This window comes from Hippopotamus amphibius, chromosome 10 (assembly GCF_030028045.1).
Source record: "Hippopotamus amphibius kiboko isolate mHipAmp2 chromosome 10, mHipAmp2.hap2, whole genome shotgun sequence".
In the NCBI taxonomy this organism is placed as follows: Eukaryota; Metazoa; Chordata; class Mammalia; order Artiodactyla; family Hippopotamidae; genus Hippopotamus; species Hippopotamus amphibius.
This window is the reverse complement of record NC_080195.1, coordinates 46,963,217-47,248,331: the sequence shown is the minus strand read 5'-3', so window position 1 is coordinate 47,248,331 and position 285,115 is coordinate 46,963,217. Positions and strand designations below refer to the sequence as shown.

Below are 285,115 nucleotides of genomic sequence, written 5' to 3'. Positions count from 1 at the left end.
AAAAGGACCTACAAAAACAAAAACAAAACAATTAAGAAAATGGTACTAGGAACATACATATCGATAATCACCTTGAATGTAAATGGACTAAATGCACTAACCAAAAGACACAGACTGGCTGAATGGATACAAAAACAAGACCCATATATATGCTGTCTACAAGAGACCCACTTCAGACCTAGCGACACATTCAGACTGAAAGAGAGGGGATGGAAAAATATATTTCATGCAAATGGAAATCTAAAGAAAGCTGGAGTAGTGATACTCATATCAGATAAAAAACACTTTAAAATAACAAATGTTACAAGAGACAAGAAAGGACACTACATAAAGATCAAGGGATCAATCCAAGAAGAAGAGATAACAATTGTAAATATATATGCACCCAATAGAGGAGCACATCAATACACCAGGCAAATGCTAACAACCATGCAAGAGGAAATCGACAGTAATACAATCATAGTGGGGGACTTTAACACCCCACTTACTCCAATGGACAGATCATCCACACGGAAAATTAATAAGGAAACACAAGCTTTAAATGACACAATAATTCAGCTGGATTTAATAGATAGCTATAGGACATTACATCCAAAAACAGATTACAGTTTCTTCTCAAGTGCACATGGAACATTCTCCAGGATAGATCACATTTTGGGTCATAAATCAAGCCTTAGTAAATTCAAGAAAATTGAAATTGTATCAAGCATCTTTTCTGACCACAACGCTATGAGATTAGAAATCAATTACAGGAAAAAAAACTGTAAAAACACAAACACATGGATGCTAAACAATATGCTACTAAATAACCAACCGATCACTGAAGAAATCAAAGAGGAAATCAAAAAATACCTAGAGACAAATGACAATGAAAACACAACGATCCAAAACCTAGGGCATGCAGCAAAAGCGGTTCTAAGAGGGAAGTTTAGAGCAATACAATCCTACCTCAAGAAACAAGAAAGATCCCAAATAAAGAATCTAACCTTACACCTAAAGAAACTAGAGAAAGAAGAGCAAACAAAACCCAAAGTGAGTAGACGGAGAGAAATCATAAAGATCAGAGCAGAAATAAATGAAATAGAGACAAAGAAAGCAACAGCAAAAATCAATAAAATGAAAAGCTGCTTCTTTGAGAAGATAAATAAAATTGATAAACCTCTAGCAAGACTCATCAAGAAAAAGAGGGAGGAGAGAAAAGATGGCGGCGAAGTAGAGAGACGTGGAGTGCATCCCTCTCCACAGATGCATTGGGAATGCACGGAAGGACGCAGTGATTCCCACAGAGAACCAGCTGAACACCAGCAGACGGCCTCGGACACCAGAGAGGGCTGCGGGGAGCCCGACATAGCCGACTTAATATTCGTTTAATCCAATACTTGGACATTAGTCTGAGGCTTGGACAGTCTTCTATAAACACCTCTATCGCCAGGACAAGCAACCCCAAAAGTTTGGACAACCATGAGGAAACAAAGAAACACCATGCAGGCAAAGGAGCAGGAAAAAAACCCACAAGACCAAATAAATGAAGAGGAAATAGGAAAAATGCCTGAAAAAGAATTTAGAGTCATGATAGTAAAAATGATACAAAGTCTCGATAACAAAATAGAGAAAGTACAAGAAACAGTTCATAAGAACTCAGAAAAACAGACAGCAATGGATAACAAAATAACTGAAATTAAAAACACTCTAGGTGGCATAACCAGCAGAATAACTGAGGCAGAAGAACGAATAAGTGAGTTGGAAGATAGAGGGGGAAATAACTGCCACAGAGCAGGAAAATGAAAAAAGAATTAAAAGAATAGAAGACAGTCACAGAGACCTCAGTGATAACATTAAGTGTACCAACATTCGAATCATAGGCATCCCAGAAGAAGAAGAAAACAAGAAAGGGTCTGAGAAAACATTTGAAGAGGTTCGAGTGGAAAACTTCCCCAACATGGGAAAGGAAGTAATTAGCCAAGTCCAAGAAGCACAGAGAGTCCCATACAGAATAAACCCAAGGAGAAATACACCAAGGCACACATTAAACAAACCAACAACAATTCAACACAAAGAAAAAATATTAAAAGCAGCAAGAGGAAAGCAACAAATAACATATAAGGGAAAACTCAGAAGGGTAACAGCTGACCTTTCTACAGAAACTCTGCAGGCCAGAAGGGAATGGCAGGATATACTCAAAGTCCTGAAAGAGAAAAAACCTACAGCCAAGAATACTCTACCCAGCATGAATCTCATTCACATTCGATGGAGAAATCAAAAGCTTTCCAGACAAGCAAAAGTTAAGAGAATTCAGCACCACCAAACCAGCCTTACAACAAGTGCTAAAGGAACTTCTCTAAGTAGGAAACACAAGAAAAGGAAAACACCTACAAATACAAACCTAAAACAATTAACAAAATGGTAACAGGAACACACATGTCAATAATCACCTTAAATGTAAATGGATTCAATGCTCCAACCAAAAGACACAGACTGGCTGGATGGATACAAAAACAAGACCCTTCTATATGCTGCCTACAAGAAACCCATTTCAGACCAAGGGATACATACAGACTCAAAGTAAAGGGATGGAAAAAGATATTCCATGCAAATGGAAGTCAAAAGAAAGCTGGAGTAGCAATACTCATATCAGACAAATTAGACTTTAAAATAAAAACTACTAAAAGAGACAAGGAAGGACACTACATAATGATCAAGGGATCCATCCAAGAAGAACATATCACAATGGTAAATATCTATGCCCCCAACATAGGAGCACCTCAATACATAAGGCAAATGCTAACGGCCATAAAAGGGGACATCGACAGTAACACAATAATAGTGGGAGACTTGAACACCCCACTTACACCAATGGACAGATCACCCAAACAGAAAATCAATAAACACACACAAGCTTTAAATGACACATTAGACCATCTCGACTTAATTGATATTTAAAGGACCTTCCATCCAAAAACGACAGAATACACTTTCTTCTCAAGTGCACATGGAACATTTTCCAGGATAGATCACATCTTGGGTCACAAATCAAGCCTCAGTAAATTCAATAAAATTGAAATCACATCAAGCATCTTCTCAGACCACAATGCCATGAGACTAGATATCAATTACAGGAAAAACAGTGCAAAAAATACAAACACATGGAGGCTAAACAATACACTATTAAACAACCAAGAAGTCATTAAAGAAATCAAAGAGGAAATCAAAAAGTATCTAGAAACAAACGACAATGAAAAGACAACAACCCAAAACCTATGGGATGCAGCAAAAGCTGTGCTAAGAGGGAAGTTTATAGCGATACAGTCCTCCCTCAAGAAACAAGAAAAATATCAAATAAACAACCTAACCTTATACCTAAAACAATTAGAAAAAGAAGAACAAAGAAACCCCAAGGTGAGCAGAAGGAAAGAAATCATAAAGATCAGGGCAGAAACAAATGAAAACAAAAGGAAGGAAGCAATAGCAAAAATTACTGAAACTAAAAGCTGGTTCTGTGAGAAGATAAACAAAATTGATAAACCTTTGGCCAGACTCATCAAGAAAAAAAGGCAGAAGATGCAAATCAACAGAATTAGAAATAAAAAAGGAGAAGTAACAACGGACACCACAGAAATACAAAAGATCATGAGAGACTACTTCAAACAACTATATGCCAATAAAGTGGATAACCTGGAAGAAATGGATACATTCTTAGAAAAATACGATCTTCCAAGACTGAACCAGGAAGAAATAGAAACCATGAACAGACCAATCACAAGTACGGAAATTGAGGCAGTGATTAAAAATCTCCCAACACACAAAAGCCCAGGGCCAGATGGCTTCACAGGCAAATTCTATCAAACATTTAGAGAAGAGCTAACGCCTATCCTTCTCAAACTCTTCCAAAATAGAGCAGAAGGAGGAACACCCCCAAACTCATTCTACGAGGCCACCATCACCCTGATACCAAAACCAGGCAAAGATGTCACAAAAAAAGAAAATTACAGGCCAGTATCACTGATGAATATAGATGCAAAAATCCTCAACAAAATACTAGCTAACAGAATCCAACAGCACATTAAAAAGATCATACACCATGACCAAGTGGGGTTTATCCCTGGGATGCGAGGATTCTTCAATATATGCAAGTCAATCACCGTGATACATCATATCAACAAATTGAAGGATCAAAACCATATGATCATCTCAATAGATGCAGAAAAAGCTTCTGACAAAATTCAACATCCATTTATGATAAAAGCTCCCCAGACAATGGGCATAGAAGGAAATTACCTCAACATAATAAAAGCCATATATGAGAAACCAAAAGCCATCATTCTACATGGTGAAAAACTGAAAGAATTCCCTCTAAGAACAGGAACAAGACAAGGGTGTCCACTCTCACCATTATTATTCAACATAGGTTTGGACATTTTAGCCACAGCAATCAGAGAAGAAAAAGAAAGAAAAGGAATCCAAATTGGAAAAGAAGTAAAACTGTCACTCTTTGCCAATGACATGATATTATACATAGAAAACCCTAAAGGTTCCAGCAGAAAACTGCTAGCACTAATTGATGAATTTAGTAAAGTAGCAGGATACAAAATTAATGCACAGAAATCTCTTGCATTCCTATACACTAACAACGGAAGAGCAGAAAGAGAAATTAAGGAAACTCTCCCATTTACCATTGCAACAAAAGGAATGAAATACCTAGGAATAAACCTGCCCAAGGAGGCAAAAGATCTGTATGCAGAAAACTTTGAGACACTGATGAAAGAAATCAAAGACGACACAAACAGATGGAGGGATAGACCATGTTCTTGGATTGGAAGAATCAACATAGTGAAAATGACTGTACTACCCAAAGCAATTTACAGATTCAATGCAATCCCGATCAAATTACCAACGGCATTTTTCACAGAACTAGAGCAAGAAATCTTACGATTTGTATGGAAACACAAAAGACCCCGAATAGCCAAAGCAATCTTGAGAAAGAATAATGGAGTTGGTGGAATTTCAGGCTTCCTGACTTCAAACTATACTACAAGGCCAAAGTGATCAAGGCAGTATGGTACTGGCACAAAAACAGAAAGGAAGATCAATGAACATAAATGGACTAAATGCACCAACCAAAAGACACAGACTGGCTGAATGGATACAATAACAAGACTCATATATATCCTGTCTACAAGAGACCCACTTCAGACCTAGCGACACATTCAGACTGAAAGTGAGGGGATGGGAAAACATATTCCATGCAAATGGAAATCAAAAGAAAGCTGGAGTAGTGATACTCATATCAGATAATATAGACTTTCAAATAACAAATGTTACAAGAGACAAGAGAGGACATTACATAACGATCAAGGAATCAATCCAATAAGAAGAGATAACAATTATAAATATATATGCACCCAATAGAGGAGCACATCAATACATAAGGCAAATGTTAACAACTATGAAAGAGGAAATCGACAGTAAACACAATAATAGTGGGGGACTTTAACACCGCATTTACACCAATGGAGAGATCATCCACACAGAAAATTAATAAGGAAACACAAGCATTAAATGACACAATAAACCAGCCAGACTTAACAGATATCTATAGGACATGACATCCAAAAACAGCAGGTTACAGTTTCTTCTCAAGTGCACATGAAACAGTCTCCAGGATAGATCACATTTTGGGTCACAAATCAACCCTTGGTAAATTGAAAGAAATTGAAAGAGTATCAAGCGTCTTTTCTGACCACAATACTAGGAGATTAGAAATCAATTACAGGAAAAAAAACTGTAAAAAACACAAACACATGGAGGCTAAACACTATGCCACTAAATTACCAAGAGATTACTGAAGAAATCAAAGAGGAAATCAAAAAATACCTAGAGACAAATGACAATGAAAACACAATGATCCAAAACCTAGGGGATGCAGCAAAAACAGTTCTAAGATGGAACTTTAGAGCAATACAATCCTACCTCAAGAAGCAAGAAAACTCCCAAATAAACAATCTAACCTTACGCCTAAAGAAACTAGAGAAAGAAGAGCAAACAAAACCCAAAGTGAGTAGACGGAGAGAAATCATAAAGATCAGAGCAGAAATAAATGAAATAGGAACAAAGAAAGCAATAGCAAAAATCAATAAAATGAAAAGCTGCTTCTTTGAGAAGATAAATAAAATTGATAAACCTCTAGCAAGACTCATCAAGAAAAAGAGAGGACTCAAATCAATAAAATCAGCAATGAAACAGAAGTTACAGAGACACTGCAGAAATAAAAAGCACCATAAGAGACTACTACAAGCAACTATATACCAACAGAATGGACAACCTGGGTGAAATGGACAGATTCTTAGAAAGGTATAACCCTCCAAGACTGAATCAGGAAGACATAGCAAATATGAACAGACCACTCACAAGGAATGAAATTGAAACTGTGATTAAAAACCTTCCAAGAAACAAAAGTCCAGGACCAAATGGATTCATAGTTGAATTTTCTCAAACATTTAGAGAAGAGTTAACACCCATCCTTCTCAAACTCTTCCAAAAAATTGCAGAGGAAGGAACACTCCCAAACTCATTCGATGAGGCCACCATCACCCTGATACCAAAACCAGACAAAGATACTACAAAAAGAGAAAACTACAGACCAATATCACTGATGAATTTAGATGCAAAAATCCTCAACAAAATACTAGTCAACAGAACCCAAAACCATACTAAAAAGGATCATCCACCATGATCAAGTGGGGTTTATCCCTGCAATGCAAGGATTCTTCAATATACACAAATCAATGTGATACACCATATTCACAAATTAAAGGATAAAAACCACATGATCATCTCAATAGATGCAGAAAACGCTTTTGACAAAATTCAACACCCATTGATGTTAAAAACTCTCCAGAAGGTGGGCATAGAGGGAACCTACCTCAACATAATAAGGGCCATATATGACAAACCCACAGCAAACGTCATTCTCAAAGGTGAAAAACAGAAAACATTCTCCCTAAGATCAGCAACAAGACAAGGATGTCCACTCTCGCCACTACTACTCAACATAGTTTTGGGAGTCTTTGCCACAGCAGTCAGAGAAGAAAAAGAAATAAAAGGAATCCAAATTGGAAAAGAAGAAGTAACACTGTCACTGTTCACAGATGACATGACACTATACATAGAAAATCCTAAAGATGCCGCCAGAAAACTACCTGAGGTAATCAATGAATTTGGTAACGTTGCATGATACAAAATTAACACATAGAAATCTCTTGCATTTCTATACACTAACAATGAAAGATCAGAAAGAAAAATTAAGGAAACAATGCCATTCACCACTGCAACAAAAAGAATAAAATGCCTAGGAGTAAACCTAACTAAGGAGGTTAGAGACCTGGACTCAGAAAACCGTAAGACACTCATGAAAGAAATCAAAGACGACACAACCAAATGGAGAGAGATACCATGTTCCTGGATTGGAAAAATCAACATTGTGAAAATGACTATACTACCCAAAGCAATCTACAGATTCAATGCAATCCCTATCAAGTTACCAATGCATTTTTCACAGAACTAGCACAAAAAATCCTAAAATTTATATGGAGACACAAAAGCCCCCGAATAGCCAAAGCAATCTTGAGGGGAAAAAATGCAGCTGGTGGAATCAAGCTTCCTGACTTCAGACGATACTACAAAGCTACAGGAATCAAGACAATATGGTACTGGCAAAACAACAGAAATATAGATCAATGGAACAGGATAGAATGCCCAGAGATCAACTATGGTCAACTAATTTATGACAAAGGAGCAAGGATATACAGTGGAGAAAAGGCAGCCTCTTCAGTAAGTTGTGCTGGGAAAACTGGACAGCTACATGTAAGAGAATGAAATTAGACCACTCCCTAACACCATACACAAAAATAAACTCAAAATGGATTAAAGACTTAAATGTAAGGCCAGACACTATAAAACTCCTAGAGGAAAACATAGGAAGAACACTCTTTGACATGATTCACAGCAAGATCTTTTTTGACTCACCTCCTAGTGTAATGGAAATACAAACAAAAAGAAATATGTGGGACCTAATGAAACTTCAAAGCTTTTGCACAGCAAAGGAAACTATAAGCAAGGCCAAACAACAGTCCTCAGAATGGGAGAAAATACTTGCAAATGAATCAACAGACAAAGGACTAATCTCCAAAATATAGAAACAGTTCATCCAGCTCAATATCCAAAAAGCAAACAACCCAATCCAAAAATGGGCAGAAGACCTAAAGAGGCATTTCTCCAAAGAAGATATACAGATGGCCAAGAGGCACATGAAAAGCTGCTCAACATCACTAATTCTTAGAGAAATGCAAATCAAAACGACAATGAGGTATCACCTCACACTGGTGAGAATGGGCATCATCAGAAAATCTACAAACAATAAATGTTGCCAAGGGTGTGGAGAAAAGGGAATGCTGTTGCATTGTGGTTGGGAATGTAAATTGATACAGCCACTATGGAGAACAGGATGGAGGTTCCTTGAAAAACTAAAAACAGAGTTACCATATGACCCAGCAATCCCTCTCCTGGGCATATACCCAGAGAACACCAACATGCAAAAAGACACATGCATCCCAATGTGCACTGCAGCACTGTTTACAAAGCCAGGACATGGAAGCAACCTAAATGTTCATCAACAGATGAATGGATAAAGAAGATGTGGTACATACATACAATGAAATACTACTCAGCTGTAAAAAGCAATGAACCTGGGTCATTGTAGAGTCACGGATGGACCTAGAGACTGTCATACAGAGTGAAGTGAGTCAGAAAGAGAAAAAATAAATATCGTAAATTAACACATATATGCGGAATATAGAAAAATGGTACAAATCAACTGGTTTGCAAGGCGGAAACAGAGACCCAGATGGAGAGAATAAACATATGAACACCAAGTGGGGAAAGTGGGAGGTTTGGGGTGGGATGAATTGGGAGATTGGGATTGCCATAGATACATTACTAATAAGAAAAAAAAAATCACACTGTATGCTTTAAATATATGTAGTGTATTGTATGTCAATTGTATCTCAACAAAAGTTCTTGAAGAAAAAGAAAAAGAAAGAAAAAAAACCAGACTCCATGCTCCCAATGCAGGGGGCCTGGGTTCGATCCCTGGTTGGGAACTAGATGCTAGCTAGCCACAACTAAAGAGCCCATCTGCCTCATCTAAAACCGAGCACAACCAAAAGAAAAAAATATACACATAGTCAGCTCTCTTATGCGTGGTTCCTCTGTATCCGAGCTTCTGCACCCGGGGATTCACCCAACTGAGGATCATGTAGTGCCATAGTATTTACTCTTTTTTTTTTTTTTTTTTTTTTTTTTTTTGAAATTTTTTTTTTAATATTTTATTTTTATTTATTTTTTATTTTTTATTTTTTGGGGGTACACCAGGTTCAATCATCTGTTTTTATACACATATCCCCGTATTCCCTCCCTTCCTTGACTTCCCCCCTCGAGTCCCCCCCACCCTCCCCACCCCAGTCCTCTAAGGCATCTTCCATCCTCGAGTTGGACTCCCTTTGTTATACAACAACTTCCCACTGACTATCTATTTTACAGTTGGTAGTATATATATGTCTGTGCTACTCTCTTGCTTTGTCTCAGTTTCCCCTTCACCCACCACCCCCTCCCATACCTCAAGTTCTCCAGTCCATTCTCTGTATCTACATCCTTGTTCTTGTCACTGAGTTCATCAGTACCATTTTTAGATTCCATATATGTGAGTTAGCATACAATATTTGTCCTTCTCTTTCTGACTTACTTCACTATGTATGACAGATTGTAGTTCTATCCACCTCATTACATATAGCTCCATCTCATCCCTTTTTATAGCTGAGTAATATTCCATTGTGTATATATGCCACATCTTCTGTATCCATTCATTTGTTGATGGGCATTTAGGTTGCTTCCATGTCCTGGCTATTGTAAATAGTGCTGCAATAAACATTATGGTACAAGTTTCTTTTGGGATTATGGTTTTCTTTGGGTATATGCCCAGTAGAGGGATTACTGGATCATATGGAAGTTCTATTTGTAGTTTTTTAAGGAACCTCCAAATTGTTTTCCATAGTGGCTGTACCAACTTACAGTCCCACCAACAGTGCAGGAGAGTTCCCTTTTCTCCACACCCTCTCCAACATTTGTGGTTTCCAGACTTTGTGATGATGGCCATTCTGACTGGTGTGAGGTGATACCTCATTGTGGCTTTGACTTGCATTTCTCTGATGATGAGTGATGTTGAGCATCTTTTCATGTGTGTGTTGGCCATCTGTATGTCTTCTTTGGAGAAATGGCTATTTAGGTCTTCTGCCCATTTGTGGATTGGGTTATTTGCTTTTTCGGTATTAAGCTTCATGAGCTGCTTGTATATTTTGGAGGTTAATCCTTTATCCATTGTTTCATAGGCAATTATTTTCTCCCATTCTGAGGGTTGCCTTTTAGTCTTGTTTATGGTTTCTTTCGCTGTGCAAAAGCTTTTAAGTTTCATGAGGTCCCATTTGTTTATTCTTGATTTTATTTCCATGATTCTAGGAGGTGGGTCAAAAAGGATCTTGCTTCGATGGATGTCATAGAGTGTTCTGCCTATGTTTTCCTCTACGAGTTTTATAGTGTCTGGCCTTACATGTAGGTCTTTAATCCATTTGGAGTTTATTTTTGTGGATGGTGTTAGGAAGTGTTCTAATTTCATTCTTTGACATGTTGCTGTCCAATTTTCCCAGCACCACTTATTGAAGAGGCTCTCTTTTTTCCATTGTATACTCGTGCCTCCTTTGTCAAAGATAAGGTGCCCATGTGTGTTTGGGCTTACTTCTGAGTTCTCTACTATTCCATTGATCTTCCTTTCTATTTTTATGCCAGTACCATACTGTCTTGATCACTATGGCCTTGTAGTATAGTTTGAAGTCAGGAAGACTGATTCCACCAACTCCATTTTTCCTTCTCAAGATTGCTTTGGCTATTCGGGGTCTTTTGCGTTTCCATACAAATCGTAAGATTTCTTGCTCTAGTTCTGTGAAAAATGCCATTGGTAATTTGATCGGGATTGCATTGAATCTGTAAATTCCTTTGGGTAGTACAATCATTTTCACAATGTTGATTCTTCCAATCCAGGAACATGGTATGTCCCTCCATCTGTTTGTGTCCTCTTTGATTTCTTTCATCAATGTCTTAAAGTTTTCTGCATACAGATCTTTTGCCTCCTTAGGCAGGTTTATTCCTAGGTATTTGATTCTTTTGGTTGCCATGGTGAATGGGAGAGTTTCCTTAATTTCTCTTTCTGCTCTTCTGTTGTTAGTGTATAGGAATGCAAGAGATTTCTGTGCATTAATTTTGTATCCTGCTACTTTACTGAACTCTTCAATTAGTGCTAGCAGTTTTCTGGTAGAGTCTTTAGGGTTTTCTATATATACTATCATGTCATCTGCAAAGAGTGACAATTTTACTTCTTCTTTTCCAATTTGGATTCCTTTGATTTCTTTTTCTTCTCTGATTGCTGTGGCTAAAACTTCCAAAACTATGTTGAATAATAGTGGTGAGAGTGGACACCCTTGTCTTGCTCCTGTTCTTAGAGGGAATTCTTCCAGTTTTTCGCCATTGAGAACGATGTTGGCTTTTGGTTTGTCATATATGGCTTTTATTATGTTGAGGTAATTTCCTTCTATGCCCATTTTCTGGAGAGCTTTTATCATAAATGGATGTTGAACTTTGTCAAAAGCTTTTTCTGCATCTATTGAGATGATCATATGGTTTTTATCCTTCAAGTTTTTGATATGATGTATCACGTTGATTGATTTGCGTATATTGAAGAATCCTTGCATCCCAGGGATAAACCCCACTTGATCATGATGTATGATTTTTTTAATGTGCTGTTGGAATCTGGTAGCTAGTATTTTGTTGAGGATTTTTGCATCTATATTCATCAGTGATATTGGTCTGTAGTTTTCTTTTTTTGTGACATCTTTGCCTGGTTTTGGTATCAGGGTGATGGTAGCCTCGTAGAATGAGTTTGGGAGTGTTCCGCCTTCTGCAATATTTTGGAAGAGTTTGAGAAGGATAGGTGTTAACTCTTCTCGAAATGTTTGATAGAATTCACCCGTGAACCCATCTGGTCCTGGGCTTTTGTGAGTTGGGAGATTTTTAATCACTGCCTCAATTTCCGTACTTGTGATTGGTCTGTTCATGGTTTCTATTTCTTCCTGGTTCAGTCTTGGAAGATTGTATTTTTCTAAGAATGTATCCATTTTTTCCAGGTTATCCAATTGATTGGCATATAGTTGCTTGTAGTAGTCTCTCATGATGTTTTGTATTTCTGAGGTGTCCGTTGTGACTTCTCCTTTTTCATTTCTAATTCTGTTGATTTGCATCTTCTCCCTTTTTGTCTTGATGAGTCTGGCTAATGGTTTATCACTTTTGTTAATCTTCTCAAAGAACGAGCTTTTAGTTTTATTTATTTTTGCTATGGTTTCCTTCCTTTCTTTTTCATTTATTTCTGCTCCGATCTTTATGATTTCTTTCCTTCTGCTCACTTTGGGGTTTCTTTGTTCTTCTTTCTCTAGTTGTTTGAGGTGTAAGGTTAGGTTGTTTATTCGATCATTTTCTTGTTTCTTAAGGTAGGACTGTATTGCTATAAACTTCCCTCTTAGAACTGCTTTTGCTGCGTCCCATAGGTTTTGGGTTGTTGTGTTTTCATTGTCATTTGTTTCTAGATATTTTTTGATTTCCTCTTTGATTTCTTTAGTGATTCCTTGGTTGTTTAAGAGTGAATTGTTTAGCCTCCATGTGTTTGTATTTTTTGCAGTTTTTTTTTCCTGTAATTGATATCTAGTCTCATGGCGTTGTGGTCTGAGAAGATGCTTGATATGATTTCAATTTTCTTGAATTTGCCGAGGTTTGATTTGTGACCCAAGATGTGATCTATCCTGGAAAATGTTCCGTGTGCACTTGAGAAGAAAGTGTAGTCTGTCGTTTTTGGATGGAATGTCCTCTAAATATCCATTAAGTTGAGATGCTCTAATGTGTCATTTAAAGCTTGTGTGTCTTTATTTATTTTCTGTTTGGATGATCTGTCCATTGATGTAAGTGGGGTGTTCAAGTCTCCCACTATTATTGTGTTACTGTCGATGTACCCTTTTAAGGCTGTTAGCATTTGCCTTATGTATTGAGGTGCTCCTATATTGGGGGCATAGATATTTATCATTGTGATATGTTCTTCTTGAATGGATCCCTTGATCACTATGTAGTGTCCTTCCTTGTCTCTTTTAATAGTCTTTACTTTCAAGTCTAATTTGTCTGATATGAGTATTGCTACTCCAGCTTTCTTTTGACTTCCATTTGCATGGAATATCTTTTTCCATCCCTTTCCTTTCAGTCTATATGTATCCCTTGGTCTGAAATGGGTTTCTTGTAGGCAGCGTATAGAAGGGTCTTGTTTTTGTATCCATTCAGCCAGTCTGTGTCTTTTGGTTGGAGCATTTAATCCATTTACATTTAAGGTGATTATTGACATGTGTGTTCCAATTACCATTTTCTTAATTGTTTTGGGTTTGTATTTGTAGGTGTTTTCCTTTTCTTGTGTGTCCTACTTAGAGAAGTTCCTTTAGCACTTGTTGTAAGGCTGGTTTGGTGGTGCTGAATTCTCTTAACTTTTGCTTGTCTGGAAAGCTTTTGGTTTCTCCCTCAAATCTGAATGAGATTCTTGCTGGGTAGAGTATTCTTGGCTGTAGGTGTCTCTCTTTCAGGACTTTCAGTATATCCTGCCATTCCCTTCTGGCCTGCAGAGTTTCTGTAGAAAGCTCAGCTGTTATCCTGATGGGTTTTCCCTTATATGTTGTTTGTTGCTTTTCTCTGTCTGCTTTTAATAGTTTTTCTTTGTGTTTAATTGTCATTAGTTTGATTAATATGTGTCTTGGTGTATTTCTCCTTGGGTTTATTCTGTATGGGACTGTCTGTGCTTCTTGGACTTGGTTCATTATTTCCTTTCCCATGTTGGGGAAGTTTTCCACTAGAACCTCTTCAAATATTTTCTCAGACCCTTTCTTGTTTTCTTCTTCTGGGATGCCTATAATTCGAATGTTGGTACACTTGATGTTATCACTGAGGTCTCTGAGACTGTCTTCTATTCTTTTTATTCTTTTTTCTTTTTCCTGCTCTGTGGCCTTTATTTCCCCCATTCTATCTTCCAACTCACTTATTCGTTCTTCTGCCTCAGTCATTCTGCTGGTTATAGCATCTAGAGTATTTTTAATTTCAGTTATTTTGTTATCCATTGCTGTTTGTTTTTCTGAGTTCTTATGAACTGTTTCTTGTACTGTCTCTATTTTGTTATCGAGATTTTGTATCATTTTTACTATCATTACTCTGAATTCTTTTTCAGGCATTTTTCCTATTTCCTCCTCATTTATTTGGTGTTGTGGGTTTTTTTCCTGCTCCTTTGCCTGCATGGTGTTTCTTTGTTTCCTCATGGTTGTCCAAACTTTTGGCATTGCTTGTCCTTTCTGTAGTTTGGATGTTTTCTTGGGCTAAATCCAAGGTACTGGCGGAGCTGTGTTCCTTTCTGGAGATTCTAGTGGAGAGACCTTTTAGGGCTGGTGGAATTCTCACCTCACGTTACTCTGGCGGTCTTCCTTCCTCCTGAGTATGGGCTGGAGTTAGTGACTGGCTTCTCACAAAGAGAAAACAGAAGAAGTGATGGCTGCCACCTCTCTCTTGAGGTGTTCTCTCTGTTTTCTCTTTATCTTCAATAAACTCTTTTGCAACCGGTAAGACCTCAGATTCTTCTTTGCCTCCTTACCAAGAACTGAGGCCCATGGGAGGAGGGGGTCTCTGGATTCCCCTCTGCTAACAAAACTTCAGGATCTGTTCTAATCTCTCTTCTTGCCGGGATCAACTCGGCGACTCGAGGTGAGTGACGGGTGCCGCAAGCTTGAGGAACACACAGACACAGACTGAAGAGAAAGATGGGACCGGGGGACTCAAGACCTCTAGGATCAAGAGCCCGTATTTACTCTTGAAAACAATCCATGTGGAAGTGGACCTGTGCAGTTCAAACCCATGTTATTTAAGAGTCAACTGTAAATGAGATAATTACTTCTTGCAATAAAGGCTAAGAAGAAAAGAGAAAAGAGAAGGGCTGACCTCAGGTAGATTGGTCAATGAGAACCTCTCTGAGGAGCTGACACTTGACCTCAAGGTTGAGAAAGAGGCGACCCAGCTCAGAGCTGGGAGAAGCGAGCTCCAGGCTCAGGGATTGGTTGGTGCAGAAGCCATGGAGGAAGAGGGCACTCAGCAGTCTAAACTCTTCCAGAAACAGTATGACTGGAGACTAGTGAATGAGGGGCAAAAATGGCACACATGACATAACATAAGAGCCAGATACACAAGACTTTGAAAGTCATGGGAAGGGATATGGATTTTATTAGAAGTGTAAAAATAAAGGCAATTCACAAAGAGGTATTACGCTGGGGAGTTCCTGCTCAATCTGGTTACTCTGTGAAAAACAGCCTCCATAACATTCCTTCTCAACAGAACCTGCATGTCACTCTCCTCGTTTTTCTTCATGCAGACGACAAAGAAGACACACAAAAACACGTGAAAGAGGAAGGCACGGGCGAAAGCCCAGGGCTCTAGATTTTCCGTCTTGGGATCTTCTTCCATGCCATGCTCCCTCTTGTGAATTAAATGGGGGAAATATCCCATTAAAATGAACAGGGTCTGGGACTTCCCTGGTGCTCCAGTGGTTACCACTCTGTGCTTCCACTGCAGGGGATGCAGCTTCAGTCCCTGGTCAGGGAACTAAGATTCCGCGAGCCATGCAGCACAGCCAAGAAATTTAAAATAAAGAAATAAATCAAATAAAATAAGAAAAAAAAAGAAATAAATCAAATGAATAGGGTCTTTGGTTTCAATATTCTTTTGCCACACACAGTTCTGGCATAAGAGTTTATCAATCAGAATCTTGCCCTAGAAAGACAAACAGGCAGGCAGAAAGAAATGAGGTAAGAAGGCAGGAGGAAGGGAGCCCTATCTATTTAGCATGTCAGTAAGCCCGCTGTAGCCAATACAGTCTTCTCTGTCATGGAATAAGTGAAATGTACAGATTATTTTTGGAAAGGAGCAGTGAGGCGCGTACAAAGAGAAAGTGTTGTGAGAACCCGCCTGGGAGGCAGCCCCACAGTCGCCTCGCCCAGGATGCTGTCTTTGTCAGGAGGACCCAGGGATGCTTTGTGAGAAGGTGTGGTTATCTTCACAACGCCCAAAGTTAAGTGTGATATGCTGGGGTTCCTGCTCAGCCTCAGGCATCACTGTTATCAACAGGCTTATTTCCACCAGTGAAAAATGTACAGTTGACCCTTGAACAAGGGGGTTAGGAACAACAACCACCTCCAGGCAAAAATCCGAATACAGGGACTTCCCTGGTGGTCCAGTGGTTAAGACTCTGTGCTCTCAATGCAGGGGGCACAGGTCCGATCCCTGGTTGGGGAACTAAGATCCCACATGCCACATGGCTCGGCGCCCCCCTGCCCCCAAAAAATTCGAGTATAACTTACAGTTGGCCCCCTTTATACACAGTTCTTCCATATCTGAGGTTCTGAGTGGGTGGGTCCGACCCACCACAGATGGTTTAGTCATGTAGTAATTACTAATGAAGAAAATCTAAAACCATGCAGTTCAAACCCATGTTGTTCAAAAGTCAACTCTACAAACAGCTCAGACCAGACAAGCTGAGCTTATTTATTTATTTGTCTCACAGGTACGAGCCCTTGTGTGGACAAGACCAAAATAACGGGCACGTCTGGAAATACAAGTGAGTCCCTAAGTACCAAAATCGAGATGCTCCAAATCAGGGTCTTTGCTTCTCTGTTGCTGTTTTTAGAGTCTTCTCTCTTTAGAAACTGAGTGGCCTCCAGTTCCCTGTTCCAACAGCCAAAGCTACTGATGCCAGTTGTGAGTTCAGTCTCTCTCCTTCTTCCTCTGAACAGGAAATGTGCGTGCTGTATGTGGATTCATTTCTGATATTTCTCATTGCGAAGCTTTTGGTTCCAGGCTCTGACACCTTGAATCTGCCTCCCTGCAGGATGGAAACGAGGGCCCGGAACAACCTTGTGCACTTTCTCCAGAGCAGGGCTGTGCCAATAGTATCTCCTGGCCATGGCCTCCTTCAGCCTGAGTCCTGGGGAAGATGGGAATGATTGCTCCAAGAGGTGAGGACGGAGGAGCCTGGTGGACTCCGCAGGCCCAGTGAGGCACACGTCAGGATTGAAGAGGCTTCGTTTCCCACATTCTGTTCCCACAAAGCACGATTATAGGGAAGGGCTTCCATATAGCCCGTGGAAAACCCCAGCCAAAAACAGCTTCAGCTGTCCAGATTCAGAGCAGAAACAGACATGAAGGGGCCGTAAGGAAAAGCAAGGATGAGCAGCACTGAGTTTTCACGCAGGCAGGCATCAGTGCTAACTTTAGCCTCACCCCCAGCACAGGCATGTAGGGCCTGAGGACTTGCCAGCGGCTGGCGGGATGCTCCCAGGTCTCACCGCCTAGCTCTCCTCACTGCATTCAAGGATCTGTCTGTGAGCTCCAGTTGCCCTTCCTTTGCAGAATTTCATCAAAAATATTCGAGATGAGGGGCCCTTCACCTGGATTGTCCTGAACTGGCATCAGGGGTCTGAGACCCCTTCAAAACAATCAGAATGGCAAATTTGGGCACATGCGTTTTCCTGGAGAGAAAATGCATCATTAGCAATAGATTCTTGAAAGGATGTATAATCCCGAAGCTGAAAATTAACGCGCGCGCAAGAGAGAGGATATGGAGTACCTTACCAAGAGGGAGGACCGATGAAGTGCAAGCAGGTACCCCCATCTCACCCCCTCCCATCCCAGGGCCTCCTCTGCACACTTCTCCAAAAAAGGCTGGTTTCTTGACCCACTTTCACTCCGTTTCTACTCTGGTTCAATTAGGATTTTCTCAATTTCTAATCTCTCTCAGACCCTGACAAGATGACATCTTTTCTGATGAGATTTCCACACTTTTTTAGAGCCAACGCTAACTGTAGGCACCTCCCCAAGGCCTGAGCTGCTGACGATTCCTCCCATCAGTCCTCTCATACCAAAGCCGTCCCAGTGAACCCTTCACAGCACTGCTTGGCTCTTCACTGTCTTCCTCTAGATCTGATTCCTCGATCTTTGGTTTCTCCTACAATTCACTGTGTTTTGACACCTTCGAACAAGGTTTTCCTGCACACCCATCAGTAGCTCTTTTAAAAACAATGTCTGGGTGGACCAAGTGTTGATTTCAAAATCTGTTTACATTTAACGTTATGTTAGAGGTGTGATATGCTCTGGTACGCATATGAGCAATATTTCTAATAAAACTTTTGCTAGCATTTGCTGCGCTCTCTCTAGGTGCCAGGCACTATTTGCAATGCTTGGCGTGACTGACATTTAATCCTGACAACTCTACAAAGGTGGTACAAGTGCTGTTCCCAGCTCAAAATGAGAAAGTCAAGATGCACAGCAAAGTTCAAAAACTTGCTCTGTTTACACAGCTAGTAAACAACAGACTCAGAATTTCAACCCAAGCAGTTATGGCCCCAGAGCCCAATTTCTTTTTCTTTTTCTTTTTAATTTACCACGCCTTTTATTTTCTTTAATTTTTCCTAACTAGACATCAGTAGGTGTATCAAAGTTTTAATAGAAATGATAATCCTTAGGAAAAAACTTTACATGACCACAATCAGATAGACAATTTAAGTTCATATAATGAATTATATAAAGCAATTAAAATCATAATTTGACCCAAAAAGTGAGAAAAAAGAAGACATTCGCTGATTTGCAGTTCATCTCAAAATGATTCCCCGAAAAGGAAAGTATATGCACATTTAACCAGCATACTTTGTATATTCAAAGCTCTGGGAAGGATGACCTCCCCAAGGACAATAGCTCTGTGTTAAGCCACCACTAGTATACCCTAGGCTTCCTGCACAATTTCATGAGACCTTTAGTTAGAGCTCATCTCTGCTAGGGAACCACTTTTTAAAAACTTTCTCTGGGGTGGTGTCTGAATAAAGACTTTGCTATAATTAAAAAGGACTTACAGGGGAAAGAGGATGTAGGAATGCTAATGAGGTTTTTGAAGAAATGCTCTCAGACCCCCATTTCTTAGCCATATTCCTTAACGTCTCTGTTCCGTAGTTTCCTCATCTGTAAAATGGGTTGCACAGTATCAGAACTACAGTGTAAGGGGCTGGTGGAATTAAATGATATGCCTCAAGAGAACGCTGGGAATGAGCAATATGAAGCATTAGATCAATATTAGCCATAACAGAATGGATGGAATGTAATATACTTGGTTTCCCAGCTCCTTAGAAGCCAGTGTGTCACATGCCACAGTTCCGGTGAACGAGGCAAAATTCTCCAGGGCAGACATCCCTTCCCGACTAAAGGGCACAGTATTAAAAGAATGCCTTTTGCGCTACCGTCTTCCTCACCGTCTGATGTGCGGCTGTGTGGTGTGAATGTTTCATAGTGACTTAGCAACCCCAGATGAAAGCCATACTCTAAGCTGATGAAGGAGAGACAGGAGCCTGGTTCCTCAAAAACTTAGTAAAACAGTTTCCCCAAGCTTGACTGCCTACTCCAGACTTCTTGTTAGAAGAGACATGGAAACTCCTGTATCTATAAGCTGGTTTTCTGTGGTTTGCCATAGAATGTATCCCTCCCCGGTACCCCACCACTCAAAGCCAGGTCCTTCAGGAAGCCCATGGAAGCTCCATGAACTCATGGTTTCCAGTCTCACCTAGGCCTCCTTGCAGCTACTCCTCTACCTCTTTAGGATTTTGGGGGGTTTATTTTTGGCCATGCTGTGTGCCTTGTGGGATCCAAGCTCCCCGACCAGGGATCGAACCCAGGCCCCAGCAGTGAAAGCGCAGAGTCCTAACCCCTGGACAGCCAGGGAAGTCCGCTCCTTACTTTCTTTGATGAGCTTCTTATCCTCCTTTCCTCGATGGGAACACTCTCGAGTCCCTGATAGGCCTCACTCTTTTTTTTTTTCATTGAAGTGTAGTCAATTTACAGTATTGTGTTCATTTCAGATGTAGAGCAGCATGATTCAGCATTTTTGCAGATTATATCCCATTACAGGTTATTGCAACATATGGGGTATAACTCCCTGTGCTATACGGTATATCCTTGTGGCTTATCTAGTTCACATGTAGTAGTTTCTGTTAACCCCACTCCCCTAATTTGTCCCTCCCCCACTCCCTCTCCCTTTTGGTAACCGCAAGTGTGTTTTCTATATCTGTCAATTTGTTTGAGAGCCCTCACTCTCTTAAGCAGCTGACTCTACCTCCTGATGAACAGAGTTAAAAAAAAAATTGTATTGGAACAGTTAATTTCTCACCATGTGCTCCACCGGTGCCCGCAGTTATCCAGTTCTTGACATGGTGTAGGTGTGTTCCCCTCCTTTAGTGCTCGGAAAATCCTTCCCTTGATACATTCTCTCAGCTTCTGTTCACTCCTAAACCCATTGCAATCAGCCTTTGGTTTCAGCCAGAAATTCACTGAAACCGCACTTGCTAAGGTCACAAATTTGGCCTCACATTGCCAAAGAGAAATTTTGGGACCTTAATTCAAGTTGACCTCAAAACAGCATTTAACATGGCCAACTATCACCTCCCTTTTTGGTATTACTTCTTCCTACAGCGTCCATACTGCTTTCACTAAATTCTGAGTTTACCTACTCTACCCATTATCTTTTCACTTGAATCCCTTACACTTTGTCCCTGGCTAAATCCCCCTGGCTTCCTGATATATTCTATATACTCTCTTTGGATGAACTCAGCTAATTTGTAACCGAAGACCCACCAACATACGGGGATTTTGCCACTAGCAACAATGGACTGTCACCTTGCAGATCAGCCCTTCAACCCCAAACAAAATATCATTCAACATCCGTTTGAAGGTATCAGAAAGGGACCAAGGCACTGAATACGCATGGGGCCACATTTCCGGAAAGAAGAAAAACCCAAGGAGGGGAACCCTTATCTTTGACATGCCTCTCCTCTCCATGCACTCCTTACTCAGATGAACAACAAAGAAATCCACCCAGCTGCTCAAGCTGGATAATCTGCATCATTCTAGCTTCCTTTTCTCTCTTACACTCTTCATTCTAAGAATTATCAAACTCTGCTGACTCTCTCTCCTATCTCTTCCTTCCTCTACCTCTCTCACCACACTACCCCAGACGAAGGCCTCATTATTTCAAACACCCTGGAGTATTTAAAAATAGCATCCTATTTGGACTCCTTGCTTCCAGGCTCACCTCCACATGCCGCCAGAATTATTTCATTAACATACAAATCTAACCATGTCACTCCACTGCCTAAACTGCTTTAGTGACTCCACTTCACCTGAAATGGGAAGCACAACATGAAGGCCTTTACTTTGGCCTTCTGAATGCCACTCTGTCTTACCTCCCATCCTATCCAATGTGCAATCCTAGTAGTTCCTCAAGGAAGTCCAGGCTTCCCTCTAGAGTCATGCCATAAACTTTGTGTTTCCTCTGCCTGGAAAATCCTCCCCACCCTCCACCGCTCCTGTAAAGTTCTCCCCATTTGGGGAGAATAAGTAAAATCCCTATTTCATAAACTCCACCCAAGTAAATTCAAAGGAATGAAAGATTTCAGAGCAGGAACACATAAAAAAAAGCACTGGCAGAAGGCGCACATGTGTACTTTTTTCCCTTTAAGGCAAGGGTCAGCAAACTACAACCTGAGAGTCAAATTCAGCCTGCAGGCTAGTTTTTGTAAATCAAGTTGTATTGGAACACAGCTCTGCCCACTGGTTCACAGGTTGTCTGTGGCTGCTTTTGCCCTGCAACAGCACAGTGTTGAGCAGTTGAGGCAGAAACCATGTGGGCTGAAAAGCCCTAAAATATTTACCATCTGGCCCTTTACAGAAAAAGGTGACTGACCCCTGCAACTTTAAAAAAAAATTTGAGCAGATATTATTGAACTTAAAAGATGGAAAATTCTGAATATGTAAAACTTAGAAACTACTGATTCCACAAGTGCAAACAATATTGAAAGTCAAATGACCAAATGGGAAGAACACTGCAAATACGTACAGCAGACAAACAAATAGAATATATTCATCATACAAGTGAGCAAAAGATCATTCAAACAGGAAAATGAGTAAATGACTTCAACAGCTAATTGAAAGATGAAGAAGTATCAACGGACAATAAATGCATGACGATATTTTCTACCTTGTTAGCAATCAAAAAGGGGGAAAAGAAAGAAAGAAAGAAAGAAAGAAAGAAAGAAAGAAAGAAAGAAAGGAAGGAAGGAAGGAAGGAAGGATGACAGACTCATAGTTTACCTTAAAAAATAAGCAAATAAAAAAAAAACAGTCGCACTCTGTACTGGCAAATGTTCAAAAGGCAGGTAGTCTTAGAAGAGATAATGGGAGTAAAACTTTGACATACTACACTTTGGGGAAGACATTTGTCTGTTAGAACACAGGTCAAACGTTCTTTCCAACTAAAAAGCTTAGCAATAGGAAAATGTTATTCTAGTATCGGCCAGTCTACAGCACGTTGTTTTAGGGTGACGAATCGGGTTTAAAACCTACTGTTTTCAGGAGAAGCCTGTGACTGTGAGTGTCCCCGCCCCAGCCTGCAGGTGGCGCCATCACCAGCACAGACACCACAGCTGTCTTCCTTGGCATTGCTCCCCAGGTGCCGGTCGCAGCCCACTGCCTGCAAACAGAGGCATGGCAGTCAGGGGTGGGGAGAGATACAGGGATGTCCTTCTGTATGTCAGAAACCATATTCATGGTGTGATCCTTCCTAAAAGCATGAAGAGGCTCTCTTTAGGAGAATCTAGTCTTTAAAATATACAACAATATATAAAGCTTGACAGTACCATGTTATTTACATGATTTTCATCCAAAGCCTAAATAATTCAAAAAGGAAGACTTGAGGCTGCCCCTTGAGGCTCCCACTCTTAGTTTTGTATTTATATTTTTATTCAGGTATTTGATGTACATAAAATAAATGACCATTACAGATATATTTCCTCTCTCCTCTTTCCCAACCCCTTCCCTCTCTTTCTATCCCTACCCTAGTCCTAGGCTCTCATTTCTTCCCCTAAATGACCACTATTTTGAAACTGATGTATACCCTTCTGGTCCATAGTTTTATTTTAATTTCTTCTTTTCTGTTTTTAATCTCAGGCTATACCTGTATCTTAACATCAGTGATGTATCCACATTTCTCTGTATTCTGTTATCTGCATTTGTATCTTTGTATCTCTGTCTGTTTATTATTATCTATACCCAGACTTACATATCTCTACCTTTGTGTCATTATATATGCATACATATGTAATATGTATATATATAATCTTCAAAAAAACTTTTATAAACAATTTTTAAAACATAAGAAACAAATTAATGAGAGTGAATTCATAGGATATGCTTATACTGATATCCTTCAGTCTCTTTTGAATTATTACTTTTGTGAGTTGTGTTTGGCTATTTGCTGGACTGTGACCTTCCTTATATGAGAGAAAGTGCTATGTCTTGTATTTCTTTTCATTTTACAAGTATGTCTTTTACGTGATATGCGCCCAATAATATTAACTGATGAGCTGGTGTATCCCTACCTCCCCATACACATTCAACTTTATTTGTATGTATACGCCTGGTGTGGAAGTGCAGAGACCTTGGAGGCAAACAGCTCACTTACACAACCTGCCCTGTCCTACCATCCCTTCCAAGCTGCAAGACGTGGAACAACGCCAACTCTAGGAGACTCATCTTCCGCAAGAGTACGATAGAGGCAATCGTGCATACATCACACAGGGTCTATTAAGAGTGAAATGAGAAAACACATGCGAAACTCTTAGTACAATGATTAGAACACTCAAAGGGCTCAACTAAAGAGCCCCTTTAATCATCTCTCTCTCTTTCTCATTTTGTTTTGACTCCCAGCCTGACCCCCTGTGCTGCTTTCGTTTGGGAAATTACCGGATCAGATTTCGTATCCAAGGTGTTGAAGGGAATATAAAACTGGAGGAAGCTGAAACCACATCTAGAGACCAATCTTTCCAAAATGGTGGTGCTGAAGGGAAGGAAAAAGATCAAATGAAAGTTTCAGGGAGAGGTAGGAAAAGTTCCAAGGAAGCTGAAGGAAAAGCCTATGATCAGAGATATTTTCAAATTCACAAAGTGCTGTCATGAAGAAAGGGCTCTGTGTATTTTCAAATGGCGAAAGCTACAGGTTTAGGCATCGTTTAGCTCAATGTGAGAAAGTTTTTAAAGTCAGAGTTATCCAACAAGAAAAGTTCAACCATGGGCTAGGTAGGAGAACTTGTGGCAGGAACTGGAGAGGGGAATAAATTATCTGATGAGCAGCTGAATCCTCTGCGATCCTTTCATGCTGATTATATGCTTTTTATAAAGTTAATAGTGAACTATTCATAATAGTTGATATTTATTGAATGCTTACCACGTACCTGACATTATGCCAAGCATGTCATACACATTATTTCATTTAATCTTCACAGCAAACCTTTTGATAGCTTTTATCTCTAGTTTACAAATGAGGTATCTGAGTGTTACTGAGGGTATACGACTTTCCAACATTACACAACTAGTATATTGCTTTAAAACCCAGGGCAAAAAAACTAAACTGAACTTGTTACCTTCCCCCCAAATTTTATGCCTTTTTCTGTTTTCTGTCTCCATGAAATGAGGTCAGAATTGCCTGCTTCCCCAAACTTAAAGCTTCAACCTCATCCTCAAACATGATCTCTCCCATTTCTCCCTAAGACAATCCATGGATTTTATCAAATCTGAGGTGGCTTTGGTACATCCGGGTCCTTTAAAATATGGCTCTCAGCATGAAGGAGAAAGAGGGGATAGAAATACAGATTTTGCAGTTATCAAGAATGTACTTTGGAAAATAGTATAACTCGGGATGAGACTGACACTTTTATATGTTATCGTAGGACTGTAAAGGGACTCAACAGTGTTCTCAAAGAAACTAAATGTTCCTCTTAGAATCAGTAGCGGGGAAATATCCTAAGCTGAATAAGTAATATGTATTCAACAATTGTCTTTTAGTTCATTGATTCAGAGGCTGCATCTTGTCTTTCTCCTCCTTGCTGACTCCTTTTGAGCTAAATCATGTATACTGGGACAATGTGGATAATGAAAATGTGCTTGTATGACTCAACTGTGCAAACCCTTTACGCCTACTTTTCCAGTTGCTCTTTATATTAAACAAAATGTAGATTTATAAAGATCTAACGAAGGTGTAACGACAGGCTTTTTCATTACGAGTATCAAAGTAAGCACTGAACGAAAAAATTAGCTTTTGATTCCTTCTTTTTGTAACTAGACATTTGATGATCAATTCAAGGATTAGTATTAAGAGACCTGGAAACCATCTGCAGAAAAATTGTAAGGAGTGCTTTCTCAAGAATGTCAGTATAATAGCCTGGAGTGTTTATACCAGAGGGCAGAAGACCTTCCCTCATATTCCACCTAATAACTACCTGAAAGCCACATTTTTACTATAACACCAGGACCAAAGCTCAGGATGGAGACCACAAGGCTTGGATTCATTAATAACATGTATATTAAGAGAATTTAAAATAAATAGAATGAGTAATAAAGATGAAATTATAAATGCTTTCAAAAATACATTTTATATAAGATGGAAATATTTCAGGGCTTCCTAGGTGGTGCAGTGGTTAAGAATCCGCCTGCCAATGCAGAGGTCACGGGTTCGATCCCAGCTCCAGGAAGATCCCGCATGCCATGGAGCAACTAAGCCCGTGTGCCAAAAAAAAAAAAAAAAAAAAAGATAGAAATATTTCAATAGAGCTAAAGAAATGTAACATGTACACTTTTAATGTTTTTATTAATCCAGCACATTTTTATCATTATATGAATATACCAGCATTTTTTGCTGGAAACTCTGAAATTACAGAAAAGCATAAAAAGTGAAATTAGTCACTCATCATCCCAATATTAAAAGGAAAGCTCTACAAATATTTAGGTATCTAAACTACAGCTATATATATTACTCTATGTAGTATAATAATTGTGTGTGTGTATATACATTATTTTTTTACATTTTATGACAAAAACCAATGAACTATGACCATTTTCCTCTATTACTAAATAATCCATTTATCTTCATAGAAGTCCATTTTATGGCTTCATCACAATTTATTTCTTAATCTTGAGAAAGTATACTTTAAAATTATTCGATGACAGGCAGTGATACAGTAGTGTATGGAGCAGTTATCAAAGAAATCATCTGCAGAACCAAACAAAGATACTGAAAGCAAAATAAGCATAAAATGGCCACAGAATGTTTGCATGTAACAGTGATTAGCTAAAGATGGTGGGAGGAGGGGGCCTATCAGGAGGGAGGGGAGAGTTAGATAAAGAAGGATTTTGAAAGCCATGCTTAAAGAGTTCACAGTTTACCCTGAGGGCATGTTTGTGTACGGAGGCATACTTTAATAAAATCAATGTTTTTGAAAGTTTAATCAAGTGGCCATATGTTATGGGAGTGGAGTGAGGAGAGACTAAAGACAAGCAGACCTGTAAAGTGGTTACTGTATTAATTCCAGCAAGAGATGAAAGGGATGGCACAGGGAATGGAAAGAAAGAGGCATCTAGATGAAGAGAAACCTTTTGAGTAACAATGTCATATAACTGAGTCTCTCTGATTGGAGAGGAGAAACAAACATTACATTGGTTTTGAACAGGAAAGCTGAAGCTATGGCAAACCCCCAACTCAAAATTGTGGTCGCTATTTGGAGCATAATAAAAGAGTCTGTTGCAGTTCTGAATAAGTAACTGTACAAAAGTTACCTGCAATGTTGGAGACTTGAGCAAAAATAAGCTAAGGATAAAAGGAGTAAATAGCAAAAGTTTGAGAAGTACATGGAGGGAATGTCCAGAGTAAAGAAGGCAAGAGGAGGAAAATAACCAGGAAGAGAGGAAAAAGAAAGCAAAAGCAGCTAGAACTGGGCAAATTACAGAAAGGAATAAAATAGTAAGAACTGGAAAGACTACTGGATTTGACAAAGAGTTCCTGGGGTGATTTCAAGAAGGCAGTTTCACGCAACATATGGGAAAAATAAAACAAAAATAAAATAAAACCCAGGGCATCTGACAGCAGAGTCTGAACACTGTGCTATACCTTCCTCACCTTTAGTCTCAGCAGATGGACAACCGTGAACCCAGTTACACAGGCCATTATGTTAATATTTACAAGTACATGTGGAATAACTTGAGAGTGACTGATTTTGGAAACACATTTGCATGGTTGAGATTCAATCAATGAGTAACTTGTGTTCATGCAACTTTCTACAAGGGGAGTAATTCTACCATTAAATTATAGAAGCACTGTTCCTGGGCCAAGCTCTGTCCTCACACATTTGTGTCCCTAAGCACTTTGCATGTCATGAGAATGAGAAGCACCCTTTATCTGGTCATCCAGGAAGGGTGTGGGTTTACAAGCTAGGATGGGCTTGTTTTGAAGCGGGTTTAGAGCCTTGCAAGATCTTGGGCAATCCAATACCTCCCTGAGCACTGACATTTATTTCATAATTTTTTTAAAATTTACTTATGTATTTATGTATTTACTTATTGGCTGCGTTGGGTCTTTGTTGCTGCACATGGGCTTTGTCTAGTTGCGGTGAGCAGGGGCTACTATTTGTTGCGGTGTGTCAGCTCTACGCACGTGGGCTTCACTAGCTGCGGCACGTGGGCTCCACTAGCTGCAGCACATGGGCTCAACAGTTGCGGCTCATGGGCTCTAAAGCACAGGCTCAACAGTTGTGGCACATGGGCTTAGTTGCTCCGCGGCATGTGGGATCATCCTGCAGCAGGGATGGAACCCGTGTCCCCTGCAATGGCGGCTGGATTCTTAGCCACTGCGCCACCTAGAAAGTTCCTACTTCAGAATTTTTTTTTTAATTTATTATTTTTTGGGAGGTACACCAAGTTCAATCATCTGTTTTTATACACATATTCCCATATTCCCTCCATCCCTTGACTCCCCCCCCTCACCCTCCCCGTCCCAGTCCTCTAAGGCATCTTCCATCCTCGAGTTGGACTCCCTTTGTTATACAACAACTTCCCATTGACTATCTATTTTACAGTTGGTAGTATGTCTGTGCTACTCTCTTGCTTCGTCTCAGCTTCCCCTTCACCCGCCGCCCCCCCAAACCTCGAGTTCTCCAGTCCATTCTCTGCATCTGCGTCCTTGTTCTTGTCTTGTCACTGAGTTCATCAGTACCATTTTTAGATTCCGTATATGTGAGTTAGCATACAATATTTGTCTTTCTCTTTCTGACTTACTTCACTCTGTATGACAGACTCTAGGTCTATCCACCTCATTACATATAGCTCCATCTCATCCCTTTTTTATTGCTGAGTAATATTCCATTGTATATATATGCCACATCTTCTGTATCCATTCATTTGTTGATGGGCATTTAGGTTGCTTCCATATCCTGGCTATTGTAAACAGTGCTGCAATAAACATTATGGTACATGTCTCTTTGGGGATTATGGTTTTCTTTGGGTATATGCCCAGTAGTGGGGTTACTGGATCATATGGTAGTTCTATTTGTAGTTTTTTAAGGAACCTCCAAATTGTTTTCCATAGTGGCTGTACCAACTTACAGTCCCACCAACAGTGCAGGAGAGTTCCCTTTTCTCCACACCCTCTCCAACATTTGTTGTTTCCAGATTTTGTGATGATGGCCATTCTGATTGGTGTGAGGTGATACCTCATTGTGGCTTTGACTTGCATTTCTCTGATGATTAGTGATGTTGAGCATCTTTTCATGTGTTTGTTGGCCATCTGTACATCTTCTTTGGAGAAATGTCTATTTAGGTCTCCCGCCCATTTCTGGATTGGGTATTTGCTTTTTTGGTATCAAGCTGCATGAGCTGCTTGTATATTTTGGAGTGTAATCCTTTGTCCGTTGTTTCGTAGGCAACTATTTTTTCCCATTCTGAGGGTTGCCTTCTAGTCTTGTTCATGGTTTCTTTCGCTGTGCAAAAGCTTCTAAGTTTCATGAGGGCCCATTTGTTTATTCTTGATTTTATTTCCATGATTCTAGGAGGTGGGTCAAAAAGGATCTTGCTTTGATGGATGTCATAGAGTGTTCTGCCTATGTTTTCCTCTAGGAGTTTTATGCTGTCTGGCCTTACATGTAGGTCTTTAATCCATTTGGAGTTTATTTTTGTGTATGGTGTTAGGAAGTGTACTAATTTCATTCTTTTACACGTAGCTGTCCAATTTTCCCAGCACCACTTATTGAAGAGGCTGTCTTTTTTCCATTGTACATTCGTGCCTCCTTTGTCAAAGAGAAGGTGCCCATATGTCTTTGGGCTTACTTCTGAGTTCTCTATTCTATTCCATTGGTCTTCCTTTCTATTTTTGTGCCAGTACCACACTGTCTTGATCACTATGGCCTTGTAGTATAGTTTGAAGTCAGGAAGCCTGATTCCTCCAACTCCATTTTTCCTTCTCAAGATTGCTTTGGCTATTCGGGGTCTTTTGCGTTTCCATACAAATCGTAAGGTTTCTTGCTCTAGTTCAGTGAAAAATGACATTGGTAATTTGATTGGGATTGCAATGAATCTGTAAATTGCTTTGGGTAGTACAGTCATTTTCACTATGTTGATTCTTCCAATCCAGGAACATGGTATATCCCTCCATCTGTTTGTGTCGTCTTTGATTTCTTTCATCAGTGTCTTAAAGTTTTCTGCATACAGATCTTTTGCCTCCTTGGGCAGGTTTATTCCTAGGTATTTCATTCTTTTTGTTGCAATGGTAAATGGAAGAGTTTCCTTAATTTCTCTTTCTGCTCTTCTGTTGTTAGTGTATAGGAATGCAAGAGATTTCTGTGCATTAATTTTGTATCCTGCTACTTTACTAAACTCATCAATTAGTGCTAGCAGTTTTCTGGTAGAGTCTTTAGGGTTTTCTATATATAATATCATGTCATTGGCAAAGAGTGACAATTTTACTTCTTCTTTTCCAATTTGGATTCCTTTTCTTTCTTTTTCTTCTCTGACTGCTGTGGCTAAAACGTCCAAAACTATGTTGAATAATAATGGTGAGAGTGGACACCCTTGTCTTGTTCCTGTCCTTAGAGGGAATTCTTTCAGTTTTTCCCCATTGAGAACGATGCTGGCTTTTGGTTTCTCATATATGGCTTTTATTATGTTGAGGTAATTTCCTTCTACGCCCATTTTCTGCAGAGCTTTTATCATAAATGGATGTTGAACTTTGTCTGAAGCTTTTTCTGCATCTATTGAGATGATCATATGGTTTTGATCCTTCAATTTGTTGATATGATGTATCACATTGACTGATTTGCATATATTGAAGAATCCTTGCATCCCAGGGATAAACCCCACTTGATCATGGTATATGATTTTTTTAATGTGCTGTTGGATTCTGTTAGCTAGTATTTTGTTGAGGATTTTTGCATCTATGTTCATCAGTGATATTGGTCTGTAGTTTTCTTTTTTTGTGACATCTTTGCCTGGTTTTGGTATCAGGGTGATGGTGGCCTCGTAGAATGAGTTTGGGGGTGTTCCTCCTTCTGCTCTATTTTGGAAGAGTTTGAGAAGGATAGGCGTTAGCTCTTCTCTAAATGTTTGATAGAATTTGCCTGTGAAGCCATCTGGCCCTGGGCTTTTGTGTGTTGGGAGATTTTTAATCACTGCCTCAATTTCCGTACTTGTGATTGGGCTGTTCATAGTTTCTATTTCTTCCTGGTTCAGTCTTGGAAGATTGTATTTTTCTAAGAATGTATCCATTTCTTCCAGGTTATCCAATTTATTGGCATATAGTTGCTTGTAGTAGTCTCTCATGATCTTTTGTATTTCTGTGGTGTCCGTTGTTACTTCTCCTTTTTCATTTCTAATTCTGTTGATTTGCATCTGCTCCCTTTTTTTCTTGATGAGTCTGGCTAATGGTTTATCAATTTCGTTAATCTTCTTAAAGAACCAGCTGGAAAACTGGTTTCAGGGAATGTTTGTTAGGATACCAATCCCATAGGGTGTGAAGTCATATACGTAGATGGGTATAAGCTTGAGAACCCTCCAGGGATGACCACCACACACACTTCCTTCCCTCCAACCACTTGCTCTGGGACCCTGCCTCCACTCATCTTCCAGGCAAACTTTCCTTTCCGATGTTTGCAATTCCATCTGGCAGGTCCTCTCCTCTGTGCTGTGCTTGCTGCTCTACATTTTACATTAACTCCTTAAAGTTAACTCCTCTGTAAATGGCATCTTTCCCAATTTTCCTATGGAGCTATGTGTTTACCCTTTATGCATCCCCCGCCACTTCAATGGCAGATTTGGAGCAACAAAGCTAAACACAGGTGTAACTCGTCATCTTGAATTAAAAGTCAATCATGACTATGCCATTTGTTTTAGAATAGTTAGTCCTGGAAGAACAGACCTTTTAGAAAGTGGACCCAGAGAGATCATCTTTTGCTGGTGTGATTTAAATATGAGACTATATGAAATGATTGAACAAGTCTTTTGAATAATATACAACTCACTGCACATACTGTCTGACGATTCTATTTTTATTAACTGCAAAAAGAGTACGTGAAAACTAATAATGTGCCAAGAAGTATAAAAGAGGAAAAGCAATCATTAAAAATCCCATCATCAATAATTAGTCATGGTGAGCATCTTTTCATGTGCCTCTTGGCAACCTATATGTCCATCGACAGACGAATGGATAAAGAAGATGTGGTACACATATACAATGGCATATTACTCAGCCATAAAAAGGAACACAATTGGGTCCTACGTAGAGACATGGATGGACCTAGAGCTTGTCATACAGAGTGAAGTAAGTCAGAAAGAGAAAAAGAAATATCACATACTAACGCATATACATGGAATCTAGAAAAATGGTACAGATTAAGTGGTTTTCAAGGCAGAAACAGAGACACAAATGTAGGGAACAAACGTATGGACACCAAGGGGGGAAGTGGGGTGGTGGGATGATTCAGGAGATTGAGGCTGACATATATTCACTAATACGTATAAACTAGAAAAGTAATGAGAACCTGCTGTACAGCACAAGGAACTCCACTTCGCTGTACAGCAGAAACTAACACAACACTGTAAAACAACTATACCCCAGTAAAAAAACAGTCCCATCATCAGACCTTTACCCTTAACATTCTGGCATTTCATCTTCAGTGTTTCTGCCCTGCTTCATTTACAGATGTGAAATCATACAGTCAATTCAACTGTGTATTCATTTGAATCCAATAAGCATTTTCCCATTTTATTAATAATTCCCTGGAAAAAATTGTTTAATGACTACATAACAGCCCATGATACAGACATTATGTTTCTTGTAGTTTTGACTTTGAATGTTTTAAATTATGGTAAAATACACATCACATAAAATTTACCACCCTAACCATTTTTAAGTACACTATTCAGGATCATGAGTGTATTCACATTGTTGTGCAGACATTACCTTTTGTGGGTACTTACGCTGCCTCTTCTTTTTCCCTCCTTTTAAAACTTACACACAGTAAAATTCACTTTGGGGGGGGTGTACGATTTCATGGGCTTTGACAAACCCATACAGTTGTGTAAGCATGACCTCACTCAACATGTGACACAGCTCCATCGCCCAGTAAATGCCCTCAGATTGCTCCCCTGAAGCCCACTTCTTTCCACCAGCAGTCCCTGGCAACCACGGAGCTGTTTTCTGCCCCTTTAATTTCACCTTTTGCAAAACGTCATGTAAATGGGATCATACACTGTGTAGTTTTTTGAGACTGACTCCTTTCATTTTTGTTCACGTTTAGGATAAATACCGAGAAATGGATAAAAAATGCCATTCCTTTTATCTCATGACTTCTTCATGGATGCATTTTTAACTCTTGGTTGGCTAAGTATTATTCGATTGGTTGTTTTTTCAACACGGGTAAATGTCTCCCATATTACTGAACATCATACCTCAAATAGGAAAGGCAATGAAGAAGATATATAATTTTTTTCAGGACCCTTTTTCCTCAAAACTGTAGACAAGCTTCACACTTAGACTCGCAGAAGTCTGATTTTTATTCTTTTGTACATGTCTTTATTTTTTCTGCCTGGAAGCTTATCTTGTTTTGCTTTCAGTATTGGAAATAAAAATTGTAGCCAGGGTGGACCTAGTTGTGTGTTTAGTTTCACTGATTTTGACTGAAAAAATAGTTGGCCTTTTGACTGCAAGATTCACGGTCTTTACTTGCAGTGCTGCATATTATTCTCATGTTATAATTTTAATCACTGCTCTTGTTGCGAGAATATCTATAATTCTTAAACTAGAGTTCCCTTTCTCTGCTCCTATTATTTCCTTATTGATCTATGACTTTCTCTAACATACATCTCATTTATTTGACCTTCTCTTATACTTCCAAGAAATCTCCTACAGATATCCCTCCAACACGACTGATCTTCTTTTTCCTGCAGTGACTATTTTGTATTTTATTATCTGATAGACTTTTTTTTTTTTTTTTTTTTTGGCGGTGCCATGAGGCTTGTGGGATCTCGGTTGCCTGACCAGGGATTGAACCCAGGCTCTGGCAGTGAAAGTGAAAGCCTGGAATCCTAACCACTAGGCAACCAGGGAACTCCCTGATACACTTTTCCATACTGCTCTTTCTTTCTTGGCAATCCTTCTTAAACTCCCCATTCTTCAGCCACATCTCACACCACCCTCACCTTACTTTCTGTTCCAACTGCAGCACGTACCTCATTCTCGTCATATCTATTTTCTGTGAGGTGCAGTCCCCGATGGTATTTAGAAAGCACACTGGAGAAAGACATTTTGGAGTGAAAAGAACAGCACTATGGCTGCCTCCAAAAGCATTAGCTAAATGATAATAACACTTTTGAACCGGAATACAGACCAAGTGTCCAAATACTTGCCTCTTTTTAATATATTTCTCTTGACCTGGCATGCAGAACATCTTCGTAGATTATCGCAAGAGGTTGACCCAGTCAGTATTTTCTAACACTGTATGTTTCCATCTTTGTGACTCATCAGAGGGACAGCACTTTGAAATTTATTAAACTCTCAGCCAGGCTACATTAAATTTTAAGCATTCCAGAAGCATCAAACTGGGAATCTGGCAAGAAAAATTTATGAGGGTAAAGAACTCTCTCTTGGTCCAAAGGATAGGACTCCATTCTCCTGGGAAACAACAGCTATGCCAGTAGACAAGGTCAGTTACATACACAACTTATTTCATTGTGCTTATTACATGTGCATAAAAGAAGAAAATAAAGTACAGAAAAAGTGAAAGGGTGATTTGAAGTACTCTGCTTTTTTTTTGGAAAAGCGCCAACTAAGGAAAGCAGCTAATAGGGTAGGGAAGTGATAACCAAAATCTTCTTGTATCATGCTGACTTATAACCCTAAAAAGCTTTTCATTCTAATTTCAAGGGGGCAGGCAACTTAAAAACACATGGCTGAAGAGAGTATTGGAATTGACCTAAATACCGGAATAGGAAAACTGTGGACACTTAGAAAGAATGACATTTGCTTTAAGAGAGTATTAGAGGGAGGGCCCCAGCCCTCAAACTCCCGGGGAGAACTTTTCTTTCCACGGGGAATGTGCAGAAATGGGTTGGCAGCCGGCGCGCACACTGGAAGGCGGTGGTGCCCTGGAAACCGGGACCCGCGCCGCCCCCACCGCCCTTAGAAAAAGCCGCAGAAGGTGCAGCCCCCTCCCCGCCCTCCGGCGGACGCCGCCCGCCGCCGACACGCAGCCGCGGCAGATGCGGAGCCCGTCCCGCGGGGAAGGCGGGCGAGGAGCCGGGCGGGATTCGGTGTCTGGGACCGGCAGGCCCCGCGAGCCCCCGAGGCGGCAGCGCGGCGGAGGAGCTCGCCCCCCTCCCCCCCACCCCCCGCCCCCGGCTGGACCCGCACCCCGGACTCTGCGGGCCTCGGGAGGGAGAGGGGGAGGGGACCGCGGCGGGGGCGCCGGGGGTGGGAGGTGGCGGGGAGAACCTAGGGCCGATCCCCCGAAGGAGGGGGAGCGGCGGCGGGGCGAGTCGACCTGGGGGAGGGGGCCCCGGAGGGGGATCGGGAGCACCAAGGGTGGGAGCAGGGCTCGGGCCACCTTAGGGGTGGGGACCCCGAAGGAGGAGCCTCCCCACCCCAGCCGGAGGCCGCGGGAGCCGAGCGGGAATCAGGGCGCGGCCGGCGGGGATTAGGGGGGAAGCCGGGGGCGTGCAGAGCAGAGTCCCCGTCCGAGGGGGCACGAGCCCCTACGGGAGGGGATGGGGGGTTCCTCCGAGAAGCGGGGGTGCGGGGCGGAGGCGGCGCGGACCAGGTCCCGGGAAGGGGTAGCCAGGCCGGCGGGGAGGGGCCGGGGCCGCAGACAGAACCCCGGGCTACGCGACGTAGGGGAGGGTGGGTGCGGCGACCTGGGGGCAGGGGCGCCGGGAGGACGCGGACACCCACGGGAGGGACCTGGAGTGGAGAGCGGGCGGGGAGGACCCGGCGCGGGCCGAGCGGCGGCGTGGCTGGACGCCAGGGGGCGACGAGGCACAGCGGGGGGACAGGGCGGTGCTCGGCTGGCGGGGCTCCGGCTCCGGAGGCGCAGGGTCGGTGTGGGGCCGTCGGGGGCTATGGGGCGCAGCTCTCACTCACCTCCGGGTGGAAAGCGGCGGAGGAGGCGGAGTCCGTGTTCAGGGTGGGGGGCGGCCACCGCGGGAGTGCAGGAGCCGGGGTGCGGGCGCCGACCGTTGGGGGCCCAGGGCGGCTCAGGACGAGGGCTGACCCGGGAGGGGTCGCCCGGACCGGGGGTGACGGGGGCTCGGTGTGTCGCGCACCGCAGTCGAGCCAGTGATCCATGCAGCTCCTGCCTCCAGCGCGAGTGCAGAGGTGCGAAAGTCGCTGCTGGCGGGGCGGCGCCAGGCGGACACCCGAAGCCCTCCGCGAGCTGACGCCCAGTTCGGCAGTGGTCTCGGGAGGGAGGGCGGGAGAGCAAGAGAGCCGCCAGGGCCGCCTGGAAATGTAGTCTGGGGCGGTTGGGAACCCACCAGTGAGGGGGCGGGGCTTGGGGCGGGGCAGGCGCGGGGCATTGTGGGAGTCGTAGTCCCGGCTCCACCGCTGCAGCACATAATGGCCCCCTAAAGGACTCCAAGCCCCAGAGAGCTGCGGCTGCCTGGTATACGGAGGCGGTGGCTCGGGGACCTCAGACCTCCAGAGCTGGGGAGATGCGGGGGCTTCCCCCTGCTCCGCGATAGGGGAAAGGCAGCTCCAGCGGTAGCGCCTCGGTCTCCGCGGGGGCGGGGGAGGTCAGGGGTCGCCCCTGCGGGTGGGGGCGGGGCTGACGGCCTTGGTCGCGCTGGGCGGTGGCAGCTGGCGCCTCCTCTGTCACCTTTGGGGCTTGGGGGTCTGTAGCCCTTTGCGGGGCTGGGATCCTCACCTCCCAGGAAGGGCAGTGGGCGCTGATGGCGCATCCGCCCCACGGCTGACTCCTCCCTCCCTAGACCCGGCGGAGCGAAGTTGTTTTCCCGGCTGTGGCTTTTCTGGCCGGTTCCAAGGAGTTGACTGATTCAACATAGGAAAGAGACATTCAGCCAACATGATGGGAGAAGATCCAGAAATTTTTACCCAAGAGGATATTGATGAAAGTACAGTCACTCCTTGGAAAAGTAATTGCTATAGAGTTTTAAATACTGAAAGCACTCTTCTTCAGCCTGAGCTCCGTAAGTTCTCATTAGACTGTGTCAGAATAAGGAAGACTGCCACTGTACTACTTTGCAAGGTGGAACTGTGGTTTCAGAGGGAGATACTACTCTATATTTGAAGCATCATAAAGTACAGTGTTTTAGATTTTAACCAGCAATGGAGACTTTTCCTTGATTCCAGGTCACAGGAGCCACTATGAATCTTTATACACGATTTAGAAACACTGATCCTGGTGTGTAGTCTGTAACTCAGCTTTTTTACAAAGTGATAAAGCAAATGGTAACTTTATATGAAAAATCCCACGAGTAAACCCAAGCCCAGAGTTTTTATTTGCCCTAACTATATATTTGAGTTTTCAGACTGAGGACATGTTCTGAGTGGTTTGAGAGTAGGATTAGAACTCTGGTCCTGCTCTACCTAGTACTCTTACTTTGTTCTTCATTTTCCAGGTCATTTTGTCTATTCTCTGCCCCTTGAATTTCCATATGAATTTTAGAAGGAGCTTGTTAGTTTCTTCAGAGAGCCAACTAGGATTTTGATAGGGATTGTGTTGAGTCTGTAGATCATTTTGGGAGTATTGCCATCTTAATATTAAGTCTTCTGATCTGTGATTATGGGATGTCTTTCTGTTAATTTAATTTCTTACAGTGATGTTTTCCAGCTTTCGGAGTTTATTTGGCATTTCTCTTAAGTTTCTTTCTGAGCATTAATTGCTTTTTAAAGTTATTCTAAAATATTGTAAATAGGATTGTTTTGTAGTTTTTTGGTGGATCTCTTAGGATTTTCTATATACAAAATGTTGTCACTGTCAAATAGAAGTAGTTTCACTTCTTTCTTTCCAATCTGAATGCCTTTTATTTCTTTTTCTTGCCTAATCGCCCTGGCTGGGACCTCTAGCAATGCTGAGTAGAAACGGTGAGAGTGGACATTCTCATCTTGTTCCTGGTCTCAGGGAAAAGCATTCAGATTGCGTGAAGGGAAGCACGTGTGAGTGTGTGTGTACGTGTGTGCGTGGGCTCGCAAGCCCCCATGAGTCAGTGTTGTGACCACAGAGCGCCCATCACAGCGCCCACTCGCCAGGCGGACCTTCCTGGTGGTCACTTCCCGCCAGCATCCCGCTGGGAAGTTCAGTTCCCTGGAGTCCCCAGACTTTCCAAGTCCCCGGGACGTCTTTCCTACGCAGGCGAAACAAGGTCGTCCATGCAGCACTGCGTCCAGCTCTGCACCAGACGGCCACCCTCCCGGCGCCCCAGCACCTGACTGTCACCCGCTGCTCGCACTAGGGCACCCAGCACCCTGCAACCGCAGGGCGACACCCGCAGACAGGGCCCAGGTCCAGGCAGAGGGGCTCGGGACCTACGCGAACCTCAGGGGCGGGGCTGACAGGCATCTCCACCCCCGCTCACCCCCTACCACGAGCCCCGAGGACACTCGCGAGCGCGGAAGAGGTCAACAGTTGGTGCAGAAGGCGGAGCCGTGGGGGCAGGCCCGGGCGCGGGGCAGGGCGAGCACCAGGCGGGCCGCGTCCCGCGTGGGCCCCTCGGCTCTGGGCGGTGCATCCTCGTCGGCGAGGCGGGGTCTCCGGGGCGCGGTCACAGCGAGCTCAGGTGCGGCTGCACGTCCAGGGGCCCCGCGGTGCACCGGCGCACCGGGCCCTGGTCGGCCGCCGCGGCCTCCTCCTCATACTGCACGTCGTCGTACTTGCGCCGCTCGTTGAGAAACGACAGCTTCAGCAGCGGGCGCGGGTCGGCGGGCCGCGGTCAGGGCGCTGCAGGCCACCGGGCAGGGGCGGGCGGCGGCCGGGGGCCGCCCGACCGGGCCGCGCCTGCAGCTGTTTCTCCAGGTGGCGCAGCTGGATGACCAGGACGGCCACGGGCATGAGGCTCAGGGAGAAGCGCAGGGCGGCGTCGACCCGGCCCCGAGCCCTACGCGGTCCCCGCGGTGCCGTCTGCGGAGTCGGCCGGCCGGGGTGCGGGCGGGGCACCCGGGGAGGCCGGGCCAGCGGCCACTTCAGGGGGGCGGAGGGCCAGGAGCTGGACAGCAGCCCGAGGGGTGGCTCTGGGGGGGCCGCCTCTTCTTCTCCGCAGCCGCGGCGGTGAGGTGGGGGCCGCCGCCTTGCGGGGGGCGCCGGGCTTGCGGGGCGCCGGGCGCGGGCGGGAAGGGCATGATGCGGCCGGGCCAGCGGCTCGTCAGCGCCCTCGGTCCGGCCGCGGCATCTCAGGCTTCCTCACGTCCTGGCGCCCGCACCCCGGGCTTCACGCCAAGGCACCCCTCCTTCCTCTTTGCTTCCTCCCTCCCTCCCTTCCGGGGCCCTGGGCTCTGCCCGGACTCGCGGCTCCGCGCCCACCTCGGCGGGGCAGCACCGGCCGCCGGGTCCACGCCGAACCAGACGCGCCGGCGGGAGGAGGAGCCGCGCGCGGAGGCCCAGGATGCGGCGGGGCGAGGAGCCTAGGCGCCCGGCGCGTGTCACGACCCACTGGGCCTCCCCACCGTTTCATATTCTTTATCAGCTATCAAAGAACATTCACATACACAGCCTCAATTTATTCTTTAACAACCTCCCAGTTGTTATATTTTTAATACAAATGCAAAGTTAATATTTTACTTTGAAAATATGATCTCACGAATTCCCATAACAATGAAAAGCATAAATGTGTTAATATTTGTACACTCCTGTGCCTTCCTGAATGGTCCTGAGGGTGGAAGAGGGAAGGATAGAAACTGGGTTGACTTAGGATTTTTTAAAAGTTTCTATTTGGCTCATGTTCCCTAAAAACATCCAAAAGCAATTGCCACACACCCACCTCCAACACATGCTGAATGATAAGGATGCATATGTCAACTTTCAGGAGGTTTAAAAAAGAAACTCCTCCCATTATAACAGTTTCACGACTATCATTGTAACAACCCATAATCCATAAGAGTATCACCAAGAACCGCAGGAAGCACGCGGCCACCCACATAGCATTTGTCCTGTAGGCCTGTGTCATGTGTGGGATACAACAACAGCCCATACACAGTAAAAACTATTTAGAGAAATTCAAGTCTCTCAACAACACGTTGGCACACAGTTACCATTTGGATCCATCCATGTCAGCTTTTTTGTTGTTGCTGTTAAGCTTTTTATTGGAATATAAGTGCTTTACACTCTTGTACCAGTTTTTGCGGTACACCAAAGTGAATCAGCTGTATTTATACATATATCCCCATATCCCCTCCCTCCCATGACTCCCTCCTGCCTTCCCTGTCCTGGCCCTCTAAAGCATCACCCATCATGGAGTTGATCTCCCTTTGTTATACAGCAACTTCCCACTAGCTGTCTATTTTTACAGTTGGTAGTGTATCTATGTCTATGCTACTCTCTGACTTCGTCCTAGCTTCGCCTTCGCTGCCCCACCCAACCCCGTGTCCTCAAGTCCATTCTTAGTTTTTATGGTTAGCTTTTACAAGCACAGGCTTTGACGTCAAAAAGAGACGGGTTCAACTCTACCTGCCCCTTACTAGTCATGACTTTGAACACACTGTTTAACTTTCCTAAGCTTCAGTTTCCAAAAGAGACATAATTATATGATTATTATGAGGGATAATAAGACAACAGGTATAAATCAGATAAATATCACACGTTATGGCATATTTTCAGGACTCAATAACTATTAAGTACTATTATCACTGTCATATAAATCCTATATGTGAGCAAACCAAAAGTTCTCAACCTTCACTTCCTCCCAGCATCCTTGAGGGCTACGACACATTCCCATATCAACAGATGACCTTTGGGGGCATTGCTGTTGTGAGGGGAAGCGTGTGTACTCATGTGCAGGCATGTTCTCATGTACGTATACTGCACCATCCTGAGAAGACACGCCAAAGATTTAAGATAGAAGTAGAGGGAAATACAGGTTGACAGAAAGCTTGGTACGTGATTCTGATAAATAACTCCTCTCCCCAGAAAGAATCACTGAACCAGGCTGAAACTGAAGATTAAATAGTCTAAGTAGGAAAGGAATATGGTTTTTAAGGTGTGACTGGAAGTAATAGAGAAAGAAGATCAAATGAGAAGACAGTCAAAATTATGTTTACTTTAGGGGAAAAAAAGAGAACAGAAACTCCGTAAATAAGTTAAAAACACATAAGAAAATTAGTATATGAGATAATATCTCAAGTCAGGGGAGAAAGGACCTATTAATGTGATGGTGGAATAACTGGATAGCCATATGGGAAAGATATATTGCATCTATTCCTCCTGCCATGTTCCAGGACAATTTCTACATAAATTAAAGAATAAATAATTTTTAAACTATACAACTATTATAAGAAAACATAAGTTAATATCTTCACAATCTATGAATATGATACATACTGTTAATATTAACTACATAAAATTAATATTTAAATGCATGATAAAACTGTGAGAAAAGTAAAAAAGATACGTGAGATTCTAGAGGAAAGTATTTACAACTCACATCACAAAAAACAGAGCTATAGTTTTAAAAGAACTTCCTTTGAGGACACGGGAAGAGGGATAGGAGAAGCTGGGACAAAGTGAGAGAGTAGCAGTGACATTTATACACTACCAAATGTAAAACAGCTAGTGGGAAGCAACTGCATAACACAGGGAGATCAAGGCTCTGATTGGTGAAGACCTAGAGGGGTGCGATAGGTAGGGTGGGAGGGTGGCTCAAGAAGGAGGGGATATGGGGATATATGTATAAATACAGCTGACTCGCTTTGTTGTACAGCAGAAGCTGGCACAACGGTGTAAAGGTATTATACTCCAATAAAGATCGAAAGAAAAAAAAATTTTTTTTTAATAAATGAAAGAACTTCTTAAGAAAACACATAGAAAAATTGGCAAAATATATGAATTTACAGTTCATATATAAGGAGATAAAAATAAACCTCAAATACATGAAAAAAGTTGTCTTCCATGTTAAGATATATGCAGAGTAATAACACAGGGAGATCAACTCCGTGGTGGGTGATGGTTTGGAGGGCTGGAATAGGGAGGGAGGGAGCTGTGGGAGGGAAGGGATTTGGGGATATATGTATGGATACAGCTGGTTCACGTTGGTGTAACTCAAAAACTGGCAAAACAGTGTAAAGCAATTATATTCCAATAAAGAGCTTAAAAAATACATATATGCAGAGTAAAACCAAGCTGAAATATCACTTTTGGCCTATATGACATCAAATATCTGACATCAATATTTAATATTACAGCCTATTGGTTAAACTATACAGAAAAGGGACACTCGTATGCATCACTGATGAGGATACAAAATAGTGTAACATCTTGGCAAGATAACATCTCCAAATATTGCCATGCTACTAACTTTTGACCCAGCAACCCTAATTCTACCCTAACAATACATGGAAGAAAATACAGAATAACCAATGCACCAGGTTACTTGTTGAAGTATTGCTTTTAACAGAAAAAGAATAGAAAATACCCAAATGACAATCAGTAAGGATTGCATCAATTATATGCGATGAAATATTAAGCAACTATAAAAATGTGGGAAATATCTCTGAATACTGTTCTGGTGGAATCTATATGGCATGTTAAGTGAAAACAGTAAGGTGAAGAAGAATGTCTCTGGTATGCTAATTTTTGTGTTAAAATAGAGATGCACATATTGGCTTTATATGTATATATAATTATAAATATATATGTTATAAACACTTATGTATTTTAAATGATAAAATATTAAAATGTTTTCTTGAGGAAGAAGGAAACTGGGTAAGAGAAAGGAATAAAAGCTAGACATTTCTGAATATTTTGTAGTTTTGACTTTGAAATCATGTAAATGATTTTACATAATTTAAAATTAAATTAACTTAAAATAGCAATCTCTAAAAATGCAATTCAAACTGAAACAATTGTTTTCATGGAGAAGGGCAAGGGTGCCAGCTGGAAGGGGCACCCGCTCCCCCACACTTGGGTCGTTTGGCAAGACAAGGAGTGCTCTCGCTAGGTGATGGGGGTACCCCAAAGAATTCAATGGAAAGAGGGCCTCTAGGTGTCCATCACGACCTAGGTGCAGCGGTGAAGGGTGTTCTAGACTCCCCCTGCCCTCCCCCGAACACTGGAATGGCAACTAATCCCATGAGAAGGAAAGACACAATTCGAGCCACTGTGCTCCTGAGGATCTATCCTGCCAAGAGACATCCCCGGACGGGATGCTCGAAACGAGGTCTGCATTTCCCGACTGACGTCCTGTCCGGCTTTCTCCCCACCGAGGACGTTGGCACGGACCAACAGCCAAAGAGGCACGTGACAGAGGAGAGACCGAGCGGGCAGGCACCGCAGAGGTCAATGTCACGGGAGTTCATGGGGGCCATAGGAAACAAACTTCAAGTCCCCATAAGAAGGAAAACCACGGTACGTATACTTGACCATGAGGAGCTTGTGGAATGCAGGAAGGGAATCATGACGACAGCAACCACCCCACCCCCAAAAAACAAACAAACAAAACACCAAAACAACAACAAAAAGACAAGAAAAGTAAAAAAGAAAGGAAAACAATAAACCAACCCCCAAACCAAACACACCCACATTCACACAGACACCCGCCCCCCAAACCACAGAACAAAATCCCCTCAAAACCAAAAGCAAAGCTAGGCCTGTGTAAAAAGCAATCCGGTTTTGCTCTTCCCCAAAAGAAACAGCCTGGTCAGAAGAGGCAGCGATTTCCCTGCAGCTAAGCAGAAAGGTCACGTAAACACGGCTATGCAAATGGCGGTGCCATCCTTTGATGTCAGGTGTGAAAACAGGTGAGAGAGAAGCTGCCTTAGGTGAGAAATTCTCAAGGGCATCACGTGACCTTAAAGGTCGGCGAGGCCCAGGAAGCTTCCCCATGGGTCCTTCTCCAGTCCCTTGGATGCTGCAGCGTTTTCCCGTGAGCAGTCTGTCCAGCACCCACTTTGCTGAGCACCAACTTGGAGAAGCAGAGCTATATCGAAGGTGGGTTTGCTCTCACGAGGCTGTTCCCCTCCATTCCTCAGAGAAGTACAAGATGCCAAACAAGGAGTCAGGTGTCTTCGGGCGATGGACCAGGGCCCTGTGACTCTGTATTCTCACATACCAATCACTGCAACGGTAGTCTGGAGGCAACGCTCCATTTCAGTTTCTCTTTTTCCTACCCATGCTCACAAAACAGAAACAAACAATGACAGCAATCCAGAAAAACGCAGCTTTTCTTTCCTTTCCTTTCTTTCCTTTCTCTTCCCCCCCACCCGCTCTCATCCAGTGATCCTCCCTTTCTCCTGGGGCACTGTCTGTTGCGAATCCTGCCAGCAGAAAGGCAGAGTGTAGCGCTGCGAATCCCTGCAGTTGGTTTTTTGTTGTTTGTGGTTTGTTGGTACTTTCATGTTGCGGGAAACTCTTCCTTTACGTCTTCCTTTCAAACACATACCAAACTATCGGTAGAGCCGTTTGCAATTACCGGTTAGCCCATCGGGCTGGGATGTGCTGAGGTGGGGTGAGGAGGGGTGCTTGTGGTACTGAGCATCTTTTCTCTCTCCCGGGCGCCACAGAAGCCGAGGCTTTCCCATTAGGAACAGCACAGCCCCATCCACCCCCACCCCCACCGCATGAACGGACACGGACTCCTCCGAAGCCATTCTCCATCCAAACCTTCCAAGCCCTTTGCCTTCCAGGAGTGGACTCTTGGAGCCTAGTCTCTAGTCGAGAGAGTCCTTTTTCTCCGAGTACAGGGAGGCTGCCCCACCTGGCCCTGGGTGGGTGGAAGGAGCGGTGAAGCTCCGCCCCTGCCGCTCTGAATCCCCGCCCACACCGGCGCCCAGGCTCCATAAAGCCTCGCGCAGCCAGGCTCTGCGCGCAGTCTCTCAGACGACTCAGCCATTGGCCTGAGCTTCTGCGTGTGCCCGGTGCTGACAGGGTCCTGCCCGCTGGAAGCCCATTCCCAAGACAGAAGGAGAGAACACTTGGCTACCTGAATCTCTGTCTGTCTGCTTTCTTCAGATCTGCCTTCCTTTGGAGGACGCACTCCCTCACCATACAGACACACAAACAGAAACCCACACAGACTCAAACACACCACACACACACACACACACACACACACACACACACGCACGACCACATTCCTGTGGCCAGAGGAGGGGGCAGGGTGTCCTAAAAGCAGCAGGTTTCTCCACCAGGTCTGCATCCGAGGAGACGGGGGCCATGGCCTTTTCTAGGCCTGAACGCTCCCCCAGCCTTGACGGCCCAAACAACGGGCCCGACTCCCCCAGCCTGTCTGCCTCCGGATGGGGGTCTTCACCCGGGACTTTGCAGGTGGACCACCCTTCCTCTCCCCAGGCGACCCCCCTGCGTTCCCCTCCACTGCCCGACTTTGACTTCCCGTTTCCCACTGCAGAGCACACGGGACAGTCACGGGACTCGACCCCAACTTCTTCCCGTGTGGTTTCCACACTGTCACCTGGCTGCACAACAGTGTACCATATGTTTCTACTGGCATCGCCTAGTGCCTCACCCCAAGCCCTCGGAGACGCCCGCCTGGCGCCCAGCTACTCACCGCCCACCACCACTCCGAGACCCTGGCGGGAGACAGGATCCAGCCCCGACGGCACCCCGCACCTCTGGCACACCTCCCCCGTCTCGTCCACCGCGTCAGCCATGGGTTCACCTGCGGCCCTGTGGGACTCTCCCGTGGCCCCCAGCTACTCTCCAACCGGCCCCAGGTTTCTACGGGCCTCGGCCCCAGGCCCGCCAGCGAGCGTCTGCTGACGCACGGACCTCCAGAGGTTCTGGCCCAGGGTGTGGCCTGGGCTCACCCGTGGCCCTCAGCCACTCTCACTAAAGTAATACTTATGCCACCATTTCTTTGACTTCTCTGACCCTTGACAAAATTCATCGTTTCCTCCTAATCTTGTGTGTCTAGCATTTTCACAGTGTATTACTGGTAGCTTTCTCTCCTCTGGTAGACTGTGAATTCCTTTAGAATCAATACGATTTCATATTTACCTTTGAATTTCTCAATTCTCGGCACCAAACTGTTACATATGCACACGAAATAATTCATTGAGGAACTTTTACCTCCATGAACTTCAGTTTGTTTTAACTGTAAAGTGATGGTGTTAATTCCTCCACTTTGAAGTCTAATCATACTGTATAATAAATAAAACCCAAATCAATATAATTTATAAAACATTTTTAGTGGATTTTGAAAAAATAGAAAATTATTCAGAGCCAGCTAATGGAAACCCTCTCCTGGGATTGGTGACTCACAGGTGGAGAGGAACGACAGCACTGGCTTCATTGTTGCCAGCAGACTCTGCACGATGTCCTCAACCTGTGTCCACAGTGAGGATTCAGATAGTTCTTGTCTAGCTGGTGAAACTGCAGACGGGAAATAAATTACATGAGAAGTAGTACAGCAGAGATTGCCCGTGAGAAACTGAGTGTCACCCCATGAGACAGTCTTGGAAACAAGGCCGGTGATCAGAGGAGTAGTGATTCCAGACACACTTGACACAATCCAGCTTCTAAGTATTTAAGATCAAAGTGCGGCTAAAGCTACAAGAGCACTAATGCCAGGGGACAAGCCAGTCAGCTCTGGGCCCTTCAGTAAAGCCAGGCAAGGATAGGAGAAAAGTGTCTTTATTTCAACAAAAAAGGAAAGTCCTGGGAGCTTTAATTTTTTTGAGGTACAGCGTAAGCAAAACATCATGGCCCTGGTGACAGTATGGAAGTGAGCATGAAGGTTCAAACAGGAATCTGGGAGAAGCTTGGAAGTGGTTTAGAGGCAGCAGTGGCCAATGTTGTTATCGGACAGCAAAGTTCCGACATAGATGGTGATGCTGTAGGAGGTAGAGAAGTAGAAGCAGCAGAAACAGTCATCCTGTGTGGACAGAGTACCACCAGCGCCAGAGGGTAACGAGGCAACAGAAGGACTGGGGGTGGGGCAGGCTGGAACAGCATGATAAGAGCGACATGAACAAGGAGAAGGTTTGCGGGGCCGGGTGGGGGGGGGGAGGCGGGGCAGTGGCTCAAGGCCAGGGCAGAACTAAGCCTTTGGGCAGCAGCTCCCTCAAAGATTGCTAGAGACTGCATCAGTATGGTAGTTGGACAAGCAGAAATGAAAGTGGACCAAGGCCTGGAAGGACAGCAAAATCAGAGAAAGTCATGCATAGACAGTGAAAGCAGCTAAAACACCCCACCAGAGAATCCCAGAGGATGCTGGAGAGGCTAAGAAACCATGGACCATGAGACAGCTGAGGTCCAATGCTAGGCATGGCCAGGGGATTTGAAAGTAAAAATACCAATAAAAGTATACTTTTTTATTTGTTGTTGCAAGAAATAAGACCTAGACAAATTGTCAGTTTATATTCATAAACTCAAAAGATCTTAAGTATAATTTGTCTAACTTTTATGTATTTCCTCTTTAATTCATCAAAATTTAAAATACTTATTATTTTATTTTATTATTGCTTCAATTGGCACTAAAACTCCCCAAATGAGCATATATCCCAGTTATATGTCATTACTTTTCATGAACATCTAATGAGACAAGTTTAGAGTGAAAAAGTAAAATGATTGGTGGTCCTGAAAGTAAAAATGTATTTTCTTAACCATTCATCTGCAAAGTTTCTCCGCATTACTCTTGACAGTGTATCTTGAGATTCCTGGATGTGCTATTCCAGGGTTGCTCACTCAGGGCCCTTGTTATCTCAGTCTTTGTGCATTCCAATTTACACCAGAAAACAAATTTACAAAAATATATTTTTAAACTAAAACCATTTTGACATTTTCATAAATGAAATAGCACACACTATTTTTTCAAATCTGTAGAAAATGGTGACATTGCTAGAATCTCAAAGTGCAGACCAGGTACAATATATTATAAATGATGATGCCAGAGTGATCAACCATCCGATGTACCTGTGTGGGACTTTACCAGTTTTATTAAAAGAAAAACTTCTAAATAATTTTACATTATTTGATATGTGTTCATCTGGGAGGATCCTAAGTTTTAAATGGTTTTCAACAGTACAGAAGGAAAATATACCATAATTACTAAGCTAACTTTTTAACCTGTAGAAGCCCCTGTTGCACTCCTACCACCCCAAGTAATCCAGTGTGTGCACAGCTGGTGGGAAAGGCTCCTGTGGTTGTGCACACGTCTCTCACCTGGATGAAGAAGGCAATTTCATCTATAATAGCCTCCAGGGACTTGCCTATGCAAAGTTAACCTTCAAGTTCTAAGTGTAACTCCTTGATACCATCTTGTCTACTGCTCTTTCCCCTTTGCCCGTAGAACCCCCCGTGACTCATGTTTCCATAGCACTTTTTCACAGTTTACACCCTCTATAGCCCTTCTGATGCCTCATTGCATGTCTCTCACTTCTGTTGGAATAATTCTTCTTGAGAGACAATCTTATTCATGTTTGCTTCCCATTAATTCTGGCATAAGGCAGGAGAGTACAAATAGACTCAGAGATTTAAGGACATTTAAGCATTATAGTACAACAGTTATCCCAAACAGTGATATGTTTCCAGAAGTCCAGTTTACCTCCCATAAAAACTAAGCTTGTGCCTGGTTTAGTATGACGGGAGCTAAAGCTTGGTTAGGTTATGTGGACTTCCTCACAATAGGCTGGAGACTGGATAGTGGGCAGGGGTCTCTTGTAGGCAGCTACAGACTGTTATCCCAGACAGTAGGAACAGTGTGCAGTGTGAATGACACCTGACCGGACTAAAGAGAAGAGGGCAAAGAAGCTAGGCAGGGGTCTGAGACAAGCTAGGTTTGTTTCCATAGGGTCTGACTGCCCATTTAAAGCCTGTCTTTCTCCCCAGCACTCCTCAAGGAAATCACCTTCCTCCTAGAGTGCAGCATGGCCCATCTATGACGGGGAGTCGCCATGTCTTGCCTGATTATGGTAGCAATGTTGAATCAGATGGTGGGTTCAGTTAGCCAGAGCATAGAAGGGGACAACCCCAAGTTTTAGGAAACTTTGACATCATTTATTTACTCATCTATTCATTCATTCAGTTCATTCAACTAATATGGCCTAAATCCAGATCTGAATATTTCCCAACTGGAGAGCAGATTAACTAATGCTACAAGTACCTAGCCCTTACCTCACTCAATGTCCACTCTCTTTTTCAAACGTCTGAGTTCCTTCCACATGGAAGGACATTTATTACTGTAAAGCTGTGCATAGTCTTCTATGCTGAAAGTACACAAAATTCTTGCCTCAGTGGGGGACAACCAGTGACTGTGAGTAAGCTTTCAAATGACAGTGTTCAGTATTAGAAAAGATAATTTGTTACAAGTATAAGTCACAAGCTCCTTTATCACCTTACATTTTATAAAGCTGATAATTTGGTCTCCTCTTTTCTGTTTGTTTGTTTGTTTTTCAACTGATTTCTGAAACTGAATGGGGAACATGGATGCTATATGTTAACCCTATTAACCACCTAACAATCGTCATTTATTATCCTTTCACCTGTGTTCTTCTGAACTTTTAGACTTCTCTTTCCCTCTCTTCATCAACACCTACCAGATCAGAAATTATATTTGGTTTTAACATTTTCTTTAGCAATCTGAAAGTTACAAGTAAATATTTATCTGTGGAACAGTTAGAAACTAGTCTCTTCTCACAACATTACATTATCTACAAACCAAAGACGTTTTGTCATGTTCCCAAAGTTATTAAATCTGAAAGACATGTATCAACATGTACCTAGAGACACTTTAAACCTCAGAAAAGCATGTAAGTTTTATTCATTTACACTGTTATTTGAAAGCATTTGCATAGACTATGCTGAACTCTGTCTTTGTTTTGGATAGCAAAGCTTTCTTAATAGACAGTTTAAGTAATATAAGAATAGTTAGAAAGAAACAATTTATGTCTATGAGGAACATGAAGTGTGTTTAAGTATCCTTAATTAATTGAGACATACCCATCTACATTACATTAGGCCATGCTTATCTTTTATTAAAGTAGATTATATTTCCTAATGATAATTTCATCATCTATATTATCAGATGAACTTGATATTATACTATTAATTTTGACTGACCTCCTTTTCGATTAGTCTGAATTAGGGAAGTTTAGTCTTCAGATTTAGAAAAATCTGATGTTCCACAGAGATCATAGTATAAACATCAGTTGAATTCTACTTAAGTGCCTGATATGAGCCAAGAAATATGTTTGGCATTTTCTCATATTTAAGCTGAAGGCCCAAATCTAGATTTGGGGGGGGGGGCAGGGGAGGTTTGAAGACATAACTCTAGTTTTTAAGTCCTACTGGTGTTTTTGAAAAAATTCACTCGGCCAGTGTAAAAAGAGCCACATATTCTGAGTTTCTGAAAATAATGTCTCTCTCTTAGAAGCAGTAGAAATAGCCTCAGAAAATAAAAAGGATCTGGAATTTATTTAATAAAACTTTAGAAAAAATTGCTAATAAAAATGCTGAGAAGCAAATGAAATAAAAAGAAATCTCTCCTTGTAATCATACAGCACAAGTTGGCAAACTGCAGCCCGTGGGCCAGATATGACCTGCCACCTGGTTTTTTGTGACCTGTGTGAGCTAACAATGGTTTTTTACATTTTTTGATTAAAAAAAAGATATAATATTTCATGACACAATAAAATTTTATGAAATTCAAATGTCATTTATAAAGTTTTGTTGGAACAACCCATGCTACTTGTTGTATTGTCTATGACTCACTTTGCTCTACAATGGTAGCAATTGTTGCAACAGGGCCTGTATGGGCTGTGAAACTAAAGCATAGTTGACCCTTCAACGACACTGGTTTTAACCGCATTGCCAATTTTTTTCAATAAATATATACTACAGGACCCCATGTTCCATGGTTGAGTCAATCTGTAAATGTGGAACCCTGGATACAGAGGACCAACTATAAAGTCGTGTGTGGATTTTCCACTGTGCAGGGCATCACCTCCCCTAAATCCCTGTTGTTCAAGGGTCCACTGTATTTTCTATGTAGCTTTTTACAAAGGTTTGCTGACCCCTAGAACATAATGGGAAAGAAATTTTCACCATTATATAATCCTACCACTAGTACAATGACAGCTAAGTAATTTAAAACTATTATTCTAATGTGACATATTCCTTTATTTAATAGTTTCTGATCTGCCAAAGTTAGTAAGCACACTCTATGACACTGAAGCAGGAAAATAGAGATACACACAATATGCTTTTTAAAGTTAGAGAAAATGCCATGATGATTCTTTATTCTAAGCATTAAAAATAAGAATGTAGTATGTGTACTGCAACACCTCAAGGAAAAGGAAAAAATATAATTCTAGCTTTAAGAAGACCACTGGAAAAATTCTTTGTGTATTCTGGAATCAAATATAGAAAACTTGGATGCACTAAAATTCTTCTCATCCTCTCCTGTTAAAATGATAAATAACACAAAGAAACAACAAATGTATCTTCCTGTATTTTGTGTTCCTTTTTATTCTATGCTCATGCCCTTCTCCGTGTGATAGTCATAATTTTGTTCCTCTTCACACTCACAGCTTCCTCTAGAAAGGGATATGGGATGCTGTTTCTCTTACCATACAGAAGTGACATTCTTATTTTCCTTGTTCTTTTTTAGCTTGTTTAATTACCATGCACCACTTCCATATTCGCTGCTGAATTTTTCTCATATGTAGACTTCCTCCTTCTCAGACTTTTTATCAGTTCTCTTCTACGCCACCCCACTCCTATTCCACAGCCATGCATTTTCATTTTCTTGTGGATTTCCTTCTCTGTGACTCAGTCAAATTTTCCTTCATTTCTTTAGCTTGGAACTTCACTAGCACCTGCTCATCTAATCTCCAGTTTCCACCCTCAGATCCAGGATTCTATCCAAATGCAAATTCTTCTCCCACATCCAAACACACCTGCCAACTGCTCAGCACCACTTTACAAAATCACATGCCTCTTTACCATCCCTGCTCCAATTAAGCTACCGTCACTTCTGTGAGCATATGGTCTTACACTCTGCTCTATTCCTTATATCTGGGAAGACGTGTTCTGCCAAGGATACATGATTAGACCTGGAAGGGCTCACATACAAGAACTTCTACTCCATTTTTTAGTGTGAAATTACAATGCATTAGAGGGCATATTTAAAGAGATTCTTTTGCTTCTTATTAGATTTCAACCTGATCTAAAGCAGACAAACCTTGGCAAAGAACTTGAGGCTGGATTTGTATGGAGGGGTGTGGCTGTTCGTTGAAAATTTCTCCCTGTCCGATCCTTTGTTCTTGAGGACAGGTCATAGTCAGGTCTCAATGTTCCTATCAATCTCCAGCAAACAAATGTCACTCTCTGGGTGACAAGAAAGGGCAAGGTCCCAAGGCACAAGGCTCACCCTCTGAGGTCCAGACCCACCTAAGAGATCACTATGGCCTTGTAGTATAGTTTGAAGTCAGGAAGCCTGATTCCACCAACTCCATTTTTCCTTCTCAAGATTGCTTTGGCTATTCAGGGTCTTTTGCTCCACAACACTATGAGACTAGATATCAATCACAGGAAAAAAACTGTAAAAAATGCAAACACATGGAGGCTAAACAACAGGCTATTAAACAACCAAGAAGTCAATGCAGAAATCAAAGAGGAAATCAAAAAATACCTAGAAACAAATGACAATGAAATCATGGTGACCCAAAACCTATGGGACGCAGCAAAAGCAGTTCTAAGAGAGACGTTTATAGCAATACAATCCTACCTGAAGAGACAAGAAAAATCTCGAATACACAACCTAACCTTACACCTAAAACAATTACAGAAAGAAGAACAAAATCACCCAAAAGTGAGCAGAAGGAAGGAAATCATAAAGATGAGATCAGAAATAAATTTAAAAGAAATGAAAGAAGCAATAGCAAAGGTCAATAAAATTAAAAGCTGGTTCTTTGAGAAGATATACAAAATTGATAAACCATTAGCCAGACTCACCAGGAAGAAAAGGGAGAAGACACAAATCAACAGAATTAGAAATCAAAAAGAAGTAACAACTGACACCTCAGAAGTACAAAATACAAAAGATCATGAGAGACTACTACAAGCAACTAGACACCAATAAATTGGATACCCTGGAAGAAATGAATAAATTCTTAGAAAAGTACGATCTTCCAAGACTGAACCAGAAAGAAATAGAAAATATGAACAGACCAATCACAAGTAATGAAATTGAGACTGTGATTAAAAATGTCATAGCAAACAAAAGCCCCAGGCCAGATGGATTCACAGGCGAATTCTATCAAACATTTAGAGAAGAGCTAACACTTATCTTTCTCAAACTTTTCCAAAATATAGCAGAAGGAGGAACGCTTCCAAACTCATTCTACAATGCCACCATCACCCTGATACCAAAACCAGGCAAAGATGTCACAAAAAAAGAAAATTACAGGCCAATATCACTGATGAATATAGCATAAAATCCATGATAATCTCAATAAATGCAGAAAAAGATTTTGACAAAGTTCAACATCCATTTATGATAAAAAAAAAAAAAAGCTCTCGAGAAAGTGGGCATAGAAAGAAGTTACCTCAACATAATAAAATCCATATATGACAAACCAATAGCCAACATCATTCTAAATGGTGAAAAACTGAAAGCATTCCTTCTAAGGAGAGGAACAACACAAGGGTACCCACTCTCACCACTATTATTCAACATAGTTTTGGAAGTTTTAGCCACAGCAATCAGAGAAGAAAAAGAAATAAAAGGAATTCAATGGGAAAAGAAGAAGTAAAATTGTCACTCTTTGCAGGTGACATGATATTATACACAGAAAACCCTAAAGATGCTGCCAGGAAACTGCTAGCACTAATCAATGAACTTAGCAAAGTAGCAGGATACAAAATTAATGCACAGAAATCTCTTGCATTCCTATACACTAACAAAGAAAGAGCAGAAAGAGAAATTAAGGAAACACACCCATTTACCATTGTAACCAAAAGAATAAAATACCTAGGAAGAAACCTGCCTAAGGAGGCAAAAGACACTCTAAGACAGAAAACTATAAGATACTGATGAAAGAAACTGAAGATGATACAAACAGATGAGGGATATACCACATTCTTGGATTGGAAGAATCAACATCGTGAAAATGACTATCTTACCCAAAGCAATTTACAGTTTCAACACAATCCCTATCAAGTTACCAAAGGCATTTTTCACAGAACTAGAACAAGAAATTTTATGATTTGTATGGAAATGCAAAAGACCCCAATAGCCAAAGCAACCTTGAGAAGGCAAGATGGAGTTGGTGGAATCAGGCTCCCTGACTTCACACTATGCGAAGAGGTTACAGTGATCAAGACAGTACGGTACTGGCACAAAAACATAATGGTAGATCAATGGAACAGAATAGAGAGCCCGGAGATAAATCCATTCACATATGGGCACCTTATCTTTGACAAAGGAGGCAAGAATATACAATGGAAAAAAGACAGCCTCCTTAATAAGTGGTGTCCGGAAAATTGAACAGCTACATGTAAAAGAATAAAATTAGAACACATCCTAACACCATACACAGAAATAAACTCAAAATAGATTAAAGACCTAAATGTAAGGGCAGACACTATAAAATTCTTAGAGGAAAACATAGGCAGAACACTCTAGGACATAAACAAAAACAAGATCCTGTTTGACCCAACTCCTAGAATAATAGAAATAAAATCAAAAATAAACAAATGGGACCTAACGAAACTTAAAAGCTTGTGCACAGCAAAAGAAACTATAAACTAGACAAGAAGAGAGCCCTCAGAATGGGAGAAAATATTTGCCAATGAAGCAACGAACAAAGAATTAATCTCCAAAATATACAAGCTGCTCATGCAGCTTAATACCAAAAAAGCAAATAAGCCAATCTACAAATGGGCAGAAGACCTAAATAGACATTTCTCCAAAGAAGACATGCAGATGGCTAACAAACACATGAAAAGATGCTCAACATCACTAATCATTCGAGAAATGCAAGTCAAAGCCACAATGAGGTATCACCTCACACTGGTCAGAATGTCCATCATGCAAAAGTCTGCAAATGATAAATGCTGGAGAGGGTGTAGAGAAAAGGGAATCCTCCTGCACTGCTGGTGGGAATGTAAATTGGTACAGCCACTATGAAGAACAGTATGGAGGTTCCTTAAGAAACTAAGAATGGAAGTACCATATGACCCAGCAATCCCACTACTGGGCATATATCCAGAGAAAACTATAAATCAAAAAGATATATGTACTGCAATATTCATTGCAGCTCTATTTACAATACCCAGGACATGGAAGCCATCTAAATGCCCATCAACAGATGAATTGATAAAGAAGATTTGGCACATGTATACAATGGAATATTACTCAGCCATAAGAGGGATGAAATCAAGCTATTCGTAGTGAGGTGGATGGACCTAGAGTCTGTCATACAGAGTGAAGTAAGTCAGAAAGAGAAAAACAACTATCATATGATAATGCATATAAAGGGAATCTAGAAAAACGTTACTGATGAACCTATTGGCAAGGCAGGAGTATGGGACACAGACATAGAGAATGGACTTGAGGACACAGAGGGGTAGGGGGAAGCCGGGACAAAGAGAGAGAATAACATTGACATATATACTACCAAATGTAAAATAGATGGCTAGTGGGAAGCTGCTGCATAGCACAGTGAGATCAGCTCAATGCTTTGTCAAGACCTAAAGGGGTGGGATAGGGAGTGAGGCTCAATGTGGGGGGATAAGGGGATACATGTATACATGTAGCTGATTCACATTGTTCTACAGCAAATACTAACAAACACAATATTGTAAAGCATTTATATTTCAATAAAGACAAATAATTTAAAAAAATACATCCTTAGAATCTGTTATGGCTGTTTTTTCCTATGACATATTGATGTGGACTAGAATATACTTACAAATGTTAAATCATCATTACACTCCAGGAACAAATATAGCATTAGTCATATTGAATTATTCTTTTAATTGCCCCTAGATTGAATTATTGTTTTTTCATTCAGCATTTTTGACTCTATACTCATAAGTAAGAGTATTTGTATCTGTGTGTATATACATGTATGTCTATGTGTGTGTGTGTATATGTAAGTATGTGTATGTCTACACACAAATGGTATCACATATATAACATTATACATGTATTTGTATTTTATCTTTGCCAGGTTTATAATAAATTATGTTAGCCCTATAAAAGGAATTGGGAAGTTTTCCAATTTTTTTCTCTGCTCTAGAGCAATCTGAAAGAATTCATCCATAAAACTGAGCTTTTATAAAGATAATTCTTTAAAAATAATTCTCTTTTATAGAGATAATTCTTCCACAATTTTTTCAACTTATTGCATGGCTGATGGTCTATTCACAGAATATTCTTCTTGAGTCAATCTTTGAACTTTTAGCTTCCTAAAATTTTTTTCTATTTCATCAAGAGATTCATGGCAAGAAAAACATAGCTGTTCTTACTGAGCTCCCTAGTCCTGGCTTTGCCCTGAAAATCATTTAACCCTATTTTCCCTGAAGCAGCCAAGGCAGACTAAATATTTCAGAAGACAGTAAGAAAAGAACAAGGAAAAATGTCACAGAGGATTCTGGAAGCCATGGGTCTCATACCACATCCTCCAAGATCATAGCTGCTGATCTCTGTCATCTGCCTTCTAGTCCTGAAGGGCTGGCAGTCTCTCAGACACCTTGCCTGAGTTTTTCAGCTTCTAGCTCTAGGTGGACTCCAACTAGAAGATTCAATCTTAATAAGGGCATTCACTCCTGGACATCTTAATATTCTTGTGGCCAAGGCCACATTGCCCAGAGGCACTCTGAGTCTCTCCTTGGCCCTCCTTTCCTTCCTCTCTGGTTTTCAGGGTGAAGACACCCACACGCCAGTAAGTGAGAACAGCCCCTCACACCCAGGGGAGGGAGTACCATGTGGGAAGCCTTAAACACCTTGCTTAATGAAGAGGCAGATTGACCTGTGAAGGGCATATGCTATTCTCTCTGTGAGAAGAGAAGGTGGGATGATGGAAAGGAAGCTCAGGGCAGAATGAGTCTGCCCCTGAGTCTGGGCTGAAGATGCATGCAGGTTGGGGCATAAAGATGAAAAAGCAAACTGAGGTCAGGTTGTTAAGGCCTTAAATTGTAGGTGAAAGAGTGTTGCTTTCTTCACTAGGAGACAAAGAGATGGATGAATAAAAGTTGCCCTGGTGTTTCCTTTCCTGGTGGAGGTGCCTCTAAGGGCAGGGTCTGGGTGAGTGTCCTGTCCCGGGACTTGAATCTCTTCCAGCAGAATTTCTAGAACTCCGGTGGAGGACCAGGGCAGTGCTGGAGGCCAGGAGCTTCCATGGTGTTCCTGCAGTCCCTCTGCTTTAACAGTCTTCTCTCTATGCCTGTCTGTAAGATTTGGCCCCTGAAGCAAGTTTACACAGGAAAGTGTCTCTATGGGAGCTGAGACTTTGGAGATGGTCCAGGTGAGACAGCTCCTGTCACAGAGGGGAAAGTGATGTTCAGAGAACTAAACCTTTCCTTCTACAGTTAGATCCTGCAGATGGGAAGGAAGGAAGGTGAGAACCAGGTCTTCTGACCCTGGTACCTGGCTTCTGCACTGCTGTGCCAAGAGCATAAGCACCAGGAGCAGAGGGAGGCCTGGTCATGGAAGGACCCTGTGGGATGCAGATGCTGCTGCAGCAGGCTGAGTTCACGGTGCTCTGCTCAGTCTGGACTGTGCAGTGCTCTCGCACTCCTGAAGGTGGGGCACCAGACAGCAGACCCATGCATGCTGCAGACCCCCTGCATGCTGCTGGCCCCACGCCTCCTCAGTGAATGCAGGCAGAGCTGCTTGGCCCCAGCCTCCCAGGGCAGCTGGGGAGGAGCATACCCATCAGCACCGACAGGGCTGCCTCAGGTGTAGTGACTTCTCCAGGAAAGCTGACTGTGCCCAGGGCTCACTCGTTCCACCTAAGGATTCAATGAGGCTCACCTCAATGCCATTGTGGTAACAGAGCGGCCAACTGCAAGGGCCGGGGGTGGGGGAGGGGGAGGCACCTGGGGTGGTGGGGTTTGCTCGGCCCAGAATTCTGCTTTTCCCTGGAGACCACAGCTAACTCAAGCTGGATGTGGAAATGAGCCATGGCTCCCTGAGAACAGATGTGTCCTGCCTGCATCAGGCTGGAATGCTTAGCTGGCCTACGACAGGCAGTGGGACCTGGATGCTGCCATCAGTGGAAATTCGTTCCACTATCATGGGCATCTGCTAATTTATGACCAAGTCTTCAGGCTTGTCTGACCCCTTTTAGGCCACTGACAGAGGAGGAATTATCAAACCCAGGCAGGGGATCAGCTCCAAATATCGTGGCCAACACACCCTGTTGGCCATCGCTGAAGTAGGTGTGAGTCTCTGTTTGGCAGGGGGGGTCGGGGGATGACTTGGTTGTATCACACAGTGATGGAAGAGATTGGGGAAGTTTCCCTGGGTATCAGCCTGCTAGGGTATCTCACGATTGACTTTCTGCTCAGTGGATTGACAGGGACTGGACAAAGGCTAAAGCAGGTCAGAGCTTAGGATTTCTCTTCCTGCATCTTAGCATGTGTCTTTGGTAACAATGAAGAATTCAGGGTGAACATAGACCCAAGTGCTAATTTTACATATTTTGCTTCAGTGACACACTCTCTCCATCATAGGGTGGGCTGCAATTACAGGCGGGCTCAGACATGTGGGGACAACCTGTCTCAGGCTTCCGGAGGCTGCAGCCCATTTGTTGGAGGCAGAATGGGGTCAGGGTTTAGCTGGCCAGTGAGAGGGCACTTTGCTGGCAGGCTGGCCCAGCTGGAGCCTTCATTTTCAATAAAGGGGTTTTAATGTGGCCAAAGTGTTTGTGTCATTGGGCTGAGAACTGAATCAAAGGGCTTAAAGATCCAAAATATCACTTGACAGTGATTAGTTCTATTATTTTTTCGTGTCCGTTCTCCTGCTTCCTAATCTAGCAACTGTTTCACATTTAATTGATTACAAATAGTTTTATTTATCTAAGAAGTACAGCTGGAGGGCTAATTGAATCACTGCATCTTAAAATGTCAGAGCTGGGAGACCTCTCAGAAGTTGTCTGGTCCCATTTCCCCCATTCAATGTATCAGGAATAGGGGCTTAGAAAGGTGAGTTGACTTGCCCAGGATCATGAAGTGAGGCTACAGATGGAACTGGGGTCTCCCACCTCTGCCTACCCTGGGGTGTGCGAGAACTCTGTGGGCAGCTGGTGTAGACCTGAGCTTGTCCCTTTGGCAAGCCATGGTGGCTGATTTGGGAGTTTGGCCTCACTGGCAGCAACAGAGGCAGTGGATTCTCTGGGTAAAGATACCTCAAACAGTGGCTTCCAGCCCTGATTCCATCCCATATGCATGGAGCACTAGCTTGTCACATGCTGGTATGCGTGCTTCATCCCCGCTCATCTTCCCCATGACCCTGCGTCACAAGGGTGAGCCCCATTTTATAGATGTGGGAACAAACATCCTGGAGGTCAATTCTTAGGCACTCCCGAACTTCCCAGTTTCCTTGCAATGATCATCTTTTCATCAATTTCTTCCCCTCCCCTCCATCCTTCTCCTACCAGGATCTTTCTAGGAGCCTCCTCTCTTGTTCTGTGCTTCCCCCACTGCTCCAGTTTCAGCTTACTGCTCCAGTTTCAGCTTAGCCTGCTGTCTGATTGACCATGCAGAGCCCGGCCAGATGGCTGTTGGGTACTGGCTGCTTGGGAGGTGAGAAGTCCACTTCCCAGGCCTCACTGGCTCCTGCCTGGTGGGCACCAGCTTTGGAGTGGAGATCCCAGGAGCTTGGACCTGTAATCTGAGTCGTCTAAACCTGGGTTGAAGAGAAGGATGTCAACATGTCAAGTTTGTAATTTCACTCCTCACAGCAGCCAGCTCTCCGGCCAACCACAGGGCCAGGGCCAGGGCCAGGAGGGAGCTGGGATGGTTTCTGTGGAGGGCCAGAGAAAGGAACCTGTTCTGTTGTGTGGTGGCCAGGTCCTGGGTCTGCTGCCTGAGGGTTGGGGATGAAGGCAGGAGGAGGGCTACCAGGAGCAGAAGGCCTGTGCATCTGGAATTGGCAGGGGAAGCACCTGGGGCTCTAAGCCAGCAGCCTGTGTCCCACCTGATGTTTGCAAGATCCTGCCTCTTGGAACATAGGTGAGACTCCTTCTCTCTGGTTGGATCAATTTGTTCCCCTTCAGTCTCTTCTCCACTGACCTCCCCCTGGCTCATCCTGTCCCAGTCACAGAGCCCCCCCCTGCTCCTCACAGGTGCCATGCATCTTCTGCCTCAGGGCCTTCGCTCTGGCTGTTCCCTTTGCCTGGAACACTGTTCCCTCTCTGTCCACTTGGCTAACCCTCTTCACTTTATTCAAGTACTTGCACAAGCAAACAAAGCAAAACGGGACCACGCTGTTCAATTCTGCAAACCAAACCCTCTTACCTGCCCCTTTTGTCTTTTTTCCATAGTACTTATTACCTTATAATGTCTGTTTTAATGTACATATTGATTAGGCTTATTTTTTAATGTCTATCTTTCTCCACTAGAATGTAAGCTCCCTGAGCATGAGGACCTTTGTTCTGGTCACTAGAGGAGAGTGTCTGGTACATCGTAGGTGCTGAAAAAGAAAAACAGAACGTGTCTTAAGAGGTTTGGGATGTTAACCCCACCTCGTGGGGCATTGGAGAATCCTCTGGATATTCTCTGGAAACTGGCTTTGCAATAGATGAGGATCCACTGGTTTTCAGGTTCTTGCTTAAAGACTGAGGACCTACCAAGGAAATGAGGTTGAAGAGCCTCTGCAGGCAGCACCAGAGGCAAGATCTTGACAGAATAAGTAGGTGACATAAGCCTCTGCAACTCGCCGGCTGAGTCAGCCTCTCAAATGCTGATGTCTGCCATATTGGGCACCTGAAACTATTGGGAACTGAGCCACAGGTGGCTTGTTAATGACAGTAGCTAATCAGCTGAAGTGGACAATGCCTTTCTTGGGTAGAAGGTAAGGGACGGAGCTACAGCTACAGGCTGGCAGGTGGTATGGCCTTAGTGAATCCCAGCCTTGCTGTAGCCTGTGGCCCACCGGAGTGCCCCTGCAAATGAATGACACATAGTTAGGGTCTGAAAGAAGACATCGTGCCCCTTCCCTGGGTCCGGCCTCATGCACAGCCTGCTCTGGGGTGAAAGTGCAGAATGGGAGAGCCATGGAGTCTGGGGACATCAGAGGGCATGGCCGCACATGGCTCACGACCCAGCTTTTCCTGCTGCATCCAGCACGTTTCCCCTCCTCCTCCAGCACCCCAGCACTCTTTCTCAGATCCCTGTTATAAAGGCCTGGGTGCTACACAGGCCTAGAATGTTTGTAATCTGACCAACTTGCAATTGCGGGCTGTGGCTCAGGATTGCTAATGGCTCACATACATTATCCCAGTTATTTTGGAAGGGGATGTGCATGTGATGAAGAGGGGGTGCCCAGGTGATCAAGAGGGAATGTGGTGTGCACGTGATCAAGAGGGGGTGCAAAGAAAAAGAAATAAAAGGAATACAAATTGGAAAAGAAAAAGTAAAATTGTCACTCTTTGCAGGTGACATGATATTATATATAGAAAACCCTAAAGACTCTACCAGAAAACTGCTAGCACTAATTGATGAGTTTAGTAAAGCAGCAGGATACAAAATTAATGCACAGAAATCTCTTGCATTCCTATACACTAACAACAGAAGAGCAGAAAGAGAAAGTAAGGAAACTCTCCCATTCACCATTGCAACAAAAAGAATAAAATACCTAGGAATAAAGCTGCCTAAGGAGGCAAAAGATCTGTATGCAGAAAACTTTAAGACATTGATGAAAGAAATCAAAGACGACACAAACAGATAGAGGGACATACCATGTTCCTGGATTGGAAGAATCAACATCGTGAAAATGACTGTACTCCCCAAAGCAATTTACAGATTCAATGCAATCCCGATCAAATTACCAATGGCATTTTTCACAGAACTAGAGCAAGAAATCTTACGATTTGTATGGAAACGCAAAAGACCCCGAATAGCCAAAGCAATCTTGAGAAGGAAAAATGGAGTTGGTGGAATCAGGCTTCCTGACTTCAAACTATACTACAAGGCCACAGTGATCAAGACAGTATGGTACTGGCACAAAAATAGAAAGGAAGATCAATGTAATAGAATAGAGAACTCAAAAGTAAGCACAAACACATATGGGCACCTTCTCTTTGACAAAGGAGGCACGAATGTACAATGGAAAAAAGACAGCCTCTTCAATAAGTGGTGCTGGGAAAATTGGACAGCAACATGTCAAAGAATGAAATTAGAACACTTCCTAACACCATACACAAAAATAAACTCCAAATGGATTAAAGACCTACATGTAAGGCCAGACAGCATAAAACTCCTAGAGGAAAACATAGGCAGAACACTCTATGACATCCATCAAAGCAAGATCCTTTTTGACCCACCTCCTAGAATCATGGAAATAAAATCAAGAATAAACAAATGGGCCCTCATGAAACTTAGAAGCTTTTGCACAGCGAAAGAAACCATGAACAAGACTAGAAGGCAACCCTCAGAATGGGAAAAGATAATTGCCTATGAAACAACGGACAAAGGATTAACCTCCAAAATATACAAGCAGCTCATGAAGCTTAATACCAAAAAAGCAAATAACCCAATCCAGAAATGGGCAGAAGACCTAAACAGACATTTCTCCAAAGAAGACATACAGATGGCCAACAAACACATGAAAAGATGCTCAACATCACTAATTATCAGAGAAATGCAAGTCAAAGCCACAATGAGGTATCACCTCACACCAATCAGAATGGCCATCATCACAAAATCTGGAAACAACAAATGTTGGAGAGGGTATGGAGAAAAGGGAACTCTCTTGCACTGTTGGTGGGAATGTAAGTTGGTACAGCCACTATGGAAAACAATTTGGAGGTTCCTTAAAAAACTACAAATAGAACTACCATATGATCCAGTAATCCCACTCCTGGGCATATACCCAAAGAAAACCATAATCCCAAAAGAAACTTGTACCATAATGTTTATTGCAGCACTGTTTACAATAGCCAGGACATGGAAGCAACCTAAATGCCCATCAACAAATGAATGGATACAGAAGATGTGGCATATATATACAATGGAATATTACTCAGCTATAAAAAGGGATGAGATGGAGCTATATGTAATGAGGTGGATAGAACTACAGTCTGTCATACAGAGTGAAGTAAGTCAGAAAGAGAAAGACAAATATTGTATGCTAACTCACATATACAGAATCTAAAAATGGTACTGATGAACTCAGTGACAAGAACAAGGACGTAGATACAGAGAATGGACTGGAGAACTCGAGGTTTGGGAGGGGGCAGGGGGTGAAGGGGAAGCTGAGACGAAGCTAGAGAGTAGCACAGACATATATATACTACCAACTGTAAAATAGATAGTCAGTGGGAAGTTGTTGTATAACAAAGGAAGTCCAAATCGAGGATAGAAGATGCCTTAGAGGACTGGGGCGGGGAGGGTGGGGGGGACTCAAGGTGGGGGGGTGAGTCAAGGAAGGGAGGGAATACGGGGATATGTGTATAAAAACAGATGATTGAACTTGGTGTACCCCCAAAAAATATAAAAAAAATAAAAAATAAATAAAAAAAGAGGGGGTACACATGTGATCAAGGGGGGGTGTGTGCATGTGATTGGCATGCCTGTGTGTGACAATGCAGGGTCTTGAACAGAGTCTGAGTGTGAGATGTGAAATCCTTTTCAGTAGGATTTATCCAGACAGGTTTCTTTGTTTTTCTTGTTGGTTCATATCTTCACACTTCCTTGGCACAAGTCTATTTTGATGTGATATCACCAGGGTCTGCAGATCAAGGATGTCATCCCATTTTTCTTCCTGTGCAGATTAAATCTAGTTGGAAAGTTGTATTTGTAACAGAAGGATCCATTTTTTGGCCTTTTTTCTTTGGAGTCTAAAGTATAGTGTGTCCATGCAGGGACACCAGGCACAGAGAAACTCAGCAGCTGAGATCTTTCCTATTATCTCCAAAACCCTGCCTGAGGGGCTCAGGATTGTGGAAATGTCTAGAACCAGGTGTGTTTCTGTAACCAAGTGACTCACCCAAAGGCGTCTTCCTCCTGAAACCCCACAAACAGTTCTTGACTACAAAACCAAATCAAGCCCAGTTGGTTGAGCTTAGAGGAAATCTGGGGCTGGCGCTGGAACCAAGGGACCCGGTGACACCAGTGTTCACACAGGGCTCTCAGTGCCCTAGGGGGCCACAACTCTCAGGCAAAGATCCCTTTAGATTCCCTGTTACTGGCTTCTGAATTTGTCACCAAAAATTTGTTTGGCCCGAGGCACAGCAACTCAGTAGCCAAGGCCAGATGTTGATGTAATCTTTACAATCAGGAGGATTTTCAGTGATTAAAGAGCCATTTCCTGCTTACATGTTGACACTAGCAGCTTCCAAGTCATATTAGAAGAGGAGCTAACAGGCAGAGTCCTGGGAGAGTGGCTGGTCCTGGCCAGGGCAGCATCCTGGGTGGTCTGCACTGAGCATTCAGCTGTCTTGTGAGACCATCCTAGCACTTTCCTCTGTAGTGTGTGTACACTTGGGGGAATTGTTCACTGTCATGGTCAACATTGGTGGCAGGACATCCTTGAGTTTGAGTAGAGACAGTTGTCATATGTAAGCTGTGGTGAACTTCCAGTTACTTCCAGAGTTTGGAAAAACTGAAGGATCCAGGAAGGAGGGAGCAGGTTTTCCTCCCCTTGTGGGAATGCCCCACGATTAGAGGATGGACTTTACACTTCAGGGGGCCTCCTTCTTAGAGAAGGATGAAACGGGCCCACAGGAGGTCAGGCCTTAGCTCCAAAACAAAGAACTTGGGGAGAAAATGGGTGTGTATTGGGATACTTTCAGATGTAAGTGATAAAAACCTACCCCAACATATCTTAAGCAAAGTGGGGAGTTTCTTATTGGTTGAAGGTGCTGTGGTCGAGGCCTGGCTCTAATGGCATTTCCAGGGCTCTTCTCACTCACGTCCTGGGCTCTGCTTCCCGCTGCTACTGGCTTTGTGCTGCAGACGGCTCCCCCGTTGGTGTGCACGGGATGGGTGTTTACAGCCTGACACTCATGTGCTCTGCATTTGGCATGAAACCTGGATCAAATCCACTTTTATGTCCCAGCTTATTTAGAGAAGACATAAGACTGCTGCTGTGTGGTCATCTGTCAGTGGGCTGATAGAGCTCCATGACTGCGTGGAGCCTAATGCCCCCCCATGGGAGCTAAGACAACATTGAACTTCTTCCTTCACCCTCTCCAGGTGCTCATCTCTGTTCCATTTAGAAGTCCCCAGGGCCAAGGGCTAATAATTTGGGGTTAGAATGAGAAGGAGAAAACTTATAGAAATAAATGCAAATTTTTGCACTTCAGATCATTTGTACACATAGCTGAGAAATTGCTCTGATCCATTACTTCTGGATGCGTCCGGTTTTCCCTTTTTGTGAACAGTAGTGTGTATAGCAGTTATCTGGGGCTTCCCCCACCATTGTATGTTGGGTGTGTAAGGGGCGGATAATGTGTCACTCTGGTTCCAGGTCTTTAGTGGAGACACCATAGAAGAGGCCTCACTGGCATTTGGATGTGGTTTAGATGAAAAGGTCCCAGAAGTCGAGCTGATGCCATAATGGAGTCAGATCTCAGGACCTTGGGGGAGAGCACAGGGCATTTCACATGTTAAGGGATGTGAATTGTTACAGCTGTGGAAGCGTGTATTTTCAAAAGATGCCCATGATGATCTCTCCCATCCACATGTTCTTTTTGCAATGTGACCTCACAGCCCACCATTAAGAGCCAGAATCTTTGTCCTCCTCCCCTGATCCTGGGTGGGGTTTGCAACTGCTTCACTTAGCAGAATGCAGGGAAATGAAACTCTGGGCTTCCAGGCCTAGGTAATAAAAGTTGATAAATATTCAGCCTGGTTCTTCCCCTTTGAGGCCTCTTGCTGCAGGGAAGACCAGGCCATGTGAAGAGACTACACATAGGTGTTTTTAGCCCCGGCATCAATCACCAGACACCTGAGTGAGGAGGACTTTAATCTCCACCTCCAGCCCTCCTCTCACTATCGCTGTGCTAAAGAACTGCCTAACTGAGCCTGCCAACCTCCCAAACTGTAGGAGATTATAATAATGAGGATAATAATCATAGTAGCAGTAGTAGTAGTAATAAATGTTGTTTGATGTCACAAGGTTTGGAGTGTCTTTTGACACAGCAATAAATAATGTGAATGCTTGATATGATGTTAAGAGGAGTCTTAATCATCCACAGCCTTGAGATGAGCGTGGGCCATGGAACTTAAACATAAGAACAACAATTTGTGTTGGAAGGAGGCTGCCCCATGTTTGGAGTTAATTAGGGAAATCAGTGTGGGCATTGAACAGGTGGTTGAACTTCTGGGGTGGAAGAACAGAGGCAGTGGGACAGCTTGGCTTACAGTATTATTAACAATGTTGCCAGAAGGAGCCAGTATTCCTCAGAAGGAGGGTGGCGATGAAGGAAGAGAATTGCCAGTTCTCAGTTTCCAACATCTTCTGGTGCTTGGGTCATCGTCTGGCTGGTGGGGAGGATGGCTGTCTGAACCCTAATGGGGACTCTGTCCGTTTTCATGACTGGAGTCATTTTTGCTGAAAATCTGTCAAGTTTCCACAACCCCTCAAAGCCTTCCCAAATCACAGTGTTCTCACTGGTCTCACTGCAGTTAGCACCCACCCTGCACAGCTTAGCCCTTCATTTCCCTCCCTGCCCTCAGCACAGAGGCCTTACTGGGCTGCTCACTAGCTCCCTTCCCTTTTCCCTACTGCCTTCCTTACTCTCAGCCTTCCAGAAGAGTGGATGGCTCCATGAATATGCTGCACCTTTTCCTGGGCCCTTATCAAAGCTCTTAATTCTTTCAGAAATGTTGTTTCTTCTGCTCTCTTTCCTCTTCCTCCCTCCCCACCTGCCACCACCTCTCACTGGGAAACACAAACATACTCCTCTCCCACATCTACTCCCTTCACACAGCCAATGCCCAGCCACATCCCAGGTGTCCACTAAGAAGCTGCTTCCTCCAGGAAGCCTTCCATGACGCTTCCAGGTCTGGGCTAGGGCACTCCCTTGCTTGTGCCTCCCCTTCTCACACATTGTTTCCCTCTTAGAATAGTCTGGTTGCTTTTTCCATCTAGAAGGTGAGCCCTCTGAAGGCAGGGACTGTGTTCAGTTCGTCACAGCACCTATTTTTGTCCATCTGTGAGCATCCCCAGCCTAGGATCTCCTTTAGGCAGGGGCCAGGCTTTGTCTTCACACCGGTGAGGATGAGTACAGGTTAGGGCTCCATAAATCTTGTTGATTGACATCACCATAAGTTTTACAGAGAGCATTCAGTCTAATCAGAGCTTCTCAGTCTAGCATAATAGATAAGAGTGGGTTCTGGCATCAGCAAAAGACCTGGTTCAAGCCATGGCATCTCAGTGTGGCAGTCACAGAGGATGGCTGCTCGGACTTCTGGCCAAGAAAGAGCTTGTCACAGAGCTGTGGGGAGGGTGCTTAGCTGATGGCCTTCAGTTGCAGCACTTTTGGATACCTTCTCAGTGCTAGAACCCAGGCTGCTCTTAGTTCTGGTGTTGGGCCTGGAAAAAAGGCTGACCTCAGACCACCAAGCTGGTGGACTGCAATTTGCAAACACATAACAAATCATGGATTTGTCTCAAAATGTACAAAGAACTTTCATTAAAATCAGGGAAAGTTCTGAAGGGACACCGAGCCACAGAAAGTATGCAGATAGCATACCAAACTACGCCCAGGATGGAGGGGCAGAAAAACAATGGTCCACCTCAACTCCAAGTCATATGGGACCCTGCACTAGTCCTGTCCTTTCTGGAGGCCTCAGAGAGATGGCGAGGGAAGAAGGGGAAGAGGGCCAGTTGTGCCTGCACCTAACTCTAATCCTGACCACCCTCAATATTTTCACTCAATACAGTGGAGAAAGTCCTAGCCATAATAACTACATGAAAAGAAAAAGAAAAAAAATGAGAGGCATTTGATGGCCAAAGAAAAGGTAAAATGGTCACTATTTGTAGATGACCTGATACTATATATAGAAAATGCTGATGGCAATACCCAAAAGCAAATGATAGAACTCAGTAGAAAAAGCAGGTAAATTGAAGATACAAAATTAATCTACAGAAATTGATTGCACTTAGAGAGACAGGTTTAAACAGGCTTAGACAGGTTTAGACTGGCTGAGATGGTTTAGAAGGTTTTAGAATAGCTGAGACTGGTATTACACTGGCCAAGATCAGTTTAGACCACACAAAACAGGTTTAGAATGTAAACGACTAGTTTACAACTGTTGAGACCAGTTTAGATTGGCAGAGAGAGGTTTGGCCAGGTTTGCACTGGCTAACATCAGCTGAAACAGGTTTAGAATGGGTGGAACTAGTATAGACTGGCTGATACCAGCTGAGACTGCTTTAGACCAGTTCAAACCAGATTAGACCAGCGGAAACCGGTTTAGACTTGATTAGACCAGTTCAAACCGGTTTAAACTAGTTCAAACCAGATACGACAAGCTGAAACCAGTTTAGATTGGTTGAACCCACCTCCAACTGTATTAGACTGGTTCAGACTGGCTCGAAGCAGCTCAAACCAGATCAGACCAGCTGAAACTGGCTTAGACTGGATGAAACCGGTTTAGACCAGTTCAAACCAGATCAAACCAGATTAGACAGGCCGAAACCAGATTAGACCAGTTCAAATTGGTTTAGACCAATTCAAACCAGTTCAAACCGGTTTGGACTGGATTAGACCAGTTCAAACCGGTTTAGACCAATTCAAACCGGTTCAGACCTCTTCAAACCAGTCCAAACCGGTTCAGACCAGCTGAAACCTGTTTAGATCAGTTTAAACCAGATAAGACGAGCTGAAAGCAGTATAGATTGGTTCAAACCACCTCCAGCTGTGTCAGACCATTTCAATATAATATATATATCACAATTCATATTTAATATTCCATATTACGTACTTCACATTCCATATTTCATATTTAGTACTCATATTTCATATTTCTTACCTCATATTTCATATTTCATATTTCATGTGCATATTTCAAATTTAATATTCCATATTTAATATGTCATATTCCATATTTTGTATTTCATAATTCATATTCCATATTTAAAATTCATAGCTCGTTTTTAATGTTTCATACTTCATATTTAATATTTCATGCTTTATATTTAATATTTCATTTTAAATATACATCTCATACTTCATAATCCATATTTTATATTTATACTTCATTTTCCATATTTAAAATTTTATACTTCATATTTAATATATCATAATTCATATTTAGTGTTTCATATTTCATGTTCATATTTTATGCTTCATGCCATATTTAATATTTCAAACTTAATATTTCATGTTTAATACTTCATGTTAAATATTTCATATTTCATATGTGTATTTAATATTCCAAATGTAATATTTCATTCTTCATACTTAATATGTCATACTTCATAATTAATATTTCATATTTAATATTCCATATTTCATACTTCATAAACAGTATTTAATATTTTATTCTTCATATTTAATTTTTCATACTTCATATTTTGTGGAGGTAACCTCCACATGAACGAACCTGAATGTGAGTGGCACCGCAGAAATAAGAAAATTCACACAAGTGTATAGGAAAGCATGGGGTCAGGGAACTCAAGACCAAGTCAGTCAAGAGCCCCGAGCTCTGATTCCCATGGCATATTTATTGAGAAAGATCAAAAGCGTTCTAGCAGAGGCCAAATTATAAAACAAAATCATGAAAAACACAAGGCATGAGACTTCAGAAGAGCCAAAACAGAACACCTTGTGTATATTATCACTACTAGGGAGTATAGCTAAGCTTCAACCTGGAGCTGGCACCATCGGGCTTCATGACTACCTTATCTCAGTCAGTTTTCCTTTGAGATTGGTTCTGTTTTCAGAACATGTTTACAGTTACTCAGCCATCATGTGCCCTCCACAGGTGTTTCCAAGTTACTGTCCTCTGCATCCTCCCTGGTTTCCCACAATATTTAATATTTCATATATCATATGTGTGTTTCATACTTCATATTCCATATTTAATATTTCTTACTTCATATTTAATGCTTCATAATTCATTTTTATATTTCATATTTCACATTTCAGACTTCATATTTCATATTTCTTACTTCATACTTCATATTTCATTTATTTCATATTTCATGATTTATACTTCATATTGCAAATTTAATATTTCATTTCATATTACATATTTCATATTTTTTAAATAATCCTTATTTTGTCCTTCATATTTCATGTTTCATATGTGTATATTATCACATGCCATCTTATTCCTGACATCCTTGACCTGGCTATAAAATACTGGTTCTTCCTTTGAATTTTTCTTGTTATTTTACCCCTCACACAGTAAACAAATCATTTTCTCTACTGTCTGTATGGCACATGTTGTATATTGCCTTATACTGTACTTATTATGTACAGTTTATGTCTTTCCAATGCATTTATTGACTTTGTAACTTACAAAAGTTACAGAAGAAACACCCCAGACAATTTATGGCCTGGAAATGTTAATAAAAAATTTATGAAATAATTGACAACTCATTGACGTTTGAGGAGATTAAAATATAGGCAGAAATGATGCTGTGATAACAAATATTCTTTCAAAAATGTGACTCTTGTTGGGCCCTTCCCAATGAGCCACAAAGGAGGAAAAGCAAGCACACAAACTATGGCAGCAATGAATAATCTCGTTTCTGTATATAGTTCACTTCTAGCATTTAATTGCTTACTTTTTTGGTATTTATTTTATTGTTGTCATGTAAAATAATTTAGTGCGTATAACAGGTTCTTTGTGTAAATGCTGGTATTTGGTGTCAACTGTGTATTAAGTCAGGAAATTACATTTTTAATTTTGATTTTTTACTCATCTTTCTTAGGTTATCTCCTACAGGATCTATAATTTCTGGATCAGCAATCCAGAGAACTGGGTTCTAGTCCCCAGTTCTGCACACTGAGCACACCACACACCACCTGGATGAGGCAAAGCCAACCCCCCAATGCATGCTGCATGGCTGGCTGTGGGCGCCCCTCCCAGGGCCCATGCCTCCTACATGGGAAAGGGCCAGGGTGCAGGCTCAGCAGCACACTGGGGGTGTGGGTGGCGGTGGAGGAGGAGGAAGGGCACGGGCTGTGGCCAGGCCCCTGGGACCCTGGGCAGCAGAAGTGACCACCAGCTCCCCCCACGCAGTGGCCGCTTTCATTGCTTTTTATGATTGAGTAATATTCCAATGTATATTATACCACATCATTTTTATCCATTCACCTGTTGATGGACACTTAGGCTGCTTCCATATCTTGGCTATTGTAAATAATGCTGCACTAAACATGCCGGTGCAGATATCTTTTTGAATTAGTATCTTCATTTTTTTGATAGCTATTCAGAAGTGGAACTTCTGTATCATATGGTAGATCTACTTATAATTCTTGAGGAACTTCCACACTATTTTCCATAATGGCTGTACCAATTTACATTCCCACCAACAGTGAATGATGGTTCCTTTTTCTCCACATCCTTGTGAACACTTGTTATGTGTCATCTTTCTGGTAATCATCATTCTGACAGGTGTGAGGTGGTGTCTTGTGGTTTATTTTGTATTTCTCTGATGATCAGTAATGCTGAGCATCTTTCCTTGTGTCTGTTGGCCATCTGTATATTCAGATGTAAAATATATCTGTATATTTTCTTTAGAAAAATATCTATTCAGGTCCTCTGTCCATTTTTAATTGGATTTTTTGATGTTGAATTGTATGTGTTCCTTGTATATTTTTGATATAGACTCTTTATTAGATACATCACTTGCAACTATCTTCTCAAATTCAGTAGGAAGCCTTTTTGTTTTGTTGATAGTTTCCTTCACTGTGCAAAAACTTTTCAGTTTGATGTTGTTCCAATTGTTTATTTTGCTTTTGTTTTCCTTGCTTAAGGAGACAGATCCCTCACTGCACCCCCAAAATATTGCTAAGACCAATGTCAAAGAGTATACTGCCTGTTTTCTTCTGGGAGTTTTTATGGTTTCAGATCTTGAATTTAAGTCTTTAATCCATTTGAGGTTATTTGTGTATATACTGTTAGAAAGTGGTCCAGTTTTTGTCTTTTGCATGTAGCTGTCTAGTTTTCCCAGCACCATGTATTGAAGAGATTGTCTTTTCCCCACTACACATTCTTGGCTCCTTTGTCATAAATTAGTTGACCATACAAATGTGTTCTCTTTTTTTTTCTGGACTCTCTATTCTGTTTCAACGATCCATGTGTATGTTTTTGTGCCACTACAGTACGTTTTTAATTTCTGTAGCTTTGTAGTATTGTTTGAAATCAGCATGTGTGATACTTTCAGCTTCATTCTTCTTTCTCAAGATTCTTTTGGCTATTTGGGTTCTTCTGTGTTTCCATATAAATTTTAGAATTATTTGTTCTAGTTCTGTGAAAAATGCCATTGATGTTTTGACAGGGATTGTATTGAATCTGTACATTGCTTTGGATAATATGCCCATTTTAACAATATTAATATGTCCAATCTATGAGCATAGAATATATTTTCATTTATTTGTGTCTTCTTCAATTTCTTTTATCAGTGTCATGTAGGTTTCAATAAAAAGGTTTTTCACTTCCTTGGTTAAGTTTATTCCTAGGTATTTTATTCTTTTTGGTGCAATTATAAATGGGATTGTTTTCTTAACTTCTCTTTTGAATAGTTTGCTATTCCTGTATAGAAATGCAACAGATTTCTGCATATTGATTTTGTATCCTACAAATTTACTGAATTCATTTATTAGTTCTAATATTTTTTTGTGGAACTGATAGGATTTTCTGTATGTAGTATCATGTCACCTGCAAATAGTGGCAGTTTCACTCCTTCCCTTCCAATTTGGATGCCTTTTTTTTTTTTATCATTTTTTAAATCTTGCCTGATTGCAATGGCTAGGATTTCCAATACTATGCTGAATGAGTGTGGCATTAGTGGGCATCCTCATTTTCTTCCTGATCTCAGAGGAAGAATTTTCCATTTTTCACCACCGAGTATTATGTTAGTGGTGTGTTTGCAGTATATGGCCTTTATTATGTTGAGGTATATTCCCTCTATACCAACTTTGTTGAGAGTTTTAATCATAAGTGAACGTGAGATGCTATGATCCCTTGAGTTTTGCTTATGTCTTTATCATCACCATCACCATCACCGTCATCATCATCATTATTATTTAGCAAGTGTGAAGAATTGTACTACCAGCTATTTTCCATATGTAATGCAAAGACTGCAACATAAATACAGGCATACCTCATTTTATTATGCTTCAGTTTATTGTGTGTCACAGATACTGTGTGTGTTGCAAATTGAAGGCTTGTGGAAACACTGCATCGGGGAAGCCTACTGGTGCCATTTTCCCAACAGCATTTGCTCGGTTAGTGTCTCTGTGTCACATGTTGGTAATTCTCACAATATTTCAAACTTTTTTGTAATTATATTTATTATAGTGACCTATAGTCAGTAATTTTTTTCTATTTTTATTTATTTTAATGTATTTTTATTGGAATATAGTTGCTTTATAATATTATGTTGGTGTATACTGTAGAGCAAAGTGAATCAGCTACAGTTACACATATATCCCCTCTTTTTTGCATTTTGTTCTCATTTAGGTCACCACAGAGCAATGAGAAGAGTTCTCTGAGCTATACAGTAGGTTCTCATTAGTTATCTACTTTATACATAGTATCAATAGTGTATATATATCAATCCCAATTTCCCAATTCATCCCTCCCCACATCTGCCTTGGTGTCCATACATTTGTTCTCTACGTCTATGTCTCTATTCCTCCTTTGTGAATAAGATCATCGATACCAATACTTTCAAATTCCACATATATGCATCAATACAGATATTTGTTTTCATCTTTATGACTCTCTTCACTCTGTATGACAGTCTTTAGGTCCATCCATGTCTCTACAAATGACCCAATTGTGTTCCTTTTTGTGGCTGAGTAATATTCCATTGTGTATATGTACCACATCTTCTTTATCCATTCCTCTGTTGAAGGACATTTAGGTTGCTTCCACGTCCTGGCTATTGTAAATAGTGCTGCAGTGAACATTGGGGTACACGTGTCTTTTTTAATTATGTTTTTCTCAGGGTATCTGCCCAGTAGTGTGATCTCTGGGTCATATGGTAATTCTATTTTTAGTTTTTTAAGGAATCTCCATACTGTTTTTCATAGTGGCTGTACCAATTTACATTCCCACCTACAGTGCATGAGAGTTCCCTTTTCTCCACACCCTCTCCAGAATTTATTGTTTGTAGCTTTTTTGATGATGGCCGTTCTGACTGGTGTGAGGTGATACCTCATTGTAGTTTTGATTTGCATTTCTCTAATACTTAGTGATGTTGAGCATCTTTGAAGGCTTAGATACTGGCTAGCATTTTTTAGCAAAATGTATTTTAAAATTAAGATTTGTAATTTTTTTTAGACAAACTGCTATTACACACTTAATAGACTACAATACATCGTACACAAAGCTTTCATATACACTGGGAAACAAAAATTCATGTGACTTGCTTTTCTGCAATATTCCCTTTATTGCAGTGGTCTGCAACTGAACCCACAGTATCTCTGAGGGATGCCTGTAATTACTACCACTATTATCCCTAATAATAAAAATGTCTTTCTCATTTTCTTAGTTCTCATCATTTCAGCACCAGCCCTGTTGGCTGGATCATGGATGCAGGGAATCACTCACTTGTGTCTGAGTTTGTGTTTCTGGGACTCACTCATTCACAGGAGATCCAGCTTCTCCTCCCACTGTTCTCCTCTGTGCTTTATGTGGCAAGCATGGCAGGAAACATCCTTGTTGTGTTTTCTGTGACCACCAACCCTCACTTACACTCCCCCGTGTACTTCCTACTGGACAGTCTCACCTTTATTGACCTGGGAACCTGCTCTGTCACTTCTCCCAAGATGACGTATGACCTTTGCAGAAAGCGTAAAGCCATCTCCTTTGGAGGCTGCATCACTCATTTCTTCTTCATCCACATCCTTGGGGGTGTGGAGGTGGTGCTGCTCATGGCCAAGGCCTTTGGCAGATGTGCTGCCATATGTGAGCCTCTCCACCATCAGACCATCAGGAGCCCCCACATGTGCATTCTGTTTCTGGCTGCTGCCTGGGCCCTGGGTGTCAGTCACTCACTCTTCCAGCTAGCATTTGTTGCTAATTTACCATTCTGTGGTCCTAGCATATTGGACAGCTTTCACGGTGACCTTCCTCAGCTCCTCAGACTGGCCTGTACAGATGCTTACAGGTTGCAGTTCATGGTCACTGTCAATCTGTGGGTTTATCTGTGTTAGTTCCTTCTTCATACTCCTCATCTCCTACATCTTCAACCTGTGTACTGTTTGGAAACACTCCTCAGGTGGTTTACACCCAAGGCCCTCTCCCCCGTCAGCTCACATCACTGTGGTGCTTTTGTTCTTTGGTCCAACCATGTTTGTCTATATATGGCCGCATCCCAATTCCCAAATGAACACATTTCTTGCTCTCTCTGATGCTGTTCTCACTCCTTTTTTAAATCCAGTCACCTACACATTCAGGAATAAAGAGATGAAGGCAGCAATGAAGAGAGCATTCAGACCATTAGCAACTTTTAGAAAGATTTCATAAATAATGTTAAAAAGACTCTATTCTAATCATCATGTCATCTGTATCTGGAATTTTAGAATTAGATTTTTTTAGTTCATTAGTGATTAATTTTAGTGTCACCACACTCTTTAAGAATGCTCCTCTTCCCTAAAAAGAATGAAGATTTAGACAAAAAAACTTAATTCAAAACTTTTGTTGTTTTATTTGGGGTTGTATATATATGTAGTAATTATAGTCATTTCTTTCTAGCTAATTTCTTTGCTTCTTTTTTCTCTCAAGATTATAAATTTGTTATTGTTTCAATTTATCTATATATGTACTCACAATCTGTGTCTTGAGATAACCAAGATGCTGATTACTCACTTGCCATGGATAATCTCCACACTTACCAATAACTGGTCTTCTTCACAATTTTTGGGGGAATTGGAAAATACTCACATCTCATCCAAGTTCAATTTGATCAATTCTTTCTTTTTTCTCATGGTTTTTCCCTGAAACAGACCCCTCATGCAAAGCTATGGTTGCATGATACAGGGTGAAAGAACGCTAAAAGAAAACCAAGCCTTCTGGCCATAGAACTGGAAAAGTGGTCCCTGCAAGCTGGAGAGTTAGGAGAAATATGTTTCCCTTCTCTCTTTGCCCTATTCCAGGGCAGCCATACATGTAGAGTCCTGGCAGCGAACCAGGAAGGGAAAACTCTTACGGCAACACCATTCTTTTTTTTTTTTTTTTTTTACTAGTTCTTTAATTGGTGAAACAAATTAAAACAGAAAACGGGCACAACCATGTCTCATTCTAACAGATGTAAGAAGTAAATATGATTTTATATGATAAAATGTCATCCAGTATAACAAATTTCCAATAATCCTGACAATTATCTTTCAAAAACTTTTATGAAATTCTAAGAAAAATTACAAATTGGAGGTAACTCTAAACATGCATAACTATCTTACTACCTAGTTCTGTGTGCAAAAGACACTGAAGACTTTATATTTGCGCAAGATGTTAATGTTGAACATGAGAGTTCTTTCCTCCCCCCATCTAATCTGCCAGAGCCCCCATGACAGCTACCTGCCAAGACAGCTCAAACATGGAAACGTAGTGCACAAAGAAGAATTATACAGAAGATGATATTTGTGGTAACATCCATATAACTTCTGATTTATGTGCAAGAAGCATAAAAGCATAATAGCATTAAAAAGCAAGAAAACGGAATTTGGAATTAGTCCAATCCAAACTGAGGTATCCCCAAACCTCCATGATGCTGCTTAGTGGTCTCGATCCCACTTGACTATCTTCGGCTCGCTGAGAGTAATGTGTTTCACGCGGCAGCTATATTCATCCACTCCGTTGGGGGTGAACTCAGTATGGACCAGAAGGTAGAAGGACCAGTCCTTGCTGAAAGACAGGTCTGACTGCTCCACTTTCATCTTCTCCCCATTCTTGAGCAAATCAATCTCAATCTGGGGTGGATGGAACCCAGACACATAGCAGTTGAGGTAATTTGGCTTCCCATTTTCCGCTGGGTGTTGCGAGTAAACCTGAACCTTCGGAGGGCGCTGGATGGCGTCCAGGCCACACAGCGAGAGCAGCCCGAGCAGGACCACTGCCACGAAGCGAGCCATCGCTACAGGAGCAGCGCGGGCGGCGGACTGAACACCATTCTTTTGAACAAAGAAACAGAGAGATGGCCCCTCTGGCTTGAAGAGTGTGAAATAAACTCACGTTATCTTGTCTCCCTTTATCCTTGCCACATCACTCCAGGGCGGCCGTGGAGCTTCCGTTCAGCAGAGTGCAGGCAGCTAAATTTCCAGACGAGCCTCCTATTTCCAGCCAGATGATGGCAGGAAGTGGCCCCCAGGTACAAGAAGTTGTGAGGACTCGTAAAGATGAGAGACCTGGAAAAAGGCATTCCCTAATTCAGTGTGACCAGGGAAGGTTCCTGAGCTTTGCCTGCATGGAAAAGACCCAAAGCAGCATACCAAGACCTTTGGAAAGAGTGACAAAAAATCCTCCAGAGGATGTTAGCTATCCAGAATTCTTCAAAATCGTATTCAGAATATCTGAGATATAGATCTAAAATTGATTGACACACAAGAATCAGAAAAAATATGATTAATTCCCAATGGAAAATATAATCAACAGATGCCAACCCTAAGATTACTGAGATGCTGGAACTGGCAGAAAAATCCTTTAAAGAAACTATTAATACTGTGATTTATGAGGTAGGGTAAAAATGCCTTAAATGACTAGAGATGTAGAAGTTCTCAGCAGAGAGATAAAAACTATAAAAGAGAATGACATGAAAAAAAGATATGAAATCTTAGAACTTCAAAATACAATATTTAATGTGCAAATTTATAAACTGGGATCAATAACAGATGAAGATGACAAAAGAAACAGTGTTGCAGAGAAACCGATGGAAATGATCCACTGTCGAAGAACATAGGTTAAACATATCCACTCTGATGAGCAGATATTAAACAGGTTTAAAAGGAAATAAACAGAATCTCAGAGACCTGGGGGCAATATGAAAAGGTCTAACATTCCTTTCATAGATTCCTAGAGGAAGAAAAGACAGAAATTATTATAGAAACAAATGTTTGAAATAATAATGGTTAAAAACTTCCTCAGTACATTGAAACACAAATTTAAAGACTTAAAAAGCTTAGCAAAACAAAGCAGGATGTATTAAAAAGTGAAACAAAACAAAGAAACAACAAAAAAACCTATGCTCACAATTATTGTAATAAAACTTCACAAAAATTCAAAAATATTCTTGAAAGCAGCCTGAGAAAAAAGACACAATACATAGAAGGGTAATGACACAAATGCTAACAGATTATTCAGAGAAAAAGCATAAAGCTCAGAAGAGAGTAGAATTTTAGGAGGCACAGGAATAGTAAATCTCTAGGTAAATATGAAAAGATTATTTTTCTCCTCTTAAGTACTCTAAAATATCTTTAAATGTTAACAGTAAGATTATAACATTAAATCATAGGATTTTCAGATGCAGAATATTCAGATTCTGGAATTTGTATATGTACTACCTATGACAACCATAACATAAAATGGAGAGGGTGTAGAGAACTATATGGTCTTTTATATTTTTCTTGAACTGGTAAAATATTAAATCTCAGTGGACTATGAAAAATTATGTGTGTGTATTATAATCTCTAGAGACACACTAAACAGCAACAGCAACAGCAACAACAACAAAGAGATAGAACCAAAATATCAATACAGAAATTTAAAGCAAATCATAAAAAGTATTCAAATAATCCAAAAAGGAGACAGGAAAGGATAAAGAAAAGAACGAAAGCTGCGGAAACAAACAGAAAATAAATGATAAAATGGTAAATCTAAATGACCATTTTATTAATTTCATTAATTATAGAGATCTACATACTGATTAAAGACAAGTATTATCAGATTATGGAAAAAACCCTAAATATATGCTGTCTGCAAGAAACGCTCTTTAAATATGACATATATGTTAAGTGTAAAAGGATGAAAAATATACCATATAAATGCTAATCAAAAGAAAATGGGAATAGTTATATTAATAAATAACAAAGACTTTAGGATAAAACAAGTTACTAGGGATAAAGATGGACATTACATAATTATAACATGGCCAACTCACCAAGAAGACATAAAAATCATGAGTATGCATGTTGCTAATTACAGAGCTACAAAATACATGAGATAAAATCTGATAGAATTGAAAAGAGAAATAGGCAAACCCACACTTATACTTTGAGACGCAGACAACTGTTTGTAATTGATAGAAAAGGTATACAGAAATATCAGTTAGAACACAGAACACATATAATGCCATCAACCAGTTAGAACAAGCTACCCAACAACAGCAGAATGGATACTCTTTTCCCAAGTGCATATGGAATATTCTTGAAGATGGATCATATTCTGGACAATAAGGCAAACTTATCAAAGTTCAAAGAATTGCAATCATACCAAAGAATACTCTGACAATAACATAAACTAAAAATAAATAGAATGGTATGTGGAAAATCGCCAAGTATTTGGAAATGAAACAGCACACTTCAAATAATATATACATCAAAAAGGAAGTCGTAAGGGAGATTAGAAAATATTTGAGTTAAATGAAGATGAAAATACAATATCAAAGTTGGTGGAATTCAGCTAGAGCAGTGTTTTGAAAAGTTTATACTACTAAATGCCAATATTAAAAAATAAGAAGTTATTAAACCAATACTCTAATATTTCACTTTATTTTATGATAAGGAGAGAAATTGAAATACAGTTAAGGAGAATAAAAGAAACAATAATGGTAATGGAAAAAACTTCTTGAAAATAGAAAAATCTGTAAAGCAATAACTTGAAACTGAAAGGAAATGTTTAAAAAAAATATCAGTAAAGTTGACAGAGACTAGCTGAGAAGACTAAAACATCATTATGATAACAGGAAGATGTGACCCCACTATTACACTCTAGACGCATCAGAAGAATAATGAGATAGTGCAAGAAACTCATAATTTTAACTTTAATGCAATATTTTAATTCCTGAAAGACATGAAACACAAAAGTTGACTCCAGAGAAAAATAGACAACTTGAATAGTCTTATATTATTTAAGAAAACTGAGTTCCTAGTTTAAAAACCATCCAACAAAGAAATCTCTAGGTCCAGATGATTTCACGGATAAATTCTGTTGAACATTTAGGAGAGAGAGAATATCAATCTTAACATGATCTTTTCCAGAAAATCTTAATAGGAGGGAACACTTTCCAATTCAATTTCTGAGATCAACTTTAGCTGGAGGAATCAGGCTCCATGACTTCAGACTATACTACAAAGCTATGGTCAACAGAAACAATTTGGTTCTGGCACAAAAACAGAAATATAGATCAATGGAACAGGACAGAAAGCCCAGAAATAAATGCACGCACCTATGGTCTATTAATTTATGGAAAAGGAGGCAAGGCTATATAAAAGAGAAAAGATGATCTCTTCAATAAATGGTGCTGGGAAAACTGGACAGCTACATATAGAAATGAAATTAGAACATTCTTTAACACCATACACAAAAATAAACTCAAAATGGATTAAGGTCCTAAATGTAAGACTGGATGCTATAACACTGTTAGAGAAAAATATAGGCAGAACACTCTCTGAGATAAATCACAGTACTATCTTTTTTGATCTGTCTCCTATAGTAAGAGAAATAAAAACAAAAATGAACAAATGGGACCTAATCAAGCTCAGTGGCTTTTGCACAGCAAAGGAAATCATAAACAAAAAGAAAACACAACCAACAGAATGGAAGAAAATATTTACAAATGATGCAACTGACAAGGGATTAATCTCCAAAATTTACAAACAGCTCAGGCAGCTCTATATCAAAAAATAAAAATAAAAAAAGGTGCAAGACCTAAATAGACATTTCTCCAAAGAAGATCTACAGATGCTCAAGAGGCACATGAAAAGATGCTCAACATTGAAAATTATTACAGAAATGCAAATCAAAAGCACAATGAGGTATCACCTCACACCACTCAGAATGACCAACACCAAAAAGTCTACAAACAATAAATGCTGGAGAGCGTGGAGAAAAGGGAACCCTCCTTCACTGTTGGTGGGAATGTAAATTGGTGTAAACACTATGGAGAATAGCATGGAGGTTCCTTAAGAAACTGAAGCTAGAGCTACCATATGATCCAGGAATCCCACACCTGGGCGTTGTCCAGAGAAAAAATTGGTTTGAAAGGATGCATGCACCCCAGTGTTAATTGCAGTGCTCTTTACAGTAGACAAGACCTGGAAACAACCTAAATGTCCATTGATAGATGAATGAATAAAGAAAATGTGGAAAGAAAAAAAAGAAAAAGATGTGGTGTGTGTGTGTATATATATATATATATATATATATATATATATACACATATACATATATATATATACAATGGACTATTACTCAGCCACTAAAAAGAATGAAATAATGCCATTTGCAGTAATATGGATGGGCCTGGGGATTATCATATTAAGTGAAGTAAATCGGACAAAGACAAATATCATATGATATTACTTATATGCTGAATATTAAAAAATGATACAAATGAACTTATTTACAAAGCAGGAAAAAACTCACAGACAGAGAATGAACTTATGGTTACCAGGGTGGGGGAAGAGATAGATTGGGAATTTGGGATTGACATGTACACACCGCTGTATTTAAAACAGGCAACCAATAGGGACCTACTGTATAGCACAGGGAACTCAACAATATAAATGGAAAAATAATTTCTACAAGAATAGGTACATGTGTATGTATATCACTTTGCTGTAAGCACAACATTGTTAATCAACTCTACTCCAGTATGACATAAAAATTAAAAATAATACAAAAAAAAAAGAAGTGACTAGTGCACAAATACCAAAACATTGCTCCGATATCAGAGACACTACAAGGGGAAAAAATAACTACAGACCAATATTCACCATAAACATACACACCAAAATGCTCAATAAAATATTTGAAAATCAAGATGTGACATATAAAAACATGACAAATACATCATAACTAAGTGGGGTTTATTCAAGGAATGAAAGGCAAGATCAACACTTAAATATCACTTGATAGAGTAAAGATGTAAAACCACATCATTGTCATAATAGATGCGGAAAAATCATGAAAAAATTAAACATGGATTCATGATAAAAACTCTAGTAAAGAAAGAATAGAAGGAAATTTCCCTAATCTGATTAAGGGCATCAGGAAAATTCTACGGCTAACAACATCCTCATTGGTGAGAGACTGAATGCTCCCATTCTAAGACTAGGAACAAGGCAAAGATGTGCATCCTTCCCAGTCCTGTTTATCATCACACTAGAAGTCCCTGCCAGTGTAATAAGGCAAGAGAAGAAGAGACATACACTATGGAAACAAAGAAAGAAAACTGTCTCCAGGCACCAAAGATATGATTTTATTTATTTATTTATTTACTTATTTATTTATTGGCGGCTTTCGGTCTTCATTGCTGTGTGCGGGCTTTTCTCTAGTTGTGAAGAGTGGGGGCTACTCTTCATTGTGGTGCATAGTCTTCTCATTGCGGTGGCTTATCTTGTTGCGTAGCACAGGCTCTAGGCACATGGGTTTCAATAGTTGTGGAACATGGGCTCAGTAGTTGTGGTTTACAGGCTTAGTTGCTCCACAGTGTGTGGGATCTTCCTGGGCCAGGGATTGAACCCATGTCTCATGCATTGGCAGGTGGGTTCTTAACCACTATGCAACCAGGGAAGTCCCATGATTTTCTAGATAGTAAATTCTAATGAATCTGTAAGAAAAGCTACAAAACCAATAAGTGTGTTCAGTAAGGCCACAAGCTTCATGCCAATATACAAAAGTCAGTTGTATTTCTATATACTGGAGACAAACAGTTGGAAACCAAAACATTTATTTTAAAGATGTCATTTATGATAGCACTTATAAACATGAACCACCTAAGTATATATGTAACAGAACGTGTATGCTGATAATTACAAAACACTGATGTAATAAATCAAAAAGGATTTAGATAAATCAAAATTGGAACACCCAATATGTGAATTCTTGTCAAAATGATCCATAGACTCAACAAAGTCCCAGTCAAAATACTGTGAGATATTTAAAGACATCAACAAACCAATTTTAAAATTTGTATGGAAATGCAAAAGAACTGCAATAGCCAAAATAAATTTTTAAAAAGAAAAAGTTGAATTTCAAGATGTACACAGATATCAATGTAACAGAAAAAAAATCAATAAATAGAGCCACATATAAACAATGGGCTATTACTCAGCCATAAAAAGGAATGAAATTGAACTATATGTAATGAGGTGGGTAGACCTAGAGACTGTCATACAGAGAGAAGTAAGCCAGAAAGAGAAAAACAAATACTGTATGCTAACTCATATATATGGAATCTAAAAAAATGGTACTGATGAACCCAGAGACAGGGCAAGAATAAAGTTGCAGATGTAGAGAATGGACTTGAAGACATGGGGCTGGGGTGCGGGGGGCGAAGTGGAAGTTGGGACAAGTGAGACAGTAGCATAGACATAGATACACTACCAAATGTAAAATAGGTAGCTAGCGGGAAGTTGCTATATAGCAAAGGGAGATCAACTCGATGATGGGTGATGCTTTAGAGGGCCAGGACAGGGAGGGTGGGAGGGAGTTGTGGGAGCGAGGCAATACGGGAATATATGTATAAATACAGCTGATTCACTTTGGTGTACCTCAAAAACTGGTACAAGAGTGTAAAGCAATTATATTCCAATAAAGAGCTTAAAAAAAAAAGAAATAGATCCACACAAAGATGTTTGAACACAATTCGATGGACAACAGATAGTCTTTTCAATAAATTGTGCTGAAATAAATATTTATAAGCAAAATTAAAGCTCAATCCCTATCTGATATCTTACACAAAAATGAACTCAAAATGGTTATAGACCTCAATGTAAAATCTAAGCAATAAAACTTCTAGAAGAAAATATTAGAGAAACTTTGGTGACCTGAAGTTAATAATGATTTCTAAGATATGACACCAAAAACATAAAACATAACAAATTGATAAATTGTACTTTATCAAAATTAAAAATATCTACTATTTTAATGAAATAATAAGCCACAAAGTGGGAGAAAAATATTTGCACATCCTGTATCTGAGAATTGATTTGTATTTTGAATATAGAGAAAAGACTCAATAATAAAAAGGCAGACTCAATTTAAATTAGCAAAAGATTTGAAAAGATTCTTACCAAAGTAAATATGTGGATAACAAACACATAAAAAAAATCAACACTATTAATTATAGAAATATGTATAATACATATAAAAGAACATCTGCCAATTTCAAAGTTTCTTGAGGTTGTGAAGCATCTGAAGCTGCCATACATTGCTGGTGGTAACTCATAATGGCACAGCCAGTGTGGAAAACAATTTGGCTGTTTCTTTTAAGGTAAACACATCTCATGTTATGACTCAGAAATCCCATGCCTAGCATCAGAAGCCTTAGGATTAACTTCTGATTCACTCCATTAATCAGCCAAGTCACGGAGGTCAGTTTAGATTCACAAGGAGGGACGGAGGGAGATCCATCAATATGCTGGAGTAGCAGGACATGGAACTTACCATCCCCACAAATGCATCAAAAAATACATCTGCATGTGGAACAATTCTCACTGAAAGCTAACTGAAAACTGGTGGAAAGATGCCTGTACAACAAAGCTGTGAGAAAGATCCACACAGAATTAGCTAGGAAGGGAAGGAAGTGATGAGGTTGGGACCTGTGACACTAGGAGGAGAATCAGAGGAAAAGGTAGATTACGTGGGCAGAGATCCTCCCTGGAGAGTGAACGCTTGAGCTCACATATTAGGCACTCCAGTCCTAGGGTCCAACACAGGGAGGAGGAACCCTCTTGGCTGGCTGGAGAACCAGTGAGTATAATGCGAGGGCTGCAGGAAGCCTGGGCTCCGCTAGTGAGCAGGGCCCATGCACTGCTGGCTCCTGAAGCAGGGCAGAGAGGGCACATTGAACAGTGCTTGAGTGGCTGCCCAGTGTCCCATGAGCACCCCAGTGCATCCCCCAGCGTGAACTGAGCCAGTGGGACCAGCCCTGGCCCCGCTTCCTTCTCAGAGCAGCTCCATACTGGAGGCAGCATGACCACAATGGAAAAAAGAGCTCAGCTGTGAGGCACCCAGGCGACTCCAATCTGAAGTGGCCTCTGAACAGGGAAGGGACAGCCATCACAGGTGCTTACACAGGCCGTGCCTCAGAAGCAGTCCTGCACTTTGGTGGTGGCTGCACCGCCACAGCCTGCACCTCGACACACACCGAGAGCCCACACAGGCCTGCCTGCCCCGTCTGCAGTATGACTCTACAGCAGAGCAGGGTCAGCAGGGGGCGAGGAGAAAATAAGCTGTGAGAGACAAGGAGACGCAGACTGCAGCTGTGGTCTGAGCCGGGTGAGGGTGGCCGTCCCCGGAGTTTGCACGGGCAGTGCATCAGACGCAGCCCAGACTTCTGTCTGTAGCCCGTCCACTGCAGCCCAGGCACAGTCACCAGCTGAGAGCTGCGTGGGCCTCTCTTGCTCTGCCACTATTCCCCCCGGGGCAAGGGTGCTGGTGCTGGGAGAGGAGAGCAAACACTTAGAGCAAACAGAGCTGGCATCTCAGCACCGGGGGCGGCGGGAGGAGCGGCAGTGGCCAGGCAGACCAGCTTCGCTGAGGCTCCAGACGTCGTGGCCCCAGGCTCCCAGCACATGCCCGCCCCGCTGCCGCGATGCCCGAGAGGAGGTTCAGCTCAGCCGAGGGGGCGGCGCAGGAGGAGCCCAAGAGGGGATCGGATCCGCGAGGTTGTCAACTAAACAGGCTTTTGCAAAAGTAGAAAGGAAGCCAGAAAAGATGGCAGGAAAGCATAAATCTTCAGACAAAAAAGTGCGAACAAAAGGGAAAAGGGGATCAAAGGGAAAACAGGACGATGTGGCTAACCAAGAGACTAAAGAAGACTCACGTGCAGAAAACCGAGAAACTAAAAACGAGGAGAGCCCAGGCTCTGACGAAGCAGGAGAGAAAGAAGCCACGTCTGATGAATATCACACACCTGGTCCTATCAGTGGTCCCTGTCTCCCTTCTTGTACTCCAGAGGAATATTTTTATCAAATATTTTGTAAATGCAAGCTTTTTTAGTAGCTCTAGAAACATTTTTAAAAAGGAGGGAAACTCACCTCATCCCATTTTTTAAGTGTAAATGCTCTTTTTAAGAGATGAAATCATTTCCTGGTTGTTTATTTTTTTGGTGCAACCATAAAATAGTGGGATATTGAATATGGGCGGTTTTGATTGTCTTGGGTGTCAGTTTAACATTCCATACATGGGATGTACCTTTTATATCCTATAACACAAAGCATACTAAAGGGCACTTTGGAGTCTGTTTTGCATTTAATGTCTCTTTAAATTGCTCCTCTCCCACGTTGTTTTTTGGTAGAATTGTTTCCCAAAGCAAATCACGCATTCCTTGATCTTGGCTCTCCTGATCAGACTTTCGTGCACTCTGTAACATCTTTGGTCTGGGTAGTCCAGTTCCTGTAGTAACTTTGTTAATGTACTGTGAACGATTGACAATTTGAGTATGTAGTGTATATGATATTAAATTGTGTATTAGTGGGACTTCACACGTAACAGCATATCAAAATTTGAAGTTATTGGTACTTGATATCCTGTTAAGGAAAATTTGCCTCCAAATTTTAAGCTGGAAAGTCACTGGAATAACTGTTCAGAAAAGAATCACAACTACATGATTTTTTAGAATTTTGGTACGTGTGTTAAGAATTGTGTACAAATTGAAATGTCTGTGTACTGATCCTCAAAAAAACCAATAAAATCTCAATTATGAGAGAAAAAAAAGAAAGAAAACAGAGCCATAGTGGACCCCACCCTCAGGTCTTCTGCTGCAACAGCTTGGGATATGACCCAACACCAGCTAGGGCACTGATGGGCACTGAACAGGTTGGAAATCCCACCTCGATCTGCCTCCTACCCTAGCTCCTACATCTCCAGCCCCACCTCCTACCTAAGTGATAGCTGCCAGCATACCCTGAGAAAAGACATGACTTATGTTCACATTAAATCCAGCTCTCCCCCCATAGCTACTGGGCATATGCATACTGTATAGAGACACTGCCACACAAGGACACCCCTTCAAGACTGCATGTATGTAACAGTTGCACCTAAATTCATAGAGACAGAAAAAGTTAAGCAAAATGATAAGACAGAGGCACTGAGCTCAATTGAAAGAACAAGAGAAAACCCAAGAGAAAACCCATGAAAAGTAATGAAACAAACAATTTGCCAGATAAAGATTTTGAAGCATTAGTAATAGGAATCCTAACTAAATCAGGGAAAGAAATAGATGAACACAGTGAGAACTTTAACAGGAAGTAGAAAATAAAAAAAGAGCCAGTCAGAACTGAAGAATGAAATATCTGAAGTGAAAAATGCACTAGAAAGAATTAATAACAGATGAAGTTATACAGAAGAATGCATAAATGATCTGGAGGATATAATAATGGAAATCACCAATCAGAACAGCAAGAAGAAAGACAAATATAAAAAATGGGATAACATCAAGCATAGCAACCTTCCCATCATAAGGGTCCCAGAAAGAGAAGAGACAGAGAAGGTGGTTGAAAGTGCATTTGAGGGAATGATAGCTGAAAACTTCCCAAACCTGATGAAGGAAATAGATATCCAGTTACAGGAAACACAAAGGATCCCAAATAAGATCAACTCAAACAGACCTACATCAAGACATATCAAAATTAAAATGGCAAAAGTTAAAAATAGAATTGTAAAGGCAGCAAAAGAAAAACAGTCTTATACAGGGGATTTCTCAAAAGGATATCAGCTGATTTTTCTGCCAAAACCTTGCAGGCCAGAGGAAGTGACATAATATTTTCAAAGTCCTGAAAGAGAAAAGTGTGCAACCTAACATACTCTACCTCTCAAGATTATCATTTTCATAGAAGGAGAGATAAAGAGCTTCTCAGACAAGCAAAACCGGAAAGTGTTCATCAGTAATAAACTGAACCTAAAGAAATATTAAAGGGTCTTCTCTAAGTGGAAAAGAAGTAAGAATCTATAGGAAAGGGCAAAGTACCACTTGGAAAGGCAAGTTGATAGTAAGGGCTGAGGATTAATTAAATAAGCTAGTGTAAAGTGTAAAAGACAAAAAAACTGTAAAACTAACTATAGTTACTAAAAACAGTTATGGGATAAACATAATGATGTAAAATATGACACCAAAAGCACAAACCATAGGGAAGGAGGGTCAAAAAGTAGATCTTTAACAGTGGTTTAACTTAAATGACTACCAGTTTAAAACAATTAGGTATAGTTATAGGTCAACATATATGCACCACAGAGTAACCACAAATCAAAAACTTAAAATAGGTACACACAAAATAAAATGAAAGCAGCACAAACACACTACTAAAGAAAATCTTCAAAGCACAAGGGAAGAAATAAAAAGATGAAATGAATAGAAAAGAACTATAAAAACTGGAAAATGTAATAAAATAGTAGTAAGTACATACTTCTCAACAATTGATTTCAATGTCAATGGACTAAATGCTCCAATCAAAAGACATAGGGTGGCTAAATGGATTAATAAAAATCCATCTATATGCTGCCTAAAAGAGACTCACTTCAAAGCAAAAGACACACCAACTGAAAGTGAAGGGATGGAAAGTATATTTCATGTAAATGGAAATGACCAAAAAGCTGGCATAGCAATGATCATATCAGAAACAAACAGACTTTAAAGCTAAGGCTATAACAAAAGACAAAAAAGTACATTATAGAATGATAAAGGGATCAATACAAGAATAGGATATTGCACTTATTAACATATATGCACCCAGTACAGAAGTGCAAATGCCCAATATTGCGCTCTCTCTCTCTATATATATATATATATACACATACACAGGGAATATTCTCCAGGATAGACCACATATTAAGAGAAAAAAAATTCTTAATAAATTTAAGAGGATAGACATTATATCAAGCTTTTTTTTCTGACCACAATAGTATGAAACTAGAAATCAACTACAGAAAGAAAAGTAGGAAAAGTGCAAACGTGGTGACTCAAGAACATGTTTCTGAAAAACCAATGGGTCAATGGTAAAATCAAAGAGAAAATCAGAAAATACTTTGAGACAAATGAAAATGGAAATACAACACACCAAAATCTATAGGCTATGGCAAAAGCAGTTCTATGAGGGAAGTTTACAGGGATACAAGCCTTCCTCCCCAAAGAAGAGAATCTTCAAATAAAAAAGCTAAGCTTTCAGATAAAAAACTTAGAAAATGAAGAAAAAACAAAGCCCAAAATTAGTAGAAGGAAAGAAACAACAAAGATCAGAAGGAAAAGAAATAAAATAGAGAGCAACAACAACAACAACAGCAACAACCAAAAACAATAGAAAAGATCAATGAAACGAGAAGCTAGTTTTTTGAGAAGATAAACAAAATTCATAAATCTTTAGCCAGGCTCACCAAAAAGGAGAGAGAGGACCCAAATAAACAAATTAAGAAATGAAAGAGGACAAATAGTCCATATAACGGTGATGCAAAACATCATAAAAGAATACTACAAACAGACTGGACAAACTAGAAGAAATGGACAAATCCTAGAAACATACAACCTGCCAAGACTAATTCAGCATGAAACAGATTGATTAAAGTGAAATAGAATTTGTCATAAAAATACTCCCAGGAAACTAAAGTTCAGGCCCAGATGGTTTCACAGGGGAATTCTATCAAACATATGAAAAGAACTAATACCTATGCTTCTCAAACTAGTCCCCAAAACTGAAGAGGCTGGAACACTCCCAAACATATTCTGTTAGGCCACCATTCCTCACGTACCAATACCAGACAAAGAGACTTTAAAAAGAAAATTATAGACCAATATCTTGGATAAATATTGATGAATAAACCCACAACAAATATTATCAAATCAAATCCAACAATACTTAAGAAGATTCATACAGGATGATCAACTTGGATTTATTCCAGGGCCACAAGGATGGTTCAACATTAGCAAATCAATCAATGTCATACACCACATTAAGCAAAGAAGAATAAAAATCACATGATCATCTCAACAGATGCAGAGAAAGCATTTGACAGAATTCAACATTCATTCATGATAAAAATTCTCATCAGTGTTGGTATAGAGGGAACATATAGAAATCTTTTGAATTCCTATACATTAACCAACTCTCAGAAAGAGAAAGCAAGAAAACAATCCCATTTAAAATTGCACCAAAAAGAATAAAATACATTGGAATAATTTTAACGAAGAAGGTGAAAAACCCATATTCTGAAAACTATAAAACACTGATGAAGGAAGCTGAAGATGTTGCAAAGAAATGGAAAGATGTCTCATCTTTGGACAGGAAGAATTACTATTGTTAAAATTTTCAAGCTACTCAAAGCAATCTACAGATTTAATGTAATCTCTATTAAAATATCCATAACATTTTCCACAGAACTAGAACTAATAATCCTAAAATTTATATATAACCACAAAAGACCCCAATGCCAATGCGATGTTGAGAAAAATGAACAAAGCTGAAGGTATTGTGCTGCCTATACTATACTGCAAAGCTACAGTAATCAAAACAGCATGATACTGGCACAAAAACAGACTCATAGTTCAATGGAACAGAATAGAGAGCTCAGAAATAAACACACACGTATGATCAATTAATCTATGACCATGAAGCAAGAATGTACAATGGAGAAAGGACAGTCTTTTCAATATGTGGTGCTCAGAACACTGGACAGCTACGTGTAAAGAAATGAGACTAGACAATTTTCCCATACCGTGTACAAAAATCAATCGTAAACTCAAAATGGATTGAAGACCTAAATATAAGAACTGAAACCATGAAACTCCTGGAAAAGAATATAGGCATAATTCTCTTTGACATAAATTATAATGTTGTGGGGGGGGGTTTTTGGATCTGTTTTCTAAATCAAAAGAAATTAAAACAAAAATAAACAAATGGGACCTAATTAAACTTAATTTCTTAGCACAACAAAAGAAACCATTAGCATAACAAAAAGACAGGCTACTCAATGGGAGTAAATATTTGCAGATGATATTACCAGTAAAGGCTTAAATTAATATCCAAAATACATAAACAGCTTATACAACTCAATATCACAAAAACAAACAACCAATTAAAAAATGGGCAGAGGATGTGATCAGACATTTTCCTAAATAAGACATACAGATGAAAAAAAAAAAAAAAAAAAAAAAAAAAAAAGACATACAGATGGCCAGCAGGCCCATGAAAAGACGCTGACATCACTAATCATCAAAGAAATGCAAATCAAAACCACAATGAGATAACACCTCACACCTCTTGGAATGGCTATCATCAAAAAGATCACAAATAATGAGTGTTGGCTAGGGTGTGTAGAAAAGGAAACCCTTGTACACTGTTAGTGGGAAGGCAAAGTGATGCAGCTACTGTTAAAAACAATATGAAGTTTCCTCAGAAAAGTAAAAATAAAACTACTCTATAATCCCGCAATTCCACTGCTGGGTATATATTGAAAAAAAAATGATAACATTAATTCAAAAAGATACATGCACCCAGTGTTCATAGCAGCATTATTTACAACAGCCAAGATGTGGAAGTAATCCACGTATCCATCAGCAGATGAATGGGTAAAGAAGCAATACACACACACACACACACACACACACACACACACAGAATGGAATATTACTCAGCTATAAAAAAAGAATGCAATTCTGCCATTTGCAACAATGTGGATGGATCTAGAGAGTATTCTGCTTAGTGAAGTAAGTCAGACAAATTCTATATGTTATCACATATAAATGGAATCTAAAAAATAAAACAAATAAATGTATGTAATAGAACAGAAACAGACTCCCAGATACAGAAAATAAACGAATAGTTAACAGTGGGGAGATGTAAAGGGAGATGTACAAGACAGGGGTATGGTATTAAGAGATACAAACTACTATGCATACAATAGATAAGCAACAAGGATATATTGTACAGTACAGGGAAATGTTGCCATTATTTTGTAGTAACTTTAAATGGAGTATAATCTATAAAAATATTGAATCATTATGCTGTACACCTGAAACTAATATAATATTGTACATCAAGTGCAATTTGATGAAAATTATCATTACCTAAGAAAATAAAGTTTTAAACCTTAAGAATTTGAAAGTTTTTTATGTGTATACTTCCAATTTAGAAATGCCCACATGCTCTGTTATGAAAAATGCAAAAGGGGGAAAGGAATAGGTCTTGCTTCTTAATGGTAGAGTGGAATGTATATACAGTATTAGTGAGAAGGAATTGAAGGTGCTTTTCTTGTACAAAAGTTACGAGAATCTCCTTCCTGGCTCTAATAACTTAAGCCCCTGCAATGTACAATAAATATTCACCTCTTCCCAAGAACCCCCAAATCACTTCTCATGGCATCAGCTCAAAGTTGAAAACCTTGCCTTTTAACTCAAGTTTAGATGATGTTCCCCAGGTATGGTTCCTTAGGTATAGCTGTTTGAGTAGGGTCCTTCTTGATTTGCAGATAAATTATTAACCACCTGTCACCACACACTACATAAAATGGAAAGAGATGCATAACTACCATAGACACTTTTATTTGGAAACACTGGAACTATATTCAGAAATAGTAGAGGCATAGCAGTTACTGCTATGTTTTACCAGCTTTATTGTTTGGCTAAGTGAGAACAAAATAAAAGTGGGCATGGGAATTGACCATAGAATTTAATCTGAGGAAGGAAGACAGGAAGGACATTGGGGGGTGAAGGACATTAAAGGTGTGGTAGGATCATTGCACTGGTAGGAAGCGAATAATTCTTCGACTTAAAGTATTAGATGGAGTGAGTGTATCTCCATCTAAATGCATCATCAGGTACTGCTGATTGTCTCCCCTAAACAAATAGCAAATATAACTGCTTCCCAAACTCCTATGCCTCATCTAAGCAACCACATTTCTTGCCTTGACAAGTGTGTTACTTTCCAACTGTCTTACCTGCATCCAGTCTCCTTCAAATCCATTCTCTACTCTGTAACCTGAGTGATATTCCTAACTGTCAAATTACCCTCCTCCGAGGAGGATGTTTAACCTTCCTTGACTTCTCTCTCTCTCCTAGGAACAGTATTCTGCTACTTATTCTGTATAACGCTCCCCTCATTTTCTCCCAAAGTAATTCCATAAACTTTTCCCCCTTCAAGGAATCCTCTGTCTTCCATTTTTAGTTAACTTCTCTTTATCATTTAATAGATAATTAAGTGACAGCTCCAGTGTCACTTCCTCAGGAAACCTTCCTTGACTTTCTTGCTCACATCAAATCCTCTATTACAGTAATTTTCACTCCATTAAAGAGCAATTTGCATGCTGGCAATTTTACATGTGTATGCTGTTTCATATCTGCCTCCATCTGTAGTATACAAAACCCGAACATGGTGGAACCATGAATCTCTTGCACTCGGCACACTCCTGGCATACAGGTGCTCAATAAATATCAGTAGGATAAGTGAGTGAATTAATTCTATGCATCCTTTTGAATACTTTTATTGTATTAAGATTTCTTCTATATGATGCTTTATTTCCTTCGTGTGTGTGTTTTCTTTTAATAATTTTGAAGGTTTATAGTTTGTTTTAGTTACTCATTGCATATAGTGTAATTAATGCTATAGTTGTATCACCGCAAAGATAGTACCCATTGACTCCTCACTATGAAACAGAAATAAATGTCTACTTCCCTTTAGTCCTTTCCCCTTTCTATTTCCTCTGTTATCACTCAATTTTATTTGATTTTATTATTCCCAGTTCTTCTAATCATTACCTGTATAATTTAAAATAATACTGAGTTAATCACCTTTACAATAATTTTGATTCTCTCCTACTGTGAAAGATAAGGAAACCAGAAAATTTCAGCAGAAATAGTTTTTACTTTTTCTTTTAGTTACTAATATGGTCCTATTTAAAAAAAATATTTTCCAAGTTTTATTAAGATATAATTGACATACAACTAATTATTCTTTCTAGTGTCATTATTTGTAATATTTGTATTCTCTTCTTTAACCACAGTCCCTACAATTGTTTAATATTAGACTTCATAATTCACTATTACTGTGTTATCTCTGTTCACTTTTTGATTAGTGGAGTTTATTCTCTAATTGTTTTTTTTTAGTAAGGCCTCATGAGAGCTCTAAGTTTTTGTTTTCTGTTTTGTTTATTGAGGTTGTTTATTTTCTGCATGCAGAGACTGGTAACTTCGCTTGGATCTGCCAGGGTGTGGCCCAGGCTATAACATTTCTCCCCCTGGGTCATGATAAGGCTTTAGTCTGTAAATTCAATGCTTCTTTCATTCCACAGAAGTTTTCCTTTGTTTTGTCTTGTATTTTACTTTACTCAGTGTTAAGAACTCTTCTTAAGGAACACTAATTTGTTGTTGTTGTTGGATGTTATTTTACTGTATATTTTCTCTAATTCTTTTCAACTGTTTTTCTATTTGGAATATTTAAATTCCCACTTTTTTCTACTGTTAGTCATCTTCATTGCTGTCGGACTTTTGTTAATTACTTCTTGAAATTTCCGGTTCACTTCTCATTACTTCATATTTTCTGTCATTTATGTAACTCATATGTTCTAAATGTCATTTTAGAAAGAAGGTATCTTTAAAAATTCATTGGAAATTTGTTCATAATGCTCACTGCTTCATGGAATAATCTTCTATTATGTGTGTGCTATATAGCTTATGTCATTTTCCCTTTTCTTTCTTATTGAAATATATTCACATAGGTCATCATCTGTTTATTTTATAATAAAGTTATTATAATATACAATCCTATCATTATTAATATTTTAATATACTCATATCTCAAAGGATATTGTGAAGGTGGAGGGAGGGATGTCTGTGATATGTGAGACAAGGCAGCTGAGTTTTGGAACGTTGTCTTGAAAATACCTCTCAGCTGTTAGTATGCCACTCTCCTGGGCTGCTGGGATAACTGCTGACTCAGAGCAGAGGCATAGTTGTTAATTTTTATCATATGTCTTGTGACTTATCCTTTTCTTCTCATTATGTACTGGGAATTGTTAGTGGTCTGGCTGCTTTTCCCCTCCTCTTGCCTTGATTTTTCTCCCATTACCCTGCACTCATGGCCCCTTTACTTCAGAAGGTGCTGTATCTGCATCTTTCTCTTTAAGTTCTGTTCCCCCATCGCTTTCTAAAGTAAGGGTTCACACACTCTGATATTGCTGTTCAAAGTAAGGACCACTGGTTTTATTCTTAGTGTGTCCATCTCTTTCTAAGACTGCTGAGTTTCCTGACTATCTCAGTTTCCTTAGTGGCACACATTTTCTTTGGTGATCACTCTCGTCCTGTTTCAAGTTTTGTGGCGTGTAAATGTTCCTTCACATGTCATGGCTTGGAATTGTAGATGTATTTCCTACTCTTTCTAAGAATGGAGCTCACATTTATGTTTCTCCTCCTGATTTAAAGAAAGAGAGAGGAAGTAGCATCTCAAGTTTGGAATCTTAGACTAGAAGTCTGAATTTATTTACATAATTGAGGTGCATCTACAATTTTCCTTTTTCTGTTGTAAATGCCTGAAATTTGGATTGAAAATCAAAGGTGCTTCATGAATGTGTTGAGCTATATTGACTTTTCTGTAACTTAAGGAAGAAAGAGAATAAAAATTTGAGAAAGTCCTAAATTCATATATAGCCCAGCCCAACCTTATAATATCTGTGTAATTTAGATAATTTTTGAGATTATATGGTGATGACTACATCTACTACACAATATGGTTGTGGGGATTCAATAGAATATGTATGAAAGTGTTATTTTTGAAGTCAATTTAAATCTCATCTATGTTCTCTCCACCTTTTTGTCATGGAATATTGTATGGTTTTATCTCCACATATTGTTTTTTCAGAACTTTTATTGAGATATAATTGACATACAATAAACTGCATATATTTAAAGTGTATAATTTGACTTTCTTTCTTATTAGTAATGTGTATATGGCAAACTCAATCTCCCAATTCATCCCAGTCCAACCCCTTCCATGTATTATTCTTTATACTTTTTAATATATTCTGTGTTTAAGTTAACTATTATTGTGGTGGTCAACAGAGAAATGATTAAATGATTAACCACTTTAAAGGATAATTTTAAAAAGTTTGTCTGGGATTCATCTTTATACATCATAGAATAAAGATTTAAAGTAGCTCTAAACTATGGTTAATACCTCTTTGTCATAAGAAAACTGAATGTCTCTCATTTCTCCTCATTAACAGCTTCTCTGCTTGGCTACAGTGGAAAAACCAAAAGGACCACAGTGGGTAATTCCCCAGGCCAAGGGATTTCAGTGTAGGAATCCCAGATCTCTGCAGCACCTCTTGGTCACTACCCCTGGGCTTGTAATTAGCTGCTGTTGTGACTGTCATGGAACTATTTGCATGTGCTGTATGATCCTGCATAGGACCTGGCCGATTTTGAGAGAACTCTCTCCGTCTGAATCTTTAATGATGCTGTACTCTTAGATCCCTTGACAAAACAGGTAGGTGGGAAGGACAAAAATGAAATCTGTAGTGAGTAAATTACTGAAGCAAGTTTTCTATGTTCCAGGAATCAAAACTTGAGTTTTCCTAGCTTGCTGTGGTGTTAGCCCTCTCTGAGACAGTTTTCTGCCGACACTAGAGAAGGAGGATGGAGCAGGAATCAGGCCCGTGAAGAAGAGTCATTTGTGTTAGCAGTTGAGGATGTGAGTAAGAGGACGTGTACACCAAGCCTTCAAAGAATGAGGATACATCTGTGGAAGAATAGTAGGGAAGATTCAGAGTTTATTGTATAACTACTCAACTTCTTTTCTAGGTTTCCTAAGTGGCCTCATTTAAAGTATTTATTTATTTATTTATTTATTTATTTTATTTATTTATTTATCTCATGTGCTTTTCTTTCTGGCCTGTGATTTATGGTCAGTCTGGCCCCCTGGTTGGTCTATCCAATGCCCAGAAACCTTTTAACCCTTAGTGACCGTCTGCTTCACCTGCCATGTCCCTTCTCAGCCCTTGTCATCCTAATGGTTAGAGTTCTGTTTGGTAGACTTCAAGCCGCTGTGCATTGTGGTGTGTGTTACAGCGGAGTCACATGTAGGTTCTCTGAAAACTTTGTCATCCAGGCCCAAGTGAGGGCCTTTCATTCACTTATTCTTTGACATGAGAACTGTATCACATTTATTATATGATTCATTCCTTAATGAACCCATTTGATGTTTCTCATGTGTGCCTGTGATATACCCACCCCAAACCACCCATTTCCAAAGTAGAAAACCTGTGCATTGGTATCTCACTTTTCTTATATTTTTTCTGCTTTACTCTATCAACCAACTCTCTTCAATGTCACATTTCTCTACTCCCTCCCTTCATTGTCTGTTTTCATCCTTCATTCTCTCTTTTTTTTTTTTAGCTCTTTATTGGAATACAATTGCTTTACACTGTTGTGCCAGTTTTTGCTGTACAACATAGTGAGTCAGCTGTATTTATACATATATCCCCATATCCCCTCCCTCCCACAACTCCCTCCCACCCTCCCTATCTCACCCCTCTAAGTCATCACCCATCATTGACTTGATCTCCCTCTGATATGCAGCAGCTTCCCACTAGCTATCTATTTTACATTTGGTAGTGTATATATGTCAGTGTTACTCTCTCACTCTCCTCTTTTGGCTTCTCTGGCCCACGGCTGGTTGTCCTACTATCTCCATGATTGGCTCCTTTGCTTCCTTTCACACTATCAGTATGACATTCTGCATGGTTGGATCCTTGGCTTTTTTTCCTTTTTCTTTTTTTCCCTCTATACTCTTTCCCTTAGAGAATTATTTACTCTTATACATTCATTTATTGCCCTTAAATGGATTAGAATACAACTGTATCTTGAATCTATGCTTCTTTCCATATATCCTGCCCTGCTTTTCAACCTGGACATGTCACTAACACCTGAAATTCCAGTTGCTTAATATAAAGGTGATAATCTATTTTCTCCATCCCTACAAAATTTATGTCCAACAATGCTTATTTTAAAAATGAATCTACCGGCGCCTGGAGGAGAGAGTCGCCTAGGTCATAGTGCGTTGCAGCTTGTCCTTGGTGAGGTCCCCGTTAAGGAAGGGTCTCGGATGCACGGAGAGCCTTTCAGGACAAGTTTGCCAGGCTTTTGAGGCACCTCCTTGGACAGGTCTGGCCCATCCTCTCATGTCAGCCTGGACCTGAGCCCCCCCCCCCCCCACCTTCAACGAGGTCCTAGGTGTTCTTTCTAAGGATCCTTTCTGCCCTCCTGAGGAAAAGATAGATGCATAAAAGATGGTAGTTGAGTGTTTGAGAAATTGTTCTCAGGGCTCAGTGACCTTCACTGATGTGGCTGTGGACTTCACCCAGGAAGAGTGGACTTTACTGGACCCCTTTCAGAGAAAGCTATACAGAGATGTGATGCAGGAGAACTACAGCAACCTGACCACAGCAGGATATCAGGCGTTGAAACCCTCTCTGACCTCTTGGTTGGAAAAAGAAGAGTTGAGGACTGTGGAGAGAGGAGTCTTCCAAGAATGGGAAATGCAACTTAAAAGCAAAGAGTCACCAATTCAGCAGGATATTTTGGGGGGAAGAAACATCAAATAGGATAGAAATGGTAAGGAATGACAACAGACAGGAACTCTATGACTGTGAGCAATATGGGAAAGACTTCAGTGACTACTCATGCCTTAGGACACAGAAGAGAACTCAAAATGGAGGGCAGACTTTTGACGATAACTAGTATGGAAAAAACTTCCTTGCCCTACACAACAAATCCTTTACTAGAAAAAAATGTTCCATTTTTAATCAAGGTGGAAAAGTCTTCAGGCTGGAAAAGTCTTCAGGCTGACTTCAGATATTGTATACCAGAAATCTAGCATACAAGAGAAAGCCTTAGAATGCAGAGACAGTGAAAGAGCCTTTGTTAATGAGTCTTACCTTCAGGCACAAGTGAGAACTCAAAATAAAGAAAAACCCTGTGAACAGAAGGAATGTGGGAGAGCTATTCAGTCAACAAGCCTTCATGCACATGTACCAAATCACACTGCTAACAAATGTTACAGATATGAGGAATCTGGAAAAGTCCCTGCTGCATCCCTAAGCCTTAGTAGACATATGAAAACACACACTGGAGAGAAGCCTTTTGAATGTGACATATGTGGGAAAACCTTTAGATTGTCTTCATACCTTCTTCTTCATAGTCGAATTCACACTGGAATAAGACCCTACAAATGTAAGGAATGTGGGAAAGCCTTTGGATGGTCCTCACACTTTGGTGTTCGCAGTCAAATTCACACCAGAATAAAACCTTACAAATGTAAGGAATGTGGAAAAGACTTCAAAGGTTCTGAGCTCTTTAATATTCATATGCGAACCCACACTGGAGAGCAATAGTATAAATGTAAGGAATGTGGGAAAACCTTCACTGGATCCTCAGGTCTTTGTCAACATAGGAAAACTCACACTGCAGAGAAGCCTTTTAAATGTGACACATGTGGGAAAACCTTTGCTTGATCCTCAGGCCTTACTCAACATAGGAAAACTCACACTGGTCAAAAGCCTTTTAAATGTGACACATGTGGGAAAAACTTCACTTATTCCTCAAACCTTAATCAACATATGAAAACTCACACTGGAGAAAAGCCTTTTAAGTGTGACACATGTGGGAAAAGCTTCACTCAATCCTCAGGCCTTACTCAACGTATTGAAACTCACACTGGAGAGAAGCCTTTTAAATGTGACATGTGTGGAAAAACCTTCACTCGTTCCTTAGGCCTTGCTTGACATAAGAAAACTCACACTGGAGAAAATGTTTCTAAGTGTGACACATGTGGGAAAACCTTTGCTCGATCCTCAGGCCTTAGTCAACATATGAAAACTCACACTGGAGAAAAACCTTTTAAGTGTTAAACATGTGGGAGACGTTTCACTCACTCCTCAGGCCGTAGTCAACATAGGAAAACTCACATGGGAGAGAAGCCTTTTAAGTGTGACACATGTGGAGAAACCTTCCTTCAATCCTCAGGCCTAACTCAACATATGAGAATTCACACTGGAGAGAAGCCTTTTAAGTGTGACACATGTGGAAAAAATTTCACTTAATCCTCAGGCCTTAGTCAACATATGAGAATTCACACTGGAGAGAAACCTTTTAAATGTGACACATGTGGAAAAACCTTCACTCGATCCTCAGGCCTTATTGAACAGATGACTATTCACACTGGAGAGAAGCCTTTTAAGTGTCACACATGTTGAAAAACCTTCACTCAACTCTCAGGCCTTACTAAACATACGAAAACTCACAGTGGAAAGAAGTCTTTTAAGTGAGACATGTGGAAAAACCTTTGCTTCTTTGTGCCATTTTATTAGACATTTACAGTCTCATACTCGGTAGCAGACTATTAAATGTGACAAGTGTGGGAAAGCCTTTGCAAATTCCTCATATCTTACTAGACATTTTAGCACTCATACTGTAGAGAAGCCTTTTAAGTATGACAAATGTGAAAAAACTCACTTGATCCTCAAGCCTTACTGAATATTTGAAAACTCACAGAAGAAAGAAGCTTTTTGAGTGTAATATATGTGGCAAAACATATCCCACTTTGTTACATGTTATCATCCACAAGCAAATCCACACTGTAGAGAAACCCCATAAATGTAAGGAATATGGGAAAGCATTTCCTTGTTCCTCAAATCTTTCTAAGAATTTTTAAAAAATGTTATTTATATATTTTGACCACACTGTGCAGCTTGTGTAATGTTAGTTCTCTGATCAGAGATTGAACCTAGGCCCTCGGCAGTGAGAGCAGGAAGCCATAACCACTGGACCACCAGGGAATTCCTTTTCTAAGCATTTTATTTTTTTGTACATTGTTATTGGAGTAAAGTTGGTTTACAAAATTATGTTAGTTTCTGCTGTACAACAAAGTGAGTCAGCTATATGTATACATATATCCCCATATCCCCTCCCTCTTGAGCCTCCTTCCCACGTCCACTATCCCGCCCCTCTATATTATCACAGAGCAGTGAGCTGATCTCCCTGTGCTATGCAGCAGCTTCCTACTAGCTATCTCTTTTACATTAGTAGTGTATATATATATGTCAGTGCAACTGTCTCACTACATTCCAGCCTCCCCTTCCCTTACTATATCTACAAGTCCATTCTCTATGTCTGTGTCTTTATTCCTGCCCTACCACTAGGTTCCTCAGTACCATTTTTGTAGATTTCACGTGTGCATTAGCATATGGTATTTCTTTTTCTCTTTGTGACTTATTTCACTCTGTATGACAGACTCTAGGTCCACCCACCTCACTAAAAATAACTCAATTTCATTCCTTTTCATGGCTGAGTGGTATTCCATTGTACATATGTGCCACATCTTTATCAATTCATTTGTCGATTGACATTTGGGTTGCTTCCATGTCCTGGTTATTGTAAATAGTGTTGTAATGAACATTGTGGTACATGTATCTTTTTCGAATTTTGGTTTTCTCAGGATATATGCCCAGTAGTGGGATTGCTGGGTCATATGGTAGTTCTATTTTTAGTTTTTTAGGAATCTCCATAGTGTTCTTCTTAGTGGTTGTATCAATTTACATTCCGACTGGCAGTGCAGAAGAGTTCTGTTTTCTCCACACCCTCTCCAGCATGTATTGTTTCTAAATTTTTTGATGATGGCCTTAGATAGATCCTAATTTTCTGAAATAAAACCCAAGGGTCCTACAGAAATTGTTGCAGTTGCCTGAGTCTGCAACCTTTTGGCCCTGTTGAGATAACTACTGCAGGTTGAGCTCATTCCGCTGTTTGGCTTCCTAGTGATAGTGTCATCAATAAGTGCTGAACATGATACATCAAGCACACTGAGCCCCAGCTTTTGTTAGTGAGTGATAAAGTGGCATATTCACATGGAAATTCTCCAAAAGCCAAGATAATGTGAGCCCTATATGCCACAACATGGATGAACCTGGAAAACATTTTAAGTGAAAATAATCGGTTAATAAAAGATTGTATGATTTCATTTACATGAAAGTCTAGAAAGTAGAAATCTATAGACAGAAAATAGATTTGTAGTTGCTTAGATGCTAAAAGAGGAAGGAAATGGGGGGTGGGGGGTTGACAGCCACAAGCTGCTTTTGAACTGAAGAAGAGATTCTAAACTTGTGATGGTTATACAGGCCTGTGAATATGTCAATACAAAAAACATTGAATTGTATGAATTAAAAGGGTGTATTGTACGGTAGGTAAATTATCACTTAATAAAGCAGTTCCAAAACACACAGACACACACACACACACACACACACACACACACACACACACACAAAGAATCTACCATTGTCCTATTCTTGCACCAGTCTTGGTGTCATCTTTAACTTCATTCTCTTTCATGTTCACACCAACTTTAATCCGTCACCAGATCTCTTGGGTTTTTACTTCTCAACATGTCTATCTTCTGAACCTGTACTCTTGCAGACAAAACTGAGTAGTGTTTGTGCATCTGCATGGCTTCCCAGTTCTGCTTTATTTCATCATTCTCTGAAGAGGAATCCCTGCCTCCACTGCTTTTCTCCTCCAATTGACCTATCACAGTTATGGGTGGAGTATCTTCCTCAATAACTGCTTAGCTGACATTTTAGACCCTATGTCTGTGTATTGTAATATTTACCATCTCTTAAAGCTACACACAAGGGTCTCACTTGCAGTGCTGCCTTTTCTCATCACTGTACTTACTTTTTCCCACTCTTCTCATACACTAAAGAGGCTGTTCCACTTCTGTGACCTGCATCACAAATGATGTATATTTCTATATGTCTTAGATAAGGGGTGAATGTGTACAATATTGGTCTTTCATGAGATCTGGCACATAAAAGGAAATCTCTTTAAAATTAATAAAATGAATAAGTGAAAAATTACAGATGGGACTAGGACATAATTAAGATTTTGTTCTTGAACAACCATATGACTTTATAATGTGCCTCAACTACCTCTGTTTTCTCCATTTGCACAGTTAAAGTAGAGGTCAAAGTAAATAATTGAATATGCCATGTGAAAAAAGGAGTTTGGAGAAAATTTTATTTCCCTGAACATCTGGTATTGTATAGTTTGGCTACCTTGCCTGGGCAGATCAATACATATTTGCTCCTGGATAGGCAAAGCTCTCAGAAATCCCTCAAAGCACCTGCCCTTGCCTTTTCTTCCTTCTTGCCTCCCTCTTACCCTTAAAGACAAGGGACATATCCTGTGTTGTCTGAGCTGGTCAGAAAAAAACTTAATGTTTTTAATGTGGGGAAATGAAATGTATGGCTTTGGGTTATGGGGATGGCAGGAGTGAAAGCACACTGCCTGATCAGGGCACAAAGCTTCTTCCTGCACCCCTCAGGCAGTCTTTGATTAATGTCTCCCCTGAGGAGTAAAATTATTTGGGAAATATACTTATGTGATTGGGTGCACGTGTAGACATAAAAACTTTACCTAAACAAGGTCTAGTTTTAACACTTTAGAATGATGAAGGATTCAAATGTCACAAGTAATTTTCTGTACTTGAAAGTCACTTATGTAAATAGTCCTTACTATAGATAACAGGTACTATTTATTGTGCCACACTATGTGCTAGGTACTGAGGTGGGCGTGTTCACACACATCATTTATTTCTCACAACACCTGCAAGGGAGGTATTATTATCTCCATGTTAATAATGAGAAAACTGAAGCTCAGAGATGTCAAGTAACTTTGTCATGCTCACACAGCAAGTGAGTGGCTGAGCCTTGATAAAAGAAATAAAAGAAGCCTGGTTGACATGAAAGCCCAAGCTATTAACCATTCTACTGTGAGGTATGAAAGAAAATCCATGAATTTTTGTATTTTTAGGGTTGGAGAAGATAGAGATGAAAATTAGAAATTATTTCTGGAGTGTCGCATATGATCATTTTGTCAGCAAATAAAGACATTTGCCTCTTTTTTTCTGGTATGGATTTATTTTATTCATTTTTGTTGCCTTATTTATTGCACTTAGCTTGGTCAAACTGTGCAGTGTGGAGTAGAAGTGTTTACAGTGGACATCTTTCTCATGTTCTGACTCTTATGCAAAAAACATTCAGTCTTTCATCATTACATATGATGCTAGTTGTAGGTTTTTCATAGATGCCCTGAGGAAGTTTCTTTCTATTCAGTTTTCTGAATGTTTTAAAGATCAGGAATTTAGTATTTGGGTAATGCTGGCCTTTTTAGAATCTATATCCTACAATTCCTACTCCTGCAAGAATTTTGTAGAATTGATATCATTTTTTTCTTAAATGTTGCATAACATTTACCAGTGAAGTCACCTGGGCCAGGAGTTTTCTATCTGAGAAGGTTCTTAACTATAAATTCAATTTCTTGGTGGTTTGTGTCTTTTGAGAAATTTGTACATTCATTTGTGTTGTCAGATTTCGGGGGATAAATTGTTCCTAATATTCCCATATATTCTAATTAAAATATGCATAAGACCTGAAATATTTTTATCCCTCACTCTGGATAGTGTTAGTTTGTGTCCTTCCTCTTTTTTATGTCTTCTAATTTGTCTTTCCTCTTTTTGTGTTAGCATGGCCAGAGATTTTTCAACTTTCTTGGTTTTCCTACGTATTCATTTCATTGATTTTCTCTATTGTTTTGTTTTCTGTTTTATTAATTTCTACTTTTATTTTCCATATTTCTATTCTCCTTTATTTTTAATTTGCTTTATTTTTCTAGTTTATTTAGGTGGAAACTATAGTCATTCATTTGAGACCTTTCATTTTTTCTAATACAGGAATTTAATTGTATTAATTTCCCTCTAAGCACTGCTTTAACTGTTTCACATAAAATTTTATATATCTTGTTTCCTGTCATTCAGTTCAAAATACTTTCTAATTTTCTAAACACGAGTTATAATTTCCTAGGAAAATTTCCAGATATCATTCTGTTATTAGTTTTAATTTATTTTCCTTTCAGTCAATAACCTAGTTTGCATGATTTGAATGCTTTTAAATTTATGGAGACTTTTACGCAGGTTCCTATCTTTCCTCATACTGAATGATGAACAACTTGCAGAGCATGGCCTTTTGGGACATCTCAGAGTATAGCGAAGGGGGGGGGGACATTCACTTACAGCTGGTGCTTCTCTGTGAGATTGGCGATAAACCCAGAACTGAGATTTTTTACTACAGGAAAGAGGATAGGAAGAAAAGGGGGCCTAATTCTTAGAAATTCAGAGTGCCTTTTGTGGAGCCAATTTCTATCCCACTCATACCAAGTACTAAAAGAGTGGAAGTACTCAGTCTTCTGGCCCAGCTAGTAATAAAGAAAAGGGGTGATTATCCTCCATCAAATGGCACTGTTCTGTGATATTGGGAAAAATCACAAGACTGAGACTTTTCCTTCAGGAGACCAGGCAGGAAATAATGGGAATGTTGTCCCCAAGTGTAAAGCACACACTCCAAGGGACTGGTCTCTATCTGGCCTCATACTGAGTACTGCTGGCTTTATGTGCCCGTCAAAACAAATGAATAAATAGCAAAGCAAACCTACAAGGAACATAAAGAATCATGAAACATGATACAGTCCAAGGAAGAAAACAAACCTCTAGCAACTCATTTAAAAGAAATGGATATCTGTGAATTACCTGACAAATAATTCAGAATAGTCATCCTAAATAAACTCAGTGAATTGCAAGAGAACATGATAGACAACTAAATGAAATCGGGAAAGCAATGCATAAACAAAATGAGAATATCGACACAGAGATAGATGTGATAGAAAAAAGAACCAAACAGAAACACTGGAGCTGAAGAATACAGTAACTAAACTGAAAAACTCCTTGAGGGGTTTAAGCACAGATTTGATCAAGCAGAAGAAAGAATCAGTCAATTTGAAAATAGGTCATTGCAACTTATTCTGACAGAGAAGCAAAAACTAGAAAGAATAAAAAGAGTGAAGAAAGCCTAATGGAATAGGAGACTTCACCAGAAGATGCATCGTGGGCTGCCCAGAAGGAGTAGCACAAAAAAGGGGCAGAAAGAGTATTTCAAGAAATAATGGCTGAAAACTTCCCAAATCTGCAGGAGAAAATGGACATCGAGAATCATGGGACTGAAAGGAATATAAATATGTTAAAAGCAAAAAGATTTACACTAAGGTTTACATTACAAGCAGATTGTTAAATCTCAAAGATAAAGAGAGAATTTTGAAAGCAGAAGTAGAAACATGACTTCTCTCATACAAGGAAGCCCCCATACGATTGTCAGTGGATATTTCAGCAGAAAACCCCAGGGCTGGATGGCTTCACCAGTCAATTATACTGAACATTTAGAGAAGGATTAATATAAAAAAGAAACAAGAAAAGAAAGAAGGGCATCATAAGCAGATGATTAAAAAATGTGGGAGAAATGAAGGTACTAGTAGCTAGAAACATAAACAAGAGAAGGATTAATATCAATCCTTCTCAGACTCTTCCAAAAAATTGAAGAGGGGTAAACATTCCCAGAATTATGAGGGGAGCATTACCCGGGTACTAGAAGGATGGTTCAACACAAACAAGTTAATAAATGTCATAGAGCATATTGAGAGAATGAGGATAAAAATCATATGATAACCTTAACCTTACAAAAAAGCATTTGATATAATATACTTTCATGATAAAAACTCTCAACAAGTTAAGCATAGAAGGAATGTATCTGAGCGTAATACAGGCCATATATGACATACCCACAGCTAACATACTCAACAGTGAAGAGTTGAAAGCTTTTTCTCTGAGATCAGAAACAAGACAAGGATGCCCACGCTCAACTCTTCAGCATAGTATTAGATGTATTAGCCAGAGCAATTAGGCAAGAAAAAATAAATAAAGTGCATCCAAATCAGAAAGGAAGAAATAAAAGTATCTCTATTTGCAGGTGACATATTATATGAGAAAACCCTGAAGACTTCACCAAAAAGCTTTTACAAATAATAAACGAGTTCAGTAAAGTTATGGGACAGAAAATCAACATACAAAAATCAGTTGCATTTTTTATACAATGAACCATTCAAAAATAAATTAAGAAAACAATCCATTTACGATAGCATCAAAAATATAAAATATTTAGGGACAAATTTAACCAAGGAGATGAAAGATCTGTACACTGAAAGCTAGAAGACAATGATAAAAGAAATTGAAAAAGACACAAATAAATGGAAAGATATTCTATGTTAATGGATCAGAAAACTTAATATTGCTTACAATTTCCATACAACCCAAAGTGATCTACAGATTCACTACCACCCATATCAAAATCCCAATAGCATTTTCCACCGAAATAGAACAAACCCAAAAGTTCCTGAATAGACAAAAACTCTTGAGCATAAAGAACAAAACTGGAGGCATTATACTGCCTGATATCAAACTATATTACAAAGCTGTAATAATCAAAACAGTATGGTACTGACATAAAAAAAGAAAAATAGTCCAACTGAATAGAATAGAGAGCCCAGAAATAAATCCATACGTATATGCTCAACTAATCTTTGACTGGGACACCAAGAATATACAATGGGGAAAGGATGGCCTCTTCAATAAATGGTGCTAGGAAAATTGGATATCACATGCAGAAGAATGAAATTGGATTCTTGTCACACACCACATACAAAAATAAACTCAAAATGAATTAAAGGCTTAAACATAAACTCTAACACTCCTAGAAACTAGTAACTACTGACTTATAGTAGTTAATAGAAGAAAACATGAGAAAAAAATTCTTGACATTGGTTTGGGAAATATTTTTTTAAATATGATATCAAAACCACAAGCAGGAAAAGCAAAACATAGACAAATGAGATTGAATCACACTAAAAATTTCTGCACAGTGAAGAAAACAATCAAGAGATTGAAGAGATAACTCATGGAATGGGAAAATAATATTTGCAAATCCTAAGTCTGATAAAGGCTTAATATCCACCCAAATATATAAGGAACACCTACAACTGAACAGAAAGAAAATGAATAACCTATTTTAAAAAGGGCAAAGACTTGAATACACATTTCTCAAAAGAAAACTTAGAAATGGTCAATAGGTATATGAAAATGTGCTCCACATCACTATTCATTAGCAGAATGCAAATCAAAACTACAGTGAGATATCATTTCATCCTTATTAGAAGAGCTACCAGAAAGACAAAGGACAACAAATGTTTATGAAAATGTGAAGAAAAGGGAGCCCTTGTACACTATTGGCAGAATGAAAATTGGTCTGCCACCACGGAAAGCAGTATAAAGATTCCTCTAGAAATTGCAAGTAGAACTACCATATCAGAATCGCAGAGATTTCAGCTCTCCCTGTTCATTGCAGCATTATGCATAGTAATCAAGATATAGAAACAACTTCTGTGTTTGTTGATGGGTGAATGGATAACAGCAATGTGCTACACACACACACACACACACACACACACACACACACAAAGGAATGTTATTCAGCTCTAACAAAGAAGGAAATCATGTTATTTGTGCCAATGTTGATTAACCAGGAGGATATTATGCTAAGTGAAATAAGCCAGGCACAGAAAGACAAATACGGTAATATTTCACTTATATATGGGATCTAAAAATTTTGAATGCATGGAAGCTGAGAGCAAAGTGGTGGTTGCCAGCATCTGGTGGGTAGGGTAAATGGGCAGATATTGGTCAAAGGGTGCAAAGTTCAAGTTATGTAGGAAGAGTAAGTTCTGGAGATGTTATGTGCAGCAGGGTGACTATAGTTAATGACTAAGTTACATTCTGTATAGTACAAGTGAAATTTGCTAAGAGAGTAAGTAGAACTGAAGTGTTCTCACCACACCACAGTGGCAATTGAAGCATGACCGAAACTGGGTCTTGTTTTGTTCTTATTCTACAAGTAACCAAGACAAAGAACTTTCTGGTGTAGCTTTCAAAATGAGATGGCCCAAAATTTAGCCATAAGTCACTAGAAATAATATTTATTTGGAGGAGTACTTAAATATATAAAAATATATATGTATATAATGTAAATATAAGTACATATATATACATATTTTTAATTTTTTAAATTTTCTTTTACTTGTTACCCTTAAGCAAATTATACATGACTGGGAAACTTTGAGACGTGTAGGCTGCCCCCAGGTGGTGATTTATGGGTGCTTGCTTATTTTAACACTAGAACTACTCTCTGGTTTCGTCTCAGCTTCCCCTTCTCCCCAAGCCCCCTCCCAAACCTCGAGTTCTCCAGTCCATTCTCTGCACCTGCGTCCTTGTTCTTGTCACTGAGTTCATCAGTACCATTTTTAGATTCCGTACATGTGAGTTAGCATCCAATATTAAGTGACACAGAAAATTGTGCCTATTTCTTAGTGGTAGATGCAATGGTACAAAAGTGGCAAGTTGTCCACTTTGTATAAGGTACCTCGACCTGCCCCAGACTACTATACATTTAGAAAATTTACTGAAGTATCAGCTCCTTGAATATTTTTGAGATTTCTTTTCCACCCTACGACTTACATGTATATCTTACCAAAGTATCTAGAGTAGTTACTCGTTCCTGCTTAGCAAGTCCAATTGGCATCTTAACAATATAATGAATTGCCATGATGTTCATTGAAATAGAGAAGCAATGAAGTTCTGTGTGGGTTAGATCATGACATAGGACTTGGAATGCTGGTGTACCTGGAACTAGGACAGGGAAGGGTTATTTTGGCTCTGCCTATTAAAAGCAAATAGCTTATGATGATCTTTGCTAACAGGTATAGAGAAAAATAATGACCAGATTAATGGCTGCATACTCGGCGTCAAGGCAATGAAATGCATCTGGAAAAGAAGCTGCAGTTAAGTCATCACTTGACTAACAGTCTTTCTCCAAGACACATTTGTCTTCTTCATAGGCAAATAGGTGACTTGAATCAGGATATGGTAGAAATAACCAACTCTGCATCTTTCAAGTCTGTGATGGTGTCATCTCTCAATTTGCTGCAGGAATTTGGTAATGTTTCTAGTTGACTCTGTTGGTGTATAGAGATAATTCTAGTGGCTTATGTTAGGCCACCGGTACAATAATAGCTCATATCCCCTGTGCTATCAGAGAGCACAGAGAGTCTTCCATTTGTTGAGCATGTCTCCCTTAGTGATGAATTCTAGAGCTCCTGAAGTAACCACAGAGTGGGGTGGGAACCACTGGGCCAACTGAGACAGATCCAGCAAAATTTTGTTCACCACTTGATCTCCATCAGGCCCTTCTCTGACTGGTGGACCGTAGTAGCATTTCAAGTCTTCAGGGACTAGTGTAAATCCAGATCGACAGTCTAGTAACTCTCTAAAAGTCTGGTTTTCCTTCCCCAATGTACAATCATTTTTGTAAATGATCATAAATGTAAAGAAAGCTATAAGAAATATTTACAGTATAGTTCCCCCCCCCCCCATACCAAGATTCTTCTTCAAGGAGACCCAGGCTCCTTTTTATTCAATGGGTGTTGTTTTTGCAGCTGGCTCAAGTCTGGAAATTTTGTGAGATGCTGTGAATCCCTATTGTACTCATTGAAGTCACATTTATGTCCATCAGACCTAGAGATTGTTTGCTCATACAAATCAAGTAAGACTTGAATAGGCTGCTTACCTATTTCAGCTCTAGAGACACCGCAGCTAATTATCCAATGCCAAAGGTGGTGTCAGGTCACACGATTTTACTTGCTGCTTTGGTTCTGTTGCCCTTTACAGCCCCCACACTCACTTTATGCCTGGCATTTGTAAGTGGTGCCGCTTGGCCACAGCCACCACAGGATCTCATCATCCCCTCTGAATTCAGGGACTGAAGTTCAAAGGCTGCACTACCCATCCGAGCCTAGAGCAGATAGCAATCATAGAGCTTTTCCAGAATGCTAGGACTCTTTTCACAAATTTATGTCTTACAACCTTGATAAAGGGAGTGTCCTCTGGATTTGTACAAGGAACAGGGTTGGAGATGAGTGAGCAGCATTGTAATCTCTGTCAGCCTTGGAATACCTTCTTCTATTGTAAAGTAAGAAGGTCCTGGCAGATAAGCCTCATCATATATATACTAGCTTTGGGTCAACTAAACAAAGCAAACTGTTGCAGTTTCTTTAATAAATGGTACCGGAAAAACTGGAGAACCACATGTAGAAATATGATATTGTACTCCTGTCTTATACCACTTACCAAAATTAACTCAAAGTGCATTGAAGACTTAAATTATACAATTTCCAGAAGAGAACATAGAAAAGAAGATTCTTGACATTGGTCTTAGCAGTAGCTTCCCGGATATGACGCCAAAAGTACAAGCAACAAAAGCAAAATTAAATAAATGGGACTGCATCAAACTAAAAAGCTTCTTTACAGCAAAAGAAAGAAAAACAAGACTAAAAGGTAAGCTATGGAATGGGAGAAAATACTTGTGATTTATATATCCTAAGAGATTAATGTCTGAAATATATAAGGAGTTCACAGAACTCGTAGCAAAAACAATCTGATTAAAAATGGGCAAGGATCTGAACAGACATTTTCCAAAGAAGATACACAGATGGCCAATAAATACATAAAAATGTGCTCAACATCACTAATCAGGAGAAAGCAAATCAACACCACAATGAGATATTACTACACATCTGTTAGAATAGCTATCATCAAAAAGAGAAGAAATAACAAGTGTTGGTGAGAATGTGGAGAAGAGGGAAAACGTGTGTATAGTTGGTGGGAATGTAAATTGGTCCAGCCACTGTGGGAAGCAGAGTGGAGGTTCCTCAAAAACTTAAAACTAGAACTATCATATGATCCAGCAATTCTACTCCGGTGTATTTACCCAAAAGAAATTAAAAATACTTTAAAATAATTTGAAAAGATATATGCACCCCTATGTTTATTGCAGCATTATTTTTGACACCCAGGATATTAAAGCAACCTAAGTATCCACTGAGAGATGAATGGATAAAGAAAACACGGCATACACATACACACGCAATGGAGTATTATCCAGCCATAACAAGGAAGTCTTGCCATTTGTGACAACTTGGATGGACTTTATAGTTGAAAAAAAATGTGTTCTCTAAGTTGAATTTGTGTTATCTTGGATTAGTTTTCTGATTAGATTAGATTAAAGAGTATTAGTGATCCTGCTATCAGCAATAAAGGGGATACTGATTGTCCTTAGCATACAGTGGCAAAACAGTTTACATCAGTTATCACCTGTAGATGCTTGCAGTCAGGTGTGCATAGAACACAAGGCTTTGGATGACCAAGTAATTGCCCTCACAGAATTGTTTAGTAAAAATCAGGTGTGTAATGAATTTATAGGTGCACTGAGTATCTTGGGGACAGAAAACGCTGAGTTTAAGGCTTTAAATTCCCATCTCAAGACCAAGTAAAGAACCAGAAAGCCTCCATGACTGCTCTAAAATAAACTTATTTTTTGTTACCGCATAGTCATGTCATCTAAGGGAAAAAAACTCTAATATGTGTGTTGCTGAATTACAAGGAAAATTGGATTCACAACCTCATCCTGCCTCTAATTAAAGTTATGGGGCTGACTGGGAAGCAGTAAAATCTTGGAAATCAAGATGGGGAATATTGATAGATCCCAATACAACTACAAAAAAGGAATCCCTAAGTTCTCCCAACCTTTCTCTACCAGCAGAAGTGTTTTTATTTACTCAATCTGCAGGGATTTGTTGCTGTTTATCTGAAGAAATTGTAATGACCTCTTCTAAGCTGGTTGCCATAAAGGGAACTACATACATACCTGCCCCAACCTCTTTTACTCCTAGTCCTCATATTCTAGAAAGCCCCAGTGAGCCACAGATGAAGTGGGGAGTCATGAAATGATGCAATATACACTAAACGAATTGCAAGATTTTACATATTTATATCAATAGAAACCTGGATCGTGTGCCCAGGAATGAATCCTAAGGGTGTTGGAACAGGATGAAAGGAATATAACTTTGAATCAGACTACATTTAATGATATTATTGCCCTACATAATAATTATGTATTCAAAGTGTTAACTCTGGTGGTTGGGAGCCAGTGTAACAATTTGCTTTATTTGGTTGACTACAAACTTAGACTTGAAGCTAGCAAAATGAGACTGATCTGCCAAAACTTCCTCAGCTTACTGTAGATGAAGGTACCCAAAGGCTTAGGGAGATTACAATGTTGTAATTGTTGATGTGATTTTCCTTCCCTATTATTTTTATTCAATTATTATTTGCTTTCCTTGTTATGCAAGGGCTGTCTTTTGGCTTCATGACCAGAAGAAAAAGAATCTTAGGGAAGGAAATGTTAATTTATGGAAAGATATGCACACTGTATATATTGACAGTTTGAGAGAGGGAGAGGGAGATTATGTTGATAATACTAATTCTTTGTAACCCAGTGGGCTTCTTTTTCCTTTTCCTATTCTTTTTCCTTTTCCTATTCTTTTTCCTTTTCCTTTTCCTTCTTTCTCCTTTCATTCTCCCTGTGAGAACCCTGGTTCCTATCAAAATAAATAAATTTATTCATTTGCTTAATCCTACAATGCACACGAAATTGTTTCAGAATTACTATATTCATACTACAATATAAAAGAAAAATAATTGTTAAGGAGACAAATTTTCTTGCAGTTATTTCATTAATGAATGCTATGTAATCAAATTATTATCTTCAAAAGTTAACTGGAAACAAAAGAAAGGAGCAGTTTAAAAATAAGTTAATTAGATTAGTTCTCATTTTTCTCCTTCAGATTGGCTGTGCCATTTATTTGAAATATATTTGGGTTCATTTGTTTCTTTTTGCACTGTTTCATAGTCTTTTAACAATTTATCTTTGTCACATTAATTTTAATTTTTAAATATGTAAAAGACAAACAAGACAAATTCAAAGTCGTGGTTTCTTAGAGAAATGTCTCATTCTCTTACATGCCTTCCACCATGTGTCCACCCACCATTCATACATAACATCAGTTATCTGATTCTGGTACATGTTTGCTGCATTTCTTTTTTGAACAAATTAACATAGTTTCTTATTTTTCACTTTCTTACACAAACTGAGAACTATGCATACTCTTTGGCAGTTTGTATTTTCACTTCTGAAATCTTTCCCTTTTGGTTCATAGAGCTCTTCTCAATTTTTTCTAGTTGCATAGTACTCCATCGTGTATGTGTTTCACAGATCGTAAACCTACGTCTCCAATACTTGCACATTTGTGTATTTCCAATATTTTGCAATCACATTAATACTGTATGTGTATTCCTGTATCTTTGGTGTTGTGTCTCCAGGGTAAATCCAAACAGTGGGATTATTGTGTTAAACACATACATAGTTTTATTAGACTTTGCCAAATTCTCCGCCATAGGGGTGGAACTATTTTGCAGTTCCACATGCACCTTACTGTTTCTTGACGAGAGCCTTGGCATTTTTGCCAACCTGATGTGTGAGAAATGATATCTCACTGTGATTTTACTTTGCTAGTATCTTATTCTGGGTGAAGTTGAATACTTTTTATGTGTTTAAGGGATACATTTTCAGAGTTTATATCTTTTGCTTTTCTTTTTCAATTGAGGTTAATTTACATAGTGTAAAATCCTTCATTTTAAAGTGAACTATTCAGTGGCATTTCATACATTCACAATGTTTTACAAGCATCCGCTCTCTAGTTTCAAAATATTTTCATATTTCCCCCAAAAACACATACCATTTAGCAGTTGCTCCCCATTCTCTCTTTCTCCCCAGGCCCTGGTAACTACCAATATGCTTTCTGTGTCTATGGATTTACCTATTCGGGATCTTTTATATAAATGGAATCATACAATATACAATCTTTTTCTTCCCATTTTATTGAGATAAAACTGACATACAGCACTGTATAATTTAAGGTGTACAGCATACTGATTTGACTTACATGCATCACAAAATGATTACCACAATACCTTTAGTGAACATTCTTCATCTCATGCAGGTGAAAAAGAAAAGAAAAGGAAAAAAAAATATTTTTCTGTATACTTAGAACTCTGAAGATTTACTCTCAACAACTTTTGTATATAACATACAGCTGTGTGAACTATATTAATCATGCTGTATGTTACATCCCTAGTACTTATCTCATAAGTGCAAATCTGTACCTTTTGACTACCTTCATCCAATTACCCATCCCCCACCTTCGCCTCTGGCACCTACAAATCTAATCTTTTTTCCTATGAGTTTGTCTGTTTTTTGAAGTATAATTGACCTACAACATTATGCTAGCTTCTGGTGCACAACATAGTGCTTTGATATTTCTATACATGACAAAATGACCATGACAAGTCTAGTTATGATATGCCACCAAAGATGCTACATAGGTATTGGCTATATTCTTCATGTTGTACATTTCATTCCCATGACATTTAGTTTCATGAATCTCTCAATTCATTCCCTCCCAACCCTCTGCACTTTCCCCACTTGGTGTCCATATGTTTGTTCTCTACATCTCTGTCTCTATTTCTTCCTTGCAAACTGGTTAATCCATACCATTTTTCTATATTACGCATGTGTGTGTTAATATACGATATTTGTTTCTCTTTTTCTGACTCACTTCACTCTGTATGACAGTCTCTAGGTCGTCCATCCACGTCGCTACAAATGTCCCAATTTCGAATCTTTTTACAGCTAATATTCCATTGTATATATGTACCACGTCTTCTTTATCCACTCATCTGTTGACGGACATTTAGGTTGCTTCCATTACCTGGTTATTGTAAAAAGTGCTGCAATGAACTTTGGAGAGCATGTGTCTTTTTGAATTATGGTGTTCTCTGGGTACATGCCCAGCAGTGGGATTGCTGGGTCATATGGAAACTCTATTTTTAGTTTTGCAAGGAACCTCCATAGTGTTCTCCATAGTGGTTGTATCAATTTACATTCCCACCAACTGTGCAAGAGGGTTCCCTTTTCTCCACACCCTCTCCAGCATTTACTGTTTGTAGATTTTCTGATGATGCCCATTCTTACCAGTGTTTTGTGGTACCTCATTGTAGTTTTGACTTGCACTTCTCTAATAATTAGCGATGGTGAGCAGCCTTTCATGTGCCTCTTGGCCATCCATATGTCTGCTTTGGAGAAATGACTATTTAGGTCTTCTGCCCATTTTTTGATTGGATTGTTGTTTGTTTTTTTGTATTGAGGTGCTCCTATATTGGGTGCATATATATTTATAATTGTTATTTCCTCTTCTTGGATTAATCCCTTGATCTTTATGTAGTGTCCTTTCCTGTCTCTTATAATATTTGTTATTTTAAAGTCTATTTTTCCTGATATGAGTATCACTACTCCAGCTTTCTTTTGACTTCCATTTGCATGGAATATCTTTGTCCATCCCCTCACCTCCAGTTTGTATGTGTCCCTAAGTTTGTGGTAGGTCTCTTGTAGGCAGCATATATGTGAGTCTTGTTTTTGTATCCATTCAGCCAGTCTGTGTCTTTTGATTGGAGCATTTAGTCATTTTTCTTCAAGGTAATTATTGAAATGTGTGTTCCTATTACCATTTTCTTAATTGTTTTGTTTGTGTTTTTGTAGGTCCTTTTCTTCTTTTATGTTTCCCACTTAGAGAAGTTCCTTTAGCATTTGTTGTAAGCCTGGTTTGGTGGTGCTGAATTCTCTTAGCTGATGCTTGTCTGTAAAGCTTTTGATTTATCCATTGAATCTGAATGAGATCCTTGCTGGATAGAGTATTCTTGGTTGTAGGTTCTTGCCTTTCATTGCTTTACATATATAGTGCCACTCCCTTCTGGCTTGCACAGCTTCTGTTGAGATATCAGCTGTTAACCTTATGGGAGTCCCCTTGTGTATTATTTGCTGTTTTTGCCTTGTTGTTTTTATTTTTTTGTTTGTTGTGTTTCATTTTCTTCCCTTATATCTTTTTAATTTTTCTCTGTCTTCAATTTTTGTCAATTTGACTAGTATGTGTCTTGACAGGTTTCTCCTTGGGTTTATCCTGCCTGGGACTCTCTGCGCTTCCTGCACTTGGGTGGCTATTTCCTTTCCCATGTAAGGGAAATTTTCGACTATAATCTCTTCCAAGATTTTCTCAGGTCTTTTCTCTCTCTCTTCTCCTTCTGGGACCCCTAAAATGTGAACGTTGGTGCATTTATCATTGCCCCAGAGGTCTCTCAGGCTGTCTTCAGTTCTTTTCATTCTTTTTTCTTTATTCTTTTTCACATCAATGATTTTCACCATTCTGTCTTCCAGGACCCTTATTCGCCATTCTGCCTCAGTTAATCTGCTATTGGTTCCTTCTAGTGTAATTTTCATTTCCATTATTGTGTTGCATATCTCTGTTTGTTTGTTTTTAATTCTTCTAGGTCTTTGGTAAACTTTTCTTGCATCTCTTTGATTTTTGCATCCAGTATTTTTTCCAAGTCCTGGATCATCTTCACCATCATTATTCTGAATTCTTCTTCTGAAAGGATGCCTATGTCGACTTCATTTATTTGTTTCTCTGGTGTTTTATCTTGTCCCTTCATCTGGTCCAAAGTCCTCTGCCTTTTCATTTTCTCTATCTTTCTGTGCCTATGGTTTTCAGTTCCACAGAATGAAATACTTCTGATACTGCTTGGTACTGGTCTCTGTCCTCTTGTGGAGGAAGCGCTCTAAGAGGCTCCTGCATGCTTCCTCATGGAAGGGAATGATGTTCAGTAGGGCTGGGTGGGCAGAGCTCAGTAAAACTTTAATCCACTTGTCTGCCAATGGGTGGGGCTGTGTTCCCACCCTGTTGCTTGTTTGGCCTGAGGCTACTCTGCACTTGGGCTTAGAGGCTCTTTGCTGGGGCTAATGGGGACAGACTCTGGGAGGGCTCATGCCAATGAGCACTTTCCAGAACCCCTGCTGCCAGTGTCCCTTTTCCCATGGTTAGCCACATCTGCCCCCCAACTCTGCAGGCAACCCTCCAACAGCAGCAGGTATGTGTGGTTCAGTCTTCTATGGGGTCACTGCTCCTTCCCCCTAGGTCCTGGTGTGCACACTACATTTTAAGTGCCATCCAAAAGCAGAGTCTTTGTTTCCCTCGGTCCCATGGAGGTCCTACAATCAAATCTCATTGGCTTTCAAAGTATGATCATCTGGGGATTCCTCCTCCTGTTGCCAGACCCCCAGGTTGGGAAGCCTGATGTGGGGCTCAGAACCCTCACTTTAGTGGGTGGTCTTCTGTGGTATAACTTTTCTCCAGTTTGTGAGTGGCCAACCCAGCAGTTATGGGCTTTGATTTTATCATGATTGGACCCCTCCTACTGTCTCATTGCAGCTTGCCTTTGTCTCTGGATGTGGGGTGTGTGTTTTGGTGAGTTCCAGTGTCTTTCTGTTGATGATTGTTCAGCAGTTAGTTGTAATTCCAGTACTCTTGCAAGAGGGAGTGAGCACACTTCCTCCTACTCTGCCATCTTGAACCCAATTTATCTATTTCAAAAAATTTTTAATTATTTTAATTTATTTCTGGCTGCATTGGGTCTTCATTGCTGTATCTGGGCTGTCTCTAGTTGTGGCTAGTAGGGGCTACTTTTGTTGTAGCATGCAGGCTTCTCATTGCTGTGGCTTCTCTTGTTGTACAGCATGGAGTGTAGGTGCATGGGCTTCAGTAGTTGTGGCACACAGTCTCAGCAGTTGTGGTTCATGGGCTCTAGAGTGCAGACTCAGTAGTTGTTGCACACAGGCTTAATTGCTCCACAGCATGTTGGATCTTCCTGGACTAGGGCTTGAAACTGTGTCCCCTGCATTGGCAGGCAAATTCTTAACCACTGCTCCTCTTTCTGAGAGTTCATTATTAGTGTATAGGAAAGCAGGAGATTTCTGTATATTAATCTTGCATCCTGCAAATTTACTGAATTTACTTATTAGATCTAACAACTTTTCAGTGGAGACTTTGAGTTTTCTGTATATAGTATCATGTTATCTGCAAAGAGTGACAGTTTGACTTCTTCCCATCCAATTTGGATACCTCTTATTTCTTTTACTTTCTGATTGCTGTGGCTAGGACTTCCAATATTATATTGAATAAAAGTGGTAAGAATGGGTATACGTGCCTTACTCCTGATCTTAGAGAAAATATTTTCAGTTCTTCATCATTGAGTATGATGTTGGCTGTAGCTTTGTCATATATGGCCTTTATTATGTTGAGGTGTGTTCCCTCTCTGGACACTTTGTTGAGAGATTTTTATTATAAATCGATATTGAATTTTGTCAAAAGATCTTTCTGATTCTATTGGGATAATCATGATTTTTATTCTTCAGTTTCTTAACGCAGTGCATCACACTAATTTGCAAATGATTCATTCTTGCATCCATGGGATAAAGCCATATGGTATATGAGTATTTTAATTTTTGTAGAATTTAGCTTGGTAATATTTTGCTGAGGATTTTTGCATCTATTCTCATAAGAGATATTGGCTTGTATTTTCTTCTTTATGTTGTCTTTTGTTTTAGTATCAGAATGATGCTGACCTCACAGGATGAGTTCCGAAGCACTCCATATTCAATATTTAGGAATGGCTAGAGAAGGAGAGGCATGATTTCTTCTTTAAATGTTTCATAGAATTCACCTGTGAAGCCTTCTGGCCCTGGTCTTTTGTTAGTTGAGAGTTTTTTATTATTGAATCAATTTCATTACTGGTAATTGGTCTATTCATGTTGTGTATTTCTGTCTAATTCAGTATTGGAAAATTGTACATTTCTGGAAGTTTTCAGTTTCTTCTAGGCTGTCCATTTTATTGGTTATCATTGTTCATAGTAACCTCTTATGACCCTTTGTATTTTGTGGTATCAGTTGTAAATTCTCCTCTTTTCTTTCTCTTTTTTTTTCCTTGATTAGTATAGCTAAAGTTTTGTTTTGCTGAAAGACCTGCTTTCAGCTTCAGGTTCAGAGGATTCGTTGGCAAAATAACCAGTTCACACTTTAATAAGCAAGAAATAAGAAAATTTTTTATATTATTAGTAAGTTACAGTACGAGGACAAGCTACACACACACACACACACACACACACATCATCATCATCATCATCATCATCATCATCATCATCAATTTGGGAGCAGTTACATCACCATGTAGGTTACTAGTTCGAGAGAACATTTATCACCACATTGAGAGGACAAGCAACATATAAAGAGAGAGACGTGCATACATCACCAATTTGGGAGAACTTCATTCAGATCCAAGCAATACTGAGAAGTCCCTGGAACAGCAGTCTGGAGTCCCAAGTGGGAAGGTCTCGGGCAGTGTGTCCACCCCTTGGATGAGATTTCAGATTACTGCTCAAAAAGCCCAGGTTTTAACACGCACCACGCCCCAAGGTGACGATCATCAGTGTACCTGCAAATGGGCAGCTCTGGTTCTTATGTTAAATGCTTGTATTTCCAATTGTAAGTCTCAGAATGTTTGATTCCTGGGAACCAGCCAGGTTCCCAGGGCCCAGGGAGCTTCATGACTTACTCCTGTTGTTGGTTCTCAAGAGCTGCTGGATTTATTGTCTTCCTTATCTGTTGTTCTCAAGACTTACTGGACTTACTCCCTTTACTGGTTCTCCAGACCTACTTTCGTGGCTTCTGCTGATCAGCATTTGACATGTAACTCTTTTCAGGGTCTCTCTTCAGTCAAAGGCCTATTATTGCCTCTGAAGCCTGAACAAGACTACTTTGATTAACTTTCCCAGTAAGGTTTCCAGTTTTATTTTTTCAAAAAAACTTACTCTTAGCCTCATTGATCTTCTCTATTGTTTTTTTTTTTAGTCTCTTTTTCACTTATTTCCACTCTGATCTTTATCATTTCCTTCCTTCTACAAACGTTTTGTTTTGTTTTGTTTTGTTTGTTTTTGTTTGGTTTGGTTTTTAGGTTTTAGGTCTTTTAGGTTTAAGTTTGTTTGATGACTTGATGTATTTCTTGCCTCCTGAAGTAGGCTTGTATTTCTATAAATTTCCCTTGCAGAAAGGCTTTTGCTCTGTCCCATAGATTTTGGATTGTTGTTTTTCCATTTTTAATTTTCTAGATGTTTTCTGATTTCATCTTTGGTATCTTCAGTGACCCATTGGTCACTTAGTAGCATATTTTTTAGCGTTCCTGTGATTGTGTTTTTTGCAGTTTTTCTCTTGTTCATGATTTCTAGCCCATAGCACTGTGATCAGAAAGATGCTTGATATGATTTTAATTTTAAATTTACTGAAACATGTTTTGTGGCCTCTCGTGATCTATTCTGGAGAGTGTTACACGTGCCACTGAAAAGAATATATATTCAATTGATTTTATATATATGTATATAAACACACACACACACACATATATATATATATATATATATATATATATTCCTATATACATATATAGGAATATTCTCTTCATATTTATTAAGTTCACCTGATCAAACTTGTCTTTTAAGGTTAGTGTTTCTTTATTGATTTTCTGTCTGGATAACCTGTCCATTGATGTAAAAGGGGCATTAAAGGCTCTCATTATTATTTTGTTAGTGTCAATTTCTACCTTCATGTTTTTTAATATTTGCTTTATGCAATTAGGTGCCCCTTTATTGGGTGCATATATATATTTATCATTGTTCTTTAGCTGGTCAGATTAATCCCCATTTTTATGTAATGTCCTTCTTAGTTTCTTGTTTTCAAGTATTTCGTCTGATTAAGTGTTGCTGTTCCATATTTCTTTTCATTTCCATTTGCATGGAATACTTTTTCCATCACCCCACTTTCAGTTTGTGTGTGCTTTGAGATTTGAAGTAAATCCTTTATAGGCAATATATATGTGTCTTGATTTTTTATCCATTCAGCCACTATCTTTTGGTTGGAGCATCTAGTGTATAAACATTTATTGTAATTATTGATAAGTATATACTTATTGACATGATGTTAATTGTTCAGATTGTTTTTGCAGTTCTTTTATGTTCCTTTCTTTTGCTCTCTTCCCTTGTGCTTTGGTGACTACCTTTAATCTCATATTTGGATTCCCTTTTTTTTTTTTATGTGTATATCTATTACAGATTTTTAGCTTGTTTATAAAAAGGTTATATATAGCTTTAATGTAAATATATATTAGAGTTCCTGACCTCTTAAGTTCAAATGCATTGTAACAACCTGGCAATTTTACTCCCTTTTCTGACATTTAATGTTTTTGATATCATATTTTACATCTTTTTGTTTGATGTGTTCTTTAACTTCTTGTTATGGATAAAAATGATTTTACCATTTTTTTTAACCTTCATACTGCCTTTATAAGTGGTCGATCTACTACCTTTTTGTACATTTGAGTTTACCAATGAGATTTTTTCTTTTGTAATTTGCATATTTTCAATCGTGTTCTTTTCCACTTAGAGAAGTCCCTTTAACCTTGTAAAGCTGGTTTAGTGGTGTTGAGCTCTTTTGGCTTTGGCCTGTCTGTAAAACTGTCTTTCCTTCAAATATGAATGATAGCCTTGCTGTGTAGAATATAGGTTGCAGGTTTTTTCCTTTCATCACTTTAAATATATTCTGCCACTCCCTCCCAAACTGCAAAGTTTCTGCTGAAAAGTAAGCTGACAATCTTATGGAAGTTCTCTTATATTGAATATATAAATAGTTGCTCTTTGTTTTTAATATTCTCCTTTTTACTTTAAGGTTTATCATTTTAATTATAATGTGTCTTGGTGTGGTTCTCCTTGGGTTGCTCTTGTTTGGGACTCTCTGGATTTGGATTTCTGTTTGCTTTCCCAGGTTAGAGAAGTTTTCAGCTAATATCAAATAAGTTCCCTGCCCCTTTCTCTCTCTCTCTTCTCCTTCTGGGACCTTTTTAATGCAAACGTTAGTATGCCTGATGTTGTCCCAGAGGTCTTTTAAAGTCTCCTCAGTTTAAAAAAAAAATTCCTGTTTAGATTGAGTTTTTTTTCACTTGTCTGTTATCCAGTTCCATGATCCATTCCTCTTTTATCTAATCTACTCTTGATGTCTTCTAGTGTATTTTCTATTTCAGTTATTCTATTCTTCAGCTCTTTTGGGTTCTTTATATATTCTAATTCTTTGTTTACCTTTTCACTGTGTTTATCCATTCTTCTTCCATTTTCTTTGAGCCTCTTATGATCATTACCTTGTAATCTTTATTGGGAGATTGCTTATCTCTACTTCACTTCGTTTTCCTCTGTGGCTTTATCTTATTCCTTCATTTGAAACATATTCTTTGTCATCTCATTTTGCCTAGTTCTGTGTTTATTTGTATATGTTAGGTAGCATCTTGGAGAAGTGACCATGTGTAGGAGATGTCCTGTGGTGCCCACAGCACACTACCGTGTGGTCACCAGAGCCATATGATCTCAGCTGTATGTGCTGAGTAGGCCCTACTGTTGTGGTGGGGCTGACTACTGTGGGTGCACTTGTAGGTAGGGCTGGCCCCTGGCCTGGTTGGTGACCAGACCCTGCCTTGTGAAGGGACTGTTGGCTGCTGATAGACAAGGTTGTGTCCTGGCACAATTTGTTGCCTGTCCTAGGGTGTCCTGGGGCTGGTGCTGGCATGCTATTGGGCTGGCCCTGGTCCTGATGCTACCAGTCTAGATGGAGGACTCCAAAATGATGCTTCTTAGCACCAGTGTCCTTGTGATAAATCAAGTGCCCTTAAATGACTGTCACCAGCATCTGTGTTTCTAGGAGGAGTCCCACTGGTTTCCTCCCTCTCTGGAAGGTTTCTCTAAGATCAGCAACTGGGTCTAACTCAGGCTACATTTCATTTATTGCTTCTGCTCAGAGCATGTGAGATTTTGCATGTGCCCTTTAAGAATGCAGTCCCAGTTTCCCACAGCCCTCTGGCTTTTGCATATATAAACCCTACCAGCTTTCAAAGCTGGATGTTCTGGAGTTTCATCTTTGTGGTGTAGGACCCTCCACTCCCAACTGGGGAGTTTGATATGTGGCCCAGATCAATCATTCCTCGGTAGAACCTCTGCAATTCTGATTATCCTTCCATTGTGGGTTACCTACCTGGAGTTGTAGGTCTTAATTCTACTGCATCTCTGCCCCTCCTACCTTTCTTGTTGTGTTTTAATCTTTATTGAGATGTGGGAAGAAATCTTTTCTGCTAGTCTTCAGATCATTCTCATCAATAGCTATTCTGGAAATTGTTGTAATGTTGGTATGCCTGTGGGAAGAGGTGAACTCAGGGCCTTCCCACTCTGCCATCTTGGCCATCTTCCATCAGTATGTAGTCTTTCATATCTGGCTTCTTTCACTCAGCATATTTTTGAGGTTCATCCACATGTAGGACTTATCACTACTTTATTCCATTTTTATGGTTGATTAATATTTATTATATAGGTATATCACAATTTGTTTATCTGTTCATCTGCTAATGGATATTTGGATCATTTCTATCTTCTGGCTATTGCTAAGAGTGCTGTTATGGCTGTTATGAACATGTGTATGTTTGCGTATGTGTGTGTGTGTGTGTGTGTGTGTGTGTCTGTGTGTCTGTGTGAATTTTTGTTTGAGTATCTGTTTTCAATTCTTGCAGGCATATATCTTAGAGTGGAATTGCTGGGTCATATGCTAACTCTATTTTTAACATTTGAGAAACTGTAAAAATGTTTTCCAAAGTAGTTTCACCACTTTATCCTCATGTAGTGTATGAGGGTTCCAGTTTCTCCACATCCTTCATGTTTTCCAGCTCTTCATACCTCCCCCCTTTTTTTTGGATTATGGCCTCATGGTGGGTACAAAGTGATATCTTGTTGTTTTGATGTGCATTTTCCTAATGAATAATGATGTGAAGCTTCATTTCATGTGTTTCTTGGCCATTGTATATCTTCTCTGGAGAAATGCCTATTCAAGTTCTTTGTCAATTTTCTAGTTATTTATTTGTCTTTTTGTTGATGCATTGTAATAATTCTTTATATATTTTGAATACCAGAGCCTTATCAGCAATATAATTTTAAGTATTTCTCCTCCTTTCTAGGTTATCTATTTATTGGATAATGTTCTTTGTTACACAAAAGTTTATTATTTTGATGAAGTCAAATTTCTTTGCTTTTTTTTTTTTTTTTGCTTTCGGTGTCATATCTAAGAAATCATAGCCTGAACGAGACTATGATTTATTCCTATATTTTATTCTAAGAGTTTTATGGTTTTATCTCTTATGTTTAAGTCATTGATACAATTTGAATTAAATTTTTATATGGTATGAGGTAGGGGTTCAACTTCATCTTTTTTTTTTTTTTTTGCAATTGAATATCCAGTTTTCCCAGCACATTTTGCTTCAGTTATTGTACATTTTAGCTCCTTTTTCTAATTTTTATATCTTTATTGATATTCTTGATTTATTCATCTATTGCTCTCTTGGTTTTCTTTGAGTTGATTTAAAACAGTTTGTTTAAAGTCAATCTAGTAAGCCTAATGTCTGTGCTTTCTCAGGGATAGTTTCTGTTTATTTCTTCATGCATGTGACATTCTTTCTTTTTTATTTGTAGCCTTCTTAATTTTTTTAAACTAGACCTTTTGGATATTATAATTTAGTATCTCTGGAAATCACATTCTTTCCCCTCCTCAAGGTTTATTTTTGTTAATTTCGGTGGGATGCGGCTGGGGTTGTTTGGGTTTTTTTTTTGTTGTTGTTTAGGGACTGCTAGACGATTTTCGTAACTTCTTTATTTGTTACACTTGTTCTCTCAAGTCTCTATACCTTTACCATGTGTTCAGCTAATGATATTTTCACCACTAAGAGCCAAGAAAAAATTAGAAAGACAAAGGAAAATAAGCAAAGGAAGAAAGATAAAACAAACAAACAAATGCTTCCAGTCTTTACTGGTTGATTGTATGCTGAGGCACTCTTTCCACATTTAGCTCTGCCTTACCCTTCACTTTCTGTTTGCATGAGAAAGCAGTCAGAGCTGAAAGCTTAGGGTCTTCTCAAGCATTTTCTGAGTGCGTGTTTTGCCTTGACATGTATTGATGTGTGGGTTTCTAAATTCCCCAATATCAATGTGCGGTTTTGTGTACCCTCATTTCCAAAAAAATCCCAGCTCCTAGTTTCTCCTCCCAGGTTTTCAGGGATGGATTCAATTGTCCCAGATGGCTGTGGGTTTTTCATTTGCCTTACAATGTTTTTGAACAATGCTTGCCCCTCTTCCACCTTGAGTGATCTCTGAGTTAGGGGAAACAAAGTCCAAAGCCTTACATAGTTCTTTCAGGTGGCCCTCAGACAGGTTAGAGCCAAAGAAACACAAGGACTGGGATCTCACACAGGAAAGGGCCATCATCTTCACAACTGATGCTGAGCTAGAAAGGGGTATGATGAAAGGGCAAGTACAAATGCCACAAAGCTACCCTGTCACTTTTAAGTTACCTTTTTCTTGATTCAGTGTTTACTTGTTTGCTATAAGCTTCTGACTATTTTCCAGACCTCTGAAAAAGTTGATTCTGATAGTTTTTGCTTGACTTTTCAGTGTTTCTGCAGAGTAATAGGTCCATGGAGCTGCCTATTCTGCCATTTACTCTGATGTCACCGCTGTTTATGTCTCATCTTCCTCCTTCAATTTTAACAGTTCTTTGCGTATTTCATAATATGAGTTCATTATCTGATATATATTGTAAATATTTACTCCCAATTTGTATTTTGAATTTACATTTCTTTTTTAAAAATATTTTGGGTTATCGAGTTTGTTATTATTTTAATTTATCACTAAAAATATCTCATCTGTTTTTAGTGTCATAGTTAGAAAAATTTCCCTTACACTCAGGATTTTTAGGAATTCACTCCTATTTTGTACCTATATTTGTGTATCCTCATGTTTCACATTTGTATCTCAGATCTATTGGTAGTTACTTCTCATGTGTCATACCAGAAAGGAGGTCAAATTCACTAATATTACCTACAGAATTTTAAGCGTAATATTCATGAGTAATATTGGCCTGTAACGTTTGTTCTGGTACTATTTTTATTTCATTAGGGTACAATTTTACACTGTTTCATGAAAAACAAATTGGAAGTAATGTTCATTTTTCAATTCTTTGGAACAATTTGTTTTTAGTGATACTATCTGATTTGAAAATGTTTTGTACAGTTATCTATGAAACCATTTAAACCTGGTGTGTGTGTGCATGTGTGTGTGTGTGTATTTTATAATTCCTTGATAAATACCTGCATTATTTCTGTGGAAGTTAGTGTTTTTTAAGTGTCATATTTCTACTGCAGTCAGTAGTAGTTAAATGAATTTTCCTAGAATATTATCCATTTCATATAGCTTTCGAGTTTGTTTACACAGATGTGAACATTGTTTTTAGTGCTTTTTTGTTGATTATTAATCATTATTTTCACTTGTTATTTATCTACTTTTGTGCTTTATTTCTTGTTATCCTTTATGAAATTATCTAATGGATTGTCTAATTTGCAGCTTTTTTTTAAAAAACAAGATTTTTGATTTACTGATTTGATGTACCTTTTTCTTTAATTTATTAATTTTTACTTTTACTTTGTTGTTTCCTTGTTTACTCTTTTTTTAAAATTTGAGATGGCAATTTAATTCCCTTCTTTAATTCTTTTGTTTTTAATCAATGTATGTGTATATGGCTCTGGAGTTTTCTCTGATCACCGCTTTAACTATATCTCATTTATCTTGGTATGTACTGCTTTATCATCAGTATTTAGGAAATTAATTTGTTTTTTCTCTGTATTTCCACTTTCATCCTAGTATTAAGTACAAGTTTTTAAACTTCAAGATTATTCATCTTTTGTTTCTCAGTTTTATTTTCAACTTCTAGCCACTGCATTGTTGTAAAGACCCCAGCACTAGAATATTTTCAGTGTAAATTCTACCCAGAATTTAAAGAATTAATGCCAATCTTTCTAAAACTCTTCCCAAGAAATTGAAGAAGAGGGAATGAATACTCCCAAACTTATTTTATAAAGCCAGAATTACCCTGATACCAAAGCCAGATAAGGACACTACAAAAAAATAATACTACAGGCCAATATTATTGAAGAATATAGATGCAAAAAACTCTCAACAAAATATTAACTGACTGAAATCAACAGCACATGAAACTGAAAAGCTTATGCATAACAAAGGAAACAGTCAAAGATTGAAAGGTGTCTATAGAACAGGGGAAAATATTTTCATAGCATAAGTCTGATAAGGGGTTAAAATCCAAAATACAAACAAAATTCATTCAACTCAATAGCTAAAAACAAAACAAGACAAATTTTTAAAAAACTGATTAAAATTGGGCAAAGGACCTGAATAGACATTTCTCCAAAGCAGACCTACAAATGGCCAGCAAGTACATGATAGTGAAGAAAGGGTGAAGGATGTGAGGAAAAGGGGATCCTGTTACACTGCTGGTGGGTATGTAAGTTGGCATAGAGAGTATAGAAAATAGGATGGAAGTTTCCCCAAAATTAAAACTTTACCTACCATGTGACCCTGCAATTCTTCTGGATATTTATCCATAGGAATTAAAATCAGGATCTTTAAGAGGTAACTGCACTTTTATTTTCACTGCAGCATTATTCACAGTAGCCAAGACACATAAACAATCTGAATGTCTATCAATGAATGAATGGATCAAGAAAATGAGGTATGAACTTAAATGGAATGTTATTCAGCCCCCCAAAACAAAGAACATCTTGTCAGTTGTGATTATAGGCTTCGCAGTAAGTCAGTCTGAATCCAAAAGATTCACTGTAGCACAGAATCTAAGAAAAGCAGCACAATTTGTTTTATTTTGTTTTTTGGGTGTTTTTTCTGTCTGTTTCTGTTTGTTTGTTTTTAGGAGGAGAGGAAAGATTTTCTGGAGCAGTTTTGAAAGACAAAAAGCATTGCTATTCTCTCCTCTCCACCACGCCTTCCCAGGTGCTCTTTTTGTTGTTTTTTCTGTTGGTTGTGGTGTGTCTCATTTAGTAACCAAAATCTGATGCACTACTAATATCAGCCTTCTCCTTTGTTTATCCAGACCTTTTGTCCAGGAGGATAGTACACAAGAATGACAAAATGTTTACATGAAAACATTTTTATATAAGTTAACCAGAAAAATTCATTATGTTTACAAATTCATTAGTATAAAACAGGATTTAAAAGATTTCAAAATGGGTTTACTTAACATCCCATGTTTCGTTGCTTCATAGCCATTCCAATCTTCCATTTTTTAATACTTCCTCTCTTTAGAGAGATGATATGTCTTCCACACCTTTGGCATCTTTTACATGGATTCTCTTCATTTTCTCTTCTTTCTCTCTTCACCCATAACTTGCAGTGATGATGGATGTATCACTCATATCTCAATTGAAATTTGTTTTTTGTCTACTCACAGATAAGTTGAGATTTGTGATATTCTCTCTCCTAGAAAAGATAAGGCAAAGTATTTAATTGTGATGAAGTCCAACTTTATGATTATTTCTTTGTAGCTTGTGCTTTTGGTATCACACTTAAGAAGGCCTTGCGTAATCCAAGGTCATAAAGATTTTTTCCTTTTTTTTTTTTTACCAGTGTCTCATAGTTTTAGTTCTTATATTTATGCCTATGATCCATGGGGAGTTAATTTTGTGTATTGTATAGGGGAAAGGGTCCAACTTTACTCTTTTGCAGCAACGACTTACCTTAAGAAGAGTTTTATATTAGTTTGTTAAGTGAGTTATAGTAAGAGTTATGCTTAACCAGCATAGCATGTCTCAAAATCAATGTCTAAGATTTTAATTATGAGTAATGAAACTGGAGTTTGTATTAAATGATAATTTCCACTGATATCAACTATTAAGTTTGGACAAAATATAAAAAGCAACTATTTGAAGACACTGGAAAGTAACTCAAATCTGGCAGAAACTAGATAGGAGTCAGCCCCTGAGAAAAGGGTTTATATAGTTTTTGTCTTAGGGAAACCCCTTATTTATACAGCATATAGTAACTAAAAGTCAAGGAGAAAATTGAATTCTTAAAGGCGTGTAGAACCAGAGGATGGAGTTTGGGGACTGCAAGAGGGACCAAAAGATGAGAAGAGAAATTCAATAAATGAGGGACCCTCAGTAATGGTAGTCTCAAATTTTGTTTATAACCTCTCAACTCTTTGGCTCTCCCATAAACTGCACATAAATGTGCAGTTGAGATTACTAGTGAAAGGTAAAAGCTGATAGGCTGAGATGTTGAGCAGTTTGAGCAAGGCAGACAGAATTTGGAACATAAGCCCAGCCACACTGAGTGCATGCTAGAACAAGAATCAGTTCCCTCCAGAGGAAGATAATGGAATCTATACTCTGTACAATGCTGTTATAAATATATTCAAAGACTTAAAGAACAATAGAGTCAAAATGAATAAAAAGATGAGAAATAGCAGAGAAGTGAAAAACATAAGAAAGAACCTAATGGAAATTCTAGACTGGCTACATGGCCAATTGAATAATGGTAAAAGTAAGTTAAAATCAAGATAGAGCAATGGAAATTATCTTGTCTGAAAAAGTGAAGAAGATTAAAAGCTATGAAGTGAGCCTAAGTGGACTTTGGAACAATATCAAGCAGTCTAACATAAGTGTAAATAGAGTCTCTGAATAAAAGGAAGGAGAATGGAGAAAAAAAATTGCTCAGTTAATGCATTAAAATCTCCCAAATTTGGTACAAATCAAATGACTTGCATATCCAAACAACTCAGTGAAATCCAAGTGGGGATATACATATATAAAGAAAACAACATCTAAGCATCTAATAGTCAAACTACTGACGACCAAAGATAAAGAGAATTCTGAAAAGGAGCAAGAGAAAAATAACTCATTACTTGTGTCACACAAATCATAAGAATGATGATTGATATCTCATTAGAAAAATATTGGGGGGTTCAGCTGCCTAAAAGATCCTGAAGCCCCAGGCCTGTCTCCTCCTGTCTCAGGATGGATGACAAGAAGCTCCTGGCCTATGCCATCATCTGGTTCCTGCACGACCAGCTCCGGGGGGGGGGGGGGGGGGGCTCTCAACCGACACCCAGGAGAGCCTGGAAGTCACCATCCGGTGCCTGGAGACCGTTTTTGGGGTGATGGTGGAGGACAGCGACCTCATGCTCCCCCAGGCTCTCCTGGAAATATTTGAAGCGGCTGTGCGGGCAAGGAGATGCTGACGGATCTGAGAAGTCCCCAGCGAACCCTGCCTTCGGAGGGGGACTCGGCGGAGGCAGAATGTCTCAAAACCGAAGGAAACGCACAGATGAAGATAGGAAACTTTGAGGCCGCCATGCACTCCTACTGGAAAGCCATGGAGCTGAACCCCACCAACTCCGTCTGCGTCTGTCACAGAGCCGGGGCCCACAGCAAACTGGGGAAATATGCGGGGGTGCTGCAGGACTGCCAGCGGGCCATCTGCATAGACAGGTCCTACAGCGAGGCTTCCGGCAGGATGCGCCTGGCGCTGTCCAGCCTGAACAAGCACACGGTGGCCCATGGCCTGCTACAGGAAGGCCCTGGAGCTGGACCCCAACAGGAGACCTACACTTCCAGCCTCAAGGTGGTGGAGCTGCGGCTGAGAGAGGCGCCCAGCCCGAGGGGAGGCGTTGGCAGCTTCGACATCGCGGGCCTGCTCAACAACCCCAGCTTTATGAGTGGGGCATCAAGCCTCATGAACAACCCCCAAGTTCAACAGCTCACGTCTGGCATGATTTCCAGCGGCCACAACCTCTTGGGGACTCCCGGCACCAGCCCCTCTCAGAATGATCTGGCCAGCCTCATCCAGGCGGGCCGGCAGTTCGCTCAGCAGATGCAGCAGCAGAGCCCAGAGTTGACAGAACAGCTCCGAAGTCAGATCCGGAGTCGGACCCCCAGTGCCAGCAAGGACGACCAGCAGGAATGACCGCCCCGCTCTCCAGTGCCATCGGGTCCTCCCTGGCCCACTGGAAGCCTTCTCGCACTTTTCCGTCTCCTCCCATTGGCCCGCCCACGAGAGAAAAAGAAATTGGACCTGCATGTTAAGAGGGATTTTATTAGTTTCATGTTTTTGCCTCCACCCTCCCTTCCCTTTTTGTGCTCTGTCACGGCCCTCAGACCCTTCTGGAAACAGAGCCCCAAGCTGTGAGCGCAGACCAGCACCACCTCCCCCCAGCCGCTGAAACCCCACTCACTACAGTGTTTCCTAGAGGACCGCGGGGTGGGCGGGGTACTCTGGTGAGAAGCGCCCCTGCGGATGCCGGGCCCCCAGCCCCGCCCGCAGCCCCGCCCCCGCCATCTGTTCAGGGGCCGCCCAGCCCCCGGAAGCTGCTTTCTGAGCCCGCCTTGGCCGCCCCGGCCGCCCCCCGCTTGGACGAGCTCCCCGCCAGCCGGCCCGGCCCTCGGACCCGGGTTCTCGCATGAGGAGCTGCGGCTGCAGGTTCCCGGAGCCGGTCTCTCCCGGCGCCCAGTCTCCCTGCGCCCGGCGGGGCGAAGCGGGCGGCCTGGGCGGCGGGGCCGTGTCCCGGCCTCTCTTCGGGGCGCGCATGTGGCTGGACGCGGGGCTGCTCTCCACGCCCCCTTCCCAGGGCTCGCGATCGCCCGCCCGCGAGGGGCGCCCGCACCGCCTCCGGCCCGGCCCAGCCCTGCTGCGGGTCCCGGCCGCCGCCCTCCCGCCCCCAGGGCGTCCCGCCGGCACGGCGCCTCTGTGGCCTCGGCGGGCCCTCCTCCCCAGGGGGCGGCTGCTGCAGGAGGGCCCCCCGCCTGGGCCTGAGATCGCCGGACAGCCCCCGTGGGCGTCCCGGCGGCCCGGGGCGGGGAGGGGCGGGGAGGAGAGGCCGGTGGGCGGCGGGGCAGCTGGAGGCGCCCTGGGCTGTGGGGCCGCTGCCAGGGGACCCCGCGCCGCGTGTGCAGCTGACTAGGAGGGGGTCGCCGCCAGTCCCCCGCGGTCTGGCACACGTCTGGGGACCCGTGTCCTAACTCCTGCGTGCTGGCCTTGGTGACAAGCGTAACGTGACGTGTGGGGAATACATAGACATCGTGACCTCAAAAAAAAAAAAAAAATAGGCCAAAAGGTAATAGAATGGCAACTTCAAAATGGTGGAAAAAAAAAAAAAGCTGTCACCATAATTTCACGTCTTCCAATAATATCTTTTATAAATAAAGGTGAAGTTGGTTGTTCTCACATACGAGAAAATTTCACTGCCAGCAAAGATTTCTCTATAATAGATACTAAAGAAATTTAAAAAAAAAATGTTTTGGCCGTGCCATGTGGGATCTTAGTTCCCTGACCAGGGATGAAATCCAGGCACCCCACCCCGCCACCCCGCACTGGAAGCACATAGTCTTAACCACTGGACCACCAGGGAGGTCCCTAAAGGAAAGTTGTTAAGGTTAAAAGGCAAGGATATGAAATGGAAACTATGTCTTTAGAAGGGAATGAAGCACATCAGAAATGGTAAATATGTGACTGGTTAATTTCTTTAAAAGATATCTCAGTATTTAAAGCGAAAGTCATAACAGCCTATTGTGGGGTTTATAATGTATGTAGATGTAATAAATGTGACAGAACTACTATTATAATTGGGTATTTTAACAGGCATCTGTCAGTAATTGATATGTAAACAACATTCAGAAAAACATAGATGATTTGAACACTGACATTTATCACCTTGACCTAGTTGGCAATCATACTATACTCAACAGGAGCAGAACACTCCTGTGAGAGCACAGGTAATGTTCACTAAGGTCATAAAGTGCATCTAAAAACCCCTTCAAGATTTGCACCTTAACACAGTATGTTCCCTGATCACGACGTAATTAAATCAGAAACCAACAACCATAATATATGTAGAGAAAAGCCCAAGTATATTAAAATTAAGCATCATATTTCTGAATATTTTCCGGGAAGAACTTACAAGGGCGAGTGGAAAGTATTTTGAACTTAATTATAATAAAATTACAAAGTAAAATTTTGTTATGCAACTAAAGCATTACTTAGAAATTTAATTTAGTGTTGTGATTAGAAAAGAAACAAGAAACATTATAGATAAATCAATGAAATAGAAAATACACAAAATACATTAAATTCATGTATTAGTCTGGGTTCTTTAGAGAAACAGACCAATAGGGATGTGTGTGTGTGTGCTGTATTTATTTTAAGGAACTGGCTCATATAATCGTGGCAAATGCAAAATCCAGCAGACTGGAGACCCAAGGAAGGGTTGATGTTGCACTTTGAGTCCAAAGTAGTCTGGTGTCAGAATTCTGTGTTCCTCAGGAGGTGTCAGTATTTTTCTGTTAAGGCCTTCAACTGACTGGATAAGGCAACCCACGTTATATAGGGTAGCCTGCTTTGCTCAAAATCTGTTGATTTAAATGTTACTCTCATCTAAAAACTACTTTCACAGCAAGATCTAGACTGGTGTTTGAGCACGTATGCAGGTCCTGTGGCCTAGCCAAGCTGCAAATTAACCATCACAATTAACTGAGTCAAAAATTGAATTTTGAGGCTGTGGTTAGAAAAGATCTCCTTATTTCCATGCTGTAGACAATTCATACTTACACACACAAATACCATGAAAACAATTGTTTCAGTTTGAATTGCATTTTTAGAGATTGCTATTTTAAGTTAATTTAATTTTAAATTATGTAAAATCATTTACATGATTTCAAAGTCAAAACTACAAAATATTCAGAAATGTCTAGCTTTTATTCCTGTCTCTTACCCAGCTTCCTTCTTCCTCAAGAAAACATTTTAATATTTTATCATTTAAAATACATAAGTGTTTATAACATATATATTTATAATTATATATACATATAAAGCCAATATGTGCATCTCTATTTTAACACAAAAATTAGCATACCAGAGACATTCTTCTTCACCTTACTGTTTTCACTTAACATGCCATATAGATTCCACCAGAACAGTATTCAGAGATATTTCCCACATTTTTATAGTTGCTTAATATTTCATCGCATATAATTGATGCAATCCTTACTGATTGTCATTTGGGTATTTTCTATTCTTTTTCTGTTAAAAGCAATACTTCAACAAGTAACCTGGTGCATTGGTTATTCTGTATTTTCTTCCATGTATTGTTAGGGTAGAATTAGGGTTGCTGGGTCAAAAGTTAGTAGCATGGCAATATTTGGAGATGTTATCTTGCCAAGATGTTACACTATTTTGTATCCTCATCAATGATGCATACGAGTGTCCCTTTTCTGTATAGTTTAACCAATAGGCTGTAATATTAAATATTGATGTCAGATATTTGATGTCATATAGGCCAAAAGTGATATTTCAGCTTGGTTTTACTCTGCATATATGTATTTTTTAAGCTCTTTATTGGAATATAATTGCTTTACACTGTTTTGCCAGTTTTTGAGTTACACCAACGTGAACCAGCTGTATCCATACATATATCCCCAAATCCCTTCCCTCCCACAACTCCCTCCCTCCCTATTCCAGCCCTCCAAACCATCACCCACCACGGAGTTGATCTCCCTGTGTTATTACTCTGCATATATCTTAACGTGGAAGACAACTTTTTTCATGTATTTGAGGTTTATTTTTATCTCCTTATATATGAACTGTAAATTCATATATTTTGCCAATTTTTCTATGTGTTTTCTTAAGAAGTTCTTTCATTTATTTAAAAAAAATTTTTTTTTCTTTCGATCTTTATTGGAGTATAATACCTTTACACCGTTGTGCCAGCTTCTGCTGTACAACAAAGCGAGTCAGCTGTATTTATACATATATCCCCATATCCCCTCCTTCTTGAGCCACCCTCCCACCCTCCCTATCGCACCCCTCTAGGTCTTCACCAATCAGAGCCTTGATCTCCCTGTGTTATGCAGTTGCTTCCCACTAGCTGTTTTACATTTGGTAGTGTATAAATGTCACTGCTACTCTCTCACTTTGTTCCAGCTTCTCCTATCCCTCTTCCCGTGTCCTCAAAGGAAGTTCTTTTAAAACTATAGCTCTGTTTTTTGTGATGTGAGTTGTAAATACTTTCCTCTAGAATCTCACGTATCTTTTTTACTTTTCTCACAGTTTTATCATGCATTTAAATATTAATTTTATGTAGTTAATATTAACAGTATGTATCATATTCATAGATTGTGAAGATATTAACTTATGTTTTCTTATAATAGTTGTATAGTTTAAAAATTATTTATTCTTTAATTTATGTAGAAATTGTCCTGGAACATGGCAGGAGGAATAGATGCAATATATCTTTCCCATATGGCTATCCAGTTATTCCACCATCACATTAATAGGTCCTTTCTCCCCTGACTTGAGATATTATCTCATATACTAATTTTCTTATGTGTTTTTAACTTATTTACGGAGTTTCTGTTCTCTTTTTTTCCCCTAAAGTAAACATAAATTTGACTGTCTTCTCATTTGATCTTCTTTCTCTATTACTTCCAGTCACACCTTAAAAACCATATTCCTTTCCTACTTAGACTATTTAATCTTCAGTTTCAGCCTGGTTCAGTGATTCTTTCTGGGGAGAGGAGTTATTTATCAGAATCACGTACCAAGCTTTCTGTCAACCTGTATTTCCCTCTACTTCTATCTTAAATCTTTGGCGTGTCTTCTCAGGATGGTGCAGTATACGTACATGAGAACATGCCTGCACATGAGTACACACGCTTCCCCTCACAACAGCAATGCCCCCAAAGGTCATCTGTTGATATGGGAATGTGTCGTAGCCCTCAAGGATGCTGGGAGGAAGTGAAGGTTGAGAACTTTTGGTTTGCTCACATATAGGATTTATATGACAGTGATAATAGTACTTAATAGTTATTGAGTCCTGAAAATATGCCATAACGTGTGATATTTATCTGATTTATACCTGTTGTCTTATTATCCCTCATAATAATCATATAATTATGTCTCTTTTGGAAACTGAAGCTTAGGAAAGTTAAACAGTGTGTTCAAAGTCATGACTAGTAAGGGGCAGGTAGAGTTGAACCCGTCTCTTTTTGACGTCAAAGCCTGTGCTTGTAAAAGCTAACCATAAAAACTAAGAATGGACTTGAGGACACGGGGTTGGGTGGGGCAGCGAAGGGGAAGCTAGGACGAAGTCAGAGAGTAGCATAGACATAGATACACTACCAACTGTAAAAATAGACAGCTAGTGGGAAGTTGCTGTATAACAAAGGGAGATCAACTCCATGATGGGTGATGCTTTAGAGGGCCAGGACAGGGAAGGCAGGAGGGAGTCATGGGAGGGAGGGGATATGGGGATATATGTATAAATACAGCTGATTCACTTTGGTGTACCGCAAAAACTGGTACAAGAGTGTAAAGCACTTATATTCCAATAAAAAGCTTAACAGCAACAACAAAAAAGCTGACATGGATGGATCCAAATGGTAACTGTGTGCCAACGTGTTGTTGAGAGACTTGAATTTCTCTAAATAGTTTTTACTGTGTATGGGCTGTTGTTGTATCCCACACATGACACAGGCCTACAGGACAAATGCTATGTGGGTGGCCGCGTGCTTCCTGCGGTTCTTGGTGATACTCTTATGGATTATGGGTTGTTACAATGATAGTCGTGAAACTGTTATAATGGGAGGAGTTTCTTTTTTAAACCTCCTGAAAGTTGACATATGCATCCTTATCATTCAGCATGTGTTGGAGGTGGGTGTGTGGCAATTGCTTTTGGATGTTTTTAGGGAACATGAGCCAAATAGAAACTTTTAAAAAATCCTAAGTCAACCCAGTTTCTATCCTTCCCTCTTCCACCCTCAGGACCATTCAGGAAGGCACAGGAGTGTACAAATATTAACACATTTATGCTTTTCATTGTTATGGGAATTCGTGAGATCATATTTTCAAAGTAAAATATTAACTTTGCATTTGTATTAAAAATATAACAACTGGGAGGTTGTTAAAGAATAAATTGAGGCTGTGTATGTGAATGTTCTTTGATAGCTGATAAAGAATATGAAACGGTGGGGAGGCCCAGTGGGTCGTGACACGCGCCGGGCGCCTAGGCTCCTCGCCCCGCCGCATCCTGGGCCTCCGCGCGCGGCTCCTCCTCCCGCCGGCGCGTCTGGTTCGGCGTGGACCCGGCGGCCGGTGCTGCCCCGCCGAGGTGGGCGCGGAGCCGCGAGTCCGGGCAGAGCCCAGGGCCCCGGAAGGGAGGGAGGGAGGAAGCAAAGAGGAAGGAGGGGTGCCTTGGCGTGAAGCCCGGGGTGCGGGCGCCAGGACGTGAGGAAGCCTGAGATGCCGCGGCCGGACCGAGGGCGCTGACGAGCCGCTGGCCCGGCCGCATCATGCCCTTCCCGCCCGCGCCCGGCGCCCCGCAAGCCCGGCGCCCCCCGCAAGGCGGCGGCCCCCACCTCACCGCCGCGGCTGCGGAGAAGAAGAGGCGGCCCCCCCAGAGCCACCCCTCGGGCTGCTGTCCAGCTCCTGGCCCTCCGCCCCCCTGAAGTGGCCGCTGGCCCGGCCTCCCCGGGTGCCCCGCCCGCACCCCGGCCGGCCGACTCCGCAGACGGCACCGCGGGGACCGCGTAGGGCTCGGGGCCGGGTCGACGCCGCCCTGCGCTTCTCCCTGAGCCTCATGCCCGTGGCCGTCCTGGTCATCCAGCTGCGCCACCTGGAGAAACAGCTGCAGGCGCGGCCCGGTCGGGCGGCCCCCGGCCGCCGCCCGCCCCTGCCCGGTGGCCTGCAGCGCCCTGACCGCGGCCCGCCGACCCGCGCCCGCTGCTGAAGCTGTCGTTTCTCAACGAGCGGCGCAAGTACGACGACGTGCAGTATGAGGAGGAGGCCGCGGCGGCCGACCAGGGCCCGGTGCGCCGGTGCACCGCGGGGCCCCTGGACGTGCAGCCGCACCTGAGCTCGCTGTGACCGCGCCCCGGAGACCCCGCCTCGCCGACGAGGATGCACCGCCCAGAGCCGAGGGGCCCACGCGGGACGCGGCCCGCCTGGTGCTCGCCCTGCCCCGCGCCCGGGCCTGCCCCCACGGCTCCGCCTTCTGCACCAACTGTTGACCTCTTCCGCGCTCGCGAGTGTCCTCGGGGCTCGTGGTAGGGGGTGAGCGGGGGTGGAGATGCCTGTCAGCCCCGCCCCTGAGGTTCGCGTAGGTCCCGAGCCCCTCTGCCTGGACCTGGGCCCTGTCTGCGGGTGTCGCCCTGCGGTTGCAGGGTGCTGGGTGCCCTAGTGCGAGCAGCGGGTGACAGTCAGGTGCTGGGGCGCCGGGAGGGTGGCCGTCTGGTGCAGAGCTGGACGCAGTGCTGCATGGACGACCTTGTTTCGCCTGCGTAGGAAAGACGTCCCGGGGACTTGGAAAGTCTGGGGACTCCAGGGAACTGAACTTCCCAGCGGGATGCTGGCGGGAAGTGACCACCAGGAAGGTCCGCCTGGCGAGTGGGCGCTGTGATGGGCGCTCTGTGGTCACAACACTGACTCATGGGGGCTTGCGAGCCCACGCACACACGTACACACACACTCACACGTGCTTCCCTTCACGCAATCTGAATGCTTTTCCCTGAGACCAGGAACAAGATGAGAATGTCCACTCTCACCGTTTCTACTCAGCATTGCTAGAGGTCCCAGCCAGGGCGATTAGGCAAGAAAAAGAAATAAAAGGCATTCAGATTGGAAAGAAAGAAGTGAAACTACTTCTATTTGACAGTGACAACATTTTGTATATAGAAAATCCTAAGAGATCCACCAAAAAACTACAAAACAATCCTATTTACAATATTTTAGAATAACTTTAAAAAGCAATTAATGCTCAGAAAGAAACTTAAGAGAAATGCCAAATAAACTCCGAAAGCTGGAAAACATCACTGTAAGAAATTAAATTAACAGAAAGACATCCCATAATCACAGATCAGAAGACTTAATATTAAGATGGCAATACTCCCAAAATGATCTACAGACTCAACACAATCCCTATCAAAATCCTAGTTGGCTCTCTGAAGAAACTAACAAGCTCCTTCTAAAATTCATATGGAAATTCAAGGGGCAGAGAATAGACAAAATGACCTGGAAAATGAAGAACAAAGTAAGAGTACTAGGTAGAGCAGGACCAGAGTTCTAATCCTACTCTCAAACCACTCAGAACATGTCCTCAGTCTGAAAACTCAAATATATAGTTAGGGCAAATAAAAACTCTGGGCTTGGGTTTACTCGTGGGATTTTTCATATAAAGTTACCATTTGCTTTATCACTTTGTAAAAAAGCTGAGTTACAGACTACACACCAGGATCAGTGTTTCTAAATCGTGTATAAAGATTCATAGTGGCTCCTGTGACCTGGAATCAAGGAAAAGTCTCCATTGCTGGTTAAAATCTAAAACACTGTACTTTATGATGCTTCAAATATAGAGTAGTATCTCCCTCTGAAACCACAGTTCCACCTTGCAAAGTAGTACAGTGGCAGTCTTCCTTATTCTGACACAGTCTAATGAGAACTTACGGAGCTCAGGCTGAAGAAGAGTGCTTTCAGTATTTAAAACTCTATAGCAATTACTTTTCCAAGGAGTGACTGTACTTTCATCAATATCCTCTTGGGTAAAAATTTCTGGATCTTCTCCCATCATGTTGGCTGAATGTCTCTTTCCTATGTTGAATCAGTCAACTCCTTGGAACCGGCCAGAAAAGCCACAGCCGGGAAAACAACTTCGCTCCGCCGGGTCTAGGGAGGGAGGAGTCAGCCGTGGGGCGGATGCGCCATCAGCGCCCACTGCCCTTCCTGGGAGGTGAGGATCCCAGCCCCGCAAAGGGCTACAGACCCCCAAGCCCCAAAGGTGACAGAGGAGGCGCCAGCTGCCACCGCCCAGCGCGACCAAGGCCGTCAGCCCCGCCCCCACCCGCAGGGGCGACCCCTGACCTCCCCCGCCCCCGCGGAGACCGAGGCGCTACCGCTGGAGCTGCCTTTCCCCTATCGCGGAGCAGGGGGAAGCCCCCGCATCTCCCCAGCTCTGGAGGTCTGAGGTCCCCGAGCCACCGCCTCCGTATACCAGGCAGCCGCAGCTCTCTGGGGCTTGGAGTCCTTTAGGGGGCCATTATGTGCTGCAGCGGTGGAGCCGGGACTACGACTCCCACAATGCCCCGCGCCTGCCCCGCCCCAAGCCCCGCCCCCTCACTGGTGGGTTCCCAACCGCCCCAGACTACATTTCCAGGCGGCCCTGGCGGCTCTCTTGCTCTCCCGCCCTCCCTCCCGAGACCACTGCCGAACTGGGCGTCAGCTCGCGGAGGGCTTCGGGTGTCCGCCTGGCGCCGCCCCGCCAGCAGCGACTTTCGCACCTCTGCACTCGCGCTGGAGGCAGGAGCTGCATGGATCACTGGCTCGACTGCGGTGCGCGACACACCGAGCCCCCGTCACCCCCGGTCCGGGCGACCCCTCCCGGGTCAGCCCTCGTCCTGAGCCGCCCTGGGCCCCCAACGGTCGGCGCCCGCACCCCGGCTCCTGCACTCCCGCGGTGGCCGCCCCCCACCCTGAACACGGACTCCGCCTCCTCCGCCGCTTTCCACCCGGAGGTGAGTGAGAGCTGCGCCCCATAGCCCCCGACGGCCCCACACCGACCCTGCGCCTCCGGAGCCGGAGCCCCGCCAGCCGAGCACCGCCCTGTCCCCCCGCTGTGCCTCGTCGCCCCCTGGCGTCCAGCCACGCCGCCGCTCGGCCCGCGCCGGGTCCTCCCCGCCCGCTCTCCACTCCAGGTCCCTCCCGTGGGTGTCCGCGTCCTCCCGGCGCCCCTGCCCCCAGGTCGCCGCACCCACCCTCCCCTACGTCGCGTAGCCCGGGGTTCTGTCTGCGGCCCCGGCCCCTCCCCGCCGGCCTGGCTACCCCTTCCCGGGACCTGGTCCGCGCCGCCTCCGCCCCGCACCCCCGCTTCTCGGAGGAACCCCCCATCCCCTCCCGTAGGGGCTCGTGCCCCCTCGGACGGGGACTCTGCTCTGCACGCCCCCGGCTTCCCCCCTAATCCCCGCCGGCCGCGCCCTGATTCCCGCTCGGCTCCCGCGGCCTCCGGCTGGGGTGGGGAGGCTCCTCCTTCGGGGTCCCCACCCCTAAGGTGGCCCGAGCCCTGCTCCCACCCTTGGTGCTCCCGATCCCCCTCCGGGGCCCCCTCCCCCAGGTCGACTCGCCCCGCCGCCGCTCCCCCTCCTTCGGGGGATCGGCCCTAGGTTCTCCCCGCCACCTCCCACCCCCGGCGCCCCCGCCGCGGTCCCCTCCCCCTCTCCCTCCCGAGGCCCGCAGAGTCCGGGGTGCGGGTCCAGCCGGGGGCGGGGGGTGGGGGGGAGGGGGGCGAGCTCCTCCGCCGCGCTGCCGCCTCGGGGGCTCGCGGGGCCTGCCGGTCCCAGACACCGAATCCCGCCCGGCTCCTCGCCCGCCTTCCCCGCGGGACGGGCTCCGCATCTGCCGCGGCTGCGTGTCGGCGGCGGGCGGCGTCCGCCGGAGGGCGGGGAGGGGGCTGCACCTTCTGCGGCTTTTTCTAAGGGCGGTGGGGGCGGCGCGGGTCCCGGTTTCCAGGGCACCACCGCCTTCCAGTGTGCGCGCCGGCTGCCAACCCATTTCTGCACATTCCCCGTGGAAAGAAAAGTTCTCCCCGGGAGTTTGAGGGCTGGGGCCCTCCCTCTAATACTCTCTTAAAGCAAATGTCATTCTTTCTAAGTGTCCACAGTTTTCCTATTCCGGTATTTAGGTCAATTCCAATACTCTCTTCAGCCATGTGTTTTTAAGTTGCCTGCCCCCTTGAAATTAGAATGAAAAGCTTTTTAGGGTTATAAGTCAGCATGATACAAGAAGATTTTGGTTATCACTTCCCTACCCTATTAGCTGCTTTCCTTAGTTGGCGCTTTTCCAAAAAAAAAGCAGAGTACTTCAAATCACCCTTTCACTTTTTCTGTACTTTATTTTCTTCTTTTATGCACATGTAATAAGCACAATGAAATAAGTTGTGTATGTAACTGACCTTGTCTACTGGCATAGCTGTTGTTTCCCAGGAGAATGGAGTCCTATCCTTTGGACCAAGAGAGAGTTCTTTACCCTCATAAATTTTTCTTGCCAGATTCCCAGTTTGATGCTTCTGGAATGCTTAAAATTTAATGTAGCCTGGCTGAGAGTTTAATAAATTTCAAAGTGCTGTCCCTCTGATGAGTCACAAAGATGGAAACATACAGTGTTAGAAAATACTGACTGGGTCAACCTCTTGCGATAATCTACGAAGATGTTCTGCATGCCAGGTCAAGAGAAATATATTAAAAAGAGGCAAGTATTTGGACACTTGGTCTGTATTCCGGTTCAAAAGTGTTATTATCATTTAGCTAATGCTTTTGGAGGCAGCCATAGTGCTGTTCTTTTCACTCCAAAATGTCTTTCTCCAGTGTGCTTTCTAAATACCATCGGGGACTGCACCTCACAGAAAATAGATATGACGAGAATGAGGTACGTGCTGCAGTTGGAACAGAAAGTAAGGTGAGGGTGGTGTGAGATGTGGCTGAAGAATGGGGAGTTTAAGAAGGATTGCCAAGAAAGAAAGAGCAGTATGGAAAAGTGTATCAGGGAGTTCCCTGGTTGCCTAGTGGTTAGGATTCCAGGCTTTCACTTTCACTGCCAGAGCCTGGGTTCAATCCCTGGTCAGGCAACCGAGATCCCACAAGCCTCATGGCACCGCCAAAAAAAAAAAAAAAAAAAAAGTCTATCAGATAATAAAATACAAAATAGTCACTGCAGGAAAAAGAAGATCAGTCGTGTTGGAGGGATATCTGTAGGAGATTTCTTGGAAGTATAAGAGAAGGTCAAATAAATGAGATGTATGTTAGAGAAAGTCATAGATCAATAAGGAAATAATAGGAGCAGAGAAAGGGAACTCTAGTTTAAGAATTATAGATATTCTCGCAACAAGAGCAGTGATTAAAATTATAACATGAGAATAATATGCAGCACTGCAAGTAAAGACCGTGAATCTTGCAGTCAAAAGGCCAACTATTTTTTCAGTCAAAATCAGTGAAACTAAACACACAACTAGGTCCACCCTGGCTACAATTTTTATTTCCAATACTGAAAGCAAAACAAGATAAGCTTCCAGGCAGAAAAAATAAAGACATGTACAAAAGAATAAAAATCAGACTTCTGCGAGTCTAAGTGTGAAGCTTGTCTACAGTTTTGAGGAAAAAGGGTCCTGAAAAAAATTATATATCTTCTTCATTGCCTTTCCTATTTGAGGTATGATGTTCAGTAATATGGGAGACATTTACCCGTGTTGAAAAAACAACCAATCGAATAATACTTAGCCAACCAAGAGTTAAAAATGCATCCATGAAGAAGTCATGAGATAAAAGGAATGGCATTTTTTATCCATTTCTCGGTATTTATCCTAAACGTGAACAAAAATGAAAGGAGTCAGTCTCAAAAAACTACACAGTGTATGATCCCATTTACATGACGTTTTGCAAAAGGTGAAATTAAAGGGGCAGAAAACAGCTCCGTGGTTGCCAGGGACTGCTGGTGGAAAGAAGTGGGCTTCAGGGGAGCAATCTGAGGGCATTTACTGGGCGATGGAGCTGTGTCACATGTTGAGTGAGGTCATGCTTACACAACTGTATGGGTTTGTCAAAGCCCATGAAATCGTACACCCCCCCCAAAGTGAATTTTACTGTGTGTAAGTTTTAAAAGGAGGGAAAAAGAAGAGGCAGCGTAAGTACCCACAAAAGGTAATGTCTGCACAACAATGTGAATACACTCATGATCCTGAATAGTGTACTTAAAAATGGTTAGGGTGGTAAATTTTATGTGATGTGTATTTTACCATAATTTAAAACATTCAAAGTCAAAACTACAAGAAACATAATGTCTGTATCATGGGCTGTTATGTAGTCATTAAACAATTTTTTCCAGGGAATTATTAATAAAATGGGAAAATGCTTATTGGATTCAAATGAATACACAGTTGAATTGACTGTATGATTTCACATCTGTAAATGAAGCAGGGCAGAAACACTGAAGATGAAATGCCAGAATGTTAAGGGTAAAGGTCTGATGATGGGACTGTTTTTTTACTGGGGTATAGTTGTTTTACAGTGTTGTGTTAGTTTCTGCTGTACAGCGAAGTGGAGTTCCTTGTGCTGTACAGCAGGTTCTCATTACTTTTCTAGTTTATACGTATTAGTGAATATATGTCAGCCTCAATCTCCTGAATCATCCCACCACCCCACTTCCCCCCTTGGTGTCCATACGTTTGTTCCCTACATTTGTGTCTCTGTTTCTGCCTTGAAAACCACTTAATCTGTACCATTTTTCTAGATTCCATGTATATGCGTTAGTATGTGATATTTCTTTTTCTCTTTCTGACTTACTTCACTCTGTATGACAAGCTCTAGGTCCATCCATGTCTCTACGTAGGACCCAATTGTGTTCCTTTTTATGGCTGAGTAATATGCCATTGTATATGTGTACCACATCTTCTTTATCCATTCGTCTGTCGATGGACATATAGGTTGCCAAGAGGCACATGAAAAGATGCTCACCATGACTAATTATTGATGATGGGATTTTTAATGATTGCTTTTCCTCTTTTATACTTCTTGGCACATTATTAGTTTTCACGTACTCTTTTTGCAGTTAATAAAAATAGAATCGTCAGACAGTATGTGCAGTGAGTTGTATATTATTCAAAAGACTTGTTCAATCATTTCATATAGTCTCATATTTAAATCACACCAGCAAAAGATGATCTCTCTGGGTCCACTTTCTAAAAGGTCTGTTCTTCCAGGACTAACTATTCTAAAACAAATGGCATAGTCATGATTGACTTTTAATTCAAGATGACGAGTTACACCTGTGTTTAGCTTTGTTGCTCCAAATCTGCCATTGAAGTGGCGGGGGATGCATAAAGGGTAAACACATAGCTCCATAGGAAAATTGGGAAAGATGCCATTTACAGAGGAGTTAACTTTAAGGAGTTAATGTAAAATGTAGAGCAGCAAGCACAGCACAGAGGAGAGGACCTGCCAGATGGAATTGCAAACATCGGAAAGGAAAGTTTGCCTGGAAGATGAGTGGAGGCAGGGTCCCAGAGCAAGTGGTTGGAGGGAAGGAAGTGTGTGTGGTGGTCATCCCTGGAGGGTTCTCAAGCTTATACCCATCTACGTATATGACTTCACACCCTATGGGATTGGTATCCTAACAAACATTCCCTGAAACCAGTTTTCCAGCTGGTTCTTTAAGAAGATTAACGAAATTGATAAACCATTAGCCAGACTCATCAAGAAAAAAAGGGAGCAGATGCAAATCAACAGAATTAGAAATGAAAAAGGAGAAGTAACAACGGACACCACAGAAATACAAAAGATCATGAGAGACTACTACAAGCAACTATATGCCAATAAATTGGATAACCTGGAAGAAATGGATACATTCTTAGAAAAATACAATCTTCCAAGACTGAACCAGGAAGAAATAGAAACTATGAACAGCCCAATCACAAGTACGGAAATTGAGGCAGTGATTAAAAATCTCCCAACACACAAAAGCCCAGGGCCAGATGGCTTCACAGGCAAATTCTATCAAACATTTAGAGAAGAGCTAACGCCTATCCTTCTCAAACTCTTCCAAAATAGAGCAGAAGGAGGAACACCCCCAAACTCATTCTACGAGGCCACCATCACCCTGATACCAAAACCAGGCAAAGATGTCACAAAAAAAGAAAACTACAGACCAATATCACTGATGAACATAGATGCAAAAATCCTCAACAAAATACTAGCTAACAGAATCCAACAGCACATTAAAAAAATCATATACCATGATCAAGTGGGGTTTATCCCTGGGATGCAAGGATTCTTCAATATATGCAAATCAGTCAATGTGATACATCATATCAACAAATTGAAGGATCAAAACCATATGATCATCTCAATAGATGCAGAAAAAGCTTCAGACAAAGTTCAACATCCATTTATGATAAAAGCTCTGCAGAAAATGGGCGTAGAAGGAAATTACCTCAACATAATAAAAGCCATATATGAGAAACCAAAAGCCAGCATCGTTCTCAATGGGGAAAAACTGAAAGAATTCCCTCTAAGGACAGGAACAAGACAAGGGTGTCCACTCTCACCATTATTATTCAACATAGTTTTGGACGTTTTAGCCACAGCAGTCAGAGAAGAAAAAGAAAGAAAAGGAATCCAAATTGGAAAAGAAGAAGTAAAATTGTCACTCTTTGCCAATGACATGATATTATATATAGAAAACCCTAAAGACTCTACCAGAAAACTGCTAGCACTAATTGATGAGTTTAGTAAAGTAGCAGGATACAAAATTAATGCACAGAAATCTCTTGCATTCCTATACACTAACAACAGAAGAGCAGAAAGAGAAATTAAGGAAACTCTTCCATTTACCATTGCAACAAAAAGAATGAAATACCTAGGAATAAACCTGCCCAAGGAGGCAAAAGATCTGTATGCAGAAAACTTTAAGACACTGATGAAAGAAATCAAAGACGACACAAACAGATGGAGGGATATACCATGTTCCTGGATTGGAAGAATCAACATAGTGAAAATGACTGTACTACCCAAAGCAATTTACAGATTCATTGCAATCCCAATCAAATTACCAATGTCATTTTTCACTGAACTAGAGCAAGAAACCTTACGATTTGTATGGAAACGCAAAAGACCCCGAATAGCCAAAGCAATCTTGAGAAGGAAAAATGGAGTTGGAGGAATCAGGCTTCCTGACTTCAAACTATACTACAAGGCCATAGTGATCAAGACAGTGTGGTACTGGCACAAAAATAGAAAGGAAGACCAATGGAATAGAATAGAGAACTCAGAAGTAAGCCCAAAGACATATGGGCACCTTCTCTTTGACAAAGGAGGCACGAATGTACAATGGAAAAAAGACAGCCTCTTCAATAAGTGGTGCTGGGAAAATTGGACAGCTACGTGTAAAAGAATGAAATTAGTACACTTCCTAACACCATACACAAAAATAAACTCCAAATGGATTAAAGACCTACATGTAAGGCCAGACAGCATAAAACTCCTAGAGGAAAACATAGGCAGAACACTCTATGACATCCATCAAAGCAAGATCCTTTTTGACCCACCTCCTAGAATCATGGAAATAAAATCAAGAATAAACAAATGGGCCCTCATGAAACTTAGAAGCTTTTGCACAGCGAAAGAAACCATGAACAAGACTAGAAGGCAACCCTCAGAATGGGAAAAAATAGTTGCCTACGAAACAACGGACAAAGGATTACACTCCAAAATATACAAGCAGCTCATGCAGCTTGATACCAAAAAAGCAAATACCCAATCCAGAAATGGGCGGGAGACCTAAATAGACATTTCTCCAAAGAAGATGTACAGATGGCCAACAAACACATGAAAAGATGCTCAACATCACTAATCATCAGAGAAATGCAAGTCAAAGCCACAATGAGGTATCACCTCACACCAATCAGAATGGCCATCATCACAAAATCTGGAAACAACAAATGTTGGAGAGGGTGTGGAGAAAAGGGAACTCTCCTGCACTGTTGGTGGGACTGTAAGTTGGTACAGCCACTATGGAAAACAATTTGGAGGTTCCTTAAAAAACTACAAATAGAACTACCATATGATCCAGTAACCCCACTACTGGGCATATACCCAAAGAAAACCATAATCCCCAAAGAGACATGTACCATAATGTTTATTGCAGCACTGTTTACAATAGCCAGGATATGGAAGCAACCTAAATGCCCATCAACAAATGAATGGATACAGAAGATGTGGCATATATATACAATGGAATATTACTCAGCAATAAAAAAGGGATGAGATGGAGCTATATGTAATGAGGTGGATAGACCTAGAGTCTGTCATACAGAGTGAAGTAAGTCAGAAAGAGAAAGACAAATATTGTATGCTAACTCACATATACGGAATCTAAAAATGGTACTGATGAACTCAGTGACAAGACAAGAACAAGGACGCAGATGCAGAGAATGGACTGGAGAACTCGAGGTTTGGGGGGGCGGCGGGTGAAGGGGAAGCTGAGACGAAGCAAGAGAGTAGCACAGACATACTACCAACTGTAAAATAGATAGTCAATGGGAAGTTGTTGTATAACAAAGGGAGTCCAACTCGAGGATGGAAGATGCCTTAGAGGACTGGGACGGGGAGGGTGAGGGGGGGGAGTCAAGGGATGGAGGGAATATGGGAATATGTGTATAAAAACAGATGATTGAACTTGGTGTACCTCCCAAAAAATAATAAATTAAAAAAAAAATTCTGAAGTAGGAACTTTCTAGGTGGCGCAGTGGCTAAGAATCCAGCCGCCATTGCAGGGGACACGGGTTCCATCCCTGCTGCAGGATGATCCCACATGCCGCGGAGCAACTAAGCCCATGTGCCACAACTGTTGAGCCTGTGCTTTAGAGCCCATGAGCCGCAACTGTTGAGCCCATGTGCTGCAGCTAGTGGAGCCCACGTGCCGCAGCTAGTGAAGCCCACGTGCGTAGAGCTGACACACCGCAACAAATAGTAGCCCCTGCTCACCGCAACTAGACAAAGCCCATGTGCAGCAACAAAGACCCAACGCAGCCAATAAGTAAATACATAAATACATAAGTAAATTTTAAAAAAATTATGAAATAAATGTCAGTGCTCAGGGAGGTATTGGATTGCCCAAGATCTTGCAAGGCTCTAAACCCGCTTCAAAACAAGCCCATCCTAGCTTGTAAACCCACACCCTTCCTGGATGACCAGATAAAGGGTGCTTCTCATTCTCATGACATGCAAAGTGCTTAGGGACACAAATGTGTGAGGACAGAGCTTGGCCCAGGAACAGTGCTTCTATAATTTAATGGTAGAATTACTCCCCTTGTAGAAAGTTGCATGAACACAAGTTACTCATTGATTGAATCTCAACCATGCAAATGTGTTTCCAAAATCAGTCACTCTCAAGTTATTCCACATGTACTTGTAAATATTAACATAATGGCCTGTGTAACTGGGTTCACGGTTGTCCATCTGCTGAGACTAAAGGTGAGGAAGGTATAGCACAGTGTTCAGACTCTGCTGTCAGATGCCCTGGGTTTTATTTTATTTTTGTTTTATTTTTCCCATATGTTGCGTGAAACTGCCTTCTTGAAATCACCCCAGGAACTCTTTGTCAAATCCAGTAGTCTTTCCAGTTCTTACTATTTTATTCCTTTCTGTAATTTGCCCAGTTCTAGCTGCTTTTGCTTTCTTTTTCCTCTCTTCCTGGTTATTTTCCTCCTCTTGCCTTCTTTACTCTGGACATTCCCTCCATGTACTTCTCAAACTTTTGCTATTTACTCCTTTTATCCTTAGCTTATTTTTGCTCAAGTCTCCAACATTGCAGGTAACTTTTGTACAGTTACTTATTCAGAACTGCAACAGACTCTTTTATTATGCTCCAAATAGCGACCACAATTTTGAGTTGGGGGTTTGCCATAGCTTCAGCTTTCCTGTTCAAAACCAATGTAATGTTTGTTTCTCCTCTCCAATCAGAGAGACTCAGTTATATGACATTGTTACTCAAAAGGTTTCTCTTCATCTAGATGCCTCTTTCTTTCCATTCCCTGTGCCATCCCTTTCATCTCTTGCTGGAATTAATACAGTAACCACTTTACAGGTCTGCTTGTCTTTAGTCTCTCCTCACTCCACTCCCATAACATATGGCCACTTGATTAAACTTTCAAAAACATTGATTTTATTAAAGTATGCCTCCGTACACAAACATGCCCTCAGGGTAAACTGTGAACTCTTTAAGCATGGCTTTCAAAATCCTTCTTTATCTAACTCTCCCCTCCCTCCTGATAGGCCCCCTCCTCCCACCATCTTTAGCTAATCACTGTTACATGCAAACATTCTGTGGCCATTTTATGCTTATTTTGCTTTCAGTATCTTTGTTTGGTTCTGCAGATGATTTCTTTGATAACTGCTCCATACACTACTGTATCACTGCCTGTCATCGAATAATTTTAAAGTATACTTTCTCAAGATTAAGAAATAAATTGTGATGAAGCCATAAAATGGACTTCTATGAAGATAAATGGATTATTTAGTAATAGAGGAAAATGGTCATAGTTCATTGGTTTTTGTCATAAAATGTAAAAAAATAATGTATATACACACACACAATTATTATACTACATAGAGTAATATATATAGCTGTAGTTTAGATACCTAAATATTTGTAGAGCTTTCCTTTTAATATTGGGATGATGAGTGACTAATTTCACTTTTTATGCTTTTCTGTAATTTCAGAGTTTCCAGCAAAAAATGCTGGTATATTCATATAATGATAAAAATGTGCTGGATTAATAAAAACATTAAAAGTGTACATGTTACATTTCTTTAGCTCTATTGAAATATTTCTATCTTTTTTTTTTTTTTTTTTTTTGGCACACGGGCTTAGTTGCTCCATGGCATGCGGGATCTTCCTGGAGCTGGGATCGAACCCGTGACCTCTGCATTGGCAGGCGGATTCTTAACCACTGCACCACCTAGGAAGCCCTGAAATATTTCCATCTTATATAAAATGTATTTTTGAAAGCATTTATAATTTCATCTTTATTACTCATTCTATTTATTTTAAATTCTCTTAATATACATGTTATTAATGAATCCAAGCCTTGTGGTCTCCATCCTGAGCTTTGGTCCTGGTGTTATAGTAAAAATGTGGCTTTCAGGTAGTTATTAGGTGGAATATGAGGGAAGGTCTTCTGCCCTCTGGTATAAACACTCCAGGCTATTATACTGACATTCTTGAGAAAGCACTCCTTACAATTTTTCTGCAGATGGTTTCCAGGTCTCTTAATACTAATCCTTGAATTGATCATCAAATGTCTAGTTACAAAAAGAAGGAATCAAAAGCTAATTTTTTCGTTCAGTGCTTACTTTGATACTCGTAATGAAAAAGCCTGTCGTTACACCTTCGTTAGATCTTTATAAATCTACATTTTGTTTAATATAAAGAGCAACTGGAAAAGTAGGCGTAAAGGGTTTGCACAGTTGAGTCATACAAGCACATTTTCATTATCCACATTGTCCCAGTATACATGATTTAGCTCAAAAGGAGTCAGCAAGGAGGAGAAAGACAAGATGCAGCCTCTGAATCAATGAACTAAAAGACAATTGTTGAATACATATTACTTATTCAGCTTAGGATATTTCCCCGCTACTGATTCTAAGAGGAACATTTAGTTTCTTTGAGAACACTGTTGAGTCCCTTTACAGTCCTACGATAACATATAAAAGTGTCAGTCTCATCCCGAGTTATACTATTTTCCAAAGTACATTCTTGATAACTGCAAAATCTGTATTTCTATCCCCTCTTTCTCCTTCATGCTGAGAGCCATATTTTAAAGGACCCGGATGTACCAAAGCCACCTCAGATTTGATAAAATCCATGGATTGTCTTAGGGAGAAATGGGAGAGATCATGTTTGAGGATGAGGTTGAAGCTTTAAGTTTGGGGAAGCAGGCAATTCTGACCTCATTTCATGGAGACAGAAAACAGAAAAAGGCATAAAATTTGGGGGGAAGGTAACAAGTTCAGTTTAGTTTTTTTGCCCTGGGTTTTAAAGCAATATACTAGTTGTGTAATGTTGGAAAGTCGTATACCCTCAGTAACACTCAGATACCTCATTTGTAAACTAGAGATAAAAGCTATCAAAAGGTTTGCTGTGAAGATTAAATGAAATAATGTGTATGACATGCTTGGCATAATGTCAGGTACGTGGTAAGCATTCAATAAATATCAACTATTATGAATAGTTCACTATTAACTTTATAAAAAGCATATAATCAGCATGAAAGGATCGCAGAGGATTCAGCTGCTCATCAGATAATTTATTCCCCTCTCCAGTTCCTGCCACAAGTTCTCCTACCTAGCCCATGGTTGAACTTTTCTTGTTGGATAACTCTGACTTTAAAAACTTTCTCACATTGAGCTAAACGATGCCTAAACCTGTAGCTTTCGCCATTTGAAAATACACAGAGCCCTTTCTTCATGACAGCACTTTGTGAATTTGAAAATATCTCTGATCATAGGCTTTTCCTTCAGCTTCCTTGGAACTTTTCCTACCTCTCCCTGAAACTTTCATTTGATCTTTTTCCTTCCCTTCAGCACCACCATTTTGGAAAGATTGGTCTCTAGATGTGGTTTCAGCTTCCTCCAGTTTTATATTCCCTTCAACACCTTGGATACGAAATCTGATCCGGTAATTTCCCAAACGAAAGCAGCACAGGGGGTCAGGCTGGGAGTCAAAACAAAATGAGAAAGAGAGAGAGATGATTAAAGGGGCTCTTTAGTTGAGCCCTTTGAGTGTTCTAATCATTGTACTAAGAGTTTCGCATGTGTTTTCTCATTTCACTCTTAATAGACCCTGTGTGATGTATGCACGATTGCCTCTATCGTACTCTTGCGGAAGATGAGTCTCCTAGAGTTGGCGTTGTTCCACGTCTTGCAGCTTGGAAGGGATGGTAGGACAGGGCAGGTTGTGTAAGTGAGCTGTTTGCCTCCAAGGTCTCTGCACTTCCACACCAGGCGTATACATACAAATAAAGTTGAATGTGTATGGGGAGGTAGGGATACACCAGCTCATCAGTTAATATTATTGGGCGCATATCACGTAAAAGACATACTTGTAAAATGAAAAGAAATACAAGACATAGCACTTTCTCTCATATAAGGAAGGTCACAGTCCAGCAAATAGCCAAACACAACTCACAAAAGTAATAATTCAAAAGAGACTGAAGGATATCAGTATAAGCATATCCTATGAATTCACTCTCATTAATTTGTTTCTTATGTTTTAAAAATTGTTTATAAAAGTTTTTTTGAAGATTATATATATACATATTACATATGTATGCATATATAATGACACAAAGGTAGAGATATGTAAGTCTGGGTATAGATAATAATAAACAGACAGAGATACAAAGATACAAATGCAGATAACAGAATACAGAGAAATGTGGATACATCACTGATGTTAAGATACAGGTATAGCCTGAGATTAAAAACAGAAAAGAAGAAATTAAAATAAAACTATGGACCAGAAGGGTATACATCAGTTTCAAAATAGTGGTCATTTAGGGGAAGAAATGAGAGCCTAGGACTAGGGTAGGGATAGAAAGAGAGGGAAGGGGTTGGGAAAGAGGAGAGAGGAAATATATCTGTAATGGTCATTTATTTTATGTACATCAAATACCTGAATAAAAATATAAATACAAAACTAAGAGTGGGAGCCTCAAGGGGCAGCCTCAAGTCTTCCTTTTTGAATTATTTAGGCTTTGGATGAAAATCATGTAAATAACATGGTACTGTCAAGCTTTATATATTGTTGTATATTTTAAAGACTAGATTCTCCTAAAGAGAGCCTCTTCATGCTTTTAGGAAGGATCACACCATGAATATGGTTTCTGACATACAGAAGGACATCCCTGTATCTCTCCCCACCCCTGACTGCCATGCCTCTGTTTGCAGGCAGTGGGCTGCGACCGGCACCTGGGGAGCAATGCCAAGGAAGACAGCTGTGGTGTCTGTGCTGGTGATGGCGCCACCTGCAGGCTGGGGCGGGGACACTCACAGTCACAGGCTTCTCCTGAAAACAGTAGGTTTTAAACCCGATTCGTCACCCTAAAACAACGTGCTGTAGACTGGCCGATACTAGAATAACATTTTCCTATTGCTAAGCTTTTTAGTTGGAAAGAACGTTTGACCTGTGTTCTAACAGACAAATGTCTTCCCCAAAGTGTAGTATGTCAAAGTTTTACTCCCATTATCTCTTCTAAGACTACCTGCCTTTTGAACATTTGCCAGTACAGAGTGCGACTGTTTTTTTTTTATTTGCTTATTTTTTAAGGTAAACTATGAGTCTGTCATCCTTCCTTCCTTCCTTCCTTCCTTTCTTTCTTTCTTTCTTTCTTTCTTTCTTTCTTTCTTTCTTTCTTTTCCCCCTTTTTGATTGCTAACAAGGTAGAAAATATCGTCATGCATTTATTGTCCGTTGATACTTCTTCATCTTTCAATTAGCTGTTGAAGTCATTTACTCATTTTCCTGTTTGAATGATCTTTTGCTCACTTGTATGATGAATATATTCTATTTGTTTGTCTGCTGTACGTATTTGCAGTGTTCTTCCCATTTGGTCATTTGACTTTCAATATTGTTTGCACTTGTGGAATCAGTAGTTTCTAAGTTTTACATATTCAGAATTTTCCATCTTTTAAGTTCAATAATATCTGCTCAAATTTTTTTTTAAAGTTGCAGGGGTCAGTCACCTTTTTCTGTAAAGGGCCAGATGGTAAATATTTTAGGGCTTTTCAGCCCACATGGTTTCTGCCTCAACTGCTCAACACTGTGCTGTTGCAGGGCAAAAGCAGCCACAGACAACCTGTGAACCAGTGGGCAGAGCTGTGTTCCAATACAACTTGATTTACAAAAACTAGCCTGCAGGCTGAATTTGACTCTCAGGTTGTAGTTTGCTGACCCTTGCCTTAAAGGGAAAAAAGTACACATGTGCGCCTTCTGCCAGTGCTTTTTTTTATGTGTTCCTGCTCTGAAATCTTTCATTCCTTTGAATTTACTTGGGTGGAGTTTATGAAATAGGGATTTTACTTATTCTCCCCAAATGGGGAGAACTTTACAGGAGCGGTGGAGGGTGGGGAGGATTTTCCAGGCAGAGGAAACACAAAGTTTATGGCATGACTCTAGAGGGAAGCCTGGACTTCCTTGAGGAACTACTAGGATTGCACATTGGATAGGATGGGAGGTAAGACAGAGTGGCATTCAGAAGGCCAAAGTAAAGGCCTTCATGTTGTGCTTCCCATTTCAGGTGAAGTGGAGTCACTAAAGCAGTTTAGGCAGTGGAGTGACATGGTTAGATTTGTATGTTAATGAAATAATTCTGGCGGCATGTGGAGGTGAGCCTGGAAGCAAGGAGTCCAAATAGGATGCTATTTTTAAATACTCCAGGGTGTTTGAAATAATGAGGCCTTCGTCTGGGGTAGTGTGGTGAGAGAGGTAGAGGAAGGAAGAGATAGGAGAGAGAGTCAGCAGAGTTTGATAATTCTTAGAATGAAGAGTGTAAGAGAGAAAAGGAAGCTAGAATGATGCAGATTATCCAGCTTGAGCAGCTGGGTGGATTTCTTTGTTGTTCATCTGAGTAAGGAGTGCATGGAGAGGAGAGGCATGTCAAAGATAAGGGTTCCCCTCCTTGGGTTTTTCTTCTTTCCGGAAATGTGGCCCCATGCGTATTCAGTGCCTTGGTCCCTTTCTGATACCTTCAAACGGATGTTGAATGATATTTTGTTTGGGGTTGAAGGGCTGATCTGCAAGGTGACAGTCCATTGTTGCTAGTGGCAAAATCCCCGTATGTTGGTGGGTCTTCGGTTACAAATTAGCTGAGTTCATCCAAAGAGAGTATATAGAATATATCAGGAAGCCAGGGGGATTTAGCCAGGGACAAAGTGTAAGGGATTCAAGTGAAAAGATAATGGGTAGAGTAGGTAAACTCAGAATTTAGTGAAAGCAGTATGGACGCTGTAGGAAGAAGTAATACCAAAAAGGGAGGTGATAGTTGGCCATGTTAAATGCTGTTTTGAGGTCAACTTGAATTAAGGTCCCAAAATTTCTCTTTGGCAATGTGAGGCCAAATTTGTGACCTTAGCAAGTGCGGTTTCAGTGAATTTCTGGCTGAAACCAAAGGCTGATTGCAATGGGTTTAGGAGTGAACAGAAGCTGAGAGAATGTATCAAGGGAAGGATTTTCCGAGCACTAAAGGAGGGGAACACACCTACACCATGTCAAGAACTGGATAACTGCGGGCACCGGTGGAGCACATGGTGAGAAATTAACTGTTCCAATACAATTTTTTTTTTAACTCTGTTCATCAGGAGGTAGAGTCAGCTGCTTAAGAGAGTGAGGGCTCTCAAACAAATTGACAGATATAGAAAACACACTTGCGGTTACCAAAAGGGAGAGGGAGTGGGGGAGGGACAAATTAGGGGAGTGGGGTTAACAGAAACTACTGCATGTGAACTAGATAAGCCACAAGGATATACCGTATAGCACAGGGAGTTATACCCCATATGTTGCAATAACCTGTAATGGGATATAATCTGCAAAAATGCTGAATCATGCTGCTCTACATCTGAAATGAACACAATACTGTAAATTGACTACACTTCAATGAAAAAAAAAAAGAGTGAGGCCTATCAGGGACTCGAGAGTGTTCCCATCGAGGAAAGGAGGATAAGAAGCTCATCAAAGAAAGTAAGGAGCGGACTTCCCTGGCTGTCCAGGGGTTAGGACTCTGCGCTTTCACTGCTGGGGCCTGGGTTCGATCCCTGGTCGGGGAGCTTGGATCCCACAAGGCACACAGCATGGCCAAAAATAAACCCCCCAAAATCCTAAAGAGGTAGAGGAGTAGCTGCAAGGAGGCCTAGGTGAGACTGGAAACCATGAGTTCATGGAGCTTCCATGGGCTTCCTGAAGGACCTGGCTTTGAGTGGTGGGGTACCGGGGAGGGATACATTCTATGGCAAACCACAGAAAACCAGCTTATAGATACAGGAGTTTCCATGTCTCTTCTAACAAGAAGTCTGGAGTAGGCAGTCAAGCTTGGGGAAACTGTTTTACTAAGTTTTTGAGGAACCAGGCTCCTGTCTCTCCTTCATCAGCTTAGAGTATGGCTTTCATCTGGGGTTGCTAAGTCACTATGAAACATTCACACCACACAGCCGCACATCAGACGGTGAGGAAGACGGTAGCGCAAAAGGCATTCTTTTAATACTGTGCCCTTTAGTCGGGAAGGGATGTCTGCCCTGGAGAATTTTGCCTCGTTCACCGGAACTGTGGCATGTGACACACTGGCTTCTAAGGAGCTGGGAAACCAAGTATATTACATTCCATCCATTCTGTTATGGCTAATATTGATCTAATGCTTCATATTGCTCATTCCCAGCGTTCTCTTGAGGCATATCATTTAATTCCACCAGCCCCTTACACTGTAGTTCTGATACTGTGCAACCCATTTTACAGATGAGGAAACTACGGAACAGAGACGTTAAGGAATATGGCTAAGAAATGGGGGTCTGAGAGCATTTCTTCAAAAACCTCATTAGCATTCCTACATCCTCTTTCCCCTGTAAGTCCTTTTTAATTATAGCAAAGTCTTTATTCAGACACCACCCCAGAGAAAGTTTTTAAAAAGTGGTTCCCTAGCAGAGATGAGCTCTAACTAAAGGTCTCATGAAATTGTGCAGGAAGCCTAGGGTATACTAGTGGTGGCTTAACACAGAGCTATTGTCCTTGGGGAGGTCATCCTTCCCAGAGCTTTGAATATACAAAGTATGCTGGTTAAATGTGCATATACTTTCCTTTTCGGGGAATCATTTTGAGATGAACTGCAAATCAGCGAATGTCTTCTTTTTTCTCACTTTTTGGGTCAAATTATGATTTTAATTGCTTTATATAATTCATTATATGAACTTAAATTGTCTATCTGATTGTGGTCATGTAAAGTTTTTTCCTAAGGATTATCATTTCTATTAAAACTTTGATACACCTACTGATGTCTAGTTAGGAAAAATTAAAGAAAATAAAAGGCGTGGTAAATTAAAAAGAAAAAGAAAAAGAAATTGGGCTCTGGGGCCATAACTGCTTGGGTTGAAATTCTGAGTCTGTTGTTTACTAGCTGTGTAAACAGAGCAAGTTTTTGAACTTTGCTGTGCATCTTGACTTTCTCATTTTGAGCTGGGAACAGCACTTGTACCACCTTTGTAGAGTTGTCAGGATTAAATGTCAGTCACGCCAAGCATTGCAAATAGTGCCTGGCACCTAGAGAGAGCGCAGCAAATGCTAGCAAAAGTTTTATTAGAAATATTGCTCATATGCGTACCAGAGCATATCACACCTCTAACATAACGTTAAATGTAAACAGATTTTGAAATCAACACTTGGTCCACCCAGACATTGTTTTTAAAAGAGCTACTGATGGGTGTGCAGGAAAACCTTGTTCGAAGGTGTCAAAACACAGTGAATTGTAGGAGAAACCAAAGATCGAGGAATCAGATCTAGAGGAAGACAGTGAAGAGCCAAGCAGTGCTGTGAAGGGTTCACTGGGACGGCTTTGGTATGAGAGGACTGATGGGAGGAATCGTCAGCAGCTCAGGCCTTGGGGAGGTGCCTACAGTTAGCGTTGGCTCTAAAAAAGTGTGGAAATCTCATCAGAAAAGATGTCATCTTGTCAGGGTCTGAGAGAGATTAGAAATTGAGAAAATCCTAATTGAACCAGAGTAGAAACGGAGTGAAAGTGGGTCAAGAAACCAGCCTTTTTTGGAGAAGTGTGCAGAGGAGGCCCTGGGATGGGAGGGGGTGAGATGGGGGTACCTGCTTGCACTTCATCGGTCCTCCCTCTTGGTAAGGTACTCCATATCCTCTCTCTTGCGCGCGCGTTAATTTTCAGCTTCGGGATTATACATCCTTTCAAGAATCTATTGCTAATGATGCATTTTCTCTCCAGGAAAACGCATGTGCCCAAATTTGCCATTCTGATTGTTTTGAAGGGGTCTCAGACCCCTGATGCCAGTTCAGGACAATCCAGGTGAAGGGCCCCTCATCTCGAATATTTTTGATGAAATTCTGCAAAGGAAGGGCAACTGGAGCTCACAGACAGATCCTTGAATGCAGTGAGGAGAGCTAGGCGGTGAGACCTGGGAGCATCCCGCCAGCCGCTGGCAAGTCCTCAGGCCCTACATGCCTGTGCTGGGGGTGAGGCTAAAGTTAGCACTGATGCCTGCCTGCGTGAAAACTCAGTGCTGCTCATCCTTGCTTTTCCTTACGGCCCCTTCATGTCTGTTTCTGCTCTGAATCTGGACAGCTGAAGCTGTTTTTGGCTGGGGTTTTCCACGGGCTATATGGAAGCCCTTCCCTATAATCGTGCTTTGTGGGAACAGAATGTGGGAAACGAAGCCTCTTCAATCCTGACGTGTGCCTCACTGGGCCTGCGGAGTCCACCAGGCTCCTCCGTCCTCACCTCTTGGAGCAATCATTCCCATCTTCCCCAGGACTCAGGCTGAAGGAGGCCATGGCCAGGAGATACTATTGGCACAGCCCTGCTCTGGAGAAAGTGCACAAGGTTGTTCCGGGCCCTCGTTTCCATCCTGCAGGGAGGCAGATTCAAGGTGTCAGAGCCTGGAACCAAAAGCTTCGCAATGAGAAATATCAGAAATGAATCCACATACAGCACGCACATTTCCTGTTCAGAGGAAGAAGGAGAGAGACTGAACTCACAACTGGCATCAGTAGCTTTGGCTGTTGGAACAGGGAACTGGAGGCCACTCAGTTTCTAAAGAGAGAAGACTCTAAAAACAGCAACAGAGAAGCAAAGACCCTGATTTGGAGCATCTCGATTTTGGTACTTAGGGACTCACTTGTATTTCCAGACGTGCCCGTTATTTTGGTCTTGTCCACACAAGGGCTCGTACCTGTGAGACAAATAAATAAATAAGCTCAGCTTGTCTGGTCTGAGCTGTTTGTAGAGTTGACTTTTGAACAACATGGGTTTGAACTGCATGGTTTTAGATTTTCTTCATTAGTAATTACTACATGACTAAACCATCTGTGGTGGGTCGGACCCACCCACTCAGAACCTCAGATATGGAAGAACTGTGTATAAAGGGGGCCAACTGTAAGTTATACTCGAATTTTTTGGGGGCAGGGGGGCGCCGAGCCATGTGGCATGTGGGATCTTAGTTCCCCAACCAGGGATCGGACCTGTGCCCCCTGCATTGAGAGCACAGAGTCTTAACCACTGGACCACCAGGGAAGTCCCTGTATTCGGATTTTTGCCTGGAGGTGGTTGTTGTTCCTAACCCCCTTGTTCAAGGGTCAACTGTACATTTTTCACTGGTGGAAATAAGCCTGTTGATAACAGTGATGCCTGAGGCTGAGCAGGAACCCCAGCATATCACACTTAACTTTGGGCGTTGTGAAGATAACCACACCTTCTCACAAAGCATCCCTGGGTCCTCCTGACAAAGACAGCATCCTGGGCGAGGCGACTGTGGGGCTGCCTCCCAGGCGGGTTCTCACAACACTTTCTCTTTGTACGCGCCTCACTGCTCCTTTCCAAAAATAATCTGTACATTTCACTTATTCCATGACAGAGAAGACTGTATTGGCTACAGCGGGCTTACTGACATGCTAAATAGATAGGGCTCCCTTCCTCCTGCCTTCTTACCTCATTTCTTTCTGCCTGCCTGTTTGTCTTTCTAGGGCAAGATTCTGATTGATAAACTCTTATGCCAGAACTGTGTGTGGCAAAAGAATATTGAAACCAAAGACCCTATTCATTTGATTTATTTCTTTTTTTTTCTTATTTTATTTGATTTATTTCTTTATTTTAAATTTCTTGGCTGTGCTGCATGGCTCGCGGAATCTTAGTTCCCTGACCAGGGACTGAAGCTGCATCCCCTGCAGTGGAAGCACAGAGTGGTAACCACTGGAGCACCAGGGAAGTCCCAGACCCTGTTCATTTTAATGGGATATTTCCCCCATTTAATTCACAAGAGGGAGCATGGCATGGAAGAAGATCCCAAGACGGAAAATCTAGAGCCCTGGGCTTTCGCCCGTGCCTTCCTCTTTCACGTGTTTTTGTGTGTCTTCTTTGTCGTCTGCATGAAGAAAAACGAGGAGAGTGACATGCAGGTTCTGTTGAGAAGGAATGTTATGGAGGCTGTTTTTCACAGAGTAACCAGATTGAGCAGGAACTCCCCAGCGTAATACCTCTTTGTGAATTGCCTTTATTTTTACACTTCTAATAAAATCCATATCCCTTCCCATGACTTTCAAAGTCTTGTGTATCTGGCTCTTATGTTATGTCATGTGTGCCATTTTTGCCCCTCATTCACTAGTCTCCAGTCATACTGTTTCTGGAAGAGTTTAGACTGCTGAGTGCCCTCTTCCTCCATGGCTTCTGCACCAACCAATCCCTGAGCCTGGAGCTCGCTTCTCCCAGCTCTGAGCTGGGTCGCCTCTTTCTCAACCTTGAGGTCAAGTGTCAGCTCCTCAGAGAGGTTCTCATTGACCAATCTACCTGAGGTCAGCCCTTCTCTTTTCTCTTTTCTTCTTAGCCTTTATTGCAAGAAGTAATTATCTCATTTACAGTTGACTCTTAAATAACATGGGTTTGAACTGCACAGGTCCACTTCCACATGGATTGTTTTCAAGAGTAAATACGGGCTCTTGATCCTAGAGGTCTTGAGTCCCCCGGTCCCATCTTTCTCTTCAGTCTGTGTCTGTGTGTTCCTCAAGCTTGCGGCACCCGTCACTCACCTCGAGTCGCCGAGTTGATCCCGGCAAGAAGAGAGATTAGAACAGATCCTGAAGTTTTGTTAGCAGAGGGGAATCCAGAGACCCCCTCCTCCCATGGGCCTCAGTTCTTGGTAAGGAGGCAAAGAAGAATCTGAGGTCTTACCGGTTGCAAAAGAGTTTATTGAAGATAAAGAGAAAACAGAGAGAACACCTCAAGAGAGAGGTGGCAGCCATCACTTCTTCTGTTTTCTCTTTGTGAGAAGCCAGTCACTAACTCCAGCCCATACTCAGGAGGAAGGAAGACCGCCAGAGTAACGTGAGGTGAGAATTCCACCAGCCCTAAAAGGTCTCTCCACTAGAATCTCCAGAAAGGAACACAGCTCCGCCAGTACCTTGGATTTAGCCCAAGAAAACATCCAAACTACAGAAAGGACAAGCAATGCCAAAAGTTTGGACAACCATGAGGAAACAAAGAAACACCATGCAGGCAAAGGAGCAGGAAAAAAACCCACAACACCAAATAAATGAGGAGGAAATAGGAAAAATGCCTGAAAAAGAATTCAGAGTAATGATAGTAAAAATGATACAAAATCTCGATAACAAAATAGAGACAGTACAAGAAACAGTTCATAAGAACTCAGAAAAACAAACAGCAATGGATAACAAAATAACTGAAATTAAAAATACTCTAGATGCTATAACCAGCAGAATGACTGAGGCAGAAGAACGAATAAGTGAGTTGGAAGATAGAATGGGGGAAATAAAGGCCACAGAGCAGGAAAAAGAAAAAAGAATAAAAAGAATAGAAGACAGTCTCAGAGACCTCAGTGATAACATCAAGTGTACCAACATTCGAATTATAGGCATCCCAGAAGAAGAAAACAAGAAAGGGTCTGAGAAAATATTTGAAGAGGTTCTAGTGGAAAACTTCCCCAACATGGGAAAGGAAATAATGAACCAAGTCCAAGAAGCACAGACAGTCCCATACAGAATAAACCCAAGGAGAAATACACCAAGACACATATTAATCAAACTAATGACAATTAAACACAAAGAAAAACTATTAAAAGCAGACAGAGAAAAGCAACAAACAACATATAAGGGAAAACCCATCAGGATAACAGCTGAGCTTTCTACAGAAACTCTGCAGGCCAGAAGGGAATGGCAGGATATACTGAAAGTCCTGAAAGAGAGACACCTACAGCCAAGAATACTCTACCCAGCAAGAATCTCATTCAGATTTGAGGGAGAAACCAAAAGCTTTCCAGACAAGCAAAAGTTAAGAGAATTCAGCACCACCAAACCAGCCTTACAACAAGTGCTAAAGGAACTTCTCTAAGTAGGACACACAAGAAAAGGAAAACACCTACAAATACAAACCCAAAACAATTAAGAAAATGGTAATTGGAACACACATGTCAATAATCACCTTAAATGTAAATGGATTAAATGCTCCAACCAAAAGACACAGACTGGCTGAATGGATACAAAAACAAGACCCTTCTATACGCTGCCTACAAGAAACCCATTTCAGACCAAGGGATACATATAGACTGAAAGGAAAGGGATGGAAAAAGATATTCCATGCAAATGGAAGTCAAAAGAAAGCTGGAGTAGCAATACTCATATCAGACAAATTAGACTTGAAAGTAAAGACTATTAAAAGAGACAAGGAAGGACACTACATAGTGATCAAGGGATCCATTCAAGAAGAACATATCACAATGATAAATATCTATGCCCCCAATATAGGAGCACCTCAATACATAAGGCAAATGCTAACAGCCTTAAAAGGGTACATCGACAGTAACACAATAATAGTGGGAGACTTGAACACCCCACTTACATCAATGGACAGATCATCCAAACAGAAAATAAATAAAGACACACAAGCTTTAAATGACACATTAGAGCATCTCAACTTAATGGATATTTAGAGGACATTCCATCCAAAAACGACAGACTACACTTTCTTCTCAAGTGCACACGGAACATTTTCCAGGATAGATCACATCTTGGGTCACAAATCAAACCTCGGCAAATTCAAGAAAATTGAAATCATATCAAGCATCTTCTCAGACCACAACGCCATGAGACTAGATATCAATTACAGGAAAAAAAAACTGCAAAAAATACAAACACATGGAGGCTAAACAATTCACTCTTAAACAACCAAGGAATCACTAAAGAAATCAAAGAGGAAATCAAAAAATATCTAGAAACAAATGACAATGAAAACACAACAACCCAAAACCTATGGGACGCAGCAAAAGCAGTTCTAAGAGGGAAGTTTATAGCAATACAGTCCTACCTTAAGAAACAAGAAAATGATCGAATAAACAACCTAACCTTACACCTCAAACAACTAGAGAAAGAAGAACAAAGAAACCCCAAAGTGAGCAGAAGGAAAGAAATCATAAAGATCGGAGCAGAAATAAATGAAAAAGAAAGGAAGGAAACCATAGCAAAAATAAATAAAACTAAAAGCTCGTTCTTTGAGAAGATTAACAAAAGTGATAAACCATTAGCCAGACTCATCAAGACAAAAAGGGAGAAGATGCAAATCAACAGAATTAGAAATGAAAAAGGAGAAGTCACAACGGACACCTCAGAAATACAAAACATCATGAGAGACTACTACAAGCAACTATATGCCAATCAATTGGATAACCTGGAAAAAATGGATACATTCTTAGAAAAATACAATCTTCCAAGACTGAACCAGGAAGAAATAGAAACCATGAACAGACCAATCACAAGTACGGAAATTGAGGCAGTGATTAAAAATCTCCCAACTCACAAAAGCCCAGGACCAGATGGGTTCACGGGTGAATTCTATCAAACATTTCGAGAAGAGTTAACACCTATCCTTCTCAAACTCTTCCAAAATATTGCAGAAGGCGGAACACTCCCAAACTCATTCTACGAGGCTACCATCACCCTGATACCAAAACCAGGCAAAGATGTCACAAAAAAAGAAAACTACAGACCAATATCACTGATGAATATAGATGCAAAAATCCTCAACAAAATACTAGCTACCAGATTCCAACAGCACATTAAAAAAATCATACATCATGATCAAGTGGGGTTTATCCCTGGGATGCAAGGATTCTTCAATATACGCAAATCAATCAACGTGATACATCATATCAAAAACTTGAAGGATAAAAACCATATGATCATCTCAATAGATGCAGAAAAAGCTTTTGACAAAGTTCAACATCCATTTATGATAAAAGCTCTCCAGAAAATGGGCATAGAAGGAAATTACCTCAACATAATAAAAGCCATATATGACAAACCAAAAGCCAACATCGTTCTCAATGGCGAAAAACTGGAAGAATTCCCTCTAAGAACAGGAGCAAGACAAGGGTGTCCACTCTCACCACTATTATTCAACATAGTTTTGGAAGTTTTAGCCACAGCAATCAGAGAAGAAAAAGAAATCAAAGGAATCCAAATTGGAAAAGAAGAAGTAAAATTGTCACTCTTTGCAGATGACATGATAGTATATATAGAAAACCCTAAAGACTCTACCAGAAAACTGCTAGCACTAATTGAAGAGTTCAGTAAAGTAGCAGGATACAAAATTAATGCACAGAAATCTCTTGCATTCCTATACACTAACAACAGAAGAGCAGAAAGAGAAATTAAGGAAACTCTCCCATTCACCATGGCAACCAAAAGAATCAAATACCTAGGAATAAACCTGCCTAAGGAGGCAAAAGATCTGTATGCAGAAAACTTTAAGACATTGATGAAAGAAATCAAAGAGGACACAAACAGATGGAGGGACATACCATGTTCCTGGATTGGAAGAATCAACATTGTGAAAATGATTGTACTACCCAAAGGAATTTACAGATTCAATGCAATCCCGATCAAATTACCAATGGCATTTTTCACAGAACTAGAGCAAGAAATCTTACAATTTGTATGGAAATGCAAAAGACCCCGAATAGCCAAAGCAATCTTGAGAAGGAAAAATGGAGTTGGTGGAATCAGTCTTCCTGACTTCAAACTATACTACAAGGCCATAGTGATCAAGACAGTATGGTACTGGCATAAAAATAGAAAGGAAGATCAATGGAATAGTAGAGAACTCAGAAGTAAGCCCAAACACACATGGGCACCTTATCTTTGACAAAGGAGGCACGAGTATACAATGGAAAAAAGAGAGCCTCTTCAATAAGTGGTGCTGGGAAAATTGGACAGCAACATGTCAAAGAATGAAATTAGAACACTTCCTAACACCATCCACAAAAATAAACTCCAAATGGATTAAAGACCTACATGTAAGGCCAGACACTATAAAACTCCTAGAGGAAAACATAGGCAGAACACTCTATGACATCCATCGAAGCAAGATCCTTTTTGACCCACCTCCTAGAATCATGGAAATAAAATCAAGAATAAACAAATGGGACCTCATGAAACTTAAAAGCTTTTGCACAGCGAAAGAAACCATAAACAAGACTAAAAGGCAACCCTCAGAATGGGAGAAAATAATTGCCTATGAAACAATGGATAAAGGATTAACCTCCAAAATATACAAGCAGCTCATGAAGCTTAATACCGAAAAAGCAAATAACCCAATCCACAAATGGGCAGAAGACCTAAATAGCCATTTCTCCAAAGAAGACATACAGATGGCCAACACACACATGAAAAGATGCTCAACATCACTCATCATCAGAGAAATGCAAGTCAAAGCCACAATGAGGTATCACCTCACACCAGTCAGAATGGCCATCATCACAAAGTCTGGAAACCACAAATGTTGGAGAGGGTGTGGAGAAAAGGGAACTCTCCTGCACTGTTGGTGGGACTGTAAGTTGGTACAGCCACTATGGAAAACAATTTGGAGGTTCCTTAAAAAACTACAAATAGAACTTCCATATGATCCAGTAATCCCTCTACTGGGCATATACCCAAAGAAAACCATAATCCCAAAAGAAACTTGTACCATAATGTTTATTGCAGCACTATTTACAATAGCCAGGACATGGAAGCAACCTAAATGCCCATCAACAAATGAATGGATACAGAAGATGTGGCATATATACACAATGGAATATTACTCAGCTATAAAAAGGGATGAGATGGAGCTATATGTAATGAGGTGGATAGAACTACAATCTGTCATACATAGTGAAGTAAGTCAGAAAGAGAAGGACAAATATTGTATGCTAACTCACATATATGGAATCTAAAAATGGTACTGATGAACTCAGTGACAAGAACAAGGATGTAGATACAGAGAATGGACTGGAGAACTTGAGGTATGGGAGGGGGTGGTGGGTGAAGGGGAAACTGAGACAAAGCAAGAGAGTAGCACAGACATATATATACTACCAACTGTAAAATAGATAGTCAGTGGGAAGTTGTTGTATAACAAAGGGAGTCCAACTCGAGGATGGAAGATGCCTTAGAGGACTGGGGTGGGGAGGGTGGGGGGGACTCGAGGGGGGAAGTCAAGGAAGGGAGGGAATACGGGGATATGTGTATAAAAACAGATGATTGAACCTGGTGTACCCCCAAAAAATAAAAAATAAAAAATAAATAAAAATAAAATATTAAAAAAAAAATTTCAAAAAAAAAAAAAAAAAAAAAAAAAAAAGAGTAAATACTATGGCACTACATGATCCTCAGTTGGGTGAATCCCCGGGTGCAGAAGCTCGGATACAGAGGAACCACGCATAAGAGAGCTGACTATGTGTATATTTTTTTCTTTTGGTTGTGCTCGGTTTTAGATGAGGCAGATGGGCTCTTTAGTTGTGGCTAGCTAGCATCTAGTTCCCAACCAGGGATCGAACCCAGGCCCCCTGCATTGGGAGCATGGAGTCTGGTTTTTTTTCTTTCTTTTTCTTTTTCTTCAAGAACTTTTGTTGAGATACAATTGACATACAATACACTACATATATTTAAAGCATACAGTGTGATTTTTTTTTTCTTATTAGTAATGTATCTATGGCAATCCCAATCTCCCAATTCATCCCACCCCAAACCTCCCACTTTCCCCACTTGGTGTTCATATGTTTATTCTCTCCATCTGGGTCTCTGTTTCCGCCTTGCAAACCAGTTGATTTGTACCATTTTTCTATATTCCGCATATATGTGTTAATTTACGATATTTATTTTTTCTCTTTCTGACTCACTTCACTCTGTATGACAGTCTCTAGGTCCATCCGTGACTCTACAATGACCCAGGTTCATTGCTTTTTACAGCTGAGTAGTATTTCATTGTATGTATGTACCACATCTTCTTTATCCATTCATCTGTTGATGAACATTTAGGTTGCTTCCATGTCCTGGCTTTGTAAACAGTGCTGCAGTGCACATTGGGATGCATGTGTCTTTTTGCATGTTGGTGTTCTCTGGGTATATGCCCAGGAGAGGGATTGCTGGGTCATATGGTAACTCTGTTTTTAGTTTTTCAAGGAACCTCCATCCTGTTCTCCATAGTGGCTGTATCAATTTACATTCCCAACCACAATGCAACAGCATTCCCTTTTCTCCACACCCTTGGCAACATTTATTGTTTGTAGATTTTCTGATGATGCCCATTCTCACCAGTGTGAGGTGATACCTCATTGTCGTTTTGATTTGCATTTCTCTAAGAATTAGTGATGTTGAGCAGCTTTTCATGTGCCTCTTGGCCATCTGTATATCTTCTTTGGAGAAATGCCTCTTTAGGTCTTCTGCCCATTTTTGGATTGGGTTGTTTGCTTTTTGGATATTGAGCTGGATGAACTGTTTCTATATTTTGGAGATTAGTCCTTTGTCTGTTGATTCATTTGCAAGTATTTTCTCCCATTCTGAGGACTGTTGTTTGGCCTTGCTTATAGTTTCCTTTGCTGTGCAAAAGCTTTGAAGTTTCATTAGGTCCCACATATTTCTTTTTGTTTGTATTTCCATTACACTAGGAGGTGAGTCAAAAAAGATCTTGCTGTGAATCATGTCAAAGAGTGTTCTTCCTATGTTTTCCTCTAGGAGTTTTATAGTGTCTGGCCTTACATTTAAGTCTTTAATCCATTTTGAGTTTATTTTTGTGTATGGTGTTAGGGAGTGGTCTAATTTCATTCTCTTACATGTAGCTGTCCAGTTTTCCCAGCACAACTTACTGAAGAGGCTGCCTTTTCTCCACTGTATATCCTTGCTCCTTTGTCATAAATTAGTTGACCATAGTTGATCTCTGGGCATTCTATCCTGTTCCATTGATCTATATTTCTGTTGTTTTGCCAGTACCATATTGTCTTGATTCCTGTAGCTTTGTAGTATCGTCTGAAGTCAGGAAGCTTGATTCCACCAGCTGCATTTTTTCCCCTCAAGATTGCTTTGGCTATTCGGGGGCTTTTGTGTCTCCATATAAATTTTAGGATTTTTTGTGCTAGTTCTGTGAAAAATGCATTGGTAACTTGATAGGGATTGCATTGAATCTGTAGATTGCTTTGGGTAGTATAGTCATTTTCACAATGTTGATTTTTCCAATCCAGGAACATGGTATCTCTCTCCATTTGGTTGTGTCGTCTTTGATTTCTTTCATGAGTGTCTTACGGTTTTCTGAGTCCAGGTCTCTAACCTCCTTAGTTAGGTTTACTCCTAGGCATTTTATTCTTTTTGTTGCAGTGGTGAATGGCATTGTTTCCTTAATTTTTCTTTCTGATCTTTCATTGTTAGTGTATAGAAATGCAAGAGATTTCTATGTGTTAATTTTGTATCATGCAACGTTACCAAATTCATTGATTACCTCAGGTAGTTTTCTGGCGGCATCTTTAGGATTTTCTATGTATAGTGTCATGTCATCTGTGAACAGTGACAGTGTTACTTCTTCTTTTCCAATTTGGATTCCTTTTATTTCTTTTTCTTCTCTGACTGCTGTGGCAAAGACTCCCAAAACTATGTTGAGTAGTAGTGGCGAGAGTGGACATCCTTGTCTTGTTGCTGATCTTAGGGAGAATGTTTTCTGTTTTTCACCTTTGAGAATGACGTTTGCTGTGGGTTTGTCATATATGGCCCTTATTATGTTGAGGTAGGTTCCCTCTATGCCCACCTTCTGGAGAGTTTTTAACATCAATGGGTGTTGAATTTTGTCAAAAGCGTTTTCTGCATCTATTGAGATGATCATGTGGTTTTTATCCTTTAATTTGTGAATATGGTGTATCACATTGATTTGTGTATATTGAAGAATCCTTGCATTGCAGGGATAAACCCCACTTGATCATGGTGGATGATCCTTTTTAGTATGGTTTTGGGTTCTGTTGACTAGTATTTTGTTGAGGATTTTTGCATCTAAATTCATCAGTGATATTGGTCTGTAGTTTTCTCTTTTTGTAGTATCTTTGTCTGGTTTTGGTATCAGGGTGATGGTGGCCTCATCGAATGAGTTTGGGAGTGTTCCTTCCTCTGCAATTTTTTGGAAGAGTTTGAGAAGGATGGGTGTTAACTCTTCTCTAAATGTTTGAGAAAATTCAACTATGAATCCATTTGGTCCTGGACTTTTGTTTCTTGGAAGGTTTTTAATCACAGTTTCAATTTCATTCCTTGTGAGTGGTCTGTTCATATTTGCTATGTCTTCCTGATTCAGTCTTGGAGGGTTATACCTTTCTAAGAATCTGTCCATTTCACCCAGGTTGTCCATTCTGTTGGTATATAGTTGCTTGTAGTAGTCTCTTATGGTGCTTTTTATTTCTGCAGTGTCTCTGTAACTTCTGTTTCATTGCTGATTTTATTGATTTGAGTCCTCTCTTTTTCTTGATGAGTCTTGCTAGAGGTTTATCAATTTTATTTATCTTCTCAAAGAAGCAGCTTTTCATTTTATTGATTTTTGCTATTGCTTTCTTTGTTCCTATTTCATTTATTTCTGCTCTGATCTTTATGATTTCTCTCCGTCTACTCACTTTGGGTTTTGTTTGCTCTTCTTTCTCTAGTTTCTTTAGGCGTAAGGTTAGATTGTTTATTTGGGAGTTTTCTTGCTTCTTGAGGTAGGATTGTATTGCTCTAAAGTTCCATCTTAGAACTGTTTTTGCTGCATCCCCTAGGTTTTGGATCATTGTGTTTTCATTGTCATTTGTCTCTAGGTATTTTTTGATTTCCTCTTTGATTTCTTCAGTAATCTCTTGGTAATTTAGTGGCATAGTGTTTAGCCTCCATGTGTTTGTGTTTTTTACAGTTTTTTTTCCTGTAATTGATTTCTAATCTCCTAGTATTGTGGTCAGAAAAGACGCTTGATACTCTTTCAATTTCTTTCAATTTACCAAGGGTTGATTTGTGACCCAAAATGTGATCTATCCTGGAGACTGTTTCATGTGCACTTGAGAAGAAACTGTAACCTGCTGTTTTTGGATGTCATGTCCTATAGATATCTGTTAAGTCTGGCTGGTTTATTGTGTCATTTAATGCTTGTGTTTCCTTATTAATTTTCTGTGTGGATGATCTCTCCATTGGTGTAAATGCGGTGTTAAAGTCCCCCACTATTATTGTGTTTACTGTCGATTTCCTCTTTCATAGTTGTTAACATTTGCCTTATGTATTGATGTGCTCCTCTATTGGGTGCATATATATTTATAATTGTTATCTCTTCTTATTGGATTGATTCCTTGATCGTTATGTAATGTCCTCTCTTGTCTCTTGTAACATTTGTTATTTGAAAGTCTATATTATCTGATATGAGTATCACTACTCCAGCTTTCTTTTGATTTCCATTTGCATGGAATATGTTTTCCCATCCCCTCACTTTCAGTCTGAATGTGTCGCTAGGTCTGAAGTGGGTCTCTTGTAGACAGGATATATATGAGTCTTGTTATTGTATCCATTCAGCCAGTCTGTGTCTTTTGGTTGGTGCATTTAGTCCATTTATGTTCATTGATCTTCCTTTCTGTTTTTGTGCCAGTACCATACTGCCTTGATCACTTTGGCCTTGTAGTATAGTTTGAAGTCAGGAAGCCTGAAATTCCACCAACTCCATTATTCTTTCTCAAGATTGCTTTGGCTATTCGGGGTCTTTTGTGTTTCCATACAAATCGTAAGATTTCTTGCTCTAGTTCTGTGAAAAATGCCGTTGGTAATTTGATCGGGATTGCATTGAATCTGTAAATTGCTTTGGGTAGTACAGTCATTTTCACTATGTTGATTCTTCCAATCCAAGAACATGGTCTATCCCTCCATCTGTTTGTGTCGTCTTTGATTTCTTTCATCAGTGTCTCAAAGTTTTCTGCATACAGATCTTTTGCCTCCTTGGGCAGGTTTATTCCTAGGTATTTCATTCCTTTTGTTGCAATGGTAAATGGGAGAGTTTCCTTAATTTCTCTTTCTGCTCTTCCGTTGTTAGTGTATAGGAATGCAAGAGATTTCTGTGCATTAATTTTGTATCCTGCTACTTTACTAAATTCATCAATTAGTGCTAGCAGTTTTCTGCTGGAACCTTTAGGGTTTTCTATGTATAATATCATGTCATTGGCAAAGAGTGACAGTTTTACTTCTTTTCCAATTTGGATTCCTTTTCTTTCTTTTTCTTCTCTGATTGCTGTGGCTAAAATGTCCAAACCTATGTTGAATAATAATGGTGAGAGTGGACACCCTTGTCTTGTTCCTGTTCTTAGAGGGAATTCTTTCAGTTTTTCACCATGTAGAATGATGGCTTTTGGTTTCTCATATATGGCTTTTATTATGTTGAGGTAATTTCCTTCTATGCCCATTGTCTGGGGAGCTTTTATCATAAATGGATGTTGAATTTTGTCAGAAGCTTTTTCTGCATCTATTGAGATGATCATATGGTTTTGATCCTTCAATTTGTTGATATGATGTATCACGGTGATTGACTTGCATATATTGAAGAATCCTCGCATCCCAGGGATAAACCCCACTTGGTCATGGTGTATGATCTTTTTAATGTGCTGTTGGATTCTGTTAGCTAGTATTTTGTTGAGGATTTTTGCATCTATATTCATCAGTGATACTGGCCTGTAATTTTCTTTTTTTGTGACATCTTTGCCTGGTTTTGGTATCAGGGTGATGGTGGCCTCGTAGAATGAGTTTGGGGGTGTTCCTCCTTCTGCTCTATTTTGGAAGAGTTTGAGAAGGATAGGCGTTAGCTCTTCTCTAAATGTTTGATAGAATTTGCCTGTGAAGCCATCTGGCCCTGGGCTTTTGTGTGTTGGGAGATTTTTAATCACTGCCTCAATTTCCGTACTTGTGATTGGTCTGTTCATGGTTTCTATTTCTTCCTGGTTCAGTCTTGGAAGATCGTATTTTTCTAAGAATGTATCCATTTCTTCCAGGTTATCCACTTTATTGGCATATAGTTGTTTGAAGTAGTCTCTCATGATCTTTTGTATTTCTGTGGTGTCCGTTGTTACTTCTCCTTTTTTATTTCTAATTCTGTTGATTTGCATCTTCTGCCTTTTTTTCTTGATGAGTCTGGCCAAAGGTTTATCAATTTTGTTTATCTTCTCACAGAACCAGCTTTTAGTTTCAGTAATTTTTGCTATTGCTTCCTTCCTTTTGTTTTCATTTGTTTCTGCCCTGATCTTTATGATTTCTTTCCTTCTGCTCACCTTGGGGTTTCTTTGTTCTTCTTTTTCTAATTGTTTTAGGTATAAGGTTAGGTTGTTTATTTGATATTTTTCTTGTTTCTTGAGGGAGGACTGTATCGCTATAAACTTCCCTCTTAGCACAGCTTTTGCTGCATCCCATAGGTTTTGGGTTGTTGTCTTTTCATTGTCGTTTGTTTCTAGATACTTTTTGATTTCCTCTTTGATTTCTTTAATGACTTCTTGGTTGTTTAATAGTGTATTGTTTAGCCTCCATGTGTTTGTATTTTTTGCACTGTTTTTCCTGTAATTGATATCTAGTCTCATGGCATTGTGGTCTGAGAAGATGCTTGATGTGATTTCAATTTTATTGAATTTACTGAGGCTTGATTTGTGACCCAAGATGTGATCTATCCTGGAAAATGTTCCATGTGCACTTGAGAAGAAAGTGTATTCTGTCGTTTTTGGATGGAAGGTCCTTTAAATATCAATTAAGTCGAGATGGTCTAATGTGTCATTTAAAGCTTGTGTGTGTTTATTGATTTTCTGTTTGGGTGATCTGTCCATTGGTGTAAGTGGGGTGTTCAAGTCTCCCACTATTATTGTGTTACTGTCGATGTCCCCTTTTATGGCCGTTAGCATTTGCCTTATGTATTGAGGTGCTCCTATGTTGGGGGCATAGATATTTACCATTGTGATATGTTCTTCTTGGATGGATCCCTTGATCATTATGTAGTGTCCTTCCTTGTCTCTTTTAGTAGTTTTTATTTTAAAGTCTAATTTGTCTGATATGAGTATTGCTACTCCAGCTTTCTTTTGACTTCCATTTGCATGGAATATCTTTTTCCATCCCTTTACTTTGAGTCTGTATGTATCCCTTGGTCTGAAATGGGTTTCTTGTAGGCAGCATATAGAAGGGTCTTGTTTTTGTATCCATCCAGCCAGTCTGTGTCTTTTGGTTGGAGCATTGAATCCATTTACATTTAAGGTGATTATTGACATGTGTGTTCCTGTTACCATTTTGTTAATTGTTTTAGGTTTGTATTTGTAGGTGTTTTCCTTTTCTTGTGTTTCCTACTTAGAGAAGTTCCTTTAGCACTTGTTGTAAGGCTGGTTTGGTGGTGCTGAATTCTCTTAACTTTTGCTTGTCTGGAAAGCTTTTGATTTCTCCATCGAATGTGAATGAGATTCATGCTGGGTAGAGTATTCTTGGCTGTAGGTTTTTTCTCTTTCAGGACTTTGAGTATATCCTGCCATTCCCTTCTGGCCTGCAGAGTTTCTGTAGAAAGGTCAGCTGTTACCCTTCTGAGTTTTCCCTTATATGTTATTTGTTGCTTTCCTCTTGCTGCTTTTAATATTTTTTCTTTGTGTTGAATTGTTGTTGGTTTGTTTAATGTGTGCCTTGGTGTATTTCTCCTTGGGTTTATTCTGTATGGGACTCTCTGTGCTTCTTGGACTTGGCTAATTACTTCCTTTCCCATGTTGGGGAAGTTTTCCACTCGAACCTCTTCAAATGTTTTCTCAGACCCTTTCTTGTTTTCTTCTTCTTCTGGGATGCCTATGATTCGAATGTTGGTACACTTAATGTTATCACTGAGGTCTCTGTGACTGTCTTCTATTCTTTTAATTCTTTTTTCATTTTCCTGCTCTGTGGCAGTTATTTCCCCCTCTATCTTCCAACTCACTTATTCGTTCTTCTGCCTCAGTTATTCTGCTGGTTATGCCACCTAGAGTGTTTTTAATTTCAGTTATTTTGTTATCCATTGCTGTCTGTTTTTCTGAGTTCTTATGAACTGTTTCTTGTACTTTCTCTATTTTGTTATCGAGACTTTGTATCATTTTTACTATCATGACTCTAAATTCTTTTTCAGGCATTTTTCCTATTTCCTCTTCATTTATTTGGTCTTGTGGGTTTTTTTCCTGCTCCTTTGCCTGCATGGTGTTTCTTTGTTTCCTCATGGTTGTCCAAACTTTTGGGGTTGCTTGTCCTGGCGATAGAGGTGTTTATAGAAGACTGTCCAAGCCTCAGACTAATGTCCAAGTATTGGATTAAACGAATATTAAGTCGGCTATGTCGGGCTCCCCGCAGCCCTCTCTGGTGTCCGAGGCCGTCTGCTGGTGTTCAGCTGGTTCTCTGTGGGAATCACTGCGTCCTTCCGTGCATTCCCAATGCATCTGTGGAGAGGGATGCACTCCACGTCTCTCTACTTCGCCGCCATCTTTTCTCTCCTCCCTCTTTTTCTTGATGAGTCTTGCTAGAGGTTTATCAATTTTATTTATCTTCTCAAAGAAGCAGCTTTTCATTTTATTGATTTTTGCTGTTGCTTTCTTTGTCTCTATTTCATTTATTTCTGCTCTGATCTTTATGATTTCTCTCCGTCTACTCACTTTGGGTTTTGTTTGCTCTTCTTTCTCTAGTTTCTTTAGGTGTAAGGTTAGATTCTTTATTTGGGATCTTTCTTGTTTCTTGAGGTAGGATTGTATTGCTCTAAACTTCCCTCTTAGAACCGCTTTTGCTGCATGCCCTAGGTTTTGGATCGTTGTGTTTTCATTGTCATTTGTCTCTAGGTATTTTTTGATTTCCTCTTTGATTTCTTCAGTGATCGGTTGGTTATTTAGTAGCATATTGTTTAGCATCCATGTGTTTGTGTTTTTACAGTTTTTTTTCCTGTAATTGATTTCTAATCTCATAGCGTTGTGGTCAGAAAAGATGCTTGATACAATTTCAATTTTCTTGAATTTACTAAGGCTTGATTTATGACCCAAAATGTGATCTATCCTGGAGAATGTTCCATGTGCACTTGAGAAGAAACTGTAATCTGTTTTTGGATGTAATGTCCTATAGCTATCTATTAAATCCAGCTGAATTATTGTGTCATTTAAAGCTTGTGTTTCCTTATTAATTTTCCGTGTGGATGATCTGTCCATTGGAGTAAGTGGGGTGTTAAAGTCCCCCACTATGATTGTATTACTGTCGATTTCCTCTTGCATGGTTGTTAGCATTTGCCTGGTGTATTGATGTGCTCCTCTATTGGGTGCATATATATTTACAATTGTTATCTCTTCTTCTTGGATTGATCCCTTGATCTTTATGTAGTGTCCTTTCTTGTCTCTTGTAACATTTGTTATTTTAAAGTGTTTTTTATCTGATATGAGTATCACTACTCCAGCTTTCTTTAGATTTCCATTTGCATGAAATATATTTTTCCATCCCCTCTCTTTCAGTCTGAATGTGTCGCTAGGTCTGAAGTGGGTCTCTTGTAGACAGCATATATATGGGTCTTGTTTTTGTATCCATTCAGCCAGTCTGTGTCTTTTGGTTAGTGCATTTAGTCCATTTACATTCAAGGTGATTATCGATATGTATGTTCCTAGTACCATTTTCTTAATTGTTTTGTTTTTGTTTTTGTAGGTCCTTTTCTTCTCTTATGTTTCCCGCTTAGAGAAGTTCCTTTAGCATTTGTTGTAAGGCTGGTTTGGCGGTGAATGCTCTTAGCTGTTGCTTGTCTGTAAAGCTTTTGATTTCTCCATCGAATCTGAATGAGATCCTTGCTGGGTAGAGTATTCTTGGTTGTAGGTTCCTCCCTGTCATCACTTTAAATATATTGTGCCACTCCCTTCTGGCTTGCAGAGTTTCTGCTGAGAAATCAGCTGTTACCCTTATGGGAGTTCCCTTGTATGTTATTGGTCGTTTTTCCCTTGTTGCTTTGAATAACATTTCTCTGTCTTTAATTTTTGTCAGTTTGACTACTAAATGTCTTCGCATGTTTCTCCTTGGGTTTATCCTGCCTGGGGCTCTCTGCGCTTCCTGGACTTGGGGAGCTATTTCCTTTCCCATGTTAGGGAAGTTTTCAACTATAATCTCTTCCAGTATTTTCTCAGGTCCTTTCTCTCTCTCTTCTCCTTCTGGGACCCCTATAATGCGAATGTTGGCACATTTAACATTGTCTCAGAGGTCTCTTAGGCTGTCTTCAGTTCTTTTCATTCTTTCTTCTTTATTCTTTTCTGCATCAGTGATGATCACCATTCTGTCTTCCAGGTCACTTATTCTTCCTTCTGCCTCCGTTAATCTGCTATTGGTTCCTTCTAGTGTATTTTTCATTTCCGTTATTGTATTGCATATCTCTGTCTGTTTGTTCTTTAATTCTTCCAGGTCTTTGGTAAACTTTTCTTGCAACTTTTTGATCTTTGCATCCAGTCTTTTTTCAAAGTCCTGGATCATCTTCACCATCATTATTCTGAATTCTTTTTCTGGAAGAGTGCCTATCTCCTCTTCATTTAGTTGTTTTTCTGGGGTTTTATCTTGTCCCTTCATCTGGTACAAAGTCTTTTGCCTTTTCATTTTCTGTCTTTCTGTTTCTGTGATTTTCAGTTCCCACAAGATGAAATAGTGCTGATGCTGCTTGATTCTGCTGTCTGCCCTCTTGTGGAGGAAGCTGTCTAGGAGGCTCGTGGGTGCTTCCTGATGGGAGGGACTGATGGTGGGTTGGGATGGGTGGGCAGAGCTCAGTAAAACTTTAATCTGATTTGGTAGGTGGAGCTCAGTGACACTTTAATCTGCTTGTCTGCTAATGGGTGGGGCTGTGTTCCCACCTTGTTTGATGTTTGGCCTGAGGCTAGGCAGCACTGGAGCTTACAGGCTCTTAGATGGGGCTAATGGCAGACTCTGGGAGGGCTCACGCCAATGAGCACTCCCCAGAACCCCTGCTGCCAGTGCCCCTGTCTCCTCTGTGAGCCACAGCTGCCCCCCACCTCTGCAGGCAACCCTCCAACACAACAGATAGGTCTGGTTCAGTCTCCTATGAGGTCAGTGCTCCTTCCCCCTGGGTCCTGGTGAGCACACTTTTTTGTGTGCCCTCCAAAAGTGGAGTCTCCGTTTTCCCCAGTCCTGTGGAGGTCCTGCAATCAAATCCCACTGGCTTTCAAAGTCTGATGCTCTGGGCATTCCTCCTCATTGCTGGACCCCCAGGTTAGGAAGCCTGATGTGGGGCTCAGAACCCCCAGGACTTCTGCAGCATAACTGTTCTCCAGCTTGTCAGTCACCCACCCAGCATTTATGAGATTTGATTTTAATGCGATTGTGCCCCTCCTACCGTCTCATTGCGGCTTCTCCTTTGTCTCTGGATGTGGGGTGCTTTTTTTTGGTGAGTTCCAGTGTCTTTCTGTCGATGGCTGTTCAGCAGTTAGTTGTAATTCCGATGCTCTTGCAAGAGGGAGTGAGCGCACCACCTCCTACTCCACCATCTTGATTCTACTCCTCAGTACGTGTTATTTCTGAAAACATAGGTTGGAATATGACAAAATGGACTTAGCCTAGAGAGGTTTACATCCAACTTTCAACCAGAGAGCTCCATTTCCCTGTTCCAGTTAACAGAACCCAAGAAGATCTTCCTCCCCAAACCTCTTCCTCTTCCTGCACTCTCTATCTAGGAAAAAAATCACTGTGCTCTACCTGGTTCCCTAAGCCAGAACCCCAGCAGCCATTTTTGCCTCTCTTTTCCCTTCTCATTCCATATCTAGTCACCAAGCACTTCTATCCTACCTCCCAAATGACCTCAGATCCTTTCCCTCCTCTCCAGCCTCTGCCACTGCCTTCAGTTTGAACCCTCACTCCAGTCTCAGATGAATATGAAGTCTCTTAATGGGTCTTGTTGGGTCCATCAATTCTCCTTATTGTTCAGAGTGACCTCACCACAAACCACCTGATAGTGGCTCTGTAACTTCACAACATTCAATGCCTCTCGTGTTTCTGGGAAAAAATTCAAGCTCTTTACTCCAGCATCTACTTGGGGTTAGACAGATCTAGGTTTGAACTTCAGGTTCAAGTACTTTGCAGCACTGTGACCCCAGGCAATTGGACTTTCTAAGCCTTTGTTCTCACCTGCCTGGGCTCATTGAATGCAGGATTATTTCAGGCACACAGTGCCTGGCACATAGGAGGGACTAATCCATGTTGAATGAAGGGAAAGTATTTTAAAATCCACATCCAAAAATTGTTCCTCCTTAAAAAGAGAAAATCCTGATACACTCTGCCACTCCCAACCACATCTGACTTCTTTCATGCTCTGATGATCACAATAAGGTGCCTTTAGGGATCCACACAATCAGGGATCAAATCCTGGCCACACCCCTGAGCAATCTTGTGACCTTGGGACCGTAACTTCCTTTCTGTGAAATCTGTACGATGAGGGTTTCTGAGAATTTTGTTCCCGAGGGTTGAACGAGCACCCCACTTGGAACGGGGTCGGGCGCACAGTGTTTGCCAAATGTTAACTATCGTTTTCATCTTCATCAAATCAAGTCCACTTTGTGACTCTCAAGTCAATATGAGAGAATCGTGATTTATGCGTTGCTGTTGGCGAAAGTAGGAAAAGCTGGAAACTCCTGCCATGGAAGAAGGAAACAGGCGAGAAAAAGCGAGCGGCTGAATCCCAGCGTTTCAGAGGTGGGAGGGAGGAGTTCGGCTGCTAATTTACCGATGAGGAAGTGGAGGGGTGACGTGTCCTGGAGTCTCATTCAAGACACAGCCACAGCTCTTTATTGAGAGTAGGACCAGGGCCCCAGGGGTTGCTGTGGTTAAACTGCATGCGGAAACTAACACTCTTTGGAAGGCAAGAGGGGAGGAGCATTTAGTTACAACGGTCAACAATTCGGGTGTAACTAAGTTCGTGGAGCAATACATCAAATGAGGCAGCTGTCAGACCTGGAGAAACCGAGTTGCTAAGGGAACCAGCATGTTTACAAACGGGGCTTTTTGTAGAGCCCACTGACTCAGGACAGGTTCCATTAACAAACCCCTGTGGCGCTTCCCGCAGGATCAGAAAGCTCCCAGAGGCGCACGGTGAATGGACACCAGAGTGCCCAGTGCGCTGCTGGGGGGGGGCGGGGGGGGGGCAGGGGCGGGGCATTGTGAGTCATGTGCCTGTGCTCTGCTGGGCGCTTGCAGCGAACTCTAGTTGTGATTGGTCCACCGTAACCAGGTGCCCGAAGGATGCATTCCGGTTGCCAAGGCCCGGCCAGGCGAGCGGCTTTCAGTTCGGAAGGGGTGGTGGAAGGAGGAGGAGCTCCGGCCGAGCTCTCTCCGCTCAGTGGCTGCGAGTCTCAGCGCTTGTCCAGTCCCCACCCCTTTTAAATAAGCCGGTCTGGTCGCTGCCCTCACAGACTAGTTGGCTCCGGGGAGGCGGCGGGGGTGCAGCCGGGGCCAGAGCCCTAACCGGGACAGGCAGGCGAGCGGCGGGCGAGGCCGCGTCTACATGTGCGGCGCTGCCGGTGCCCACCTCGCCATTGTTGGGGTAGGGGGGCGGCTGCTGAGCGCTGCGGAGTCGGGGGAGGAGCCGAGGAGCTGAGGCGGCGGCGGTGAGGAGCGGAGGGGCCCATGGGGAACACGCTGAGCTGTTGCGTGTGCCCCAATGCCAGCCCCAAGTTGGGCTGGCGCAAGGGGTCAGCGGAGCCGGACGATGAGCCTGAGGTCTACGAGGCGGCGGCCGGGGACGCGGTGGCTGTAGCGCTGGCGCCAGCTGCCGTGGAACTCGCCGAGTTGGACTTGGGAGCCGGCGAAGGCCACCACCTGCAGCACAGCAGTGACCGGGAGATGCCCAAAGGTAAGAAGCGGAGGGCGCGCCTTGCTCCTCGCGGGGCCGGCGCTGTCACCTCTCGGGCTTCCCTCTGGCGCCCGCCGCTCGCAGGGTCCCCCGGGAGGGAGCCGCCGCCTAAGGCTTCTTCGTACCCCGAGTTGGCTCTCCCAGGGCTGGGCACCGGGGACGAGGGCTGGCTCTGTCTGGCGTCTCCACCACATATTCTTTCCCCGTCGCGTCTGGCCAGTCTCTTTCCCTCTTCGCTACCCGAATGCCCAATTCTTTCCCCCATTCCCATTTCCCAGCTGGGCCTGAGACCCTCCCATCTGCAGCCCTTCTTGAACTCCATAGGAAAGAAAGTGGTGGGAGGGGGGCTTAAAATAACTGGGAACGGTGTGAAATGTTACTTCCACGACTGCTACTTCCACGACTGCAGAGAATAGGGGTTTTTTTACCCAAAGGAGACCCCCAGGGGAGTTCTGATTACTTTAAAATTCCCACTTTGACACAAATATGTCTTCAGCCCCACAGCCTTAATTAACTGACTTCATGTACATGTTGCCTATTCTAAGGGAGGGGTAGAGTGGTTCCTGAGACTGTTGGTCAAAAGTTTCAAAGGAGAGAAAACAAACTCGATTGTAATTTGTAATATAAAGATTTGGGAGTTAAGATGCCTTTTCCTGCAGGAAAGTGTTTCCATGGCAACCCCCCCTCCCCCCAGTAGAATCGTATTCAACTTGAACTATTTCAGGTAAAAGTTTTGAAGACTAAATGGCTGGGGGGGTGGGCGGATTGTCAGGGAGGAGAGGAGAGAGAGAAGAGAGGAAAAGTTTGATTTTTGCCTCCAGAATTTTGGAAAGGGGTGGCTGTAGGTTAAAAGAAAAAATTCTGGGTAACACAGTGGCAATGTTAAAGCCCCACTGGCCCATTTGTTTCATTTAAATGCCAGAGATTATTTCATAAAGGAAATGTGTCATAGCTCTTGTGTTTAAATTTTAGTTGTCTTTACGTAATTTCTTTAAAAGTTAGACTAATGAAGCCTGTGGATTCATCCATATGATGGACGTGGCTTTGTAAGTGGAAGGTACTCCCTTTTCCGAATAGTCAGATATTGTGAAATAATGAACAAATGATGTGAATTAATTGTAGCTTTAAACACAAATCATATAAGTCCTTGTGAAAACTGCTCTGCTTATTACTGTGAGGTAAGCCTCTAAGTGATTTTAAAAAAGTAGCATGGGATGAGAGGCCAAAATTTAATTCTTTTAAGATTTACAACATCTTTTCATGTGTATTTCACTTGGCGCTTCCATCTACAAATAAGGCCTGTGTATATTTTCCCTGTGTTGCCGATGAAGAAGCCAAGACCTAGAGATCTGAAATGACTGTGTAACACAGCTACTCAACAGAAGAGACAGACTTGGGAGGTGATAGATACACCAAATTCAGTTCTTGGGGTGCTTAAAAAACTGTTTAGAGTGCACCTTATACTTGATAATTTATCCACAAGGTAGGCCTATCTCAACTTTCTCCAGTTTTGATTCTTTCCTTTCAAGTTTATTGTATGCAACTCAGAAGCAACATTTACCTCTCCATCCTGTGTCTGTACATTCATTACAGTGGATATGACGAAAAGTAGAAGTCAGGAAATAGCCTAAATTTACCAGTCAGGTAAACACGTTGATATATTTTAAAGAGTTTGTTCTGGTGACCGCCAGTGGAAGCCGAGAATGCCCTGGACAGAGGGGCATTAGAAGAAGCTGGTAAGCAGGCAGGTAAGGAAGGTACTAAGCATTTAGCATACGACTAAGATATGGAAAGAGTGCTGGAAACTGAGAAATACCTACTTGGCTATAAAACATTTTGACTTTTCTGCAATGAAGAGTTACTTGGTTACTTAAGACAGAATCATACATAAATGATGCCCTTGTCTTGTTTTTCAGAAACGTTTGAGAAGAACATGATTTGTTCAAGCCGTTTCAAAGCAATAACTCCTAAGAACCTAGGATAGATTTCAGATAGACTCAAAAGAATTTTTTTACTGCCTTGTCTTTTAACAGTGTATCTAATATAACTGATGGTAGTGTCAGTAATAGAAAATAAGATGCTACGGTCTTATTATCTAATTTATTCTTATTCATCAACTTTTCATAGAGCCTTTATGTTCTGACCTTAGGATCTTTGCTAGTTTTCTGGTGAAAGGTGCTGTCTCAAGTGACCCCCTCCTCCCATCCTCCAGAGGAGTGGGTAGGGAAGGAATTGGCAATATGATGTGGAAAAACCTCTGAGCAACAGATCTTTCCTCTTTCCAGTAGCTGTTTTAAACACTTTATTTTTTTTACTTTTTTTGTTGACAATATTAATAAACATTTGATGTAAAAGATTTAGAAAATAAGGAAAAGTCATTCACTCATACTAGAATATCCAGAATTTTTATTAATATTTTGGTGTTGATTCTTCCTGAACCTTTTGTATGCATGTACACATAACATTGTGTTTATTTTACACAAATGAGATTGTTCTTTATGTGCCACTTTGTAACTTTTTGTTATAAAGGAAAGTAATGATGTGAAGCTCCTAGAGGTGTGCTGGCATCTAGAGAGAGCTCCAGGATGCATTTGCATGCAATCGCAAGTAGCTCTACTGCCTGCCTTTTACCAGCTGTTTCCTGTGCCATCGAATGGTTGGGGCATCATTCATTTATCCACCCTTTATGGTTGGGCATCTTTTATCATCCCATTATAATGCTTTATTCTGGGGACACCGAGAAAAACTGATGCGTTGTATTATACTTCCCTATAGAATTCTGATGATACGCATTGTCTTATGACTTCATTAAATTCATAGGGTCGTTTTGTAGTTAAGGTATTTTAACCTTAAGTGTGCTTCTCCCAGATTAAAGTTACCATTGATTTTTCACTAAACATTAGATTTCCTCTTTTAGGTTTTTGTGGTTCTTGGTAACCTCTCTCATGTCTTTGATTCTGAGTAACTCAACTACTACTCTGAGAGATCTAAAATTAATGCTGGTCTTAGGTGACAGACCCATCAAAAGACATTTTGCATTAGAAGAAATCTTAGATGATGTGGGAAAATTGGGAAACGTCAGTGGTTTTGGGTACACTGAAACAGATGAGTACCGGCACCATTCCAGAGGCAGGGCAAACAGTGGTTAAACAAGACGAAACCTGTATTCTAACTCAGGCCCTTCCTTTCTAGCGGTGCGTAGGGGCTGACAACACAAGCATAATATCAGGTAGTGAGACCCTGAGAAGAAAGAAAATGAGGGTCATGGACTGGGGAGGAGGACCGTTTCACATGGGGTGGTTAAAGACAGCTGCTCTCCTTACGTGACCTGTGAGCAGTCCTAAGGGAGGGAGCCATGTGAGGATGCGGGAGAAGGGGCTTCTCTGCAGCTCCGCAGAAGGGAATACGCTTGGTGCACGCAAAGGACCGAAAAACACGAGTGACTGCAGCTAAGTGAAAGAATGTGGGAGGAATGTAGGGGATTGAGACCTTGTATGCCTAGTGGGCCTTGAGGAAAAAAGATGGATTTTAGTCTAATTGTAATGGGAAACCATTGAAGGATTATATGCAGGGGAATGATGTTAATTCCTAAAACAAGGGAGGGAGGTTGGGGAGGGTGGAGGGAGATCAGACCAGCGTCTGTGTGAAGATAGATGGTAATGCAGGCAAGAGTGGAAGGAAGCAAGGAGACCGGTTAGGCTGTTGCTACTGCCTGTGTTCAGGTGAGAGAGCCAAGAGTGGCTTGAACAAAAACTTGATACTAATAATGGCCTAAAATAGGCTGAGTTGAAGAAATTGAGTGAATCTAAAAGTCGGTTAACAACGGTGTGAATGGGACAAGTCACAGAAAAAGAAATACATATGACCTTTAAACATATCCTCACACATAAGAGAAATGCAAAATACAATTACTATAGTTTCTCTCCTGTTGGGAGAAAATGTAAAAACTTGGCACTGCCTTCTTTGGTGAGACTGAAGAAAGTTACATTCATGTATTGCTAGTGGAAGTGTGAAATGGTTCAACCTCATGAAGGGGAAGTTGACACAATCTCATTGAATCCAGAGATCCCACAAAAGGAATTTATAATGAAGCTATATCTCACAAATATGAAACCACATATTCACAAACTTTGGTTGCATTTCTTCAGTAGCACAATATTGGAGATAATTCAAATGTCCAGTAAAGGACTGGTAAAATAAACTGGCACATGCACACCGTGAAGAATTAGGGGGTTCTCCTGCTGTGACTTGATCTCCAGGAGATGTTATAGGAAAAAAGCAAGGAAAGCATATACAGTAATTTCCATGACAGCAGCAGGAGAAATAATATGTATTTGCTTATTTAAGAACAAAAAAACCCGAGGAGTAATTCCTGCTGGTTGTGTGACTGTTCACCCCTTTTCCTTTAGTTGGTAGTCAAAGCACTATTTGCTTAAGACGGTATTTGGGTGGGCATGATGAGTGGACATACACTTTCCTGTGGAATGCTAAATGTTCGCTTTTTGCTTTTGAGTTAATTTGTGAAAGCTTTGTTTTGTCATTTATTGTGCTTTATGTAGTATATGGATTGCTCTTGCATTTCATTTGAAACGTTCTTACCATGCTCTGAGTTAGGGAGTGTAGGAATTCTTCTCTGAGGTATACATTGAGTTGTCTAAGGTGATAAAAATGAGTCTTGAGAGATCAGGACTGTAAATTCCAAATGTACAGCCTAGAGGAACAGAATTTATTTGATGCCATTATGTGAGCTTCTTTGGAATACTGCCTTTTTTCTCACCCCCCTTTTTCTGTTTGTTTTAGTGTGTTAAAGTAATAAAACTTTAGAGTTGAAACAGTTACATTGCATAATGTGAAATGAAATGAAGGTACCTTACAACCCAGAAAGGTTCTTAAAAGTCCAAGCAACTGAGTAAAATGCTCTTTGGAAATATGCAAAGCCAGGTATACTTACCTATATGTCACCTCTCAGTCATGATCACTAACACACTGATTGAGGATTAAAATAAGGCGAGAGTGAGAACCAAGGTAGAGGCAGATACAGAAGCAGCTGGAAACCAGAGTTGGGAAGTTTGGAAGCCAGGATTGTCAGAAGCTGGAAAAGCAGGAGCAAGGCTTGGGCGAGCAGTAGACTGGCAGGTGCAGGAGCCTGCTGTGTGCCCTCTGGTGAGGCAGCCCAGCTCAGGGCTGGCTGGCAGGAACTCCCTGACTGGGGTGGACAGTGTGGACTCAAAGGGATGAAATCATCAGTTTACATGGTAATTGTAAGAGTTGTAATGTTTGTATTATGAGCCATAAAACTAATACACTGTGCAGTATAGGGATGCTAGGGCAGTTGAGTAAACACAGTAAATCTTTAAGGAACCTGGTGCCCAGCAGTTGGCCCAGAAACTGTTTAATTGGAATATATTGAAATCAATATGTTGAAAGTAGTCTTTTTCTGAAATATGGTGCTTCTGTCAGATGATTTCTTGGTCACGTCCCTCTCCCTCTAATATTTTGACAAAGGAAAAATTATTTATTGAGAGTTTGATAGCATAATTTAAACACTTTTAGCCTTCAGGAATGCATATCATTTGTTTTAAATTGCCTATATTTTCACACGTTTAATATCTGCAGTTGAGATGGATCTGAAAACGGATAGAATCTTAGACTGGAGGAGAAGCAGTATTCAGTGTCAATGGTGTTTTGCAGGTTTCCTCTGAGGAATGTTTACATTAAGACCCGAGTTTAATTTTTTTTAATACTTTTTCTACATCGACCTATCATGCTGTCAAATAAGTTACACTTCAAATTGATAATACAAGAGTGATGGGTCTTAAAATGCAATTTAAATCACAACGCCAATCATTAGCTCAGGAATATTTCTTCTGGATTAAACTATTCTTAGAGGTGTCTAAAGAAATAATTTTAGGAAGAATTCACATATAAAATGCACAGTAATTTCCTGAAATCTCTCTAAACTTGTGTGTGGGTGTGTGTGGTGGTGGTTGGGGGGCGGGGATGAGCAGGATGGTGGGTGGTAATGCTTTGCTTACTACGTTGGCAGTCTTACCCTGTGATAGTGAAGAGTAGTAGGTTTCATCATAGTCTCCTTAGGTTCTTGGGAAGACAGTTAATGAGAGTGCAGAAATGGTGTAAGTATGAGTTTACTGTCTAATGGCTTACGTTACACAGTAAAGATGCAACCGTGGGGTGGAGAGCACTTGTTCGAACAGGAAGACCTAAATTGTACACTAATTAGAGCTTTTTTTTTAATGTGTAAGAAAAGCAACTAGAAGTAATGGTTGTGAATTTATGGGTTAAGTTTTAAACAGCATCGTTTTGGCTCAGATTTTTGTTCATGATATTTGTTAAAGGAACGAGCAAGTGACTTTTAGCTTTCCCCACCTTTATTGTGATCATCTGTACTGCTGATGAACCAGGTCTCCTTCAATTGCAGGTTAAAGAAAATCGATCTCAGAACAGCTTACATTTTTAAAAAAAGTACTGACTTGTAAAACCAGAGTTCACAGAGTAAGTTAAGCACTGCTTGACCAGGAGTGAAAGTGATCTCCTTAGAGCCTGTCTCCATTCTGCTTTCCTCTCTTGATGTCTCCTGAAAAGGCTTTCCCCTCGTGATAGCAAGAGGAGTGTCTGGCAGCTCCAGACTCGCTGAGGATCCTGGAGCACAGCTCTGCCTTTGTCTGTTTTCTTGGGAAGTCCCAGGACAGCTGTGATCCGCCAGTCCTTGGTCATGTGCCCATGTTTGAACCCCCTAGGATAGATTAGGGGCGTGCCAGCTTTTTTCTGGTCACTTGGGCTAAGTTTGCTTTGTTCTGCATGTTGTCATTTCTTTTATCCCAGCCTTCTTGATTTCTGTATTTAGATCCATCGTAGCACATCTTGGGGGGGAGGGGGCAGGGGGTGGGGGTGTTGCTAAAACTTGCTTCTGTTTGATTCTGGCCCTTACTTTTCCTGGTCTGCCATTGAAAATTGTTAAGTTTTACCATGCCATAGACACTGATAAAATAATTTGGCTACTTTGCAAACATTTCTGCTCATGTTTTAGATTCAAATGTAGTCTATTTACTTTCTTTTTGGTACAGGTAAGTAGTCATGAATCCTTTCAGAAGCCTTAGGTTAGAGGCAGCTGTGAAAGTCTCTGCCTGTCACTTTGTGGACAACTGAAATTTATTTTCCCATTGTCTCAGTTTTCAAATATGTAGGGGAAAAAACTTTAAAATAATTTAATGGGTCTTTTACATAAAAATGTTGAATGAATTATTTTCTCGAAAAGCAGCTTACTAAACTTCAAATTCAGTGAAGGAATTTTTCCTGAAGAACAAAGCAGTTGGTTTAGCTGTAAATTTCTAATGCTGGCAGTCACATTAAAATGGATGGCTCAGATTCCTGCTAAACTGGGAAGTCCCAAATTTCTGTTCGTGCCAAATTCTTTTTTGGGGGAAATGGGATTCTAGGTAAACAAATTTGTGAAATACTGGGGTTAGACAGAATTCACTACTAGACTGCTTAGTTTTTAATATATCAGCGTGTATTCTTTTGATTCTCTGAGAGTCGGGGATATAGTGTATTTCACTTTGACCACCAAATCCCTCTGTAAAAAATAAAAGTTATTATGTGGTTTGGGAAATATTGCCTTAACCATTACTCTTTCTCTGAATCTTGGTCCAGTTTCTTAAAAGATGGGTTAAGTGGTTTGAGATGGACTTTGCTGAGGAAATGTCGTAGGGCTTTTATATTTATTTGTTTGTTTGAAACCATAAGCTTACGATCCTGTGTGGTGGCTGGCACTTGTTTTGTATTTCTGCCTAAATAGAAGACTATCCCGCCTTGGTGCAAGGTGGACTGCAGGCAGACCCACCTTTTTACGTAGGTATGGCTGAAATTTTTTCCAAGTAGCCTTATGATCTGCTCCAGAAAGTACTCTTCTTGAAGCCCCAAATTAATCATGCGGCATGGAATGAAGAAGTGAGAGTTTAGCTTTGGAAATAGAGGGCAAAGTTAAAAATCACTATCATGGAAGTGTTCCTGTAGATTAGAACATTGAACTTTTATGTAGTCCTCTTCAGTCTGCCATGATGAATAGCCCCCACGTAAACCACAGCCACCTAAATGAGTTCATTTGTTGAATGGTGTTAGAATTAGCCATTTGATTGTCTGAAGACCATTTGCCAAAAGCAACTCGCTATTTTTTGGCATATTTGATATGTTGAGCTGGTATCTGACAATAGTTGGCCACAGCATAGTTTGCTTCTTGAGACTGTTCCTGGAATGTGCTAGTAATATCATCTTAAAAGGAGGGTGACTGAATTTTTAATTGATAAGTAGGAGGGGAGTCACATATATGATTCATCTAAAAGTAGCATCGATTATTTAGGTGCAAGTTAAGAAAAGTGTAAGTCATAGCCATGGTTTTATTCCACCTGTATGGAGAGTTTCTACAATTTTTCTGTTTCCCAACAGAATTTTTATATCGTTGGCTTTAACTAAAAGTGCCTTTTTGTCATTACTAAAAGCTCTTCTCAAGACTATTAAAAGTGATTGAAATCAGTGTGTAGCTATTTTAAAAATCATGTATTTTTCTACTCAACTGAATTATCACACCTTTTTCTCTTCCTACACAGATTTTGCTTTGGAAACAAACCCTTCTGACCAGCCAAGGGCAAGCACAATTTTCCGAAGCAAATCTCAAACGGATGGTAAGACACTGGTTTTTTTCCCCTGAGCAAAAGATTGAAAACGGTTTTTGTTTTGTATTATGGGAAGGATTTAGAAGAACTCTTACGATGGTTTAAATGTTTCATTTTTTTTCATGTATTCACTCATCTTATTTTAATATATGATGATTCAGTGTCCTTTAGTTGTCACTGTTTTAGTGAGGAGAACACTTAAACCATCTGTCGATACATTTTGCCACTTCTTTATCAACATCGCCAACTGGCCCCATGATTTAGATGTGGTCTGTTTCTCCATGATACTTTGTTCTTTCCCCCTTGCTCCAAAGAGCACACGTGTTAAAGATGAGTGATAGGGTTTAGGTCAGAGTTAGGTTTTCATTTGATCAAATCCAAAACATCAGTTGTTATACATGGGAATTGAGTCTTGTGATTTTGGCTCTGTTTTACAGAGTGCTCACCCAGATGAGCGTATCTCACATCCAGATTTATGCTACGCAGAACTTTGAAGCTATTCAAAACTTTCTCATCCTAATGTAGTGCTGTGCCAGGGTAATCAGAGCAACATGCCTTATGGGGTTTCACAGAAGATTATCCTCAGCATGTGAAACTCATGTAAATTTCCTGTGTCATGCTTGTTTTAAGAGGAGAATCAGAACTGTAGAATTTTTGGCATTCCTGCTTGCCTTCCTTAATGTTATGTTAAATCCTAGTTTATTTGCCAAAAAGCCATCCATGACCAACTTTTTCAGTTGATGACCAGAGCAGAAATACAAGTGAACCTTCCATAACATTTGAAGTGATGCAGCACCGTAAAAAATGGCGTTTTCTTTGTTTCCCCATTAGATGGCTGGTTTTTAGGAAAGGGTATAACTCAGGAACAGCCAGGTGGAAGAGATGCAGAGGGCCAGGCACAGGGACAGGGCGCAGAGCTTTCATGCCATCTCCGAGGGCACCACATGTTCACCAGCTTGGAAGCTCCTAGGGTTTTTAACTTGGCATTTTTCCAGTGTGTGTACTTTGTCTTGAGACAATCATTTCTGGTTAGGATTGCTCTATTTCTCAGTTTCTTCCAGAGCCATGAGCTGCTCACATGTAGAGAGACTGTGGAGACAGTAAAAGAAAAGTGGCCCCGTGCCCATCTCTCTCTTCAGTCTTAAAGAATTTGTGCCTGTAATGCCCATCCTGAGTTAAAGGGGGTGGTGTGGGAAAGAGTGTGGCCCAAGACCCTCTTTGACCTTTTATTCTCCTGGCCTTTGTTGGAGCAAAACAGTTTTGTGTGCTGTAGATAATGTTCAGTTAGGTTAGCACACTCATTTTAAAATTTAAATTTAAGATAGGTTACTTTCCAGTTGTGTAAAGACCCATGTATTTTTTCAGTAAGGTATTTGAGTAGGTTACCAATAAGTGATTCAGGATGCTTCCAGGGATACTAGTGCATTTAGAGATGAGTGCCTGGCCAACTGGTTCTTCGAGTTGTCATCTGTTAGATGCTGGTAATTAAAGTAAGCTGTGTGTAAATGTAGAATTAGAATATACTACTGAATAGTAGTCCAGCTGTGCAGCAGAGTAAATTTTTGCATTAGCTACATTTCTCACCTGGCCTAATTTGCTTTGTTCTTTTCCTTTGTAAATGGAGAGTCTTTGGTTTGTCCCTAATACAGAATATCTGTTAGGTCAAAAAGTAAAACTAAGTTTTTAGATTTTATTTATAGCACTCATCTTGCTGGGTGATTTAAATTATATATTCTGTTGGAAATTATTTTAGAAAATAAAATGGAATTTTATCTCATTATGTTATTGGTAATCTGTCAGATAGTGACAGCTTTTATTTTTCTGTGGCATTTGTATCAGAATTCATCAGTTAATTTTTTTTATTCTTAGTGCGAGAAAAGGGGAAGAGCAACCATCTAAACCATGTAAGTAAACAGTTGCAAAGTGAAGAAATTAATGGTTTGAATTAAAAATGTCTGCCACGAATCCTGAAAAATATGATGGATCCAATGCTATTAGCGTGGACCTCTTTTTTGTAGATTTTCTAGCTCTCTTTTCCTAATTATCCAATGTATGCAGGAAAGTCTTTGACTTAGTAGTGCCCATTTTTTAAGGATTCTGACATTCAAGTTAAATTTCAGTAATATGGTTGTGGTATAAAGATCTGCCTTAAATTCTTTTGCCTTAATCTTTTGATCTTATTTTTTTAACCAAAGTAATAAACGTGTAATAGGTAAGTTAATTTTTAGCACTGTCCATTAACCTCTTGTCATAGCAGGTGAAAGCTTAGCTTCCTCACTCCACCATGACCTTATTTCCCTCCCTCTGTTCCTTCAACATGTATCAGTTTTTATGAAATCAGAATCAATGTTTACATTATTAAGACTGTGAATATTATGTATTGCTGAACCATATAGTTCTATGACTGTGCCTCCTCCTTGTACACCATTCTTTTTCTTAAGTATTAATGACATTTGAGCACTTCTGCACTTCTCCAGGATACTCCAGTCCCCCTCTTCCTAGCCAATGTGATCTCATACAGCTCCCTGGCCAGTCTCCCTGCTTTGACATCCTTCATTTCTTCCGTGGAATTAATTTCCTGACTATATTCACTTGCCTGTTTTCTAACAGCTGTTTTTTTCCCCAAATGTTGTAACATTTGTCACATGCCTATCAAAAGTATTTTCCATCTGCTAAGCCACATCTGTTCCATTTTTTCCTTGGAGACGCTCTTCTCCAACCTTTTGTCTTCCTACTCCCATATAGACTAGTTTTCCCCGGCTCTGTGTCTCTTTTCCTGGGATATCTGTGAGAAGTCATCTGGGATCTTACATAACTGCTCTCTTGTGTTGGGTGCCTGATGTCCTAGATTCTATGTTTCCCTCTGTCTTGTTATACTCCCTTGTTTACTGGACACATTTTTCTGGGGAAAGGGCACATGAGCAGAAATTTTATAGAGATCTAGCCTCTCTGAAACTCCTGTTTGATAAAGTATAGAATTCTAGGTTGAAACTAATTTTTGCAGTTCTAAAGACATTTCCCTCTTCTTCTCATTGACAGTGTTGCTCTTAAGTCTGTCAACATATGATACGTTGTACATTACCGGTTTTAGTCATTTTCCCCCATCCCTTCCTTCTCTGGAACCTTTTAGTACCTTCTCTCCCTGGGATTTTGAAATTTCATAATATGGTTTGGTATAGACCTTTTTTGTGTGTTTCTTTGATATTTTCTGGGTTTTTTTTTTTTTCCTGGATTCCTATTATTCAGATGTTGGAAGTCCTAGAGCAGTATTCCTGTACAGATCTCTAATTAATTTCTTTCCCCTTCTGTTTTGCATTTTGTCTTTTTGTCCCACTTACTGGAGATTTCCTTGACTATACTCTAATCCTATCGAATATATTGTTTTGTCTACCTTATTTTTATAGAGTTCTTACATCCTGTCATTCTTTTTTTTTTTCACTGATGCAATTTCTCGTCTTTCTGTGGATGTTTAAGATATTTTTTTAAAGTTTTCACTTACTTCTGAATTTTATCACTCTCATCAATTCCTTCTCCCTGTTTTGATCTCTTCCTTGTTGGGGCCTTCCCTCAAACGTGTGGTGGGCCCTGACTGTCTGTTAAGACCTAACTGGAAGCATCACTGGAAGGATTTGGGGGACCACGCCTCTGAATTGTGAGCCTGCTTTGGTTTCTGGAAGGCAGATTGACTTTCTTGTTCCTGTCGCAGTCATTCTCTGTAGGTACCAAGGTTGTGCTTCCTCTCTCCTGCCATGTCAGTTACCACTGCTTTATGTAGCCTTTTCATCTTTCAAATGTTAAAAATCATCTGCTGTCTTTATCCTGTCTTATGTATAGCCTTTATAGCATTTTTTAAAAATGCCTTTAATTCTAATGAGATGATATCTCTGAAGGAAGGGGAAGAGGAAATAGATTTGTGGTCAGTCCACTCAAACTTAGATTTATACTTTGAATATAGGTTCTACGTTTACAGTTTTAATTCAATATAATGATATTAATTCAGACAATATGTTTGATTATACCTTAATTAAAATATTGTACTTTTCTGCTAAGGCCTTTATTAAGAATTTAATTCAAATCACTCACCATACCGTATTGTTCATTAATGTGCAACATAGATGGAATATTATGCGTGAAGTATTACAAATTTTTAAGTTAAAGTCATTGATTCTTAATAAACATATCCAAAACTTGTGAAAAGGGGGAGGACAAAAGTGACCTTTAGCTTTATTTTTTTAATGGGTTGAAGTCAGAGGCATTAGGCACAGTGAGAAGAGTCTCTGGGTGGGGGCAGGATTTCAGCAGTTTTGGGGGTTGTCACTAGCCTTCTAGGTATGATTATTTTTTCATCTTTGCCATTAAACCTGAAGTCTACTAAGCAACCCTTTCCCCTTGTAAAGATTGTAAAACTCCATGTATTCTGTCCTGAGTGAAGATAAATACTGTTCTTCAGCAACCAGTTGAAATAATACCTATGAACATTAAACTGTCAGTAGCTGTTGGATTTTTTTTTTTTTTTTGGATTTGAATTTTATATCCTTATGTGTGTCCGTGTAGTTTATTGAGGTTTTGAGCCAGCAGTGGTAAGGCTCTAATCATAAAGGACAGTTATCTTAAATTTTCAAGCAAGATGAGAGGAAAGTAACCTGCTGGCAGGTAATATATCCAGGCTTTGCTCAGGCTTTAATTCTGCCATCCTTCAGTGAATACTCGATGCTAAAAAGTTGGAATAGCTTTGGGAGTAGGCCTGCGGAAGTGTTTCTTTGGTAGGATCGAGCCAGTAGACTGTAAGTTGCTGATACGTTAAAGGAGCCCCCATAGGGCCGTAAGACCACAACAGAAAAAAGAAAATTTTAATAGAGGAAAACAGGGTAACTATCACCCAAAGCTCTACCAACTAGTCTCTAGTAAGGAAATAGCATTTCCTTACTATTTTTATTCTCCTCATATACAGAGTTTTGGTCAGAATTGACTTTTACTATGTGAGTGTATGTCATATTCTACCCTAATAGCAATGACCTTAAAAGATAACCTGCTTCATTTAGAAGAAAAGTATTTGAATGAATGAATTTTCATTTTTCATGCTGTATCTGTTTTTTGAGGTTCTAAAATTACACATTAACCAAATAGCTTAAGGACCATATCAGAGTTTGAGTTTGAAACATTTCTCGTTTGAAGGATAAATTAGTCCTCCAAATAGTGATACTTTTCAAATAGGTTCCATCTAGAACTTTTTGTTAATAAGGAATAAGTGGCTTTGCCATAAAACATCTGAAACAAGCAAAATGGTGTTTTCTATACCATTTGTATATTTCTGATTATTGGCTGCTGGCAATGTTTATTTAAATGCTGTGTATTTTAAAAAGCATCAAGTAGATTTTCTCCCTTCCTCACCTTTCGTGTATTTGTGGAAGACACTGATGGGAGAGCGAGACAGCATGATGAAAACTATTTTATATTAATAGGAGGCAGGAAGGCTTATCTGAATGAGTAAACAAACAGAAACCAAAAACAAAACCAAGCATTACAATTGTTTGTATTCTGTGATGTTAAAGAATGCTGCTATTACTTTCAACTGCTGATAGTGAGCGGGATTTGGTTAGTGGCCTTACTTTAAGAAAGAGCATTGTCCTAACATCATTGAGGCTATTTTAGTATTTGACTATTGCTGCATTCTTGGGCTCTTCACAAATAAATGGATACTTCTAAAGTGTTTGAAAGATAGTTTATTCTCTAGAGGGTCTCAGAAAGTTCCTTGTCACCTATTCAATACCACTGCAGATAAATTCTCACGAATTTGTATCTTTAGTAAGATTTACCTTCTAGTTGTAAGTGATCTTAAAAAATTTCTCAAGCACTTGTGGAATCCTAATTTGTCCCACATTCTGTGCTCAGCAGCTGGAGGTAGGAGAAGAATCTTCCCTAACCTGGAGCAGCTTGCTTACTTATGAGGGCGATACCATGCAAGCAGTTGAGCCCATGTAACAGTTGGTAAATTAGATGTGTTGAGTGTACAGAATGGGAGAAGTTTTGTGGTGTGGCTGCTGGCAGATACATGCTGGAGGTAGATGGGGTCAGGCTTGCTGGGACAAGGAGGGAAAAAAAAGGCGTTGCAGGCAGAGAGCAGAATGCGTGAGGCAGGAAAGTGTCATGAGGAGTGTCAAATATGTAGAAAAGAATTGATGAAATTTTGAAATGAATGGAAAGTATTCTCTGAGGTTCTCAATTGAGTAATGTGGTGGCAGTCTTACTTAAACATGAAGTGAGAAGTTAAACTCTCAGAGTTGTTTTATCTGTTTTTTGGATGTGAGAGAATCTTCAAGCAGTACCTTTTTGTCCTCCAGATAAGGAAATTGAGGCCCAGAGAGACTTCCGGCCCCGAGCTTGTTAGAGATAGAGCACCCCTGGCATGCCCAGCCTCTGATTCACCAATGTTTGTTTCGTCACTGTCTCATTATTGGCATTCATTTACTGCCGTGAAATGCTCTTGCATTGATACTACATAAAGCATTACATTTTATTGTAGTAAAGGAGTAGAAATAGAAAATCTCAGCTGCATTTCTTTGCTTAAGGAAAAAACACTGAAATCTTATTCTAAACTTTTTACATTATTATAAAGGTAATTTATAATAGGTGCTTGCCAGGTTGGATTGTAGGTACTATACCAAGGGCAGCATTTTATAAACCATTTCTCCAATCTCATCTGTGGAAGTTAGAGTGTAGAGGTTTCCCATAGAGCTTCACAGGATATCACACTCACACAGTTCATGGAGTGTAAGAAAAATCTTAATGCTTTATCGTTTGACATCTTAAGCGAGGAAAAAACACCCTTTTATAGGTTTAACTTACTGTGACATTTTCTTCTACTTCCCTTCCCCTTCAGGTATCTCCAGGGCAGCTTACTAAAAAGTATAGCTCATGCTCAACAATATTTCTAGATGACAGCACAGTCAGCCAGCCTAATCTTACAACCACAATAAAATGGTGAGTACAACTAGGTTGCCAAGGGCTGAGTGACAGAGACCCCCTCATTGCTAAAAGCACCGGAGCCATACGCAATTTCATTCATTTGAATTGTCCTTTTCAGTGATCAGGTTAAGAAACTGGTGTCAACTATATATTGATTTCAGGGACCTAACTATGGATTTTCAGTTTCCATTTTAATCTTAGAGTGCATGATAGAAGGGAAAGCCAGAGAGCAAATACGAAATCCCAGGAAAAGTATAAATCTTTATTTGATGCATTTCTGTTGTTTTGGTTTTTTTTTTCAGACTCTTTATTGGAATATATTTGCTTTACACTCTTGTACCAGTCTTTGAGGTACACCAAAGTGAATCAGCTGCATCTACACATATATCCCCACATCCCCTCCCTCCCGCAACTCCCCCCCACCCTCCCCATCCCGGCCTTCCAAGGCATCTCCCATCAAGTTGATCTCCTTTTGTTATACAGCAACTTCCCACTAGCTATCTATTTTACAGCTGGTAGTGTAAATATATCTATGCTACTCTCTCACCTCGTCCCAGCTTCCCCTTCACCCCTTACCCCACCCCCGTGTCCTCAAGTCCATTCTCTACTTCTGTATGTCCACTCTTGCCTGTCACTGGGTTCATCAGTACCATTTCTTCAGATTCCATGTATATGTGTTCGCATACAGTATTTGTTTTTCTCTTTCTGGCTTACTTCACTCTGTATGACAGACTCTAGGTCTATCCACCTCATGACATATAGTTCCATTTCATTCCTTTTTATGGCTGAGTAATATTCCATTGTATATGTGTGCCACACTTCTTTATCCATTCATCTGTTGATGGGCATTTAGGTTGTTTCCATGTCCTGGCTATTGTAAATAGTGCTGCAATGAACATTATGGGACATGTTTCTTTATGGATCATGGTTTTCTCTGGGGTATATGCCCAGGAGTGGGATTACTGGGCCATATAGTAGTTCTATTTTTAGTTTTTTAAGGAACTTCCAAACTGTTTTCCAGAGTGGCTGTACCAGCTTACATTCCCACCAACAGTGCAGGAGAGTTCCGTTTTTTCCACACCCTCTCCAACATTTATTGTCTCTAGATTTTGTGATGATGGCCATTCTGACCGGTGTGAGGTGATACCTCATTGTGGCTTTCACCTGCATTTCTCGAATGATTAGTGATGTTGAGCATCTTTTCATGTGTTTGTTGGCCTTCTGTATGTCTTCTTTGGTGAAATGTCTATTTAGGTCTTCCGCCCATTTGTGGATTGGGCTATTTGCTTTTTTGGTATTCAGCTGCATGAGCTGCTTGTATATTTTGGAGATTAATCCTTTGTCCATTGCTTGGTTGGCAAGTATTTTCTCCCATTCTGAGGGTTGTCTTCTTGTCTTGTTTATGGTTTCTTTTGCTGTGCAAAAGCTTTTAAGTTTCATGAGGTCCCATTTGTTGATTCTTGATTTTATTTCCATGATTGATTCTAGGAGGGGGGTCAAAAAAGATCTTGCTTTGATGGATGTCATAGAGTGTTCTGCCTATGTTTTCCTCTAAGAGTTTTATGCTGTCTGGCTTTACATGTAGGTCTTTAATCCATTTTGAGTTTCTTTTTGTGTATGGTGTTAGGAAGTGTTCTAATGTCATTCTTTTACATGTAGCTGTCCAAATTTCCCAGCACCACTTACTGAGGAGGCTGTCTTTTTTCCATTGTATTTTCTTACCTCCTTTATCAAAGATAAGCTGCCCATATGTGCTTGGGTTTATCTCTGAGTTCTCTATTCTTTTCCATTGATCTTCCTTTCTATTTTTGTGCCAGTACCGTACTGTCTTGATCACTATGGCCTTATAGTAGGGTTTGAAGTCAGGAAGCCTAATTCCACCAACTCCATCTTTCCTTCTCAAGATTGCTTAGGCTCTTTGGGGTCTTTTGCATTTCCATACAGAGTGCAAGATTTGTTGTTGTAGTTCTGTGAAAAATGCCATTGGTAATTTGATAGGCATTGTGTTGAATCTATAAATTGCTTTGGGTAAGATAGTCATTTTCACAATGTTGATTCTTCCAATCCAGGAACATGGTATGTCCCTCCATCTGTTTGTGTCGTCTCTGATTTCTTTCATCAGTGTCTTCTAGTTTTCTGCATACAGGTCTTTTGCCTCCTTAAGCAGGTTTATTCCTAGGTATTTTATTCTTTTTGTTGCAATGGTAAATGGAAGAGTTTCCTTAATTTCTCTTTCTGTTCTTTCATTGTTAGTGTATAGGAATGCAAGAGATTTCTGCACATTAATGTTGTATCCTGCTACTTTACTAAATTCATCGATTAGTGCTAGCAGTTTTGTGGTAGAGTCTTTAGGGTTTTCTGTGTATAGTATCATGTCATCTGTGAAGAGTGACAATTTTACTTCTTCGTTTCCAATTTGGATTCCTTTTATTTGATTTTCTTCCCTGATTGCTGTGGCTAACACTTCCAAAACTATGTTGAATACTAATGGTGAGGGTGGACATCCCTGTCTTGTTCCTGTCCTTAGAGGGTATACTTTCACTTTATCGCCATTTAGGACGATGTTGGCTCTTGGTTTGTCATATATGGCTTTTATTATGTTGAGGTAATGTCCTTCTATGCCCATTTTCTGGAGAGTTTTTATCATAAATGGATGTTGGATTTTGTCAAAAGCTTTTTCTGCGTCTATTGAGATGATCATATGGTTTTGATCCTTCAATTTGTTAATATGGTGTATCACATTGATTGATTTGCATATGTTGAAGAATCCTTGCATTCCAGGGATAAACCCCACTTGATCATGGTGTATGATCTTTTCAATGTGCTGTTGGATTCTGTTAGCTAGTATTTTGTTGAGGATTTTTGCATCTATATTCATCTGTGATATTGGCCTGTAATGTTCTTTTTTTGTGACCTCTTTGCCTGGTTTTGGTATCAGGGTGATGGTGGCCTCGTAGAATGAGTTTGGGAGTGTTCCTCCTCCTGCTATAATTTGGAAGAGTTTGAGAAGGATGGGTGTTAGGTCTTCTCTAAATGTTTGATCGAATTCGCCTGTGAAGCCATCTGGCCCTGGGCTTTTGTTTGTTGGGAGATTTTCAATCACAGTCTCAATTTCCGTACTTATGATTGGTCTGTTCATTGTTTCTATTTCTTCCTGGTTCAGTTTTGGAAGATTGTACTTTTCTAAGAATGTATCCATTTCTTCCAGGTTATCCAATTGATTGGCATATAGTTGCTTGTAGTAGTCTCTCATGATCTTTTGTATTTATGAGGTGTCCGTTGTTACTTCTCCTTTTTCATTTCTAATTCTGTTGATTTGCATCTTCTCCCTGTTTTTCCTGATAAGTTTGGCTAATGGTTTATCAATTTTGTTTACCTTCGCAAAGAACCAGCTTTTAGTTTTATTGATCTTTGCTATTGCTTCCTTCATTTCTTTTTCATTTATTTCTGCTCTGATCTTTATGATTTCTTTCCTTCTGCTCACTTTGGGGTTTTTTTGTTCTTCTTTCTCTAGTTGTTTTAGGTGTAAGGTTAGGTTGTTTATTCGATATTTTTCTTGTTTCTTGAGGGAGGACTGTATTGCTATAAACTTCCCTCTCAGAACTGTTTTTGCTGCATCCCATAAGTTTTGGGTCGTTGTGTCTTCATTGTCATTTGTTTCTAGGTATTTTTTTATTTCCTCTTTGATTTCTTTAGTGATTTCTCGGTTGTTTAATAGCGTATTGTTTCGTCTCCATGTGGTTGTATTTTTTGCAGTTTGTTTCCTGTAATTGATATCTAGTCTCATGGCATTGTGGTCAGAGAGTATGCTTGATACGATTTCAATTTTTTTGGATTTACCAAGGCTTGATTTGTGACCCAAGATGTGATCTATCCTAGAGAATGTTCCATGTGCACTTGAGAAGAAAGTGTATTCTGTTGTTTTTGGATGGAATGTCCTATAAATATCAATTATGTTGAGATGGTCTAATGTGTCATTTAAAGCTTGTGTGTCCTTATTGATTTTCTGTTTGGGTGATCTGTCCATTGATGTAAGTGGGGTGTTCAAGTCTCCTACTATTATTGTGTTACTGTCAATTTCCCCTATTATGGCTGTTAGCATTTGCCTTCTGTATTGAGTTGCTCCTATGTTGGTTGCATAGATATTTACCATTGTGATATGTTCTTCTTGGTTGGATCCCCTGATCATTATGTAGTGTCCTTCCTTGTCTCTTGTAATAGCCTTTACTCTAAAGTCTAATTTGTCTGATATGAGTATTGCTCCTCCAGCTTTCTTTTCGCTTCCATTTGCATGGAGTATCTTTTTCCATCCCCTTACTTTCAGTCTGTATGTGTCCCTTGGTCTGAAGTGGGTTTCTTGTAGGCAGCATGTAGAAGGGTCTTGTTTTTGTATCCATTCAACCAGTCTGTGTCTTTTGGTTGGAGCATTGAATCCATTTACATTTAAGGTGATTATTGACATGTGTGTTCCAATGACCATTTTCTTAATTGTTTTGGGTTTGTTTTTGTAGGTCATTTCATTCTCTTTTGTTTCCTGTTTAGAAAAGTTCCTTTAGCACTTGTTGTAAGGCTGGTTTGGTGGTGCTGAATTCTCTTAACTTTTGCTTGTCTGTAAAGCTTTTGATTTCTCCCTCGAATCTGAATGAGATTCTTGCTGGGCAGAGTATTCTTGACTGTAGGTTTTTCTCTCTCAGGACTTTCAATATATTCTGCCACTCCCTCCTGGCCTGCAGAGTTTCTGTAGAAGGATCAGCTGTTATCCTTATGGGTTTCCCCTTATATGTTATTAGCTGCTTTTAATGTTTTTTCTTTGTGTTTAATTTTTGTTAGTTTGATTAATATGTGCCTTGGTGTATTTCTCCTTGGGTTTATTCTGTATGGGACTCTCTGCGCTTCTTGGACTTGATTAATTATTTCCTTTCCCATGCTGGGGAAGTTTTCCACTCTAACCTCTTCAAATATTTTCTCAGACCCTTTCTTTTTTTCTTCTTCTTCTGGGATGCCTATGATTCGAATGTTGGTGCGCTTAATGTTGTCACCAAGGTCTCTGAGACTGTCTTCCTTTCTTTTTATTCTTTTTTCTTTTTCATGCTCTGTGGCAATTATTTCCCCCATTCTATCTTCTAATCCCCTTATTCGTTCTTCTGCCTCAGTTATTCTGCTGTTTATACCATCTAGAGTATTTTTAATTTCAGTTGTTATCTAGTACTGTTTGTTTGCTCTTTAGTTCTTCTGATTCCTTTTTAACTGTTTCTTATATTTTCTCTATTTTGTGATCGAGATTTTGGATCATCTTTACTATCATAACTCAATTCTTTTGCAGGCAGTTTTCCTATTTCCTCTTCATTTATTTGTTCTTGTGTATTTTTACCTTGTTCCTTCATCTGTGGCATATTTTTTTGTCATCTCATTTTCCCCCCACTTTGGATGGGTGGAATTGTGTTCCTGCTGGGTCTTGGTGTTAAGTTGAGAACCTCTGGGAGGTTCCTGGGAAGTGGGTTTCCCTGTCAGTCCAATGTTTTGGACTCAGAGCTCCCACCTCAGGAGCGCAGGCCTGACACTGGGCTTGTGTATCAAGATCTCACAAGCTGTGTGAAGCAGGGAAAACGAAGAAAAAAAAAACAGGTAGGAGAACAGGAGGACAATAGCAAGCTAAAAACTACAATAGTAGGAAACTAACAGATGTGTTAGAAAAAACTTTTTAAAAAATGATGGAGCAACAACTGGATTGTAAAACAACTGCAGTATCCTAGGTGAGGGGGTGGCAAGAGAAAAGAAAGAAAAAAAAAAGCCAGAAAAGGCCTTGGCTGTGGGGACGGGGCTTAGACAAGGGCAGTGGTGGGGGCGGATGTTAGGCAATGGGCCGAGCCTACGCTTAGAGAAGGCCCTGGGGGTGGTGGGGAATGGGGCATAGGTCCAGTGAGGTAGAGGGGCCTGGAAATGCCTCTGGTCCTGGGAGCAGAGGACCAGGTCAAGGTACCCAGCAGGCTCCCTGGGCCCAAGTTGGTGGGAGAGATGCAAGCACCTCCCCATGTCCCTCCCCTAGTCCTCCAGTCTTGGAGGGCCCCTCCCCCTTGGCTTCTCTTATTTCCCACTCCCTCTCTCCTGTTCCCCTAGAACCCTTACAGCTGCAGGGGGCACTGAAAAGCGGGAGACCAGACTCTGATGCCCAACAGGCTTCCCAGGGCCAACTGGGCTTGGGTAATGCCTGCCGCACTTCCCCAGGTTTCCCAGTCTGGTAGGGTCCCTGTCTGCCTCTCTTCCTCTCCCCTGCCCCCCACTCTCCTAGGTTCTAAGCAGCTGGAGGGGGCCTGGAGAATGAAGGACCAGGTCGGGGAGCGCAGTTGGCCTCCCTGGCCAAGAGAGCAGGCGAAATGCCCTCCAGCCTCCCCTGTCCCCCAGTCTCAAAGCTCCCACCCCCTCCTGTCTGCCTCTCCACCTCCTCGCCCCTCCTCCCTCCTTCCACACCCCCCAGGACCCAGGCAGCCTGGAGGGGGCCTTGGAGGGTGGAGGACCCCACTGAGGAGCCCAGCAGGCCCCCCGGCCTCCTGGGTGGGAGAAACCCAATCGCGGTTTCCCCGATCTCCCCAGCCCCCAGCAGTCCCTCCAGGCAGGAACGTCTCCCCTCCCGCAGCCACCCCCCAGGGGTGCTGGTCCGGTCAGGCTTCCCCTTCCCCGCCCCCCTGACTTCCCCCAGGTCCTACCCGGTTGCTGCGGGGTTCCTGAGGTCTGCTTGGGCCTCAGGTCCCCCGCTGGCCTCCGGTAGCTCTTCTATTTGTGGGGGGACACAATCTCCGCATCTTCCCATGCCACCATCTTGACTCCGCCCCCCCGCCCCCCCCCCCCCCCCATTTTTGTTGTTAAGACCTTGATGAACATAATGAGAAGGAGTGGGCCTTTGTATTGGATAGTTCTAGACAAAATGATTTCTTTATGAGTTGTAGTCCTAAAACAATGTATACTACTTTGGAAGCTACTCTTAGAAGAAGGAACAGCTTGTCCCCTACTGGCACCATAGTGAATCTGCATTTAAATTTCATTGGATTTTGTCAGATTTATCCCACTGTGCATTTTTTTTTCCTGCACTATTTCTGGGTGAAATTTCACTTCTCCTTCCTGAACCCGAAAGAGGGGGAAAATACATCAAAGCAGTCTTAAGGAACACACTCTCAAGCTTAATTTCTTTGTAGATGCAGTTTGTTTGACTGAAGTTTTAACTTGAGATACATTTAATTTTTGTTCGTATATCTATAAATACATCTCCAACACACCGTATCAATCACGGCAGAAGAACAATAAAAGAGATGAAATTTTGGAAACATGGCTGTGGTTAGGTTTATACTTAAGACGTGAACAGTGTCATGAGGATGAAAACTGTTCCTTAGCTTCTGGGAGCACCTCATGGTCCACAATTGGAGATGCACTTTCAAAACCCCCTAATGATGAACCTTTCGAGTTTATTTAAGAGAGAGAAGGTAAAACCAAACAGGATGCAGAGCTTTCTGACTCCCTTGGTGTTGTTCCCGGAACATTAATGTCTCCTTAGGATATGAATGTTGACTTTGCAGAGCACAGTTTGGGAAATGCTTTTTGAAAATATTAATCTCCTTCATTTTATTTTCCGTCTTAAAAAGATAAGTAATTTGTTGCTAATGTGCCAGCCTTTTTTTAGCTATGTAAATTGTCAATAACTTCTCGTTAAAAACAGCAAGTTCCCAATCATAGTAATGCAACTTTCCTGTCTTACTTATGATAATAGTTGTGGTCAAATCATGTTTCAGCAAACGCGGAGCCCTGTCTGTCTCTAAAGCCCTGAGTTTTGGCACTGAATGTTTTTATTTAGCCAAGACACTAAATCTGTGGGTAAAAAAATCACTGCTTTGGCTAGAGTCACAGCTTCTTTTGAATTCAAAAGAGCCTGATGTTCTAGTCTATACTTCAAACGTAGTTTTAAGGATTAACCTTGCTCAGACAAGTAGGTTTCATGCTTTTTTTCCCCAATCTAATGTAATTTTTGGAAGTACAATAAATTTTAATTAGCTCTCATTAAGTTTTAGAAATGATCATTCAGCACATTCATTATTGGTGAAATAAAGGTTTACTGAGCTAATTAGTAGGGCCAATTGGCTTTTAGGAATGATTTTGAAAAATGTTTTATCATGAGATTAGTTTTCAATGGGGTAGTTGTTCTCAGTGGGGTAGGTGAGCCTTATTAGAATCACTTATGAAACTTTTTCAAGATATATGTCTCTAAACACATGAATTCCACCTCCCCCCGGCCCCCAAGACACAGTGTCTGTGTGTCTGTCCCTCTCTCTCACACGCACTTTTTGCCAAGCGGGGGAATGTTGCGAGGCATGATTCTATGGACAAAAGCATCCCGAGTGATTCTGATCTTAACCCTACCTCATTCATGCTAAACTGTGCTGCACATTGCAGTCACCTGGGGATCTTTAAAAACAATCCTGATACACAAGTCATACCCAATGCCAGTGAAATCAGAACATTTTGAAGCAGAAGCCAGGCAGTTTTTAAAGCTTCTCAGGTGATCCCAGTGTGCAGCCGAGCTTGGGAGCCACTGTCTGGTTTGAGGGTAGGAGAAAGAGAACTGCTTCTGATAATTGGTGGGACCTTGGGTAAGCCAGTTTTAAGCCATGGTTCCCTTATCTGTAAAATGAGTTGTTTTAGTTAAATGTCATCTAAGGTTCAGTGGTCCTTTCATCATATAACTTCTAATTCTGTGATTTTTAAAATCAATTGGAAGATGAAACTTTGAAGCACTAGAGAAGTTTCCATCTTTGATGCTGACAGTGTTACAGGCCTTTATACAAGTGCTAAGATTCTATAGACCTACTTATAAAATTCAGATTTGCCTTCCCTCACTTATTTTGAGTTTCATTTTAGACACTGAGAACAAAGGGAAACATATAACTTAACCAGAAAACCCTTTGTTGCCTCATACACAACATCTGTGAATAACTTAGAAATATAGGAACTTAAAGAGTATCTGAGGACTTGTATCTGTCTGTTCATTAATACTTTAAGTAATTTGGAAATACCTGTCAGTGGTCGTATACTGTGTTGTAGTATGCTGCATTATTAGCACTGCTTATTCCAGGGTAGCCAGACCTATCCTCAATTTTGTGGCTGTAAAATTTTGCTATTAAAATTTCTAATACTTAGGTAAAAGTGATTTTAAATCATTTTATTTGGTATAGAGCATTTTTATTATTTACTTTTAGGGAAATAATGGAAAATGGATGGGTAGGTGGATAGTGAACTCAATCAACTGAGATGCAGGGCCTAACAAAAAAGCCACACACGCACACACCACCTACTGTATGGCTTGAATCTAAGCATGTGTATAGATAAATATAGCTTGTACAGGACGAAAGTTTCTGTAGGTAGAAGGACAAATGACTGGGGAAATATGTAATAATTTATATATTATAATAACCAAAACACGTCTTCTCACAGCATATCTGGCAGTTTGGGTCTCCTAATTTTGCTAAAAGCCGAAGAACCTAAAACCAGAGGGAACGCACCCATGGAGTACTGTTCTGAATTAGAGGATGTCAGGGCCACTGGACATCTGGAAGGTCTTCCCTCCCCGCCAACCCCTTTCCAAAATGTCTTCAGGTCTAACATGATAAAAATCAATTATTACAATATATTTTTTTCCCTCCACAGTGTGACCTTAGCAATCTATTACCACATAAAGAACAGGTGAGCTCTTTTAAAACCTATCTTGTTATTCCAGCTAATTAATTTACAAGGTATCATGTTTAGTGTTAGGTGATAACTATAGACATTATTGGAGTAAGCTTTTATTAGAATGCTTTTATTATAATATTGAAATGAGTCTTTTATTTTTATCTCAAGACTTAATTCTTAAGTTACTGGGTCTCTCAGAGTATTTGTTCATGTGGGTTATATTGATATTTACTATATTAGAAATTGAAATTGAGAATTAAAACCTTAAATCCATTGTATGTGAAAACAGCGTTTTCCTTAGCACTATGGAAATTTTGAGCTAGATAATGCTTTGTTGGGCGGGGGGGGGGTCGTCCTGTGCATTGTAGGGTATTTAGCAGCACACCTGGCCTCTGCTCACTAGATGCCAGGAGCGCCTTCTTCTTTCCTCCACATGACGACAACCAGAACTCTGCAGCCATGGGCAGAAGTCCCCTGGGGGATGAAATCACTCCTGCTTGGGAACCCCAGTGTTTAACATAGGTCATTTTTTAAACTGTTTTCCACAACAAAAAAGTTGAGAGAAGAGTATCTCATTGTTCATCGAAGACAGCTGATTCTTATATCTGCTCTGTCTTCAGTCATCTGTTTTGAAGAAACAATATGAAGACGATCCAGCCTCATGCAGATATATAGTTGGAAAAAGGTGTATTTTTAAAGCCTTCAGATAATTTGGTATATTCTTTGATACTGTACTAAAAGTCCACATGTGCTAGTTTCTTAAATTATTTAAAATGGAATTCTAAATCATATCCATGAACTTGTAGTAAATACTGTGTTAATTAATACCCATTGAACTGTCATGCATACTGAAGTGGATCTTTTTACCTGTACCTGATTTTACATTACTATACGTCGGTCATTTGGAAAGTATTGGTTCACATTTCTTTAGACAGTGTCAAAAACTCACTTTTGTTAGTATCACCACCAGTCTTACCAGAAAAGTCTTTAAATATTGAGAAGTTGTCAAGCTCACAGTAGATCAAGCTCACAATAGGACTTACAAGTTTTCCAAAAATCCTGATATTTTTAGCTTGATGGCTTGAATTTTATCATTAGCAACAGATACGTTACAGTTATTTTCCTTGAAGTAACAGGCTCACTTTGTTCATTTTTGGAAGAATGACTGTCACTTGTACATTCAAATAAAGGTGGTGTTCTATGAAAAAAATGGTTCAAATCAAGATGGTGTTCTATGAGAAAAGTGACTTAGCACGAAGTCAGAAATTCTCGTCCTTAACCCAACCGTATTTCAGTATGTACAAGTGCTTAATGCATACTTTCCACTTACTCAGAATATTAAAAAGAAGGATCAAGGGTTAAGAACAGTATTAATTGTTATGATTTTATCAGGGATGTTCTTAAGTAAAGCAGATTTGTTTTAAACTGCAAGTAGCTGTGAATAATTGAATGACTTCTAATTGAGTTTGGTACCACTGCTCAGAAGCCAGCAGTTTTACCCACTTTTGCTCTTATGCAGTCACAGCAAATGTCAAACAATGTAAAGGCAGGTAATGTCTTAGTATTCTTATACAAACAGTTTTGACATCTTGGGCCTCCTGAAGAGGGGATAGGGGAGGATCCCAGAGCCCTGCAGACCACATTTGGAGAACTGCTGTGTAAATTATGAGCACCATGTATTAGTGTGGTGAAATTTTAAATAAAAAGCCTGGTCTCTTTTAAAATAAAAAGACAATTACATTTTTAACTCAAACTGTTTAAGAGAGACAAGAAGAAATACACGGTAAGAATATAATATAAAGAAATAAAGAGAAAGAAACAGGGGAGAAAACTGAATCTCTCATTCACATTCATTGAAGTGAGAAGACTTCATTGCCCACCACCACTGCTTTATAAAACGTTCTTCTATTGATATATTTCCGTGTGAGGTTAGAGGAATGGAAATATATTGGTTTGCTAGCATTGCCTGTTAGGGAGGGTTAGTGCTTGTGAAGGCAACTCTGGCTGGTTGTTGTAGAAAAGATTTCAGAGTTTGATGTGCTGAATAAAAATAGGTCAGGAAACCTTTCTAAGGGCAGAATCCAGGACAAGAATTTGTAAAAAACTGTTTGCTTTGTCAAAGGTTAAGCTTCCTCTGCTCCTCTCTCTACTCCTAGCAGATGTTACTAAGATAGTAACTCCTGAATTAACTTTCTACATGCATATTCTTATTTTATAGAGATGCAAATAGATCCCTGGATATTTTTGATGAGAGATCACATTCACTCACAGTAAGTGTCAGTTTTACTGAAGTATTTTTCTCTTATAGTTGTTTATTTCATGCTGATTTGCTTTGAAATTAGTTACTAGAAGAAAATTACTCCCTCCAGCTCAAGGTCTAAATCATCTTCCTCTGAAGTCTTCTTCCCCACCCCATGTTGTGTCTAGTCATTTTACCAAAGGCATGTTGTATAAGGGGTGTGACGGATAAGAACTGAGTTGTGCTTTGTATGATTAGTGAGCAGGTAAGTACACATACCCAAGTAACAGAAGGTGTATCTTTTTGAAGGATGCTTTTCCATAACATCAAAGAATGTAAATATTTGTAAATAAACCTAACAAATGTGGTAAGACCTCTAAGAAGAAAATTAGAAAACTGCTTAAATTTTAAACCAATTAAAATGACAAAGTTTTAAGATTCACGTCTTCAGGTGCTCTGTGGCCACATGTGGCTGGTGACTACTGTATAGGACAGAGCATTCTTAGAGCCTTATGGTGACAGGACCCTGGACGTGTTTTTTTCAAAGTTGATGGCAGAAAAGTATGATGACACATGGTGATCAGCAAGACTTTTGAACCTAAAAAGAGTTGACATTTGGTTAGAATTCTGTGGGGAGAAAGGTGGAAATATGTACATTTTCTGAGGTTGCATCTGTGTTTTTCTTTAGTGGGTGGTGGTGAGTATTAAATCACTGTAGTGTTTTAGGATCCCATTGTTTATATTTAAAAGACTCCAAGACATGTCACCCAACCAAAATTACTTTAAGGGGCACGTGGGCCCAAATGTGAAGACTGCTGCCTTGAGGGTACTTTTAAGTAGTTTTCTTCAGTGGATGCTTATATTGCCTTCTTTCTTCTTTTAGCAAGAAAAGCTTCCAGAGGAATACTTTAAGCGTGATCCTGAACATAAATTCATTTACAGATTTGTTTGCGTTCTGTTTAGTGCTGCACAACTACCTGCTGAGTGTGCCATAGTAACTTTGGTAAGCTACGTTTTCTTTCATAAAGCACCTGTAGAAATTTCTGTCTTGTACACAAGGTGTGGTCCTGTTTTTAAAATGAAAGTAGGTTCCTGAAAGGATCGTCAGAACTTTACTAAGAGAAACCTATGAAAAGAAAGTAAAATATACACATTTGAGCTTAATAGTCATTATGATTTAAAATGTTGCCATTGCTCTTCTTATCAGAAAACAGTTGCTATTCAAGGCAGCAGGAGAGAGTTCTGGTTTCTCCTTGTACACCTCAGGCCACACATGCACATACAGTGTACACACGTACACACAGACAAGGTGTGCAGTGGTGGTAGGATGGGGGCGATGACTCATCTGGTCCACAGGCAGAAACGGACTCCATGTAGTTCTAAGCTGAGTCCCAGGCTGTATTACCCAGACAGTTCTGATGTATAACTGACTGAGAACTGCTGCCCTCAGTTCTCTGTTCTTGGATGATGGTGTTAACCATCCCCGCTGTCCTCTTGTGCCTGCATGTGGAGTTGCCCAGGATTAGGGTGCCAGCAGTACTTGGAAAGGCTTTACTCTAGTTAGCCTGCTAAACTGCAGTTGCGTGAGGACCTTTGTGTCATCCATACTGTATTCCTACGGTAAGAGCTGATCATTTGAATAATAAATCATATTCAAGTGAGAGGTAGTTGGGATCGTTTTACTTACTCCTCCCTATAGCACACCTGTACGGGAAAGTCAGCTGGTCCGGAGGGAAGGAATAGTTAGGCCGCTGCCTGCTTCTGTCCAGGCAGAATCTAGCAGAGGAGGCTTGTCCTTTTGAAAAGAGACCCCTCCGTGGACACTGGATCAGACACAGGCCTTTCCTTGGAGCTCCAGGCCACTTGGAGTGCTTAGCACATGCTTGAGAGAGGCAGCAGTGGCGCTTGCGTGTGGAGAGCCAGGAAATGCAGGGAGGAGAGCATCTGGGGCTGGAAGAGGGGCATTTCTTTGTAGACATGTTGAGTGTGACGTACCTGTGAGACGGCAGAGTGGCGATGTCTAGTAATCAGTCGAGTGTATGGGACAGGATCATGAATCTGAGCTAGAGGGAGGGCATTACGTATAGCTGTTCAAATGCAGAGAAAGAATGTAAAATAGAAAGTGGGTAGAAGATGTGTAGGGACTGTTAGCACTTAAGGGCGAGTCCCCAGAGGAGTGGCTAGAGTGGTAGGAAACCCAGGAGGGAATCCTAAGAGGTGCCAGGAGAGGTTCAGGAAGGAGAGTGTGGTCCAAGTGCTGGTTGCTGCCAAGGAGCTGCTCATGCCATAAATCCCCCCTAATACCTACTCTGTCCCTATTCTAAGTGCTGGGGATGGAGGAGAGAACAGGTTGAATAAAATTCTTGCCTTTATGGAGCAAGTGTGGAAGACATAAGTTTCTGTGTTTGTTTTTACTTTTTACATTTTATTTATTTTTTTGGCTGCGTTGGGTCTTTGTTGCTGTGCGTGGGCTTTCTCTCATTGCGGCGAGCCGCGGGGCTCCTCTTTGTTGTGGTGCGCAGGCTTCTCATTGCAGTGGCTTCTCTTGTTGCAGGAGCAGGGGCTCTAGGTGCACGGGCTTCAGTGGTTGCAGCATGTGGGCTCAGTAGTTGTGGCTTGTGGGCTCTAGAGCTCAGGCTTAGTAGTTGTGGCTCACGGGCTTAGTTGCCCTGCAGCATGTGGGATCCTCCCAGACCAGGGATCAAACCCACGTCTCCTGCATTGGCAGGTGGATTCTTGACCACTACGTCACCAGGGAAGTCCTGCTCAGGTTTTTTGAGTTTGGTGGTTGTTGTTGTTTTAATTTTTATTGGAGTATAGTTGATTTACAATGTAGTGTTCGTTTCAGGTATACAGCAAAGTATAAGTATCTTTTGTAATGAGTATTTTTAAAAAGGAATATTTCAAGTAGTTGTAAAAATCAGGAAGAGAAAGCAAGGTAAAGGAATAAAGTGATTAGAGGGGCTTACTGGAACGATCAGGAAGAGCCTCTTTAAAGAGGTAACATTTGAACCTGGGGCCTGGCCGAACCGAGGAAGAGCAGGAGCGCCGGTGTTACAGGCAGAGGGGACAAGTGCAAGGCTCTGAGACAGGAATATGTCCTGTGTGTTCAAGGAAGAGCAAGGTGGCCGTTGTGATCAGAGTGGGGAATGAGGGAAAGAGCATAGGTGATGAGGTCGCAGGACAATGCCATACCGCACAGGGCCTTGTAACTTAGAGGCCGTGCCAAGAAGTTATCTGTTTGATGGGAAAACTCTGGCAGATCTTGAGCAGGCACATGAAGTACACTTAATTTAAGAGGCTCTCCTGCCTGCTTTGGGGAGAAAAGACTGTAGTCTGTTGTGAGTCAGAGTGGAGGCAGAGAGGTCCGGAGGCAGTGGCAGTAACACGAGTCAGAAGTGACAGATGTTGGGTTGGCCAAAAAGTTGATTTGGGTTTTTCCATAACATCTTAGGGAAAAACCCAAATGAACTTCTTGGCCAACCCAGGAGAAGAGAAAAGTGGTCTGGTTACCAGGGAAGGTAGAGACAACAAGAATCTCCAACAGATTGGAGCAAGAGAACTCAAATGGAGGTTTTTGGTCCCAGCAACTAGGCGTGTGGCAGTGTCTTTCAGTTGTGAGGGAAGGCCTGGGCTGGGGAGCGTTGGGATGAAGAGTCCTGTGAAGACACCAGTGACTGTGGCAAGAGTAGTTTCAGTAGAGCCACGGCGGCAGGGGATGGACGACAGTGGGCTAAGGAGAGGAGGCGATGAGGAGCCAGTGTCAGGGCGTTTCCTGAGGACAGATGGTAGGGGTTGTGGGCCATAGGCTGGGAACAGGTAAGTGTTCACAGTGGAGGAAATCTCTGACAGAGAGGGAGAAAGTGTTCAAAAAGAGGTTAATCGTGGGAACAGTATTCTGCAGAAGTGAGATGGGATCCACTTCACTCATAGAAGAGTTGGCTTTAGTGAAAAGAAAGAAACTCACTCCCACTGAGACAGGAGGGCAAGTGGTATAAATGAGTGTGGGCACATACCAGGTTTGCCAGTACAGGTGAGAGGAGATTGAGAGATTGCCAATGTCCTTTTAAGTGCCTCTAATTAGTCCCGTAGAGAATTGAACCTTGTTAGGGAGATTCATTCTTAGGGCACTGGAGAGTGCTGAGTTCTCTGGGGAATGGGAGCAGAAATTCACTCAGAACATACACATAGAATCTCAATATCCATGTTTGAAAACACAGTTGAGTTTGGAGAGCACTGGCAAGTCTGAGCTGTCAATCTGATAACCTTCAGTTAGTTAAACATACGCTTTAAAATTGGATTTTTCCTTTTTGTCAGATGGCATATGCACTCTTCTGCAGAGGTAACCACAAATCACAGCTTACCTCTTTCATCTTTACTCAACTGTTAACTTTGTCCATTTCTTTGTAGAATAGACATTTGATACATGGAAAAGAAATCGTGACATTCACTCGCAAACTGCCTGGCAGGTTTAGAGGGGCCTCAGGGATACAAACATGGGCAGCTCTTTCCGCCTTAAAACCAACGAATTGAATAAGCTGCAGATTATGTAAGACAGAAGTGAATTATTAAATGATAATGGAGATGTGAAAAATAGGGGATATGAAAAAGACTATCCTCTGTATGCATGTGCGTTCCTTAGAAAGGTATTGAATATGGGAATGCTCGACAGTTAGAAAGCCCCTCTGTACTGCCTGTCCTGCTGTGCCACACAGCAGCCACTGGGAGGCTCTCTTGACCACCAGTTTTTATCTTCAAGTTCATGCCATAAAAGGACTAGTTACTCTGAAGAGGCGATAAAGATGTGCTCAGTCTTACCAGAGTTTTACATACTCAAGCGTTATGTAAAATTGCCATGTAACCACCACCAGGTATGGTAGGTACATTGCACGTGCAGGCACTCAGGCATTTACTGAGCAGTTGAAATCCATGCTGGGCTGTATGTGCTGCCCTTTACAGGTGGGAAGGTAATAACACAAGGCCTGTCTTTCGAATGCCCTTTGTCCTTTCATTCCTGTGACCAGAATTGGGTTGGAAATTCACATGGGCAGAGTAGAAATATCAGAGCAACAGAAATACCTGACTTACAACTGTGACTTGGCTTCTGGCCTTGGCTGGCCAAGCAAAGTCTGTAGAACCTCAGAATAAAAGGCACGTCAGAAACAGATGAAATCTGTCATTCCTAACAGTTCTTATCACAGCACTTCAACTGAACTAAAATCAACGATCAGTGCTCTACTTTTTGCAGGTTTACTTAGAAAGGCTTTTAACTTACGCTGAGATCGATCTTTGCCCCACTAACTGGAGAAGAATTGTTTTGGGAGCCATTCTTCTTGCCTCCAAGGTTGGGGACCATCAGCCTCTATGGAATGTGGACTACTGCCTGATCCTCAAGGACATTATAGTTGAGGACATGTGAGTTTGTAAGGTTCTGGTGAACTTTCTGTTTTCCAATACCTCATTTGTTCCCATACAGTTTACATGTTAAGAAATATTACATTTTAAGAAAGGTTATATTGTGCAAAGAGCTGAAATAGGCATAAAACTACAGACTTCTTCCTTTCTGGCTGTAGTATAACAATTCGTATTTCCCATCATTAATTGGTAGGTCTTGATGTGTTATTGCTGTAATATTCTGCTTGATAAATTGACATGATTTTTCCGGTGGTTTTTGCCAGACATTTTACAAGCTCACTACAGAATAACACGGTATAGTAAATAACTTCACGGCTTTCTTAAAGTTGTCTACCAGGTTCAGACCATTTTTAAGGGGCACACGTCTGGCCTCTGAAGTAAGCGGCCACCGTTAAGGTCTCAGGGCCCTAGACTACTGCGAGGTATAACTTCAGCCTGAGTCACACATTGTATATTTGCTTTTGCTGGTCTTTTTCCTCCTTTTTATCTGAGGTTTTGTTGTTATAGAAACCGTGATGTACAGATAGCCACATATAAAGGTTTCAGATCCCTGTGTTCCTATCTCCTCCCCTATTTAGGAGTATTCCCCATGTTTAGAAATAGGTCTGCTGAGTTAGGAAACTCTGATCTCTCAGACTGGGAAGCATCACCCGGGCCTCACCCAGGGCACTCAGCAACCCCAGCAGCACTTTGTGGGACCTTGAGTTAACTAGGCAGGTGCTCCTCACTGATGGCATGCTGACATGGGCATGAAACACCAGGCTTCCAATCTGGCTGCAGTGAAGGGCCCCAAGGGTGGGATGCAGGATGAGCCAGAGAGGTATTTCTAGCAGACTCTTGAAGTGCTCACTTGACAGTGAAAATGTCTTTGTGGGTGGCATTTAGGAAAGTGTGAAAGGACACGTCTGCATTATAGTGAACAGAAGAGGCCGATCAAGATCATGGCAGGCAGTGGCCAGAGTTTGCTTTTGTCCCTTTGCACCTTACTCTAGATAATTCAGAATTGCCGAAGTGCATATTTAAAACTGAAGCGAGGAAACTTGTGACGAAGTGAAGGGACCAGTGCTTGTTGGGATGGTAGCTGTCAAAGTGGCTTTTGGTGAAAATGTCCACTCTGGTGATAATGGAAACTAAGTAGTCATGGGGATATTGTTGGTAGCCATCGTAGTAAACAGTGTGATGGCGGATAATGGCTTTGAAATGAATAGAGGTAATTTTGGAAGTTGCAAAAACTAAAGTGACTTTGACCATCAGTATCATCAGTCTTTAAACTGGTCCCTTGAAGGAAGGAAAATTTGTAATCGTAAACACCAACCCTGGCATGATGGCAGCGGAAATTTTCTGAGAGCCTGCCACTAAGCTGACCGGCGCTCAGGTTCCAGTTATAACATCAGAGAACATGCAGGGCAATGTGTGGGTGTTCATAGATGTGAGCCCAGCAGCCTTGGTGGCAGTGTCTAGCTGCAGGAAGAAACATTTGAAGCAGCGCTTTTCTGTGTAGAATGGAGAATCACCCGGAGTTATGTGTATAATAGGCTGCTTTAGTTGATGATCTTTGGAAATGGGAAAGCATTACCACAAAGTGTTGAATACACATTTGTTTCATCCCTCTGCTGTTGACTACTATTTGTAATGGTCTCACTTTGAGTCTAAATTGAAAAATTGGTGTCTAACAGCTTTTCTTTAAAACTTTCTAACATTTATGTCTTATTAAAATATATTTCCCTTCAAAAGACTACGTTAAAGTGAGCAGCTGCTGTTCAGAAAAATTTGCTGTGCCTCTAAATGGTCTGCTCTTCAGCCATCTAGCCATTTAAAAAACAACAAAAAACACAGAAGGTGCATATTCTGTAGGCATAATGCTTTTCTTCAGTGATTAAGGCTCTATTAATAGACATGTTAAGCCTATGAAGTACTGTATTTCCAGACAATTAAAATGTATTCGTGGAGAAAATATAGAAGGGATAGTGAAGTGCATTTATTCCTGTAGAAAATGAAGTCCTGATTAGCTGATTATCAAAACATTATCTGATTCACATTTCTATAGACTTATGGCCATGAGAACAGGAGATTAATTTTGGAAGTAAGTTCAGTTAGGTTTAAAGTTCAGCAAATGAGAAGCCTCATTTCTGCTCACATTCTGCTCTCCATACAGGAGAACATCAAGCATTTACTGACTTATCCAATAGATAAAATATTAACAGTTTAAAACCCAGAGACCAAATATATTGTAAAATAAGCCACACTCATGTTTGTATTTACCATTCTTATATAATTAACTCTCTAATTTTAGTGATTGCTGTGAAAATGGTAAGATTTACTCTAGTTTTATGTTTATTTACTTAAACATTTGGCAAGCAAATGGCTATATATGGTTATGTAGCAAAGGCTTGCTGCCAGCACTCTACTTTCCCACTTCACTGAATTTGCTCTCCGCGTGCATGTGCGCGTTCTGTCCAGGCAGGGGGCTGCGGGGCTGAGCATCCAGGTCTGCTCTGTCAGAGGTCATATCATAAAGTGGGTTTAGTCCAGCCAAGACAGCTATCTTTAAGCTTACTGCCTTCTAAAGCTTAGAAAGTACATCCTGTCCTGTCATAGTGACAGCTTCTCACCCTAGGAAGGTTAAGGTGAACAGAAACTTGCATTAGGCCCTTTGACACAGCCCCATGCACTGGAGCAGGGGGAAGGGATTCCCTTTCTCATGGAATGTAGCTTATTTATTGATTTATTTGCGATGAATCCTTGTTGCTTCAAGAGTTTCCCCCCCTCAGAGATAATAGCGGTGGCTCTCGATGGATCCATTTGTTGCCGTGGTGACGTGCCCATTCCTTTTGTTGGCGCGTATCTACTTCAGTAAGCCCCTTCCTGTTAGCGGCCCGGTGAAAATGTCTGCAAGTTCTTCAGAGCTAATAAACAGCATACCTCCTTCCTTTCATCTGATCACTGTAGCGGGGCCTTGTGAGTGAGCGTGGAGCATGAATCGTACAGCTGCACTAATGGAACTCCGAAGAATAAGCCCCCGAGTCAGCAGCACGAGAGCATAAGAGGGCCGTAACCTCTTCCCCCTTGTCCCAAACTCAAAGTGCTGGGATGCAGAAAGGACCACAGATAGCTGTGCCTTGTTTGAACGTTAGTGTATTAATCCAGCTGGGTAGCCATTATTTGTTTCAAAACAGTATTTAGAGCCATCCTCGTAGCTCAGAATGGTATTTTTGAAAATAGCCCAGTTGACTAAAATTGTCCTGTGTTGGTTTTGTCTTCTCCTCCCCCAGGACTGAGCTGGAAAGGCACTTTCTGGAGCTGCTTCAGTTTAATATTAATGTTCCTGCCAGTGTTTATGTCAAATACTACTTTGACCTCCGCTCCTTAGCAGATGACAACAACCTGAGCTTTCTGTTCGCTCCTCTCAGCAAAGAGCGGGCACAGAACCTAGAGGTGAGGAGCGCTCACTGGGGTTTTCTGTCAGCCACCAGAGCCAGCGTCTGTGGCCAAATTGTCTTGAGCAGTGATTTGGAAAATGGAAAGCTGTTAAATTAACAGTTTGAAGAGCTTATTAACCCTGGCATCATATTTCCTATGGTTTATACAGGGATCTCACATTATTAAAAAAAAAAAAGTAGATATTCTCTCTTCTTTAACCATACTTCAGAATATTTTCAATTAGATTTAATCTGTTCTTAGTGGTTTTCCATCTGAACCTCTACACTTACATATAACCATACGTGAATAATTTCTTACAGTTTTATCCCTCATCATAGGTATATACATAATCTACTTAGCACTCTTAACTGTCTTTTACTCAGCTTGCAGTTTGTGTGTGTGTGTGTGTGTATCACAGTTCAGTCCCATGAGTTTATTAGACAAAGCATCAGTGGCTAACCCGAGAGACCTATACTTGGAAGGTATAATGTGGGTTCAGATATGGATGTAGAAAGTACTTAAGTTTCTAATGGAAATGGTAATGTACATGGGACAAAGTAATTTATGGCTTATGATTTTTGGTGGGCATACAGCAAAATTCACAACTGAAATGAACACATTTAAAATTGACACTCTCTGTGGTACCTCGGTGGTACTTTAGAGTAAGATGTTTTTCTACCGTAATTTACATGCAAGTGAAATAGCACCTTTCAGTGCTTCAATCATGAGACCTCTCCTGCCTTCAGCACACACCTACCTCATTAAAATTTCTCAGAGTATGTAATTACTGATGAAGATTGAATAGAAGTTGAATAACTGAGTAAACACTGATTCAGCCCAAGTGTATGTTCATTATGTTTAAGGATCAAGTGTGTAGATAACAGATGATACTGCTATTAGGAGCCTATCTTTGGGAACCCAATTTTTCAATAACTCTTCAGTTCCCCTTTACCCCAGCAATCTAATCATAGCCCTTAAAGGCTATAACCTTAGGGAATTGGCCGTTAGTGTAGATATCAGCTCTCCGAAGTAGCAGTAACTATGAACTATCTAAAAGAATGTCGATGTGTGGCTTATCAATGATGCCTTTTTTTTTTTAAAGGTTGGAACTTTTTTTTCCCCTAATCGTACCTGTGTTCTGTGTGACTTTCCTAGGCCATTTCCAGATTGTGTGACGACAAATACAAAGACTTGTGCAGAAGTGCTGTAAGAAGGTCCTTCAGTGCTGATCATTTCATCGGTATTCAGCACTCCAGTGCCATCCTCTCTTAAGGAAGAAGTGAGGGTTTGTAACATCAGAAACCCCTCGCAACGAGGACTGGAGAAATATCACCTCTCCTGTTCAGAAACCAGCAAAGTTAGTATTTTCACCTAAAAGAAAGACATTGAATTCAAGAGACTCACGGACAGCGAGGATTATATATGCTCATAGGAAAGAACGGGACCTTGTCAATGCAACACACTCTTCTGTCCTTTTTAATGTAAACAGAGTTACAAAAACCACTCCAAAGCTAAAAGCTCCCAACCCACACACAGTTGTTTGCTTACTCTGTAGGCCAATAGCTCTGAACGATGTGAGGTTTTTTAATTAGCAGTTTAAATTTTTAGACTTTAAAGACACTAACTATATAACATTTACGTTTTCCCTGCTTTTCTTGCCCCACTCCCCCATGTTGCTGCATATTCCTTTAGAATCAATGCAGTATTACCATTAAAACATGGGCCTCCTAACAACTCATAAAGCCACTTAGGAACAGACTGTTGTAGCATTGTTCAGTTTGAAGGCTTCTTCCTCCCTACTACATCATTGAAGCTGCTTGTCATTATTGGCAATCGATTTAAACCAAAAAGCTGCTGAATAACACTTGTCATTCAAATTCTTTGCAAGCACTACTTCTTAGCATTATTAGCGTGTTTGGGATCAAAAGCAGAGAAAGTATGTTATCATCTGCTTCTGTTGAGTCCGTGCTGCATTTCTTTTTGACTCTAATGGTGCTTCTCATTTTCTGATGATTTTCCTCTTTGTTAAGTACTTGTGTGAAAGGCTGTTTTCCTAATTCCAGCCAACATGGCGGTCCAGTAATTAGCAAGCAGGTAATAAAGTAGAAGGTGTCCCAAAAGTCTTAGTGCAATTTTAAGCTTTAATATAAGTGTGCTTGACACTGCAGGACACTGTTGCAGAAGTATAAATGCTACAGACTGGCAGACCATCATTTGAAAGTCTACTTGGATGTCTTCTGAACTCATTTAGTTTTGTAAATTTTAAACATTAAGCTTTTAATTTTAATTTTTTGTTTCAGCCCCTCTTGAAGATAGCAAACAATGGGCCGAAACAAAAAATTAAAATTAAGAGCTTAGTATCTCTCTTTTAGGAGATTGGTAATGATGTCACCTAAACTTGAAATATTAAAAAACAAAAAAGAAAGAAAGAAAGAAAGATTAGTGTTCTCAACTATGTGAAATCTTTTTCCGCCTATCTTCTCAAATACAGTCCTAGGAATTTTGCCTGTAAACAAAGCATTTCTGGGCCAGAAATACCTTCTCTCTTTATAGCAAGGCTTCACATTATATTGAGTGCTGCAGGTTCCATCGTTTTTAAAGGACAGAGACCTAAATGATAAATAATGGTATATAAAATATTACAGTCTACCACCTCAAAAAATATTGCTTATGCAGTTTGGAGCTTGGAAACTCAAGTATTGATTGCAGTTTTATTTTGAAAAGAATGCTACAACTTATGTGGTTTTTCTTCCTCATGTTTATATTAAAAGAAAAGCTAATAAGCTCTATTTTAATTAAAATATATTGGCTGCTGTGTTTGTAACACTTCTCACTATTCACATAACATTACGACTCTGCCTAACTCAGATGTTTTCAGTCAGCTCTGATAGTTGGCTTTAAAGCACTTTCAGACTAACCATTCATAAGTTGTTTTGACCCTTGCCTTTAGTTCAGGTGTAGTCATTTATTTCTTTGGCTTATGCTGTTTTCAATCTGAAGATAATTTAGAACACCGAAAATCACTGGCTACAGTGCTCAGTGGCAGAGTGCACTAGATGGCATTTGCAATTGTTTTTGTGCCAAGAGGGAAAAGCAGGTAGAAGGAAAAGTAGGCAGAATACAGAGAAAAAGGAATTACAGGAATACTGTAGAATCAGAACATGAGTTATTTGAGGATTTCAAGCAATGGAACAAAAGAAAATGGAAGAACAGGAAGTACTAGAATTGTGGTTGCTGTAAAGAGGGTGACTTTTAAATAAGCCACATAATATTACTTTTAAATGCTATCTCCACTTACCTTTCCATTAGAAATATACCAGCTCTCTTTAAGGTTCTTTAAGGCTCTAGCCCCTGCGCTTGAGCAATATTCCATTAGTCCTGATAGTACTGCTGTGTTTTCATCCACCTGAATTCACTACCTACGGTCAGATCTTTAACTTTGTTCTTGATAAGTTTTTTTTTTTCTTTAAGCTCTTTATTGGAATATAATTGCTTTACACTCTTGTACCAGCTTTTGAGGTACACCAAAGTGAATAAGCTGTATTTATACATATATCCCCTCCCTCCTGCAACTCCCTCCTGCTCTCCCTGTCCTGGCCCTCTAAGGCATCACCCATCATCGAGTTGATCTCCCTTTGTTATACAGCAACTTCCCACTATTTACCTCTTTTCCAGTTGGTAGTGCATATATGTCTCTGCTACTCTCTCACTTCGTCCCAGCTTCCCTTTCGCCCCCCACCCCCCCAACCCCGTGTCCTCCAGTCCATTCTCTGCGTCTGCATCCTTATCCTTGCCCTGTGGGTCAGTTGTTGATTGGGAGAAATGGTCTGATTTAGTACAGAAGGGAAAAAAAATCTATCACAAGTCACTGATAGTTCGCATCATGTAATACGCCAGTTACTAAGCAGAAATGCTGACATATCTTGAGTGGTGGAAGGTGAAAAAAAAATGGGTAGGAACATTGGACACAAGTGTAGCTTCAAGAATAAGTTGCTAGAATAAGGAGAATCACTAAAAAATTGCTCTTTCAGCTTTAATTCTGAGGCAATACAGCCATTTTGATAAATGGGAAATTGAGTCAACTTAAGGTAGAAATTTAAACATCGCTGAAAGTAGGTTCTCTGAAAATTATGATGGGGCATGGAAACTAGTTACTAGTTGGGTGGCAACTATGGCAGTTTTTTCATGATTTTATACCTAGGAAGGGTTTGTTCCCTAAAGTAGTAAGACTATAATAAAAGAATATCTGACTACCTCAACTCAGATTTTGTTCTGTTTTGTTTTTTTCTGTTGGAATGTTGACATCAGTGCAACTTTAACTCTGGTATACTGTGAACTGAACTTTATTCTTTACAAGGAAAAGACAAAGGTTTGAAATGTATGTTTGAACCAAATGAAATTGCCGTTTTTGTACGTTAAATTCACATGGTTCACCCTAAGACAGCTGCTTACTAGGGCCCGGTGTTTATGGCTAAGGAATGTTTTCCCTCCTGTATCAGATTCCATCATGGCACAGTTCTTTCACATTTACTCCTCGTGTACCCTGTATGCTCATTATTGAAATCCAACAGCTCTAATTCCTAGTTTTAGAACAGTTCAAGTTTCATTTCTCAGTTTCATTTTCCCATTCTATAAAATGTACCGTTCCTTGATTTGGGGGAAAACATGCTGAAGCCAGTATTTACTGGAAAACAATTCACTCTGTATTCAGGTTATGTGGTGTTTTTGGAAGTGTTTCCCTACAGCATGTAGGTTAGCTAAAATCTTTCATCACCCAGGCCTCCTCTCTAAGCACATGTAAAATGACTACACTGTTCCCTCACCCAGAAGCCACATTCCTGAGTAGAGAGCTACTTGGTAAAGCACTCGACAGCTGGCAGAGGCTCTCCCAGGTAAGGGCTGGTTTCTATGCAGAATCTGTAGATTATACCCAGCAACTCTCAAGTTAAAGAGTAGACCACCTAAAATCTTAGCTGTTTGCCACTTACCAACCTGGCCAGCCTGACTCTGTGCCAGCAAGAATACAAGGAGTGCTTCAGCGAAGCCTGGTCCTTTGTACGCAGGTGCAGTCTGTTTGGTTTCTGAGGCAATTTCCACTAGTCTATTTTAAATGGATTTGACAGATTACATGTGCTTAATGTGAAACAGATTTTCAGTATACCAGTTTATGGTTTAGGATCTCTAGGGTGCAGAAAGAACTAGGAAAAGTGAAACTATAGAAATTAAGAGGAATCCAGAGTTAAAGGAAAAGCGGTTCCTGTTCTTTAAAAAGAGGAACAAGTTAGGTGATTGTTGTAACTGCTGTGAAGGGAGCTAAGTAAGTTGAATGTGATTAGACAAATTCAGTGAGAGCCTCAGAACCTAAGGTCCTCAAGAATGTGTAGATTATCTACTTCAAGACCTCCAATTATTCTGCTAGCTTTTTCTTAAAACATCTATTCCTTCATCTTACCATTCTCAATTCTACTAACCTTTACTTCTAGCTCCCCAGATGGTGGCCCTGTATCTCCTCACTGTGAGAACTGACGCGTCCAAAGGCAGAGCTTCCATGTTTTGTCCACCTCCCACTGCCCTCTCTCAACAAGGTCACATCAGCTTCACCTTTTGCCTTTCTGCTAGTGTCCAGTGTGGCAATGCTTGATGTCAGTTACTACTATGACCCAGTTCCAAAACATTATCCCCAGGTTCCAGGAAATATAATAATAAGAATCGCCTTTAATCAATGACTTGGGCCCTCCTGTGTTCCCGCAAAGTATCAATAGTTCCCAATTTGCTGCACTCCCCTGACCTGCCCACAACCCTAGATGTGTCTCAGGCTAGGCAGCAGCCCCACCTTCCAAGCATTAGGAACAGACACCTTCGTTTTCTTTTTTCTTTTGGCCGTGCCATGCAGCATGTGGCATCCTTAGTTCCCTGAGCAGGGATCGAACCCGTGTCCCCTGCAGTGGAAGCATGGAAACCAGTGGACCACCAGGGAAGTCCAATGCCTCACTTCTTAAGGTAACCCCTCTCATCTACTGGAGGAGATTCCATCCCAACTCTTAAAATCAAACTTCTACATCCAACCCCCCACCCCCAGTTTATTCCCTTCTGCTTCAAAACTGCATTCATCTTCCCAACATGAGGATGGGGCAATTTGACCTTCCTCAGTCCTTTACATGTCCTAGTGTTTCGCAAGATGTGGCCCCCAGACCACCTGCCTCTCATGGGCTGAAAGTGCCTGTAAGAAATGAAGCTTCTCTAAATGCAGTGTGGAATCCTGGAACAGATAAAGAACATTAGTGGAAAATCTGGTGAAATCCAAATGAAGTCCGGAGTTAACAGTAAGGTATTAATGTTGACTTCTTAGTTTAACAAATGTGCTATGATAACATGTTAATATTAGGATAAAATGGATCTATCTTTGCAACTTTTCTGTAAACCTAAAATAATTCTAAAAATGTACTGAAACAAGCAAACAAAAAGGCCCACTTCTTGGAATGAATTTCTGGAGCTGAAGGCTGGAAAGCTAGCTTTCGAATAGGAACCCCAAATGATTCTTATGCAGATACAAATTTGAAAACTAGTCTCTCAGTTCTCTTTCCATTCTATTCCTGAATGGCTGCTTCCTCCTTGTTTTACTTACCTTAGCCTGATTTAATCTTTTAGGTCCTCTCAACCCTAAAATATAAGTCCTATCATTATCCCCCTTTCACAGATGAGAAAGTCTTAAGATGAAGTACACAAATGAAGTACAAAGAAGTTAAGTAATTTGTCGAGGATCACACAGCCCATAAATGATGGAGCTGGGATTTGAATCCCTAGTCAGTATAGCTCTCAATTCTATGCACAGAACCATTCTACTGCCTCTCATTCTGTTGGGCATGACAAATGAAAGAGCTCTGTAACTAAATCACTAAAAGAAGCATTATCTATTTCTCCAACCTCCTAAGTCCAACGGTGCCCCCCCTATTCCACTGGGAGGAAACGAGCAATGAGAAAGCATTGGGAAGATGTGCCAACTACAGAGACCTGTTCAGATAAGGCACCGTGGATCTTCCCCCAGGATGCAGCTCAACTGCTGTGTTTTCCATTCTCCCAAATGCTCTAATAGGTACCAATCTAATAATGCTCATAGTACTCACTTTGACACTAAAGTAATTATTTCTGGTTTACTAAGCATCTGTCCACCAGCTTGTCAGGGAAGTGCCAACTCTAAATCAACTTCCTGTTGATTAGGTCCTGTGTATTCTCAGGTTCTGTGTCAGTAGATTCAACCAACTGTGGATTGAAAATATTTAGGGAAAAACATGTTAGAAAGTTCCAAAAAGCAAACCTTTAATTTGCTACACACCACCAACCATTTGCATTATATTTACACCTACTTACTTAGGATTTGTGTTAGGTGTTATAAGTGATCTAGACATGATTTAAAGTATACGGGAGGATGCGGGGGAAGATGGGAGGATTGTGCATAGGTTATATGCACATAGTACTCTTAGATACCATTTTATATAAGGGACTTGAGCATCCATGGATTTTGGTATTGGGTGGGGGGTGGGGAGAGGGAGACTCCTGGAACCAATTCCCCACAAATATAGAGGGAGAGCTATATATCCTCTTACCTAGGCTCCCTGATTTGTATTTAGACCTTCATACCATGTTGTGGATCTAACTGCTGAATGATAAAGTCTGGGGAGTTCCTGACTGCCAGCCAGACACCCAGAACAGCACTAATTCTATCCAAGTTGCTTCAGTATAGAGTATAGACGGAGGGTTGATAAACTAGACCACCATCTCAGGCAACATCTGTTCTTATGTGTATTTCCCTTCATTTCTTCAAGTGAATCAATCACAGGATCAGCAGGAGGACCTATGAAGTATATAGTCAAGTAAAATATGTTTTCATGAGTTCTGCTTCTGGCGATTGAAATCTGCTTGACTTTATTATCAATAAAAACATTGCTGCTTATATTTTAAGTAAACCTGAGGAGTCTGATCATGAAGTTAGAATCCACGTATCTCCTTTAGATACTCTTGAGAAAGCAGTGCGTCTCTCCATAAAAGCATGAGGAGAAAAATACTTGTACAGCATCTTTCTATTTGCTTTACCATTGCTTTAATGTACGTTAACATTTATCTACATTAATTGGGAACAAAGGAACAAATATAGACATTTCTTGGTTTTTCACAAATAGCTACTCTCCATATTTGATAAAAATCTCAAACCATTATTTTAGCTTCCCACAAATATAATACATACAAATTTTTTTCTGAAATAATAAGGTCACCAAATTAAGTATCTTGAAACTAATGTAACCAGACAACTGTTGTTCGATTGACTTCCAGGAACAAAACAAAAACAAAAAACTTCTTCTCAAGATGCTCTGGGTTTCCTTTTGTTAGTGTTAGGGATTCAGAATTATAATCGTCTGCCAGTAATAATTTATAGGTTTAAGTTGATTGTCTACAAATAAAACATCGCTGGCTCTGCTTTGTGAGTTCTGGATTTGACATGACACCGACAAGACCACGTGGGACAGGCACTATACGTATACAGAAATCAGCAAGAGTATTGAATGCCCTGGACTCAAACGACTCACTCGGTATGTGCCTCATTTGGCTCAGCAATACATTCACCTGCACCAAACCCGTATCAAAAGTCACTAAATCTCTCATATATATCATATATTATTTATAGACACACCCACAACACATACACACTATACATACAATTTGTAGCAACATGAAGTAATATTGTCTTCGAATGATGTACCACAGATATTATCCTGGCTGAAATAAATCCTGTAATGGTCATCAAGCTGCTAGAAGCTTTGGAAGGTTCTGAGTCAGGTTCCTTAGTTACTTTCATCCTGCCTACCCTTCACCCTGCTTTAGCATCTTCGTAGCTTTTTCTTTTAGAAACAGCCTCCTCAGCCCAGGCGTATTTCTTTCCCAGGATCCCTTGGTTGGCCTTTGGAGGCAAGAAAGGACACACGGGGGGAGCGGGCAGTTCTCAGCCACTGTCCCTCACACCTGCCTAGATCTGTGATGGTCTCTGTCCTGTTGGCCACGTTTGGTGTTAGGAAGCAGTTAGGCAAAGCTTTGTCCCTCCTACCCGCTTGGTCTTTCTGTAGAGCACAAAAGTGAAAGAAGCCTCTTTAGCAGGGGTAGCAGTTCATTAAAATATACCACGACACTTCCTAGCTCTGGGGTTCCCATTCTGTGCTTGAGACGGCAGGTCACGGATGCTGGTATCACGGTTCCGTGTGGAATCCACGAGGTTTTCTCCTGGCAGCCAGTGTCAGGATTAGCGCAGCCCTAGCCCAGGAGGAAACGGCCTCATGAAGACCAACTTGGAAACAGTGTTGTCGGCACATTATTTCAGCTTGTACCTGCGCACAATGACACACCACACACACACACACAGGCCCATCCCTGGAAATGACCACGAGAAAACACGACAGACGCTTGCAAGGATAAACCAATAAGGCACCAAGAAAACTTATTTTCCGCCAATTTAGACACCTTCAAAATGTGAGGTTAATAATGTAAATTTAAAAGACTTCCTAAGTCTTGTCAACGGATTCACTGAGAGGTCACATGTTAGTTCCTTCTAAATCTTTCCCCCCTAATCTATGACAGGAGACACTGCTTGAAATTGAACTGTGAAAGGGACAGCCCAAAAGCTGTACATGTGAGACGAAACTGGGCCTTAAACCCTCACGAAAATCACAGAGCTGGCTGTGAAGAAGTTGCTCAACCACCCACAACTTTTCATTTTATAATTATTTTCATGAGTATGGATTGTTTGCCTAATAAAAATAAAAATGAGGAGAAAATAGCATATGGGATGGAAATAGAGGGTGACCGTAAAGTAGACGGGTTTCTCTGCCCTGGGTCGGGGGAGGAGTGGTTGATGTAAGACTTCAGGGAAGCAGGTGGGCTTAATCTTTGAGGGAAGCGAGAGGGAGAGCAGGGATGAGAACAGAGACTGAAAACAGAGGCAGCTCTGAGAGTTGGTCTGGAGCTACACCTCTAAATGCATTACTTCTTTTGCCTCTCCTTGGCTTAGTATCCTTTGTCTTAACTGTCTATTTTTCTTTTTTAAGTAAATTGGTTATTCTCTTTTGGTTTGGTATGTTGACAAAATGAAAAATTGTTTTAAAAGGAAGAATTAAATCACTTCGACCACATCATCCCACAACTTTGATACATTCTGCATCATTTTAACACTCAGCAAAACAAACAAACAAACAAAGGAACAGGAACAACCCCAATTAGGCACAATGACCAAAGCAGAATAATCGATGTACTTTCTGGGAAGACATGTTAAATGAGGGAAGAGGTCAAGGTGATCACAAAAGGTCGTCATTTGAAAAACAGGAGAGGACTGGCCCTCAGGCAGGGGATCTATTTCAAGGTTCTAAGAAGCTTCTGAATAAATTAGAGGAATTAGATGTGCAAAAAATTCTGTAGCTCTGTGTACTAGGTTTTGTCGAATATACTGAAATTTTAATTTTGACTCAGAGGATGAGCAGTGCATTTTTACAAATGTGAACAGCTTTTGAAAGTCTATGAAAACTCTAACACCAGGCTTCTTTCCACCAGCAAAGTGCTTAAATCCACTAAGGAACCTATATACTTGTTTGCTTAATATCCATAAAGTAAAAACTGGCCTGGGCTTAAATCTTACTTTTCCAACTTTGGTATAAATGAAGCACAAATCCCTACACTCACTGTTTTTCTAGGGAGGCATTCCCAAATTTTAATTGCTTTTGCTGTTTTAGCTTTTTAAATTTAGTCCCCACTCAGTCCTGGTCATTGATATTTTGCTGGCCAGTATTGGCCTCAAAAGAGGCCATTTGTTTTGTGTGAAATTGATCCGGCTATGGGAAACTCAAATGTGTTTCCCCAATGCACCCCTTTCAGGTGCATTCTCAAGATTTGGACCATTTTCAGGTATAAGGAAATTGATATAAAGTGATGAGTTGATGTGTAAATGAGCTCTATTTAACTGAAAAGGAAGCACTTACCAATTCAATACTTCCTCCTCTTGAGAAATTTGGCCTAAATGTATTTCAGGTTCTCATGGTCTGGCAAATAGCTAGTACTGAATTGATATCTGGTATGGAAGCTGCCTTAAGCTTGTTGGATTCTGAAGTATAAACCTTCTCCTGTACCTAGGTTTATTAGAGATCAAAAAAGACGTTATCTGTTGCAAATTTGACAGCAAGGACCATAAGTTCAAATGATGACACTTTAAGTCTTTCTAAATTGCCTCTCTAGATTTTGGTACCTTGAAACTTAACCAAGTTAAATGGCAAGAATTCGTTGACTATCTGGGTCATTTCAAAGAGGATAGAGGATTGGAACATTGCATGCTGGGCACATCTAAGTTTCCCTACCTTTGCCTAGTTAGGAGAAGGTAACGAAAGCATGCGTCTCCAATCAGAAATGCTGGTATAACATCCAACTCACAACTGCTTGCTTCTTGGTTTTCATTAAAATGACGGTGTTAAACAGTTGAGGATTGGAATCAAAATATGTAATTAAAACTAATAAAATCATTAAAAGTAAACCATTTCAAGATAGAGTAGGAAGGTGGGATAAATGTGTTGAGCAAAAAAATGAAATTTTATGCATGGTTGGGATGAAACTAAACTAAACATAGGGAAATGGATACTGTTATTAAAAATAAGTTTTTTTCAAGGCTGGATTTGGTTCCCCACTACTAAGAGAACACATTTACTTAGAATGCTGCTTTCAATAACATGGTATGTCCACTGTCTTGTCTTTAAAGGATCTCTATTTGCTTTTAGGATCTCTTCTCCCTTTGGAAAAGAAATGTCTTCTCTTAGAGTCACTGATGATCTTATTGGACCAAGTGTTTTGAAACTTTTTGTTAACTTTGGGATTTTTTTAGGGGTCCCTTAAGGCAACTCAAGGTGGAATATTTAAGTCGTATATCTGGTATGTTGAAATACAGAGAAAACATTATCAAAGGGAGGATAAGCTTCTAAAATTACACAGTATGGATAAAAGATACACCTATAGATCATCTGGAAAGTATACAAAGTTTCTGAAATGCAGGTATGTTTGGGTTGCAGGTATCAGCCATAATGATGGTTACATGAGAGCAACTTGATTAAGCTCCCTTCTCAACACCTTGTGATCCCATCTTTAACTTTGCCTGTTTAAGTCTCTAACAGAGAGTTAAGCTGAGGCGTGGCTAAATTGCTTAATCTTCAAGAATGTTCATACCAATGATTTTTTGACAAACTGAGTAAACGGGTGCATATGGTTATAAAGTTGATGGATTTGGTTTGGAATAATACTGATTTTGATCTGTGTTCTCCAGAAAAGGGAAGCCCTTCCCATCAACATCCTAACTACTTACAACAATTTGTTAAATTCTACTTCTGTGTGTCTGGTTTACTTGCCAAAATGTCTCCCCCAGAGTGCCACACTCACACTGCTTTTCAGGCTTCTTCTCCTGAATTCCTTATACAAGTTTATATAAGAGTTGGATCAAGGAATTGGAACATGGCATTGTTTCTAACTCGGAATGCATTGTAGGACTATGCTTTTCTCCAGCAGGACTTAGCTAGAGTGGTCGTCACCCCATTCCCTGAAAGACTTGGGAAAAGATGAACCAGGAATGGAGGTTGAAAGCAAGTCCCCTAAAACTGAGTTCCTCTGCTGAGTTTATGATTAACCACTCTATCCAAATCATACCCACATGTTCTCCTCAGAATTGAAGAGTATCAAAGAAAAGGGGGTAATTGTACCAGAGCCAGCTGAGTGCAGCCCTTCGCAGGCAGCCCTTGCTGTGAACTGTTACCCAGTGAACTGTTGTGGAGGTAACCTCCACACAAACGAACATGAATGTGAGTGGCATGGCAGAATTAAGAAAATTCACACAAGAGTGTAGGAAAGCATGGGGTCAGGGGACTCAAGACCAAGCCAGTCAAGAGCCCCAAGCTCTGATTCCCATGACATATTTATTGAGAAAGATCAAAAGCTTTCTAGCAGAGACCAAATTATAAACAAAATCATGAAAAACACAAGGCACGAGAATTCAGAAGAGCCAAAACAGAACACCTTGTGTATATTATCACTACTAGGGAGTGTAGCTAAGCTTCAACCTGGAGCTGGCACCATCGGGCTTTGTGACTGCCTTATCTCAGTGGGTTTTCCTTTGAGATTAGTTCTGTTTTCAGAACATGTTTACAGTCACTCAGCCGTCATGTGCCCTCCACAGGTGTTTCCAAGTTACTGTCCTCTGAGTTCTCCCTGGTTTCCCACATCTCCCCCTTTTTGTTTTTTGGCCACGTATCTGAGCTTCACAGCACACGGAGCTAGTCGTTGTTGCTTTCGACTTTGTCAGAGGAGACGTTGCCAGACTAGGCCAAAACAGAAAATCATTAAGATTAATATCCCAATTATCGCCAAAGCAGAGCCCCCAAATATGTGCCAATGGGGCATAAAGTTCAATTTATCCAATTTATTAGCAATATTGTCCAGATAATTTGATCCTGCTAGTAATTCCAATTTTTTGTCAAAAGTGTCAAGGGTTTCTTTATGCAATAATGTTAATTCATAAGTCATATTTCCTTGATTTAATAAACGTTGACATACTTTGTTCCAATTAAATTTTGAAGAATTATAAGGATAGGGAGTAACACAAAATTGATTAATATTCCAATCACAATGAAGACGTAACTGTTTCCGAAGACTGGAAACTTCATCTCCTATCAAAACTGTGGCTTGTTGTAAATCAGCCACTTCAGAAGCTAGTTTATTGTCAGTTTGATTCTGAGCAGACCAAAGCAGCTCAGAGTCAACATGCCATTGCTGCACAAACTCCGTAGTTTGAATAGTCTGATGTAGAGCTATACCTGCAGTTGCTGCCATAGCAGTTACTGCAATTAAACCTATTATGATAGTAATTAAAGTTCCGAGGAAATGTTTGGTTCTCTTTAGTATTTTTTTAATTATCTCCTGCAAGAAGTAGAGATTAGGAGATTCTTGCCAAGGCCTTTTCATTTGAACTGGCAGCCAAATTCCTGGGCGAGCTTTAAGTATATAAATTGATTCAGCACTATGGTTAAATAATATGCCAGAATTTAAGCAAGTATAAAAAGTACAGTTAAAATTAAAAAAAAAGTACAGTTAACACAATTTAGCAATAATTCATAAGTATCAAAGTTAGTATGTCCTTTCATTAGTAGGTAAGGGAATTTTATACAAGCTTGTATGTAATGTGTTTCATTAATAGTAAAGGAGAGTGCAGTATCATTACTAACCAAATTTCTAGTATGATTTCCTTTTGAAGCACGTATTTTATGAAGGGAGGCCATTCATTTCCAAATTTGATTATGAACTGGACCATGAGTAAAATATGGACTTGGAGGAGTCATCAATGATCCATGTCAGTATATAATATCTCCAGACACCTCAGTTGAGATAACAGTACCATGCTTATATTTTTTCTGTCTTAAATTATACGGGGAACGCGGCATCAAGCTGAACCCTTAGGGCTCCGATAAATGACATTTCCTTGGGAAATATTAAGAAGCACTTGACCTTCATTTCCCCTACATCCCTCCCAACTGATCCAATTTGAAATAGATGATAGCATTTTTTGCTGACAAATGGGTATGTCTGGAGGCATGGTGCTGCTAATGATCCCAGTGTCTTTAAAGCTAAAACTTGCCAATAAAAATAACTGAATAGGATTAGTACTGTTAGTCTTAATGGTAGATAGCCAGCCTTGATATTCCACTTTAAGACAGTGATCCTCATGTCCAAAACAAATTGGAAGATTATCTGCTCCTACAGTATAATTAGAAATAGTATAGCCCTCCTCATTTGGCACCAGAGATCCCCTAGGATCATATGGCCCCGGAAGCCAATTTGAATCATTAATATAAACAAAAGGCTCTCCATCATACCAAGTAATTAGTTTGTTTAGTGGAGGATGTGGAACATAAGCCCAGTAAGAGAAATCAGCTCCACAATGTACTATTCCCACCGTAGTGTTAATGAGAGCAAGCATAGCTAGAAACGTGTTAGCCGGCGTCTTTGGCATGCACAATCCCTCCAGTATCTTGTCAGCTCCATGCGTGGTCTTCTTTATCGCTCCCCACATCATGGGAAGGGTTTTCTGAGTTGTGTTGGTGACAGTTATTGAAGGTCATATATTCAACTTTGCCATTCTTTCCTCTAGTGGTGGATCTGTGTTGAATCTCACCCTCTTCTGGTTCATTTCTGGGTTTCAGTCATTTTGCAGGGAGCCACAATATTTCTCTGCTTTCTGTGGAGACACAAGCAAAACCTCTACCCCATGATTTAACCTAACCCCTTTTCCATATGTCTGTACTTATATCACGCCACCAAATTGGCTGCATGGGAGGAGATTCAGGTATTTCATTTTCCCAATGTTTTTCTATTGCTGATTTATTCTCTTCAGCCCCCAAATTTAAGTGATTAAGTGTAAACAAAGCTTTATTCAAACAATCTTTAGGTGTTATAGGAAACCCATCTCCCCCTTTTTGTTTATCCAGCATTTGTTTTAATGTTAAGTGAGCTCTTTCAACAATTGCCTGGCCTGTTGGATTATATGGAATGCCAGTAGAATGTGATATATGCCATTCATTACAAAATTTTTTGAATAAATTAGAGGTATAAGCAGGACCATTATCTGTTTTTATTTGTGTGGAAGGTCCATACCCATAAAACAGGCTAGTAAATGAGAACAAACATGAGATGTTTTTTCACCAGGGAAAGCAGAGGCCATAATAAAATGAGAATAGGTATCAATAGTAACATGCACATATCCCAAACGACCAAAGGAAGGGATACGAGTAACATCCATTTGCCATAATTGGTTTGGGGCTTGCCCTCTGGGGTTAGCACCACTAGGCCAAGAGGGAACACTGATGATTTGACAGGACGGGCAATGTTTTCTAATCATTTGACTCTGGCGATGGGAAATTCCAAAGCGTTCTTTAAGACCTTTGGCGTTAACATGAGTCAATCGATGAAATTCTGTTGCTTCTTTAAGTTGAACATTAGCAATAAGTAACTGATCAATATTATGATTACCTTTGGATAATGGTCCAGGCAAATCTGAATGAGCTCACGTATGAGAAATGAACAATGGGAAAGTTCATTGTTGAAGAGTCTCCTGTAATTGAGTTAATAATTGAAAGATAGAAGAGGAATTAAATTCAGCAGTTTCAATGGTTTGTACTGTATAAACAACATATTGTGAATCAGAAACTATATTAAGAGAGTCAGCAAAATCTGTCGATAATGATATTACTGCCATTAATTCAGCCTTTTGTGCAGATGTTTGAAAAGTGTCCCATACTTTAGTGAAAGGTCCTGAATATCCTGCTTTGCCATTATTGCTTCCATCAGTAAAAAAAGTAGGGGCTTCTATAATAGGATTTTTGGCAACAATATGAGATAAAATCCAATTAGTGACTTTCAAAAACTGAAATAATTTGCTATGGGGAAAATGATTATCAAGAATATTTACATAATCCGAGAGCCCAATTTGCCATTCAATATTAGTTTGCAAAGTTTTGTTAATTTGAGCGTTTGTTAAAGGAACTACAATAACACGCGGGTCTCGGCCTGCTAACTGCTGGAGACGAATTCTTCCTTTATGAATTAATTGTCCCATTTTGTCCAGATAAAGCTGTAGCTCTTTATTAACCTTGTTAGGGAGGAAGATCCACTCAGTAATGGCCTCTTCCTGAATTAATATACCTGTTGGAGAACGTAAAGAAGGAAAAATCAAAAGTTGAATAGGTTTATTTAAATCAACGCGTTCAAGCTGAGCTTGAATGCGCTGTTGTATCCATTCCAATTCCCTTTTCACAGCGGGAGTGAGTTTTCTGGGACTGTGTAATGCAGGATCACCTCTCAGAATATCAAAAAGATTAGAAAGAGCATAAGTCAGACTTCCCAATGTTGAATGTAGCCGATTAACATCTCCTAACAATTTCTGAAAATCATTTAAAATATTGAGAGAATCAACACGAGTTTGAACTTTTTGTGGAGTTATGATATTACGATTTATAACAGCTCCCAAATAATGAAATGGAGATTCAGTCTGAATTTTGTCTTTGGCTATTTCCAAACCATATTTTAATAGTTCTTGCTGAGCTGCTGCAAAAAAGAAGAGTCAATTCCTCCTTGGTGGGAGTTGCAAATAATAAATCACCCATATAATGAATTATATAAGCATTAGGAAACTGCCGCCTTAGCAGCTGCAGTGGCTGATTAAGAAAACGTTGGCAAAGAGCAGGACTGTTGAACATTCCTTGGGGCAATACTTTCCACTGATATCATTCTGCAGGTTTGTGGTTTTTAATTGAAGGAATAGGAAAGGCAAATTTAATACAGTCCTGTGGCTGTAAAGGGACAGTGAAAAAGCGATCCTTCAAATCAATAATAATCAGAGACCAGTCCTTAGGAATCATAGCAGGAGAAGGAAGCCCTGGTGGTAGTGATCCCATTGGCTGAGTGACAGCATTAATTTTTCTCAAATCCATTAACATTCTCCATTTTCCTGATTTTTTCTTTATTACAAAAACTGGAGAATTCCCAGGGCTGGTGGAAGGTTCAACATGACTGGCCTGAAGTTGTTCTTGAACTAATTGTTGAAGGGCGTCCAGTTTTTCTACAGTAAGCGGCCATTGCTCCTTGCTGAGACACTTCATCTAGCCACCAAGTTTTAAACTGTAGAAATTCTGCTGATGTTAAACAAGGACGGGCTAGTTGGTCCCAGTCCCATGGTATGAGTCTTTCTGCTTGAGATAAACCTCGCACTAGCCCCATAGTGTAAGGGGAGCGAGTCCCATAAGCCATACGTGCCTGTTTTAATTCTTTTAATGTTTTAGAAGGAATAGGGGCATGATCAAATCGATAAGCCCCTTGAGGGAATTCCTGATTAGAAGGTACTTTGAGAAACATTCCCCGGAAAAGCACAAGGGTGTAAGTAAGCCTCTAAATCTCCCTCTAATTGGGCTTGACAATTCCTTTCTGTATTCCTGAACCCTTAAGTGATGAGACAATAGACCTTTTAGGGGGGTCATTCAAATCCAAAAATAGACCATTGTTCCAGACGGGGGCTGTAGTACCCTCTAAATTACCGTTTCCTTTCTTGGTCCTTTTCATCTTAATTTGTGTTCCATAATTTAAAGCTGGCATTGCCAATAAAGGACTCTCTTCTCTTTCATCCTTTTCATTTTCATAAATGATTTGTTCTTCACCTTCTATGACAGGGTCAGAGGTGAGAAGATTAACTTCTCTGGCCCTATCTTCTTCTTCCTCCTCTGAATCTGAGCCAGATGGAGATTGTAATGGTTGCAAGACTAAAGAAATAAGATTGCAGAGAGACCAAATGGAAAGAGGAATATGCTCTCCACTCCTATAAGCTCTCTTAAGTTCCTGTGCTACCTGTTTCCATTGTTTCATTTGTAAAGTACCATCCGCTGGAAACCAATAACAGTGCTGTCTAACTAGAGAAAATAGCTGTTTTTTTTTTCTCTCATCCTCTTCTTTCTTTTTTTTTTTTATTATTTTTTGGGGGGGTACACCAAGTTCAATCATCTGTTTTTATACACATATCCCCGTATTCCCTCCCTTCCTTGACTCACCCCCCCACCTCGAGTCCCCCCCTCCCTCCCCGCTCCAGTCCTCTAAGAAAATAGCTCTTCAGAGCTCCTCCTTTTCACTTTTATTCCGGAGCCTTGTAACAGAGTCCGTAATAACTGCACATAGTCATCATCAACATGAGTAGAAGATTGCTGACCCATAAGGTAACCCTGAAGAAAATCCCCAAAAAGAGAACTTACCTCTCTTTTTTCTGGCAAGTCCCTCTGCTTTTTGGGTTCCACCGGTCTTTTATCTTTAACCAGTTGCTCAGGCAACTCCTTTCACCTCAGATCCCTGTTCAGGCGCCCGTTGTGGAGGTAACGTCCACACGAACGAACCTGAATGTGAGTGGCCCGGTGGAATTAAGACAATTCACATGAGAGTATAGGAAAGCAGGCAGTCAGGGGACTCAAGACCAAGCAAGTCAAGAGCCCCAAGCTCTGATTCCCATGGCATATTTATTGAGAAAGATCAAAAGCATTCTAGCAGAGACCAAATTATAAAACAAAATCATGAAAAACACAAGGCACGAGAATTCAGAAGAGCCAAAACAGAACACCTTGTGTATATTATCACTACTAGGGAGTATAGCTGAGCTTCAACCCGGAGCTGGCACTATCGGGCTTCGTGACTGCCTTATCTCAGTCGGTTTTCCTTTGAGACTGGTTCTGTTTTCAGAACATGTTTACAGTCACTCAGTTGTCCTGTGCCCTCCGCAGGTGTTTCCAAGTTACTGTCCTCTGCGTCCTCTCTGGTTTCCCACAAATCTGTGTCTTCTAAATTTTCCTGCTTAATCTAGCTGTTGTTGGGTGGAATATTCTATAAACATCAATTAGGTCAAGTTGCCTGAGAGTATTGAAATATTCTATGCCTTTACTGACATGCTTACTCTGTCAATTGCTGAGAGATGTATGAGTCTCCATCTACCACTGTGGAATTGCCTGCTTCTCCTTGAAGTTCTATCAGTGTTTTTCTTTATTTGTTTTGAAGTTCTGTTATTGGGTGTATACATATTTAGAATTGTCATGTCTTTGGTAAGTTGACTCCTTCATCATTATTAAATGATCTTATCTAACCTAGTAATAGTCTATGCTCTAAAACCAACTTTGCCTTTGACTATATTAATACTGGAGAACCATTTTTAATTTTTTGTGATTTTTTTATATGATAGTACTTCTGTAGTTATTACAGTATAACTTTAATATGATTTATTATATTCTATTAAATTGTCATTATGATATGACTTCCTAATTCTCTTTCTCATCTTCCTTTCATCATTTTTAATGATGTTTTATCACATTTTAAAGACCCAATGGTCAGTATTAATCTATTGTAATGGCTACAGCGTGTCAAGCAGTGTATTATCATTCTGTTTTTTTCCAATGTATATATGACATTTAGTTTATCCATTTGTCTGTGGGTGGACATTTGGGTTGTTTCCACCTTTTGGCTATTATGAGTAATGCTGCTATAAGCATTCATGTGGAAGTTTTTGTGTGGACACACATTTCATTTCTCTTGGAAAAATATTTTAGGCTTTGTAGGCTATGCTTATCTCTATCTCAACTACTGAACTCTGCCGCTATAGCAGGAAAGCAGTGATAGACAGTATAGAAATGAATGAACCTGGCTGTGTTCCAATAAACTATTTACAAAAATGAGTGGTGGGCCATATTTGGACCACACGCTGACATTTGCCAACATCTGCACCAGTTTCATGATGCTGTCTCTCGATGTGGATTATTTAAATTCAGTGTGCTACGTGCTTCATGGACCTTCAATAGATCTGCATCCTTCAGTTTGGTGAATATTTATGTTCATATGTCTCTGATAGTTTCCTTGCCAGCATTGTGTGTGTTTGGTTTTTTTGGAAACTCCTCTCAGTCCGTTATTAAGCCTCGTGGATCGACCGTCTATCTCGTACAATCTTTTGTCTTTATTGTTACCTTTTTGGTATAGTTTCTGAAAGATTTTCTCAATTTTACTTTCCAACAGAGTCTTCTTTTGATAATTTTCAATGACTATTCCTAGTTGTAGACAAAACTCCACTGCCAGCTTTTGCAGCACCAGGTGCCTCCACGTCTGAAACCTCTCTGAGCTTCTACAGGTCAAATGGTCTTGCTCCCGATCTATCCTGTTGCAGGCACTGTTGCAGGAAAAAAACTGATCCCACGAGAAACCAAGCACAACACTCGGAGAGTTGGAGAGCTCAGGTTTATTGAGCAGGCGGACCCAGACGAGCTAACGCTCCAAAATTCTGGGGCCTCGTTTCAGGGGAGTCTTCTCCTTATATAGGTTAAAACATACAGCTATAATTGGTACAAACTGATTGGCTACAAATTACTATAGGTCACGGGCAGTTACAGAGCTCGGGAGTTGCCATGGGTTACACACATAGTAGGGGGTCCTAATAGGAACCTGTAGGAGCGGGACATTCCATTCCTATCAGGACTAAGGTCACAATTTGCATTCTCATATTGGTTGCAGGTTGAAGTTAATGGTCACTTAACAAGTCTATGTGCAAAGGGTCTCAAACAAAGGCTTGGGGTGGGTGCCTGAGAGCGAGACAGTCTTCCCTTATCTGATCACTCTTAGTAATTCATTTTACTGTTTACCTGAGAGTGGCGAGCAGGCCTTTGCAAGATAGAGGAGAGTAAGCAATTACAAGTATGGAAGTTTCAATTTCCTCATCAGCACGAGTCTGTTGAGTCAGGTACACTTCCTCCACTGGCTTCCATATTCCAAACACTTGGCAACTTTTGTCTGCTCTTGTCTCCTTTCCAGTTCTCTTGTTATTGTTATTTATTTACTGTTATTTTAGCGGACATTTGGGAGAGAATGGAAAAAAGTGGTGTTCAACCTGCCATGTTTAGCTGGAAGTTAGCACTGTTTATTCTTTCATTATTTCTGTTTTCCTGTCTTGATCCTTTTCCAAATCCCATTAAAGCTCATTCTGGTTATTTTGCACACTTTTCAGAGACTCATACATTTTTGTTTCTCAATGTAAGTAAAACTTTGATCCGTTATTACAAAACAGACACTAGATGTGAGGTCCTAAGACCTAGGTTCTAGTTCTTAATTTACCGACAGTCTCTGCAGCTAGAGAGTTGGACTTTTTTCAGGGAAGGGAATCCATGCTGACTGCCTGATAGTTGCCAAACATAATAATAGGTACTCTCTCCATCCTTGTTTTTATAATTTAGTTTTCAGTCTTTCAATAACGGTGTATATTCCATTCCTTGCTTAAATAAATAGAATCTAACCTATTTGCTCAGAGATACAGCACAGACATCGTTTATTGTTTTATAAATTTTGATGTTCATATTTGGAAACAGATTTATGGGAGAACTTGGAGTTAATATGATGTAAAGATCTGGCCTTAAAATATCCTATGTAGTATTACAATTTATTCTCTAAGGTGTGATTGATGAGGTGAAATGAATGAGGAAGTAGTTTTGAATGGTTAGTAGGTAATACCACATCATTCTTAATATGTTATTTTGCACCTGGTGCCTGTGTCTGGCTGGCAGGGTAGGCTTAGGGGGAGAATGTTGAGAATCGCATGGAAGGTTTTCTTGGGGTCATCTTGGGAGTGGAATGCATCACCTCTGCCTACATCCATATTTTGCGTTCCTGACCAGATGCAGATCTCCAGTAGGGTCCCAATGCCTATTCTCCCACCACAAGAACCTGGTCACATGGCTGCACCTCCTAGCTGGGGAGGCTGGGGAGATGGCTGTGAACTCAGGACATGTGCTGGTCTCTTCCATAATACACTTGAAAAGTTGCACATATATGTGCAAGTGTGTAGTTGATATCTGAATGTATGTGGACTTACAGATCCCTTTCCGGAACTTAGGGGCCCTTGCCAAGTCTAAGATGCAGAAAATGGGAATCAAAACAGGTGTATGTGAGTTTTATTTTAGGAGAGGGTTTTGTCTGCTTCATCATTTTGAAAATTGTAAGGAGAGGCAAGGTGGACTGAAGTTCGGGGGAAATGGGCTCAAGGTTAGAGAGGCGCTATGTACACCTAACTGTGCAAAACAATTTATCACTGCACAAGAACTAACCTTCCCAGGCTCTTCTAATGTAGCTGTGTTCGTGAGAGTGCACACTGGCATCTTGTCAGCTGAATGTAAGCCCAGGTGGGGTTCTGGTTGGGCTGCTGGCAGCATTGTCATTAATAAAATGGAGCCTTTTTTTAACCAAAGAACTGTTTTCAGTTCCCAGATCACCTGATCGGTCCTATTCTTTTGAGGCACTACAAATAAAAACTAGTTCTCCCTCCCATGGAGCTATTAATCAAATAGGGTCTGTTTGTTAAAAGGAAAAAAAAAAGACTTATAGCATGTCTGGTTCATAATATCATGAGGCAATTGTAATTGATCTATGAAATCACGCTACTGTGCTTTTATCTGGGCCAGGACTTACCTGTCCATCCTTCTGGTTTGCCATTCTTCCCTATGCCGCGGGATGGGAGCAGAAATATGAACCTGGGTGTTTCTTTTATGCCATTTGTGAGCCTCTCTCAACTCCTGTCCTTAAGAAAGAACAAGAGGATTCAGAGCTCGGCGGGTTAGGTGGGTGGCTGTGTTACTTCTGTTTCATTGTTATTGACCAGCTTTTGAGACTTGCCCTTTTCTTTCCCCCCTACCACCCATCTAACTCTATAACCTAGTGGTCCTTTTAGAAAATCTGGGAGAAAAAAAACAGCATTTGGATACCACCTCTCACCTCTAAATAGAAAAAAGTTGTACATTTTAGATTCTAAAATTACAAATAAGTTGATTGGCCAATTGAATGTTTTTCAACAAATGTCAACATTTTCCACCCCGTGTGCCTTTCAGCTCTTTGGTTTGTCCTTTTGCATAAGATGCAGTTTCAGGTCAGTGTTGTGCTGCTTTCTATGCTCCTGATGAAGCTGAGACAGTTTGACTGATGTGATCAGAAAGTTGTGACAGCTGTGAACTTAACTCCACAAGCAGGTTGGTGAGGTCATGCTCGCATCCTTCTCAGTGCTTTGGTAGGATGTGAAAAGAGGTTTGTGCTCAAGTTCCAGCCAGGACCAGTGCTGGACAGGGGACCTCCCAAATCCCAGGATCTGCAGCTCAGCAGAACTGCACAGTGGTGCTGATTTACAATAAGTTGGGGGGTAATCATCATCTCCTGCTATTATGAAAGAACATATTACCGAAAAAGAAAGGGGAGTCTTATTTGGAGCAAGGCACCCCAGTAGGACCTGGGTGGAAATGGCTCTGCAGAATTCCTGCAGCAATAGGAGTATTTGACTCACATTTAATTGGAATCTGCCTATGAAGAGCTTTAGGTGTCCCTCTACTTGGCAACATACCGTTTTCGGTTGGATTTTATTCTAGGTCTTCCCCAAGTAGAAAAAGGCTGTTCAGAGGGATGCTTACTGAGTGGGAATTCGGGAACCAGTCAGCCAACCATGAGCTCAAGCCATTCTTCCTTGCAGCTGTGCTCGATTATGTGTTTAGCTGCTACTGGTAATGAGTCAAAAGCGGCATCTGCCGAGAGCCGGGGTTGGCACTTCCAGGGCAGTCTGCTACCTCTCCATCAATTGCTCCAAAGAGGGTCCAAGGGTGTGGAACAGATAAAGCTGATTGCTGGGTGTGTGGTTCTTTGAGGCTTTTTTTGAAGGAACTTGGGAAATGATTGAATTTGACATTGAGTGACTTGCCAGTGAGTTTCAACCTCTTACACTTTTTGTGTCCTGGTTGCTTTTGTTTCAAATAGAAGTCTGCTGGAGGGGTGAACGCAGTTTGGGTTGAAGGTACTGTAGAGAGTTCTCTGAATTGTAAAGGCTCCTCCTTTATTTATTTATTTATTTATTTTTTAATTTTTATTTTTTTTTGGGGGGTACACCAGGTTCAATCAACTGTTTTTATACACATATCCCCATATTCCCTCCCTTCCTTGACGCCCCCCCCTCGAGTCCCCCCCACCCTCCCTGCCCCAGTCCTCTAAGGCATCTTCCATCCTCGAGTTGGACTCCCTTTGTTATACAACAACTTCCCACTGACTATTTTACAGTTGGTAGTACATATATGTCTGTGCTACTCTCTAGCTTCGTCTCAGCTTCCCCTTCACCCCCTGCCCCCTCCCAAACCTCGAGTTCTCCAGTCCATTCTCTGTATCTGCTTCCTTGTTCTTGTCACTGAGTTCATCAGTACCATTTTTAGATTCCGTATATGTGAGTTAGCATACAATATTTGTCCTTCTCTTTCTGACTTACTTCACTATGTATGACAGATTGTAGTTCTATCCACCTCATTACATATAGCTCCATCTCATCCCTTTTTATAGCTGAGTAATATTCCATTGTATATATATGCCACATCTTCTGTATCCATTCATTTGTTGATGGGCATTTAGGTTGCTTCCATGTCCTGGCTATTGTAAAGAGTGCTGCAATAAACATTATGGTACAAGTTTCTTTTGGGATTATGGTTTTCTTTGGGTATATGCCCAGGAGTGGGATTACTGGATCATATGGTAGTTCTATTTGTAGTTTTTTAAGGAACCTCCAAATTGTTTTCCATAGTGGCTGTACCAACTTACAGTCCCACCAGCAGTGCAGGAGAGTTCCCTTTTCTCCACACCCTCTCCAACATTTGTGGTTTCCAGACTTTGTGATGATGGCCATTCTGATTGGTGTGAGGTGATACCTCATTGTGGCTTTGAGTTGCATTTCTCTGATGATGAGTGATGTTGAGCATCTTTTCATGTGTTTGTTGGCCATCTGTATGTCTTCTTTGGAGAAATGTCTATTTAGGTCTTCTGCCCATTTGTGGATTGGGTTATTTGCTTTTTTGGTATGAAGCTGCATGAGCTGCTTGTATATTTTGGAGGTTAATCCTTTGTCCGTTGTTTCATAGGCAATTATTTTTTCCCATTCTGAGGGTTGCCTCCTTGTCTTGTTTATGGTTTCTTTTGCTGTGCAAAAGCTTTTAAGTTTCATGAGGTCCCATTCGTTTATTCTTGATTTTATTTCCATGATTCTAGGAGGTGGGTCAAAAAGGATGTTGCTTTGATGTATGTCAAAGAGTGTTCTGCCTATGTTTTCCTCTAGGAGTTTTATAGTGTCTGGCCTTACATGTAGGTCTTTAATCCATTTGGAGTTTATTTTTGTGTATGGTGTTAGGAAGTGTACTAATTTCATTCTTTGACATGTTGCTGTCCAATTTTCCCAGCACCACTTATTGAAGAGGCTGTCTTTTTTCCATTGTATATTCTTGCCTCCTTTGTCAAAGATAAGGTGCCCATATGTGTTTGGGCTTACTTCTGAGTTCTCTATTCTATTCCATTGATCATCCTTTCTATTTTTGTGCCAGTACCATACTGTCTTGATCACTATGGCCTTGTAGTATAGTTTGAAGTCAGGAAGCCTGATTCCTCCAACTCCATTTTTCCTTCTCAAGATTGCTTTGGCTATTCGGGGTCTTTTGCGTTTCCATACAAATCGTAAGATTTCTTGCTCTAGTTCTGTGAAAAATGCCATTGGTAATTTGATCGGGATTGCATTGAATCTGTAAATTGCTTTGGGTAGTACCGTCATTTTCACGATGTTGATTCTTCCAATCCAGGAACATGCTATGTCCCTCCATCTGTTTGTGTCGTCTTTGATTTCTCTCATCAGTGTCTTAAAGTTTTCTGCATACAGATCTTTTGCCTCCTTAGGCAGCTTTATTCCTAGGTATTTTATTCTTTTTGTTGCAATGGTGAATGGGAGAGTTTCCTTAATTTCTCTTTCTGCTCTTCCGTTGTTAGTGTATAGGAATGCAAGAGATTTCTGTGCATTAATTTTGTATCCTGCTACTTTACTAAACTCATCAATTAGTGCTAGCAGTTTTCTGGTAGAGTCTTTAGGGTTTTCTATATATAATATCATGTCATCTGCAAAGAGTGACAATTTTACTTCTTCTTTTCCAATTTGGATTCCTTTAATTTCTTTTTCTTCTCTGATTGCTGTGGCTAACACTTCCAAAACTATGTTGAATAACAGTGGTGAGAGTGGACACCCTTGTCTTGTTCCTGTTCTTAGAGGGAATTCTTCCAGTTTTTCTCCATTGAGAACAATGTTGGCTTTTGGTTTGTCATATATGGCTTTTATTATGTTGAGGTAATTTCCTTCTATGCCCATTTTCTGCAGAGCTTTTATCATAAATGGATGTTGAACTTTGTCAAAAGCTTTTTCTGCATCTATTGAAATGATCATATGGTTTTGATCCTTCAATTTGTTGATATGATGTATCACGTTGATTGATTTGCGTATATTGAAGAATTCTTGCATCCCAGGGATAAACCCCACTTGATCGTGGTGTATGATTTTTTTAATGTGCTGTTGGATTCTGTTAGCTAGTATTTTGTTGAGGATTTTTGCATCTATATTCATCAGTGATATTGGTCTGTAGTTTTCTTTTTTTGTGACATCTTTGCCTGGTTTTGGTATCAGGGTGATGGTAGCCTCGTAGAATGAGTTTGGGAGTGCTCCGCCTTCTGCAATATTTTGGAAGAGTTTGAGAAGGATAGGTGTTAACTCTTCTCGAAATGTTTGATAGAATTCGCCTGTGAATCCATCTGGTCCTGGGCTTTTGTGTGTTGGGAGATTTTTAATCACTGTCTCAATTTCTGTACTTGTGATTGGTCTCTTCATGGTTTCTATTTCTTCCTGGTTCAGTCTTGGAAGATTGTATTTTTCTAAGAATGTATCCATTTCTTCCAGGTTATCCAATTGATTGGCATAGAGTTGCTTGTAGTAGTCTCTCATGACGTTTTGTATTTCTGAGGTGTCCGTTGTGACTTCTCCTTTTTCATTTCTAATTCTGTTGATTTGCATCTGCTCCCTTTTTTTCTTGATGAGTCTGGCTAATGGTTTATCAATTTTGTTAATCTTCTCAAAGAACCAGCTTTTAGTTTCATTTATTTTTCTTTTGGTTTCTTTCCTTTCTTTTTCATTTATTTCTGCTCTGATCTTTATGATTTCTTTCCTTCTGCTCCCTTTGGGGTTTCTTTGTTCTTCTTCCTCTAGTTGTTTTAGGTGTAAGGTTAGGTTGTTTGTTCGATCATTTTCTTGTTTCTTAAGGTAGGACTGTATTGCTATAAACTTCCCTCTTAGAACTGCTTTTGCTGCGTCCCATAGGTTTTGGGTTGTTGTGTTTTCGTTGTCATTTGTTTCTAGATATTTTTTGATTTCCTCTTTGATTTCTGTAGTGATTCCTTGGTTGTTTAAGAGTGAATTGTTTAGCCTCCATGTGTTTGTATTTTTTGCAGTTTTTTTCCTGTAATTGATATCTAGTCTCATGGCATTGTGGTCTGAGAAGATGCTTGATATGATTTCAATTTTCTTGAATTTGCTGAGGTTTGATTTGTGACCCAAGATGTGATCTATCCTGGAAAATGTTCCGTGTGCACTTGAGAGGAAAGTGTAGTCTGTCGTTTTTGGATGGAATGTCCTATAAATATCAATTAAGTCGAGATGGTCTAATGTGTCATTTAAAGCTTGTGTGTCTTTATTTATTTTCTGTTTGGATGATCTGTCCATTGATGTAAGTGGGGTGTTCAAGTCTCCCACTATTATTGTGTTACTGTCGATGTCCCCTTTTATAGCTGTTAGCTTTTGCCTTATGTATTGAGGTGCTCCTATATTGGGGGCATAGATATTTACCATTGTGATATGTTCTTCTTGGATGGATCCCTTGATCATTATGTAGTGCCCCTCCTTGTCTCTTTTAATAGTCTTTACTTTCAAGTCTAATTTGTCTGATATGAGTATTGCTACTCCAGCTTTCTTTTGACTTCCATTTGCATGGAATATCTTTTTCCATCCCTTCACTTTCAGTCTATATGTATCCCTTGGTCTGAAGTGGGTTTCTTGTAGGCAGCATATAGAAGGGTCTTGTTTTTGGATCCATTCAGCCAGTCTGTGTCTTTTGGTTGGAGCATTTAATCCATTTACATTTAAAGTGATTATTGACATGTGTGTTCCAATGACCATTTTCTGAATTGTTTTGGGTTTGTATTTGTAGGTGTTTTCCTTTTCTTGTGTTTCCTCCTTAGAGAAGTTCCTTTAGCACTTGTTGTAAGGCTGGTTTGGTGGTGCTGAATTCTCTTAACTTTTGCTTGTCTGGAAAGCTTTTGATTTCTCCCTCAAATCTGAATGAGATTCTTGCTGGGTAGAGTATTCTTGGTTGTAGGTTTCTCTCTTTCAGGACTTTCAGTATATCCTGCCATTCCCTTCTGGCCTGCAGAGTTTCTGTAGAAAGGTCAGATGTTATCCTGATGGGTTTTCCCTTATATGTTGTTTGTTGCTTTTCTCTTGCTGCTTTTAATATTTTTTCTTTGTGTTGAATTGTCGTTAGTTTGATTAATATGTGTCTTGGTGTATTTCTCCTTGGGTTTATTCTGTATGGGACTCTCTGTGCTTCTTGGACTTGGTGAATTATTTCCTTTCCCATGTTGGGGAAGTTTTCCACTAGAACCTCTTCAAATATTTTCTCAGACCCTTTCTTGTTTTCTTCTTCTTCTGGGATGCCTATAATTCGAATGTTGGTACGTTTAAGGTTATCACTGAGGTCTCTGAGGCTGTCTTCTAGTTTTTTTATTTTTTTTTCTTTTTCCTGCTCTGTGGCGTTTATTTCTCCCATTCTATCTTCCAACTCACTTATTCGTTCTTCTGCCTCAGTCATTCTGCTGGTTATAGCATCTAGAGTATTTTTAATTTCGGTTATTTTGTTATCCATTGCTGTTTGTTTTTCTGAGTTCTTATGAACTGTTTCTTGTACTTTCTCTATTTTGTTATCGAGATTTTGTATCATTTTTACTATCATTACTCTGAATTCTTTTTCAGGCATTTTTCCTATTTCCTCCTCATTTATTTGGTCTTGTGGGTTTTTTTCCTGCTCCTTTGCCTGCATGGGGTTTCTTTGTTTCCTCATGGTTATCCAAGTTTTTGGTTGCTTGTCCTGGTGATAGAGGTGTTTATAGAAGACTGTCCAAGCCTCAGACTAATGTCCAAGTATTGGATTAAACGAATATTCAGTCTAGGAAACACATACATGTATAAGACACACAATTATTGAATCCGTTAGGACATAAGGCTCTAGAAAGACCTGACAGAACCCCAGTGTGCTATCAGATATTCAAAGAGAAACCCAGCGGAAATTGACAACTGAAACAGAACAAATCAGAGACAAAAGCAAAAGCAAACAAACAACAAATAACACCCTACACATACAAACATCAATCCAGGGAGATTTTGTAAGCTAGGATCAAATATAGAAATGAGCTGGAGTACCACCAGAGAGAATGGAGATTCTCAGAATGTAATTAGACAACTGTACTAAGAACTAAGATAAAGACAAAAGCCTAATATTAATACCAAGGCAGTGCATCATCTGGAGAATAGAGCAAGGAGTCTGAGCAGACCGATAGTGTTGCTTATAAGTATGTTAAGATAAAATACACTTAAAATGGCTGGAAGAAAGGGGAACAGAAGAGCGTAATGTGGTTGGAAATATGCAAAGAAAAAGAAAGGAATAGAAGTGTATAAAAGAAAGGGATGAAAGGAAAGTATGAGAGATATTTTGTCCGTACTACCAAAAACTTAGCTAGATATAGAAGTATATAAAAAGGCAAAAAAAAAAAAGAATAAAAAATATCCTTAAAAAATTATGTTGTAAAACTTGTAGATCCCTTAGGGCTAAGATTGTATTTAATAAATCAAAAAAAAAAAAAGAGAGAGAGAAAGAAAAAAAAAAAAAATCCAGAACTGATCCCAGAATGGACCAGTTCAATAGGTATTGATACTACTATTTCTGTTTCCTTAGCGTCTCAGCTGTAAGTGTCCTTCTCCTTGCCTTGGGTTTTTTTTTTTTTTTTTTTTTTGCGTTATTCTGTGACCAGCAGAGGTTCCTTTATTGTTCGTCTGTAAGCCTCGGTGTGTGGGGAGGGAGAGGGTACAATAGTGGCTCCTTCTCCTGGGAGTGAGTGAGCAGTGGCGCACTGTTGTTTCAGTCAGGCTTGGAGGTGCCTGTTGCAGAGGGCGCTGGTGGCTCAGGCGTACACAGAAAGTCTTAGAGTTGGGCCTCTCTCGGGGTTTTTTCTTTTTGATGCTGGTTTTTTTTTTTCTCTCGGCAGCCTCCCTGCTGCTGGCGTTGCAAGGAGTTTTAATCTAGCCCCGCCCGAGTGCCTGAGAGTGCTTGTTATCCCTGAGCGCCTTAGGTGGCCCGCAGGGCGTCTCTCCACTGCCTGTTGCAGAGGCACTGAAAGAGAGGGAGAGGCTACGAGCGCGGCTCCTCCCCCCTGCCCAGGAGCCTGCAGCCTCCAGCCGCCATCATGGCCGGGCAGCTCTCAGGGACCGGCACTCCTCTCCGCGGACCTCCTCCCTCCTGTCCTCTCGGTCCGTCACCCTACCGGCAACAATGTTTCTCACCCTGAACCAGCTCTCCGGTTCCCACGCTCCTGCTCCTGGACCCTCCGTTCAGCCGCGGATCGATGTCTCGGTCCGGGAACGCTGAGCTGCGCTACGGACCCTCCGTATGTTTCTCACTCCCTCCCGTCTGCCACAGCTCCGTCGCTTCCCCCTCTTTGAGCCCTCGTAGATGCCTCCCTACCGGCTATGTCGGGCTCCCCGCAGCCCTTTCTGGTGTCCGAGGCCGTCTGCTGGTGTTCAGCTGGTTCTCTGTGGGAATGACTGCGTCCTTCCGTGCATTCCCAATGCATCTGTGGAGAGGGATGCACTCCACGTCTCTCTACTTCGCCGCCATCTTTTTCCTCTCAAGGCTCCTCCTTTAGAGTCATTCATTTCTTGGGTGATTTTTGAAGCTGAGACTTTGGAACAGATGACAGGAAGCCCTTCCACTAAATTTATTTCATTCATTTTATGTCTTTTCTGTATGTTGGGTGGGGATAAATATATTCCCTTTTGTATGGGCTATCCCAGAAAATGTTTTCATTTTGAATACAGTGATCTAAGGAATAAGGTTATTACAACAGCTTATTCTTTTTTTTTTTTTTTTTTTTTTTGAAGCAAATGTGAGTAAAGGGCAAGCTCTTTGGAATTTATTCAGGAATCTGCTATCTGGAGAACTCCTCTTGTAGTGTGACATGATCTTTTCCCCACATTTCTTCAAGTAGTTTGATTTCTTATTTTCTGTATTTGATTGATCCCTTCTTTCAGAGCAATTAAACTAGATAGTTAAAACTTTTAAGGAAAAGGACTAAGCCTTGTACATCTTGGGTCCTCCCAAAGTGCCCCGCCCAGCACCATGCCTAGTAGACACTCCTTAGATTAAACTGCAGGCATCTCCTTTGACTGCTGTAATAAACTGCCACAAACTAGGTGGCTTAAAATGAGAGAAGTGTATTCTCATGGTTACAGAGACCAGAAATCCAACATACAGGTGTCAGCAGGGCCATGCTCCCCTCAGAGACTGTGGGGAGAATCAGTTCCTTGCCTCTTCTCGCCACTGGGGGCTCCCAGCAACCCCTTGGTCGTCCTTAGCTGTGGCTGCAGCATTCCAGTCTCTGCTCTGTCCTCCTGTCACCTTCTCTCTGTATGTCCAAACCCCTTTCTGTCTCTCTCTCGTGATGGAGTCCAGGCTCAGCTGGATAATCCAGGATAATCTCCTCATCTCAAAATCCTTAATTTAATCCCATCTGCAGAGGCCCTTTCTCCAGACATGGAGCATGACAGGGACTTATCTTGGGGAGCCATTATCAAGCCCACCACACCCGTGTACAGTTTCTGCATATTATTGTGGACAGTCATTGCATCTTCACTAGAAGCACTTAACTTCAAGGATATTTGCTTCTGTTTCATTTGGGGGGGGCTGTTTGCTTCAAGTCACTTCTGTTTTAATATCCTCTTGTTCTTTATTCTTTTGTTGTTAGAATATCAAATTATTCGCAGTGAAAATGGCCTTCACGGCAGTGAGACTGACTTTGGTCTTGGCGGTCTGTGTCATTGATAGCGAGCTTCACGTTCTGTTTGGGACTCTGGACAAGGCGTTATCACTGTCGCCACTGAAACTAATGACAAGCTAGGTGTGGTGTCCAGGCCAGGTTTATGGAGCCTGTATAGGTTAGAGGGCTTGTGTTTACAATAATGTAATTCCCCCATAATCTCAGTGTTGGGTATTTTACTCTCTCAATTTCATTCCTATTTTTCACAGTTCGCTTCCTCTAGAATTCCCAGCTCCATCATTCTTCAAATCTACTGGGGCCGACAAGCCCTAATTCCCACCACCTCCTCCCTGTACCTCACTCACCCTACTCCCCTCCCTGGCCAGCTGCAATGCCTTGGCCAGTCATTTTAACCACACCCTTGATTTCTTTCTTCTCTGTCTTCAGTGCACTCTCTTGGCTAAACCTTAACTCAGGTTAATCCCGCCCATGCAGGTGAATGTGACTGCGTTCAATTCAAGACCACTGTCCTCTGCTGGGCCCTTGGGTTGCTCAGCAGTCACACTGCACTTCCCAAGTCCATCCACTCTCTCACTCCCTCAGATGAATATTTTCTTTCTTTTCTCTGATCAGACCTCCCACAATTTCTTCCATGTTTCTACTCACAGATTCCTATTTGAGACAATAGAAGTGATGAGAAGAAGATTTCCACATCTTCCACCTGCATCTAGTTCATGGACTCTGACTTCTGTCCAGTTATGAGGGGTAAATCACCTGACTGTTCCCCTAGCAAAGGCCAGTCTTTCCACGTATGTTCCAGATCCCATCCCCACTTGCAAATCCCTAAGTCCTTCAAATCCTTCCTCCCTTTCTCCCTCCCTCCCTTCTTTCCATACTGGACTTTTCCTATCAGCCCATAAACATACTGTTATTTCTGCCATCATAAAAGCTTTCTCTTGATTCTGCTTGCCCCTTCATTCACCACTGCATTTTCCCTCTCTCTTGTACATTCAGACTCTTTAAAAGAGTTGCCTATATTTGCTCTAATTATCTCTTGAGACCATTGTCATCAAGCTTTCATATCATCCCTCCTCTCAAACGGTTTTTGTCGAGGCCATCAAAACCTTCATGATACCAAATGCAATGGACTGTTCTCAGTCCTCATTTTCCCTTGACTTATCACCTTAACACTTAACACAAATGATCCTTCCCTCTTCCTGTAACAACTTTCATCACTTGGCCTCTAGACCACCGCACTCTCCTTTCCTCCTGCCTCTGCTCCAGCCACGTTGGCCTTCCCGCTCTTCCTCAAACCTGCCATGCATGTCCCTACCTCAAGGCTATCTATTGAGCATTTAGTGCTTTATAAAAACAAAACAAAACAAAATAAAGCCACTATATTTATGCTCATTTATACTCCCCCAGTTTGGGGACAGTCATGTGTGTTGGGGGGTGGGGGGCAGTTTAAGCATAATTTGCTTGCTATTTGCTAAATAAAAATTCTTTCTGTGTGAAATGATTATACTTAAGACCCTGTGACTTATGTCGTTTTACAGACTTGTTATCTCTCCATTTTGCAACTTCCCTAAATCGTTGACCTCCTCATTGTCTTGTGCATTTTTTCAACCACTCTGGCTCATTTTAAAATTATGGTTCTTTTACTTCTATTGGGGTATTCTCAGAACTCATTGGCACCGTAGACATAGAAGAAGATTGAAGGTATCCCTAAAACATAAGTAGAAATTCACAGATGACAGAGGTCAGGGTCATGACCATGTCTTCCCTCCTCCAGGGCCTGTGAGGGAAAGAACACAGGCTGGGTGCTGGCTCAGCCACATAATTGGCAGTGCGACCTTGGGCAAACCCCGTAACCTCCATGAGCCTTCCTTTCTCATCTGTAAAGGGAAAAGGCTTGAACCAGTTCATCTCTGAGGCCCTTTGTAGCCCTAACAATCTGTGACCTTGGGCAGGGGCACCACTCAGGCCATAAACACCTGCTAGATTATATTGAGGTCTCTCCTTTTTCTTACCTGCTCCTTGCCAGCTTTCATGTGAAAATTTTCCACCCAGCAGCAACAGCAGAGGCAAAGCACTTACAGTAGGTGCCACCCATGCCTGCCAAATCTCTCTGCAGCCTAGCCACTGCCTGCACGGATGGGCTTTTGCGTGACATTGGCCAGCTTTAGTCCCCTTCCACAAATACACTTGCAAATACTGCCTTGAAGAGAGAGAAGCTGCCAGGGGTACTGGCAGTGAGTTTTATAGTGATTTTTTGATGCTTTCCATGTGACTGTGGGTCTGAGGGCGGTGTGTTTGGTTGGGTTGTATTGACAGATTTCCCATGGATGTGGTTTACACCTGCTGGCCATACAGGAGACAGAGTGTGGCGAAGAGCTCCTTGTTCTCTGGCCCTCTGCGAGTCTCTGTGCACGGTGCTGGTTGTCTCTGCAGCTTTGACCTCTGCCAGCCTGCCTGCCATTGCGCCTGACACGTGGCTGCCAGGGAGGAGAGCCTCAGAGTGCTCAGCTTAGACATGCCAAGGCCACTCTTGGAAAGCGTTTTCCCTGAAAGGATGCGGGCAGGGATGAGGGATGACCATGAAAGCATGCTGCGGCGGGCCAGGCTGTGGATTCGCCGCATCTTTAATCCTCGCGATAGCCCTTCCAGGGGAGGCTTTCCAGGAGTAGCAACATCAGCACTACCTGACTTGGATTGTATGATGAAACACTTTAAGAAAGGTTTATCTGGAGGCTATGGGGTTAAGATGACCTCGGGAAAGCTCCACACCCTGTGCGAGTTAGAATGGCCCACCTTTGGGGTGGGATGGCCCGTGGAGGGTACTCTAAACCTTCCTATGGTTAGAGCTGTATACCGAGTGGTGACAGAGACCCCTGGGCACCCAGACCAGTTTCCATTCATAGATTACTGGTTGCAAATCACTGATCAGCTGCCTCCTTGGGTTCGGTTCTGTGCAAATAGGCAGGGACAGTGTAGGATCTTTGTGGCCCAACCAGCTCTGAGGACAAGCAAAGAAAAGCTGGCAAAGTTTATTCACCAAGCAGACCCCTAAGAAGAGCCCCCTGTGCCTCCACCCTATCTAACAGCTGCTCCACCAGTTCCCATTCAGCCTGCTCACCCTTTACCAGACAGCCCTCCGCCATCTGTGTCTCCACTGCCTCCAAATCCAGAGTGCCCTCCAAGCCCACGGCAACTTTGCTTGGCCAACCAATCAGCTCAAAAGCCCACAGCCCTGCAGATGACCTTGTGAGAGGCCTGCGGCCCACCCCAGGTCAATGAGGATGGCTCTGTCTAGCCAGGACACCCAGTCCTTTATTATCAGCCCTTCAGCACCACCGACCTTCTCAACTGGAAACAGCACACCCAGTCCTATTCAGAAAAGCCACAGCAATGACTGACCTTCTTGAGTCCATTTTTTACACCCACCAACCTACCTGAGACGACTGCCACCATCTCCTCCTGACTCTCTTCAACACCGAGGAATGCTGCCAGATCCTGTCAGAGGCATGGGAATGGCTCCAAGGGCAGGCACCAGCTGGTACAGTAGATCCTGCAGCCTGGGCCCTGAGGGCTGCACCGGACGATCAACCCAACTGGGACTTCAATGCCCCAGCTGGGAAGGGCTCTCTTCATAAATACGGACAAGCCCTGCTGCAAGGACTGAGTGCAGGAGCCAGAAAACCAACCAACATGTCCAAGACAACAGAAGTGCACCAAAAGCCAGATGAACCACCCATGGAGTTCTGTGAGAGACTGTGTGAGGCATTCCTGGTGGATACCCTTTTTGACCCTGAAACACAGGAAAACCAAAGCATGGTCAATGTGGCGTTTGTGGCCTAGTCTCATGCTGACATCCAGTGTAAGCTTCAGAATCCTGACGTCTTTGCTAGAATGAATGCCACTCAGCTGCCGGAAGTCGCAAACAAGGTGTTTGTCAACCACGACCAGGAAGACCAAAAGGTAGGTGAAAGGCGCATGAAGCAGAAGGTGTCCCTGCTGGCTGCCACACTGGGGAACCCAGGTTTGGTAAAGCAGACTGCTCCCCCTCGGAAAGGGGAAGCCAAGAGGAGACTGCCACTACATCGTGACCAGCGCGCCTATTGCAAAGAAACCAGCCACTGGAAGAATGAAGGTCCCCATCATAAAGGGACAGCTGAAGGGTCAAAGAAGTTCAGTCAAGCCAGCAGAGGAAGGTGCCCATCTGAGCTAGCCGTCCAAGACCTTATTGGCCTGGCTGAAGTAACATCAGGATAGGGAGGACACTGATCCTGGTCCCCCGGGAGCCTATGGTCACAAGGAAAGTAGGGGGCCAATCAATGACTTTTATGGTGGATACTGGAGCTGAACACTCTGTGGTGACCACACCTGTGGCTCCCCTCATAGGTCGAACAGCAACTATCACTGGGGCCACAGGGGACAGGACTGCCCATTCATTCTGCAAGGCCCGCTCATGTCAGCTGGCAGGCCACTAGTGACTCATGAATTCCTGGGCTTTCCAGAGCACCCCATTCCTTTGCTGGGCAGAGACTTGCTGACAAAGCTTGGGGCACAGATCATCTTTGTCCCTGGGAAGCCCGCAAGCCTCACCCTGGGGAGCAATCCAGCTCTAATAATGTCTGTGACCGTGCCCAGGGAAGATGAATGGCGTATTTATTCTCCAGAAAGAGAACAAACGAATCCAACTATCCTGCTAGAAGAACTGCCTGCTGTCTGGGCAGAAAAGGGGCTCCCAGGTTTAGCCAAAACCCATGCACTCATTGTGGTGGACCTGAGGCCAGGCGCCACTCCTGTCAGGCAGAGGCAATATCCAGTACTGCGAGAGGCACGTCTGGGAATTCGGGACCACATCCAATGCCTGTGTCATGCCGGAATTCTGATCGAGTATCAGTCTCCCTGGAACACCTGGGGACCCTGACACTAGTTAAAAACACCAGTGCCCACTGCGTCCCCCAGCCTCCTGCCTTGATTGATCTGCACAGGTATAGGTTCGTGTTCTCATAAGCAGCTCACTAAATTCCACCTTGCAGTGGGGCTGAGCAGGCTTTGCTCTGGGTCATCTATCTCCATCTCCTCTGAGTTACCCACGCGAGAGACCCCCACCCAGCTCTGTGGTGGTCTCCCTGGGAGGAGCTGCCCCTGTGCCCGGAGCCGGGAGGAAGACGAAGGTGGACACCTCCCCTTTTTCATCATCTTCCCAAGGTCATCAGGGCATCTGGGCGTGCAAAATCCTTTATGGAAGGTTCAGCTAGGAGCGGTGGTGCCTGCAGAGGGGGGCCATCTTCACCTTTCCCCTTTCCCTGGTGTTTCCCTCGGGTCCCTCAGTCTGAGACCAAGTCCCCAGGGTAGGGCAAAGGTGGGCCTCAAGTTTCCAGTTACCTCTGCTTTTTCTTTCATTTTGTTCAAATACATCCACATCTACGTTTCCCAAGCTCAAACTTTACTGACAGACAGGACAGTATAAAACCACAAAAAGAAGGGCGTGTTTCTGCACGCACCTCCAGGTTGGCCCTGACCTGCCCCCTTTGGTATGTGGCTTCAGAACCTCCTTGTTTACTGCCTTCCGCCCAGGAGACAGAGCCCCCCGGGAGTGTGCGTGGGGAGGGGAGATGGAAAGAGGGAAGAAGGGCCGCACGTTTGGCACCCGGAGCCTGGGGCGGGCTTGAGTGTGCAGGGAGCTGTGGGTTCCGAGGTGGGAGTGGATGCCTAGGATGGGGTCACTGGCTTCAGAGTGAAGAGGGGGGCCTGACTCTGTGTGTGGCAGGGGAGCCGGAGCTGCCCCGAAAGCAGGGGAGGCAGAGGGGCTGCGCCAGGTGAGAGGTGGGTAGGGGCTGCGCCGACCTCCGGGGGACATGGCCGCACTCCCCAGGCCTCCAGTGGACCCCTCCGGCCTCACTGCCACAAGCTTCCTGACAGACCAGGAGGAATGCCCCCCTCCCCCCGCCAAAAGGCTCTGCTTTCATGTTGTTGACATCACAGTATTTTTGATCTAATGGGTTTCATGAGGCACTTCACCTGCTTGTTTTCACTTTTGCTAGTGGGGTGACTGGGGTCACAGCTAAGGATGTGGCTCAGGTCATTTTGCCATTGGACCATGGGCCATGCTGTACCAAGAAGGCAGGACCACCCTGCACCTCCCTGGGCTGCCACTTAGTCCAGAATCCGCTCTGGACTTTTCCAGCCTGAGCGATTTCCAGCCTGAGGGAAGACAGCTGAGAGGCCACATCCTTGCAGAGGGCAGCTGGGCAGGAGGGGACAGCGTTCTGCTGGCAAGGGACTGGGGTTTCAGGACACAGAGGAAGGATTTTGGACATTGGGGTGGGTGGGGGAAGGGCTAGCACAGGGCCTCGTGGGGACTGCGGCTGGGAGATGGGGTGCGGCTTTCTGTGGTGACTGGCTTGAACAGGGCAGGGGGCCCAGGGAGGCCCAGGGCACCTGCACCACAGCTGAGTCCCCACAGCAACACCCAAAGCCTCAGGACACCAGGGGTTGTCTCATGCTGGACTCCTGGGGACAGTCTTCCTCCAGGTTCTGACTCCAGGTGGAGGACAGGCCTGGGGTTAGCCCAGGGGGACCTCTGTTCCTTTACCCTGGTGGTCAGAGTGGGCCCACGGCCGCAAGCTTAGAGATGCACTCTTTATTCCTAAGTAGTTTATAAACAGCTCCCCAGACTTTTCCAACCAGGTTCATTCTGATTTGGCTGATTAACAGCTGAGGCCTGGATTTCCCGACAGGGCTGTTTCCATGAACTGAGTGAGTACAACCTGCAGCTCTCCGAGGTGTGGGGAAACATGTAAAGCAAGCAGTAGAAGTTTTACTTTTTAAAAAAATTGCATTGGCAAAAGTGGCTTGAAATAAGAGTAACTGATATAAGTAATAGTAATTCAATGTATCTGGGTAAAGGTCTTTCGGAAACTGAGAAAGTAAATGATTTCTAGTGATTGGATAAAAATGCTTTTCAAAATTCAGGTGGTTTCCAAGTCTGTCCTTTCAACAAAAATTGAAGGAAAGCCCAATCAAGTTATTAGCTGATACAAGTTAAATTAAAAGAAATTGATGATAGATCATTATGTGACTTGGGGCATTTAACTGAAATACATTCAAGGAATTGGGTATATTGCTATTATTTTTTTTTTCATTTCTGTCTGCTTTTTTGTGTAAACAAGTTTTCTCAGCATTTACATCTATAAACATAAAAAAAATCAGAATAGAATGTTTATTCTTAGAAACATAAACTGATTGAAAAAATAGTCTTAACCATAGCATTAAGAAGTGTGCTTCAACAAAATTTTAGTTTTATATTTAATAAGTACTTATCAAATTTATAATCTTTTATATGGCTTTGAGCTTAAGTTTGTAAATCTAAAGCATTTTGCTCAGGAGACAGTAAATATATATGTGTATACCTGTATACGTGTTCATATATATATATACACATATATATAATTTTGCTGCATAGCAAATGTAGATACTACGTTAGGACAGAATTATGTGGGAAGCGAGGAATGGACATGAGTTCATGAAGACCAGGTGTCTAATTGCTAGAGTATTCAGACATCACTGGATATATATATTAAGGGTGATGTCACACTTTTATTTTAAAAGTCAATCTTTACAATTATGTCAGAGGTTGCATTTATTTCAGTCAAGGCAAGCCAAACTCTGATGTCAGACTAAAAAATGTCAGGATCTGAACCTGCATGGAAGAGGCGGGGCCCGGGTGCGGACTGGGTGGGCCAGGTGTGGTAACATGCTTCCTGGAGGAGCATGTTGAGGGCGCTGGTGGGTGGGTTTGAATCTGGTCTGAGCATGGGAAACAGCAGGTCCTGGGGACGAGGTGAGCTCTGTGGTGCTGGCCCATGAACGGCTGCAGGCAGGGGACTGGGACCGGGAGCATGTGATACTTTGTGCCATCCCTATGCGACTGAATACAGAGGACCTCCAGCCTGGACCAGGGGCTGACCCCGGAGAGGACCTCCCTGAGCCCTGGGTCTGGGACTGACCTCTGAGATCAGTTCCCTGAGCCCTTGTGCCTGGGAAACCTGTCCTCAAGTATCTCTCCTAGTTCTGAGATGAATGATTTGCTCCAGGTGATGGGGGTTTTCCAAGGTGACAACGTGACAGGGATCTCTTTTTAATTCTCATCTTAAGTCAGTGCTAGACCTCCTGTGTGAGGAGCACCCTGCCTTGGGATGTGGAGACGGTGGCTGCAAGGTTGGATGACCTCTCATCTAGAAGGTGGCTCTGGCTGGAGGGGAGCGGCCTTGTGCACACAGTGGTGGGTCACTTTGAGAGAGAGAGAGAGAGAGATTGAGTGTAAGTTGGAAGATCAGTAACCCTTAAAGAACTACAATTGCAGAGAGAAAGTGGGGAGTGTGGCAGTAAATCCGGTAGTCTAATGGAAGTGGATTCCTGTGGTTAAGACCAACGTGCCAAGAATTACACTTGGAAATAGAGCAAACCAAAAGAGTTACCAGAATCACACAAAGCAAAGAAGGCCCCAGTTTAAGGTGTGTGGTTCTGTGTGGTTGCTTGCGCCTCTTTGGAACGTTGTCTATTTAAACTCTTGACTGGGTACCAGCTATGATCACTCATCAAGCTTGTTCCTGCCCACGTGGCCAGTCGCAAGCTGTGCTCATAGCTCAGCCATCTGAGTTGAGGGATGAGATGGCCACACTTCAGTGGTGCTTATGTGGAGAAGTTATTTTCCATTCTTGTTGGTTTAATTTAAGTGCTGAGATCTTGGAGTTCTGTATTTAAGATGACTCTGCCCCCACAATTATTGCCATTGGTACCAGTAATTTTCCATATCGCTCTACTTGTTACATGTATGTTCCATCATTTTGCTATTACTTCATTGGGTTGATGTCTTTCAAACCAGGGACTGCTAGCACTAGGTGGTGCAAATGGAAAATAGAATTTGTTTGAGGAAACACAAGCAGGGAGAGAGGTTACACACAGTCCCTGAGCTCTCATCCTGCAGGGGTGGGGAGAAGTGTGCTGTGGTTGGGAGCACCTGATGCACACCATTGAAAGCTCTCAGGTGACCCAGAACCACACTCCGCATAACCAGGGGACTGTGACAGTGATTTTCTTGTTGGAGGAATGGTGCTTTAGGAAGGGAGAGTCTTCAGGATTTAGCAGCTGGGCTCAGTCTGTTCTGAGCTGACTCAGACCTGGAGGAGCATCTTGCGAAGGTGCTAAAAAGGGAGAGAAGGTGAGCCTCCTAGAACTGTTGGGTTTCTCTTTCCTTAGTTGGTAACTTCATTAACATTTAATAAAAACACGATGTTATCTTGATACTGTTCTCAGGGAAGAAAATATGGAAGTTATTTTTATTTTTTCAATTAATTTTTATTGCAGTGTATTTGATTCGCAGTGTTGTGTTAGTTTCAGGCGTACAGCAAAGTGAATCAGTTTCACATATACATATATCCACTCTTTCACATTCTTTTCCCATATAGGTCATTACAGAGTATTGAGTAGAGTTCCCTGTGCTGCATGCACAGTAGGTCCTTATCAGTTATCTATTTTATATATTTTGGTGTGTATATCTTAATCCCAATCTCCCAATCTATCCCTCCCTCCCCTTTTCCCCCTGGGGAGGGAAGTTATTTTTCAGATATTATAACTTCTTATGTCAGAATATTGTTAGAAACTGTCTATCATAGGTGGTACAGGGATTTTCTTGCAGTTTTGGATACTAACGTACCAAATTACATCCTGTAGGAAAAGGTATATTTGTGAATGCAAGTTTTAGTATGATTGTGTTTTTCACTAGGTTACAAAATAAATGCCACATGAAAACCAGTTTGATCTGCCATGGAAAAACGTGAGGCATTTGTACAAGCAGTGTCTAAGGAGCTGATTGGAGAGTTCCTGCAATTCATTCAACTTAATGTAAATTTTATGTTTAGCTTTATTGTGATTTTGACTGTTAATGTACTACATTTTCCTAAAATCATCGTATCCACAAACGAAATACAGTCACCTCAGTGAATCTGTAGGGACCATGGTTTATTTTAAAAAGTAAAACAGAAGTATACACAAATAGACCTGTTGATGGGCAACTACTCACAAATGGTATTTCCTGCTTTCTTTTAAAAGGGTTGTTGAAAGGATGTTAAGTGGTGTAACAGTGTGCTTCTAATTACTTAAATGTTTATTGATCTCTTGCTATGTGCGTGGCATAGTGAGGAAGACATCATTTGTGGTGGGTCCAGGTATGTAAATACATCAGAGTAAGGGCTGAGCTGGGGCAAGAATGGAGGGGAACCCAGATTTAGACATAGAATGTTCCCCATCCCAAAGGAAAGGCTATGGAAGCTGAGATCTAAAAGGTGAACAGAAGTTAGCCAGTCAAAGAGGGACATGGGGAAGGACTGCTCTAACCAAAGGATTCACTCTGAAGGCTGGAGAGGCACCTTGTGCTTGAACTAGAAGATGCTGGGTGTAGAAACGCCAGCTGAGGAAGAGGGCAAGAGGTGAGCCCTGGGCTGAGACATAGACCCTTCTAAGGAGTTGAGACTTAATCCTGAGAGGAACAGGGCCTTTAAGCAGAGAGTGACCTGTGTGCAAAAGAACAAAAGGGGGAGAGAAAGCTCGTGGGGCAAAAGAGATAGAGTCAGAAAGATGAGAAACTTCCTTTTGGAAATATTCCTTTGGCTGCACGTGAAGAATAGATTGAAGAGGGTGACACAAGATGCTGGAGAGTAAGGAAGAGGCTGTGTCCTACGTGACAGAGGTTGAATCAGGATGTGGATGTGGGTGGGTGTCAGCCCATGTGCACTGTTGGGTGGTGGCAGGAGGGACTGGGTGTGGGCCAGGGAGGGTCCCAGGTTTCTGAGTCGGAGTGCCACTCAGCAAGGTCATGAAGTGGGAAGAAGGCAGCTTGGGGGAGAAGATGGGCTCCTTTTGGACGTGCTGAGTAGCAGCCAGGGAATGTGTGTGAGGAGGTGTGCAGTAGGGGATGGAGAGGCAGGCCTGGTGCCCAGGAGGGAGCTCTGGGCCGGAGACAGAGACTCAGGGTCATCAGCTCCAGTTGGGAGCTTAAGTCATGGGTCATCTACGTCGAGTAATAAGAGAAAAGGCCTAGCACAGAACTCAGGAGAAACCCAACTTTAAGCCACCAACTCTAAAATGCTCATGACCTTGGGGAAGGTGACACATACCTCACTTGTTCTGATCATGCAGCGAAAATCAAATTAGCAACAGCTAAGAATTAGAGAGGAATCTCACCATGAATTTGTTGCTACAACATTTATGAGGTTATTTCTTTTATGAGAGAGAAATGAGCTTATAAAATGATTCAATATTATAAAATGGAATCCTGTAAACTTAAAAATAACCAGCACAGACTCACAGGCGGCACATCACCATGGAAGTGTCTACAAGGGCAAACTCTTTAGATGTCAGGTAAATGTCTGCTTTGTTAGCGATAGGAGTGTAGAAGCTTTGAAGTCTAAAAGAGAGCTGTTACAAACGATGTTCTGTCGTGTTAACTAAAGCCACAAACTAAATTGATGAAGTTGAGCTAAGTTAGTATTACTTTAAAAATAAAAAGGCAGAAGGGCGGCCCGGTGGCATGGAACCATGCAGCATATCCATTCCAGCCCCCTCTCCCTGCCCCCGACCCCAGAGAGCCTGGAACTGTTGCTTGGTGGCCAATGTCTGGGTAGAATGCAGAATTAGCCCTTGTGTTAGTAAGGCATTAGTTTCAGTTTATCCATGGCAAGTTTTATGAACACCTAACACCTCAGTCACTGTATCACTTTTAGTTGAACATAAAAATGGAAACGTAGAATTGCATATCACTTGGTTTAAGTTGAATGATACGAAATAGTTTTTAGGGCAGAATAGTTGAATAATGGCAATTTCACATCATCAACCTCATAAGAACTAAAGAAAAGACTTATTTTAAGCCAGTTTGAAAGATACAAGGTGGCCCTCTCCCAATACAGTCAGTTCTGCTTTAATGTGACATACACATTCCTAAAAATTGCTGCACACTGCAGGATGGGCAGTGAAAACCAGAGAGGCTGTGGGAAAATGGGGTTGGGGCATAACACTGAAAACTTCACAAGTGACACTTTGGAAAATGAGAGGGACCTAACAAAAAACACAGCAGTTTTATACATATTAAGTCACTATGGGGTATATAGATGCCATCGTAAATATGACACATCGCCTTGAAAGAGACCCGAGGTTTGCAGGTGGAGGTGGGCAGCCTTCGGACCCCATGTGGAAGGAAGAGGAAGAGAACAGAGCAGGCTGGAGAGGGGAGTGCAGGGAGTGGCCAGGGCCTTGCTGGGGGCGGGAGGGCCCCCAGGTGTGCTTGGCCTAGCTCAAAGCACATGTGGGCTTCCCAGGGCGGGCAGGCGTTGTTTTGTCCCCACAGGTGTGCTCAGACTCCCCTCAGTGGGCAGTTTTCTGAATTCATCTGGGAAGGAAATCCCACATAAGCAAACTGGAAATTCGCCTTTGCTCAAATTGTTCCCTACGTTATCGATCGTGTTGGAAAAAGCTTGAGTTTCAAGACAAGAGTTACAGAGCAGAGCTGACTGTGCCACACTCAGCGGTTGAGAACGGAGGGCAGAGGGGCATGGAGGGCTCAGGACTGCAGGGAGTTCTGCCACATAGCTGATACCTCCTGAGTGCCTTCTGTGTGCCGGGCTCTGCTCTGTGGGCACACGAAAAGCAGAGTTTCTGCCCACACGGTTTATTTCTGGTGGTGGAGGGAGAGAAACAAGACAGGTGTATAGATAACCGAGCAGGTTGGAGGGTGGGAGGGGAAGGGTAGTTTGATCAGGGATCTGAATGGGGTGTGTGGAGTTTGGGAGAGAGAACTCTGGACAAAGGGGACAGATGGCCCTTGGACAGCTTGGGTGGGTGTCCCGCGAGAGGAAGCTGGTAGCATTAGGATGGAGAAGTGGCCTTGGAGGGCCCTGAGGGCTGCTTCCCCTGCCTAGTGAGGAGCCCTGCCCGGACCCGCCTGCCCCTCCTCTCCAGCGTTCTTAGTCTTCCGGTACTCTTTTCGCATCATTGGCGAGTCAGTTGCAGGTGGTGTGTTTCATGATCCCTCATTATTCCCGTGGGTTTTCCTAGAACAGAGACACTCTCCTGTAGAGTCACAGTAAAACCTTCAAAGCAGGAACTGGATGGTCACCCGCAGGGCATGTTTCCAGGTCTTTTTGCCCAGTCTGGTGTCACGCTCTCTGCTCTGCTGTCCTGACTTGCTGGTCTCTTTAATCCAGAGAGTTTCACAGCCCCCACCCCTTTTCATGACTGACAGTCTTGAGAAGTGCAGGTAGCAGTTTTGTGGCCTGTCCTTCCCTTGCCCTTGTAGTGCTGATGTGGTTAAGTTTGTTTACATGTTTTGGAGGAGCTGCATGCCTAAATGGTGTGAGGACCTCCTCAAGGAGGCACGTGTTGTCAGTTTGTCCCGTTGTTGGTGCATTAGTTTTGATCAGTCACCAGGGGTGGGTGGGGGGAGAGGAAGGTGTCCACCAGATTTCTCCGCTGTGAAGCTGTATTTCCATCTTCATAATTAACAGCGATCTGTGGGGAAATAATTTGAGACTAGGCAAAGTCCCTGCTCTTCATCCAAGTAGTTGATGATTCTTGCCTGAATCGATTATTACTATGATAGCTACAAAACTGTGATTTTCCAATCCCATTTTGCTTCTGTATTTCTTCATTGCTATTCGATAGCATGCCAATGCCATAAGTTACTTATTGGCTATTGTTTATTTATTATCAGTATGGCCTCATTGATTCTTATTTTATTCAAAGGTTTATAATCCCTTACTGTGGCTATTTTGGGGCTCAGATTGTACCCAACTGGACTCAGGTTGGAGAGCAGACACTTAGCATTCAGTCGGGCTGGCTGCAGTAATGTTGCTGGTACTTTTATCATCACTTTAGCTCTGGAATATTTTTGCAATGTAATTATAGGCCTGGAGTTGGTGGACATCTGGATGGGTTGATTTCAGGGAGGGTTTTGGCTAAGTGGGTGAAGATTACTAGGGGGAGGAGGAATCTGCTACTTTCTGTCTGATAATCCCTGTAATTTTCTCTTTTAGGAATGGACTTTGAAAACTACAGCCAAACTTTTGAACTTGTAACCAAGTTAGCGCATAAACTTTTCTTTTGATGCCAAGGATAGAACTAATTTGTTGTGTTTGAAATGTGCTATTTATTTTGAAGAAAGATACTTTTGACCCTTTCAACCTAAATGAATTGCTGGATGAATTATCAAGGAAACAGAAAGAAGAGCTGTGGCAAAGGCTCAAGGCTTTATTAACTGATGTGTTGCTGGAGAGCCTGGGGGATGGATGGCAGCCAGTGGAAGCCCCTGGTGGAGACGGTGTGGAGACAGAGCAGGGCTCACGAATAGTAGCACTGGGCTTTCAAAAACAAATGTTCCTTTTCTTTGTTAAAAGATAATTGTTTATTCTGTATAGTTGAATTTTAAGGAAACATTTTAAAGTTAGAAGTCAGTCAAGAATATGAGAAGTCTGGACTTCCTAGGTGGCACAGTGGTTGGGAATCCACCTGCCAGACACGGGTTCCATCCTTGACCCAGGAAGATCCCACATGCCGTGGAGCAACTAAACCCATGTGCCACAACATTTGAGCCTGTGCTCTAGAGCCTGTGAGCCACAACTATTGAGCACCTGTGCTGCAACTACTGAAGCCCACACACCTAGAGCCCGTGCTCTGCAACAGGAGAGACCAGCACAATGAGGAGCCCACACACCACAACAAAGAGTAGCCCCCACTCACCACAACTAGAGAAAGCCTATGTGCAGCAACAAAGTCCCAACACAGCCAATAAAAAAAAAAGAATATGAGAAGTCTGTTTAATGCAGTTATACCCTTTTCTGATCCTACCATTATTAATTGAGTATTCAGTGTTGGTATTCTTTTCAGAAGGCTGACTTGTGTTCACTCTTTGGAATAAGTGTCAAGTGTGGCTTGATTTTTATGAATTTAGTAACTTTCACATTTAAAAATTAAGTTTTAAGTTGGTTTTAGTTTACTTGTTCTTTGATTTTTTTCATTTATAGGAAAAAAAACAGAAATAATTCATGCAGTTACATCTGTAATTCTTGCTTCTGTGTCTGTAATAAAGGAAAGTGGGAATTATGAAGCCTCACTGGAGTGTGCTGTTATAGTAGGTGGTAAGTTGGCTTAGCTGTAATGTGATGTGTGTACAAGTGATGTGTCTGAGTGACACTCAGTAAAAGGAAGACCCCAGCAGTGGAGAAGCAGAACTTTGCAATCAAGCTCTTGTGCTTCAGCTAAAAAAAAAAAAAAATGAGCAAAGGAGCATTCTTTTAGGGGCTCTCCTGAATTATTATTTAATTTAAGCCACATGTAAATGTTTCACATGGTGAAAATGTGCATTACTGAGCAACTGACTGCTGTTTAGGGGTTTTTAGAAATGTCTTATTTGACCTTGAGGACCAAGGATAAGAGCTGATAAGAGGGAAGATTTCTCAGCTGCTAATTACTGCCAGACAGTTCAAGTTAGCCCAACATTTATGACATTGCATTTTTTTCTATAAATATGTTATAAACATGACCTGAGGAATAATTGTTAACTCTTACAGGAGTTTTACTATACTAATATTTATATCATGATACTTTTCAAATTGTAACTAAACCGTAAAACTATAGTTATTAATTTAGTAGGAACACTGATCTGAACTAATGAGAGGATCTGATTATATAACATTGTATGTATAAATTACAGATATGAAAGATTCAAAAGTAACTTTTAGTAATGTCCTTTAAGAAAAATCTCCCAAGTAGTCTCACCTCCGACTGTGAGAATCTGATTAGTTCCATGTGACAGAGTCTCAGTTCCATGCATCTGTTTAGTATGCTGTTTTATTCAGACTTCTTGCCTTGAAATAATGTGTCTTATTAAGAAGTGACCCTAATCAGTATGAAGGTAGCTCCCAAATGCTTGTGGGTGTTAGCACCAGTTTATCTTCAGCCTCCAAACGTGCTTTCTGAAATGGTGAGTGCTAACATTGTGGCCAGTTCCATTACTTCAGGAATTTCACATTTGAGTAGTGGCCCTCAGATGCCTGTGGATTGCAGTTACGACCACATTATCAGTATTTTAAATTAGTTCTTGAGCTGTTCTGTTAATAACAGCATTACAGTTTTTGTATTTGTTACAATAGTTGCTTTTACTATTTTTCACCAGTGAGCCAGAACTTGAGGCTGACCAATTGGTGGTCACCGGGCCTGGCCTGGCTCTGCTGCCCAGTGTGGCCGTGGGTGTCCCTGCCCTCCAGTTTGGAGCCTCAGTGTCTGCCTCTTGTAGATGAGGAGTTTGGACAACAGGCCCTCTTTGGGTCTTCCAGTTCTAAAATTCTCTGTTCTACTGGGTCTGCTTTCATAATAGTGGTAAAACAATTTTTTTTAAATTAATACCATTTGTATCCCATAAATAATGTACAAATCTCTGGCAAGTTAAACGTAAACTAATATTTGCTTGGCAAACCTTTGAAGTCATAGTGCTCTACACGGTTGGATCTGGAGGAACACCGGTTCCCTTCACTCACTGCACAACAACTGATCGGTTGCAGGTATTTTGTACACACTGCCCGAGTCTGACCGAGAGCTGTGGGAGTCCATCCAGGATCTGTGTGTGATGGGGTGGGAGAGGGGCCTACCTGCTGAGAAGGACATGGGCAAGACTGCTTTCGTGGTGCTGCTGAGGTGGAGTCTCAAGACGAAAACAGTGTGTCCACTTTCCAAAATACCTGCTGTGCTTTACTTGAAAAGTACATGTGTTTATACAGGTTAGGAATTGTGTTTGCTTGTGAGAGGCCTGACCCGGTGGCTTCCAGTTAGGGGTTTTCACCAGAGGATGTTCAGAGGTGGGCAGTCGAGCATGGGCAGAGGCTCCACATGTGGTCATACACAGGCTTTGTCTTCCTTGGTGTGTGGCCTTTGAGAGGCTCTCCCCATGGTGGGAATTGCTCGGGGGAGAACAGAAGGGTGTGGGGTGGTCAGGGAGAGCCTGCAGACCCGAGGAGCGGCCACGGAGGGGCTGTGGACTGCAGCCCAGGCCTGAGGAGACTTCCGTGGGGCCAACGGAGAGCATGGTGGGGGTGGGTGTAACTTGGGCTGTTTCTCATCCTTCAGTCTTTGGTATACAATTCAGAAATCCAGGAAAAGGGCAGTGTTTTCCCCTGGTCAGACAACAGCAGATACTTATATTCATCTTAGAAAATGGGGCAAATGAATAAGAAGGAAAATAAGGAAGAGAAACACGGTCCATAATCCCACAGCCATGGTGACCCTTGTGGTTCTAGGGATCCTCGGGGATTTCTCCCTGGCCTCCCCGCTCACATCTTTACTCGCTTGACACAGATTCCTGCAAGTGAAGTGTGTAGGTCAGTGGGTTTGAACTTGGAGCTCTTGGTACACATTGCCAACAGCGTTCTGTGACGCTCGCAGCTCATCACGGTCTTACACCCCCGGGAGAGGCCATCTAGCTGTGGTCCCCAGAGTAGTCAGTGTGATGGCAGGAAAGAAGCTTTCTGGCTGTGTCCTCAGCTGGGGCTCTGACTTCCCTGCTGCCATAGGATGGGTTGAAAATCCTTGTTTGTGTCAGAACGTCGCCTTGTACCATCGTTGGTCTGCCTTTTTAAAATCCATTTTCCCTGCCATTTTTGGTCAGCTTTTAAATTAAGACTTCATTGAACGTCTTCCTCGTGTCCCACACATGTGCCATGCACCATGGTAGCCACCAGCCACACGGACCATTTACATTTCAAGTAAGAAAGCTGAAGATTTGTTTCCTGGGTGGCACCAGGTCAGCTGCTCCACAGCCCAGCGTGGCCGATGGCCCTGCACCGGTCAGCACAGGCTCACGTCCTCGTCGCATGACACTGGTGGACAGCACTGGCTGTCAGCACCCCCACTTGCTTCTGCCTAGGTTTTAAGAAAATGTTCTCTAGAGCCCCATCTGCAAATTTTAAAATGTTTTGTCTTTTATTTCTTTCTTGATGATATAGAATAGTCTCATAGCTAATTTGAAATGTGACCTTGCCCTTTATAGAAGGACTTGGCCTTTCTCTCTCCTTGTGGTCCCCAGGGCTCAGACCTCTGCCGGCTACGGCATGTCCATCAGGTTTTGTACTGCTTTGATTATGATTTGGAGAGAAATAGAGAAATCAAAGACATGCTGCTTCATAAATATTAATTATATCAGAAAAGAAGAGGTAAATGGTTTTTCTTTTTTGGTGTGTTTGTGAACTGCTTTTTTGTGTGTGTGTGAACTGCTTTTTAATGGACATTTTCCCTAAGTTCGTGTGTTTGCTGTTTGCATCATGCTCAGTGTTGTCATAAAAGAGTCCCCTTAATGATCAAGAGTTATTATGTTTGTTGCAATTCCTTTTTACCGCATGGCAGTGTTAAGCAAATGTTCTACAAGTCATTGTGTATTTCATCATTAAATCAGATGGTAACAGGTGGCTGTGTGAATTCTCGGGGGACCATGATTGCATTTAAATTAAAGAAATTTAAATTTAATTGAGAAAGCACGTCCCCATGGATCAAATCTGACCCTCTGCTCTAATTCCAGGTCAATTGGCATATAACTCAAAACCGTCATCACACAGAATTCTTGGTTCCTTTCTCTTACCCATACAGTAAATCCAAAGAGAGGCTTCTGGCCTAGTGCTTCACTGTCCACTGGTGATCACTCCCACACGTGGCTACTGAGCAAGCACATGAAATATGGCCAGCCCAGTTATGGCCTTAAGTGTAAAATACACATGGATTTAAAACTTAATATGGAAAAAGAATGTTAAATAGCCCACTAATAATTTTTATATATTTATTACATATTTAAATAATATTTTGGATGTTTTGTGTTATATAATATATTATTAAAGTTAATTTAATCTTTTTTACTTTTATTAATGTGGCTACTAGAGAATTAAAAGCTACAGAGTGGCTTTCCTGGTTCCTTTGGACATGCTGACTTCTTGTCTTAGGAGTTTTCTGTAGTCGTTTTAGATTGACTGTATTCCCATGCCGGGGATGCAAAACGCATTGTTTTTATGTAGAATATAGCCTTGTTTCTGATTGCTAGTGGCCTGGCAGACATGATTTGAGGCAAAAGGAGGCAGTTGTCACCCCTCCCTGAAGGAGGTGTGGGGAGGGACCTCCCAGAGGAGGAGGAGGAGCCCCTAAATGGAGAGTTTGCTCAAGGTCTCACCCTCACAGCCCATTGGGGGAGAGAAGGATTTGACTCCAGTTTGTCCACTCCCCATGCACCATCTCTGTCAGAGAGGTTAAAGGGCTGTACCCGTTTGCTGACCACATTAGCCAAGACTTTCAGCCCTTGGGGTCACAAAGGCTGTGTTCAGACCTCTGTTTGTCCACTGAGTAGGTGGTGACCTTCATCACACTGCTTTCAACCTCAGTATTTCCTTCTGTAAAACCAGACCAACACTTGGCCTCTCCCAGGATTCCCGAGAGGGGCACATAAGGTCATTCTTAGAGGCTTTAGGGCCTGCAGGGCAGGAGGTGCTGTTGCTGCTCTCCCGTCATCAATGCTGGGGAGACACTGGACGCATGGCCTCTGCCCTGAGTGTCCCCTGGTTGTTGTGAAATTTGGGAGAGGAAGGAAGTTAAGAGTGGATTCAGACAAATGAACTTTCTTTATATTGACTCATACACAGCAGCTGATGAGTCGTGCTTGTGTAACACATATGTGTGCGAGTGTGTTTTAAAACTCCCTCTTTTTTTAAAACTGAGGTGCTCTTTTGAATTTAAGATATCTAAACTTACTTTCCTAATCAGTCATGAATTTGGTCAGGTCAGTTTCCAGTCATTCCGGGTAATGATAGAACTCTTCTATACTCTACTGGAAAGTTACTTCCAGTAACTACTTTAAACATTTTTTAATTTATTTTTCTGCACCGGGTCTTAGTTGCCGTGTACAGGATCTTTAGTTGTGCCATGAGGGATCTAGTTCCCCAATCAGGGATCAAACCCAGTCTCCCTGCATTGAGATCTTGGAGTCCTAACCACTGGACCATCAGAGAAGTCCCAGTAAATGCTTTTTCAAAAACTTGCCTATTGCAAGCATGGTTACCCTGCACTTTGTATCAGAGTATGTTGCATGTCTGTAGGATTCCGGAAACTGCAGTGTGCTACAGAGCAGTGAAGAGGTGATGGTGCCCTTCACAGGAAACTCTTGGCAGACATAATTTATGCCCTCTGTAGAGAGTAGATACAATCTTGTTTTTTAGGTTCACATGTGCAATCTAGTAGTATGCATAAAAACTAATAGTACATGATATATGTGTGACATTTTATAACTACATATAATGTATGGGGACAATACGTATTTGAAAATTCTTCGTTGGCAAATACTTAGCTTCTTAACTTCACAAGTCCTCAGTTTTCTCTCTTATAAAAGATGAAATGAAGTGATGTTCAGGTCCATTCCCACCCCCACAATGCTAGATTTCAAGCATTCTTTGATTTTAGGTTATGGAGACATCATGACAGAGCCGTTGAACTTGCCTGCTGGGTGGCGGGGTAGCTGTCTGGGTCACCCTGTGGTTGGACAAGAAGGTGGCTCTGAGGTGTCTTCTGCTCTGCCCTCCACGAGGAGCCTCCCACCCTCTCCTGCTGCCCAGCTCGGTCCTGCCAAGGCTCCTGCCACCATGACTGCGCAAGCCTGCCACCCAAAGGCTGTGCCTGAGTGCAGCTTCAGTGTGTAGATTCTAACTTAGACATAGGGATGCTTCCTTTGTTGGGTGTAGCAAACTTTAGTGCTACTACACTTTCAAAGAGTTGTTTGTTTTTTAGTTACTGGGAACTTTTTATTTGGTTGCAATTTTAACATTATATGCTATTTTTTAATTTATAGGAAAGAAGATTTCTTAGTTCTCTCTTCAGCTGGAATGTAAATTTCATTAAAATGATCCATGGGACCATTAAAAACCAGTTACAGGGATTACAAATGTATGTATTAAAGGCAATTAATATATTGTGTTTAGTCTGGTTTTAAAAGTTTCCATTCGACCTGACTTTTAAATTATATTACTGTATTAGGAGCTTTAGAAATTCTCTCTTAAATTATTTTCTATTAAGTACTGTTGTAACACTGCACTTTTTTCCTTGCTATAGGAAACTGTTCTTTTTCAGTAGTGACACTGACATTAAGATTTTACTTTGTGGTAGTTCTTGAAATAGTCAAATTATTTGCCAGTTAAATCTCAGCTTCAATCAGAGTAAAGCCCTTGTCACGAGCACTACTGATACCTTTAAACGTAATGTGCACTGTGCAATTTCCCCTGGACCGAGCTGTGTGGTTGGTGGGAAGAGCGTCTGGGTAGGGGGCTCGGAAGCAGTCTCTGGTGTACACTCCCTGCTGTCACGATCTGTGTGTGAGTTTCACCTCACACCTGTCCCAACCCTCTTATGAACGTCTCTTACAGATCGGCACAGCCCCCGTCCAAGGCTCCACATCTCCTCGCAGAGCCCGTGGAGGTGCACTCGCTTTGTGCTGTCTTTCCCCATGATCGTACGTACTCTCCCTGCGCTCACAATGCGAGTGTGAGTGTCGCCTTACACCTGTCCCAACCCGCCTGTGAATGTCCCCTCCAGACTATCACAGCTTCCAGTGAGCCTCCCTGCCTCCTGTCAGGGTGCACGCGAGTGCATCCGCTCCCTGCTGTGGCTCCCAAGGTTTCACGTCCTCTCCCTTCTGTCACCATTCTCATGGGAGTGTCACCTCACACCTGTAACTACCCACATGTGAATGTCCCTTCAAGAATCCCACAGACCCTTCTGAGCATGCCCGTCTCCTGTCACAGACCAAGGGTGGCGTCTGCTCCCTGCCGTCACAATCCGTGTGTGTCACCTCCCACCTGTCCCAACAAACGTGTGACGGTCCCTTCTGGACCGTCACAGCCCCTGCATGTGGGGTCCCAACCTCCTCTCAGGGAGCATGTTAGTGCATCTGCTCCCTGCCGTCCCATCCTAAGGTGACGCGTCTGCCCCCTACTGTCACAAGTGTGTGTCACCTCACACCTGTCCCCGTAAATGCGCGACTGTCCCTTCCGGATGGTGATAGCCCCCATTCGCAGGTCTCCACCTCCTGTCAAGGCCTGTGGAACTGTGTCTGGTCCCTGTTGTCACGTTCCTCTGTCGAGCATCCACTCCCTGTTCTCACAACCCGCTTCTGATTGTCACCTCACACCCGTCCAACCCAAGTGTGAAAGTCCCTTGTGGTCTGTCACAGCCCCGCTCTGAGGTTCCCTAACTCCTGTCATGGCCCACAGAACCTATTCGGTCCCTGCCCTCACCACCCGCCTGTGTCCCCCCACACTCGTGTCCGTAGGAGGTCATCTGTCGCTGCTCTCACATCCCTTCAGGACTGTCACAGTACATGTCCAAGGGTCCCTGCCTCCTGACACGGCCCACAGTTGCACAATTCCCTCCCTGCTGTCACAGCCGTTGCGTGAGTGACTCATCACACCTGTCCCAACTCACACGTGAATGTCCCTTCTGGACTCTCACAGAGCTTGTCTGAGGGACCCCACCTCCCGTCAAGCTCAAGGGGCTTGAATCTGCTGCCTGTTTCCACATCCCACTTTTGAGCATCTGGTCCCTGCTTCCACAACCCTCATGTGAGTTTCAATTCACACATGTCCCAACCCATGTGTGAATGTCCCTTCTGGACTGTCACAGCCCACTTTTGAGTGTCCCCAGCTCCTGTCATGGCCCATGATTGTGCCCCCACTCTCTGCTGTGACAATCCACGTGTGAGTATCACCTCACACCTGTCCCAACGGACGTGTGAAAGTAACTCCTGACTTTCTCAGTGCCTGTTGGAGGATCCCCACCCGTTGTCATGGCTGGCAGGAGTGTGTCCATTCCTTGCTGTCATGTCTCACTGTTCATGCCTTCTCCCTGCTGTCACAACCCACGTGTGAGTGTCACCTCACACCTGTCCAAAACCACATGTGAAAGTGCATTACAGACTGTCACAGCTGCCATTCAAGAGTCTATAACTCCTGTCACAGCGCACAGAACGAGTTCTCTCCCTGCCAATGCAACCTGCGTGTGAATGTCACCTCACACCTGTCCCAACCAACGTGTGTATGTCCCCTCTGGGCTGTCACAGCCACCATCGGAGGGTTCCCACCTCCTGACAAGAGCCCTGGGAGTTCACCCATAGCTGCTCTCATGTCCCACGTTTGCCTATCCAACCCCTGCTGTCACAACTAGCATGTGAGTGCCGCCACACACCTTTCCCACCCCATGTGTGAATGTCCCTTCAGGAGTGTCACAGTACCCATCTGAGGTTCCCTGCCTCCTGTCACAGCCCACAGCTGCACGTTCGCTCCCTGCTGTCACAAACTGCATGTGAGTACCTCCTCACACCTGTCCCAACCCACATCTGAATTTCCCTTCTGGGCTGTCACAGCCCTTGTCTGAGGCTCCCCAACTCCCATCAGGACCCCCAGGTGTGGGTCTGCTCCCTGCTGTCATGTCCCATGGTTGCACATCTGCTCCCTGAAGTCACACCCTGAGTGTGAGTGTCACCTCACACCAGTCCCAACCTACGTGTGAAAGTCCATTAAAGACTGTCACAACCCCAACGCAATGGTCCCAACCTCCCGTCAGGGCCCATTGCAGTGTCTGCACCCTGATGTCATGTCCCATGGTTCCTTGTCTACTCCCTGCTGTTGTGACCCAATTGTGAGTGTCATCTCACAGCTGTCCCAACCCACGTGGGACTGTCCCTTCTGGATCATCACAGCCCCCGTCTGAGGGGCCCCACGTCATGTCAGGATTGCACTAGTCTGTCTTCTCCCTGTTGTCACATTCCATGATTGAGCATCTGCTCTCTGGTGTCACAACGCAAGTGTGACTGTCCTCTCACTCCTGTCCCAACCCACCTGTGGATGTCCCTTCTTGACTGTCACAGCACCTTACCAAGCATCCACACCTCCTGTCATGCCTCATGGTTGTGTGTCCGTTCTCTGCTGTCACAGGCCTTGTGTGAGTGTAACCTCACACCTGTCGCAACTCACATGTGAATATACCTTCTGGACAGCCCCCAATAGAGGGTCCCCACTTCTCAGGTCCTACGAGATTGTGTCTACTTCCTGCTGTCCCATCAGATGGTTGTGTGTCTGCTCTCTTTTTTCACAACCCAAGTGTAAATATCAACTAAAACCTGTCTCAAACCACATTGGAATGTCCCTTCAGGAATGTCCCATCCTCTGTTCAAGGGTCCCCCACCTTCTATCAGGCACTGCGGGGATACAACTCCACTCTGTCATTATGTACCACAGTTGTGAGTCTGGTCCGTACTATCTCAACACATGTGTGAGTGTTCACTCACTATTGTCCTAACCCATGTATGAATGTCCCTTCCGGACTGTCACAGGCCATTATCCAAGGGTCCCTAATTCTTGTCATGGCTGGCTAGAGAGTGTCCACCGCCTGCTGTCACACTCACGTGTCAGTGTTCCCTCAAACATGCGACAACACATGTATGAATTTCCCTCCTGGAAAATCACAGACTTGCATGAGTATTCCTGCCTACTGCAACGAACCACCATTCTGCATCTGCTAACTGCTATTAAAACCTGTGTGTGAGTCAAGTCATATCTAGAACAACATACTTGTGAATGGCCACTCAGGATAGTCACAATCCTAGTGCTATGGTCACCTCATGCTACTACGGCCAGTGGGAGTTTGTCCGCACCCTGTTATCACATCCACGGCTGTGGGTCCATTCCATGCTGTCACAAACCCCAGGCAAGGCTCAATACACACCTGTCCACAGAAAAAGTGTGACTGTGTCTTGATGACGGTCACAGCCTCCGTTAAACTGTCCACATTATCTTTCAAGGAACAAAGTTACCAATAGGCTCGGTACTGTGAAACCTGCCACGTTAGTTTCATCTCACACCTATTCCAAAAAAGGAGTATAGCTCAACTACAAGACTATCAACAACTACGCCAAGAGCTACAACTTTTCTGATGGCCAAATGGGAAAAGAAGAGCTATACACAAGGTGGGTTTGCTCTCACGAGGCTGTTCCCCTCCATTGCTCAGAGAAGTACAAGATGCCAAACAAGGAGTCAGGTGTCTTCGGGCGATGGACCAGGGCCCTGTGACTCTGTATTCTCACATACCAATCACTGCAACGGTAGTCTGGAGGCAACGCTCCATTTCAGTTTCTCTTTTTCCTACCCATGCTCACAAAACAGAAACAAACAATGACAGCAATCCAGAAAAACGCAGCTTTTCTTTCCTTTCCTTTCTTTCCTTTCTCTTCCCCCCCACCTGCTCTCATCCAGTGATCCTCCCTTTCTCCTGGGGCACTGTCTGTTGCGAATCCTGCCAGCAGAAAGGCAGAGTGTAGCGCTGCGAATCCCTGCAGTTGGTTTTTTGTTGCTTGTGGTTTGTTGGTACTTTCATGTTGCGGGAAACTTTTCCTTTACGTCTTCCTTTCAAACACATACCAAACTATCGGTAGAGCCGTTTGCAATTACCGGTTAGCCCATCGGGCTGGGATGTGCTGAGGTGGGGTGAGGAGGGGTGCTTGTGGTACTGAGCATCTTTTCTCTATCCCAGGCTCCACAGAAGCCGAGGCTTTCCCATTAGGAACAGCACAGCCCCATCCACCCCCACCCCCACCGCATGAACAGACACGGACTCCTCCGAAGCCATTCTCCATCCAAACCTTCCAAGCCCTTTGCCTTCCAGGAGTGGACTCTTGGAGCCTAGTCTCTGGTAGAGAGAGTCCTTTTTCTCCGAGTACAGGGAGGCTGCCCCACCTGGCCCTGGGTGGGTGGAAGGAGCGGTGAAGCTCCGCCCCTGCCGCTCTGAATCCCCGCCCACACCGGCGCCCAGGCTCCATAAAGGCTCGCGCAGCCAGGCTCTGCGCGCAGCATCTCAGACGACTCAGCCATTGGCCTGAGCTTCTGCGTGTGCCCGGTGCTGACAGCGTCCTGCCCGCTGGAAGCCCATTCCCAAGACAGAAGGAGAGAACACTTGGCTACCTGAATCTCTGTCTGTCTGCTTTCTTCAGATCTGCCTTCCTTTGGAGGACGCACTCCCTCACCATACAGACACACAAACAGAATCCCACACAGACTCAAACACACCACACACACACACACACACACACACACACACAGACACGCACGACCACATTCCTGTGGCCAGAGGAGGGGGCAGGGTGTCCTAAAAGCAGCAGGTTTCTCCACCAGGTCTGCATCCGAGGAGACGGGGGCCATGGCCTTTTCTAGGCCTGAACGCTCCCCCAGCCTTGACGGCCCAAACAACGGGCCTGACTCCCCCAGCCTGTCTGCCTCCGGATGGGGGTCTTCACCCGGGACTTTGCAGGTGGACCACCCTTCCTCTCCCCAGGCGACCCCCCTGCGTTCCCCTCCACTGCCCGACTTTGACTTCCCGTTTCCCACTGCAGAGCACACGGGACAGTCACGGGACTCGACCCCAACTTCTTCCCGTGTGGTTTCCACACTGTCACCTGGCTGCACAACAGTGTACCATATGTTTCTACTGGCATCGCCTAGTGCCTCACCCCAAGCCCTCGGAGACGCCCGCCTGGCGCCCAGCTACTCACCGCCCACCACCACTCCGAGTGGGAGTTGACAAAATGCCTTCTCTGGCTTTCTGTCTTTGTGATTGGAGTGTTTATTTGTTCTTCATGTGTTTGTGTGCGTCAATGTGGTGTTAATCACTGCAGTTTGTGCTTTGGTTTGTGGGATCCTGTTTGTGATTCGTACATTGTATGTGTGTGAAACAGCACTTGCATTGAGTACTTGAGACGTCTTTGGTCAGTAACGGAGCTTGCATATGATCACACTAGGTATCGTTCCCTCCTGCATTGTGTTTCAGCTGTGGTGGAACATTGGTTGACATATTCCCTTTTCAGTGGGTAGGAATCTCCCCTTTGGTGCCTGGGAACTGCGATCCCGAGAGACCTTTTGGCATTGCATTTGTCTCTCTGCTATTGGATAACACCTGCTGTGATCAGCAGAGCTCTAGTCCATCTTGTAGTCCGCTAAGGGACAAGCAAGTATTTTTTTTTTTTTTACATTGCATGGCCAACATATTCTACAGATTCTGGTGAAACATGGCATCAAATGAATCATTTTCATATCTCCAAAACCAGTCTATGTAAAATATTCAGGTAGAGAAAGTTTGCTCAGTGAAATCCTTTTGGTTTTCATCATTGTGACCCTGAGAAAACGAGCATATTTCCAGGAGACATGTGGAAGTTAATGAAGCAAATTGAACTTTTCCTAATTTCTTTGCTTTTTCCATTTTGGCTCTTTCTGCTTCCCAGGTCAGTAGGCATGACAACTGTGGTCGTGATTCCCTATCTTTCAATTTGCATGTTGTTTGTCGTTTTGTTGTTAAAATGAGGGAACGTACTATAAAAACACTGAGGATGTTGTTCATCCTCAACCTTTGCTTTGGTCGTCAGGACTGAGAGTTTCTTTTTTGCATGTACTTTTGCGTTTGTTTTGTGTGAAAGTGTTGTGGCTCTGGGAAACTGAAAATGCTTCCCCAACGCACCCCTTTCAGGTGCATTCTCCAGATTTGGGCCACTTTTAGGGATAAGGCAATTGACATCAACTGCCGAGTTGATGTGTAAATGAGCTCTATTTCACTGAAAGGGAAGCACTTACCTATTCAATACTTCCTCCTCTGGAGAGAATTGGCCTCCATGGATTTCAGGTCCTGATGATCTGGCAAATAGCTAGTACTGAACTGATATCTGGTATGGAAGCTGCCTTAAGCTTCTTGCATTCTGAAGTATAAACCTTCTGCGGTCCCTAGGTTTCTTAGAGATCCAAAAAGACCTTATATCTGTTGCCAATTTGACAGCAAGGACCATAAGTTGAAATGATGACACTTGAAGTCTTTCTAAATGGCCTCTCTAGATTTGGGTAGCATGAAACTTCACCAAGGTAAGTGGCAAGCATTCCTTGACTCTCCGGGTCAATTCAAAGAGGATAGAGGATTGGGACATTGGATGCTGGGCACATCTAAGATTCCCTACCTTTGCCTACTTAGCAGAAGGTCTCAAAAGCATCCGTTTGCAATCAGAAATGCTGGTATGGCATCCAGCTGACAATTGCTTGCTTCTTGGTTTTCACTAAGTGAAGGTGTTAAGGACTTGAGGATTGTAATCGAAATATGTAATTAAAGCTAAGAAACTCATGAAAAGGAACACATTTCAGGATAGAGTAGGAAGGTGGGATAAATGTGTTGAGCCAAAAACCAACATTTGATGCATCATTGGGCTGAAACGAAACTCCACTTCGGGAAATGGATACTGTTATTAAAAATACGTTTTTTTCAAGGCTGGATTGGGTTCCCCTCTGCCAAGAGAACACGTTTACGTGGAATGCTGCTTTCAATAACATGGTATGTGAACTGTCCTGCCTTTAAGGGATCTCGATTTGCTTTTAAGATCTCTTCTCACTTTGGAGAAGAAAGAAGAATTCTCTTCAAAGGACTGATGAGCTTATTGGACCAGGTGTTTTGAAATAGTTTGTTAACTTTGGATTAGTTGCGGGGCCCTTAAGGCAACTCAAGGAGGACTATTTCAGTCGTATATCTGGTATGGAAATTACAGAGAAAACATTGTGAAATGGGGGAGAAACTTCTCCAATTACACAGGATGGATACATGGCACACCTGTCGATATTCTAGAAAGGGTACAAAGTTTCTGAAATGCAGGTATGCCTTGGGATAATCGGTCAGCCATGCTGACGGTTACATGAGAGCCACTTGATTAAGCTTCCTTCTCAACCCCTTGTCATGCGATCTTTAACCTTGCCTCTTTAAGTGTCTAACAGATAGTTAGGCTGAGGCTTTCCCAAAGTGCTTCAACTTCAAGAAGACTCTTACCAATGCAGTTTTGACAAACTGAGTAAACAGATGCATATGCTACTAACTTTTGTGGATTTGCTTCGCAATAATGCTGATTTTGATCTGTGTTCTCCCGCTAAGGGAAGCTCTTCCCCTCAACTTCCTAACAACTTACAACAATTTCTTCCCTTCTGCTTCTGCGTGTCTGGATTACGTGCCAGAACGTCTCCCCCAGAGTGCCACCCTCACGCTGCTTTTCAGGCTTCTTCTCCTGGATTCCTTATACAAGTTTATATAAGACTTGGATCAAGACTTGCAACGTGGCATTGCTTCCAACTCAGAATGCACTGTAGGGCTTTGCTTTCCTGCAGCAGGACGTAGCTACAGTGGTCGTCACCCCATTCCCTGAAAGACTTGGGAAAAGATGAACCAGGAATGGAGGTTGAAAGCAAGTCCCCTAAAACAGAGATCCGGTGCTGAGTTTATGATTAACCACTCTATCCAAATCATACCCACATATTCTCCTCAGGGTTGCAGAGGACCAAAGAAAAGGGGGAATTGTACCATAGCCAGCTGAATGCAGCCCTTCCCAGGCAGCCCTTGCTGTGCACTGTGAGCCACTGCCCCGTTACCAGGCAATGGTTACCAGGAGACCACTAATGCCACTGTGACCACCCTGCTCAGCCATTGGTGGGCAGTGTAGTGGGCCCCTGCCCCAAGCAAGCCACTGTCTGTCAGCCATCTTTAGTGGGGGCCCTTTGTTAGGCAGCAGTCAGTGGAGTGCTGCCCCTTCAGACCTGGAGCATGTGGTAAGAGGCAAGTGCCAGCCTTCTCCCCAGCATTCTTCTGCTCACACGGCCTTGGGGCAGCTGGTGTGATGGGGGGCCCAGAGAACAGGCTGGGGGTGTGTCCTGCAGGGCTCCAGAGCCAAGGCCATGAATGCCCACTGGCCCAGACCAGGCCTTGAGGCAGTGTTGAACCTCTACCACACACCGCCACTGTGACCCTAAGGGTATGGCTCACAGTCTGGGGTACCCGACCGCCACTGTTTGGGTGGCCTGAGGAGCATTAAGACCTGTTGGGTCATGTGCACCTGGCTCCCTCAGTGATGAGAGCTAGCAAGGGTCTGGGACCTGGCCCTGAGGGAGCCACCAAGGCAGAGCTGCCTCCTCTGGGAGGCGTGGGCACTGGTGGGCGGACCCAGACCAGCTCCTGGACAAACCCTCCATGGCAGGAGGACCACCACCCCTCCCAGGGACCCCTTTCTCTTAGGTGGGTCTGGACCTCAGAGGGTGAGTCTTGTGCCTTGGGACCTTGCCCTTTCTTGTCACCCAGAGAGTGACATTTGTTTGCTGGAGATTGATAGGAACATTGAGACCTGACTATGACCTGTCCTCAAGAACAATGGATCGGACAGGGAGAAGTTTTCAACGAACAGCCACACCCCTCCATCACCTTACCTCTAACAGGGCTTTGCTAAAAGCTTTCAAGGTTGGGGATTACCCAGCATAAGCCACCCATTTCCTTGAATGTCTCAACAACAAATATTTCTCAGCTCCAAAGTCCAATGTTTTGTTGTTGTTTGGCCTCACTGTGCATCGCGCACACATCCTGGCCTTTGGTTACCAATTATAGCGAGCCAGCCAGGAGGTCTGTGCCCATGGTGTGTTGATCTCGATCAGGGGCATCGCCATTTATAGTTCCCAGCACATGCCAGAATACATTTGGCTCCAGGATACTGGCAGGGATTCTCCCTGATATGCAGTGGCTGCCCTACAGCACGAGGCTGCTTGTCTTGGAGACATGTCCAGAGCAACGGTATACAGTTCATGTCATTTGGGGGTAAGTCGCTCCAGCTTGCACAGGCTGGGAAATAGGTCTACTCCAACTGGGCTGCTCCCCTTAGCGGATGTGAGCCCCTCTGAGTCCATTCCCTCTTGAGAACTGGGGGCCTCCATGTGGGAGTGGAAGTGGAAGTTGACAAAATGCCTTCTCTGGCTTTCTGTCTTTGTGATTGGAGTGTTTATTTGTTCTTCATGTGTTTGTGTGTGTCAATGTGGTGTTAATCACGGCAGTCTGTGCTGTGGTTTGTGGGATCCTGTTTGTGATTCGTACATTGTAGGTGTGTGAAACAGCACTTGCATTGAGTACTTGAGACGTCTTTGGTCAGTAACGGAGCTTGCATATGATCACACTAGGTATCATTCCCTCCTGCGTTGTGTTTCAGCTGTGGTGGAACATTGGTTGACATATTCCCTTTCCAATGGGTAGGAATCTGCCCTTTGGTGCCTGGGAACTGTGATCCTGAGAGACCTTTTGGCATTGCATTTGTCTCTCTGCTATTGGATAACACCTGCTGTGATCAGCAGAGCTCTAGTCCATCTTGTAGTCCGCTAAGGGACAAGCAAGAATTTTTTTTTTTTTTTACATTGCATGGCCAGCATATTCTACGGATTCTGGTGAAACATGGCATCAAATGAATCATTTTCATATCTCCAAAACCAGTCTATGTAAAATATTCAGGTAGAGAAAGTTTGCTCAGTGAAATCCTTTTGGTTTTCATCATTGTGACCCTGAGAAAACGAGCATATTTCCAGGAGACATGTGGAAGTTAATGAAGCAAATTGAACTTTTCCTAATTTCTTTGCTTTTTTACTTTTTGGCTCTTTCTGCTTCCCAGGTCAGTAGGCATGACAACTGTGGTCCTGATTCCCTATCTTTCAATTTGCATGTTGTTTGTCGTTTTGTTGTTAAAATGAGGGAACGTAGTTCGAAAACACTGAGGATGTTGTTCATCCTCACCCTTTGCTTTGGCCCTCAGGACTGAGAGTTTCTTTTTGGCATGTACTTTTGCGTTTGTTTTGTGTGAAAGTGTTGTGGCTCTGGGAAACTCAAATGTGCTTCCCCAACGCACCGCTTTCAGGTGCATTCTCCAGATTTGGGCCACTTTTAGGGATAAGGCAATTGACATCAACTGCCGAGTTGATGTGTAAATGAGCTCTATTTCACTGAAAGGGAAGCACTTACCTATTCAATACTTCCTCCTCTGGAGAGAATTGGCCTCCATGGATTTCAGGTCCTGATGATCTGGCAAATAGCTAGTACTGAACTGATATCTGGTATGGAAGCTGCCTTAAGCTTCTTGCATTCTGAAGTATAAACCTTCTGCGGTCCCTAGGTTTCTTAGAGATCCAAAAAGACCTTATATCTGTTGCCAATTTGACAGCAAGGACCATAAGTTGAAATGATGACACTTGAAGTCTTTCTAAATGGCCTCTCTAGATTTGGGTAGCATGAAACTTCACCAAGGTAAGTGGCAAGCATTCCTTGACTCTCCGGGTCATTTCAAAGAGGATAGAGGATTGGAACATTGGATGCTGGGCACATCTAAGATTCCCTACATTTGCCTACTTAGCAGAAGGTCTCAAAAGCATCCGTTTGCAATCAGAAATGCTGGTATGACATCCAGCTGACAATTGCTTGCTTCTTGCTTTTCACTAAGTGAAGGTGTTAAGGACTTGAGGATTGTAATCGAAATATGTAATTAAAGCTAAGAAACTCATGAAAAGGAACACATTTCAGGATAGAGTAGGAAGGTGGGATAAATGTGTTGAGCCAAAAACCAACATTTGATGCATCATTGGGCTGAAACGAAACTCCACCTCGGGAAATGGATACTGTTATTAAAAATACTTTTTTTCAAGGCTGGATTGGGTTCCCCTCTGCCAAGAGAACACGTTTACTTGGAATGCTGCTTTCAATAACATGGTATGTGAACTGTCCTGCCTTTAAGGGATCTCGATTTGCTTTTAAGATCTCTTCTCACTTTGGAGAAGAAAGAAGAATTCTCTTCAAAGGACTGATGAGCTTATTGGACCAGGTGTTTTGAAATATTTTGTTAACTTTGGATTAGTTGCGGGGCCCTTAAGGCAACTCAAGGAGGACTATTTCAGTCGTATATCTGGTATGGAAATTACAGAGAAAACATTGTGAAATGGGGGAGAAGCTTCTCCAATTACACAGGATGGATACATGGCACACCTGTCGATATTCTAGAAAGGGTACAAAGTTTCTGAAGTGCAGGTATGCCTTGGGATAATCGGTCAGCCATGCTGACGGTTACATGAGAGCCACTTGATTAAGCTTCCTTCTCAACCCCTTGTCATGCGATCTTTAACCTTGCCTCTTTAAGTGTCTAACAGATAGTTAGGCTGAGGCTTTCCCAAAGTGCTTCAACTTCAAGAAGACTCTTACCAATGCAGTTTTGACAAACTGAGTAAACAGATGCATATGCTACTAACGTTTATGGATTTGCTTTGCAATAATGCTGATTTTGATCTGTGTTCTCCCGTTAAGGGAAGCTCTTCCCCTCAACTTCCTAACAACTTACAACAATTTCTTCCCTTCTGCTTCTGCGTGTCTGGATTACCTGCCAGAACGTCTCCCCCAGAGTGCCACCCTCACGCTGCTTTTCAGGCTTATTCTCCTGGATTCCTTATACAAGTTTATATAAGACTTGGATCAAGACTTGCAACGTGGCATTGCTTCCAACTCAGAATGCACTGTAGGGCTTTGCTTTCGTGCAGCAGGACGTAGCTAGAGTGGTCGTCACCCCATTCCCTGAAAGTCTTGGGAAAAGATGAACCAGGAATGGAGGTTGAAAGCAAGTCCCCTAAAACAGAGATCCGCTGCAGAGTTTATGATTAACCACTCTATCCTAATCATACCCACATATTCTCCTCAGGGATGCAGAGGACCAAAGAAAAGGGGGAATTGTACCATAGCCAGCTGAATGCAGCCCTTCCCAGGCAGCCCTTGCTGTGCACTGTGAGCCACTGCCCCGTTACCAGGCAATGGTTACCAGGAGACCACTAATGCCACTGTGACCACCCTGCTCAGCCATTGGTGGGCAGTGTAGTGTGACCCTGCCCCAAGCAAGCCACTGTCTGTCAGCCATCTTTAGTGGGGGCCCTTTTTTAGGCAGCAGTCAGTGGAGTGCTGCCCCTTCAGACCTGGAGCGTGAGGTAAGAGGCAAGTGCCAGCCTTCTCCCCAGCATTCTTCTGCTCACACGGCCTTGGGCCAGCTGGTGTGATGGGGGGCCCAGAGAACAGGCTGGGGGTGTGTCCTGCAGGGCTCCAGAGCCAAGGCCATGAATGCCCACTGGCCCAGACCAGGCCTTGAGGCAGTGTTGAACCTCTACCACACACCGCCACTGTGACCCTAAGGGTATGGCTCACAGTCTGGGGTACCTGACCGCCACTGTTTGGGTGGCCTGAGGAGCATTAAGACATGTTGGCTCATGTGCACCCGGCTCCCTCAGTGATGAGAGCTAGCAAGGGTCTGGGACTTGGCCCTGAGGGAGCCACCAAGGCAGAGCTGCCTCCTCTGTGAGGCATGGGCACTGGTGGGAGGACCCAGACCAGCTCCTGGACAAACCCTCCATGGCAGGAGAACCACCACCCCTCCCAGGGACCCCTTTCTCTTAGGTGGGTCTGGACCTCAGAGGGTGAGTCTTGTGCCTTGGGACCTTGCCCTTTC

General features: G+C 41.5%; 3 protein-coding genes, 1 long non-coding RNA gene and 4 pseudogenes across 8 annotated transcripts; 6 read left to right on the top strand and 2 right to left on the bottom strand.

Annotated features, from left to right (window-relative positions):
* Positions 1–38,403: 38,403 nt before the first annotated feature.
* LOC130829820 (proline-rich protein 18-like) lies at positions 38,404–39,309 on the bottom strand (annotated as a pseudogene).
* A 35,383-nt stretch (positions 39,310–74,692) lies between these two features.
* Positions 74,693–75,632, top strand: LOC130830576 (olfactory receptor 4F3/4F16/4F29-like; annotated as a pseudogene).
* A 767-nt stretch (positions 75,633–76,399) lies between these two features.
* On the bottom strand, positions 76,400–77,250 carry LOC130830138 (beta-2-microglobulin-like). Its single transcript, XM_057697145.1, has one exon. The coding sequence runs from the start codon at positions 77,234–77,236 to the stop codon at positions 76,880–76,882; it is 357 nt and encodes a 118-aa protein (XP_057553128.1). The 5' UTR covers positions 77,237–77,250; the 3' UTR covers positions 76,400–76,879.
* Positions 77,251–83,632: 6,382 nt separating this feature from the next.
* LOC130829819 (zinc finger protein 37 homolog) lies at positions 83,633–99,695 on the top strand. The gene is made up of 3 exons (XM_057696402.1): positions 83,633–83,673; positions 85,520–86,218; positions 99,113–99,695. Exons 1-3 carry the CDS (start codon positions 83,633–83,635, stop codon positions 99,693–99,695), a joined length of 1,323 nt encoding a protein of 440 aa, XP_057552385.1.
* Positions 99,696–131,137: 31,442 nt separating this feature from the next.
* LOC130830588 (small glutamine-rich tetratricopeptide repeat-containing protein alpha-like) lies at positions 131,138–132,086 on the top strand (annotated as a pseudogene).
* A 6,042-nt stretch (positions 132,087–138,128) lies between these two features.
* LOC130829818 (proline-rich protein 18-like) lies at positions 138,129–139,034 on the top strand (annotated as a pseudogene).
* Positions 139,035–141,329: 2,295 nt separating this feature from the next.
* Positions 141,330–222,586, top strand: LOC130830034 (cyclin-Y-like protein 1). 5 transcript variants are annotated; one of them, XM_057696907.1, is made up of 12 exons: positions 141,536–141,673; positions 143,203–143,406; positions 154,656–154,778; positions 190,242–190,316; positions 192,177–192,211; positions 197,188–197,288; positions 206,964–206,999; positions 209,206–209,257; positions 210,110–210,229; positions 214,475–214,641; positions 217,914–218,076; positions 219,217–222,586. In XM_057696907.1, coding segments are annotated over exons 2-12 (990 nt in total). In that variant the 5' UTR covers positions 141,536–141,673; positions 143,203–143,405; the 3' UTR covers positions 219,334–222,586. The 5 variants fall into 5 exon arrangements, with proteins under 5 accessions (XP_057552888.1, XP_057552891.1, XP_057552890.1 ...); XM_057696905.1 differs by lacking the exon at positions 143,203–143,406 and having other exon boundaries at positions 141,330–141,673; positions 154,652–154,778; XM_057696908.1 differs by lacking the exons at positions 143,203–143,406; positions 217,914–218,076 and having other exon boundaries at positions 141,330–141,673; positions 154,652–154,778.
* A 1,326-nt stretch (positions 222,587–223,912) lies between these two features.
* On the top strand, positions 223,913–225,925 carry LOC130830035 (uncharacterized). The gene is made up of 3 exons (XR_009047706.1): positions 223,913–224,061; positions 224,229–224,389; positions 225,885–225,925. It is a non-coding gene; the product is annotated as an uncharacterized LOC130830035 (long non-coding RNA).
* Positions 225,926–285,115: the final 59,190 nt, after the last annotated feature.

Coding starts and splice junctions, on each gene's coding strand:
- LOC130829819 (XM_057696402.1), top strand. CDS start 83,633: ATGGGGCTGGGGTGCGGGGGGCGAAGTGGAAGTTGGGACAA. Junction 83,674..85,519: donor CGAAGTGGAAGTTGGGACAA/GTGAGACAGTAG, acceptor ATGACTCTACAG/CAGAGCAGGGTCAGCAGGGG. Junction 86,219..99,112: donor GCAGGAGAGAAAGAAGCCAC/GTCTGATGAATA, acceptor TTTTTAATCAAG/GTGGAAAAGTCTTCAGGCTG.
- LOC130830034 (XM_057696905.1), top strand. CDS start 141,470: ATGGATCACTGGCTCGACTGCGGTGCGCGACACACCGAGCCCCCGTCA. Junction 154,779..190,241: donor ACAGGCTTCTCCTGAAAACA/GTAGGTTTTAAA, acceptor CTTCCTACACAG/ATTTTGCTTTGGAAACAAAC. Junction 210,230..214,474: donor AGTGTGCCATAGTAACTTTG/GTAAGCTACGTT, acceptor TACTTTTTGCAG/GTTTACTTAGAAAGGCTTTT.
- LOC130830138 (XM_057697145.1), bottom strand. CDS start 77,236: ATGGCTCGCTTCGTGGCAGTGGTCCTGCTCGGGCTGCTCTCGCTGTGT.